The following is a 239,169-nucleotide window of genomic DNA, read 5'->3' on the forward strand; positions in this document are numbered from 1 at the left end:
GACCCCACAGTAAAGCAGTCCAGCAGTTTTTTTAAAATGTGAAATTGATTGTGCTATTATCTTCTATCTTTGTATAGTATGGGAAGAAAATACATCAGTGGGATCTTTTTAGTACACTGTAGATGGAAATAAATGAGTGCTGATGGTTTCGGTAAAAGGTTTTACTTGTACCCTGTATGACAAAACCCATTCAGTGGCATTTTTATTAAGGGAAGATGTTTAATTAATGACTTCTAGTTTGTCCCGTTCCCTTATGGGGCTGCACATATTAGAGATGAGGCATGCAAGGAGTTACAAAGTTCATGTTTAACAACATGACCATAACATAATGACAGATGAAACTAGTTTTCAGAAGGATTTACGATGAATAGTGTTATTGTTGAAAAGAGTTTAAACATTGTCACAGCTGAGCATATGCTACAGCGGCAAAAGATTTCAACAGAGCCTTTGTAGTTGTGGGGGTTGCAGGACAAAGCCGGATGAATTTAGGGAGTCACAAGAGCTTCAATAATCCTCATTAATGCTGCATTCCTTCCTCTTTTTTTCTTGCAAGCCCAGTCTCTTAGCTGTATGTGGGACCTATTGTTCTAATGACACAGAAATGACCAGCGGGTGCCCCCCACCACACATCAATATTTAGACATTACATGTCATTGCATTTTAATCTCATGGTAACACAGTATTGCATACTATAAAAACATATATTTCCCACTTTTCTGATAAATTGATTGAATGGCAGGCTGAAGTTAACAGCAACGAGTGGCAGAGACTCTGTTTTGAATCAAATCAAATCAGAGAAGCACTATATGGTTACTGAATGATAATGTTACAATATGCACTCCTCTTGAGAAAAAAATATTTGCAAATATGATTTATGTAGATTACAATTTGAATGTTTGTATTAAATACAGCTTTGCGAGGGGAGGAGAAGCTTGTGCAATCTAGTAATCCTGTGCTCCAATTTGTTGCCCTACAAAAGTACATAAGGACTTTTGCATTTTCCATGTGATTATGTGGCACTCTCTCTACTGTACAAAACCAAAATAATCTGTTATTGTAAATACACAATCACAAATCTACAACTGTACAGGTTGTACCTTGTAACCTTGGTGGAGGAGGGGCAAAAGAGTATATTGGGGAGGGGGGGGGGGGGGGGGTCTACTACTATGCTATGTTGGGTCGAACATGGGAGAGTTTATAAGGCCAATTTGCTGATGCCTGCTGCTCACCAAAAGGATAATTTATGAAGAGGATGCAGTCGACTGCTGTTCTATTGGTGCTGCTGGCAGCGGCTTCATGCGCTGTCGCAAGTAAGTAAAGATAATATAATGTTTCAAATGAATGTCCATGATCAAATGATGATCCACTAAATATGACTTTAATCATGTATAGTCATCCATCTGTTCATGATATAAACAGACCTCAGGGACAACAGTGACAGCAGTCGGTCAGTAATGCTGGGTTCTATTAATTTTATTATAATGTGTATATTCCTTTTAGATGAATTTTGACAAAAAAACTGCACACCAGTCTTTCACCTCTGACAGAAGTTTGCAGTGTTTTTGTTTGGTTTTAGTTGGTGAGACCTTTAGGTTTGGATTAATTACTGAGCCTGTAAAAGGCCAAAGGGTGCTCTAAGAGTCACCGCACATCAAATTAGTCATTAGATTTGTATTCAGTCTGCCTAATATCCTCTCATTATAAATATTATATATATACAAACAGAGATAATGAGGATCATAATACTTAAAAGTGTTTAAGGCTGCATAAACTGTGGTGGCTCCAGGTCTTTCCCATGACCTCTGTATTTAATGATGCATGAATATAAATGTCTCAGAATTCGAGCCGATTGCTACAAAACTACAAAACACTCATCATATCATCGAATTTTAGGTTCTATTTCAGGGGATTGTGGACGAACAAAGATAACTGTTGCATGACTTTCATTTGCAGAAATACATTTAGAGACATGTAGTTGTTTAGTAGAAGCTGAGTTAAAAAAGCATATATTCATCTTCTGTTTTCAGCAGTTGACATTGAGTTTTACTTTGGCACTTCTTGTGCTAATTGAAAAATGACAGTGACACTGTAAATCTTTGATCATGGCCATTCATGCATAAGCACATGCATACACACGCTGACACACACTCAGGTGACTGTCGCATGAGAGGGATTGAGGTACAAGAAAACTAGGTCAATCACATACACTTTTTTATTTTAGTAACTTTACTCTTTTTAGTTACTTTACTCTTTTAAGTCACTTTTCTCTTTTCTGTACTTTTACTCTTTTTAGTAACTTTACTCTTTTCTGTATCTCATAAAGTTAGATAAAAGCAGTTTTGGATAAGTGTAACAAAAACAGGATTTCTAGATGGTACTCAAGAGACTTTGTTTAAAATGTTTTCATCAGTACTACAGTTGTTTTAAAACAAAAAATAATGTTTATTCTGAATCTTCAGAGCCCAAAAACCGATTCACTCGTTATCCATCATGGAATACTAAGATGTACCCAATCTGGAAAGATGGTGACCCACGGTACAAAGACTCCTGGAAAGGTAAGCATGTAGAAATAGTATCTTAACTTGCAATTGCTCCTATTTTCGATCGCATGCAACATGTTTGATATTAACAAGCATCACTTGAATATCAAATAAATAACTGAACCTTTGCTTCCTAAAATTCAGACAGACCACTGACTTTCTGACTTTTCTTTCTGCACAGGCGGAAAAGTGACTTTCAATGTGGGGAATGATTCACCCACTCTAACTGCTGCCAAGGTTACCTTTACCATTGACTTGGAGTTCCCACATAACCAAAAGGTACAGCCTAATGGAGAGGTTGTTTGGGCTGAAGATTGTATTGTCAATGGTAAGTACACCGCACTGTATATAGAGACAAACACGCATTACCACATCAGTTGAAATATAGTTCACATCTCATATGTTCTTATTGTGAATCGGGCGTTGATGAAAAGCTGCACAACACGATCTCAATTTTCTTCTCCTGCTACAGGAACAAAATACCAGAGGTCTGAGTCAGTATACCCAACCCACAACAAAGACTGGGAATGTGTTTTTCCTGATGGGACTCCAGTCAAGAAAGACAAGAGGCCTGACTATGTGTTTGTCTGGAAGACCTGGGGTAAGAGAGGCCATGTTCTCTACAACCCAAACTGCCTCTAAATTAAGTTGTGGTCGATTTCTATGGCTGAGAGAGTTTGCCTGGCATAAATTCCTGATATATGATGCAGTGTGGATTATATATAAAAGCCTTAAATACTGGTCCTGTCGCTCAACTGAGTAACCTCCATAGAAAAGAAAGGAAAATGTCCTCATTCTTAAAGAAAAAATACAATTAAATAATTGAATAATAATACAGCTTTTCAAAACCTACATGTGGGTATGAGTGTGCTAGAATTGCAATGTATCATTATAACTCATCATCATATTCAGCACTGGTAGAGCCAATTCACAATCACTTGATTACATTTTCCCCCCTGTGCTCATTTGGCAGGTCAGTACTGGCAGGTGGCAGATGGTTCCTCCTCCTCCCTGACCATCAGTACTGACGACATCCCGCTGGGCTCTTACACCATGGATATTGTCATCTATCATTACCGTAGCAAGGAGAGGTTTATTCCTCTGGGATATGCCTCCACTCAGTTCTCCATAACTGGTGAATAATTCAGAATTTTACTACAATTTTGTGCATTGATTGTGTTGCTGCAAGCTATAGCTTCCCACTTTTGCTTATTTGTTTACTGTGCTAACTTTTCAATCGAGCCCTTCATGTGATTTATTTTGTGTGTCTGTTGATGTCCTCCTCAGATCAAATTCCCTTTGCTGTGTCACTTGACCAAGTGAATGACATTGTGGTTGGGGATATGCGCTTCATCCAGAACCGAGCAATTTCCTTCAGCATCGCCCTTCATGACCCCAGCGAGTACCTCAGCAATGCAGACATCACCTTCAACTGGGACTTTGGGGATGAAAGTGGAGCCCTTATATCCAGAGAGCTGACTGTCACACATACCTACATTAAGTCTGGCTCTTTCAAGCCCCATGTGGTCGTTCAGGCGGTCATTCCAGATAAGGCCTGTGACCTGCCAGTTGAACCCACCACCAAGGCCCCTGGTCCAACTCCTGATCAGGGCACCACAGGTAATACATATTAAACCTGAAGATTTGTTCAATTTAAAAAAAAAATTGCATGAAGAGGAAACAGAAGAAAAAAAAGCAAATGATTGACATTACATAATAAGATTATAATAGTATCCATATTCAATATATAGGGGTTTGCACTGATATTTTACATGCTTTGTGATAAAATGGCTGTACCTGAAGCATGTACCAGCTACCTGAGGCATGGATGTAACTATGAGACAAACTAACTTTGAGAATCTAACTTATGTTTGCAGTAAAAGCAGCATCAAACCCAGAGGAGGACAACACTGAGGATGAGGCCTCTGCTGCCTCCTCCCCTCAGCTTCCGCATGAAACAGCCACAGTGTCTAAGACTCCATCCCCTGCAGGGCTTGATGTCACGTCAAGTATGCAAAAACAAAAATGTGATTCTATGTATAGAAAAGTAGTTAGGGTATGATGACCTCCGGAATGATTTTGAGGTGGTATGTGGTTTAATATCATTGCATGTGTTCTCAGGCAAAACACTGGACTCTTACTAGGTGCACTAGTTTAAAGGCATTAGGTCATTTCATACAATGTAAATGCCATACAAATGTGTGGCATTTGTATGCCATACAAATGTTTAAGGAAATCAGGTCCTTGAATGACTCAACAAGGTCAAGTTGCCCTCAAAATGACTGTATTATACTCCATAGTATTTTGATTGTGATTTTTTCTATGTGCTGACTGAATATAGTAGAATTATTTAGCTTTGAGTGTGCTAATGCCTCATGTACTCCTCAGCAGGTTCAAAGAGGGCAGTAACACTGACAGGTCGAGCTGCAGTCATAGTGGTTGCTAAGAGGGATGCTGGTGATAACCCCTCTGATAATGACTGTGTGATATATCGCTATGGCTCCTTCTGTACTAGCATTGAAGTGGTTGGTAAGTTACTTTTGATTAATTCCAGGTCAAAGAGAACATACAGTATATATGAGGAATATATATATGGTATATTTCCAGTGTCCTTGTCTCTTTGATTTATTTTAGAGGGCATTGAAAAAGTGGAGATTGTACAAATGGACAATGCTGTGATGAAGACACCCGAAGCTGACAAAAATGCATTGGATCTCACCGTCACCTGCCAGGGAAGGTGCATGCTTGTCCACTGTATAGTTGCAAATAATGCAACATTGCAACATCACTCAAACTAAGTACAAAAATACTTTGATTGCGTTCTATTTACTTTACATTTTGTGTAGCTTCCCAAAGGAGGTGTGCAGTGTCATTCTGGACGCAGAGTGCTTGAGGCCAATTCATACAATGTGCAACATGGTGGAGCCCTCAGGAGCGTGCCAGCTGGTGTTACGTCACATCTTTAATGACTCTGGCGTCTACTGCATCAATGTATCAATGGCTGATGATGTTAGTTTAGCAGTCACCAGTACCAAAGTCACCGTCGAGATGGGTACATAACACAAACCTGTGCTAAATTGCACTTATTCAGTTACACAACACAGTCATACGTTGTCCTGTTTATTCTCAGTGAAACCTATGGCCTGCTCTTGTTTCAGGCTCTGGTTTGTCCTCATCCAGCACTGTAGCCTTGCTGTTGGGAGTCCTGGGACTTGCTCTAGCAGTAGGAATAGTTGCATACACTTACAGGTGCTTTATTTTATTAATTTTGAAACACAGATTATGTATGTATATTATTAGTATGGCTTCATTTTCTCACATCTTTTATCTATATTTTTTCCTTCTTAACAGGCTTTTTAAGTCTCACCGCCCCCTAAAGGAAGCTGTAGTGCCTGCAGGAGCCCAGCTCAAGCCGCCTCAAACTTGTTCTGGAGCCGCAGCGTTCTGGCAGCTACTGAAAGGACAGGGAGCAGTGGACAGCTGCCCACTGCTGCAGGACAGAACAGTGTAACCAAGCAGCACCAAACCTCACCACATATAAAAACATCTGACTTACAAGTTGAATTCACCTTTTTATACATTTATGCATTTTCTTATAGTAAATTTATGACCGTACATGATTCCAGCTTTACCAGGGTTTCATCAGGTAATTTCTTGGATTTATACCTGAGTCATGACATGATGTTTTTATACTCACCCAGGTTTCATAAGAACAGCATGATTTGGGCAAAATTTAATTTGATTTTTTTTTAATAAACTTTGCTCAGACATCTTTATGCTTGCATCCTCATTTATGAAACATTTCTAACAATACACTTACTGATGAGGTGGCACTGATATTGTGAGCTGCTTGAAGGATTATGCAAGATCGTGGCAGCCTTGCTGATCTGCCTTATCTGTTCATTCTTGGACTTGGACCATTTTCGAGCCCTGCTAATGAACCTTTTAAATATAAGGCTTCTTATCCCTCCAACCTCACAAGATCAACAATATTTCTATTCAGCAACTTATCTATTCAAAAAACAAGAAAAACACAGGTACAACATGCCACTTCATTTCAATGTTTATTTAGTAGGTCAAGGACAATTCAAATACACCAATTCAATAGATTTCCCCAAAGGCTTTAGTACTCCTCTCCTTCCTCCTCTCCCTCACCCTCAACTGAGTCAACTCCAACCTCCTCATAATCCTTCTCCAGAGCTGCCATGTCCTCCCTGGCCTCAGAGAACTCTCCCTCCTCCATACCCTCACCCACATACCAGTGCACAAAAGCACGTTTAGCGTACATCAGATCAAACTTGTGGTCAAGCCGAGCCCAGGCCTCTGCGATAGCAGTGGTGTTGCTCAGCATACACACGGCCCTCTGGACCTTGGCCAGGTCTCCTCCAGGGACAACAGTGGGTGGCTGGTAGTTGATGCCAACCTTGAAACCAGTGGGGCACCAGTCCACAAACTGGATGGTGCGCTTGGTTTTGATGGTAGCAATGGCAGCGTTGACATCTTTAGGCACCACATCACCACGGAACAACAGACAGCAGGCCATGTATTTACCATGGCGAGGGTCACATTTCACCAACTGATTGGCTGGCTCAAAGCAAGCATTGGTGATTTCAGACACAGAGAGCTGCTCATGGTAAGCTTTCTCTGCAGAGATGACAGGGGCATAGGTGGCCAGAGGGAAATGAATACGAGGATAGGGCACCAAGTTGGTCTGGAACTCAGTCAGATCAACATTGAGGGCACCATCAAAGCGAAGGGAAGCAGTGATGGAGGACACAATCTGACTGATCAACCTGTTCAGGTTGGTGTAAGAGGGGCGCTCAATGTCAAGGTTCCTACGACAGATATCATAGATGGCCTCATTATCTACCATGAAGGCACAGTCAGAGTGCTCTAGGGTGGTGTGGGTGGTCAGGATAGAGTTGTAGGGCTCCACCACAGCAGTGGACACCTGAGGAGCTGGGTAGATGGAGAACTCCAGCTTGGACTTCTTGCCATAGTCAACAGACAGACGCTCCATCAACAAGGAGGTGAAACCTGAGCCGGTACCACCTCCAAAGCTGTGGAAAACCAGGAAGCCCTGCAGGCCTGTGCACTGATCAGCCTGAGGACAGAGAAAGGGTTTCATTTAAGAAATGCACTAATATTTATTTATTCACTTCATAACATATTCAGAGCATATTTCTGAAGTAGCCCACCAGTTTGCGGATCCTGTCCAGCACCAGGTCAATGATCTCTTTACCAATGGTGTAGTGTCCACGGGCGTAGTTATTGGCTGCATCCTCCTTACCAGTGATCAGCTGCTCTGGGTGAAACAGCTGACGGTAGGTCCCAGAGCGCACCTCATCTGGGGGGAAAGAGAAATAAGACATTAAATAAACTGTGGATGTCCATGTATGCCATATATCATATATTATTGCAGGCAGAATTAAGAAAATCTCACCGATGACAGTGGGCTCCAGGTCGACAAACACTGCCCTGGGGACGTGCTTTCCAGCTCCAGTCTCACTGAAGAAGGTGTTGTAAGAATCGTCTCCACCACCCAGAGTCTTGTCACTGGGCATCTGTCCATCAGGCTGAATCCCATGTTCCAGGCAGTACAGTTCCCAACAGGCATTTCCAATCTGGACACCAGCCTGACCAACGTGGATGGAGATGCACTCACGCTAGGAAAAGGGGAAAAAATTATTCAAATGTAGTTCCACAATGATAAATTTGCATAACATCATTTCCCCTTGTAGTGGCAGAACATACATTTCAACAGAAGACAGTGATGGGAGCAGTGCAGTGTAATATTGAGTTATTGATAAGATAAGATAAAAGTTTACTATCCCGAGGGAAATTACTGAGACGTTACAGCTGCCTTAAATTTGGAATGGAGTGTAGGGATTAAGAACTACAGCCTCATAAACAGGTGATGTAAATTAGATTAGGAAGAGTCAGGAGCGCCCCCTGTCTGAAAGTGGCTTCCACTGCACAGGAGGCACCACCCTGCACCACAGTCTGCAGGGTACACAAATGCCTGCGTGCAGCTTCCACTGAGACAGAGTGTTCTTCTCGTCTTTTCCTCGGGTCTTTTGCTCTCTCATCCATCTCTCTTCGTGTCACTGACACCGGGATGAATGCAAATTCATTGGCAGGTGCACACCGCGCGCGCGCCTTTCCAATGTGGAAAATTCCGCTTGCTGTCGTGCTTTGAGGATGCAGGGCAGAAACACGCCTCGGTAGCCATAACACAACACACTTTGTTCGTCTTTACACCGTATGAACGAATAAATTCAGCGGGCGAGACAAATGTATCATAGATCGTCTCTATTAGAGGTTTCAATGCTTAATTAGTCGCGTTGTATCCATCTATAGCTTCCTACAATGGCGTAGAGGTCTCGTTGCCGCGGATAATGAATTAAAATTGAACAAAAGCTATTTGTTTCCATCAATTCCCACTCAGTCTGCCCCACCCTGTTTTAAAAGGGGGAGACGCGTCAAGGGTCGGATCTTCGTCCCAACTCAAAAAAACGCAGTCAGTCAGTGTATTGTTCTACTGCTCTACTGTCACCAATCACATCGCGCCACTGCTGCATATGTGTGCTCCAAAAACCTAAACGATCCATCAGAAAACGCAACCACACATCCAAATTAAAGCGTGTTTGTGTATAAACCACTGAAATGTATAAATCTGTGAAAAATGACAGAGAAAACCCAGACAGAGGTGCGCGCGCATCCCGTGCCATACAGAGCGCCGGGTGTGGATGAATCTTAAGATATAAACCTCATATCGACGATAGATGTTTCAATGAGTGATCAATGATAATTGACTTACCATGTTTTCTTAAATAGTTGAAAGGGTGAAAGGAGAGGGAAAAAAGAGTAGAAAACGGGTCTTTGTGTTGCGTGTTGAGCGAATGGGTCGAAGCAACTACTTGTGAGTAAGTGGGCGGTGCTAGAGCATTTATATGAGCAGGGCCAGGCTCGCTCCTGTGCAGGGGGTGAATGATTTGACTACCATCGTTTAAATAAAAATGCAGGTAAAATTGTTTCATGCTGCCACGACGAAGCAAAGGAAAAGAAAAAGAAAAAAATCACCTCAAAAACATGTGCATTGCAATAATATTATAGAATAATGCATTTGATGGTTGTTACAGGAGGATTTTACTTTTCTTACTTCATTAATACATTATTGTTTTATGTGATGTCAATATCCTTTTCAAAATGATGGTCCTTTTGAAATGACCCCCAACCTTTGATTTGTGATGTGGTTTAAACAAAGCTAATTTGTTATGCATGCACAGAAGTGAGCACATAAAGATGACACATACATGTATAATTTATGCGTGCTGGACTGCTCATCAATAGCAATCCAAAATGCAATTATGGCAATGTAGCATATATAACGACAGCAAATTCTGTAAAAAATAAATCCACAATTTTGTCATTTTAAGAATTCTGATTGCTTGACGATAAAATGGCTGAATGCTTCAACTGCACAATGCTTTGTTATCAGGCATCCATGTTGCAGAGGCCTGCTATAGTCTCCACCAGGATTGCCAGCGCTACAGCTCTCCTCCCTCTTTGTCCTGCATTTCTGCAATGATGTCATGCAATGGGCCAATCACGTGGGTTGCCTGTCTGCCTGCCTTTCTGAGGCTCTTCCTCACAGATTTGTCAGAGGTTGCGAATTTGGTCGAGAAACTGAAATGGTCTGATTTAGATTTTTCAGTATGATCTGTTTATGTGACCTTGATATGTGTATCAACAAGGTTATTCACTGTTTGCTTCCTAGTTACATTGTGGGACATTTGCATTCTGTCTGCCCTTTAAGATGCCCTGTCTCATGTAAAGGGTAATGGAGATGGAAAAAGGCTTGTATGTTTCTGTTCCCCTCTATCTCTGTTTTATGGACAGCATCCTCACTGCAGAATGTACCAAAGGCTGTTGTCTAGAACACACTAAGTATTGTGGTATTTGTCATCATTTATTCAGCAGTGAGCCGAGGATGTCTGCTAACAACAGCAATTACTGCACTAAATATTAACTACAGGGGGTGAAAGGGTGGGACCAGAAGTAGCCGGGGCTCCATGTGCCAGGCAGTGTTATTCTAAATCCCACAGAACTTGTTGGCAAGACCCGCCCGCCTAGCATTCAAGCACTAGAATGGGCCCTTTGACCCTAACCTCAATAACTTTACGTTAGGACACATATTGGGATGATGTCAGGAGAAGCTTTGTGGCTGTCAATCAACACTCTTGCGCTGTATCGCGTGAGCATTGGTGCCTGTCCATTCATAGCGTTCGAAGGGCGGGACTTGACGTCCCTTAACGCTGCCAGGCACCCTCACAACCCCACACCCCCTACCCCTCCCCTCTGCAGCTGTGAGACAGGGAGGGTCTGAGCAGCTGCACACCAAGACCAGAGAGGGAGGATGGGAATGCTACGGATGGGAGTGGTCCTCCATGGAATGAAATTGACTGCACTGCATCATGATCGGAGATTATGTTACCCAACAAAATGACCAAGCATATTTTCAGTCTCTATCTCTATGCTGAATATTGCAACCTGACCAAGTCATTTTAGGACTCATTTCTGTCCTTGTCTTCTTGGTATATTTTTTACGTGCATTTTAACTCAGAAAGCAGATTTTAAAAATCATCAAAAAATACATAAGTGACCTGTTAATAAAACATGAGGCATAAAATATAACAATGAACTTAAGTAATAATTCTTAAAAGACAAATCAGATGCTATTTTTTTCGGTTTGAAGCTGTTCAACGTGATTCACAACAGAGCCATTATGTGCTACCAGCAATATGATGATCACACTATTACTGTCCAAATAAAATACTGCATTAGTGATTAAAGTAAAAGGACAGTGAAATGTAAGGTGCACACCTGCAGTCAAGAAATCAAGTGCACTTGCTTGTTTCCAAGCAGGCAAGATTCAGTAAAAGAGGCAGACTGGGGGGCATCACATCCCCCACAGGGGCAACTGTACTGTGGTCTGGTAATGCTGTTATTTAAGCTGGGTCATGTGACAACCTGATAAAGGCGCTCTATGTGGATACGAGGCTGTATCCAGGCAACTGCGTTATTCATTTCCTTGCCACGGCTGGACCAGGGGGGAGGGGGCGGGGGGATGTCTGTGGCTCTCATCTGGGATGTCAGGGGGAGCTCCAATATCAGGAAATGTCTGGAGACTTTTGACGAGAAGAAGAAGACAAGAAATCCAGTCCACAGGCCATCATGTTAACAATGTTTTTTTATTATTATTATTATTGCAAACTCAAAACCCCTCTCCATATATACATATACATACTGTCTAGCACGCATTATATTTATATATTGAAGGTTTCTCACACCCCTTTCCCCCTCTTAATGTAACATGTGTGTAACATTATTATCCTAAAATCCTAAAAATGTGAGATCAAATGGTGACATGGTCCCCTCACATATGTGAACTTTTTCTAGAAGATACATTCAAGACTGTTTAAAGCATCCATGGTTCTGACAGTATATCTTCAAGCTAACATAGAGATCCATTTGTGCTGGAGGTACATACATCAATCACATATATTATGTATAAGGCGCCCTCCTCTTGAAATGATGATGAAATGATGAGTGCTTGTATCTAAGTACTGTGGACCTAAGCAGAGATGTCAGATCACAAGACAAGTATTTGGATTAAGTAGTTTGGTTATGGAAATCTATTACAACCTTTGTGCTGCTAAGCATACTGGGTGTGTGCAGTGCTAGCTAGCATGCTAAACCTGACTCATCATTTTCATAAAAAATGGTCCAATGCAAATTTGAAAGCTTACAAATTAAATTAATTAATTTTTGACTAGATGTAGAATAACCAAGGAAAATCATAATTGCCATTTTTTTGCCATTTTGATTATTGTTAATAATAATAATAATAATAATAATAAGATAGTGGCTTTTAGAATTATTTATTATTCTCCAACCTGGGTATATTTACATAGGTTTAAAATGGACATTGATGTAAATGTCACATTCTGTCAACTGGCTGCTGAAGATTTATGCTAGGATAATGGTGTACTGTATGTTTCTCTCTAAATATTGGCTGAATTCTACCATTTATATGAGAAGTTGTTTTTTAATCACATTGCTGCCAAAGGGAAATGTATTACATGATCGACCCAATTGTGTTGTTAGTCAAATATGTTAGATATAAGCAATATTTTCAGGTTTTTGAAAACAAAATCAAAGGATGCATATTTTGCTTTCCAAAAATAGAAAATCCTTTTAATTCAATTAAATTTTCTGATGTTCGACAAGTTCTCTTTGTGTTCTGATCCCCTGGCTACTTTGCTCTGTATCTGATCATCTGAGCATAATGTTCTGTTCTCAATAATGTTGGGAAAAGGCGCCATGCTTTCAGCCAATTCACGGAAAGATATCAATATTTCCCTTCAGCCAATCACAAAGTAGTATGATGGGTGGTTCCTCATGAATATTCATGACCTGCAATTGAAAAGAACAGTCATCGGGTGGGGTCTCAGGGGGTGGGACTTGTGTCTGATAGTCCCACTCAGCCAATAGAAATCCACGGGCATCCTCACTGATGGCTGTTTGACCAATGGAGTGACAGTAAGATGGTGCAGCCAGTATAAATTGCCATGGTCATCCTTGATTTTGCTGTCTTTTTTCTCCTACATCGACTGTGAAATCGTCTGAGTGTAGGAAATTTGTTCCTGTAGCTTCACTACCTCTACAGCACTACAAACACATACCACAATGGTAAGAACTGTTTTTAATACATGATAAATAATTTTACTTAATGCATTAAATATGAAGGCCATTTTAATTTGAGTGATGCTGCTTAATGATCTAGTAATGATGATGGCAGGAGGGAACTCTAGAAAGTTTAATGAAATGTTCATAATAAGGGTTAAATAATGTATTTATAATGATTACTGTTATTTTTAATGTGAACAAGCGTGGACATATAGGTGTAAAACGTGACTGAAAATTATGCAAGTGGTGTGGAGCACTTAATCTGTTATCTTGAGGCATCTCCATTCCTCTTCACTTCAGAGTGACTCGGCACAGCATCACTGATACTGTTAATTGGGATAAGCAAAGGCCAAGACAATTTGACATTGCTACATCATTGCTGTTCTCACATCTGGCATTTATCCTACAATTTAAGAAGTCAGCATCGTGTACCATTATGGTATAGTTTTTAAAGTAGTTTTGCACCACTTTCTTTAAAGCCTTACAAAGCTTCTGAAATTGATACCATATACAATTTACAATAAAAACATGAGCTGCATGTTTGTGCATAGACATACCACTCACACCACCCCCTTTTTGCATCATTATATTTGTTGTCCTAAATGTTTGTATGCACGCTTTAAGTTGCCTGTACACTACACAGCTTATAAATGAATCATGCAGGCTTATCAATGTGAAACTAACCTTTTTTTGCTTTTTTCCAGCGTGAGTGCATCTCCATCCACGTTGGTCAGGCTGGTGTCCAGATTGGTAATGCCTGTTGGGAACTGTACTGCCTGGAACATGGGATTCAGCCTGATGGACAGATGCCCAGTGACAAGACTCTGGGTGGTGGAGACGATTCTTACAACACCTTCTTCAGTGAGACTGGAGCTGGAAAGCACGTCCCCAGGGCAGTGTTTGTCGACCTGGAGCCCACTGTCATTGGTAAAGTCTGATATGTTCACAAGCCACAAATTTAAGGGACACACTTGCACAAACACACACACATATATATACATACACACGCCTACTTTGAGAAGATAAACCATTTGCACAAGAAGATGATGTGTAATGACGTCATTGCCAATTACCCCTAACCCCACCCCATCCTGGAGGGTCAGGATACCACTGGGGTTTAGGGGGTGAACTATTAGAGTGAAGATGTTACAGGAAGGTCTGCAATTAAAATTGGAGAGCGTGTGTGTGTCTGTTTGTCGTTTGTTTGGGGGAGTTGCGATGGGCACTATTCCTACAATTGAATCCAACAAACGCTGCTGTTGACAGGAAGCCGCACCATGACAGGCACCTTTGTCAGGCGGCAGTTCTGTGATAGTCTCACTAACCATTAACAAAGGTCAGGGGTCAGGAGAATGAACGAGTTGGCTTCTACCCTTCTCAGCCTGTGTTTGTTCGCGGCAGCTCTACACAGACTTATCCAGGGGAAAGAGAGCCAGCTGAGTGAAAGTTTTCTTTATAGGTGATGAGGAAATTGTCTACAGGCTGCTTCTCTCTAGTACAGAAAAGTGGTGGAAAATCACATCATATATGCTGTATATGGCCCTTTACAGCATCAATGGATTTCTCTGAAACAACAATCTGTCTCCCCAGATGAGGTGCGCTCTGGGACCTACCGTCAGCTGTTTCACCCTGAGCAGCTCATCACTGGTAAGGAGGATGCAGCCAATAACTACGCCCGTGGACACTACACCATTGGTAAAGAGATCATTGACCTGGTGCTGGACAGGATCCGCAAACTGGTGGGTGATGAGTCAACAAATGGAATAACTATGATAATGATACAGGAATGACCTAACTTTGTTTTTTAAATGAAACCCTTTTCTCTCCCTCTGTCCTCAGGCTGATCAGTGCACAGGCCTGCAGGGCTTCCTGGTTTTCCACAGCTTTGGAGGTGGTACCGGCTCAGGTTTCACCTCCTTGTTGATGGAGCGTCTGTCTGTTGACTACGGCAAGAAGTCCAAGCTGGAGTTCTCCATCTACCCAGCTCCTCAGGTGTCCACTGCTGTGGTGGAGCCCTACAATGCCATCCTGACCACCCACACCACCCTAGAGCACTCTGACTGTGCCTTCATGGTAGATAATGAGGCCATCTATGATATCTGTCGTAGGAACCTTGACATTGAGCGCCCCTCTTACACCAACCTGAACCGGCTAATTGGTCAGATTGTGTCCTCCATCACTGCTTCCCTTCGCTTTGATGGTGCCCTCAATGTTGATCTGACTGAGTTCCAGACCAATTTGGTGCCTTATCCTCGTATTCATTTCCCTCTGGCCACCTATGCCCCTGTCATCTCTGCAGAGAAAGCTTACCATGAGCAGCTCTCTGTGTCTGAAATCACCAATGCTTGCTTTGAGCCAGCCAATCAGATGGTGAAATGTGACCCTCGCCATGGCAAATACATGGCCTGCTGCCTGTTGTATCGTGGTGATGTGGTGCCTAAAGATGTCAATGCTGCCATTGCCACCATCAAAACCAAGCGCAGCATCCAGTTTGTGGACTGGTGCCCCACTGGTTTCAAGGTTGGCATCAACTACCAGCCACCCACTGTTGTCCCTGGAGGAGACCTGGCCAAGGTCCAGAGGGCCGTGTGTATGCTGAGCAACACCACTGCTATCGCAGAGGCCTGGGCTCGGCTTGACCACAAGTTTGATCTGATGTATGCTAAACGTGCTTTCGTGCACTGGTATGTGGGTGAGGGTATGGAGGAGGGAGAGTTCTCTGAGGCCAGGGAGGACATGGCAGCTCTGGAGAAGGATTATGAGGAGGTTGGAGTTGACTCAGTTGACGGTGAGGGAGAGGAAGAAGGAGAGGAGTACTAAAGGTCTTAATAGTTGACTTTCATAATTTTAAAGTTCCTTTGAAATGAAATGTTGAATAAAGCTCCTGTGATATCAAATGTTGTGTTTCATTATTTTTCTCTTCAGTAATATAAGATAAGATAAGAAAAGACAAGATAAGATAAAAGTTTATTATCCTGAGGGAAATTAGTGTGCAACAGTTACAGTACAATGCAGAATGAAACTAGAACGAGAAATCACCAAAACTACTGCAATATAGGAAAACGTGCAAGAGTGCATGCAGATAATAAGTACACACGAAGTACATACAATCGGGGAACAGTACATGACAGTACAAATACATAAGGAGGACAAGGGTACAAATTGCAAATGTGCATCTGGCTATATAACTACAGCATACACGTGTGTATATATGATATACAGCATCGTGTTGTGCGACATACTATAAAGTGACAGTGAGGGGGGGCTCAGATCCCTATGACCCCACTGTCCCAACCCGACCCGGGGTAGATTTATTATAAAGTCCGATGGCCACAGGGACGAAGGATTTCCTGTGGCGTTCAGTAGTACACCTGGGAGGAATGACTCTGTCACTGAAGGTGCTCTTGTATGAGGCCAGCACCAGGTGGAGTGGGTGACAGTCATTGTTCATGATGCTACGTAGCTTGCGCAGCATCCTCCTCTCCAACACACGCTCCAACGAATCAAGTTCAACCCCCAGGACGGAGCCAGCCTTCCTGACGATCTTATTGATCCTGTTGGCATCTGCTGACCTCGCCCTACTGCCCAAACACATAACCGCGAAGAAGGTGGCACCAGATAGCATCAGAATTACACTAGATCTTCTTTGCATTTGCAAAATGTCGAGTGTTTGTGTGGACATAAAAATCTAAAATGACAGTCAACATATATTCATGAAGATTTTCAATTTTCCAACTGAGAATTGTTTACATCCTGGGTTAATTCTTAGTATTTTAGTTAGTAGTACTACATATCTCAAATGATTTGTCAACATTCATCAGATTTCTTGTTTTTACCCTAGGGGTTTTTAATGCAAAATAAAGTAAGAACACCATTTTAGTGTTAAGGATTGTTCTTATAGAGATGAATCATCATGTTATAGTTAGAAAAGCACAGGTGCATCTAGTGACATTAAAATGTTTTTTCATTTCGATTTACCAGTTAACTAAATTCTAGGTTCTCAGCAAAAATGGGTTTGCATCTTAAAGAAGGTAAATATTCTTCTCTCCCAGTCTCACTTGTAGTTTAGTCGGACCAGAGGGAAGGCTGTTTATCATAGTATTCTCTAACAACGCTTCTTCAGGTGCGGCCTTTACCAAAGCATCTGAAGGACAAAACTGCTATGACGCACTGCGTAAGGTTAGTGTCATTATAGACCAGCCTCAGCCTTCCCATTACCCCAAACCCCAGCCTCATCATAGTCGCCATAGTGTGATTATTGAATTGCATTATTTGCCTTTTCCAATTACATTCCTGCCAAAGGAAAACAGTACTACAAGATGCACCCAAAATTGTTGTTCGCCAAATATGTTGACCATTACCCTAATTTATTTAAAAGGATGTATCACAGCCTTTGCTTTCCAAATTTAGATGTAGCCACTCCCAAGCTAAACTACCAAGTAAGCAGATAATATAATGGATGTAAAAATGTTTATTTTGGTATTTACAATATGGCTTAAGATCAATAAAATGTACACATTAAGAACAGACAATATTAAAGCTAATTTAAGGCTATAACAAATACAAAATCCCTTACAAAAAACAATGATGAAGAATCTTGCCTCTCATCTTGAACTCCCCTGTTAGCTGCAGTGCTCACATCACCCCATTCCAGCACTGCAAAGGCGGACGAGGACCCAAACAAAGGAGTCCTGCTAAAGCCTGAGCAGAAAGGGGTTCGTATACGCCTCGCTAATTCCTACAGGTGCTGCCCGCCTATGTTGTCCGCATATATGACTGACCTCAATTATATCACCCAATACATGGAACATCTATCAAACTTGTAATCTAATCCGCTCTGTACAGCAATTTAGCGATATTTGACATGAGATCTGTTTAAATTCTAAGACAATTGTAAAGTGGTATTGTCGGTCATGCCTCATGAATATTAATGACCTGCAATTGAAACGAAGACTCTTTGTCGGACGGCATCTCCTTCAGCCAATAGACGCCGCGGGATTCACAAAACGTTTGACTGATGGGTCTTTGACCAATGGGATGACAGTAACGTCTGCGTGACGAATCGGCCAGTATAAAGTCCGAGTCCATCCACCAAATCTCCGTCATTTCGTCTTACATCGACTGTGTGATAGTCTGACTGTAGGACATTTGTTTCAGGAGCTTCACTACCCCTAAAGCACTACGAATATATTGCAAAATGGTAAGATATATTTTAATACACGATACATTTGTTTATATAATGTAATTATAATGTTCAGTGTAATCTGAGTGATGCTGCAGTGGAGCTAGTGGTGATGATGGCGGGAGGGCGTAAGCTGCCCGAGTGGTCTGTTAGAAGTACCAGGATGTTAATAAAATGGCTACCGTTATTGTGGATGACGAAAAGGCGCGTACCCATATAGAAAACGTGAATGAAAATGAGGCAGGTGATGTGGGCTTTTTAGGTTTAGAGTTATTTGGTGCTCTGACTATAAAAGAGGAATTTGGCTTGCAGTTAATCGTTGCGGCTGTATCTTAATCCGTTACTGTGCGCCGTTTCCATTCCTCCCTCCTCAGAGTGACTCAGCACAGCATCTCTGCTGATGGCTGCCTGACTGGTACTGTTAATTGGGATGCGAAGGCCAATCTGAAGGGGAACATCATTTTTGTTCTTTCAGCTGGCATTTATCTTAGTATTAGAAGTCAGCATTTTTTTTCAAGATTCTGTGATTTTGCAGACTAGACATGATGGTTTTAGGAGAAATTTAATAAGCCTCTTACCGGGTGGGGGTTAAGACTAACGGCAACAAGGGTCTAAATAAAACACCTTATCTATAGCATAGACGCTCTGGATTGCAACTGAATCTGAAATCAATACAATCTACGATTTAGGAAAAAAAAAAAAAGCTTCTCTAAATATCTCGCCCTTCCCTGTCACAACATATAATGCTGCTGGCACCATTTTGACTATTGAGTACCTTTTTTCCTCCTCCGTGACTTCAACAATTTTTTTCCCTTTTCCAGCGTGAGTGCATCTCCATCCACGTTGGTCAGGCTGGTGTCCAGATTGGTAATGCCTGCTGGGAACTGTACTGCCTGGAACATGGAATTCAGCCTGATGGACAGATGCCCAGTGACAAGACCCGGGGTGGTGGAGACGATTCTTTTAACACCTTCTTCAGTGAGACTGGAGCTGGAAAGCACGTCCCCAGGGCAGTGTTTGTCGACCTGGAGCCCACTGTCATTGGTAAAGTCTGATATGTACACAAGCTACAAATTTAAATGACACGTAACATGCATACAAACATGTATATAATATAGCGATTTTCAAGATGAATGGATTTCTCTGAAACAACAATCTGTCTCCCCAGATGAGGTGCGCTCTGGGACCTACCGTCAGCTGTTTCATCCTGAGCAGCTGATCACTGGTAAGGAGGATGCTGCTAATAACTACGCCCGTGGACACTACACCATTGGCAAAGAAGTCATTGACCTGGTGCTGGACAGGACCCGCAAACTGGTGGGTGGAATAATGACAAAGGAATGACCACATTTTGTTATGTACTGCATTGCTGAAATGAAACCCTTTTCTTTCCCTCTGTCCTCAGGCTGATCAGTGCACAGGCCTGCAGGGCTTCCTGGTTTTCCACAGCTTTGGAGGTGGTACCGGCTCTGGTTTCACCTCCTTGTTGATGGAGCGTCTGTCTGTAGATTACGGCAAGAAGTCCAAATTGGAGTTCTCCATCTACCCAGCTCCTCAGGTGTCCACTGCTGTGGTGGAGCCCTACAATGCCATCCTGACCACCCACACCACCCTAGAGCACTCTGATTGTGCCTTCATGGTAGATAATGAGGCCATCTATGATATCTGTCGTAGGAACCTAGACATCGAGCGCCCCTCTTACACCAACCTGAACAGGTTGATCAGTCAGATTGTGTCCTCCATCACTGCTTCCCTTCGCTTTGATGGTGCCCTCAATGTTGATCTGACTGAGTTCCAGACCAACTTGGTGCCCTATCCTCGTATTCACTTCCCTCTGGCCACCTATGCCCCTGTCATCTCTGCAGAGAAAGCTTACCATGAGCAGCTCTCTGTGTCTGAAATCACCAATGCTTGCTTTGAGCCAGCCAATCAGATGGTGAAATGTGACCCTCGCCATGGTAAATACATGGCCTGCTGCCTGTTGTATCGTGGTGATGTGGTGCCTAAAGATGTCAATGCTGCCATTGCTACCATCAAAACCAAGCGCACCATCCAGTTTGTGGACTGGTGCCCCACTGGTTTCAAGGTTGGCATCAACTACCAGCCACCCACTGTTGTCCCTGGAGGAGACCTGGCCAAGGTCCAGAGGGCCGTGTGTATGCTGAGCAACACCACTGCTATCGCAGAGGCCTGGGCTCGGCTTGACCACAAGTTTGATCTGATGTACGCTAAACGTGCTTTTGTGCACTGGTATGTGGGTGAGGGTATGGAGGAGGGAGAGTTCTCTGAGGCCAGGGAGGACATGGCAGCTCTGGAGAAGGATTATGAGGAGGTTGGAGTTGACTCAGTTGAGGGTGAGGGAGAGGAAGAAGGAGAGGAGTACTAAAGGTCGAAATAGTTGACTCTTTCAATGTTCAAGTTCCTAGTTAAGTTTAGACGTCAGATTTGAAAACTTTCCGAAACGTTCCCACATGAATTAAAAATCACGATACAATAAGTTCTACATTTTGCATAATTTCATGTTCTTGTGAAATGAAAAGTTAAATAAAGCTCTTGTAACCGAAATGTTCTAATTTTTCATTTTGTAATACTGACTGAATATTCTTGTTGTATTTATGTGCACACAATGTAAAATAGCACCTGTTATCCATCAGACTTTTTTCTTATTATATTATTTCCTGTTTTGACCCTAATGGTTCTCTTTTCTCCCAGTTCTTCAATTGTTGTAATTTAGACAGTGAAATTAGAAGGAAGGCTCTTCATCATAGTATTCTCGGTCCACGCATCTCCAGGTTGGCCTTCATCAAAGCATCTCTTGGCCATAAGTGCTATGACGCACTCTGTACAGTAGGTGTCAGTATGGACCTTTCATCTGCCCCTGCATCAGTATGAATGGGCAAATGGAGGAAAGCTCTCCTATACAATAACAGTCATTTTCAACTGTTGTAGACTAACTGACATAGCTACAGTATATCGATGTGGACCTGCACGTTAATCCTATATCATTTAAAAAACTGATTAGACGTTTGACAAATCATTTGTTTAATGCCGAGTATCAACCTTTTGGTGTTCAATGCAGCACCTCTATAGCGTTATGTATAAATCCGGCCAGTGCTCCTTGTTCTAACATTTAAAATGCAATGAGTGGTGGTGCAACTTACAAATGTTACTTTAATAGGTGCAACAAGCTTTTAACTGCAGTTAACAGGCCACTTGCACAATGATGCAAACAAAAACAAACACAATCCATAAATCCCCCTTTCAGTTCGAACTCCGCTGTGACTCAGCACTCCAAGCCTGCAACGCAACGACTGACGAAGACCCAAACAAAGGAGTCTCTGCTAAAGCCTGATCAAAATGGGTTTATAGAGGCCGGCTAGTTCATAATGATGAAGTCCCGCATAATATGAGATTTACTTTGTGTTCTGTTGCCCTCGCATTAATGTTCAGCGTATTGTTGTCTGGGCATCATGTCAATAAAGGTGGAGAAGGGGGGACGTGCTTTCAGCCGAATAACGTAAACATGTTAGGCAGCGAGATTTCTCTTCAGTCAAGCACTAAGTGGCATTATGGATCGCGCCGCATATATAATAACGTCAGGCAACTATGAAGAAAATCCGTGTCCAATTGTCGTCACAGGTGAGATTTATGTCCTATAGTCCCATTCAGCCAATCATAATCCACGGGCATCATAATATATTTGACTAATGGGTATTTCACCAATGGAGTGAGAGTCTCAGCAATCAAACGTTGTACGTCATTAATTGATTGACGTTGTATGAGGTCAAGCGTTTGACGCCGACACACCTCTGTGTTTCTATGCGGTCAGCATATATACCGCTGTCACCCTGAAACCTCGGTCCTCTTACATTGACTGCGGAAGTGTCATATTGTAGGACTTTTGTTCCAAGAGCTTCTACAGCACTACTAAACTATACCAAATTTACCAAAATGGTAAGAGCTACTTTACTGTGTGATACATAACTTTATATACTGTCCATTGTAATTTTAGTGATGCTGCTATGAACAGGTGGGAAATATAAAATGGCATATTGCAAATGTGCAAAAGTAGTTTGCATGTCAAGAATAGGTGAATCAAAGTAAGGCTGGTGGTTTGGGCTGCTTTAGGTTTAGGGTTACATGGTGGGCTAAAAAAAGGGTGTTTTTGCACTATTGTGTTGTATTTATGCACGTTTGTTACCCTGACTGTACATGCTCCCACCACTGTCTTGTTGAAATTGATGTCATATCACCAATATGAAACAATGGGAAATAGAACAATGAAATTGTATTTAGCACATTTATTGCTCTCAAACTAACCTTTACTCCCCCCCCCACCCCACTCAGCGTGAGTGTGTCTCTATCCACGTTGGTCAGGCTGGTGTCCAGATTGGTAATGCCTGCTGGGAGTTGCACTGCTTGGAACATGGGATTCAACCTGATGGCCAGATGCCCAGTGACAAGACCACTGGAGGAGGAGATGATTCCTTCATCACCTTCTTCAGTGAGACTGGAGCTGGAAAGCACGTCCCCAGGGCAGTGTTTGTTGACCTGGAGCCCACTGTCATTGGTAAAGTCTAATATGTTTATATGTAAATTAAATTGTATTCCTGCGACCCACTAGAGTATAAGCGGTAACAAGATGATGGATGGATGGGTGGATGGATACAGTATATTGCCAATTCCAACATGAATGTATTTCTCTGAAACAACAATCTGTGTCCCCAGATGAGGTGCGCTCTGGGACCTACCGTCAGCTGTTTCACCCTGAGCACCTGATCACTGGTAAGGAGGATGCAGCCAATAACTACGCCCGTGGACACTACACCATTGGCAAAGAGATCATTGACCTGGTGCTGGACAGGATCCGCAAACTGGTGGGTGATGAGTCAACAAATGGATTAATTAATGATACAGGAATGACCTAATTTGTTTTTTAAATGAAACCCTTTTCTCTCTCTGTCCTCAGGCTGACCAGTGCACAGGCCTGCAGGGCTTCCTGGTTTTCCACAGCTTTGGAGGTGGTACCGGCTCAGGTTTCACCTCCTTGTTGATGGAGCGTCTGTCTGTTGACTATGGCAAGAAGTCCAAGCTGGAGTTCTCCATCTACCCAGCACCTCAGATGTCCACTGCTGTGGTGGAGCCCTACAATGCCATCATGACCACCCACACCACCCTAGAGCACTCTGACTGTGCCTTCATGGTAGATAATGAGGCCATCTATGATATCTGTCGTAGGAACCTTGACATTGAGCGCCCCTCTTACACCAACCTGAACCGGCTAATTGGTCAGATTGTGTCCTCCATCACTGCTTCCCTTCGCTTTGATGGTGCCCTCAATGTTGATCTGACTGAGTTCCAGACCAATTTGGTGCCTTATCCTCGTATTCATTTCCCTCTGGCCACCTATGCCCCTGTCATCTCTGCAGAGAAAGCTTACCATGAGCAGCTCTCTGTGGCTGAAATCACCAATGCCTGCTTCGAACCACCCAATCAGATGGTGAAATGCGACCCTCGCCATGGTAAATACATGGCCTGCTGCCTGTTGTATCGTGGTGATGTGGTGCCTAAAGATGTCAATGCTGCCATTGCTACCATCAAAACCAAGCGCACCATCCAGTTTGTGGACTGGTGCCCCACTGGTTTCAAGGTTGGCATCAACTACCAGCCACCCACTGTTGTCCCTGGAGGAGACCTGGCCAAGGTCCAGAGGGCCGTGTGTATGCTGAGCAACACCACTGCTATCGCAGAGGCCTGGGCTCGGCTTGACCACAAATTTGATCTGATGTACTCCAAACGTGCTTTTGTGCACTGGTATGTGGGTGAGGGTATGGAGGAGGGAGAGTTCTCTGAGGCCAGGGAGGACATGGCAGCTCTGGAGAAGGATTATGAGGAGGTTGGGCTTGACTCAGTTGAGGCTGAGGGAGAGGAGGAAGGAGAGGAGTACTAAAGGTTGAAATATTTGACTTTCTAAATGTTCAAGTTCCAAGTTAAGTTTAGTCCTCAGATTTGAAAACCTCAGAAACCTTCTTACATGAATTCAAAAGCAAGACACAATAAGTTCTACATTTGCCATAATTTCAAGTTCTTGTGAAATAAAAAGTGAAATACAGCTCTTGTGACTGAAAAGTTGTTCTCTTATTCTTCGTTTCGTAATACTGAGTCAGAATGTTCTTGTCATATTTTTTTTGGACATAATGTAAAGTAGCTGTAAAGATTTGTTGGCATTATCCATCCGATTTTTTCTTATTATATTATTTCCTATTTTAAGATAAGATAAGTCTTTATCATCCCGAGGGAAATTACTGTGCAACAGTTACAGTACAGTGGAGAATGAAACGAAAGAATCACCTCTACTGCAAACAACGTGCAAGAATGCATGCAAGATAATACAAGTACACACAATGAAGGGTACAACGTACATTAAATAGGGCTTTCAACAGCAGTTAACAGGCCACTTCTGCAATGATGCTAACAATAAAAAACATAATCCATAATTTCGCCTCCCAGTTAAACCCCGCTGTCACTCAGCACTCCAAGACGGCAACGCAAAAAATTGATGAGGAGTGGACCCAAACAAAGGAGTCTCTGCTGAAGCCTGATCAAAATGGGTTTATAGAGGCCCGTTAGTTCCTAATGATGAAGTCCCACATAAAATTAGATTTAGTTTGTATTTTAATACCCTCGCATTACTGATAGGCATATTGTTGTCTGGGCACTATGTCAATAAAGGTGGCGATTTGGGGAACGCGCTTTCAGTCGAATTACTTCAACATGTCAGGCGCCGAGATTTCTCTTCAGTCAATCACTAAGTGGCATTATGGGTCGCGCCGCATAAATAATAACGTCATGCAAACATTAAAGAAAATTCGTGTCCAATTGGCGTCACAGGTGAGATTTATGTCCTATAGTCCCATTCAGCTAACCATTATCCACGAGCATTATAATATGTTTGACTGATGGGTATTTTACCAATGAGTGAGTCTCAGCAATCAAACGTTGTACGTCATTAACTGATTGACGTTGTATGAGGTCAAGCGTTTGACGCCGACACACCTCTGTGTTTCTATGCGGTCAGCATATATACCGCTGTCACCCTGAAACCTCTGTCCTCTTACATTGACTGCGGAAGTGTCATATTGTAGGACATTTGTTCCCAGAGCTTCTACAGCATAACTAAACTATACCAAATTTACCAAAATGGTAAGAGCTACTTTACTGTGTGATACATAACTTTATATACTGTCCATTGTAATTTTAGTGATGCTGCTTAATGACTTAGTAATGATCAGGTGGGAAATATAAAATGGCATATTGCAAATGTGCAAAAGTAGTTTGCATGTCAAAAATAGGTGAATCAAAGTAAGGCTGGTGGTTTGGGCTGCTTTAGGTTTAGGGTTACATGGTGGGCTAAAAAAAGGGTGTTTTTGCACTATTGTGTTGTATTTATGCACGTTTGTTACCCTGACTGTACATGCTCCCACCACTGTCTTGTTGAAATTGATGTCATATCACCAATATGAAACAATGGGAAATAGAACAATGAAATTGTATTTAGCACATTTATTGCTCTCAAACTAACCTTTACTCCCCCCCCCACCCCACTCAGCGTGAGTGTGTCTCTATCCACGTTGGTCAGGCTGGTGTCCAGATTGGTAATGCCTGCTGGGAGTTGCACTGCTTGGAACATGGGATTCAACCTGATGGCCAGATGCCCAGTGACAAGACCACTGGAGGAGGAGATGATTCCTTCATCACCTTCTTCAGTGAGACTGGAGCTGGAAAGCACGTCCCCAGGGCAGTGTTTGTTGACCTGGAGCCCACTGTCATTGGTAAAGTCTAATATGTTTATATGTAAATTAAATTGTATTCCTGCGACCCACTAGAGTATAAGCGGTAACAAGATGATGGATGGATGGGTGGATGGATACAGTATATTGCCAATTCCAACATGAATGTATTTCTCTGAAACAACAATCTGTGTCCCCAGATGAGGTGCGCTCTGGGACCTACCGTCAGCTGTTTCACCCTGAGCACCTGATCACTGGTAAGGAGGATGCAGCCAATAACTACGCCCGTGGACACTACACCATTGGCAAAGAGATCATTGACCTGGTGCTGGACAGGATCCGCAAACTGGTGGGTGATGAGTCAACAAATGGATTAATTAATGATACAGGAATGACCTAATTTGTTTTTTAAATGAAACCCTTTTCTCTCTCTGTCCTCAGGCTGACCAGTGCACAGGCCTGCAGGGCTTCCTGGTTTTCCACAGCTTTGGAGGTGGTACCGGCTCAGGTTTCACCTCCTTGTTGATGGAGCGTCTGTCTGTTGACTATGGCAAGAAGTCCAAGCTGGAGTTCTCCATCTACCCAGCACCTCAGATGTCCACTGCTGTGGTGGAGCCCTACAATGCCATCATGACCACCCACACCACCCTAGAGCACTCTGACTGTGCCTTCATGGTAGATAATGAGGCCATCTATGATATCTGTCGTAGGAACCTTGACATTGAGCGCCCCTCTTACACCAACCTGAACCGGCTAATTGGTCAGATTGTGTCCTCCATCACTGCTTCCCTTCGCTTTGATGGTGCCCTCAATGTTGATCTGACTGAGTTCCAGACCAATTTGGTGCCTTATCCTCGTATTCATTTCCCTCTGGCCACCTATGCCCCTGTCATCTCTGCAGAGAAAGCTTACCATGAGCAGCTCTCTGTGGCTGAAATCACCAATGCCTGCTTCGAACCACCCAATCAGATGGTGAAATGCGACCCTCGCCATGGTAAATACATGGCCTGCTGCCTGTTGTATCGTGGTGATGTGGTGCCTAAAGATGTCAATGCTGCCATTGCTACCATCAAAACCAAGCGCACCATCCAGTTTGTGGACTGGTGCCCCACTGGTTTCAAGGTTGGCATCAACTACCAGCCACCCACTGTTGTCCCTGGAGGAGACCTGGCCAAGGTCCAGAGGGCCGTGTGTATGCTGAGCAACACCACTGCTATCGCAGAGGCCTGGGCTCGGCTTGACCACAAATTTGATCTGATGTACTCCAAACGTGCTTTTGTGCACTGGTATGTGGGTGAGGGTATGGAGGAGGGAGAGTTCTCTGAGGCCAGGGAGGACATGGCAGCTCTGGAGAAGGATTATGAGGAAGTTGGGCTTGACTCAGTTGAGGCTGAGGGAGAGGAGGAAGGAGAGGAGTACTAAAGGTTGAAATATTTGACTTTCTAAATGTTCAAGTTCCAAGTTAAGTTTAGTCCTCAGATTTGAAAACCTCAGAAACCTTCTTACATGAATTCAAAAGCAAGACACAATAAGTTCTACATTTGCCATAATTTCAAGTTCTTGTGAAATAAAAAGTGAAATACAGCTCTTGTGACTGAAAAGTTGTTCTCTTATTCTTCGTTTCGTAATACTGAGTCAGAATGTTCTTGTCATATTTTTTTTGGACATAATGTAAAGTAGCTGTAAAGATTTGTTGGCATTATCCATCCGATTTTTTCTTATTATATTATTTCCTATTTTAAGATAAGATAAGTCTTTATCATCCCGAGGGAAATTACTGTGCAACAGTTACAGTACAGTGGAGAATGAAACGAAAGAATCACCTCTATTGCAAACAACGTGCAAGAATGCATGCAAGATAATACAAGTACACACAATGAAGGGTACAAAGTACATTAAATAGGGCTTTTAACAGCAGTTAACAGGCCACTTGCACAATGATGCAAACAATAAAAAACATAATCCATAAATTCGCCTCCCAGCTAAACCCCGCTGTCACTCAGCACTCCATGCCGGGCCGGCAATGCAAAAAATTGACGAGGACCCAAACAAAGGAGTCTCTGCTAAAGCCTGATCAAAATGGGTTTATAGAGGCCCGTTAGTTCCTAATGACGAAGTCCCACATACAATTAGATTTAGTTTGTATTCTAATACCCTCGCATTACTGATAGGCATATTGTTGTCTGGGCGCTATGTCAATAAAGGTGGAGATGGGGGGAACGCGCTTTCAGTCGAATTACTTCAACATGTCAGGCGCCGAGATTTCTCTTCAGTCAATCACTAAGTGGCATTATGGGTCGCGCCGCATAAATAATAACGTCATGCAATCATGAAGAAAATTCGTGTCCAATTGGCGTCACAGGTGAGATTTATGTCCTATAGTCCCATTCAGCTAACCATTATCCACGAGCATTATAATATGTTTGACTGATGGGTATTTTACCAATGAGTGAGTCTCAGCAATCAAACGTTATACGTCATTAAATTATTGACGTTGTATGGGGCCGTTGTATGACGCCGACACACCTCTGTGTTTCTATGCGGTCAGCATATATACCGCTGTCACCCTGAAACCTCTGTCCTCTTACATTGACTGCGGAAGTGTCATATTGTAGGACATTTGTTCCAAGAGCTTCTACAGCATAACTAAACTATACCAAATTTACCAAAATGGTAAGAGCTACTTTACTGTGTGAAACATAACTTTATATACTGTCCATTGTAATTTTAGTGATGCTGCTTAATGACTTAGTTATGATCAGGTGGGAAATATAAAATGGCATATTGCAAATGTGCAAAAGTAGTTTGCATGTCAAGAATAGGTGAATCAAAGTAAGGCTGGGGGTTTGGGCTGCTTTAGGTTTAGGGTTACATGGTGGGCTAAAAAAAGGGTGTTTTTGCACTATTGTGTTGTATTTATGCATGTTTGTTACCCTGACTGTACATGCTCCCACCACTGTCTTGTTGAAATTGATGTCATATCACCAATATGAAACAATGGGAAATAGAACAATGAAATTGTATTTAGCACATTTATTGCTCTCAAACTAACCTTTACTCCCCCCCCACCCCACTCAGCGTGAGTGTGTCTCTATCCACGTTGGTCAGGCTGGTGTCCAGATTGGTAATGCCTGCTGGGAGTTGCACTGCTTGGAACATGGGATTCAACCTGATGGCCAGATGCCCAGTGACAAGACCACTGGAGGAGGAGATGATTCCTTCATCACCTTCTTCAGTGAGACTGGAGCTGGAAAGCACGTCCCCAGGGCAGTGTTTGTTGACCTGGAGCCCACTGTCATTGGTAAAGTCTAATATGTTTATATGTAAATTAAATTGTATTCCTGCGACCCACTAGAGTATAAGCGGTAACAAGATGATGGATGGATGGGTGGATGAATACAGTATATTGCCATTCCAACATGAATGTATTTCTCTGAAACAACAATCTGTCTCCCCAGATGAGGTGCGCTCTGGGACCTACCGTCAGCTGTTTCACCCTGAGCACCTGATCACTGGTAAGGAGGATGCAGCCAATAACTACGCTCGTGGACACTACACCATTGGCAAAGAGATCATTGACCTGGTGCTGGACAGGATCCGCAAACTGGTGGGTGATGAGTCAACAAATGGATTAATTAATGATACAGGAATGACCTAACTTTGTTTTTTAAATGAAACCCTTTTCTCTCCCTCTGTCCTCAGGCTGACCAGTGCACAGGCCTGCAGGGTTTCCTGGTTTTCCACAGCTTTGGAGGTGGTACCGGCTCAGGTTTCACCTCCTTGTTGATGGAGCGTCTGTCTGTTGACTATGGCAAGAAGTCCAAGCTGGAGTTCTCCATCTACCCAGCTCCTCAGATGTCCACTGCTGTGGTGGAGCCCTACAATGCCATCATGACCACCCACACCACCCTAGAGCACTCTGACTGTGCCTTCATGGTAGATAATGAGGCCATCTATGATATCTGTCGTAGGAACCTTGACATTGAGCGCCCCTCTTACACCAACCTGAACCGGCTAATTGGTCAGATTGTGTCCTCCATCACTGCTTCCCTTCGCTTTGATGGTGCCCTCAATGTTGATCTGACTGAGTTCCAGACCAATTTGGTGCCCTATCCTCGTATTCATTTCCCTCTGGCAACCTATGCCCCTGTCATCTCTGCAGAAAAAGCTTACCATGAACAGCTCTCTGTGGCTGAAATCACCAATGCCTGCTTCGAACCACCCAATCAGATGGTGAAATGTGACCCTCGCCATGGTAAATACATGGCCTGCTGCCTGTTGTATCGTGGTGATGTGGTGCCTAAAGATGTCAATGCTGCCATTGCTACCATCAAAACCAAGCGCACCATCCAGTTTGTGGACTGGTGCCCCACTGGTTTCAAGGTTGGCATCAACTACCAGCCACCCACTGTTGTCCCTGGAGGAGACCTGGCCAAGGTCCAGAGGGCCGTGTGTATGCTGAGCAACACCACTGCTATCGCAGAGGCCTGGGCTCGGCTTGACCACAAGTTTGATCTGATGTACGCTAAGCGTGCTTTTGTGCACTGGTATGTGGGTGAGGGTATGGAGGAGGGAGAGTTCTCTGAGGCCAGGGAGGACATGGCAGCTCTGGAGAAGGATTATGAGGAGGTTGGGCTTGACTCAGTTGAGGGTGAGGAAGAGGAAGAAGGAGAGGAGTACTAAATGTTGAAATTGTTAAATTTATGCCTCAGTTTGGACAACTTTGAATATTACCTTAAAAATGTTGTCATGTCCCTGTTGAATCAAGCTCTTGTGACATGAAAAGTTGTTTCTGATTATTCCCTTCAGTAATACAGAATCTGAATAACTATGGATCATCTTTAAGATGTCTTCTGAGTTGGGTATTTTTTTCAAACTCGATTGCCATTATTAAAATTGAGATTTACTTGCAAACTTACTATGTAAACGTTACGTAACAACAGAGCTGTCTAAGGACACAGAAACACTTTTATTTCTTGATAGAAATTCTATAATACTATCAATGTCTGATATCCTACCTCATCATCCATCATCAACCAGCATCTCCATGACAATCACTATGATAATGCAATAAAAGCACAGGTGCAACTTGTAGCTTCACCAATTTTTTTCTAGTTAGGTTCACCAGGTAAGCAAATTCTAGGTGCATAGCAAAAATGAGTTTGCACCTTCAATAGGTTCCAGATCTTTAGCAAATGATGCAAGATATAACAGATGGCAATTTTCTTCCCTCTGTCCCTCAGTTGTTGTAATTAAGACTGTGAGATTAGAGGGAAGGCTGGTCATCATAATATGAACCATTCCATTTGGGCCTGTCATAAAAACAACAAGGAAAGGCTGTGGCTTAGATTTAGACACATGCGCTAGTTTGTTTAATCACATTGAATATTACTGACAAGCAGACGTGGATGACAAGGAAGCAAATGTTATTGTTATAAGTCTCACAGTATGTGTGTCAATATTCAATGTTACTTACTATCTTGTCAATTGGGCTATAAATATGAAGTGAGCTCCCACTGGAAAAATGATTAAATAAGACTCAAAATAACATTCAAAGATGCACACACAGTGGAAACAGTTGCACTCAGCTGGAAAATAAATGTAATTGATAGTGGTGAGACCACAAACATCTCCGAAAGGCGCTGAAAATTTGAAACTCCCAAAAGTCAAAAGCCAAAGCAACTAAAGAATAAACAGTGTAAGAGATCTTCATATAGTTAAAGGGTCAGATCTGGGGTTACTGTAAGTTTGGTTGAGCGTCATGTTGTTGTACAGAGGTGTGTTGATAAAGTTGGTAAAGTCATGTCATGTATGTCATTACTGCTCGTATCGACACAGTGATACAAACCTGTAATGTTTGACTATAATAGTATATGAAGATGTAATGTGTTTACACCAAAAGAGTAGAGATCTGAGAAAAACACATCTTCCCGACCCTCTGGGTGGACCAATACATTGCATGTCCTCAATTGTTACCTTTGTTTTCTTTCTTTGTAAATGCCTGCTTCCCCACCCACAGCTCCAATGTCACATCAGGCCATTAGAGTGTCAAGTCTGTAAAGCATTTGGAGACATTATGTGATACTGAGCTTCACAAATAAATGTGTATTTAGCTGAAGCTTTGCTTTAGAAAGACATATTTTATGTTATGTAGTCAGTGGATGACAAATCATATTCTTGAGATGGCTCACACTTATGCATTGAATGAATTTGAAAAAACTGTATGTCAAATTGTCCCACAAGAAAAATGGAACAAAATAGAATCAGCTTCATTTACAATTGTGACTAAACACCAGTAGTTATTAGAAGGGGTTTGCTGTAATGAAATGAAATGAACCTCAAAAGTCCATTATTAAGTTGTTTCTGATTTTATGAACCCTATATCCCCCTGGTGGCCAAGGAGGGTAAAGAGAGGGAGCAGATATGAAAATGGGATTTGAACGTCAAGTCACTTGCATCAGGGTCCGTGGTGACAGAATCAGGTGTTTAAATTCTTCATAAAAAAGTTGATTACAGCGAATAAGAAGGTTACTAGCAGGATGAATAATAGCCGGTTGTAGTTGAGACAATAAATAAGTAGTTCAGTATAACTTTGCTGACACACAAAAGAGACAAACGACCCAAATTTCCGTCGGAAAGTATCACGGCATAGTTGAACCCGTGTGTCACCTCCTACTGCCCCACTTTACCGAGGAGCTCGTGGCACGTCACTGAGGAAGAAGACGGCTCCAGACGGACCAATGAGAATAGAGATCACGTGACCACAAACCAATCGGATTCCGCGACGTCCCGCCCCCTCGGGTGAGAGAGTATAAAAGCTCCACCCAGGCCAAAATCAGTGATATTAACTTCTCACACAGGACTCATAGTAACCTACAGTGAGAGGTCACCAACGCTTCTCTCTTTACTTTATAATCTCTCATTCGTCCTCCTCACAGCATCAGGAAACATGGTGAGTACAGACTGTCCCCACCCACCTCTCTTAACAAATATATGTCGATTACACAAAGTTCAATAGTTTTAATGATAAACCGTGTAAGTCCACATTAAATATTATAATGAAACTGCTACATTTAAGTTGCTAATGACAGGCATTGGGTGTATGGTAGTTTAATGAGTGATTCGAGTGTGTGTGTGAGGATTACCTGCTTGTTGACCCAGGTCAGTGTGATCTCAGCCTGTCACATTCCTCTGCTCTTATTGCCTGTTTAATGGCGACTTGTTTCAGACTTTTCCTTTTAAAGCCGATTTTTGTATTTTTTGTAGAGGCCCTCAGGCTTTTTTGTGGGTTGGTCGGCCCAAAAGATCACAGGGGAATACTTTGATTACGAATTGTTCTCAACAGAGCATTTTTCCCTTGAGCATTACTGTATATGCCTGAAAAGTTTTCTCTGACCACAATTTTCTATAGAGGGTATATATGACACGCAGCATGTATCAGGTGACTCGGTCATGGTGATCTGATATCTTTTTCCACAAAAGAACCTTTATCCCCCCCTCGCTTTAGATCATGCGCTGGAGCAATCTGGAACATGTGATGATGAGACACTTTTTGTCAGTGTGCCTACTCCTTTAAAACATTTTTTTTTTTAAATTACTTGGCCTTTTTTTTACAGCGCGAATGTATCTCAGTCCACGTTGGTCAGGCTGGTGTCCAGATTGGTAATGCCTGCTGGGAACTGTACTGCCTGGAACATGGGATTCAGCCTAATGGACAGATGCCCAGTGACAAACCTCGGGGTGGTGGAGACGATTCCTTCAACACCTTCTTCAGTGAGACTGGAGCTGGAAAGCACGTCCCCAGGGCAGTGTTTGTCGACCTGGAGCCCACTGTTATCGGTATTCACTTATGGTTCTTAAGTGAAAAAATTAATGGGTTCTTTCCTGGCTCATGGCCAACCAGCCCATTTCATTGAAATCTGTTGACAGCTGTGAGATCGTACTAACATCAAACACAGCTGAAAACATAACCTCCTTTGATGGTAATAAATGGCAATATCTCTCTTGAACAACAATCTTGTCTCATCAGATGAGGTGCGCTCTGGGACCTACCGTCAGCTGTTTCATCCTGAGCAGCTGATCACTGGTAAGGAGGATGCAGCCAATAACTACGCCCGTGGACACTACACCATTGGCAAAGAAGTCATTGACCTGGTGCTGGACAGGATCCGCAAACTGGTGGGTGGCCCTACTTTGTTTTTAAAGTGGATTAATTAATATTAATGAATTTCTTAAATGAAACCCTTTGCTCTCCCTCTGTCCTCAGGCTGATCAGTGCACAGGCCTGCAGGGCTTCCTGGTTTTCCACAGCTTTGGAGGTGGTACCGGCTCAGGTTTCACCTCCTTGTTGATGGAGCGTCTGTCTGTAGATTACGGCAAGAAGTCCAAGTTGGAGTTCTCCATCTACCCAGCTCCTCAGGTGTCCACTGCTGTGGTGGAGCCCTACAATGCCATCCTGACCACCCACACCACCCTAGAGCACTCTGACTGTGCCTTCATGGTAGATAATGAGGCCATCTATGATATCTGTCGTAGGAACCTTGACATTGAGCGCCCCTCTTACACCAACCTGAACAGGTTGATCAGTCAGATTGTGTCCTCCATCACTGCTTCCCTTCGCTTTGATGGTGCCCTCAATGTTGATCTGACTGAGTTCCAGACCAACTTGGTGCCTTATCCTCGTATTCATTTCCCTCTGGCCACCTATGCCCCTGTCATCTCTGCAGAGAAAGCTTACCATGAGCAGTTAACCGTGTCTGAAATCACCAATGCTTGCTTTGAGCCAGCCAATCAGATGGTGAAATGCGACCCTCGCCATGGTAAATACATGGCCTGCTGCCTGTTGTATCGTGGTGATGTGGTGCCTAAAGATGTCAATGCTGCCATTGCTACCATCAAAACCAAGCGCACCATCCAGTTTGTGGACTGGTGCCCCACTGGTTTCAAGGTTGGCATCAACTACCAGCCACCCACTGTTGTCCCTGGAGGAGACCTGGCCAAGGTCCAGAGGGCCGTGTGTATGCTGAGCAACACCACTGCTATCGCAGAGGCCTGGGCTCGGCTTGACCACAAGTTTGATCTGATGTACGCTAAGCGTGCTTTTGTGCACTGGTATGTGGGTGAGGGTATGGAGGAGGGAGAGTTCTCTGAGGCCAGGGAGGACATGGCAGCTCTGGAGAAGGATTATGAGGAGGTTGGAGCTGATAGCACGGCAGGGGAAGATGACGAAGAGTATTAGAAAGAAAAGCATTCCTTACGTTTTCTGTACTGCTGTTCCTTGTAATAAAGTAACAAAAATGTGTTGTAGCAAAACTTAGATTTCACAATTTAACATAAGAGAGTTCAATCTGATGTGATTATAGACCTGTAGGTGCCTCCTTCTGTTGCTAGGGGGCAATATTGTCAAACATTTAGCCTCCATAGCAGTCTAGCAGCAGACTGGCTCATTCATCATTGTGAATTGAAGTGCACATCATTTTAAATGCTAAATTAGCTCTAACAGTATCAAGTATGTACACAGTGTACCAAATATAAAAGAGGTGTGATGTGTGCTTTCCATGCGAACAGCATAAGAACTTCTTCAGCGTCCCTCGTCTGGTCTAAAATAGGGCGTGGTATTCGCTGTGGCCCAAGGGAGGGATGGAGGGAGGGGGGGTTGTCTCAGACTGGCAGACAGGTGGTGTTTAAAAATACTTTGTTCTGAAGTTACCAACCCGGATTTCTTGTGGATAAGAATTGATGCTGGTTGAAAATTGTTCATACGGGAAGAAATGGAGTTGCATTCTTTCAAAGCCAACGTCCTGGGAATGGGAAAAGAGAGGAGGTTACAAGTCAAGATTCCATTTGTGTCTTTCTTGTCGATTTTGAGTAAACAAAAAGGCATAAGACATTCACAAATGTAAAAGTTATATTTAATTTTTTTTATTATTTTCAGTTCTGCAATTTTGACTAGGTTTAGCTATCAATTTCTTCAAATTCAGCAAGGGTATTTGATTTGTTTAAAAGCACTAAAATCAAGACAAATATGGCATCAACATTTCACTATCCTACCTGCATACTCTTATATTGCACTTACCGTTAAATTGATGTGCCAATTTGTGCCATTTATTATTTCTACATTTTACAATTGCAGAATTAATGGGAAATTGGGAAAATATTCCAACATGCAAGTTCTGCTTTTCATTTACAAGTTTAACTAAATAATAGCTTTTAAATCAAGGCGGTGAAACATATACACATCATCATTTACATGGACACTCAGTGGTCTGAATGCTATTTTCAAACTCAAAGGGAAAACAAATGTTGTTAAATACTCTTGTTTGCTTTGTGAAAGCCTATATATTCAGGGGGAAAAGAGAAATACTAAAATGTGGCCGCACCTCTGTTGTGTGCTCTACTCAATGTAAGACATGGAGTTAGGAATCATTCTACGTTTTTCTCTATCTCACAATCATGAGGTAATCTGAATGACTCCTTAGGGAAATAAATACAATTTGGATGACACATTTCCTTCATAAAATCCTGCAATAGCACATGTTGTTTTGATCGCTGAAAAGATTTGCACTTCAAAAGGTACAAAAGTACAGACACACACAAAGTGTCCTCATGCGTACAAAAGTTTAGAAACTCTGATTTATGAATGTAAAGCACAACAGGCCCTGAATATATGTGGCCTGTTCCATCAGCATAAAACATGTTTTCAGCTCAGAAACATTCAGAACATGAAATTATGGAGCAGTAGCTTACAGACAAAAACATAATCCTATCCCACTACCTGTTACTACTATATAACTCAGCAAATAAAGATGCATACCCCTGCATCCCTACAACATACAATGAGTGAGTCAGTTCCTCTACTTCCCATCAGATCCTGAGCCCACCCCCAGCCTTTATGGTCAATTTGCAATTTCTGCTTGCTTATGCTACTGCAAAACATACACAACTCTCACTTAAAACTTGACCAGCTGGGTGCCAAAAAGCACCGTATGACAAACGCTATAGAAACATACTTTACAAACAGTACAAGACCAATTCTATCACAGTGACATTCATTAGCTTCCTGTTTTCTTCCTCTGTGTTGTTTACCATCTTATACAGTAATGCAGCAGAATGACTGTGAGTATTCCAAACGCACAAAAATCCCAGTGACGATATACAATTTCACAGTGTTGAACACCACAGGCTTCAATACAGATTTTGCAGGCCATAATAGCTGAAATACAACTGCAGTATCTGCCACAATCCAACGATATTGTCTCAAACTTCTTGACATGACTAACACAAAGCTCTCTTGCACACCTCTGTTGCATTATGGGTTGTGTCTATATATCTAAGTTCAAGGCAAATGGAGAGATATTCAGTCCTTATCCACACTCTTCAACCAGCAATTAGATAATAACAAACAAACATATGTGGTTACCATGCCTGGTCAAACATACCTGACTGTGTGCTGAGCCAGCCACTATGTGCCAGTTAAGGATTTTGTTAAAAGCTGTTGACACACGGTGACAAACTGTGATGAAGATACATAATCTTAGTTAGCCAGGCTTTCAGGAAGCTCCTTGCGTTCCTTTGCTTCTGCAGCTTTAGCACTGAGGCACACTGTACCATCCTCCCCACTGCTTAACATACACACATCATCAGAGATACTGAATCATTTCAGTTATTCAGTGTCCATCAATTTTAAAAGAGAAGTACTTCACAGAGCCTCACACTGTCACAACATCAACATCAACCTTTGGGAGCGCTGTGGCTTGTGTTTCTGTACGCAGTCTCTTTCATCTCTGGTGCTTGCTGAAGCAGGCCGTCTCATTCCAATGCTGCTGGTGACCTGGAGTAAACCAACAGCTGTCATTTAATGCACCTTTTATACTTTTTACACACTCACACAAATAATTATAGTGTAATAATATGCATTCACTGCAGCTTATATAAAATTGTTCTTACCTGAGTTGCAGTATAATGTCTCATGACAAAATGTGCACAAAGAGAATGGCCAAGCCAATGTTGAGCAGAATTACCATGCAGATCATTATGGAGTTTGGGCCCTTGAAACAAAAGCAACATTTTCAGTATGAAGCAGTGAAATAGATGAATGAATGATATTCAACCAACATTAACATAACAGCAAGCATTGCATGGCTAATCTGACAGTTCTTGCCCCGTGCAGTAACTCAACCCCACCAAAATGAGAAAATTGACAACTTAGAAACAACTTCTGTCTTACCTCCATCTCCAAGGAGTCTGCAGTGACCTCATGACATGAGGACATCATCATGGTCTTGAGTCTGATTTCAGCTTTGGGTTCCACCTTTGGCGCTGGTTTAGGAGGTGGTGGGATAACAACGGCTTTAGTTTCCACTGGCTTGGGTGCTGGCTTTGGTTGATGGTTGTATGCAGGTTTTGGAGCTGGAGCTGGGCTGGGTTCCCGTTTTGGTGATGGCCTTGCCTCTGCTCTGCTGGCAGGTCTACTCGCCTCTCTGGATTCAACTTTTCTCTCATTGACGGAAGGTGATCGTTCCTGGACAGATGGCGGACGTTCAGGTCTGAGCTCATATGTTTTAGGCTCAGGGGTGACAGGTTTAGGGGACACCCTGGAGACGGGGCGCGGTGCTTCTTCTTCATCTGGGTAGATGAGGCTATTGCTTACGGAGGCAGAAGCGGCTGCAGTGGCTATTGGAGCTTTTGCCTCGGAATCAAACTTTTGAAGGGGCTTGATCTCCAAGTCAGAGCCCTGCTCGTTCTTGGTGCTCTGGCGGCTCGGTGAACGAGAGGTGCCACGACTGCTGGAAGCGGTGCTTTCAGGAGCAGCACACGCAGCAGCAGCAGACGCAGGAGCAGCAGACTCAGGAGCAGCAGACGCAGGAGCAGCAGACGCAGGAGCAGCAGACGCAGGAGCATCAGACGCAGGAGCAGCAGATGCAGGAGCAGCAGACGCAGGAGCACCAGACGCAGGAGCAACAGACACAGCAGCAGTAGACGCAGGAGTAGAAAGAGACGATGAGGGGGTAATGGGGCGACTACCAGGCTTACTGTTGGGTTTACTGGTACTATTACTGGGTTTACTACCACCACTGGTTTTATCTTCATTCCAGCTTCCTGGCCGAAGGAAGTTGGATCCCTCCTTGGTGAAAATGCCTGGGCTAGGGGAGGGTGTGCGGCCTCGGGATGAGCTGGGCATTAGGTGATGCAGTTCATTCATGAGTGGACTTTCGGGCGGCGTGGGCAGTGGCTCTTCTTCTGCTAGCAGTGGCTCGTGCATGACAGTGTCTATGTTCTCACCGCCCTCCACTCCCTCATGTGAAGTTCTCTTCTTCAGATACTCAGGACCTGCGTCAGAGTCACACCACCATTGTATTAGAAGTGCATAGATCAGCATAGATAAGATCTCCCTAACAGAGAGAGTGTCATTATTACAACATTACAGTATTGCTCAGATTTTCCAAAACAAGAATAATTTTCATTACCTAGAATATTACAAAATCACCTTAACCTTTTACAGATCATCTCTCCCAGGCCCATTACTTTTTGGCCAAAGGGAACTTACACATTTGACATGAGAAACAAAGTAAATATGTGTAAGAAATGTTCACCCTGAGTTCATAGAGTCATAGACACAGAGCTGCAGACTGTTGTGGAGTTGAGATCATTTATACTTGTTGACTGGATTTGCTGGGCCCAGGATCTGCTTCCAGCCCTTGTAACATAGACAGCTGATCAAAGTGGAAAAGTTTATGTCAACTTCCCTTATGGAGCAGAGGCAAAATTCTCAGTATTGCATTTCGTGCTGACAGCAATGTGTTGTTCTTCCCAGTGAAACTAAACGTGAAACTAAAATGTCTCAGCCAGTCCGTGCACATTTGTTGAATTAGTCATGGATATTTCAGACATTGCTTTTCAATCTGTGTCTTAAACACCCTTTAAACTTTCTGCTGAGGGAGACAACATGCAAGGGGGGATCCCGGGAGAGGCTCCAGTGCCTTTGTATGAGAGTACAAGTCATCAAGACCTGCGATGAAAGTGATATGATCCCGTCCACCCAATAAGGTGTTCCTTTTTTTAGATATGCAAAGGTGACTATCCCTGTGGTGAGCCTCAGCCACGGATCGGCTCACTCAGGCTGGACGTGCGAGCAGCTCAGTATAAAGACATGCAGATAGAAATTGATCTTGGACTTCAATAGCCTTTCTGGATTTCACTGAAAAGGATGTATATGTCAATCATGTCATCAGATCTCAGGTAGAAATGAATGGTTGAACAAATCATTCAGTACTTTGTATTATGTCCACTGACCTGGCTGGTAGAAGGAAGGAGAGAGTTCTTTGGCCACCAGTCTGGCAATGTTGGACTCACTGTTGGAGGCCTGAGCGGCCTGTCCTGCTGCGTCTGACTTGCCCTTCGCATGGGTGGTCCTGCAGACAGACAGAAACAACACAATTTGTTTGTTACTTGTACTACAGGCATCACTCATTCAGACATCTCGCTTTCATCATTGTATAGATTCACTTGGATATGAAGGCAATTCACTGAATCCTTGTGCAGGTATTTTCACCTTATATCATCAGTGTGAGCAAATGTTCACCGAAGCTCTAACGGGAATGAATGATGATTACAAGGTCACACTCTCTCAGATAACGGATTGTCGCTCGTGTTTGCCAACTCCAGAAATTCCCCTGCTCTTTATTTGGACAGACACTCTGGCACGTTGGGCTATAAAGAATAAATGGTTTGAGAATGCTGGGACAACAAATGGGAACTATCAGGGACCACAAATCATTTGTTCTCTTCGGTTACTCATTGAGAAACTCTGCTGTATTCAAGGGAATAAAACGTCGGAACTGCTGCACTTCTTTTTATCCACCTTTAGCTTTTTATCCATACTTCTGCATGTCATTATGTCGTGTTTTAAGCTCTGGGACACTTGGTCAATGTCACCTTTGAGAACATAAAGTTGAATTGACGATGTTGATCTTGACCTTGAGAAAGTCCTCATCCACAGCTATACTATACTTATCTAGCCAATCCAATGTGGACCCTAAATAAGAACCCTAAGAGGTGACCTTTACAAAGCAACATAATCAACTCATCACCAGTTGACCAGAATATCACAACACAAAGCTTGTTGAAACTATTCAATCAGAGCCAAACTGAGACCATTAGAGTGTGGCTGATGGACATATGGCTTGTTAGTATTATTAGCTGGAAAGATGGGGGGGCATCCTTTTCTCCTGTCTGGCACAGAAATAAATTATGCTTCTAACACCCCGACCAAGACAACGAGACAATGAGTTATTATTGGCAAGTTACTGAAGGCCCCATTATCCTATGTCTGTGTAACAGAGAGAGAGGGGGGGTGGGGTTGTGTTAACAGAACAACCGATGAATGATGAGAGGTTACATATATTTTCTCCCAGGTATTACTGATTGTGATTACTCTGTGAATACTTGACATACTGTAACTTAAGCCTGTGCTGGAAATAGCCGCCTGTCCACTTGAAGACTCATGGGGAAGGAGCTTTCCACTGGAACAATTATTGCCACTTGAGGTTCCCTGCTTGATATAGAGGAGCTCCACCTGTCCACACAGTCAGCACCTCCTCTACCAGCAACCTCCACCTGATCTTCTCAACTGAAGCACGAATAACTCGAGTCACACAGGAACCAACAATCTGTCCTTTATTGAGTTTGTCCCTTGCAATTGTCTGTAGTTAATGTGTGCCCAATGTGTAGCCTCTGATTGTGCCATTTGGTGATGTTGGAATACTTGGATGATTCTACACTGAGGCTATAAAGCAATTACATATCTTTCTGTGCACAGTTATATAATGCAATCATTACCACAAATAAAGATATCCACATTTTTATTTCTCTACAACAGGCAGATGTCCCAAAACAAAACCATTTAGTGTGCATGGTGGAAAATGGTTTGTTTAATAGTTGAAAAGATGGCAGCCAGTCAGCTCTGCAGGCAAATCTGCCAATCAGTGGTTGGAGGAGAAAGGATGGTGACATATGGCTTCATCCCGACTCTATCATCCACCCTGTAGCTTACCTGCATCACAGTGGCTCTCTTATTACACCAACAGAATGCAATAATATTACACCCTTTAATCTGCAGGTTTGCATGTGTTGTGTGCAGCAGTTAACTAAAGCAGCCACCAAGGTAGCCAACAGACGGACTCCAGCCTGCAGTGTCTGTCAGGTGAGAGAAACAATATCAAAGCCTTATTTCTGTTTTTTTTGTGTGTTTTTTTTTTCCCCCTTCGCCTTGTGTGATGGAAACGTCACATGTCCTTGAATGTGGAGCAAGCGCTCAGGCCTGCACTGCGTTGCATCCCTTTAAGGGATGCCGAATGATGTTTCAAAAGTCAAAGCACATTTAACCCTCACGAAACCAGAAAGTAGTTTTAGTGAGGCAGATACTGTAGATGAGGCTAAATGCCACAGTACAGGGACTAAAATAATCAGCGGCAATAAGAGAGCAGCTGGCAAATGTGTTTCTATAATGTAATACTATATTTGTTTAGGGCCAATAATGTGATTATATTTAACATGAGGTCACAGAGGCTAAAAGTGTCTGGGAGCTGCTAACACTATGTAGCGGAGAGCGCTAATATAAACTCAAAACCCTCAATGAATGTACAGATACCACAATTTTTCAGCTGTTGGGTTCTAACAGTTTCGTGTTGTCTATCATAATAAGAAAATAAGAAAAAGTAATGAGATATATAAATCACTGCTGGTCTACTAAAAGATGAAACTAAGAGCCCTCTCTATAACGCATTCCAATACACACACCATCACACAATATGGCCACCTCTCTGCCACAGTGTCAACACAAACTGTACCAACCGAAAATTTTAAGCTTAAAAAATGAGGGATTATTGCAGGGCTGCAGTATTGGAGGACACTGGGTTGTACGGCTGCGCCTAATAAAGCGGCCACAGGCTGTAAGTTCTGTGCCAGAAAGCAGACTGAGGTGCTCGGGTAGAAATCTGAATGTGCAAACAAAAAAAACAAAAACAGATTTGTGCATGTTCCCCACAACAGAACAACAGAGATTAATGCCAAATATTTCCAAAATGTCCTTTTATTTGATACTATTGTTGTGTTTACTGCCCTCAGTGTCCAGTGTGTTTTTCTCTGCAACCAAAGATGATGATATCTGACACTGTGACCTACATACCCGTTATGCTTTTGGGCTTACCTTTAAAATGCTTGTTGACTTCTAAAGGTAGTTATAAAATATAAAATTATATTTTGTGATGTACTTCTCATTGTGTTATGTACAGCTTTCAATTCTGCTTCGGCTGTCCAGGCTGTTAGTAGCCATCTGGTTTTCATCAGGCTGCAGTTGTCCTGCAGCCTGACTGATGGCAAGAGATATTCTGTCATTCTGGCATGTGCCACTGGATCTTTGTGGAGGGTCCTTTTCAACTGTGCAAGTGTGTGCAAGAGAGAGAGAGAGGGAGAGAGAAAGAGAGAGCGAGAGAGAGAGAGAGACTTAGTTTCTATAAAAAGATGGCTAAAATGTTTCATACCATCATTAAATCAACTTGGCAAATTACATTCATATTATGTGCTAACTACAAAGTAATATTTGCCACATTGTCCCTTTTACTACCTCATTATTGTGTCTGATCATATAACCCTTACACTCCCTCAGCTGTGGTCATAATTGACATTTGTTTACAATTGTTATGATTGGTCGATCGCTCGCCAACACAAAATGCATGTATCAGCAGTACAGTATGTAAGCCAACCCGCACAACTAAAGCTAGGTGTGGTACATATATACACCAGCCTCTTATACCCAAGTACTTTGCTTATGAGCTGTGTCATATTTATATCCATGGAACCATTCGACACCACTGCTGACGCAAGACGGAGAGTAATACGTGATGTGCAACTTGCCAGCTAACGATGGAGGAATGGCCACCAGTGGATGCTGGCGAACTTAACAGAAACCTACAAATCCATCTAGACATGAATGGCAATCTGCAGACTGCCATGTTTTCGAGCAGAGTAACTTTGTAGTAAAAGTTTGATTTACTGAAACGAGTGACGTAAGCCTTGAGTGTGCCCTCAAAGCGAAGCAGCTATACTGCACTTCAGCCAAGCAAGAAAACAGTATGAACTTGTTCCTGTGACTTTGCAGGAAAGACGGAGCTGGGAGGCAGAGGGGGATAATCAGCTGTTGCATTCCCCTGTGATTGTGATACAGCAAGAGTGCGCCTGTCCATATTTAGTCAGGGCTCCTCTGCGACCACAGGGCCCCTGTCTGTGCGTCATTTACACCCTGTCCAGGCCACACAGGCCCTCCAGACCTCCAGCTCACGCACCAGAACAATGTCCACATAGTGTCTGAATGCCAGGGATCACTTGGCTAACCTGAGTTGGAGGAGCAGGCCTGGCATCCCAGTGCACACTGTGTACATGTACTAATAACAACGTCATCTCTGAAGGACCATAAAATGAGCAAACCACTGCCAGGAACAGATGTGTCATGTCTCCTCCTATTACGTAACAATGACAATAGAGTTGAACATGCAGGCGCTCTCTGTACACAATAGAGCGTATTATCCATTTAGTTTTGCAGTAGCTATTACTTTTAAACATCAAAGAGTTTGATGGAGGAGTATTTTCCATTAAATGTATGGGCCTGTTTTTGCTGAGAGCCATCCAACACAAATACAAAGTGATTGCTTTAATCTGCACTCTGTCCCGGCGCCTGTGGACATGAAAGGTGAGCTTAAAAACAATGATCCAATGAACATCAACACATAACTTATAATACTGCTTATGCACCGGGTAAAATATTTAGATTTCCATTTGCAGGGACAGCGTCTGTAGTCCATCAGAGCAGCTCTCACTGCTGTAAACACAGGGCTTACATCAGGTGCTGAAGAAGACTGGAGACAAAAACCTCTACCACCTTGTAAGGTCATACACAATCTGAACAAGATATGCGATAAATGCCGGCATACAATGTGTACTTGTGTACAAACTGCACATTCAGTTGTCATTGTCAACATAAAAAAGAGAGACTATATTTTAATCACAGACAAGTTTTAGAAATTCAATACTGAATCTACAATATTTTCCTTGAGTGTATATTTGAGTGTTAGGAGGTAAACAGCGTGTAGCTCGGTACTGTAAGGACACACAGAGACCACACAGGGATTTGATGTTTGATACTGTATCAGGTCAAGGAGTTGAAGTGTAACGGATACTGCTGCTTTGCTCACCCCTCTGAACTTGACTGCAAAGTGTAACACAACACACCTAACTTTGCCTTTTGGAAAATACTTCAACATTTCTGAACATTAAGACTTCTGGGACTGAATTCAACAAACCTAACCAATATCATGATGATATTATGGACTCAGCAGTATTCCATTTACTGGTATCACTTTGTCCGCGAGAAGCTTTTTCAAAGACAGTTGTAATTAAAATATACAACCGCAGAACTGTTCTATTCTTCCCAACGGACACAGAATAAGAGAAGCTGTCAGGTAATGGTTTGACTTTGAAGTGTGAACATTAATGATGGTTCTGTTCCATTTACGTGTAACACTACAACCAAACAGTGTGTCACCATGCATAATAGGAGAGCTGACACACATGAATGGAATGCAGCCGTTAATTTTATTAGAGACGCTTCTGTTTGACGCATCCAAATGCTCGATGTGATAGAGGGAGGACAAGTCGGCTGCTCTTAAATCCTGTCTTTAACAAGTGCAAGTTGAGTCTGACGAATGAGAATGTTGTTAATAGTATTATTATTATCATTACTACAGTACATATATTATGGAGACACAGAAAGAATTTGAGTAGCTGGTAAGTGAAAGGAAAGACAGAGATTCAAACTCTCCTTTGTCATCATTCTGTCATTCTGTTATCTGTGATAGAGCGTCAAATCAACATAATGAACCCTGGGAGCAGCAGCAAGACTCACTGAAGGATGAAGACATGGAGTCGGAGGCTCTGAGTGAACACACTGTCTTAATTACTGAATTCACATGGGTTTAGTTTGGATAGAGCTGTAGAACACAGATTTAACCCTTTATAGATCAGTAAATAGTTCTGAATGAGCACAAATATTGGGTTGCCAGATTGTGAAAAATAGATGGTTTTCCTGGTGAAATTAAAAATTCAGAGACATTCAAATGATGCTGGATGAAGATAAACAACACAGAAAAAGCAAAAATATACAAATAAATAATGAATCATGGATGAACCATTATTGAATCAATTATTGTTAATTTTTTTAAGTCTTAGTAAGTATCTGTGATTGCCAAACAATACTGACAACCCAGGAGATGAATCATTGCCTCTCCTTTCTTGCGTTCTTACCTGGAAGCAGCAATCTCGGCCTTCTGCTTGCCGATGGCCGCAGCCCTCTGCGCTCCCTCCACTGCTCGCTCCACCTTCTGCTTGATCTTGGTTCCCTTCAGCTGGATCACCCTCTTCTTCATGGCCTTCACCAGCATGTTGTTCATGTACTTTCCCTCCTCCTTCCCTCCCTCAGCGAAGGTTGTGGAGCCGTAGCCGTGCCTTTGGTTGTTCAGCCACTCGCCCTCATATTTCAGCCCGCTGGACCTTTCACTTATTCCATATCCTGAGCGCTTGTCATTCTTCCATTCGCCCATGTAGACCTCTGTGGTGGTGGCATCAATGTCTGCCTCAACTGGGGGGAAATCTTCTGCTCCTATCAAGCTCTCGTCTCCAATGCTGATGGTGGAGTTTGTGTCACTGGCGTTGGAGCTGAGAGCCGATTCCGTCCTCAGGAAGCTGAGCTTGCTCTTCTGGCTGGACAGTGAGGTGCGGGAGTCGGACTTCTTCAGTTTCCCCAGCAGGGAGGCTCTTTGGAACAATCCCTTCTTCTTGGGTTTGACGGCCTCTGGGTCCACCTGGAGAGTCAGGGCAAAGCCTCCACGCGATGGTCCCAGCTGGGTGGGGCTGGAGATGGGTGTCTCCTCACCAGAGGCATTGGTGGTGGTAATAATAGGCATGTCTTGCTGCAGAATGGTGCCATTGCTGTGCTCGCTCCTGAGGGAGGTTAAGGAGGTACGGAGAGGGGAGCGAACAACTGCTGCCATTCCATACGGCACACTCTGTCGAACGCCATAACCGTGGCGCATCCCACCAGTAAACTGACCCTGGAAAGTGCCTGAGAAGATCCAGAATTTTAGAATTACAGCACCACAGGTCAAAACAATGAATTGAACTTGCGGATGAGTGGTTACACTACTTTCATTTCTGCCAGAATGTCATCAATATCTATGTGTAAAAACCCTCATTCATTAAAGCGCCACTAAAAAGTCTTCTGGGGGTCTGATCCCAGGCTAAGATTGACATGTGTGGATTCCAGTGACAGGCCTCCACCCGTGAGGCCAGGAGGGCACAGGGCTGCTGGGCTATTATTACATTCTGACATCTGGTACTATCACATCCCCACCGTCCACCTTCCCCCTGCAGCCTCCAACAGACTGGACTTAGAGCTGATGAGTCAGCTGTTAGGGAGGGAAACCGTTGCATTGAACGAGCAGAGATCACCACAATCGATTTTATTTGTCTGATTTATTTAGCTTCCATTAGAAGTTTCCGTAGGGGATTTAATGATGACTGACTCCCAATGACTCAGTCTCATTCTAACCATGTCAAAGATTTGCTCTTTTAAACAATGGAGAGGTGGTGTAGAAGAATGTCTGATATATTGTCTCCTCTATGTAATCTGACAGCTCTATTAAAACAAATTCTTAATGATGGCGCAGCTGTAGCCTGATGAAAGGAAACACTCTCTTGTCTCCTGTGGGATGTGACTGCACACACAAGCTTTGAGCACCTTTTGACTGACAGCAGCAGAGTAATTTTTACTTCTGGTTTCATAGGCGTCATTAACTCCAAAGGCCTCTTGAAATAAAGCGGTGGCACAATCAGACTGATCTCTTTTTGCCTCAGTGATTTGTCACCACGTCGTCTGCTATGACTTTGATGAACTACACCACATGGTCTCATAGGCTTCAGTACTGCTACATGCGACAGTGAGACACACCAAAGACACAGTGTATTGTTGCAGAGACCTTTAAAAGTCATTTTAAATACACACCCGATTGATGGAAAGTGGTATTTGTTATGAAAAGCTTTGAATCAAAAGTCTCAATCTGGCCTCTTACCTCCATCAGCATATGTTTCTGTTCCATATCCATCCTGAAGTCCATTATTCCACGTCCCTTCATACTTTGCTCCACTGCCCACACTGAGACGGATCCCATATCTCCCTTTGAAGCCGTGTGTCCATTCCCCTTTGTACAGCCAGTGTCCCTTGATCTCCACTCCCAGACCATGACGCTTCCCCTGAGCCCAGTATCCCTCATAGGTGTTCCCACTGGGCCAGGTGTAGACTCCCACCACCTCGAAGCCGTAATTCCAGGAGCCAGAGAACTCTCCCTGGCCTTTGGGTCCGGTGCAGATGCCATGCCCGTGGGCTTTGCCCCCCTCCCAGCCTCCACAATAAGCTCCACCGTCGTCAAACTCAAAGCGACCTCCACTCATACCGCCCTGCAAGCCAATAACGCACTGATCAGAACGTGAATCTGTTTCTTTCCTCTTCGATTAACTCGCCCTCAGTCTGACTTCTCCTCCACCTGACATCAAAACCTTATCGGAGACCTCCGCGGCACTGAACTTGCGTGGGTTTCTTCTTTTTCTTCTTCTTGTGTTAGTTTGGGGATTGAGGAGCGTTTCCATGAAGCTCCGGTGCGCACTTCACTTCACACTTTACACAAACTTTGGACTTTGTTTCCCCCCCTGCATGCTACTCCGGCGTCTTCTTCTCCTCGGATTCGTCGATTTATTGTCATGGATTACACCTTCTGATTCCTCCTCCGGCTGCGTTGATACAAATATGGAGCCAATTACCAGGTAGTGAATTTGATGGCTTATTGACAAGCCTGGGATCTAACATGGCTTTCCAGGTGGCCGCAGAGAAAAGCCCCTCTCCCCTGTCCCTGCCACCCAGCTATCTCCTGACACTCTGCTGCTGGAAATATGTTAACAGACCTAACAAGGCGACCAATCCACACACACACACCCTTCCAAAAATACAACCCAATCCTTACTCTGCTGCCTGCAAGGAGCCATGCCAGAGTCTTGCCACTTCGGGACTGTGGAGTGAGTGCCATTCAGGACGCTACTATCAGGATCTAGAAAGAGTTATTATTTAATCTAACCCGATAAAACACTTTAAACAGATTGGTATGATACATTAAGAGGCTGTCATTCTTATAGATGTGGATAAACAAAGATTTAGATACGGGAAATGGAGTTATAATTGCAGATTCCAGCGCATTGAAGAGCGTCTGTAAATCTCATTGATTAAATTCAATGGCATCGCGATAATAAACCCGCAATATTCTTCCGTGGGCCTCTCGTGTTTCTCTGATACTCTGTGATGTGGTGATGAAAGCTTACTTAACAGTTGTAATTTGAACTCATGTGCTATTGGCGTTGTTATCGTTATAATTCTGGCTTATTTGTAATATATGTTAACAATGTTTACAACCTATAAGTCAACAAAGGACAAAATTATTACATTATATATTCCTGATTCAGACGTTGACAGGTCTTGGAGCCTTTTGTTAAAAATCAAAACAAAAGGCATTTTCCTGCCAAAGAATTCAGTCAGATTTCTCTTCATTTTAATAGTTATTAATATTGTTATCATTTTTTTTTAATTTTTAAAAACATTTTGTGGAAATAAACGTACGCGCTTTGAATGAAGCTGTTGGTTTATCACAGCACTTCATTCACTGCGCGTCCTCTGCTGGAATATATAGGGTACTGCATCTTAGGTCAGCTCCCTTTGTAAACAAAGATAATAAATAAAACCAGATAAACAAACAAACATATAGATGACAAATTCAATAGAATAAAATGTTACCAAAAAATAAAAAAATCTGCCTTAGGTGTAACCATAAATATATTGCTCAAAACTAAATGTTAAAATTAAAAATATGATTGTGTTTAAATACTCGGGCTATGAATTGGACCTTCCACAACAAATCAACATACAATTACAGCATTTAAATTTCCCCAGACTGCAGATCGTGTGTATGATCGTGAGAATTTGTGTTTGGTTGACATTCATACTGTATCTATGTGCAGCACCGCTACACCGAGCTTTGTGAGCGGAGCCTTCAGCTTCTTGTCCTTACAGAGATCAGCTTGACCTTCCATTGAAGCGCAGCCTCACTGCGCTCATCCTCGGGTCCCCACGGCGCATGTTTGTGCGTAGCCCGTCATGTGATGTAATACGGCTACACACACATCGGTTAGACTGTCGGTGTTCCAGCATGCGGGAGTGAGCGGCTATCTGCATATGGATTAGGCTGCGTGTGTGTGCGTGTGAGGAGGAAGGAAGGAAGCCGAGTTCAGCACCGGATCTTGTCCGAAAACCGACAGATGTTGCCGCGGTGAACCGGTGATGCTCTGATCGTGGTGCTGAAGTCTCTCTCTCTCTCTCTCTCTCTCTCTCTCTCTCTCTCTCTCTACTCTCTCTCTCCCCCATCTCTCTCTCGCTCTCCCTCTCCCTGCTCCTCTCTCCACACGCACAAAACGCTCTGTCATGGCGTCTTCCAACCATGTTACCCCCACCAACTGTAGCTGGTGGCCCATCTCAGCCATGGATGAAGATGGCAAAATCACAGACGGGGAGGAGAGCGAAGAACCGACGGCAGAGCCCAAACCTTTCTCTAAAGACAGGCTCGTTTTGTACCACTGGACGCAATCCTTCACCTCGCAAAAGGTAAAAAAAAAAATATATATCCAACCCCCAACATAGCTTGAAAATGGAGGTGCTGCACGTATTCTGCACGACACCCTACATCGTGTGTTTGTGACGTTCAGTGCATATTTTGTGCATGTTTATGGTTGCATGGACCCCCTGAATATGAATAGGATCCTGCAGTTGGGCAGGTCTCCCATTTAGGAACCCGCTGCAGCAGCATGGGGCTCATTCCTCGACATGAACAAGGGGTTTGTGGTCAATATCCTGCATATCTGCCACGTATCAGAGGATCATTCACCTTTCATCTTTCATAACATTGGGCGCCTTGAAGCCATCCTGTTGTCGCCTGATGGTGAATGTGGCTACACCTTATGTGGTCTGACACATGACAGCCTAAATAATTGATTAAAATGAGGGATCTCTGTGCAAAACAAAGCCAGGGACGACCTCTTTTCAGCTGAATCATACATGCTTATTTGATTTTTATTGATGTGCAATCCTCCAAGAGTACCTTGGCAGAGAATACACCGCACCTTCCATATTAAATGAGCACGGGTGGGAAGTGAACAGAGATGTTTTCGGTTGACAATCAAAGCCATTTAAAACTATAGAAATGGACCACACAGTCAGCATAATAACCTTTATTAGTGTATGAGGGGTTTGCATGCGTGCAGGGAGTAGGACTTCATATATAAACCTCAGGTGTGAATGAAATCCCACTATCACCTGGTACATTTGTCAGTTGCACTACCACTATTGATCACTAATCTGCAAGCCTGAGTTAACTATTGGTGGGAGTAAAAGTTGATGGGATCGGTGCACGAAACAGGTTTCCGCCTATTGCTCAGGAAAACGAAACAGTAACAGCGGCGTGCAGCCAATGTCAAGGAAAAAAAAAAGGAAAGGATCCTTTCTTCTGTAGGCCGACAACCTTGAGTGGCTGCCCAGTCTCCACTTCCCATGTTGTGAAGGTTAGTTCGTCAATTACAGTCTTCGGCTTTGGCTCAGAGCCTTTTTCAATCCTAGCTGCTGATAGGGCTGTTTGTCACTCAGCAGGGGGTAAACACAAGGATCCCTGTCATCATTATCACTTAGTTCCTAGAGTTGGAGTGGCTGTGGTGATTTCACAAGTACGACTGCGACTGAAGAGACAATTGTGCACCCGTCTCTTGAATAATGCAAAATTGTCGCAGCAAAATTGTTGCAGTTATTACACGGTAGATTATTTGTACAGTGCAGTATGAAACTGCTGTTCATGGTTGTTTGGTTTGTTATATGACCAGACGTTTGTGTTCTATTCCTACAGTCGACCAGGAATGCAAAAATATCTCTCTGTCTTAGTTTAGTACAGATGCTTTCAAAATAATCGATCTAAAATAATCTCCTTGCACTTTGAGTCACTTCCCCCTCTTTAGAAAATAGATAAACAAGTCCAACTGTATGGCTGCTCTGCCAACAAGAAACCCACCAAGCAATAATGACAGAGGAGTCACTTCCCTTGCGGATCAACAACCTTTATCTCCGTGAAGACGCCATCATCATCAGATGTCGGGGGGGGGATTATTTACAAGTTTGTGTGTGGCTCAGCAGGTTTCTGCACAAAGCAAGGGGGAAGGAAAGCGGTGCCATTGAATTTCTCCCACACACACACTTTAGAAAGCATCAACCACCAGGAGCGCTCCCGTAGTGTGTAGGGGAGCGTATGTATTCCTTTTGATTCACACGAGGGATTGGAATATAACAGATAGAGATATAGATAGAGACAGCTGGAGCCCTCTGCTCGGGTGTAACAGCATATTTAGAGAGCAGCTTCACAGATCAATACAGACCTGGCAACCTCAGGAGATGCAGGTTACAGATTTACACCTTCGACTTCCTTCTCACACAGCTTGTAACTTTCTACAGTTTCATTCTGTTTCTTACAGCATCACAGTCACCAGTAGTTATTTGATACATTAAGATGATTTAAGAGGACGTTTCCTTATAGCTCCTTCTGTGAAAACGCCTTTTTACAAGCAGCTGAACACCTTGGCGTCATTACCAGGGAGCGATGAAGATTATTATGTAACAAACAGTGTAACAACGGCTGCATGTTATAGTTTTTTTTGTGTTTTGGTGACACACTTTGCTCAAAACGTGGCTTTGCTCTGATGTCCCTGCAGGTCCGTCTAGTCATCAATGAGAAGGGGCTGGCATGTGAGGAGAGGGACGTGAGCTTGCCGCTACAAGAGCACAAGGAGCCGTGGTTCATGAGGCTGAACCTGGGCGAGGAAGTGCCTGTCTTCATCCATGGGGACACCATCGTCAGCGACTACAACCAGATTATAGAATACTTGGAGAAAAACTTTGCGGGAGGTACGGCGACAATACAGTTTCCTTTTCATGATGTTGTTGTGTCATCATCCCCCTCCTCCCCATTTTCTCTCTCATATTTCACTTTGGCTTACAACCGTGACAAAAAAGATGGAGAGACAGAAGACAAGATCAGGTTGCGTTTGTCCAGTTGGTGAAGCTGAGGTGGGACAGATCACTGGAGGACGTTCCAGGTCGTCTGCTGTCCTGGTACAATGCGTCTTTATGAGGACTCTGATTAGATTGTATGGACTTTGGAGGGTCAGGGTCACAACATTGAATGAGATACAGAGTACAGCACCAGTCATCACCCCAACATACTGAGGACAGACAAAAGGTCTTCACCGTCTTAATGCACAGGACCATCTTCTGTGTAAAGTGTTGTCCAATGACTGTGTCAGCTGAGACGTTCTATTGTTACATCATGTGCACGAGCCGCAATCCGGTAAAGGCCTGAGGGAAATCCAGACCGGGCCAATAACTAACGAGCCTGGTTCTCCCTGGGTGTAGTTTGTGTTCATCCATGTGAGGGAGGGAATGCCCGACGCTCCATCTCAGTCCGAATTTACAGTTCTGCTTCACTGCTTCCCTCAGTAAGAAATAGATTTAAGGCAGGAACCGGCCTCCCCTGTTAGATGTCCTTTCCTTGTGCAAACCCCTTCATTTAAGCTCTTTGATCCTGCGTTCATATGTACTGAGCTGCTCTCCCACATCACTCAATATACAGTTACCCAGGTCTTGTGTCAGGATGTATTTGTTTTCTCTGGCTGCTGCGTGCGCCCGCTGTCTAAACCAGACGACACGACCGACACGGATAAGATTCACAGACGCGGCTTTGCTCCGAGCTGGAAGCCTTAATGAATCCTGGCGTTGTGGGCTGCAGCTGGTTTACAAAGTGCAGATGTCTCAGCAAAGAGACTTCCTGACTGAGCTGTTTAGTGCTGACGCTGGAGCGGAGCGGAGCTGCAGATGTTGTGTTTCGTACTTCTTTCTCTGTTTTGTATGAACATGGTAGCACAGCTGTAAATCCTACCCTGAAACCAAAGCGTTAAGATGTATTAACTTGAAATGCAGGTCAGAAATGTCCTTTGAGATTCTCCCGATCATGTCTCTGTGTCTCCATCGTCTCTCTCTTCCAGCTACACCAGTTTCCTCCAGAGACATAGAAGATTAGATTAATTGGACGCTGTCATTATGCCTGCAGGTGTGAATTTAGAGTGTGAATGAGTTTGTCTGTGTTGATGCAGGTCAGATCTGTGATAGACTTGGCGACCTGTGCAGTCTTGTCTGTCCCTCTGTCCCCCCGTCCCCCTCGCTTGGACTTCACTGCCGTTCAGTCGGAGCATCTGTTGCTCCTCCACTTCACGTTTGTCTTCCCAGAGAATCGTGCCGTGTTGGCTTGCTTTGTTCTTCGGGTTCTTAGGTGCTGAGAATGTGATGTAATATTTATAGTCCGGCGCTGCAGCAGACCACCGGACCGCTGTGTGTCCAGCATGCTGGTCCTGGACTGATTACTCAGCTTCCTGGAGCTCTGCCAGGTGCAGCTCCACCCTCTGCATACCTCTCCTCTTGCTAGGGACTGAACATACTTAAACAGCCAGCGGACGACCGTCCCCGTTGTCCCCCTTGTCCCTCTTGCCCCTCTTGTCCCTGTCGTCCCTCTCGTCCCTGTTGTCCCTCTCCTTGGCTGGCTGTGACCCTGTCCACTGAGCCCTACGCTGGGATAAAAGCTTCCTGTGTCTTGCCAACCTTTCTCTTTCTCAACACCGATTCCGGGCAGCCAAGGCATTGTGGTGAACACGGTCCCTCCCAGCCATACAGCATGCTGTTACCTGTGACAAGGAGTGGGCCAGAAAAATATATAAAGACTCAATCATTACACATTTAACCTGAGTAATAGCTGACATATAAATAGAACAGGCCAGTGGGGGTTTGGTCCTGTGGGCATAGAATGGAGCCCAATTAACCTTTGTGTTTGATGAAATTATGGCCTTGTGTTATTGTGCAGGTTGTGTTTTGGTTTGTTTGATGTTTTACACTCCTGTAAATGCAAATGTGTTTCCTCTTCTTCGCCTGTTTATTTGGGCTCCCCAGCCTAGAGCTTCTTAGGGAATTGTTGCCTCAATATTTGTTGTGTGTCTGCGTCCATCGTTGTGTTACACAGAGGGAAGGATGTCGTCTGTTACCAGGTTACCATGCTGTGTGTGTGTGTGTGTGTGTGTGTGTGTGTGTGTGCCTATCTGACAGCTGAAGCAGGGAGAATTGTGTTATTTTGGGTTTATGTTGAAACAAGTCTGATGAATGTTGCTTAGAAACCTGAGATGTTCTGTGAAGTTACAAAACAAGACTCTTATAGTTTCCTTTACACTCTCTGATTGTTTTCATTCCCAGTCTTCATATTCTTGTTGTCCTGTGGGTGTGTGTTGTCCTCAGACACGGTGGCCCAGCTGATCCCTGACGCAGACTCGCCTCTCCACGATCGCGTGCAGCAGTACCGTCAGCTCCTGGACGGTCTGCCCATGGACGCTTACACACACGGCTGCATCCTCCATCCAGAGCTCACCACCGACTCTATGATCCCAAAGTACGCCACTGCAGAAATACGTAGTAAGTGAAGCCAACTCACCATAGATGACTCTGGATCGGAAGTCGGGAATTCTGTTACTGTGCCAAGTAAATTAGGTTCTATAGCTGCTGAACAACACGCATACACACACTTTATCCTGATTGATTGTCTCTAGCTTGTTAACCGTGATCATTGGGCATTTTCTGTCCAAAATGGAGCTTTAAATTCTTTCAAACTTGTGTCCGCTGCTGTGTTGGAGTGTTCAAAGCTACCATTAGAGAGCATACCTCCACCAAGGCTGAACAAGCCACTCTGGCCTTCCTCCTTTTCATTGAGACTGGTGTTTTACATGATATACACTAGAGAGCGATATAATCCACATCTTCATCTCTGTCCCTTATTGTGTATTTTGTTTATATATTTATAATGATATAAGATGATGTCATGGTTTTGAAGTGTGACTATCTCCAAGTAAAATAATGAAGATGAATGAGCTTCAACATTTGGACAAAGGAGTCCTCCAGACTCCAGACCAAAACAGCAGATGGCCTTTATGAATGCAAAACGATTCATCTTCTCTTTTGCTTTTCCCCAACTCATTGCCAGAGCCTCCTCTTATGTGCATTACGTGATTAGCATACGGTGTAATTTGATGCTGCTCAATACCCAAACCCCTGAATGCAGCACATCAGAGCGATGCCAAGTTATCGTGCCCGTGGCCCAACAGCAGATCTGGCCTGAAGTGTTTTGCTCTTTCCACCCGTTAATGTGCGGCGTAAATCTTAGCGTGTAAATCAAAGCAACAGGCTCCAATAAGTGAAATTCAGCAGCAGAATAATTATGAGCAGAAACGCTGGTCGGTCTGTGTTGTAATGTGTAACTGTAAATCAATCTGATGGAGGAAGGACGCACCAATCAGGTTTGAGCAAAAATCCTCTCATGCTTTTCACTCTTTGACACTTTGTAAACGTCAGGCTTGGATCTTTGTATTACAGACTAAACGACCATTTGATCCTGAATTTTGGGGGGTTTTATTTTGTACAACTGAGTTTGACAAAAGTAAAAGTATCGGGGTAGATTTCTTTATCTGCTTTTAAGGCCTTGGGGCTGACAAACTAAGCATCTCCTTCTGTCCTCAAGTGACTCTGAATGCAGCACAGGTAAGAAGAGCCTCATGAATACTCAGATTCCTTCTTCTCCTTGGGAAGTTTTACTTACTGGCCTTGAACGCACCACAAACACTGCAGTGTGTGGTACTCCAGGTACCTCTGAGTTTGGCTTCCAATGACAACATGTTAGAAATGTTTCCCTGGGTTTAACCAAATGAATGAAAACGTGTGTGTGTGTGTGTGTGTGTGTGTGTGTGTGTGTGTGTGTGTGCAGTAAGCCGGATAAGCAGACTTGAACTTAGACTAAAACGTTCTTTACTTGACCTCAGGACACCTGGCCAATGCTGCGTCGGAGCTGATGAAGCTGGACCATGAAGAGCCTCAGCTGACAGAACCATACCTCTCCAAGCAGAAGAAGCTCATGGTGAGTAGAGACAGTCATCATCTATTCATCATCTATTTGACTGCTGCATTGTTTTGAAATCTTGATGGGAATCTTTACGAGCAGAGATTTCACTTTGTTTTTTACCGATGGGGCTGTTAGAGTTTTGTCACAAATATAGAAGAGAAATTGGATTTAAGTACAGACGATGTGAGATTACTTCATTTTCCAAATTGTTCCTGTCGATCCCGCGTCATCACAGCACCAAACAAACAGAAACACAGTGCATATCCTCATACTCCATTATGCAGTAATCATTTGCCACACCAGGCTCAGCGTCATAAAGAACAAAACAAAGAATGCAGGCAATAAATCCTACCGTTGAATTGTTATGAGCGCTGAATAAACATGGAGGACAAAGGATGGACTGGGTGGCAGCAGAGACACTGTAATATAAGTGAAAACCCTTGAAGCTTAATACGGCTCATATCATAAGATCCAACATGGCCGTAATCGAATCTAACTGTGCTCAGCTGCTGGTAGGTTTTAATATAATATAGTATTGGTTGATGTAGTGTTCCTCTCTTGTTATAAAGCAGGTGTACTTTACATTAAATACATCACGAGGTGCAGCTTTCAGTGATGTTTGGTAAAGCTGCTCTGTGTTTCCAGGCAAAAATCTTGGACCACGATAATGTCAACTACCTGAAGAAAATTCTGGGCGAGTTAGCCATGGTTCTAGATCAAGTAGAGGCCGAACTGGAGAAGAGGAAACTAGAGTATCAAGGTATGTCCAGATGGTGACCGTGCTGTGTGTGTGTGTGTGTGTGTGTGCAGTATTTCCCACTGAATGCTTCCTCCCTTCCTTTCTTTGCCTCTCGCAGGTCAGAAGTGTGAGTTGTGGCTATGTGGACCTGAATTTACACTAGCTGATGTCTGCCTCGGAGCCTTGTTGCACAGGCTTAAGTTCTTGGGACTTTCTAAGAAATACTGGGAGGACGGCAGTCGATCCAACCTGCAGTCTTTTTTTGTGCGTGTGCAAAAACGCTACGCCTTCCGCAAGGTCTTGGGCGACATCCACACAACCCTCCTGTCTGCAGTCCTACCCAACGCGTTCCGGATGGTGAAAAAGAAGCCCCCCTCCTTCTTCGGGGCTTCTTTTCTCATGGGCTCCCTGGGGGGGATGGGCTACTTTGCCTACTGGTTTTTAAAAAAGAAATACATGTAGTGAATGTTCTCTTTGTTGTGTTCCACGTCTGTGTATTTGTGTGATGTTTCAACTTTTCTGTAATGTTTTATGACTGCAGGAAAACGTAATGAATCTATATAGAGAACACTATTACTTACCTGGGTGAACAAAGAATATTAAAACATTCCATAATGACAAGTTCTTGACAGCACATTTTCTGGTAAATCAAAGCCTTCATCTTGATTAATTTTCCGGCGACTTTGCAGCTGCAGCAGCCTGCGAGTCGTCGATTGGCTTTTGTTGGAGGCATGCGTCAGGTCCGTCTATAATGAAACCGTCAACGTAAAGGCCTGGGCCCATAATGTAGAGATACCAGAGGAAAATGTCATACAGTCACACTTAACTGAGGGGTTACCTGAACTCAGCATGTCACTGTTCTCCTCATTCATCATGTCCGCTCAGAGTTCTACATAGGAGAGTATTCACAATAGATATTTTTCTGATAACTGCTGCCAGAAACTGCCAGATCAAATGAAAGATGATTGTAGACGCCACACAGAATCACTCCCCCCTCACACACACACACACACACACACACACAGACACACACATTTATTTAGAGCAACACACATGACACAGCACACAGAGCTCCACTGTCTCGCTGTCACTGACCAGGAATACAGATCTTAGGAAACTCAGGTGTTGGTGTTGATATGATGATCAAGTCTGCATCTAAGGCAGAAACGTGTTGTTCTACAGAAAGTGTTTCATTATTCAAGCTCTTTCTTCATGCATAAATCTTTCATTAGCTGCCAAAATTGGGGAATTCTTGTCACGCAGAGGCAGAATCGATGATGAACAGTGGATCCGACTTCAACCAATTCCCAAATGTCACCTTTGCAGCAAACCTGAGCGAGGAATCGATGTTGTTGTTGGCTGCTGTTTGTCCTCCGCACCCCTACAGATGCATAATGGCTTTGAATGAATTATTTTACCTGAGTTTGTAATGAGATGGAAGGTTAAACGAGTGAGAGGGCAAAGGAGAGCTGACTCATCTGAAGTATGCTGAGGAGGATGTGTTGTTTGTTGGTCCGGTGTACGACTAACAGAAGCCTTTTTGTGTGTGAACAGTCAGACCTCCGGAGGTTTAACGCGTTTGAATTCTACTCCTGAGCTGCTTTTTAGTTTGGACTTCATAATGCAAGGAGCTGTGAGCTTCTTTACTCTCTGGTGTTATGGCTGCTTACAGACATGTTTGCTGGACGCTGTAAAGATGTTAGAATTCTTATGGGAGCTATAACTCAAGCCGTTCAGCTTGTAGGATAACAGCACAGCGCAGCACAGTGTGTCCGTCTGCACACAGCCTGGACACTTTGGGTCTACATTCTGTGATTGTAGGGGGAGAATTCAGCCTCGCATAATGAAGAAGTTAGTTAAAGGAGTTCAAATGCTCACTGCAGGCGTGAGAGAGAATATTTAACCAAAGATGATGATCATTACTCGTTTAACAGCAGCGCCATATCGGATTATTAAATCTCAGCCATTCTCATGAAGAGAATGTCAGAACAGTTCCTGTTTAATATGCAGAGGCCAGCAGAGAGCCATAGGATGCCTGGAAAGAAGCAACGTGAGATACATTAAAGATGTAATTTGATTCTGAACTGTTCTTGCATGAGCAGCAGTGATGTAAATGGCACAAATGATAACATTATAAATATAAATATCTATACAGTATGCTGTATACAGTATATATACTGTATATAGTGCCACTTGTAAGTTACTACTTCACTTGAACAGAAGTGTGTGTCAGCATCCTTCTCAGTCCTTTAATATGTGTTGATATGTAGATGACCTAATGTTCATGTTGGTAGAAACAGGAAGTTAAACCTAAAGGAGACGTGTCACTTCCAAAGCATCCAGTCACTGTAAAGGCTTCTTCTCCTACCTGAGGGCTTTGATCTGTCATTCTTGGATCAAACAAAGACTTCAAGAGGAGAAATCCCAGTTGTGATTTGTGGCCATTATGTTTCATATTATTCTATTTGATTTCATTTTTTTTTTTAAATATTTCTATATATGCATTTATTTATGGTGCTTTTTATGATGTTTGTTCATGAGCCTTAATTTATTCAGTTGCCATCAATGAGAAATAAATAATGAAAATGGAATACACAGATGCTGTTGTGTTGCCAAAGCCTGCAGTGCCTTTTGTCCTGTAGAGCCTGAAGTTTTGTAATTGTGTAAAAATGTGCCGATCGCTGATACACAAGCACCTCACTTCCTGTTTAACACAAATCAGAAACACACACATTCCACATCAAAAATATTTAATAAGGCAGTGCTGGCCTACAATGAGATTAGTAATGTATGGCACTAACATGTGGAAAACAACTTGATCTTATCTGCTAACATGTGAGAACAACTTGATCTTATCTGCTAAATAATGAACATGTAGTGTTTTAAACTAACAACTATGATGTCTGTATGTTCAGTCAGCAGAGTTACAGACACAGATCTACATCCTGCCAACAAAAATCAACACAATGAAATCATACAATGTCGTTCCAGTTTGATCTGACACAATGAAGCCCTGTTGTACACACATACACACAAACACACACATCAGTGCCACACTACTGTAAACATCATCCAATGTTCCCACTCATAAATCTAAACGTGTCGATAAGTTAATTTAATCAGTAAATGTGGAGGCAGCAAAACAATGAGACGGACGGTGTTGTTGGCTGAGAAGCTGAAGCTGGACGCTGGTGGTTTGGCGTTTATCTCAGATTACTGAGAAGTCGTTTTGGGAGCAGCAGCTGCCGACCACCACGGAGACGCTGCAAGCTTATCCTCCTGTAGGAAATGACTTTGTGTACGGAAGGAAACCTTTAAATAGCTTGGACCCAGGGGGAGGAAGGTTAAGTGGTGTGTGTGAACGTATGGCATCATGTTAGGCGTGTTGTTTCTGCTCTTTCGGGTGCCGGCGAGGGGGGAGTCCTGGTGACAGAGGCTTTAGATACCAAACCCGATAAGTCAGATACCACACCAGTAATCCACACAAGGTCCCCAGCAACTTGTGTGACGGGTCGTGGAAGTAAACAGAGGTGCAGGCAAACATCCACACCCACACGATCACGATCAGGTTCAGCGCCACGTAGAGCAGATTGAGCACAGTCCTGGGCAGCGCAGACAGGCTGGTGGTCTTCAGGGAGGCCATGGGGGACGTCTCCTCCACGATGAAGAGAGAGGAGTAGGTGAGGATGAAGGAGTGTCCCGAGATGTCGTACCCGTGCCAGAAAAAGCCGGCCTTCCTGCAGCTGGCTTTGAAAGTGAACTCTTTGTTGATCGAGTCCATGGTGTTGGTTTCAAAGCACGAGCCTGTCACGTCTTCTATGTAGAAGAAGGTCTGGGTGCAGGCGTACCAGAGGGCCGTGGCGACGGCCAGTGACATCACCCTCCGGCCCAGGAAGGACACGTTCCTGTTGAAGCAGGAGTTGGAGAGGAGGAGGAAGGGTGTCAGCAGGAGCACCGTCCATCCCCATGACACTTTGACGAAATACCTGTAGGAGGATCATAGGATAAACACAAAGAGAGAGAGAGAGAGAGAGAGAGAGAGAGAGAGAGAGAGAGAGAGAGAGAGAGAGAGAGAGAGAGTCAGGGACCAGGACCAGGACATGTTTATTCACGTCTGTACACAACAGTAATCCTACAGTTTGAGTTTGACGCAGATTTAAAGGCTTTAAATGCAGAATCTATAGCTCAACAACACTTCACCTTAATGTCGCATCTGTCATTAGTACCTAATCCTTCGTTTGGCCAGATTTAGCTCATTGTTTTTGGACGAGCTAACTTTAGCACGCTAACAACGGTAGAGAAACGCAGTCGTACTTACACATTCAGGACATTTCTGCTGCTGCTAAAATATGTCTGCGGTAAAACCTGCAGCTCTTTCAAACCAGAGCCCACCAGCGAAATGAGCAGAAACAGCCAGGGGAAATTGAGCCGGACAGCCGGTAGACGCCACAGTGTCACCAGTCTGTCCACAATGACTTCCACCGCTGCCATGTTCACTGCTCACATCTACCGGAGAGGCTGTGACGTCAGCGCCACCCCTCCAATCAGGCGTTTGGATTCTTCCTCTTCCCTCCAGCCGGGTTGTTTACTTGCGTGCTGCCACCTACTGGCGGATTCGTGAACACACGCCTCTCAACTCCCAACTTTCATTCGGTTTCTTGTTTCCCTTTTATATCCTGACCTAAACTCTGCATTGATGTAAAGCTACTTTATAACGATGGCCAACATCAATAGTCTAAATTTAGGTTTCGTTTAAAGAAAGTGGAATCTGTGGTTGTTCCTGAATCAAGAGTTTTAAAAAGCCTATTGAACATTTTAGCAAGTGCCTGCCCCCCACCGACTTCCTTGCCGCCTGCCCCACTCAAACTGACTCCCTCTCCCTCTCTCTCTCTCTCCTTGTCATGTTTGCTCACACACACACTTGTACTTTGAGGATGGATGTCAGGGGGTCAAGCTGCCAGGTTCCATTTCGCATTTTGACCTCTATACACCAGCCAAGCTGCATTCACAATCACAGGCTAGCATGTCTGCAGTTTGGCAGATTGTTCCTGAAATTGCAAGCACCAATGCGGGACTAGATATATGTAATGATGTGAATTTGTTTTAGAAATGTGGAGATGTTGAAGCTTTTTATGTTATTATATGGTTTTGATATGTTTTTTGTTTGATGTAACTGCACTGATCTTACTCATAGACACTGATGTCCCTTTTTTCACTGAGAACTCGTACCGTCGTTTGCTCTTGATTTAGGAGGTTGTAATTCAGCTGTGACAGTGGTGGATTTTACTGTGACAAGTGTTTCTGTGTGAGCTGCAGCAGCTGCTGAGCGTTCATCAGGCAGAGCTGAAAGGTCTCGCTGACACCTGAAAAGCTGTAGCTCAGGAACCTCAAACACAGTTGCTACAAGGTTTGTTTTATGTTCCCTCATGAGTAAATACGGGAGGCCAAGGAGCTCTTCACCCACTCCCAGACATGAGATGGTCTCACTGGGCTTGTGTGTGTGTACTCAGCAGTATCTCAAAGCAGACAGATGATGTCATGCTGCACAGAGTGGAAAGCTGACCAGTCTGTTCAGGACAGAGATGAATCTTTATTTCCAGGTTTGACCCATTCAGAAGGTCCCATGCATGATTCTCTGGATGGTTTTTGGTGAAAATAATATAAAAGTGTTTCCATGAACTATATGGGTTTAAAACTAAAAATTACCAGCACTTTCACAATCGCTTCAACACAAATGTTTTCCACTCAATCGTTCATCACCTTTCAAACAAACACCTGTTGAGCACAGACTTTGTGTATTCACCATGTTATATTTATATACTGTATATCTTGAATGTTTAAGTAATGATATCAGCAGCATTGTGACGTAATGATCCACCCAGTGAACCAGCAGCTTTCACCTTCCTCTCACTTCCACTCCTCTCTGCTCACCTGCATGTTAGATGTTTTATGTTTTATGTTGCCGCTCCACATTTCTCCCCTCTTTTGATGTGTAAGGATAGACTTATTAACTATGTGACAGAACTAACATGGGCGTGCTTCATGCTAAATTTAAATGGATCCTATAAGCCTTCATGTTCATGCTCCTCCATCCTGCCATCTAGCTCTTTATTCACTGACATAAAGCTGAAATTCAGAGGCAGTTGAGGTCTGTGACAACTTCACAGGAATGGCAAAGCAAACTAGTCAAGCTCAAAGGCCATCCAACAAGATGTGACCCCTGGATTTAAGTCAACCTTGATGCCAAAGGGCCCCACAGCAGCACTTTGATGGAGCCCTCTGTGCATTTTAGATGCAAAGTTACAAAGTCTGGCAGCGCTCAGTCAAGCTTACTTGGAGCCTTTGAAGGGTCGACTTCAGAGGCTCACCTGAGCAGCCAGGTAGTAACGCAGAGCTGTGACACACTGCTGACATCTGAGTTAGGCTGTGGATTCATTTACATTTAATAGCAATAGAAGAAGACAGAAATAATACAGAAAACTGCTTTGGTTCAGACATCCTACAATTTTAAAGAGGTAACTTCAAAGGTTTCCAATTAAAATGTATCAAAAACTATTTAACTTCAAAAGCAAATTCAACTAAAGTTAATGTCAAGTAAGGAAATGTTATTACACTGATTTTACTGAGAGTAGGGACGGGAGAGAGAGAGCGAGAGAGAGAGAGCGAGAGAGAGAGAGAGAGAGAGAGAGAGAGAGAGAGAGAAAGAGAGTGTTTACATAATGCTTGTGTCGACAAACTTAAATCACCTATCAAAGGGCTTCCTCAGTGTGGGGTGAGCGTCCCGATGGGAGGAAGAAGCATACAGGAGCGTCTGTCTGCCACACATGTGAAACAGGCTTGTTTGCAAAGCCTTGTGTGTTGTAGTTAAGCTCTGCTGCACTGTGAACGCTGATCCACCAGTGAAGGTATGAGCCTCTTCTTTATCCTCCTGATTTTGATTCACACTGCTAAATATACCACATTACTTCTATTCATGCAGAAATTTCACATTTTGTATTTTCCTCAGTCCTGATTAAAAGTGAGAGTGTTAGTGTTTTTGCATTAATCTTGTGGTTTTGTTCATTTGAGAGAAGATATAGATTTGAGATAAGAGATTTTTCTGTAAAATTAATTACATTTAAATATGTCTTATATAATAAATAAAATAAAATAAAAACACTTGTAAAACACATAATTAATGTAATTACCCACAAAATTGAAATGTCTTCAGAAACTGTTGTTCTTTGAATTCCATATGCCCACAATATCTTTACATTCAAACGGCACATGAGGAGTTTGTGGTTTGTTAGCTTTGGTTTGCTGACTTTGTACCTGGTTGAAAATGTTGTAGAACTCCTGGAATATCAGATTTATTTCATCTGTTTTATACAGATGGGTGCTGCGTGTGTTCAGCTCCTGTTGGTCGCCACCTTGTGGATGAAGGCTCACGCAGGAGCTGCTGCTGTGCTGCCGAGCTCCGCAGAAACGCTCAACCTGAGCAGAGCTGCAGCCGGGGTCCAGTCAGACATCAGGAATCTCACCAGTGTCCCCCACGGTCGACGCAAGAGAGCCATTTCATCCAGAGAGATCAAGGCCCTGCTGGATTACCACAACCGGGTCCGATCTCAGGTCTTTCCCCCAGCTGCTAACATGGAGATCATGGTGAGGCTCCATGTCTCAGATCTCAGGAGATGAGTTAGACTGTGGTCTTTAAAGCTTTATTACCTTTGCCACAGAATGGGTTGAAAGGAGGTATTAGTGTAACCTCTGTCTGTCTGTCTGCCTCTTTGTTGCTCTCCAGGTCTGGGATGAGGGTCTAGCAAGGTCAGCAGACTCTTGGGCTTCACGCTGTATTTGGGATCACGGTCCAACACACTCCATGAGATACATGGGTCAAAATCTGTCCGTCACCTCAGGAAGGTACTGCGGAGATCTGAAGCAGCTGAAACATGATGAGTTCTTTGTTCTCAGACATGCAATGCTGCGTGTGTGTCTGTGTCTTACATTAATATGGATGAATGAATGTGTGTTGGATGTGATAGGTACCGTTTCATCACTGATCTGGTGAGGTCATGGCACGATGAGAGGCACCGCTTCACCTACCCGAACAGATGCAAAGGATCTGTGTGTTCTCACTACACACAGGTATGCACACAGCTTGTATTTGATATATAATAATATTTTGATGACCTGTACATGGAGAAGTCCTCAGTGTGTTCTGTTGGTCTTAGATGGTTTGGGCGAGCACCAACAGGATGGGCTGTGCTGTGACGAAATGTCTGAACATGCACGTGTTTGGAAGCACCTGGAGGGAGGCAACGCTGCTGGTCTGCAACTACTCCATAAAGTGAGTACAACACAATCCTTCATGAAGTCATAACCAATGAATGAAAAACAACATGAGGAAGAATGGCGTTGTGGTTTTGGGCATTTTGGGATTTGGTTTTGTTATGGTTTATCTATTTGTCAGACATTTTATAACTGTAACATAGAGCCACACTGGTCACTGGCTCTTCAGTGAGTCTATGTGATGTGGTTGTTCCCGCTTGTGACCCTGAGATACTCAAACTCACTTGGAGCAATAACTCACTCGCTGCCTGGAGGAAACAATCCACCATTTTCCAGCAGAGTTGATTTGGAGGCGCTGACCCTCATTCCAGCCTCTTCACACTCAGCTGCAAACTGCCCCTGGTGTGTGATGGAGGTCACAGCTTGTGTCTCTGGAACAGGACAGACCCTCGGGTATGAGGAGTTCAGATGTCTGGATGGATGGACGGAGTAGAACTGCTGCACCTTCTCAGTAGGTGAGGGGGGTCAGGATCCAGACATGTCTAGCTGTGACCAGACCACAGCGCAGAACCAGGATCCTGTCTTTCCTGAGAACATATCAGGACCCATGAAGTAGAACTGGAGGATGCTACTTTGCTTCACAACCCAGATCCTTCTAACCATGGAATCAAACCTAAATGTGGAGTAAAGTCATACAGATAACAGCTTATTGTCTTTTCTTTGTGTTTCAGAGGAAACTGGGTGGGTGAAGCTCCGTATAAGACTGGGAAACCTTGTTCTGATTGTCCCTCCAGTTATGGAGGCGCCTGCTGGAGGAATCAGTGTTCACCAAAAAAATAAGACTGAATGGAACAGAACATCTTAGAGTTGACTTTGATGTTGGTGGAATTGATGATGTTGTATTTACATCCACAAAGACTTTTTGCACTGTGACTAATTAATTTGTTACTTCGAATGACTAATATGAGTTTTTGAAGCAAAATGAAGCACTTTTGTAGTATCTTTGTTTGATGGTTTTGTTATTGATTGTTCTGCATTGTCAATATTTTCTTTCGTCTGTCATCATTACGGTAAAACAGATTATGTTCAATTCATGATGCCTGCCTGGCTAATTGCACATTAATTTGGTTATAAATAATGAATAACTTAGTCTATAAATAAACTGCTGTGTGTGCTTTGTGTTTATTCAAGGCTGCAGGAAATTTCTGTCCTGTATTTCACCTCATTAAGTCTCTCCATGTGTCCCCGGAGACTTTCTCTGCCATAAAACAGGAGACTAATGTTGCTTTTATGGCCCAAAATATGAGAGAATCAGCTGTGCTACTCACCCAGTTCATGGACACACACACACACGCACACACACGCACACACACGCACACACACGCACACACACACACACACACACACACACACACACACACACACACACACACACACGTTTTGTTCAGTTCATTTGCTAAAAGTGTCAAAGTGTAAATGTGCTGCTTTGGCCCATTGGAGAACTCAGGAAGAAAATACACCATATAAGGCTTGTTATTATTTATTACAGTACAATGTGAAATTTGGTCTGGATCCAAATATAGATCTGGACCTGGTGTACATAATTCAGCTCATTTCTCTTCAGGCCTCCTCATAATCATGGACTCTACTTGTTAGTCTCTGTGCTGGAGAACCAATTAGAATTTGTTCTGTCTTGTCAACATTCAAACTTTCTTTACATTCAAAATCATTCCATATTTTTATCACCACTTGTCAATGTCAACACAGGAGTACAATTATTATTATCGATCTTACTTTTGTACAGTTTGTCCTTTGAATAACTAATTTGAACTAAGAAATATGTGCCTGTGTTGTGTAAAGCAATACAAATGTTACAGTATTTGGTATTCTGCTGTAGTCTGCTGATGAAAAACAACGATAGCTCTCACTTTTAATTGATCAGGCTTTTAATACACAGACAACAAAAACAACAACATCTAAATGATAAATTGCTAATGCTGTTTGTCTCGTTTACATCAATAAACAGTCTGAAAACATGATGATGAACAACACGATAACTTATGACAGATTTTACATCATTAAGTCAAATAAGTTAAGACTTTAAAACAAATGCGACTGAGTTCATGTCTATATTAATCCTCTAAACAGTAAATTACTTTTTTCCCCCACCAAAACAAAACGGCTTACGTCAGCCTGCATACACACAGGCTAGTGGCTGCCACCCTCAGTACATTCTCCACTCCCCTCTTGCTCTTTTATGTCTCTCCCCACCCTTCAGCTCCTTCTCTCCGTTTGTGTAAACTCCATTTTTACTCTCTCCTTCACTCCAACCATGAATTATCAGAGATGGTTGTTTTTGGTGATGAGATTGAGGCAGAAGCACATAATAACTTTATGGCTATTTGAGTTTCTATCATCATGTTGCCATAGTTACAGCTGCTATATAGATTGGTGTCCATACGAGCCTGGTTACTGTTTAACCTCCCCACCCACATTTGCCCAGATTAGGAAAATCAATAAGATAACAGCAGCAACACCGGCCTTACCTTGCACCAACAACACCCTTCTCACACTGCAGCACCCTGTGCCAAACATTTTACACCTTATGCTTGGGGAAGAAAAGTGGATTTAAAACATATGGTTTGAAAGGGAAAAAGCAAAGACGACATGGTTAATGTAAACACACAAGTCAGTTCAAGTATGGAACTTCCATTTGGTGAGTACAAACACACACACACACGCTTATTCTTTTTACCTAGTCGGCTTTGTGGTTTTGGAGTGTGGCAGCTGCTCGCTTTCCGTTCGGGGCTTAGAGCAGATACAGGCTCCAGAGAGCTGCTGGTTTATGACTGATACCCGCTGAGAATCGCCGGCGCCATTAGTGTGTGGCTTTTCTACACAGGTGTAATGTAGGAGGTGTGTCAGAGATATGGAAGTTGTTAAAAAAAGCCTGATGGTGATGGATGGTGCAGTGCTTTGGAGACGAGAGACGATGAGATCAAAGTGACTCACAGGGTGGATTGGAGTTGACATGTTAATAGTTACCAGTAAGAGTATTAATTGTTATTCATGCATGTTCGTGTTCGTGCATGTTGCGTAACAGTAACTGAGAGAGGAGTGAGGTGTTCACGTTGTGACAAAGCTTCATATTTGCATTAATTTCACTTTCCTGGTTCAGACAGTTTCTGTTCCCGAGTGAAAGGAAGCATGACTGTACGACAGTGTGTGAGGATTTCATACTTTTGCCGGTGTGATTTGCATGTCCCAGTGTGATGTGACGATGCAAAGCCAACTTACAAAGTTATTGTAAATGGAACAAAAATAAATGGTGACCAGTTTATTTGTTTCTGAACCTGCTGCACGATCAGTGTTAAGTGGAAATGATGTGTGTGAGGCCCTGAGTGTGACTCATATTTTATATACCTAATTTTAAGTACTAATAACTCAATGGAAAATACAGATTCCTATGTTCACATTTTTACTTACATAAACAATCCACATTTTCTGCAATAAACTGTGCTCATGCATCCCAGCCCTCAGGAATTGTAAAGAACGGTTCACATCAGTGTTAAATCCCCCTAATCCCAAAATTGGAGCTATGAGGTCTTACCTCTGTGGTATCCCAACACTCTCACAGTTTGGGGTATTTCCCTGCTTTCAGATGGCTGGATGGATCACGTGCTCCTCTACAGGTTGAGAGACCCACTGAAACTCCTAACATCTCTAAAATGTAGTATGTCATCAAACAATAGCTACATTACAATAACCAAATCTGTCAGATAAATGTAATGAAGTAAAAATGCCCCAATTATGTAAAAAGGACCAGTACCTTACATATTATACAATAACAACAACAACAACAATAACAATACTTCTACTACTACTACTACTACTACTACTACTACTACCAATAATAACAATTTGCAGTGATCCAAAATCTCCCTCTAGACAAAAAGCTTCCATAAAGGAGTGTGTACAGTTAGAGAGCACCTGCTGAAGGAGCATGCAGTCTTTATCTTGTTTAATATATATTTTCTGTATTTAATGAGTAAATGTTGGGGTATTTTATTGCACTGTGCATTGTGGTTGTGGTATAAATATTCATCCATGGATCCATAAAGATTCACAGATCAGGTTGAAATGTGTACAATGGCGTTTGTTTGGATACTATACATTTGGTGAACCCTTTAATGTTCTAAATGCAACCTTTGGCAGCTGTCTACCATAAGCCTCTTTTTGGCCAAGATCAGGTGGAACTCTGCTTCTTTCTCCAAACAACAGATTGACCAAACACTGCTGCGTTTGTTGTACTAGAAATGTGCTGACACAATGCATCCAGCAGCCAATTCAATTAAGGGATTTATGTGTATATACACTATATATAATAAGCTTAAAGGATGTAATTTGTGGTTTATAATAATAGGCAGTGGCATATCATAGCTATTCCCAGGAAAATGACTGCATAAGATAAGAAATGGTAAGTGTGTCAGGGAGCTGGATCCACGTGTGAAGAAAGTGAAACATGTGGCACAATTTACAGGCTTTTTTAACCCACTTACCCCTCTACCTTCAGGGTCTGCGGGTAAGCCTACTAATTCACATAACTTCATGTCAAACACATGGGAATTATTGCTTAACGGTCACAACCTGGACAAACTCCCCAGCTCCACTGTTTGCAGAATCAGTTGGTGAATGTACACACAACAACAGCCATTCAGCAGCCCCTCCGCTGGATATCTGTTTGCCCAGAAAGCTGAATGACTTGACAGGGGAGCGCTGAGAGGCTCTGCTGGTCAATATCGACTGCACGAATAACACAGACCGAACAAACAGAGTAACCCACCAAAATACAGGGAGATTCTGAGGCACTGAAGGCAAAATATAGAACAGCCCTGCAGTAAAACATTGTCAAGCTTTTAATTATCGGTGCTGTTGTACTGAGCAACAATATATTAAGAGTTCAACATTCATACTATTTTCTTAATCTCATACAGATACACGAAGGGGAGGTGAATATTGTAACCATTCTCAAAACTAGAAGCGCTCTCATAACAGCTCATACCTCAACCAAGGCCAAACAAGCCTTGACAAGATTTGTAGTCTTCCAATAATATATTGGTTTAAAGAGAGAGAAATAACTCAAAGTGCCCCTTTTTAATAGTCTGCCATGGGATAAACATGTCTAATATTGTATCATACATTGATCCATATTCTCTTCCCTCTTTGGTTTTTGACAGAAACCCTAATTAGCAGGCTGTTTGGAGGGTAGTTATTACACACTGTTCACTTGACACTATTAAGCTGCGTGTTCAAGGCTCCAATCAAATCTCAGTGTGACAGGCATTAGGGGATTATCCCCGGTTGCCTGGGGCCCTTACAGCCGGCCCAGTAGCCCCAGCAAACAGCACTAGCCACGCACGGTGGCCCTACTTCCTCTCCCAGCCTGCCTCAGCCTGGCTAGGCCTGAGAGAGCCACCGAGGCTCATGGGCCGGCGCTCCGCTGGCCAGGTCACTGTCAGGGCTCGGCCTTCACGGGAATGTATGGCCAGGATGGGATGATGCTCCTCACCAGCACAGGTAAAGGCAAAGGAAGCAAACCTGCCTGGGCGAGAATGCTGGGAATTAGTTTAGAGTGTAGATTATTCCAGCTGAGAACAACAAGCTGTTGTTTATGCATTAAGACCACGGAGCTGTTTGCTGAAGAGAGTAAAGCCACTGGATGCTAATGGAGCTAACGTAGTAATAATCATATATGATGGTGATATCATTTCTGCTTCATCAGTCTTTTCAAGGAAAAAAATGGATATTTGGAAAAGTCTATGGAACAGCTTTGTTTGGACAAAGCTTTGAATGCTGAACATTTAGGAGAACTGAAGAAAAAACAGTAACTGGTGCTTATTTGACTATGATCTTAACGGCCAAATGATTGTATATTTTTATGTGAGGGCAGTTCTGGAAGAGACATTTGTCTCTTGACATCTGCGCCGGTGAACAGGGCTTGTGCTACATGTCCACAAGATGGCAGCACTAACTAGTGATTGGGGTAGCTGGGTGTGAGGGGAAAAGGCTGGTCTGTGACATTGACTTCAAAAACGAAAGAGACAGAGGCTGTTGAAACAGAAAGAGACAGATCAGTCATTAAAAGTTACAATACCACAATGGAAAAATACCTAATCCAACATTAATTTTTTTCCATGGATGGAGATCTTAAGAAGTATTTATGCATTGACAGTAAAGTCCTCTGGAATGCAAATGGTCCACTTTAGAGTGAAACCATTAAGTATTTTATAGTTATATTGTTTCAATGTTGTAACTTCAGGTTCAGGTGATCCTTTGTCTTTCTAAACTGCTGAGTATATGTGACTACTTGTAACTCTTCATGACAGTTCTCTCTCTATTTCTACATTCTGTGAGTAGATTGTGTCAGTGAGCAGCAGATCCTAGCCTCCACTGCTCCAGTGGTTGAGGAGTTTGTAGGCCACTGCAACGGTTTATTTATTAGAGTTGAACATTTTAGAAACAGAAGAGACAGCAGTGGATGGAACATTAATGACAGCACTGCAAATATCTTGCTGCATGTTCTGGACGATAAACTCACATTAGAGGCCGTGCATAGTAATTGTCTCCAGTTTTAGGCAAACAGTTGTTGACACAAATCTGTGTTCAGAAATGTTTGATTTTGTTTAATGAATCTGTTTTAACTTTATAGATGACTTGCTAGTTTGGAAACCTAAGCCTTTAAGAACAAGAATAAGCTTGCAGGCATTTACCAAGATCTTTGGTGCCAACCTGAACGATGTGTCTCACATATACAGGAGCGCCGATCGCACTACCAGATCACTTCTTTCTCAAACAAACCTGGAACTAAGAGGCAAGAGAAATCCTCCAGATATTAATATTTTAATAAAGCGGTGAATGTGATTGATTTCCTGCTAACTGTCCTGGGCATGTTCTTATGTATGTGTGGAATCTTTCTCTTGACTACTGGTGGAGAAGAAGTAATTCAGAATGACAGACTTAGAAACAGTATCTGGGTTAATGTACGTGATTGCTTTTACCCTAGTGAAGAGAAACAACTTGTGTCTGACACGAGACCAATAAATTACCGGTGATCGAGAGAGGGGATTGGATCAGATCAACTGTGCAAACAGAGTGTATTAATTGCACACGGCGACTGTTTGATTTTGTCTGTGCACCGAGTGGATAAGGTTGAATTCCTCAGTATTTATTGTCTAGTTATAGAAGCTATGGAGGTTAAATGTCTATTGACTGGCTGATGGCTGAAGGACCTGCATAGAGATAAAAGGCAGGGCTGCTGACAGAGGGGATCAGGCCAGCAGTCAAAATGAATTCTCAGCAAAACACGGTTAATGATTACAGAGCCTTATCACACACACTGTGATTGATTTACGTCGTGCATGGCTCTTCATGTTTATTGATGCAATTGTTTACTTATTTGGACACGCAGGCTACTTGAGTTTTTCAGACTATTCTTGGAAAAATAACTACAGTCCAACTGGATATCTGACAAAACAGACTGCAAAATATGTGAATATAATAGATATTTGGAGTTAAACAATCCAATACATCAACAGAAAAGGAATTACAGTTACATTTCTCTACAGAAACATTTCACATTTCACCTTAGGAAAGCTTTTAATAACAGCAAATATGTAAGATGCTATTTAGCTAATTTTTGACAATTACTGAAGATAAACAAATAATAAATAAATATTTGCTGAGACATTAGTGGTTTATCATGACCCCAAAACGTTATTTTCACTTTCCAATTATTGAAGCTTGTTAAGTTAAATGTTTTCTTCAAAGAAGACAGCCTGACAGTATTCATGATGTTAAATCACGTCTGCCTGCTTCGCACTGTGCAAGATCTGACAAAAATGTTTACTTAAGCTCAGTAGGCTATGGCTTCACTGGGGTAAGGAGGAAGCACCAAAAGCCTCTGATTATCAGGGACAGCAGACCACTGAGGCCAGATTATCCACTCAACCAATGAAGAGTTCTAATATGCAACTAAAAAGAAAAAAATAATATAGCTGAGCAAAGGTGGTCACTGTGTTCGGGTGTAAATACAGAAGAGTGAATTCTCACTGAACTGAAGCAAATATGTTAAAAGTACTGCAATACCATTACAAAAGGCACTAAAATCAACCAGTGTCATTATGTTAAATAAGAATAAATGACAATATTCCACTGACAGAGTAGACATTCCCCGCTCAGCCACAGGGGCTTGCATACGCTGTATGATTTGCAGATAGTTATCTGTTGACAAGGTCTTTGCCATGACACTATACTCACCTATCTCCTCCGTGAGCTGCAGCAGAGCGGAGCAGAGCAGCGGCCTTTTTAAAAATGTGCTGCAGCTGTCACATTGTCTCCTTCTGCTTTACTATCAACATCAACGCGCTCCTGTATGTGCAGTATAAGCACTCACTCACCAAATAAATCCCAGACTGTATATTCCACATCCCACTGCCTCTCCCAGGCTGTGTCTCCTATTCCAATTGCTGGTTCCTGTATTTTGATTTTAATGTGTTGCTTCCCTGTTTGCCTTTGAGATCGGACTTGGGAAATGAAATGTAGTCATTGAGGAGAAGGTACAAATAGGCAGTGGTTGCAAATGGAGTTTGGTCAGTGGTCGGAGATTCCTATTCAGAAGATAGACTTTGTTCACAAACTGGAGTTTGAAGTTTCAAAGGGGAGAATCACACAAGTATTACATCAGGTCTCAGCGATCCTTTGACTTTTAGCCCCGGGGCAGGGAGTTTGGGTGACTGATTATAAGACAGCACTGTCGGCCCATCACATTTCTACATGGCAGCCTCTCCCTGGGTTATACAGTATATGTTATATGGCAGCTCTACTGTGTAAAACTTGCACTCTGGTCACTTCATTTAATATTCATGAACATTAGACTAAGACAATGCAGACAGCAGATTGGACAGTGAGTGCTGAACGTCTGTAGTATTCAATCACAAATATGCATGAATTGCTGACAGCAGGGGAGGACTTAATGATTTGGGGCAAATCCTGGGCAAATCCATGTAATCCAAATCCTCTTCTCTTCTTCTGACTGTGTCCTTCGGGGAAATCATTGTGGTACTGATTTTGGAACAAATATTGGAAAATGATTATATCTTTGTATTGCCCACATTTTTTTTAACACACATTTTAACACAGTGGTTTGTAGAAAACACACACACACACACACACACACACACACACACACACACACACACACACACAGATATTTGAAAAAAGTCCAGATTTTGCATTTCATATTGACGAATATTAGTAATCTGAGTTTGTCTGTTTTTATAAAAATACTTAAATCTTTTGGGACAAACAGAAATGAAATGGATCCTGTTTGCCAAATTCAGATTTTTGTTTCAAAATCCAATTTCCAGTGAGTAGAAGATGCATAGAGTGAACCTGCAGTCAAATTATGGAAACTTTTTTGAAAGGGCAAACTCACAGCAGGCAACTAAAACGTCAATTATGTTTTGTGACGCTACTAAACACTATCTCACATCACAAGGGGAAACATTGGGGATCATATTCAAATTTTGCAACCTATTGTTTGAATTTGTGCTGCAGTACCTTCATTCTGTTCATTAGGCAGTGTGTTTTATGGCGTCTTGCACGTGTTAAAAAAGCTTATGCATTGTGGGAATGCACTGTATACCCGCTGTAGATTAAAGAAACCCCCGACCTCAAAATGCAGATAAGTTATGGGAGAACTCTCTCGCCCTATCTTCCACATCGGTTTGTCAGGCCATGATTAAGAAAGCTATAACCGCACAGATTATGCTTTATAGTCCTGTATATGACTGTTCCTTGAGGAGTTCACAGAAATGTAAGATGGGAGCAGTGATAAAAGTGCTTTAATGACAAGGAAGATAAGATTTCCTCTGAGTGACTCATTCTTGGCTTCACACAGATTCTGCCATCACCCCCCTCCCCCCTCCCCCCTCCCCCCACTCCCCCAGCCCACTGGGCTTTGAAATAATGAGCAAACCTATTGAGCAAATACAAGCATTGCAGAAGATCGAACATGAAGAAATGTTGAAATGTGCGACCTCTGTACACGCAAGCGAAGGTATATAACACAATTTAGATGTGTTTGATATTGCTTTATTAGTGGTTATTCAGGAGTGATAGAGTACGTGGGAGTGAATGAAGTTCTCTCTCTATCATGAGTGTTCCCGCTGAGTTAATCACAGGCTGATTATCTCTATTTCTGATGGGATTAAAGTGTGGGAGGGGAGACGATCTGTGTTAAGTCACTTTATAGGTGATCTCACAATCCTCCGCAGAAACCTGGAAGAATATTATAGTGTTTGCCTTCAGCAGAGAAATAATTTTATGAGTCTCTGTATAATTTGAGTGGATGTTTAACAGGTTCACCCACATGAGGTTTACGGCTGCTGAGATCTGTCTGAACCCACTGTCGTTGACCTGTTGCTGTGTGCTGGCACTTTCTCTTCAAATACAAGGCTACTGTTTGCTATGTGACATGCTGTTACACAGAAGAGGCCGTCAGTCTGCGCAAATAGGGGATGCATTTTGAAAAACAATTGGATTCAGGGTCGTGTCAAACGAAAATCCACACGCCAACGCATCAGTGGAAGGAAAGCACATGGCACCTTTTACTTCAGATGAGAGACGTCTTTAATTGAATCCAGTAACTTTGCCCTCTGTCAGAAATAAAAAATATGAAGAAAATAAAAATCTGTGTTAAGATGAAAGATTCATATTTGGATATCTTTCTTCACATTACAACACTTTATTCATTCAGTGCATTAAAGTGCATAATCTCCCCCAGTTTGCTAGAATTAACAAAGATTTGCTTGGGGTGTAATACATCTAGATGTAAGTCAGAACACAAACTGCCAGGTCTCAGTGAAGACACATGTAGATGAGCCCGATGTGCTCTTGCTTGATGGGTCAGCTAGACAAGCAATCACTGTAATTAATGTGCATGTGACAGTAGCATGGTAAGAAGGTGTCTAACAGACGGACAGCTGGCTTTAACGGGTGTAAGAGTGATGTAGTGGAACAAAATGATTTGGCACAGGAGTGGGTTCTTATGGCTCTCATCACAAAATTGATAAACCATTACTGAGGGAGAGAGCAAGAGAGAGAGGGTGAGAGAGAGAGAGAGAGAGAGAGAGAGAGACTGATAAAGAGAGAGAGAAAGAGAAAGAGAGAGGTGAGAGAGAGAGAGAGAGAGAGAGAAAGAGAGAGAAAGAGAGAGAGAAGGAGAGAGAGAAAGAGAAGGAGAGAGAGAGAGGGAAAGAGAGAGAGCAGAGCTATCTAAGAGCAGGTAGATATCAAAGTTGTGCTATCTTAAAAAACAACCCTGTGATTCACCACTGAGGAGCCTAGTTAACCATCAACCAAAGAGACACTCCACCTCTCCTCTGGTTTGCAGTACGGGGGAAGGCGGAGGAGGAGAAGGAGGAGGAGGAGGAGGAGGAGGAGGAGGAGGCAGCTCCTGTCAGTCTCTGGTTGCCCTCTCATGCTCTCCTCTCTGGTCCCCATCACACTCGCTGAATAGGCCGGGGGGGTCTACCTCTCAGTGGGCGGGGCTAAACCAAAAAAACTGAAACAGGGGGGTGAGTGGAGGTGTGTGTGTGTGTGGTGGGGGGGAAGGAGGGGGGTCACATTAGCTTCTTGGACAAGTCTTTCTGCCCCACTGTCAGGTAGATGAGAATTTGTTTGTCCAAAGCACTAGCAGACATGGATATGCCAGACTACACTGAGGCTCTGGACCCAGATTATACCACGCTGGGGTTTGAAAACATGCAAGTGCTCGCCATGGGCACAGGTGAGTGACATATATGCAACTCTGGTGATGAACTTTGAAACTTTGAATACTGATTTAAAACTTTGGTGAGTAGAGTGAGTGACCAAAGGGGTCGTCTGTCCATCTGCTTGTGCTTGCAGAGGGATGATCCTGTGCTGTGGTGCGGGGCACAGCTTTTATCACCTTTGGGTGAAAAAGTAAAACATTAAGAGGTTTGGATTCATGAGAGTCCACTCTTTTCTCAATGCACCCTGCTCATTAGACAGCGGTTCAATGTGCAGTTTGTGTAGCAGTTGGTAACTTGTCTCAGCTTGTGGTGATGAGATATTGGTCACGATGTTGATATGCATCCTATGATGAAGCAGTAGTTTGAGTATCGTGAACATCCTTCTCCTGTTACAAACTGTTTGTTCCCACAGACAGGGTGAAGGGTTTGTGAACGATGAATGGTTTCTGCAAAGTTAAGATGACACCATTGTATTTAGATATGCACTCTCCCATGACTTCTGACTGTGATTCGGATTCTAAAGGGAAACGATTCTCATTCAGATGAAAATGACACTAACTATAACTCACAGAGTAAAGACATATAAGGCAGTTTGATTGCCTTACCAAATGTCTTTATCATTCCTTACACATTTCTTCCTAAATATAGAAACTCAACAATGGCTACTCATGAGTCATCCTCCTTTTCTAATCTATACCATGTGTCACAACGCACTGTGTGATTGATTGACCCAGTCTGGTGACTGTGATGGCAGCTAAAAGGAAACCTGTCTCCGGTGATTGCCTTTTCAGAGGTAATCAAGCCTCAATCACCACAGAATGTTGACTTTGTCTGAGCTACTCAGCGTGGTAATAAATACTGCAGATCCTCAAAGTTTCTCACGTAGGCTTGTGTTGATCACTGATCACTCTATTCATTCCTGCCATTCACACCTCACTGCACGTTGGCGCACCGACTTCAGTAACAAAATACGGTTAAACCACTGAATGAGCGATAAAAAGCATGAATGGATAAAGCCTTTATAGCTACCCAATGTATTCCTGTTCAATATCTAAAACATGAGGAGACGACCCAGAGGCTGCCTAATGACTGCCCCCTGTCTGCCTTTCTCTCTCTCTGTCTCAACTTTTAGACTCCTCGCCAGCTGAGAGTGCCAACATGAACGCTGCCAATCACCTGGGAGCAGGCAGCCTGTGTGCTATATGTGGCGACAGAGCCACTGGCAAACACTATGGGGCCTCCAGCTGTGACGGCTGCAAGGGCTTCTTCAGACGCAGTGTCCGCAAAAACCACATGTACTCATGCAGGTGAGAACACAGTGTATCAGTGGTGGCTGGTAATGATGCTCTCCAATTCTGAAGAAGCTTGCAGCCACACTGCAGTGGTGACCTCTTTCAATTCTGACTTATATTGCAAGAAGCAGCCTAAACAGGTTACTCGTTCTAGTTACTATTCTGTACATGTTATAGTCCTAACAAACATATCTACTCACTTTCCAGGTTCAACAGACAATGCATTGTGGACAAAGACAAGCGAAATCAATGCAGATACTGCCGACTTAAGAAATGCTTCAGAGCTGGCATGAAGAAGGAAGGTTGGAGCCATTTATCTTCTCAAAGCAGTTAACAAACTGGTTGAATCTATACAACCAATCTATATGTGAAAACAACAGCAGTACTTTTGTAAATCTCTGGGTGGAAAATCCCCCAGAATTTCTCACATTATCAAGAATCGCTGCCACAGTGTGAGTTGTCCCCACTGAAATGAAGCTACTCATAGTCTGTATATGTTGCAATACCCAGAAGAGTAGCACTTTGTTAATGTTCACTCCACTGAGCACTGAAGTCTCTGAGCAGCTTTTGCTGAGCAAACATTTCAGAGCAATAATAGCTATATACTGATAAACATGACAACCTAGGCAGCCTTATTTGTCTTTTAAATGACTCAGCATTGTGTCTGTGTATGACAGAGAAACAAAATAAATTCAGCATTGTGCAGAATTTTCTACTGGTTCAATTTATTTAGCTGCACATAAATGCAATAGTATAGAATTTCAAGCAGTTTGTCAATGCCAGCAGATTGTTTACGACACTGCTGACAATATAAATCTGCGTGTTTGCAGCTGTGCAGAATGAAAGAGACAGAATCAGCACCAGGAGATCCAGCTATGAAGACAGCAGTTTACCGTCCATCAATGCACTCATCCAAGCAGACGTACTGTCCAGACAGGTAAGAGCCATTACTACAGAACCAAATGCACTGACTAGAATCTATTCTTACAAGCCTGTGACTAGGTGTCTGATAGGTTTGCATGTGTGTTGTCTTGTGTAGATCACCTCCCCTGCTCCTATACTAAACGGAGATATAAGGACCAAAAAAATCGCCTCCATCACAGATGTGTGTGAGTCTATGAAACAGCAGCTGTTGGTCTTGGTGGAGTGGGCCAAATATATCCCTGCCTTCTGTGAGCTGCCCCTGGACGACCAGGTAAGAGTGTACATAGCTGTATAGACACTTTGGTCACTCATCAACCAGTAACATCAGCCTTAAAACCACAAGACTCCAAGTGCAGACTACAGGGGTGTAGACTCGTCACAATGATGAGCTGGTGTTCGAGTTATATCTCTCAAAAAAAATGCAGAATCATTAACACCGTGATCACCGGGCCTTGGTAACTGATTTGCTGATGGTATATTAGTAAGGAAGACAGGTTCTTGAGAGACATTCGCCAGTGTCTTTCTCTCACTCTCTCTTTGGCAATGTAATTGGTCCCGTGACCTTTAGGTGAGTAGGTAACTGAGTTAAAATATTTAAATCAGTGAAAAGAGACAGTAACTTCTACCTAGAATGGGACAGTTTGTAAGGAAATAGGAAATACATTACCAAAAGATTTACAAATGACAAATGAAGTGTGTGGAGTTATCGCACAACTATCAAGTAAATGAATTGACTTTGATTTAGGTGGCGTTGCTGCGAGCTCATGCTGGAGAGCATCTCCTGCTCGGTGTTGCAAAGAGGTCTATGCTATACAAAGAAGTCCTGTTATTAGGTAAACAACACACACATGCACAAGCATTTTAATATTTTTAATGCAGCTTCAGTCTATTCTGGTATTATAATATATGAAGTGTGTCCTCTTGCACAAAGTCTGAATCTAAAATGTCATTCTCCTGCAGGAAATGACCACATCATTCCCAGAAACTGCCCCGAGCTGGAGGTGGGCAGGGTATCAGTGAGAATCCTGGACGAGCTTGTGCTTCCCTTCCAGGAGCTTCAGATAGACGACAATGAATTTGCTTGTTTGAAAGCAATAGTTTTCTTTGACCCAGGTACTACAGCCCACTAATATTATGCCATTGTAAGGGGAAGTAAGTTTGAAAGAATGAGCGTGGACTACCACCACTACGATTATTAAACACCCTTTATTTGCCCACAGATGCCAAAGGTCTGAGTGACCCAGGAAAGATCAAGCGGATGCGATACCAAGTCCAGGTCAGCCTGGAAGACTACATCAATGACAGGCAGTATGACTCTCGAGGCCGCTTTGGAGAGCTGCTGCTACTACTGCCAACACTACAGAGCATCACCTGGCAAATGATTGAACAGATCCAGTTTGTCAAACTCTTTGGCATGGCCAAGATCGACAACCTGCTCCAAGAAATGCTCCTCGGAGGTGAGCTCTTTGAGAATATTTCTCTTGAGGTGTACTTGATTGCGATCTACCTGGTGTGGAATGATATGTATGTTCATAACAAAGACAGAAGAGATGACCATAGGATTCTCACTACAGTAACTAATGACTGACTTTCAATATGTTTCCTCAGGTTCTGCTAATGAAGCTCCACATGCACCTCACTCTCTTCACCCTCACCTGGTTCAAGAGCACCTCAGCAACAATGTTATAGTCACCAGCAACATCCCAACACCAATCCACAATGGTCAAATCTGTAAGTACAAACACTGTTGGTACAATATGGTCTCAGGCATGTAGCCATCCCATGTAATATGTATGCCAAGTGTGACCAAAACCATTAGTCTTAGCAGAATGAAATGAATGATATTTAATTAACAGTCAGTCAACTTACCTTCCTGGCACCCAGCTCTGCATGCAGCCTAGTCAGCGAGCTGGAAGGACAAACGGGCAAAGCAGAATAATCCTCTAAATTCTTCATGAAAACTAATCTGGCTTATTTTCTCAAAGAAAACGTCTGTTATTTTTTTTCTTCACATGTTTAAGACTCTGAGAAGTTTCACAAAACTGCTTGTGTGTGAAAATTGTGTTGGTCCGAGACATTTTATAATACAGGATAGTAAATATGGTCACTTTACCTGCTGATGTTGTGGTTTGTTTTAGTAACTCTCCTGTTCCTTGTTGTTCTGCCTTTCAGCCACTCCTGACACCCCAATCCCGTCTCCACCTACTGCCTCCAGCTCAGAACATTATAAAATGGCTCAGGGGGTCATAGCCACTGTTCCCAAACAACCGACCTCCATCCCTCAGCCTACGATTACAAAGCAAGAGGCCATCTAACAACCCACTGAGGCCTTAGTCCCTCTGTTTTTTTTATACAGTTTTGAACCAGGGTATTTTATTTGTAACTTTATACAAGCAGCATTAAAGCTGTTGACTAGACTGATCCAATAAAGTAGCTAAATATCAAATATTAAATTGCATTAAATTTCCTTGCAGATTGCTCTTGTTTCAGAGTCTTCGGGGATTTATCTTGTTCTCACATACGACTACAGTTGAGCTCCATGGCTCAGTGAAAGCTTGGTGCCAACAGGTTCATTACAAGGCTAATCCATGAGCATTCAAATTATCTGGACTGACAGTTGTTTAAAACATATATCAACATTTTAAAAAGACATATATTGTGTATAGGTTATAGCTGGGTGACACAATTTCCTTTAGCGCAGACTCGGTGTGTTCTGAAAGGTGACTCGATCATATCAATACTTTATGAATGTTACAACAGGCCTTACATGTCATGCATTTACTGTTGCATAGTATTTTATTTTATATTCACTAATGATAACATGGCATCACCTTTCACATAGTCATGAGCTCACTGACATTTATAATTCAGCAGATAATTTCATCACAGCGTATTCCTTGGATGGATGCTCTGAATACGCTGTGTGACAAAGTGAATATCTGCTGTTCCATACCCATTTACAGGAGTAATGTAAAATCTAACATGTGAATTGACACCAAGGTCCATATTGTATGGTGAACTCTGTGGTGCCACATTGGGCAAGTAACAGGCAGACACACTTCAGAATGTTTCCCCTAAAATAGTGTATTCTTTTCTCTTTTTTTTTCATATATATATATTCTATTTTTGGTTTAGTATTTTGTCATGGTTTAAGTAGTGGAATAAAAAGTGCCTTGTAACCTGTACTGCCTTACAATAACAGGCATTGTTTTGCCTTACAATGTGAAAATGATTTAATAAAATTTCAAGGTCTATTTTTACATTGAATTACATTTCTGTTCATTGTGTTTTATACAAACCTGTTCTGTTACTTTATCTGTATACGAAAAGATCTTTAATTATGCATTAATTAATTTAGATGTATTTTATTCAAACAATTGACAATGATTTGTTAGAAAAAGGCTGTAAGGCTCGAGTGAAAAACAAGGTCCAACGTGGCAGTGCTGCTTGGTCAATAATAACTAACACCATGTTGCTTCAGACTGATAAAACTGTCATAAAGTCATTATAGATAGTGTTGATTTCAGTCAGAAAGGTGTGTGTGTGTGTGCGTGTATTTTCATTTCTACACGCCAATAGAAAACCTCATGATAATGTCAATGTCCTACAGTTGGACATAATAAACCTGTGACATGGCATGTTAGTAAAGTTTTGGCACGAGGTTTCACATATAGAATAAGGTGATTTCTTAAAGTCTTTCAAACCATATGTTCTATAGCTACCAATGACCCATGCTGGACAAATATGATCTGTTCTAGCAGCCACCAAGGACCACAACAACTGCACGTCCTTGCAACAACAAATTGTGATATATGACCTGCAGTCTCGGGGACTCGGACTCAACTGAACTGAAATACTGCCACCTATCGTTTGAACCTATCTCTTCGAAAATTGATAAGACTACCTATTGAAATCGTCAATGTGGCAAAGCTTTGGCTTACCGAAATAAATGAAAGTTAAACTCACATTAAGAACACAACAATCTGTTTAGGTAATTATATTAATCAGTCATTTGTGTTGTAATCTTGTTTCAATGTTAAGAGTATGTAGTTTACGAGGAGTCCCTGAAGTCAACAGAATCTAGCGAGCAACAGAAGACGTCGCTCTTCGGTCATCGCATATTGCAGGTGGACCAATGAGAGAGCGAGGTTTTATCTACCCGGAAGCGAATAAATCGTAGGCGAGTAGCAGGCGCCTCATGAATATCTATTTATTAAAATTAAATGTGTCGTGTATAAACTATCCTACTACGATTTAAAACGTCGCACGTAAGCAAATCACATAGCAAGCAGAATGAGCTTATTCTATATACACACACAAGCAATTTCAATACAGTCTTGCAATAAAACCTACTTTTTTTTTTATCGCAAAGCCATGTAGACCAATTTGACAACCTACTGAAAATGTTCTAAAACTCTGCTGCAAGTGTCTGACAAAATGTTGGCGACATTTCCTTTATAATACAAGATCCTTTTCACACACATCTGGCCTCAAGGCACCGCTCAGTTAAAAAAACGGCACAGACAGTTTTGTCCACTAGATGTCACTAGTTGCATTGCAGTTTTAGTTGTATTTTTGCCATTTGCCGTGTTTGGAATCTAAAATCGAATAAAAGCATTCTATCCACGTTGTGTTAAAAGAGTGCATGACTAATGACAGGGAACATACACACGCGTACACAAATGAGTGCAAATGAAAACCGCATTAAAACATTTCAAAAGGCAATTTTATAAGTACACATTTTAAAAGGCACGTTTAATTCAAATAGCTTGCTATGTGGTTTACTTTTATGGTTTTACATTGTAATAAGACGGTATATTTTCACTAGTCTAAAAAGATCATAGACGAATTAATTTAAGAAACTTAAATGGCGATTTGAATGTGGTTTTGGTCAACATGATCCTGCATGTAAATAGGCACCGCCCACCCCATGACTCAACTCAACCAATCACTGATCGCGTTGATTCCGTTCTTTATGTTTATTTATGAGACGACATTCCAGCTCAGCCAATCAGGAAGTGGCATTCTGGGTGGCGGCTCGTGACTTGCCCGAAACTAACCTATGATGTAAACATTCGCTACCCGGAACTGGTTTAAGGATTTAACAGGCAGGTTCGTTGTGATTTTTGACACCGTTGGTTTTTGCTCGTTGCGGTGTGTTTCTGAAGCCATCTTATCCGATGTCAGTAGATGTCGATCATAGGTCGTCAATGTCTGAAATAGAATAGAAATCAAAGTCTGTTGTTAGGTCGGTATTCAGTCTTGGTTCTGTCGCATCGTTTCTGGTTTTGTTTCGCTGTTTAATATACACAAACAATCGCATGGGGAATGTTTGTGTGTTTAAAAGCTGCGTTGGAACTATCTAAATTTTATCTGCTCTCAGGAGGAAGTGCATTTGATTTGAGTCGTGTTGTCCGGTAAAGGTTTATAACTCGATCTTGTGTGTTATTAACTTAAAACAGCTGCACTCAGACAGTCCATGGCTGACCTGCATGAGTCTATCGATCTCGGGTCTCCTCCAGTGGAACCACCACCACCATCCGCTGAAGGTCTCTGCTGGTTCCCTTCACCTCCTCCACCCATCTATTCGTGCACTCTGACCCCTGACCTGGTGGCCAAGGCACGAGAGGAGCTCCAGGAGAAACCAGAGTGGCGTCTTCGGGATGTCCAAGCACTGAGAGACATGATCCTGAAGGTTTTGCCATATTGTCATGATTATCTCTGTCCTCATTATGCATGTGACAGTCAGGCAGAGCAGTATGGAAGAGCACAAACATCCCTACAACAAGCCCCTTGCCTGATACGAGTATATATCACTTTATTTGTCGAGGTTTCAAATGTTGTCCCAGGGTGTTGATCACATTGACACCGGGATGTCAAACCAATATTTTAAGTATTTCAGACATCATACTGGGAGAAATCTGACTCAGCAATTGAGAGACGACAACATTTATACATGTCAATTGCATGACCGTACATGAAAGAAAGCATGAATAAGTTAACCGGCTTACACAACTGCTATACTTTTGAGTTTATAACAGCAATAAAACAAAACAAATCACATCTTAAGCCAATCAAAGACACTCACAGTCACTTTTTAATACTAAAGGCGCCCCCTTCCATGCAAAGTGCTGTCTGTGACATCCCATATCATTATTATAAATTTGAAAACAAACCTCTTTCAGTCATTTTGCTACAATAGGCTCGAGGTTTAAATTAACTAGTTTGTTTTGATGTCTTCATAACCTTACAAATACTCTTATTCTCCTAGCTGAGTAGTGTCTTTCTCTGACAAAACACTCCCTGTGCTCCCTGACTCTACAGGAGCAGCCCAATCTGAGGACCAGGCTGGACGATGCCTTCCTTCTTCGCTTCCTGCGGGCCAGGAAGTTTGATTATGACCGTGCCCTCCAGCTGCTAGTCAATTACCACGGGGGTCGCAAGGCTTGGCCAGAGGTGTTTCAGGACCTGAAGCCATCCTCAGTCAAACATGTGCTGGACCTGGGCTTCCTCACCGTCCTTCCACAGCCAGACCCTAACGGACGATATATCCTCTGTCTCCGTCCAGGTGGGTGTCAGCTGCCTGGACTAACCTGATGATAACAAACATGTTAGTGTTCTGCATTTAAATACATAGCATTTGTCCTATTCTAAATACGTACAGCATGACTAATACTTGTTAGTCATATAGGACACACATTACTGATGAGTCAAAGTCTCATTTTATAGGGAAATGGAAACCGAATGACTATCCTTTTGTGGATAATGTGAGGGCCATTTATCTGACTCTGGAGAAGCTGATCCAGCCAGAGGAAAATCAAGTAAACGGTATTGTCATCTTGGCTGATTACACTGGAGTGGGCATGTCTCAAGCATCCAACCCAGGCCCCTTTCTTGCCAAAAAAGTCGTGAGCATTCTCCAGGTGAGAAATCTTGACATCTGACTTGACAAAGGATTTGTTTTGTCTAGTGTGAAAGATGACAAAGACAAAGAACCAGTACTTGATTGCCGCTAAATGTTGAGTTTGTCGTGGCTGCAGAGTATAACAGTGAAACAATCATATGTAAATCCTTTTGGTCTTAATTCACTTTCTCCTCTAATCCGCAGGATGGGTTTCCAATCAGGATCAAGGCTGTTAACATAGTAAATGAGCCCAGGATCTTCAAAGGAATCTTTGCTATAATTAAGCCTTTCCTGAAGGAGAAAATGGCAGAGAGGGTAACTATCAACCTCATTTATGACCTCACTTGTGTTTCTAACAAAAGTCTGTTTTAAATAATTCACCTTCATCCTTTTCCTTCGCTTGCTGCTTGATTATAATTTGTCGTGTGTAAAAGGTGACAGACAAGCATTTTCCTTTTTTAAGAAATGAATTCATATCACCAGCAACACTTCATCATATTTCCCAAAATGTCCAGAGAAGCAATTCTTTGTGTCAGTATGAATAATGCCACAGCTGACATCACCACCAACGTGTCCTCGCCGTCTCTTCATACACAGTACATCCTGCACGGCTCAGACCTGCGCTCCCTGCACCGGAACATCCCACGCTCGGTCCTGCCGGAGGAATACGGCGGGATGGCGGGCCACTTGGACATGGGTGTCTGGTCCAGGGTGCTGCTGGAGTCAGAGGAGGAATTTGTGGTGGAGTTCTGCCAGCCAGATCCACTGGAGGGGGTGGAGCTCCCAGACTCCATGCTGTATGAAGACCAGGCCAGCGGGCAGGACGACGACACCTTCAGGGGGCTGCGCTCTCAGCTCTACTACTGTTACTGACACACTCCTGTCACTGAGGGGGGGACTCCTTCTTGTTTCTTTTGAAACATATGTGTAGACTTTTACAGGGCAAGTTGCCAATATTAAACATGACTGATTTGACTAATTAAGCACTACATTAGGCGTATGGTTTACACAGAACCCAGCATTCAATCACGGTTCCAAGGCAGCTGCAGACTGGGGCAGAGAAGCTTTTGACGGTGAGCCGATGCATGTTTAGCCATCATTTTGGGGATCACATGATTTTTTATCCCTGGTGTTTGTCTTTTCCACTGAAGTATTCTTCAAAGTGGATTCTCTTACGCACATCTTTTTTCCATTTGTGCACAGTTTGCCTCTCTCACAACTCATCAAAGTTCAAGATGCTTTCTGTGTGTGTAACCGTCTTTATACTTTGCCTTAAAGAGTAATCCATAGATTTTTCTGGGGGATGTAGGATGAATCTTATTGGATTTGTTTACCAAAGCAATAGTCACATGTTCTTTTGTCTTAAATAAGAATATGCATACACTCTTTGTTGTTGTAAGTGTAAATAGCTGCTTGGTGTGGCTGCTTGGAAATATGTGATGGATTTATTGTGAATGCATCTGAATACCTAACTCATGCACAGTGTTTCAGGGCCTTTGTTTGGGGTGAGGCTGTATTCTTCAAACCACAGAGCATTATTTTTGTATGATACCCTTCTGATTTGTCTTTGTTTCACTGGGCTCGTTCGTGTCTGAACACAGGGGCTTGTATTGCAGCGGTAGAACTCTCAGTGCTGATTTAAGAGACGTCTAGTTTGCCAAATCTTTCAACAGGCCATGTAGAGATTAGGAATGTGCAATAATGTTGCATCTGTTTTCATCTGGCTGGCTTTTTCTTCAGTCTTTTAGTAGCATTCCAACTATTTTTTTTTATTTGAAGCATGTTTGTCAATATAAGCTATATCTCATTGCTGCGTATTTAAAGTAAAGTCCAAAAGAAAAGGCTGTTTGTGTCTCGTGCGTGTTATGGATGCTGATGTGGGCAGAGATGTGTGTGTTTTGCTCCCTCTGAGATATTTTCACATTATTGTAATAGATTAGGATAGTGTTTCCCAAACCGGGTGAATGGTTGTCGACAACAGAAATAGTGTTATTTTTGAAATATTGCACAATAAAAAGCATGAAGTTATATTTATCATCATGTCTGTTTACATACAGTGGAGAAACCTACATAGGCTTGTGAAAATGGTGTGTACAGTGAGTGCAACAAATAATAAGCTAATGAATTGCATGTGCAGTGTGAGTGTGATGTTAACAGGGAGAAACAGCTCATGGGGAGGAACGGCTCAGTATTTGGAGTGGAGCTGGACTCCCAGGTGGCTGCGTCTGAGAGGAGGAAGCTACACACACACACACACACACACACACACACACCCTCCCCGGCTCTCTGTTTTGAAGCCATCAGAGCACCTTCAGCAACAGAGTGATAGCACTGAACAGCACAGGAGATCCTTCCTCCCACATGGACATCAAACTGGATTACTCATCCCCCGCTGCACCGCTCCATCATACACACTGCATGTTAGTCTATTCCATTCATGTCGCTCAATGTGTAATAACTCACTGTATACTGTTCAATATTTAAGTCCTCTTCTACCTCTGCTTTGAACGTAAAAATGTACCTCACCATACCTCACCCCTGTGTATTCTGTGTGTATTGAGTGTGTGGTACTTGTTGTGTAAGTTTGTAAGCACTTCCTTTTATTGCTTCTTGTTCTTAGCATCTTTGGTCACATTGTACAACTTAGGCAACCCTTGAATCAACTCCCCTCTGGGTTGTATCTTCTCCTCTCTTCTCATCTCATGGTGTAAGCTTGTAGAGTCATATTGAAGTGTCATGGTGTCTCCTCTATCTGCATTGCGTTTTTCCTTGGACAGGGCTGTGAGGAGACGTGCACCGCTGGCTGCTGGAGCACTAGAGCAGATATATTGGCAAGAACATTTCTGAATAAAAAATGTTTCCAACTTGCCTCCCACTTTCTAAGAGTGAACCTGACCGCATTATGAATTTTGTTATTGTTATATTTTCATTTAAGGGGCTTTTTATTGATATAAGTTCAGATCAGTTTGTCCATAGTGGATTTACATTTCAGAATATTGTCAGCTGGGTTTTCAAAGCAATTTATCCAACCAGAAAACCCAGTGTGAGAGAGAAGAGTCATGTAGAATAGAATATAAACAAGATCATTCCTTATAAAAGCAGAATGATTAAACTGGTATTTCACTAAGGCGTCTGGCATTCGACCAAGAGGCTCTTTAAGCATGATTAGTGGCACATGTACCACAGTTTGAGAACCTCTGCCCTAAACTACGTCTTCACTGTTTGATGGGGCTTTGTAGTTTCCACTCAACTGCTTTTATGCACACATTTCCCTTTGGAACATTGTTATCTGATGTTAATTCAGAGCGTGGAGATGAAAAGGTGAGGGTAATGAGTCGTATGTGCAGGTTTACTGTCATTATCCTGTACCATTAAGTCACCAATGCCCCAAGACTGTTCAATTATGATAAAACACACATCTGGGGTTCCCAGGGATGAAACCTTATCACGCAGGGAGTCCTGCTGTTTGATGTAGCAGCTCTGGAGCATGATTTATTCAATCATATCCCAGAATGCTGTGTTTCTTCACGTTTTGATGTTGGAGTGCTGTAGTGGCGTTGGCTCCTGCCCACAGAGGAGTGGGAGCCTCCACTGGGCTGCTCTGATTGGCTCCCACACGGCTAACTCCATTTTAGAAAACAGCTGTTTGAAGGCACAACCTTTTGTCGCTCTGTGCAGACGGCTGCGAGGCTGAGGACGTCCAGGCTCTCACACACGCTGACACACACACTGTCAGCACAGATTTCCACACACCGGTCCTGCTCCAGTTCCGGTTACCTCTTTCAGCGCCGGTTTCTGTCCAAGTTGCCAGGAAACTTAGCTGCTGCTCCATGGTGTTCTATCTCCATTGTAACAAGTGGATACCAGGAGGCGACCGGATCAAGGTTAGTGACGGTTTTTGTGGACGTGTGCGGCGGGGAAGCGTCGTCTGAACGCGTTCAAACCAGCGGGCTGTGTTTGCAATGCAGCAGAGAGCCGCATAGTCACGAAGCGAGGGTCGCTGCACGGTTTTTAGTTGGACATTTTGCCAGGCAGACAGACAATACAGACATGGAACACCGCAGAGCCCGACCGCGCGGCTTCTTCTTCTTCTTCGCTCCTTCACTCTGCGACCAATTTGAACGCTAAACTCGTTCATGTCCACGTTTCTGCTTCGAATCGGTCATGCATACGTTTATTTCGTCGCCTCGTTTATGTATGTATATATGTATGTGTGTGTTTGTGTGCGCGTGTGTGTATTTGTGTGTGTGCGCATTGCATTGGCATGCATGTCCTTCCCACACACACAGAGCTGTTGGATGGGTGTTGAATTCTCTCATCCCATCAACTCTTCTTTTGCATTCTCTCTCTCTCCCTTTCTCTGCCTCTCTGTCTCTCACTCTGTGTCTCTTTCTCTCTGATAACACTATTTTAAACACTAATTCCATATTAGGCCATTTACCTCACTCTTCTGGTAATGACAGTATTTAAATCAATCTTTAACTTTAATTTCTGGCCTCATTATGATGGACAAACAATCCAATTCTCTCTCTCACACACACACACACACACACACACACACACACACACACACACACACACACACACACACACACACACACACACACACACACACACACACACACACACCAATAATCCCTGTCATTTATTGCCTGACGCTGAGATAATAACATGTTGGTGACAGCAGGTTCTCATGCATTAACATGTCTGTGCTGTCACTTGGAGTTGGATGCTGTGAACGTCCGGTGCCGTATTGGGCTCTCAGGGATTCAGCAGCAGGCTGGTGAGGAGCAGAGCTGTCTGGGACCCCCTCTTTGCAAGTGTTCCTGGTCCGATGCCAGCTTTACTGGGCATAGACGCTGGTGAAAATAAACACTGGCTTCTTGCCTCAGTGTGCTGCTTTGATTCAGTGTCGACTGGCAGTGTGTGTGTGAGTGACTAACTGTAACCAAAGCTGTGTTCTCTCCCAGCTCACACATACAGCTGACATGACATCCAAACGTCAAAATGCAGCCACAATTGTAAATGATGAGGTGAAATGACACAACAGCGGCTTGTCCTTGTCCGGAATAGTGTCAACAAACAAGAATGGGTTGTGACAAGTCCTGACAGGATCGAGTAGAAAGAACTAACAGGATGGATGTGCTGTGTGTTCAGCCTGCCAAGTCACTGAGGGAAGTTTTTAGTCTGGGTTTATTAGTGCTGATCGTGGTAGAGTCCAGGTTTAGGTCATACTGTTGTATAATATGTTAGAAGAAGGGAAATGTGTTTAGGCAACAGAATCTTAGGTCAGAATGATATTAGAACACATGACTGAAGTAAGAGTTGCACACAGATCTAACCCACTCTGCAATGAGGTGGCCAATCTGTATTTGATCCAGCCTGATGTCAGATGAAGCACCATCCTCGCTCCTGTGTCTTTAAATAAAAAGCCCTCTCCTGCACGTCCGTCCCTCTTTGTGCCAGCTAACCAAACATGGCCTGTTATATTCTTCAAAATGGCCCAGAGTGATGGAGAGCAGCCAGGGCCCAGAGCGCAGTCATGTTAGAGAGCCACTGCTACCAGAGGGACGCACACGCCCCTGCTGACCTTGGGACAGAGCTCTGCCAGAGCTGTCCCCCCCCGTGTGTGTCCCCCCCCCCTCTCAGTGTCTCTTTAATCATATTTACTATCTTAAAAGGGGCAGGGAAGAGGGCACAGACCACTTAATGTTAAATGATTACATGTGCTCATATCACGAGGGCTTCCTCACAGAGGCGATGCACTTGAACGCTCCGCTTTATGCGTCTTCCAATCGGTGAGACTGGCTGTATTCAGAAAGCGACAAGATCACAACTGATCCAGTTACGTGTGTAGATTTATGGTTATCTGCAATGCTGCACGAGCACCAGCACCGCTCTTACCAGCACTGTGGACCTCCTTCACTAAATGGAAGTCATATCTGTCCTGCAGCGAGCGGCCAACAACAACATGATTACCCTGAGAACATTTGGACCCCTCTATCCCTGCCTGAGAGCCTGCATCAAGTGCACACGGAGGCCAGGGTGGTTACTGTGTGATTGTTTTTGTCAGTTGTTTTTCCCCGTTGTGGTCGACATATTTTCCCTTTTTGGACTGCATTCTTTTTATTCCCCCGACAGTCTGGCTGGTGGTTAATCGAGTTCTTGAAATGGTTTGTTATTGAGTTCACTTTCCCCTTTTTTTAAGTTGGAGAACATTTCATAATAGTTATTTGCAGCTTTTCTAGAGTAAGGATTGGACACCCCGTGCTTTTGGATCAAAATAACTTTCCCTTCTCCCTTTGAGATTATGACCACAACCAGCCGCCTGCTTAGCGTTTGAGATAACGGCTCCAAAACAGTTGTGTGCACAGTGTTCAGGCTCTATTTTTAAATGCTCCTCTCTGCCTAATCATGATGGTAATGTGGGCATGTTTTTTTGCGTGCATGGATTTGGTTCAGTTCAGTTTCCAAGCCCAGTCTTTGTCCTGTACCTCGAGTATTTAATCTCATCTGTTTTTAGCTCCTCGACTTCCCCATGAGCGGGCTGTGAGTGGCATCACCGTCGCCTTGAGGGTCTTGTGACAAGCTGGCAGGAAGAAGCAGCCGTTTCCATATATAAGTGGAATGCTTGTCCTTTTCAAGAAAGTACATGAATCTAATGAATAGTGTGCAAACTTGTATCCAGCCTGAATCACAGACAGAAGTCGAGTAGTTAGCTTCTTAACTTATCTTATTGTTTAGCGGATTGCGTTTAAACAATAAGCTCAGTTTCCTAAATGGTTACAGACATCAGACTATCACCTTATGTTCATAACGCCTGCTGGCTCTCTGTGATGAATATGTGGCTACAGATCAGTTTTTCAGTATTAAAGCAGATGATTAAATGCAGCGCTGATGACTTTACACCCTCTCACTTCAGTTAGATTCAGCCACAGCCTCAGCATACATTTCACAGATATGATTGAGGTATGGAATAAACGGCGTTTCATATTTTGCATAGAGTTTTTGATCCATTTAAACGCATCCTCATCCAGGTGAACTGGTTTGGAAATACAATAGACTGCACAGTATTCCTCTCAACAGGTCCATAAAGGATGATTTGATGCAAATCTCTCTGCAGGTTAAACATGATAAAGAGCTGGAGTGGCCCATTTTCATATTCTAGGTGAAGTGATAGAAGTGCTGAGATCATTAAACGTGTTGTTGACACGTTGAAATGCTGGCGGGGGATCGAAATCAAACCCCGTGCTTGACAGGGAATCGAAAGGTTTGTGATCCGCTTTGTGCTTTCATTTGCTCCGTCTTGGGAATTCTCAGGCTCAGTTAGCTTTAAAGTATTCAATCCTTTTTTCTGTTGGTGGCAGACGGAAGAAGGAGCAGTGTGGATAGGAGGCCACCATCGGGAACTAGAGGATGTATTGACTGTCATGAAAATGTATTTGCCCGTTCCAGATTAAAAGTAAATCTCTCTCCCCCATTGTGTTGCTGGAGGACAAAGCAATTAATCAAATGAGTTTTAATTATGCTTAATAGGACAAATGGATGGTTGGTGTTTAATGGCCTGTTTGGCGTGCATTCCTGTGTGGTCGGATGCTTTTCATAGCAGCAAATTTGAGTGAATCGCACATTTTTTCCGTGTCGCAGTGGGGTTTTGTGTCACACGCACACACACACAAAAAAAAGGTGATTATCTACAGGAAAAGTGCAACGATTGCCTCCTGCTCTTTTTGTGTTTGCTTATCGGGGAGGTTACCGTTTGTGTCTTGTTTTTTCCATTCCACTCAGCAAAGCCGCCCGCATGATGCCCACATCCCCCCTATGCTGTGGGAGAAAAGTGTGATGATGCAGATCGAGTGAAGAGTTGCTTAGCAAACGTCAAAGACGCAGCAAAGCCGCTTCCAGAGTCTCCCAGTCCAGGTTAGAGTGTGGAGACGATCCCTCTAACAGGTGGTGCAGAGAGACGCCTGTAAAGAAATCAGCGGCTCTGTAACAAATCGGTGATGTGGTGTCGCGGTAACGGCATCAATCAGAAGGTTATGTTCTATTTCTTTCATTTCTGAAGTAGAGAGAAATCTGTGGGATGTTTCTTCATTCAGTCGGCAAAGCAGCAGGCATTCATTGCATCTCTGCTGCAGCTTTTCCTCTCCCATCGTCTCCCATTTTCCTCGCCCTCATCCCCTTCCCTTCCTTTTCCGCTCCCTCCTCTTTCTCTCCACACTTTCCCTCATCCTCTCATTTCCTCAATGTCCTCCCTTCGTCATCGTCCTCCTCCTCCTCCTCCATGTCAACCCAAGGGTCCGGCTCTGCCTCTAGTATGTGTGTGTCTGTGTGTGTTTGCAGAGAGCCTGGGAAAAGATGGGGCATAAACAACACAGGCAAACAAACCACCTGCTTCCCGCTATGGGCTCGTGTTGTTAAATGTGTCGACAGAAATAGAAGCGGCCAACCTCGAGTAGAATTAGAATGGATAGAGCGAGGAAGGGAAATCAGCGGCTGGCACAGCGGTGCACCAGTTATCTCTGAGTTATCGACGCAGGCGTCAGGCCGGTTAAGGATGGCAGTAAGTGTAGGTGTCATTAATGTGACGATGATGCATGAAGAACTAGTTTCTCTTTGGCTTCTCCATCATTACACAGTCTGAATGTGGCACCTCTGTACGTTTAAAGCCTCTCTGGATCCATTTTCTTCTTTTTCCTGTGATTTATTTCCATTGCAATAGTTAATTCATAATCTACTTAACCTTTTGTCAAAGAAAAAGAGTAGAAAATGGAAGTATAACATTTTCAGACTAAACTAAAGCCACTTCCCAGGGGGCAGACGTAAAACAAACATTGATCACATAACGTTCTGTCTGAAACGCTGCTTTTTTATGTTTCCGTCCGGCCCCTCAGCTCTTCTCCAGACACAGCAGAGTCACGCAGCTCTCATAAATATTTTCAACTCTGGACGTCGGACCTTTTTAAAAGAGTTAAAGCCAAATTAAACCCAGAACCTGAGCCCCTAGAACACTTTTACACCCTCGTAAATTAGTTTAGTCTTTTTAAACAAACCAAAGAAACCTCTTCAGAGACATTTGACAAAGGACACTCGTGTCTTGTACTTGTTTTAGTTTTTAATAATCCGTTTCTCGCTGCATGTCTGAGCCTGTGGTGGTGGTGATGATGATGATGCTGGGACTCAAATTAAACGGAAATGGAAATGTGATTCTATCTTTTCTTGCTTGTTATCACATATTCATTTTAGGCGGCAGCTGAAACACCTGCTCTTTACTCAGCTGTGACTCATGGGTGTTTAGTGAGGCTCAGTCACACCCATTCCATTTCCACCCACCCACACATAAACATATATACACACACACACAGACAGAAACCAGGGGATTCCCTATATCCCAAAGAAGGGAACGCTGCAGCTCAGTCTGGTCTCTAACACTGGACGCAGACTGTCAAGAATCGATCGGCTGCGACTTCTTTGCAGTTTTCCGGCCACGAGGACACACACAGTCCACGCCGTTGTGCGTCTGAACACCTCTGGTAACGTAACCTTTACTTAAGCGTCGCTATCTGATCCGGACACTGAGACGTGGCTCTGTGTGGCGAGAAGGCGCAGCATTATCATGCCGCACTGGCTTTCACGCCTCAAGAACTGCTATTGATTGGCCCCGCTGTTGCCAAGTGAGCTGTGTTAAGAGCAGGGAACGTGATCTGGAGCAGAGCAACGTGGTTTGCCTGTTCAATTTTGTCAATCGCACACCTGAAGGAGATTTATTAGCTAAACTTAATCATTTGTAAGTATTTGTGTGGTCGATCTGCTGTAAGTTGTGTTCAGGAGAGCGTGTAAATGGTAAATGTGATGTTTTCAGCTGCAGTAGTTGTTCTGGCTCATGTTTGGGGGTGTGCTGTGAAAGGAAAGGCAATATGAAATGACATCACCAACTGATTCCACCCAAATGACATCACACTCATGTGACTGGCCACAGGAAGCCCTTTGTGACTTCCACTTACAGTGCAGTGATTTAAGTTTTTGCCCTTTTCCTCATTTCTTCTACTTCTACGCATTTGTCACACTAAATTGATTCAGATCTTCAATAACGATGTTTAATATAAGACGAAGGCGCCCTGAGTAAAAAACAAATACAGTTTTTATTTATTGAAGGAAATAAGGGAGTAGAAAGAAGGAGATCAGTCTTTCACATCTTTGCAGAGGAATTTTGGCCCACTCGTCCTTGCAGAATTGCTTTAATTCAGCTTCAAAACCTTCATTTTGTTTCTTTGGAGCCATTCAGAGGTGGATGTGCTCTCGTCCAGTAGATTGTGGTCACTGGAGGTATGATGATCTTATTGTGGAATGCTGTGTTGGCTTAGCAGGTCAGATTGAACAGGACCCATGTCTTCCAAAAGCATCCACAGAACAGGAGCCTTTATGTCTCGGTTTAGTTGCAGTTTGAGCCTCGCAGATCTCCCATGGTTACCAGTTTTGCCCAGTCTCTTTCTAATGGTGCAATCATGAACCCTGACCTACTCTGAGGCAAGCAAGGCCTGCAGATCCTCAGCTGGTCCTCTGGGTTCTTTTGTGACTTCTGCCGATGCACTCTTAGAGGAACTCTGGTCGGTTCCTGGGAAGACTCGCCACTGTTCTTAATTTTCTCCATTTAGAAATAACTGTCATGATTAGGGCATAGTGTGCTGCTGGTTGAGACCTTTTAGCCCACTGCACATTGGTGAAAAGGGTCTGTTTAAGTGATGTCTAGAGTCGCTGATCAAGCCTGGCTGTATCTGGCCTAATTGAATCCAATTATCATTTGAATTGGGTTGTCTGAGTGACTAAAGGGGTAATTACTCTCCGACACAGGGCCAGCCAGTGTCGTTTGTCAGTAAATCATCTTTTAAAAACTACATTTTGTCTTCACTGGTGCTGTCCGTCTCTTATATATGTTCAGTTTACTTTTGAAGATCTGAGACGGTTAGTGTGGGGTGGGAAATTGCAAAAATAGAAGAAATCCTGAAGGGGGCAAATACTTTCTCACGGCACTGCAAGTGGAAGCCACAAAGGCCTTCCTGTGGCCGGTCACAGCGTTTGGGTGGATTCACTCGGTGATGTCATTCAATAGTTCCCTTACTCCATAGAAAGCACGAGTCACCGTTGAACCATCTACAAACGAAAGACTCGGGAGGAAGGAAACTCTTGCAGACGTGCACCTGCAGGTTCACAGGGATGGTCAGACTGTGGCAGCTGGGCCGCTAAACACTCATTCATCACCTGGCATGTGACTCACACAGTCCACATCCCTTTTGCTCTTTGCGACGCGCTCTGCCCTCATCTAATGCGACTTCAGCGTGACTCCCAGCAGCTGATGCCAGATGCTAAGTTTAGAGGATGTGGGAGGAGTTATTGGTTGGACAGCTGACCGCTCGCCTAATTGCCGACATTCAACATCACAGGCAGAAGTACACAAGGTTAGGATTGGATTTAAAGAGTTAATTAGTGATAAGTGAGCCTGCTTGTGTTCTTGTAGCACCTATAGATGCACCTCGGACCATTGAAAGTGGATTTATAACATTTGGGACTCTAGTAAAAGGGTAGATAACCGTTTCTTTTGGAGCAAATCCCTTCATGTTTATGTATGAATATGTGCTTCCTCCCTTATCAGAGTCAAATCTTTGTTATCGATCCCTGAAGTACTCCGAGTTGTGAAGTGGCGAGCCGCTCGTCAGCCGCTCCTACAGCATCATCTGTGAGTGCAAGATTGATTTTTGATTTTTAACGACAACCTTCTTAAGAAGCGGCCCCGGAGCTTTTGTTTTATTCATTGGTTAAGTTGAGACGTTTCCACATTAGCCGATGCTAATGGCTTCGGTCGGGCTTCTTATCTCCCGCCTGTCGCCTGATTCATAACGCCTTCACGAGTCGGAGCTCAGCTGTCTCATTTAGGATGGAAATTGTATCAGAGTGCCACTGATTAATCTCTGTATCGCTGCTCAGAGTGTCCAGTGTTATCAGTGATACTTCTGCATGTCTGACAGAGAGGATGCAGACTGGTGTGTGTGTGTGTGTGTGTGTGAGAGAGTGACTTGGGCCTTAGTGTTGTCCAAACCGCCTCAGTGGCCAAGATTTGTGTCTGCAGGGAGACTTTTCTCAGCATAAACGGCTGACTGCTCAAGAACAAGTTAGCCACTTGGCAAGTCGCAATATCCACTTCACCGAGGGAAATTAGGTCTTCACACTCAGCCCGGGTCCCATAACAAGAGGAAGGATACGGGGCACAACCTACACCAGCGCTCAATGGACAGGGCCTTTATTTATTTATGAGAGGAAGAGCAAAAGGGGAACAACAATGCTGATCCCTATGAGGAAATACAGCTCCCTTGTGTTTGAAGTGGGCTTGTTGTCTGCCTGGCAGCTGATGACATCATGTGAATAGACAGAGCCCAGACCGGGCTGAGAGGCGCTGAGCTGCACCGGCTTGTCTTTCCCTGCAACACTGTGCGTCGGAGGGTTTAATGGACATTTGTGCGGAGCAGTTTGACTCTGGCCTGCTTGTTGCAGAGGAGGAAACCACTCTGATTGACTTTGGTAAGATACGAATCCTTTTCCGTGCCACCTTCACGGCTCATTGTTTGGTAATTGGGATGAGGCCTTGGTTAACCACGAGAGCGGCTTTCTAAAAAGGAAAACATTTAAAGGGAGAAGATTTCTTTGACTTTATAACTTGAACTAAAAAGAGTAGTCTGTCAGACATGGAAGCTTAATTGAAGTTGTTCCAGCAGGCGTCCTGGATTAGAGCCGGTGGAAATTAGCCGGGTTAGACAGGCCCCTAATGGACAGTGGAAGCAGCAAAGAAGCCGGTCTTTGCCAGGGTTATTGCAGATAATATGAGTTTATTACACACAAATCTGGCTTAAAAGGCTCCGGCGGGATGGTAGCGAGCGCCGCCTCCCTAATGGACCCCTGTGTAAGTGACGGTGCTGACTCATGTTCCCTTTTGTGATCGCTGCAGCTTTTGTGCCCAATATCGCTGTGCCAAAAGCTCTCTGGTTACATGTCACCTCGTCCAGTGTGGCCACGGTGAGGAAATATCAGAGTTCTTGTACCTTTTGTGAATGAAGATAAAAGGAATACAGCTCCTTTCTATAGAGGAGAGGAATTAGCAGAATATCAATTGGGATCTTTTTGCTTGCAATAACCCACCGATTCAAAGGAAGCCACCCCAAACACACACAGACACATATTGTAAGGGATCCATAGTTGGAGTTGCACCTCAGGAAAGGGAGAGAAAGAGAGCGAGCTGAATCTGAGTTCAGTTTACAGCTAGAGCTCTACGGAATTCCCTTTGAGGGTTGAGTTGTTATTGTTTTTGAGTGAAAATACACACCTGTGACATTTATCTTCTCCTTGTGTTTCCAGTCGCAGCTGTGTCAAGTTTCCACACACACACACACACACACACACACACACTGGACACACACCTTTCCTATGTAGGGCAGACAGTTTGGGAGCGATTTGAAGATAATTTGCGGAATGTGAGGTTAGACCGGTTTTATACAGTCAAGCGCCATTAAACTGCACAGTAAATAAGAAACGTGTTGTTGAAGTTCACCGTTGTCCTCGGCAGTCGGCCTGCTCTCGTCCACTTTGCATGTTCATTTACATCACGCAAATGTCAGCAGGTACACAACGATGACGCCGACCTACGCTGCAGATTGATCCCGCCCGCAGCTGCACAAACAATCCGTCACCGCCCAGATCACCGTGCGTACTCCAGGATAAAGTGATTTTAAACCGCCACGCCATTAAACTGGCCTCCTCTCACAGCTGAGACCAGACAGGCGCGTAGACAAGCAGGGGAGCGGTGATGTAAACACACGGCCCGAGAGCAGAAGGCACTGCACCGTCATCATCATCACCATCGTCCCTCCATGGAAACCCGCTAATGATCTCATGGTTGGGTTTGATCCACATGCACAGGCAAGCTGACTGATTAAGCAAACAAATGGCAATTAGCCGGGCCTCCCTTAAGCCACGTAACAACTGGGCCAGTGGAGTAGAGAAAGTAAACCACAACAGCACACCGAGTGCTCTGAGTAGACAGAGTGTAATGTGATGTTTGTGTCCAATCCTCCAGTGAAATCTCTCTGTGTGGATAGAATATACAGGTTGGCAGTCGATGGAAGTCTCATTTGTCTGAACTTTAGGCGAGGGAAAAGGTCGTAGGTGTAATTATAAAACGCTCCCACGGCGATTTGGCTCGCTGACAGTTATGATGAAGAGCGGTGATCTCGATCTAGGTGACCTAACCGAGCATCACGCCACCACACGTCAGGCGGGAACACAGAGGAGCTCTTGTTTTTAGGTTGGCAGCACGGGGCGGCGTGACATTTCCCCAGGGCGCTTAAAGAGCAGCGTTAACCCGGCGTAGAGCTTCACCGCGCTCCTACGTTTGTGTGCACTGTGACCGCTGTGGGAATGACCCCGGGCACTTCCTATTTGCCACGCGGCTCACGTACTCCTATCAGACAGATGGACAACAGTGTGAGCTTTTGAGTGAAACCATAAGAATGCGAGAGAAACTTCTTGCCCTTCCTCTGTGTTTAGTGCCGAGTCATAGTTGAGTTGAAAGGATTCAGGCTTCGTTATTGGGAGTGTTTGACTTCACTTAGTCTCTTTTTCTGTACATACTGAACCCGTCAATGAGGTGTGTGTGTGTGCGTGCGTGTGCAGCACTGTGGGCAGATCTGCAGGGACCTGGGTGCAGTTGTGACATTTCTGTTTGCAGCAGCTCCGGATCTATTTGCACCAAAGGCCTCTTCTCTTCTCTTCTTCTCTTCTCTTCTCTTCTTCTCTTCTCTTCGACCAACCTCATTTTTTTTTGTCCTCTCTTTTGTCTCGGAGGAATTGCCAGCTGCATAGTGTTATAGTGGTTGGCAGGATCCATGACCTACTTAAATATGGACTGAGAACAGGAAGCAGAAGAGGACTGAATCGCTAATGGGAGCTCGATTTGCTTTATTTGCTGGAGCCGTTTCAGGCCCGGCCTCCGCTCGTCCTTTGAGGGGTCTGAGGCCCCTTTACTCTGGTTTCCTATATTGATCCGGGCTTTTTCCAGCCTCTTCTTTTCCCTTTGTTTTCCTCCCCTAAGTCCTTGCTGTGCGACTTCCTTTTCAGACAGACACAATTTGTCAACGGCTGGAGTGTGTGAGTGTGAGCCCAGAGGGATCTCTAGCAGCCTTTTTGTTTTTCTTATTGTAATTAGGCCGACCAATTAGCACCGATGTCAGGTAGTGGCATTAATTGCTATGCATAAAATAGAAATGGCAATTATTAACAGCCTCTTCCTTGTTTTTTTTAGTAATTTGCTCTCTGCCGTCAGCCTCAGGGTTGTGGAAGTGCTTCTCAAGTGCCTCTTCCATACCCACTCCCTCTCTGTCTCTCTCTCTGTTTGTGTCTGTGTCTGTCTCTCTCGCCCTCTCTCTCTGTCTGTGGGTGTGTGTCTTTCTCTCTCTCTCTCTCTCTTGCTCTCCTCTCTCTCTGCCTCTGTGGCTCTCTCTGTCTCTCTGCCTCTGTCTCTCCCTTTCTCTTTTCTCTCTTTCTCTCTCTCTGTCTCTCTGTCTCTCTCTTTGGTTTGGTCATCCTCCGCTGCCTCTTCAGTAGCTCACCACTGAGTGTTTTCAATCCTCTTCATCCAATGTCATTCGGATTCTGCCTCTCTAAATATGCAGAGCACACAGTGATGCATCCTCCTCCAGGCCATCGCAGGACGGCAAGGTGCTTTGCTCGCTTCTTTCTAACGCCTCCATCCTCCTTCCTCCATCTCCCCCCCCTTCCCTTTGGTAGGTGTAATGAGAGCGCTGGTCATGGACAGATGATGGACGTGGGGACGTCGTATTCGGACTTCATCAACTGTGATCGCACAGGCCGCAGGAACGCAGTGCCTGACATTGAAGGGAAGGAAGCAGCAGGGGCCAGCACCAGTGAACTCACCAAAGACCTGGCAGAGATGGACCTCAAGGCTGCAGGTCAGCAAACCCACATCCAACAGAGTTTGTGTACTACAGTGAAACATAAACTGCCACAATATCAAAATACAGACACGTGGTTTGGCTACACGATGTTTGTTTGTCGGAACGGCAGCGCAATCTCACAGATAGATGGTCTTTGCTTCCTCTACACTCGGTGTTAACTCGGACTATTGTGCAGTTTTCCCACTCTGTCCATTGTGTTACATCATTGTCACTGACTTCCTTTCCAGTCAAAGGCAAGTTTCCCATGATCTGATAGCCCATGTGACTGCTCTAATGCTGCTCTGTTGGGAAGCCTAAGATTTGTACATAATCTCATTATACTGATAAAATGTTGCCAGAGGACCTTATTGTTTTTTTCCAAGCCTGGAGTCTGAAATGAATTTGTCCCTGCTGTACTGAAACCACTCTGAACTTGATTATGTACACTCATTTTAGTGCATGTGTTCCCTGTGTTGTCCTCCCAGAAGGAGACCCAGGAGCCTCCCCAGCCCCCGAGGCCGAAGGCGCCACCAGCCAAGACGCCCAGGGAGGTGGAGGCCCATCTTAAACTCCGCCACAGAGACGAGGAGGGGAAAGAGCCATGGAGTGAAAACAAGTGAGGATGTGAGAGCGGAGCAACACCATTTGTTGGACATGAGGACACGGGGAAACCCTTTGCTCACTGCCGGCCTGTATTTGGAGCTTTGCCGAGCCAAATGCACGCCTTTTTATTGGATAAAACGGTAACATGGAGGACGGAAGAGAATAGAACAGATGGTGGAGATGCAGCTCTTTTGCTCTTTATATTTTGGTAGTGTTTCATAGTCCTGACGCGACGAGAAAGCACAGAAACTTCTGACTGTGGACACTGACTGAGCTGAACAACTCATAACAACAATCAAAACATTGTTCCAGCCTAAAATGGAACTCCTTCATGGAGGGCGTTACCTGCATACTCATAATCATCTGTCATTTTCTTTCTACGTGTGTGTGCGTTTGTGACCCACTTGTTCAATTTCAGCGTCAAGTCTTTTCTTTTTAAGTAACCGATATAGTTGCCATTATAACGTCCTGTACGGAGTTCATATTTATTGCTAAACGTCCAGTGATAACTTTGTGATAGCATTTTTCTTTCTGTAATAAAATACTTATGAACCTAGAGTAGCATTTGTTTCAGTTGTTGGTGACCGACCACACACATGCGTACATACACACATACACACACACGCGCACACACACACACACTCTAAATGTCCAAGCCAAGCGAGATTTATGAGCACAGCGCTGAGTTCTTCCAGAGCCATAAATATTATTGAATGCAGCTTTTGTGTATATTAGGATGGCCACAGGAAGCCGGTGTTTACATTTCCACCTAGCTCGGCCCCAGTGTTCCCATTTATCTCTGGGCACAATGAAGAAACGGAGGGCGACCGCGTTTTATGGGGAAAAGGCACTGCAGATCCATCTTAATCATATAATTTAAACTTTACAGGGCTTAAAGGACTTGTTGACTTTAAAGTATATTACAGTTAAAATAAACACTGCATAAAATTGAAGGGACATACAAAAACTTTCATTATGGCATTTATTGTGGTCAGATATGCGTCTCATAAATGTGTCGGTTAATAGTGGAATTGTTTTTAAAAAAGAAATATATACAAGGCAACTGAGGGTCATTGTAAAATATAAAACCATGATGGACCCCAGTGGCTCATTGTCCACATGATGGTAGTGCGCCACCTAGTGGTCAAATGTAGGACTAATACAACTTTTGGTACAGAGCTGTTTCACCTGCTGTTTCCTTCATTCACATGTTGAGAGAGGTTGGTACAAGATTCATTCACTCAAAAACGGATACATTTATGACACACACACACACCGTTTCCTCACAGATAGAGTTTCCGGACACTGTTACTTTGTGTAAAGCTCTTGGTTATGACAGTTATGAATGGAATAGAACCTGGTCTTCATCCTTAAGGATGTTCAGTAATGTTCCACCTGTGTTCCATTTCAAATGACGGTTTTCATGACAAAGGTGTAAACATGATTTAAAAAAAAGTTTTCGGAGAGAGTTCTGAAAATGAATGCAAAACTAAATGTGCGTAGCATTTGCCCAAATGTTTGGGCAAAACTTTTGTTTGCTCATATTTGTGCGTCTTGCAGAGCACCATCACACCCTTTCAAACACCATTGTAAACTAAAGTATCAAAGGTTTATGTGAATACTTACATGGAGTACAGACGATACAAAAGTCCTACTAAGAAACTAAAAGACTAAACTGATGTATGAGTTAAGATGTACATTATACTTGTTCTGAATCTCATGTCTGGTTACAAATTCAGAAAAAGACATTCCACTGTGTCAGGTTGGTAGTGCTGCATCCCTGGGTTAGCTCAGGTTTCCTCTGCGGTGCTAAAAGGCAGTATCCTGCACCATCCCATAGGCCTCATACAGCTTGTGGAGGAGATCCATCTTCTCCTTGTCAGGCAAGAAGCACGACTGTGCTGAATTGATGTTCTGCAAGACAGCAGAGTCAGGAAGCCACAATCTTACTTCAATTCCATCCAGGTTATGAGCGCACTTTAATCTACTCTCCTGCACAGTCGAGCCAAACAAGTCAGCCTGGATGTGGAGCATTAGGAGCTGTAATTATGAAATGTGTGGACTTTCAGCATGGTGTCGGCTTTGTCTCGCTCTAATTAGCAATAGAGAAAGCCCTTACCAACCACAAAGGCCCCACACCCCATGGTGTCATTTTCAGAAAATATAATAAAAAATTTCCAGCCAGATATGTTGAAAACAACAATCTAACGACACATAAACTGACATCAAATGACTTTTAACTGGCTTAAATCTTTGTTTTTAATGATTCAACGGGGTCTCACCAGTCTTTTGAATTCCTCCTCAGTGAATCCCATGTAATCCTGTACTGTGCTGTAATCGAGTTGCAGGGTTGAGTTAAAAATCAAAGGGTCGTCAGTGTTTAAGGAGTAGTTAGCTCTGTCCTTCCTGAACCTGCATTCATAAACACAAGCACAAGCCAAGTGAGTGACAACGTCTTTTTCATGGTAGTCCCATTATCAAACTGTGGAGTGTATAATGTCAGCTCACCTAATGATGGGATGCTTGGTAAAGTCCGGGTCACAGGCACCTGTTAACTTACTGGATACTGGACAGAGCTGAAATTACAACAACACAATAAAAGAACAATCAAATCATTCCAAGAAAACAGCTATTCTCTCTGGCAGGGTCGTTATTTGATGTCGCCACAAGGGGGCAGTGTATCATTGTGTCACTGCTAATGGGAAAGGCAGTAAAAATGACCGCCAACCACTGAAATGACCAGATAAACTATATGGTGTTTCTGTGAGCAGACACTTATAATCCAAATATAATGATGACCAGGACACAGCACTTTTATAAGATTAGATAACTAAGATTTCACATACACAGAACTAAACTGGAGATTGTGTGATTTTGATGATAATTATAGGGATGATGTGGGTGTGTTGGTCATGAGAGATGTTGGCAGGTTTCCTACCTCAAAGTGCATGTTCTGGGCCAAAAGCTTTTTGTAGAGGTTCTGGTCTTCTATGGTTCTGTATCCGTGTCCAATACGTTCAGCCTTCAGGACCTCCACAGCCTGACGGACAAGGCAAAAGCAAAAGGTTAAAAAATCAGAAAAATATCTCCTCTAGCACATTTCAACAGTACAGCTATTTCTAGACATGCATTTGCAGCTTTTGTTGCATGGCTGACTTGTCACTTTGAGCAGCGTACGGTGGTTGTGGATACGCAGCAGCCACAGTGCAGTGAGACATTCTGTACTTATGCACTAATGGAAGTGGAGAAAGCGGCCCAAAGGGACAATAACTAAGGCTTTCGCAGTGCAGAGCACAGAATGAGCACAGTATATTTGTCCAAATGTGTGTATTTGTGTATAAATAATTCAGCGGTGACTTCTCACACACTCTCCTGCATTTGAACCCAACTTTCCATTCACTGGAATTTCAAGACGATCCGCACTTTCACTTCCAAGAATCTCCAACTGGCCAACAGTGGTAAACGAACCATCTAGCATCTACTCTCAGCACTACTCTAATTACCTCACTTCTATTTTCAGGGTGTGGCTGTACTTTGCAAAGTGTCTATTGTGTTTAGCATGGAGGATAATGGGGGAACACTGATCAGGGACGGGTGGTGTTATTGTCGGACGGCAGTGTCGGAAGTCTGCAGGGACAACTTACCTCTTGTACCACAGACGGGGGGCCAACCTCTCCTGCATGAACTGTTCTGTGGATCCCACAACGCAATGCTTCCTGTCAACAATCAATCGTAGAACACATCAACACCCAAACAGCTCGGCCAAACATCTGGATTTCACATCAGCACAACTGCATTCCCTCTCGACATGCCCTCTCTAGAGACACATACTTTGTTTCAGACTAAAATATGTGACCTTTAGACATGGAAGAACATAATAATATTCTTTCCTGCATTTTTGAGGTTAAGCAATGTGTTTTTTTATTGATAAAACTGAATAGACACGTGACTATACATCCCTCCAATTTGACCTTTGACCTGCATCACCTATGGCTCTCTTAATCTTAGAATATGAAACTAGAGGTCAAGTCGTTATGACGATAACCCTCAGTAATTAGTGTGGACTCTGCTCTATGCGTTATGCTTCCCCGTTAATAATTGAAGCACATTTCACATTTCTACTCTCATTTCCGATTCAGATGTGTGGTGACAGGAATTCAGAACATCTGAAACAGGAAAAACACATTTCTGGAGAAGTGAATGTTTTCCATAATAAAACAACACAATTTTGTTGAAATGTGGTCCGGTACAAATACTGTAAATGCACACAAACACACGGGCAGCTTACACAGTATTTGGTTTAGACTTGAAACATGCAACTGTGATCAATGGGAAACAAAACATTAATTCAGTAGAATAACCAGTTTGTGACATAAAATAAACAGTGGAGAGAAAACAGGCAAAACCGGATATTATAGACAAATGCAACACAAGAGCGTTACTTCATTGCTTCACCTTATTTAATCAGCCAACATAACCAGGGCAATAAGAGCCTGTATAATACTAAACAAACATCAGGAGAAACAACCATGTCAGCACAGTCTGGAATCTTAATGTACTTTTGCTTTGGGGCTCATGGTCGCTACTATCATTCATGATGTCATACTCCCACTACTGTAAGTGTGACATCATTCCTGATGTTCCATTCATGTATCCCACTACAATCATTTGGTAATGCAAAAATGCAAAGCCTCACCTCATACGCCTGTGTGTGGCCTGTTTGTGCTTCACAGTTGAGTGACTCATCACCTGCAAGGTCGATGCCCACCACTCCTTCCTTGCGATACTTCTTACACAGCTCCACCACCTCCATGGACCAACCTGCGCAAATACACACACATGCTTAGTCATGATGAGTTATTGGAAAAATATTCTCATTATTCATTCCACATATTCATAGTCTTTGTAAGTGGCTGTTGTGTGTGTAGTTGAATGTAGTTCTGGGAAATGAAGTTGATTTGTAGGAAGTGAAGAGCTGATTGGTTTGAGTATCAGGTCTTTCTGAGTCCAAAGTCTAAGTCGAGTCACTTCACAGGTGTTCAAATTCAATGTTTAGTCTCAGGTCAGCACATTGTGAAGTGCAATTAAATGACAAATATACACATTCTACAAAAGGGAAACTATCTTTGGATAAATGACATACTGTACATATACTAGACCATCATATTTAGATGTATTAAATATAACAATGTATTTTTGTCTAGTTGATCTTACAGGCAGCAAATCAAGTATTACTATACCAATGTGTATACAAACAGTCATCAGTATTCTCCTGGCTTTAAACGGTATATCTGTTTATAAAACAAAGCTGTTTTGAGTCCAGCATGAATATGGTGATTTATGAGATAAGGTAAAACATAAAATGACAGATAAGAACTGGAGCTGGTGTTTTACACAAACACGTGCGTTTCCTGCCTGCGTGGTTACATCACAAGCAACAGATTTACCACTGCTACTGCCCATACTTGCTGCTTATAACACTGCTGTTTGTTAGTTAATAGTGAGTGGAATTACTTATTGGTCATCTAACAAGGACAACTGCAGAGTTATAGTTCAGGAAGTACGGGATCTTATCTGACAAGCTTGTTTGGACACAGTGGAGCATGAACAGTTCATTACTTGGCATGTGGCGCATGCAGCATAGAATGGACCTGGCTTTGATATTGAAGGCCCTCTCCCCCTCGCTCAGGCCCTGGTTAACCAGCTGCACCACCTCATCTGGGCTCACGTCGCCCCTGAAAGATGAAAGACACGATGACACAGATACAGAAAGTATATGTACAACCTGTGGCCATGTGTACACGGTACAAAGTGACGTCAAACTTGATGAATACTTACACCTCCTGGTTCCATGGGATGGGATCCACCTGAGTGTTTGCCATTAAATGTGGGCTGTACCTGACCTCAATGTAGATCACTCCTTCCTTTGCTTTGTCCTCCACAAACTCATAGGCTATCCTCTTGATGGCCTCTCTGTCGCCACTGAAACAGAACAAAGCAGAGTGAGCAACACGACCTTTGGTCCTGATCCACTTATCTCAGAAGAACAGATAAAACCATTAAACACAGGTAATCCATCAACTAAAGTATGATGGCTTTTAAACTAGGCCATAAAAGCCATGTTAAGTCTACAATGAGTTACTAATATTAGTCACCTGAATTCATTTGGAAAACCTGGTTTGTATGTTGCAGGATGACAGAGTAGAATGAAACAGTTAACTCCATGATGGAGAAAGAGAACAGGTTCCAGCATTTACATCAAGCCTGAATGCCTGTTGCACCAGCCTGAATGCCTGTTGTTCTCCAGCTCCCATCATTAACCGCCACCACCAAACAACAATTCTGCATCAGCTACACCCAGCCAGGAGGTTCCCTGTGTTGTTAAAGCCATACTGCGGTCCAGGCTTTCAAGAGCCTCGGCACAGGAGAGTTCATTCAGCACAATGGCTTTGATGGCTATCTGAAAGACTGTGTTTCCTCTTCTCTATAAGCTTCAGCTCTGTCACTGAAGGGCTAAATGTAGACGGAGTGACACAGGAAGAGGTTGCCAAACTAATTTACTCTCTTGCTAGCTTGGTTGCCAAGGGGACACTTGATCCTGATCATGATGTATGCCTGTTCTGCATGCTTGGCATTTAAACTCACCAACCCATCGTGCTTCAAAACCACATTGCATAATCCTGCTGTGCCTTCCATCCCAATCTCCCTGATCACACACACTGTGCACCTAAATACTCTCTATCTGGGATCTGGATACACTGAATGGCAGTAAGAGCCTGTTAATGTGACTAAACTGTGGGAGTGACCTGTGATCACCAACACAGACCTTGGCGGAGTAACATTCCTGCAAACTAATGAGGTGAACTCAGACTCTCAATCAGGTAATGACACACTTTCTGCAACCCCTCATTTGTTCAGCGAGGTAACACCTCTGCCTATTATGAAACCCAAATCAGTAAAGGTGACTCATCAGCACTTACGCAATCACATGCATGTACACTGCAAACTTGCCAATGAACTCTGTGAGAGTGGCAGGTTTTTGGAGAATGATGTATTCAGCCATTTCCTCTGTGGTATCTGCTGGCAGACGGATGCCGCGTCTCCTGGAAGGGAACAGAGGATAAACAAGAGGTGTTCAAGGACAACCGTTGTTATTATGTGTCTGAACGGGCCTGGGGCCATCATAGAAGAAAGAGTGAAGCAACTTACTTTGCAATGTCCATTATAGTCTGCACCCTGAAGGCTCCATCGAGGTGCACATGCAACTCAACCTGTGGATGAAAAGGATACATGACCATAAACTGAAAGGGCATTAATGCCGAGGTGCCCTTGAGCAAGGCACCGGACCCCTAACACTGCTCCACGGGTGCCGAATAATGGCTGCCCTGCACCCCCTCTGTAATGCATGTTTGTGATATGAGGGGGTGCAAGATACATTTCAATTGCATGCAATTTGCTGTGAATTGCATGCAAAATGACAAATAATAAAGTATCTTAAATCTTAAATCTTAATGACAGCGCAAACTCAACACCAAGGCCAAAAACGAGAATACACATCCCACTTCCTGTGACAACCGTGCAAACCACCATGCCGCCATGTTGAGTGTATTATAGGGCAAACTGTGGCAAAGGTGGTAACGCAACTTTGCTTTGCATGCGTTCACCACTACTGTTCACAAAACTAAAATAATGTTGGAAACCCACTATTATACTGTAAAAAGAACAGTCGGAGTGGTGGTGGTGCAACACAATGTTTTTTGCTGGAGTGAGAACATGATACACATGCCTGCACAGCAAATAGCGGAAAGGCCAGCGGTGTTCTTCCATCTCTGAAAGCTGTGATTTATGATGGCAGATGACACAGCCCCAGCTCTCATCCTACAACAGCTGCAGCCTCAGCGACAGACATCAGCCTCGCTTAAGAGAGTGATTCCTATTATCTTTTATCCCTCTGTGTTTGGCAGAAAGCTTAAGGGAATTAAAAATAATAAGTGAATATTAATTGTACTGGGAAAGTGTCCATGTTTTATCTTCTATTCAACATGTGCATATTGTTTATACTGCTACTTTAAACAGAGGATTTTAAACAGAATTTAGGACCACCGACGTTGGCACAAATGTCAAAACTTTGTCAGATCTGTGGTTTAAGAAATAATTGAATGTTGTAACAACAGGAGGCTCTATTTCCTCATATTACAAAAACATGAAGCTGTTGCTCTGGCATAAAAATACACCCAAGAAACACCCTGATGTCATCAGCATCTGGTATAGCAGGAATTGGGAAATAGGGCGACAGGTCAGGAGGTTTTCTGGACAAAAGGCTTTATATCAGTGATAATGAATAAGGATGATATATAGAATGGTGACACACTGTAACAGAACAAGTCTATGTTTGACATTAATGCATATCCTCTGCTGTGGTATATGGAATATCACATTGCACCATTTATATCATGATTGCGATACAGTGTAATAAGGTTCCTGGAAAGTCAACGGAAAAACAGTTTATAAATGATATTCGAAAGGCACCCCTCAGTGTGCATACCTCCACCAAGGCCAAACAAGCCTTGACGGGGCATGGCGGTTTTTGTTGAAAATGGCTCATAACTCTTTGAGTAACCCGCTCAAAATCAAACAAACACACACAGATGCAAGTCAAAACTACTAACTTCTGTTCTCTGTATAGCAAATCATAAGCAGACATGCTTTGCAGCAGTCTTGAATTTCTGGAAATTCTGACAGCAGTGTGATGAAGTACATGGATTTGGCTTTGCCTTGATGCCCTGGAGAATATACAGAACTCCTTGGATCAGCAAATGCAGATATGTACTTAATGTACTGTCTTGGGAACTACATGATAAAATCTCTACAGGCTGACAAATCTATATATTCCATGATTCTTTTTAAGTTCCTCACTGATAATTTTTTTTTGCCGAAACACTTTCCAAGAACAGCTGAATATATATATAAATAAAGAAGTTGTGGCCAAAACAGTGACGGAGCATTTGTAGGGCAAAAGTCCTGCATGGAAAGAATAGCAAGTCAGTAGCAAGATTGAAAGCATTCATGTATGAATGTTTTATGTTTTTTGAAGAAGTCATTGGAACAAAATCGCAGCCCTTCAATAGAAAGCTGAAGTACGTCCCATTTTACAATTACTTTTACATTTTAGCATTTACATTCTGTTGATTTGACCAGTTTGTTTCCGAAAAGCATGTGTGTGCATGTTGTACAACCGTGTCCATCTGTGTGTGACCGAGAGGAAGATACAAAGAATCTGGTTCAAATGTAGAAGAAGAACAAAAAACACCAAAGAGGTTGAGGTTAATCAAATATTTACATAATCAAGAATCATATGATGTCTTTCCCAATTGATGGTGTGTCTGAGACCAGGTCGGACATCAGAGCTCTGCATCACAATACACACCTAAGAGAACAGCTGGGAAACCCATCAGCAGGCCCAGGACATCCTGTAGCAGTTTCTTATTTACTTTCCATGCACAGTTGTAAAGGACAATATATGAGTTGGTATGATCCCTGTTTTCACTCATGACCTTTGTGTGTCTTTTGGTGTGTAAGAATGCTGACTGAAAAGGTTATGGACCGATTTTGGCAAAACCTGGTGGAAGGGTCAGGCATGGTCTAGAGAAGAAGCTGTTAAAGGGACAGAGCCAGAAAGCTTTGAATGATTTCTGAACATTCTGAGACATTTTTGTCAATTTCTTCAAAAGTAACCATAAACCAAATTCACCAAAATAAAAAACAAACAGTGTCAGTCCAACGCAAATCAGTGATCATGACCAAAACTTAATGACCCTGAGGAGCAGTGTGACCGATGAGGCTGCGCAGATGGTGACGGTAGGCTGGTATCACATCTACAACTGCAAATTAATAATTAATTGGATTACCTCACTTACATTCCATTCTATGCAGCTCTCATTTCACAATCTATGATGCTTTTTGCCACTGACCCTCTGATACACACTTGAACACACACACTGGTAGAGAGACTTAAAGAGGAACCACTTCTCTCTCGCTCTGAGTGTGTGTGTGTGTGTGTGTGTGTGTCTTGTAAGCCAATCATCCTCTCCACTCTTATCAGATGTCACAGGCAGACTATAGATGCATGCTCAGTCAGCACCAACATTCCAAAGGCCACGGCTGTAACACACATTTCATAAAACAACTACTGTGTGTGTTAAACCTCTTAACACACACACACACACACACACACCTTACACGACTTGGCTACACTTGCCAGTCGCCTCCTTTCCTCGCCGAGCATACCACAAGAAATGTCAGATTACCAAATGTTGAAGGTCCTCTTATGACGTCAGATTCTCAGTCCGGCGGATATAGAACCGTTTCACTATCAAACGACTTCACAACCACCTGGTGATTATGAATGGGCTCCGGGTTGCTATGGTGTTGTCGCATTCAGCGTCTCTTCATTCATTACGGTGGTGATCGGTGTGATGGTTGACACTTCAAAGGTTGAATCGCAAACCGCGCGTCAAATCGCATGAAAGGTTCCATGTGCTTCCTGATTTCATACAAATAGGAAGTTCCAACATAAGAAGTGATGCTGGAAGTTATTGTTTTAAAATGTAACACCGTTAAATGCTTAATATCTTTGTTTTTGTACTTGATCGGTACGGAAACGCGGGTCCTGATTAACTGAACAAACTTCATTTCCGCGCAGTGTTCGCTGGAGAAACGTACCTTTGGTTTGTTGAATACTTGTTCGGACATGGTTGGGTCTCTGCCGCCGGTGGATGTGATGGTAGTGCAAGTGAGCAGACCAACCGGAGCAGCGTCTGGTATTATACTCGTGGCTCAGGGACACGCCTTTGTCCCGTTCACCCCACAGCAAAAAGCACCGAGCACACACACAGAGACACACACAAGGACACAGGAGCAGGATCTGAGCATTAACGCCGGTGTGTGTGCCGCAGATTGCAGGAGGGCCCGGATTAACGGCCCAGTGTGGCTGTGGATTTGCGCCCATGTGATTAGGGGAACAAACCGGGGTAATTATTTCTGGCAACCCGGGTTAAGAAACCGATCTAACCGCAGCTACATGGAATAAGATTAAATTCTATGTAAAACTGAGTAGTACATGTATAAAACCTACATGAATATATCCTTAGTTTAGTTTGCGAGTGTGATGCCAGTGATTTACCTGCTGAATTAGTGAAATGTCAATTACACTAACACACACATCCATCGATCGAGAGTATTAACTTTGTTTTATCATTAACTTCTATGCCATCAATATCATTAATATTCATTATTATTATTGGTTTTATTTTCCAGCTTATATTTCTATTTCATGTATTCTTTTATTATCTTAATTTTTTTAAATCTTGCATCTTTATATATCGATCATGTGAAGCACTTGATGCATCTCATTTCTTTGTAAAGTCGAATTATTTGTATGAAAATTGCTATAAAAATGAAGTGTATTATTATAATTATTATTATTGGTATTATCATTAGAGTTACACAGATTTAGGACCTGGGGAGAACAACAAATACATTTTACCTCCACCACCAACGTGTTCCATAGGTCAGGGGCCCAGTTTCAGGTCCCCACCCCCCACAGCACCACTGTTCCCACTGATAAATGAACTGACGCACGTTTCAGCCAGGAGTGAGCCCTGCTGTCACTATCAAGGCGCACACATTGAACGTGCGTAACGGATCCCTGCTTCCACTTCCGACATCTGTTGGTGACACAGGAAATGTCTTTAAAGCAGAGAGATGCACCTGGGGTTGCACGTTTGACAGTATTCCATTCAATTACCAACATCCCTATTTTATTTTGTAAAAAACGCACCTTTGTTATGGAGGTGTTTTCTTCTACAGCATTGTTTCTATGCATCACTTGTAAGTAACTATGGATAAAAGTATCTCCCAAATGGACAAAAATTACTGTTCCAACTAGAATCCCATGTTTCTGTCCACGAGCGACACCTTGTGGTTACAGCCCACACATGCCTGTAGTCGAAAAGGTGTGAAAAATGCATTGTGAACTCTAAAATCGTCACATTGTGTCTAATTCAACCCCCACTTTGCACCCGTTGCCTGTGTAAAGCACTTTTAATTACTATTGTGTTTTGTAAAGTGCTATATAATTAAAGTTGCCTTGCTTTGATTCGTAAAAGAGGGCATTTCCTGCTTAATAGCATCCAGCCAGTCCAGTCATTAGCTTTCCAAATCACATTAACCCAGATAAGAAAGATGGTGTAAGGTATCATTCCGGACGGCTCATAAATGTTCTTATCACAGAGCTTTGATTAGAGCCCTGCTGAAGTTTTTTCCATGAAAGCACAAAGCCATGAGCTGTGTTGGAAATATGCTTAGTCACGAGACACTTTACTCAACATTTGCAACTATTTGGATAGCCTGGTCTGATGTTAAAGCTATATATGTTCAACAAACAGAAATACTCTCATATGACCTCTGATAAACTGTCAAATTGTCATGTCTGTGGCTTTAAGTCCTGTCCGGGATAGATTTTTCAAACCATGAACAGATGGATAGATAGAAAGAGGGTTAGAGAGACAGAGAGACAGATAGATAGATAGTTTGGAACTGTTCCTTCTTGGCCACTAGAGGGCTCTAGGACCACGTTATATAGACTTTGTTCTGTACCAACACTTGAACATGAAGACTTCCACTTGTCCTTCAAATTCAATTTACGACAAGCCTGTGTCATGGCCTGTAAATCCTACACACATTTGTCTTCCAGAAATCTTCCAAACTGCTCTTTTGACACCTAAGCATATACTTTGCTATGTCATCCTCCTGTCATCCAGAATAAATGAATCAATCAACTGCCCAATGTATTTTATGTCCTCCAGATGATTGACTACGGCAGCAGGACAAATCAGGTGTGCTTAGGGTTTAATAGGGGCTCACACACACTCTTTCAGGCTGTTTATGCCGGACAATCCTAGGCAAACACCACCCATTTTGGTCAATGTGGTCAAAAGCAGACCGACCAAATTGGCCCTTTTGTCACTACGGCTTATGTATTCACACTTGAGGGTAATGCAAAGTAGATATGAATGCAGGTTATGATTCATATTTGAAGTATTTACCTTTGGGCACATTCCTTTTTTGGCATACACATCGAATTACAGCAGCTCCTAATAAACAATGTTGTTTGCTATGTGCTACTCATCACCTTTAATGAAAACTGTCATGCTGCTGGCTCTCTTTCCCCTGGAGAAGGCCGTGTAGTGTAGAGCTGGCCCAGAGCAAACACAGGCGGAGGAAGCTAGATGCCAGCATGTTCATTCTCTTGACCCTGAACTTTGTTAATGGTTACCTTGAAAGCCAGCCTGACAGGGAACTGCCACCTGACGAAGGCGAAGGGAAGCTCATCATTCCTGTCATGGTGAGGAATCCTGGACAGGAAAATCCTTTGACCTCTGTTTGTCAGCAATCTCACACTCTATCACCCTGTCCATCATCTGAGCACCAGCTGTTCTTGAGCGTTCCATCAGGACCTTCTTGTAGGTTCCCTAATCAGATCAGATTCATGATGTCATACTCCCACTGCATAATTATGACATTATTCATGATGTTCCATTCATGTCTCCAACTGCTATGATTTGGTAATGAAAATCAAAAATAATTGGTTTTCTCCGGAGTTTTTCCTCGTCTCCCCTGAGAGCTTTGGGCAGGGTTGGGAACTGTCCTGATGTTGTGGGTCTGTAAAGCCCTTTGAGACATTGTATGTGATATTGGGCTATACAAATAAACTTGACTTAAAATGGCTAGTATCATGTAAATAAAATGTAAACACACCCAATGCAAATGCAAACCCCTGAACTGTGTTTCTTTTGTTTGTTTGTTATTTTTGGAGCAGATTGAACGAACGCTGCTCATTGCAACTCAACACAAATATACACATACACCACAATTACACACAGTGCTCTATGATTATAGCAGTTGTAATGTTGTAATGTGTAGGTTTACATCTGTATTTTGTATATTGATTGATTTCACAGCAGGGCTTTGCGTGTCTCAGGAGTGTGTGGCTCCCCCTGCCTACAATCTTAGCTAAAAATATTGACACTGTCTAGCATGGTAGGAAATGGTTGCCTACATGAATTGAAGCCTTGTTCGCTATTTATTTGTTCGCATTTATTTTTAGTAACTGAAACTAGAAATGGATGTGTTGTTGTTGTTGGTTTAGGTGTGTCAACGAATGCCAGATGCTATTTTCTACTCTGTAGTGCTGCAATCAGCTCTCCACAAACAGCCCCAGCACCCAGACAGACAAAACAAGAGAGCATTTTCAGGGGATGAGATGATATTAAAGCCTCTTGGAAACAAACTGTAGCTGTTTATGAATGTGGTTTTGTTTCTAAGCATATCTTTGATGACAAGTCTTTCCGGGGGAGGAGGTCTTTCCTTTCCTTTCCTTCATTTTTCTGAATGAGGATATGGAATGAATGGCGATAGATGCCACCGTACTCTGCATGCGAATACACCCATTGTCAGCTGTGTAATTTGAGAATGAAGCAAACTTACGTGTTAAACAGTATGAGCTCACTAAGTTATCATTGGTCATTATAGCGGCATTCTTAGTTTTTTTGACACTTGATGTTAGACAGACAGCTGCTTCTGCCTTGGCTGGTGAATGTGTCCGTGCAGCTGTCATGATGAATGGGTTTGGGTAAGTGTCTGCAGGACCTGTGCTCTTCTTTTGTCGTTATAGACTCGGGATTGACCTCGGCCATGTGTACGTCAGGAGGTGACCTTTGGCGGGGAAGATGTCCTGATCACGGGCTCAGGGTGTTCCTCTGACAACACTATGGGATTTTCACACATCCAGCCGGAATGCCTGGAATCTAGGTGTCATTTCCTAACAGGGAAAACACTCGGGCTGGAGTCCTCCATGATGGAAAGGTCCTGGCTGTGTGTGTGTGTGTGTGTGTGTCTGTGTGTGTGTCTGAGTGAGTGAGAGAGAGAGAGAGAGAGAGAGAGAGAGAGAGAGAGAGAGAGAGAGAGAGAGAGAGAGAGAGAGAGAGAGAGAGAGAGAGAGAGGTGTACTGTAAGCAGCTTACTGTAGCGGCATACTGTACATCTGGATCACATCTGGTCATAGTAATCATATAAACAGAATTATACACAATGAATGGACACACACACACTCACCAATCCTTCCCTGGTAAGTTTCCATGTCAGCAGGCTTGTCTGATTCTGCTCAAACTTGGCATTTGGAATTTTGGTAATTACTGTATTTAGTCTCTAGAATAGCTTATTGGTATTAAGTCATGTCTCCGTTCCTTTTCGCTGGATGTATTTAAACCATTCACTATAATTGACATCATCTATTACATCACATACCGGCAATATTTCTCCTACAATTCACAATAATACGTTTTAGAGGAAACACCTGGATACATTAGCTGTGAAAGAACATTTCCTGCTGCTGGATGTGTTATGTAAATGTAGAAATTCACTACATGCTTAAACATTCCCCCTCTGTCTCTCTTTTTAAATGTTTTATGAGGAGGTTGTTAAAGCTGCTGCTCCATCTCTATATTTATTCATGTGTCTGTAGCTCTGTGCTCTCTGTTGTCTCCCCGGTGTTCCCCTGCTCCTGCCTGATCACCTGACCACCTCACCTGTTCCCACTTCCCCTCACCAGCGCCTTCTGTAAACACACCAGCCAGTCTGTTTGAGTCTTTTCCAGAATCTCTTTGTATCATTATATGAGCAGTCCAGTTCGTCCTTTGTCTGTTATTGGTCTCCATCGGTATTTTTGTCCTCTGAAAAAGACATTTTTACTCTATTACCCTATAACTTCTTATTGCTTTACCGTCTAGCCTCAGACAGAAACAGCCACGGCCTCTAGTTACATAACTTTAAGGAATTAGCGTCATTTTCGTTTGAAGGACAACGAAAACAAGCAGAGTATGTATCAATATTTAATTTGAACCTTTTTTAAAGCGGCTCTATGTGAGGCTGAGCATTCCATTCCCATCATGTCACCTTTAATTTGAGTGGAAATTAATAAACAGTATATATATATATTTGATTTAATTTGTTTTAAAGTCTGATCTCACTTTTCTGTGTTGAGTAATATTTTTCTTACACATCCACCACCCTGTCACTGTCCGCCCTGATAAAACTTTAATTGCTAGAAAAATGATGTCATTGTGGCCAAACTACTGTAACTGTGGATTGTTACAGTGTGTTCCCCTGACTGAACACACAATCCCTCTCATAAAATGGAAAAATAATGGAAAAATAAAAAAGGCAATTTATGAGTGACCCTTAGATGAAAACAAGATGAATTAAACTTTTTACAGCTTCTTCCTCTGCATGATGTCGTGGTTCAGCACTCACTTAGCTCTGCCATCTGATATGATTTCAAAGCCAGTGTTAATGAAAGAAGACATTATTTACAGCGCCGACTTTGAAATTACTGTAAACTCTGAATCAATGCCCCTTTTAAGGTAAAAGGAAAGTTTTTTGAGCTGTGGTATGTAGGAGGAGAGACACATAAAGAGAGAAACAGAGGACGGATGCTGTGTCGTTGGAGTGTTTGTTGTGTTTTGTATGGGTTGGGACAGCTCGGTCTGTGACCTCTCACAGGGTGTAGACTGTGGTGGTGATCCACCGATGCCCGGTATTACATTACACTACCAAAAACTTTACTGGAATAATGAGTCAATGCAGCTCAGTGCGCCGACATCCTGAACAGAGCAGCTCACACATGCTTTCTGACTTACGGCTGTGAAGTAAGACTGCGAAACTTGTTATTTCTGACTGTAAGAACAGTCCCGGCTAATCTGCCATCTTCATTGAAAGAATACCTGCGTATCTGGCAGAGCCAACATGCTTGGAAAGAATGAGCCCACCGCTTTTAGGGACACACTGAGCCAAAACCCCAGACACCAATTACCACTTGGAGCTGTTCTGCGAGTTCTGTACTGTATGTGTCAAATATTGTCCTGCAAGAAGGTTGGAGTATTATTTGTGACTGTCTATTCTGAGTCACACTCAAATCGGTCACAGCTACTTGGCTCCATCCAAACCCGTTAAAGTAAGAGATGACAAATATTACTGTCTTGGCTTACAGCGGAGACAAATGGTGAGGTTAGGAAAATCTTTTCACAAAAAGAGAAAGGCACCAGGGGACAACATTCACTGCAACAGCCAAACATCAATCAGTTATGTTACAAGTCCATCCATCCATCCATCAAACCAGCCTATCCAATTGTGAACTGACGGATGAGTTATTGATCTGCGTCAGCGAGGGGTAAGTCGTTGGAGCCTGTAATGACCCTCACTCGGCTCCCGTGCCATCAGACATTTTGGGCCCCGTATAAAAGTTCCACTGCAATATTAGTGGGTTTCTGTTCTGTGCCAGTCATTGGCCAATATAATCCCTAGGAACCTGGCCAAGGTGTGAACGACCCTCAAAGGATAAATCCCTTTTTACTGCCAACAACCACCTCTGAAATAAAGAGGCTAAATAGATGAGTGTCATAATGTGAAAATGTAAACGAACCCACACGTTTGACCAAAATAGACCAAATAGAATCTTATTATACTGAGGTCACAATCTGTAAATGTGATCGAAGCGTTGCAGGACTTTAGTAGAATGTCGCCTCAGACTATCATCACAACAGGGCAGCAGTCTGTAGTTCATCTTAAATCCACTCTGAGATATTTTTGGATTGTTGGACAACCTGTCTGAACATGTGTTAGACATTTTTGCTCCATAGTGACATATTTGGGGGCGTGATTTTCTTTTCTTTCAGCACTTCTTCCAGCATTCTTTCTAACATTTATAGGACAAATAATATTTTCATAACTTTGGTCTACAGTTTATTCATGTTTGAATCAACAAGGAATCCAATAGGCCTTTGGTACATACCATCACATAGCAAAACAATAATCCCTCAAAATGAATGGAGTCATTGTACTGGATTTGGGGGTTAATTCAAAAAAAGCAGCGTCCACTGTCAGTCAGACTGATACTTTATTATCTGGGAGCTTTTCCAACATCTGTGTGCTGTGGAAAGATTTGTCAGGTCTGTGTGGCCTCTCCGCCTCTTTGGTTTTAGTTTGACAAATTTGAATTCACTGTGACTGATTCAGACAGGTTAGTGTCTGGCTTGGCTTCATGCTCCTCATACAGTAGCTGCCCACAGATCAAACACACTGTGGCTCCTCCACAGGTCTGCTCAAAAACACAACACGTCAAACCAGATGAACCTTTTGTCAGCTGATGATACAATTGGGAAACTAGAGGGCAAATCAGCTCACCTGCAAGTGTTGTGAAATATGGGAGCAACCTTAAGCAATAACATGCAAACACCACAATGTTTAATAAATGATGGATATACAACAATACATTTTTTTTATTAGGTTTGCTAGAGTTAGAGTAGAGCTGTTTGCTTGTAGGATCTTTCCATCTTAAGTCATTCTTGTAGAACATGGAAAACAAAGGGCCATGCAAGTGTAGTTTTCAGAGGAGAGTGAATTTGGGGCGTTGCAGTAGATCTAACATGACCGTCTGCCACCTGGAGCCCACCTGCTCTACACACTCACACTTTCCTCTTCTCTATCTTTCTGTCTGTCTCATTCTATTTATAACTCTTCACTGACTGTGTTTACTGCCCACCCTGCTCACTGAGAAAGGGCTGATCTTGACAGTCAGGAATCTTAGTGTTAAGCCTTAACCATGAATGAGCTTCCTTGCTGTTTTGGGGACTGCTATCTATTCATCTATCTATCTATGAAGTTCAGAAGTTTCAGAGGGAATGCTGTACTGTACTGACTCCATCTGTACAACATGTTCTATGTATGTGATGCTGCTGTAAATATTGCTGTAATGGTTTTGAGTAATGTTGTAAATCTTTATAGCCATAGTAAAAGCAGCACACATGCAGTATGATTTAATGCACGGCTGTTTTCCACCTCCAACTATTTAGCATTCAACCAGCTCAGCTGTGTACCATCTACATTATCTACCGCGGGTGGAAAGTACATCATTAAGTACAATTTTGAGGCACTGTAGGCGTGTAGTTTACGGAACTATTTTCGTTTTGTAGTACATTCTTATTTCATTCCATTGGGGCAAATTGGTGAATATTGACCAAATTCTGAAAAAGTTGACCATCGTTGGCCATCGTTTTGTAAAACTAGAGAAAACCAGAAAAGCCCATATCTTGGACATGGAAGGAGTGAGAGAGCTTAAATTTCAGACACAGTCTCCAGGCTGCAATGGCATCATCTATATGGCACTTCATAGTAACCATGGACCAAATGGGTCATTTTTGTTAAAGGCCCATATCTTGGACAAGGTAAGAGCGAGACCTCTAGAAATCGAAACACATCATCTATATGGCACTAGGATCATTTGCTGCAAGTTTGGGGCAAATTCATATATTCATATATATACGTACTTCATAATTTATTTTCCACATGGTTCACACTGTTGAAGGTCCCATTTTTAATACTGATGTAATGCATAAAGAAAATAACTTAGATAACTTTGGACACTTAAGGGCATTTTACTGCTGATACTTCCTTATTTCCTTATTTCTGCTGAAATTTTTGTCCATTATTTCCAGGATTTGTCCATTTTACTTCTTCATCCAAGTTATTTTCAGCAAGATCTCTCCTTGAGGCTCCTGTGGATCCCTTGACAGTGTTTGCTTCCAGGCCCCTGTTTGAATTCTCTTCAGAAGCCTCCTTCACAATAGAGGAGATGACGATGATTCAAGTTCATGCCAACCTCAGACATGCTGTCTTTACACCATGGAAACCAGAGGGAAGAGGAAGATTGAATCTCCTAGTCTTCCCTAAATAAACTGATGAGGGTTTCAAAAGTGTTTTAGCTTTTGGAATTAAATATTTTAAAAGGAAGATGTTTATATTTGTACTTTCCAAAGATCAGAATCCATATGTGAATGACCATCAATAAGATCAAATCTCCTAGACTTCAATCAAAATCATCACCACAGAGCTCTGGAGGTTGCTCAACTTGCCATAGACAACTGGCTTAATGTATTTTTTTCTCCCCTCGGCTTGTGTTAAACTGTGTAAACTTAGAACACCACAAGACTGGAAAGAGAGGGAGGAGAGGAAAAAGAGGGGAAGGGTGGGCGTGTGAGTGTCTGGAAGTGGAAATGGGCAGCCGGGAGGAGGAATGTGAAACATTTCTGATGCTGGTCCAGTGGCTGTTTACACGGTCGTCAGTCTGTGACATCAGAGTCCAGACTTTATAAATGTCAGCAGGCGCAAGAATGAGCAGTGAGCAAACAGCGGCACTGGTAGCACCACACACACCGTCACACACAGGTTGGTTAGACTGAGCAGCTCCATCAACTACGCTGGCCCTCATGGACAGACTACTGTGTGACAATGTGATCGCTCTGGCTGTACTGCTTTGTATGGGCACACAGGTGAGGCCAGTTCCTACTTCATTAGATTTGGATGTGTGTGTGAGAGAGAGAGAGAGAGAGAGAGAGAGAGAGAGAGAGAGAGAGAGAGAGAGAGAGAGAGAGAGAGAGAGAGAGAGAGAGAGAGAGAAAGAGGAAGGGAGCAAGAGAGAGGCAAGTGATTTCCTGTGAGTTTTCTATTATTATGGATGATTTTACTAACTTGATCCTGTTTTAAATCAGAGCTACCTTAAAGAATCCAATGTTGTTGTTGTGCATTCTTATGGAAATAATTATTTTTCCTGGCAGTTTGTGTGGCAGTATGTTGATAATGTGTGTTGGACTGTGTGTTAAGCGTGTTTGTTGCTTTGGGAAAACAGGCAACAGAGAAATTCTTGTGAAATGTTCTGATGAAGTGAACCTGAGCTCGTCCAAATCCTGCCTGTGGGTTTGGCTCCATCAGATATGTTTAATTGAAAACAGCAATGTCCCAGAATACCAATGATGTTTACTCTCCTCTGAGAGAGATGATGAAGATGAAGATGAAGATGAAGATGAAGATGAAGATGAAGATGAAGATGAAGATGATGAAGCTGAAGATGAAGATGAAGATGAAGATGAAGATGAAGATGAAGATGAAGATGATGATTGACCTTTTTTTAACCCTCATTTCATTCAGTCGTATTGGAGTCCTTTGGTTCCGCTTTTGAGAAAAACAAAACATCTGATCAGTAATAATATTTAGATGTTAATATTAGCCTCATTTAATTGTAAGTAATATGAAAAGATAAGTTCACCCAGCCGAAAGACAACAGAGAGAATGACACATGTAGAGAAAATATTTTTCCTGGTTTACACTCACACACCCACACTGTCCTCCTCACCCATATCACGCCTGTCTGTTCTGTTTGAGCTGTTGACAAGACTGCTGTGTGTGTTGATTATGTATAAGCACGAGAAGTTAATGTAGAACCGAAGTAGGTGGTGCTTGTGGGATAAGTTGGGCTATTTAAGAAAAATGTTTTATACAAGACAACTAATAATTAAAAATGTCTGATTTTCTTTGCGTATAAGCTGCCACGGTTATTGAATTTCCATAGATCTCAACTGTTTTGATTGATTGATTTGGTGCTCTTTTGTATTCCTTGAAGGTGTTGTGTCAGCTGTGTGAGAGGCCATGTCACTGCACCGGCCCCGTCCCTCAGTGTTCCACAGGAGTCCAACTGGTGCTGGATGGCTGCCAGTGCTGCCAGGTGTGTGCCAGGCAGCTCGGCGACTCGTGCACTGAGATGTTTCCCTGCGACAGCCAGCGAGGCCTGCAGTGTGACCACAGCGCCAGCCTCCCTGGAGGCCCCGGGGAGTGTGTCAGTGAGTGCCTCTTCTAATGTGCAAACAACCAGGCCCGTGTCTGTGGGGGGAACACAGACTGGATGATATAAAGAGACGGCGGGGTCAGTCATTCAGTCTGAATGAAGGGACAAATAGACAGTTATGTTTAGCGCCTGCCCAGCTGAGTGCACCGGCTGGCCGAGCGTCAGCGCTTTGATAGAATTCCAAAATGTCTCAATTTCTATTTCCAGGCCTGATGTTGACATGTTTCCTCTAATGACTGCCCTTTGAGCATGATAGATTGCAGAGACAACACTCCAGCGCTGAAAAACAGACTCCTCAGTTTCTCCGTAGAGAGGCCTAGTTTCACATTAAACTATACAACCATTGGCTGGGACAGTCACTCCTGTGTCCTCATTTCTCTCCCTTAATTTTGTCCATGTGTCCCACTGTTCCATAACTCGACCTGTGGCCTCCAGCTTCAACTCACCTCTCCTTCTCTTCACCACAGCTTTTCACTTCCTGATCAAATTTCTCAAATCGGTCCAAAATGCACGTGTGTCTGCCATTAAGTCCAGGTTGAGGACATTTATAGGATGTCTGTTTATGCAATCTACAGGTCTGGTGGATCTGGGCTGTGAGGTCAACGGAGTCTCTTACCATGAAGGCCAGTCGTTCCAGCCTTCCTGTGACTCATACTGCCACTGCAGGGGCGGAGGAGTCATCTGTGTGCCGTCGTGTCCCCTGGACGCCCGTCTGCCCACTCCCGACTGCCCCAACCCACGACATATTCTGCTGCCAGGGAAGTGCTGCAAGGAATGGGTGTGTGAAAACCTGGAGAACACGGTCATTCAGGATGCCATCACAGGTAACAACATGGATTGGTGAACAGATGTACGAATGAATGAGAGAAACACACCAACCATCTGATGATTGGTTCTTTTATTTGATCTATTTAAAGTAGAGTCCCTACAAGCAGGAGAATTGATTCTTCACGTTAGACCTTCAAGTGTCAGATCGTTATTCACACATTATTGGTTTCCTCATTTACAGTGTTTGTCAGATAATATAACACTTTGTTTATAAGAGCTTTGTTCCTGGTGGTTATGTCCATTGACTTTTATTGGGCCATGTCTTGCATTTAACAGGGCGTTTCTAGCCAAAGGAAAACTCACAAAGTCCAAATATAACTCACATTTCTTTGGTAGAGTCAAAACACATTTTTTCCCTAAGTCTTTAACTTTCCTAGTTTCATAACAACACCCAGAGCAAAGGTTGGTAACACTATGTACGGTTACGTGAGGCCATGGGGAGACAGTAATACCCCCAGCACAGTGTGTGTGTGTGGGTGTTTGTGTGTGTGTGTGTGTGTATGTGTATGTGTATGTGTATGTGTATGTGTTAAAAGCATCTGGAATTCTCAACACTGTCCGAGTCCAGCTAGATTTTGTGATCACGGAAAGAACATTTTGTCCCATTTGAATGTTCTTGAATTCACTACTCCAGAAGAATGCCTTGTCACGATTGAAGAACAGCTGATTAATGCCATTTGCACGTTATTTTGGATGGAATTTTTCATTACATCAGGTTATGGATTAGTGAAAACCAAGGTGTGAATGTAAGTGGGTGTGATTCTTCTCAGTCACACTCTGGACACATCAGCTTGTGGCAGCTGGTTCTTTCATATTTTGTTTAAAGATCCTCCTGATAATAATCTCCACTTGCCTCCAAGATTTCCGTCATAGAAACCATGTGTTGCTCCGGATGAAATTCTCTTCCCTTGTCATGTTTCCTGCAGCCTCCAGACGTGACAGGCTTTGGCCAACCCTCCATGGCAGCCACCATCCTAACAAACTGCTCCCCCCTCCCTCCCCCTGTCTGGAGCAGAGCACCCAGTGGAGTGCCTGCTCCCAGAGCTGCGGGGCCGGCGTCTCCACCCGCGTGTCTAACCAGAACCCAGTCTGCAAGCTACAAATGCAAACTCGTCTTTGTAAAGTGCGGCCTTGCCAGGGAGTCCAGCCGGTTCCAAGGAAACCCACGGTGAGTGATTAAAATCTGACGATGCCCTAAAATTCAACCATGCAACACAAATTCTTCCTCAGAAAATTGTAATCTGCACTGAATTGCAATCATCCCTTAACATTTGTTTTGTGTGTGTGTGTGTGTGTGTGTTTGTTTGGATGCTGTTTTCCCAGTGGGGCCGGCAGGGGCAATGTAAGGTCAGCTACAGGTTGCCGACTGCCATTCGACTCGTCCACCATGGCTGCTACAGCACTCGTGTGTTCCGGCTGCTTTACTGCGGCCAGTGCACTGATTCCCGCTGCTGCACGCCTCACCAGACCACCACTGCCGACGTGGCGTTCCGCTGTCCCGCCGGCAAGCTGATCCATCGGGCCGTGATGATGATCCACTCATGTGTCTGTCATTATAACTGCCCCTACTCACCATACAGTAACCCTGCTTTTTGGGCATACAGGCCGTAACCGGCTGAAGCACTGACTGACTGATAACTATGACACTATAATGACTGATTGTCTACGCAGGCAGGACAACAACATCGAGGCTACTTATCACCAGCTGGATACTCTCACAGCATCCTACACAAAGGACCTTCAAAGAGAAAATGACATTGTGAATACAAACTGTGATTCCGTTGGGATGGAACTCGTCACAACTCAACCAACTCAGTCTGCACTATTTCACAAATCCAGCTTCCTGTCCAGCTGTTATTAGTCAGGGTTAAACTAATGATTTCAGATTTCAGTTATATTTTCAGCAAATCTACTCAACGGGGAAGCAATGTCTGTGACAACATTTTAATTGTTAAATTGTTAATTGTGACCATGGGTTCCTAAACGTTTCCATGATAAGCCCCCCTATATACCATTAGGTTCCAGCCAAGCCCCACCATATGCAAGACATGTTATTAAACACAGGGACAATAGGCTACTACAACAAACTAAAAAATAGGTAAATGAACCATGTAAATGAAAATGAATGTATTGTTATTGGTGCAGTAATAATTGCATTTGTAATTCGTTTAATTACTGATGGGGAGGATGGGCCTAATGGCAACATTCAACATTGGCATTTCAGATAATGTAATAACATTATATGAAATTTTTAGATAATATGGATCCCGCCCAATCTGTACTCATCCAACTGACTGACCTTGTGGCCCTCGGGCGCCCCCTGGCGGCCCCACTTTGAAAACTTCTGTCATATACGCATTTACACTACTGATCTATAAACAGGACTTCAAAAGAAAACTTCACCCATAAAATGAATCGTTTCCTGACATGAACAATGCAACCTTTGACATCGAACACTTTTGTTTGTGTGTTTAAAGTCTGGTGATTTTGCACTTATTTTCTTAATTCTCAGTTTTGTTGTAAATAGTTCTGTTCAAGTGTATCGTAAACAATGTTGTGGCATTATTTCACATGGCTTGTATTTTTCTACAAAATCATTTCGTTTTTCATTGTTTTGGTTACCAACTTCATGTATAACATTTACTCACATTTACATAAGAATATCGATCATTCATGCTTAATCCACAACATTCTTTTTTAAAAGTGAAAGTTGTAATTTCATCCTCCTTTGTTGGTTTTCCTTGATCCTTCATCAGTGTTTTGTATAAAATCAATATAATGCTTATTGATTAGTTGTCGAAGTTGTTTGAAAAATCAAAACAACAACACTTTCACCCTTTTTTTTAGTCTTGAATCCAATTCTGTTTTCAAGCTGCTTATGCCTTTGATTTAGGCTTATTAAGGATCTACTGACCTCTAGTGGTCTACTGAGGATCTACAGCTGAGGCTCTGCACAGGTGCTGCATATGGGAGCATAGTATCACACACATGCCACATCTCACAACACATTTAACAGTGAATAAAGAAACTCTGTTAGATGAATGAAATGCAAACTGATTCTGAACATTCTGAATGTCGTTCCAACGTTTATTGATTTTTAAGGAATGAGGATGATCTTAGAGAGGAATTACGAATTCATTTGAAAAGTTAATCTTAAATATAGAGTCATATTTTTGTAGGATCTGCTATATGTTGACTCCTACATTTGTATGATTTCATGTAATACTTGGGTGCCTTCCACTTTAAAATATTAGTTTTTCTTTCTTTGGCTCTTCTCATGCTTTACATGTACAATAGATTTAGGTCACAGAGAATCAAATGTACCTTATTTTGATAATGGATACAAGTGTCGCACTAAAACATTTTCTATATTCAGCATTTCCTGCCAAAGCGAGTCATCTAAAGGCCCCCCCCCCCCCCTGCTTCTTTACCTGGTGCAGAACTTCAAGGGTAACAACAAACGGCTTTCAAACAGGAAATCTGTGAGTCACTTCTCTGTTTCATTTTCTTGCAAACACCCCAACGTGTTCTCAGGGCAGCATTTGTGTAGCATTGCTTTACTGAAGACAAAATGAATACGACATCATCACCACCACCACCATGTGTCAGCTTGGGCTTTACAGAGAGATTCCTGCCTGCTGTTTACATCATAGTGTTCATCACTGGCATGGCTGCTAACGTTTGGGGGCTGAAGTCTTTGCTCCAGAACTGGAAGAAACTCGGAATCATCAATGTCTTTGTCCTCAACCTTGGACTCACAGATATGTTGTATTTGCTCACACTTCCCTTTTTGGTGGTGTACTATTGTCTGGAGAGGAATTGGATCTTTGGAGATGTTTTCTGCAAGATAACAAGATTCTGCTTCAACATTAATTTATATGGCAGCATTGGATTCCTTACATGTATAAGCGTCTACAGGTACCTGGCCATTGTTCACCCCATGAGAGTGATGGGAAGAATAACTGTCCCCCACTCTGTGGCTCTGTCCATCTTGGTGTGGCTCTTGGTGAGCGTTCAAAGTCTCCCTGACATGTTCTTCATCAAAACATATAGAAACAGAACTGTGGAATGTTACGACACCACGTCTTCTCCCTACATTGAGGATTACCTGAAATACAGCCTTGGATGGACCTTCACTGGATTTTTCATCCCCTTCCTCATCACGCTGGGCTGCTATGGACACGTGATGGTCATTCTTTGCCGCAAAAACAACATTGACAAGGTACTGAAACAGAGAAGCCTGAGGTTGTTGTTCATTTTGATTGTTCTCTTCTCTGTGTGTTACATCCCCTATCACGTGCTGAAGAGCCTCAACCTCTGGGTGAGAGTTTTATCCATGCAGGGAGTGTGTCATGGATGGTTTAATGGGGTCTACATCGCTCATCAGATAAGCCGTGGCCTTGTGTGTCTGAACAGTGCTCTGAACCCTCTGGTTTACCTCCATGGAAGTGAAGACGTTCCCGCCCAGATCAGGCAGCTGCTCCAGCGAGCTCGTCGAGCCGTCATGCGGTCATGACTTTGAAGTAAACATTTTCGTCTGCAGTTTCGCTTCTGGTTCATTTCCTGCTACAGTTTAATATTTCCTGCACTGTACTACAAACTATCTATGTGATATTTGTCTTTTTGCTGAAAATAGGTTTAACAATATACAGCCTATTTCTCTTCAGGGTTTCAGTTCTCATTTCTCTCTCTAACTCTCTGCCTCACTCTAACAAAACTACCCGACTGTACAAGTCATTGGCCCGGGGTCACCGTCCCCTCATCTCCATATACATTTTGTCCACGTGTCTATCACATTCCACAGGTCCCAGTCAACATTTCTTTCTATTCTCTGCCTCTCTCTCTGTTTTCCTCCTCTTTCTGTATCAAAAACCCATCTCCAAAATGTCCTACAATGTCAAATGCTTTCTTCAATAGAAAAAAAAAAAAAGTTTAAATAAATCCTTATGTCATAATTCTCAATGTGTTGCTGTTATTTGTGGCGCTTGTATCAGACACAGTGGATGAAAAGAGGAGGCAAAGTGTCATACATATGCTGCAGGGCTTCACAAGCAGGAAGTAGATAGAAAACTATGAGTGCTTACTGTTTACACCCATCAGCAGTGGTGTTTGTATTTTTCTTGCACGTCCACATTTGACATTTTTGATAAAAACAAATGCCAAGTGATTGCAACTTGCAATATAGCTCCAAAAATATTTAGTTTGTTCGATTAAAGCTGGTTGCCCTGGAAAGGCTGGTGGCTTGGGGACGGAGAGAGCAGGGTGTGTCTTTACAAATCAGAAATCAGCTACACACACTGATCTTGACACATGCTTAATATGTCACCTAGAAGTCAACAAAATAATGATTCAAAGTAAGTAAGTTTGGATTCATTCTAACAAGAGGTCAGGACAAAAATAAAGTGCATTACAGATTTACTTTCATTTCTCCCCAACAACAGCAGATGTGCTTTGTGTGTTGGGGGCGGGGCTAACAAATACAGTAGGTGTGTCATCACTCTAGCATGATTCTAATTGGAGGAGAACTTGTTGCAACCGTCCCAGGTCTCCCCTATTATTATCCATAATGTCACAGCTGCCACTCAAATACTTTAATTAGTCTGCCAAACCCATCACAAAGGAAAGTATGATGCCTCACCTGAACTCTTCCTGTCTCAACTCGTCTGTTCTTGCTTATTTACTCATGTGGCCTCATTGTGGGAATCTGCTGCAACGTGAACAACAATGGCGAGAGAAAATCTGTCTGTCTACAGAGAGTCTGAAAAATGAAGATGAATGTTTGTTACATTGCTGATGACTTTTCTTACATGCGACTTTACAATGTTTATGGGGAAGCTGCCACAGCTGAGACAGGTAAGAGACGCATTAAAGATAAGGATTTAAACTTCAATTGTAGCTACAGCACATGCAGAAATGTGGACTTCAACCTTGTTTGGATTTCGTTACTACAGGGATTGGATGCAGATTTATAGACCAGATGTGGATCATCAGAATGTAGATGAGGTGTGTTGTCAATATGAAGCACACTGTGTCATGTTTTCTTCCCCGAGGAGCCCACATGTATTATAGACAGCATGTATGGTAGTCCTGTTTAACACTAATCATGGCAGTACATATTTGTTAAAATGACGCTAACAAATTGACCCCATGTTGGCAAAATTGGACATCCAGATTGTTCCACACAACACAAAAGTTGGCCTGGTGGCTTTACCATCAGTGAAGGAGTCAACATGAAGCCACTATTGATTTGCTTTCCTGTGCTAATGTAATTGTTATTGAGTCTGTTGTGAAAAAAGGAAGCAATGTCTCTGATCATGTTTGAATTATGATCTGGACGGATTCTATTTTTGGCCGATTTGAACTTGGACACTTGGTCCATTCAGTAACAAAATTGTTTTAGTTTTATATTAGGCATTTACACTACCAGTCTGAAAATTTGACTTTAAAAGTGTCACACCAAAACATTTTCTATATGTTTGTCCTGTATTGCCAAAACGGTCACAACCGGTCATTGAAAGTATTACTTCCTTTTCTTAATCAGGTGCAGATCTCAGTGGAGCCCAACACAGGAAATCTGTGAGGCACTTTAATTTTTCCCTTTTCTAGTGAACAACAAGACGTGTTCTCAGAGCAGCATTTGCGTCGCATCGTTTTACCGAAGACAAAATGAATACGACATCATCAGCACGATGCATCACCTTGGACTTTAGCGGGAGATTCCTGCCTGCTGTTTACATCATAGTGTTCATCACTGGCATGGCTGCTAACGTTTGGGGGCTGAAGTCTTTGCTCCAGAACTGGAAGAAACTCGGAATCATCAATGTCTTTGTCCTCAACCTTGGACTCACAGATATGTTGTATTTGCTCACACTTCCCTTTTTGGTGGTGTACTATTTTCTGCAAAGTAAGTGGCTCTTTGGAGATGTTTTCTGCAAGATAACAAGATTTTGCTTCAACATGAATTTATATGGCAGCATTGGATTCCTTACATGTATAAGCGTCTACAGGTACCTGGCCATTGTTCACCCCATGAGAGTGATGGGAAGAATAACTGTCACCCACTCTGTGGCTCTGTCCATCTTGGTGTGGCTCTTGGTGAGCGTTCAAAGTCTCCCTGACATGTTCTTCATCAAAACATATAGAAACAGAACTGGGAAATGTTACGACACCACGTCTTCTCCCTACATTGAGGATTACCTGAAATACAGCCTTGGATGGACCTTCACTGGATTTTTCATCCCCTTCCTCATCACGCTGGGCTGCTATGGACACGTGATGGTCATTCTTTGCCGCAAAAACAACATTGACAAGGTACTGAAACGGAGAAGTCTGAGGTTGTTGTTCATTTTGATTGTTCTCTTCTCTGTGTGTTACATCCCCTATCACGTGCTGAAGAGCCTCAACCTCTGGGTGAGAGTTTTATACAAAGCGCGAGTGTGTCATGGATGGTTTAATGGGGTCTACATCGCTCATCAGATCAGCCGTGGCCTTGTGTGTCTGAACAGTGCTCTGAACCCTCTGATTTACCTCCATGGAAGTGAAGACGTTCCCGCTCAGATCAGGCAGCTGCTCCAGCGAGCTCGGCGAGCTTGGCGAGCTGTCTTGCGGCGATCCATCGCTCCTAATCAGGTTCCTCTGGTGTAAAATCGTAAATATTAATTGTGCTGAACTGCTCTCTGCTATTGCATTTCCCGCGATTATTCTACATTTCCTGCAACCGTCATGTTTGTCTTATTGCTGAAAATGTATTTTTCAAAAGTCCTTAAGTCATAATTTCTAATGCTGTTATTTGTGGCGCTTGTATCAGAGGCAGTGGATGAAATGAGGGGGCAGAGTGTCATACATGTGCTGTACTGCTTCAACAGCAGGAAGGAAATAGGAAACTGTTAGTCTGCATGAATAAACAGGATATGAATGACACCAACTTCACTGTGTTGAACAGTTTGTCTTATATTTACTTGTTTTTAAGCCTTCATAGAAAATTGCACGTTTTAATTTTTCAGGAAAGACTTTTATTTCAACATCAATGCTTCATGTTGTATCACAGGATCTATGCATCAAAATCAATTGTTTTCATGTTCACACTCATTAGCAGAGGTGTTGTCGATCCTTAATAGTGTCACTGAGCTGATATAGGGGAAAAATTAAACAAATGAAATTGAACTGCTACCACTAGGGGACGTCGGTGCCCTTTGTGTATCACCAACATGCAGACTTCTACTTCTAATTTCTGTCACTGTGCAGCCCTGAACCTGGATTCTGACTTGAATCAATTCATTTACAAATCTAAAGTTGTTTACTTGTGAGGCCGCTGCAGGTCGCTTCTGAGTCTACAGCTCCTCTTCACCCCCATATGAAGAAGAATAGCTTGTTCAACAGAAAATAGTTTTGAATTTACTGGTTTTGATGTGACGGAAAGTGGAACAGCAATTGTGAATAAGTCTTCAAATGAACCAATCATACGATTGGTGGTGACAGATGTTCCATATAGATTAAGTGAAGCCACTGCATGAGTCTGTAGAAGGGCGCGTGTTATCCATCAGGAAGTCAACGCAAGTTAAAAACAAATTGGGCCACAGATAATTCAGTTTGTATTACTCAAACAAAACAGAGCTTCAATTGAGACACGACTTTGTTTGAAGAACCTTGGAGACAAAATGAATACGACATCATCACCACAATGTGTCAACCGGGACTTTACAGAGAGATTCCTGCCTGCTGTTTACATCATAGTGTTCATCACTGGCATGGCTGCTAACGTTTGGGGGCTGAAGTCTTTGCTCCAGAACTGGAAGAAACTCGGAATCATCAATGTCTTTGTCCTCAACCTTGGACTCACAGATATGTTGTATTTGCTCACACTCCCCTTTTTGGTGGTGTACTATTTTCTGGAGAGGAATTGGATCTTTGGAGATGTTTTCTGCAAGATAACAAGATTCTGCTTCAACATGAATTTATATGGCAGCATTGGATTCCTTACATGTATAAGCGTCTACAGGTACCTGGCCATTGTTCACCCCATGAGAGTGATGGGAAGAATAACTGTCACCCACTCTGTGGCTCTGTCTATCTTGGTGTGGCTCTTGGTGAGCGTTCAAAGTCTCCCTGACATGTTCTTCATCAAAACAATCAGAAAAAGAACTGTGGAATGTTACGACACCACGTCTTCTCCCTACATTGAGGATTACCTGAAATACAGCCTTGGATGGACCTTCACTGGATTTTTCATCCCCTTCCTCATCACGCTGGGCTGCTATGGACACGTGATGGTCATTCTTTGCCGCAAAAACAACATTGACAAGGTACTGAAACAGAGAAGCCTGAGTTTGTTGTTCATTTTGATTGTTCTCTTTTCTGTGTGCTACATCCCCTATCACCTGCTGAAGAGCCTCAACCTCTGGGTGAGAGTTTTATCCATGCAGGGAGTGTGTCATGGATGGTTTAATGGGGTCTACATCGCTCATCAGATAAGCCGTGGCCTTGTGTGTCTGAACAGTGCTCTGAACCCTCTGATTTACCTCCACGGATGTGAAGATGTTCCCGCTCAGATCAGGCAGCTGCGGCCATCTATCGCCCATACTCAAGTTCCTCTGGTGTCCCCAAATCCTGGTTTAATCCCCAGCACACCACCTCCAGACGATGTTTAAAACAAGTTTTTATGATATTCTGTATTAACATTGTTGATCTTGTTGATTGTCCCTCAAAATAAGTATGACAATGTGTTCCTCTGTTATCAATGCATGCAACCAAACTAATGTTGTTTAAAATCCCAATAAACTTTTAAAAGTTTTCCATACCAGTTGTGCATATGTGATTTTTGTAGTCACACACATTTAAACCTGAAGATTAACAATTGTTCCACAACAAAAAACACACTTTTTACTACTGTTTACTATTGAATTAAATCATTACACATTTTAGTCACCAAATGTTGAATTATTTCTGCATTATCCCAGAAAAGTCTTCAAACAATCAGCAAGGGGATCATTTTATATTCTATTTTATCTCATTACTGGCGACACCCTTCTTTATCAAATATCTAACACGCTTTCTATCTGCAGAAGGAAATCCTGATTATTGCGACATTTGGTAAAACACACACGAAAGCATCTGTATTACCATGGAAACGTATGAGTCAGAGTGCAGATTTGCTGCATGCTTGTGCCTCCTTACATCACTTTGTGTCAGTGCTGAAGATTGCAGAAATAAATCACCAAATATCCAACAAAGCCACACAAGAAAGGAAGTAAACATGTGATGTCATCAGGCTTAATGTCCCCGACTTTGCATCCCTCCCTCTAGCTTCATACACAGTTCCTCACAGCAATAAATAGTGTTTGATTTGTTTGTAAGATTAGTGACGACAGAGCGACAGCATCATTTCCAGGCCATCAAAACATTGGCGCGACCTTTGGGTTGTAGCTCTCTGCACCCTCTCACTTGTTGATGAGCACATGTTTCAGGATATCTAACCTCAGCAAAGCCTTCACTCCTGTCCACCGTACAATACACACACGTGCAGCATGAGTGATTACACGGCGCTATCATAAATGTTTTTTGTCATAAATATTTCCCTCCCTCACCTTCTGGAGGACCTTTGCTCTTGCTATGACGCCCTCCTCCCCCTCAGCGCTGCGCCGCTTCTTCCTCTGCATGTGTGTATGTTGTGAACTCTGGCCTTGGCAAACATTAAAGGACAAGCCCAGTCCGCTGCTATCATATGTCCATGTGTCGTGAAAGGAGCTGGGTGCAGAGGGGTGGTGGGGGCCGGGGTGGCTCTGGCAGAGGGTTTTAGTTACTTTAATAGGAGCATCAGTTCTGTGTGTCACTTGCCCCATACAGTAATCCTGTGTAAGGTGGTTGTCTGTTTGCTGCGGTGGAGTATTGCAGAGAAATGGAGTTCCCACAGCTGGAGCATATAAGGCGGCGCAGGTGTGACAGTGCAGGTGAGGTCACTGGTCACTCCAGACAGACACACAGTCGGTGCAATAGTATATACTGTATATACTATTAGTATATACAGTATGTTCCTGAGTTTGTCCTACACAGAGCTGAAGGAGTGAAAATAGAATCATATGATGCAGGGATTTATGCAACACACAAATAACTTCTTTGTTAAGTTTAGCAACTACGCAAGTCATTGGTGAAACAGGGGGTTTCTTCAGAAATTAATGTCTTTTGCTCCACAGTGATCTGTTTGTTTTTGTTTTTCGATCCTGATGACAGTTAGTCGGAGTGCTTTGCAGGGCGTGGGTTTGCTCTTGATGAGCGATAACACCGTGCGGAGAGTTTATGGGATATTGACTGATCATGTGTCCTTCATTGGCTAAATATTTACTCTTCATCACTCACTGACATCTGATCACTGGACCTTAGAAAATTTAAGAAGAGCCAAAGAACACTTGTTTACTCTTCTCGGGTTCATGTTTGCTTTATTTCTTATCCCTTGAAAATCTCGACATTACTTATAGGAGACCTGCTGTGAACACGTGTGCATGAGAGAGGAGTGGCCTCAACTCCGTGCCGCCATAGCTCTTATTTTGGAGAGCAGTCTGAATTCCTGCCAGGGCAAGCCCCCTTAACAGGATCGCTCCCACCTTGGGGCTTATCCCAAAACAGAAACACAGGCTGTTACTGTGTAGCTTCCACACAGCCCATGATGAGCTCCGCTACTTACACTTTGAACGCAGGCCAAAGTGTTGTGATTAGGTTAAAGGAATGGAATACGTGACACTTATTATTATTATTATTATTATTATTATTATTATTATTATTATTATTATTATTTCACAAAAGCGGAATGTCTGCGCTACTTTTGTGTTTTCATTCTCTGTAGGAAAGACTTTGTTAACATTAATATTTTTCACTGTTTACAACTAGTTGTTCAGTAAGCAAACTCTAAGCAGCTGCGAGCAATAACACACACACCACTTCCTCCTCCATTTTGCCCTTTTCAAGATGCATAGCTGCCCCCTGGTGGCAAATAATAGAAACTTCCCTCACACATTTTCACAGTTAGATAAACAAGCAGTTCAGTGCCAATGGAGCTCATCTGAATTCATAAGCAGTCGCTACTACTCTTACACCTGGCACACACAGACCTGCTGCTCTTAACCTGACCCATATATGTGTGTGTGTGTGTGTGTGTGTGTGTGTGTGTCTGTGTGTAGTAGTAGAGCAGGTGTACTAGATTATCCTGATTCTATGCTGTTTGACATCACCTGAGATTTGGGTTGACGGCTCCCATCAGGGATTGTTTAGTAATCATGAAACAGACGGCGAGGCAGGCAAGCAGCATGGCTCCAGGTCCTCCCCCTCTTGTTTACCAAGTGCTTCTCCTTAGCAACAGTCAGCTGACCTAGGTAGAGTTCAATGAAGCACACACATGCACACAGAGCTCAGTGCCTCCACCATCCACACACACTCCTCTACACAAAGAGAGAGTGGGGCAGCGTTTGCCACCCAGGCCTCGCTCGACGCTGTCACCACTAACATGTCCTCAGATGCGCAGAAAAGACTCACGCAGACTCCACTGCTCAAGATCTGGGTGCCATGGATGGGCTGCAACCTGAACCGCAGGAGGGGATGTAAGTGCAAAGAAAAATGGCTACATTACCTCGCTGTCTATTCTGCCTCTGTTTCACCCCAGCAGATGAAACAGTTTGGTTGATTTTGCCTCAACGTTTGCGATTTTAACCGGGTTGGGCTCGATGTGTGGCTTCACCAGCTCAGTCCTGTGGAGCAGCAGGTTGGACAGCAGTCAGGTCTAAGCTGACTCGGGTCATTTGACTGTTTTGCTGATCCGGCATCCTCTATTCATTATGGAACAACCTGGAAGCTGTATAGATACACACGCAGGCCACGCCGGCACTTTGGAGGTAGAACTACTCGCAAAGATACAGTCGGCCTGTAAGCAGGACTTCGGCCATGGTGCCCTGTGCTGATGGCAAAGACAGGGAAGAAGCTGGCAGTGTGAAGTGGAGAGGCAAAGGACAAAGAAACTTTAGATGTGGGTCAAAAATGTCAAAGTGAGTGGGAATTCATATTGGGATTTTCTCTTTTTTGAATGCCTTTTATATTTCTGTCCATTTGTTTTGTTTGTGTGTGGTGGTGATGTCACATGAACAGCTACTAAACAGCGGATACACACATGTTTTTGGACACTTGGCTGAGGCTCTTATGGTAATCTGGTTCGAAGATGATTAGATTCCACTTTTGGCAACATTCTATCACATTTACAGGATGTTATTGTGTTTGTTTCCTCAGCCTCTGTGCCTCAGTTCTGTAACTCTCCTACTATGATTGTGATGGTGGGGCTGCCAGCCAGAGGGAAGACCTACATCTCCAAGAAGCTCACTCGCTACCTGAACTGGATCGGCGTTCCAACGAAAAGTCAGTTTCCTAAGTGAATCCTCATCCTAAATAGGGCCATGGATATATATTTATTGTGTTTAATGTACAATTAAATCGAAATATACACATTTTTATATCTGTTTTCTATTTCCATCAGTGTTTAACGTGGGCCAGTACCGCAGGGAGGCCGTCAAGACCTACAAGAACTTTGAATTCTTCAAACCTGATAACGAGGAGGCCATGATGATCCGCAAGTATGATAAAAGACAAAAATAGGCTTGAATGAAGCTATAACACAATAACATTACATTTGATTTGTGTTAGTTTGTGGGTTATTTGATCATCTGATCCTTTGAGTCATGCTTCACTGCTGTTTTGTTCAATTGTCTAAACTGGTGTAACGTTTCTGTCAGGGCCTGTGCAGCAGCTGCCCTCAAAGACGTCACTGCCTACTTTACCAAGGAGCAGGGACAAGTAGCCGTGAGTAAGAGGACAACTGAGACTGTCCCCCTCATCACAATAAACACACAGATTTTGAATTTATGATTTAACTTATGATTGATTACTTATCCTTTGTTAAGTCTGCTAGTCTGGCTGAAGTCCTTTGTTATATTTCATCCATTCATCTTGACTCAATAATGTGAGAAAATTGCAGATATGATGTTTTAAAGGGGAGATCATGTGAAAAGAGTCCAGCTGTACATTCTGTTCTCTTTTCTGTTCCACTTTACTCACATGGAAGTCTCATATATAAATAGCACACTCCCAAAATAAATGTATATAACACATGAATATAGAATGACCAAAGGAGCTGTAACCTGTATTAGTAAGGGATGTTTCTATATGATATCCACATATAATGTCATATTTACCCAGATTCTTATGAATAATGTGAATTTACTGTACCTGTATGTGACAGTGCTTAACCTTTGTGTCCTGACCCATCAAGGTGTTTGATGCCACCAACACCACCAGAGAGAGGAGGGTCCTCATTCTTAATTTTGCAAAGGAGAGGGGCTACAAGGCGAGTACAGCATGTCTGAGTAATGTGTAAGATGATGATTTGTTTCAGACGTTATGGCATATAACACAATTTATATGTTTTATGAGTCAAACCCTTCAATCACATTGTGTACGTATAGGTGTTCTTTGTGGAATCGATCTGTGACGATCCCAAAATCATCACAGAGAATATCCTGGTGAGATTTAATGCTTTTCAGTAAAATACTTTAGAAGCAGGCAATTGATCTGTGAGTGATCTGCTTGGCACACTAACGTTGACTTTCCTCCCCAGCAAGTGAAATCTGGGAGTCCAGATTATGTGGATCGTGACACAGATGAAGCCATGGAAGACTTCATCCAGCGCATTGACTGTTACAGGGCAAACTACGTGCCTATAGATGATGAGAAAGACAGGTACAAGGTGCTGGAGAGTCAAAACACAGAAAGTGTCTCACAAAGGAATTTTTCACATTTCTAACTCAGTTTTCACATTCGGCATTTGAAACAGGAATCTCTCCTATATCAAGATCTTTGATGTGGGCAGTAGATACCTGGTGAACCGGGTCCAGGACCACATCCAGAGCAGGATCGTCTACTACCTCATGAACATCCACGTCACACCGCGCTCCATCTACCTGAGCCGCCACGGAGAGAGTGAACTCAACCTCTTGGGACGCATCGGTGGAGATTCAGGCCTGTCACCTCGGGGACTGAAGGTGAGACAGAAAACACCGAAAACAGAAACAGAACAAAAACACAACAGAATATGAAATGCTCTCAACTCACCCTCATTCCTCCAGTATGCCAACTCCTTGGCGGCCTTCATTAAGGGGCAGTGTATCAGTGAGCTGAAGGTGTGGACCAGCCACATGAAGAGGACCATCCAGACTGCAGAGGCTCTAGGAGTCCAGTATGAACAGTGGAAGGCCCTCAATGAGATCGATGCTGTGAGTTTGTGCACACTTTAGTCTGCTCAAATCTATATGAACGATAAATTTGGTCTTAGTTTAGGTGAGTATTTGGGGGTTCTTATGGACATACTAGGCAGTTGAATTCACTTCCTGTTATGTTAAATAAGTCTTTCCTCACCAAGGGTGTATGCGAGGAGTTAACCTATGAGGAGATCCAGGAGAATTTCCCAGAAGAGTTTGCGCTGAGAGACCAGGATAAATATCGTTATCGTTACCCAAAGGGTGAGGTAAGTGTTCCACTACATTCACCTTCACACCCTGCTGAGCTGGGACTGCAAACAAAGCAGAGACAGGTGGTGAACAGGTCCAACATTTGATCCAAAGGACCGATCAGATGCACTCTTGTCTCTCATTCAGTCCTACGAGGACCTTGTCCACCGTCTGGAGCCGGTCATCATGGAGCTGGAAAGGCAGGAAAATGTCCTGGTTGTTTGCCACCAAGCTGTCATGCGCTGCCTGCTGGCCTATTTTCTAGACAAACCTGCAGGTACACCAAACCTCTGATCTTCTCTATCATCAATCCAAAACACCTCGACAATCAATAACACTCCCAACTAACTACATTTCCGTCTTTGTACAGATGCCCTGCCCTATCTAAGGTGTCCCCTTCACACGGTGCTCAAACTCACACCCATAGCCTACGGTAGGTGGTGAAGTGTGTGTGTGTGTAAAGCAGCCAGATGTGTTGCATCATATTTTCCCCTGAGACTCTGGCTTTCTTGTCAATTGCAGGGTGTAAAATCGAGTCCTTCTTCCTCAATATCGAAGCCGTCAACACACACAGAGAAAGACCTGCGGTGAGTTTCTACACAGACAGTAATGTTCTGTCCCATATGTCACTTTAGGTGTTGTGAAAATGAACAGACAGCTGTTGTCTGTTGTGTCATAAAAACACAATTGCCTCTGTATCAGAATTTAATTGATCTGCCTTTACGTTTGTGTCCTTCCAGATTGTTGACACCGACAGAGACCCTGAGGATGCTCTGCAGACGGTTCCAGATCACATATAAAGGCTGTTTGAGAGACGTGGACTCTAAACGCAGCGCTACATACTGATTAACTCCAAACACCATCATTAAACATTAGAAGATGCACTCCGGTTCATGTTTCAGAGTGTGAGAGCAGAACAGCAGGGGGGCTTTGTAGTTAGAGAGGACAAGAGAGAGAGAGACGGGATAAAGGAAGCCTGAAACGAGAAGATGAAGATGAAGAACACGGACTCCCCCTGAAAAGGACAAAACCTATAGCTGTTTTTACGCGTCCTGTCTGCTTTTCTCTGTGTTTTAGAAGTGTCACAGTGTTTACAGGTGATTTTCCACACACACAATGTGCTGTATATTAAGGAGAGGAAAGAGCCACGTAAAGGAGATGTGGCCAGCAGGTGCTTTGGGCCTTTCATGCACATTTAAAGCTAATGACAACAAGACCTGTTGTTGATGTAATTATAGAGGTAATCAGCACCATGGACAGTTCACAAACAAAGCATTTAGTTCTGGATTTTGCACTTTAATCAGACTGTAAAGCTTTATTATGTAGATAAGGTGCCAGACTCCTATTTAATTACTGTAAAGAAAGAGCAACTGCAACATTTCATGGCATACTTTAAGAAAATAAATTCCCATTACAATTAAGTGAGTCTTTTGTGCTTGCCGTTGGCAGCCAGCTGAGGGGTTTCAAGCTTAATTTAACAAATTAATTCCCCAGCTGACCAATGTACTGTTCTTTACCCCCAACAAAAGAGCTTTGTACAGGGACACTCGTGGGAGGGAGGAAACTGGCATTTGGAAGTAATTTGGAAAACTCAGAATTCCTACAGAGAAGAGGAGTGGGCGTATGGGGTCCATTCCCCCCAAAAAATAGTCCACTCAGGGGTTAATAAGTCGTCATTGGCTGGTGGCAGCAGTCCGCCAAATTTCCAGTCCGCATCAACACAAGCAGGGGAGCCACATACCTCCGCCCAGCAGGACTCACTCACTCACTCACGCTTCCTCCGACTCCAACTTCACACTCACATTATCACCCGCCAGAGGTTGTGAGCTCTTATCAGAAAATTACACTTCATTATTGCCGCAGTGGACGTGTTTCAATTGAGCAGAGGGAGGGGGGAGAGTGTGTGTAAAATGTGAGGTTCACGGCGCCTCCTGCACACGAGTTGCTGCTGCGCTCCCACTCACAACGTGACAGTTCACCCCAGTTTTGGAGCCTTTGACCTGCTTTAATTATGGACAGAATGACCTTAAACATTCACTGCGTTTTATTAATTTTCACTTTCTATGTGCAACACGGATTATCAATGGATTATGACGCGCAGCGTGGAGCTACTCGTTTCTCACAGGTGAGCATTTGTCTGGATTTTAGTGTGAAAAGTTATAAATGCCGCAGTTTGTACTTGAACACACCCCTCTGAGACTAATGTAGTCTATGTATCAGCTCATAGATGCAGAAATGCGTATTAGAATAATGATAGAACCGTCAACATATTTATATTTGGTTAAAACAAATCTGTAGAAAAGTTGAAAATGATTTGAGAATGCACATTGGGCCTATATATCAGATTCTGCAGCAATAAATCAGTGACTTCACACATACAGAAGTATTTGATCGTTTTATTTGTTACATAAATGATGTGTTGTTTTTATGTTGGCCGTACCCTATAGAGCAGTTATAGGGTTTCTACCCTTGAAGTTATTTGTTTATGTTAAATTCCCAGCCCGGAGATGTGGTAATGTATTGACACAGCAATGACTTGTGTGCAAAATTAACATTTGAAACCAAACGGTGCACCCTCACTGCCCCTGTGTACAGTGGAAGCATTTATTTCCAGTTCCACTTCCCCTTCATTCATGAATGGCTTTGATTCAGACTATTTTGACACAGAAATCTGGACCCAACCCTCATAAACAGATTGTGGCGATAACTTCAAAACAGAGCTCTTTCAAATAAAATGCAGCCCTGAGCAAAGGCGTCATGCACCATCATCTTTATGGGATTTTTTTCTTTCTTTCTTTTTATCACTGCACCATTGGCCTCTTTCATAAAAGCAGTCAAATATTTAACAAAGCTATGCTGACACTTCATTGACATGCTGCTTTGTTTGCCTTTTCAGAGAGCAAAGCGTCAAAGCAAACCAGCAAAACCAGTGGTAAGTTTTCACTGTCCATGCTATTATGTGTTGCATATGCATCCGTCTGCTTTTGCATGCAGATTCGTTTGTCAAGTAGCCACAAAAATGCTGAGATATCTGTGAATATCTTTGCATTTAACAATAGAATTACTGTATATAAGGAAAATGATCAACTTAATATCATCTTACATTTTCTAAACACAAATAGTAGTAATCCTAGATAATTTCCTACATATCTAACACTTTGGTTTGCTCCTGTTCTGCAAATCCAAGAAATCATAATCAAACTTCCTCAAACATCAATGAGGTGAAGGGGCTGATGTGGTTCTTGTGCCCGTTGCCTCAACCTGCACTAATATGGTTTGTACTGAGCAGATTGGGCTCAGCAGGCGCCGGCATGACTCAAATAAACAAGAGGAGGGCAGCGACACCATGCAAAGAACAGCTTTGTGTTGTTTTGTAGACTTGTCAAGGCGAAATCGGAGCAGGAGGTTAATGATTTGTTTGTTGTAATGCCTCAGGGTAGCACAGTGTTTCAACATTTATGGCTCTCTGCTGTTGTCAGGTGTCCATTTAGATAATTATTTTCTTTTGTACCTGCATTTGTTTTGTTTTTAGCTGAAGGTGACAGACTACCATGTGAAGTGTTCTGTGGTGTCCCGCTATGCTGTTACCACGGTCCACAGTTCAGTATGGAACCAGCTCCCCATCACCAAGGAGGCCGCGTTTGAAGTAGACCTGCCCTCTTCTGCTTTTATCTCCAACTTCACCATGTGAGTCACCAAGTCCTCCACCAAGTCCTCCACTGTTCATCTCCACCTATTATGATCTACATTCCTGCTCTCCACGTTTGTTTGTTAGTCTGTTTAAATTGGCTTTACATGTCCCGTAACCTTTTAGAATCAGGAATTGTGCCAAATATTGTGGATGCATGTTTAGTTAAAGAGTCTTAGAGTTAATGGTGATATTCTGATTGCTTGATTACGAAGAGGGTCGGTAACCACTTTCCTTTACAAAACGCTAAATATAAACAAAACAAATAAGTCAACATTGCAGGCCAAACAGCAAGCAAACGCAGAGCTGGATTTTGGAGCGGAAGCGGGTCAGAAGGGGGTGGGGGGACGGGGACCTCAGGGCAGATGAATACCAGGCTTTGTAAAGGTACGGGAGAGAGTTAATAGAGAAAATGACAGGAGTTTGCCCAGTCCCCCCTTTTCTCCCCTGCACAGTTTACCAAGGCGCCCTGCCAGGTTAGATATGCTGCCTGCTCACACGCATACGCCTCCACTCTTCATATCCCTGTATGTACGTTTAAAACGTCGCACGGATGTGTGAGACTCAAACTTCTGCAGCTTTTTACTACCTCCCGTCCATGCAAACCTTCACATTTCTCTGTCGCTCTTTCTCTTTCAGAAACACACACCTGCACACAGCCATATTTTCACACGCACACTCAGAACCTACGACCGTCTGCTAATCACCTAGCAGAGGAAAAAGGCTGTGGCAGACAGATTTTGTTAGTTCTTTGGCTTTTCTGTGTCGGAAACTAAGGACTCTGTGTTCTGCGCATAGGTCACTGATGTACAGCCGTTCCTTTACCCTCTCAGCCAGCCACACATATAAATACAAGCGCCTCCATTTTCCACTCTGCTCTCTCATGCCATTCTGCTCTATGTCTCAAACAAGAACCGCTTCAAGCCTGCACGTTTATTTTAGTTGGGCCTTGATGTTTTTTCTATTTGGACATATTGGTTCAAAGGACTTGACCTTAATTTAGCACCTTGTCATGTGACATCAGTCTAGGAACGCCTTTTATGCTTTGAGCGTTGGTCGGATATTGCTGGGTGTAGCATGGAGTCGCATTGCCCTCAGAGTTTCACAGGTTTGTAAGATTTTGCTTCATTAATGGTGTTTTTCCAGGGAAATTACTTTGCTCCCCCCAACCTCCATATGACCCCTTTTCCCCTTCATGTTATGAACTCCATCATGTAAACACGCGTGATGCCTGAAGTGCTTAGTTATACCATATAACACAGCTTTGTGACGGCCCTGGAAATGCACAGGGCAAAATAGAGTAAATCACGCTTTTACAACTCATTGCAGGGCAGGCATGTTTCCGACTGTAATATAATCTGGCTACTGTGAGTCACACAGAGAGTCATTTCTTCTTCGGCTTTCCTCTATCCCATCAGCACCTCCAATGGCAAGGTGTATGTTGCCCAGGTGAAGGAAAGAGCTGCTGCCAGGAAAATTTACGACGCTGCTAAAAAGCAAGGAAAAACAGCCGGACTCGTTGCTACCAAGTGAGTCCAAGGCAATATGAGAGGAAACTTTTGGCTTCAACAAAATCAAAATTTGGAATGTCATTTCTGAAATAATATTTATTTATGTTAATTGCAATTTTACGCTGCACGCTTTTCTAACACTAATACAGTATGTGAAAGATGAGACTGCCATCCAATCCAGGACTGTGGGGTTTTTCTTCCCTTTTCATCTGTGGTGTTTCAGAGAGAGGGAGGTGGAGAAGTTCCGAGTGGCTGTGAGTGTGCCGTCTGGAGCTCGAGTGTCCTTCTCCCTTTCCTATGAGGAGCTGCTACCTCGTCGACTCGGCCGCTATGAGCTCAGTTTGGGTCTGAGGCCGGGACAGCCTGTCCAGAACCTCACGTTAGATATCAGAATAGCAGAAAGGACTGGCATCAGTTTCTTGAAAGTCCTTCCACTCAAGACAAGCAAGCTGATCTCCAACTCTGCCAATGGTAAAAAAAAAGACTTGTTCTTCCGTTGCATCTTGGTTCCTTGGTTCCTAGGCCATTTTTAATTGATGTATAATATTAAATAATATATTTCCTCCTTCAAATGCTTCCCTGCAGGTGATAAAGACGCCCCCGCCTCCACTCGTGTTGAGAAGAGTGCTTGCTGTGCTCAAATACATTACAGTCCCAGTCTACAGCAGCAGAACAGCGTTTCCTCCAACGGTCTTAATGCAGATTTCATTATTCAGTATGATGTGGACCTGAGAGACATAATGGGTGATGTTCAGGTCAGCAGCATATTTTAAAGAGTTTGTGGTGTGGTTGCACATGTTTGCAACATGATAGGAGGTAGTGGCAAAAATTTAGCCCTTCACATTTTTGGTCTTTTCTCCATCTCTCAGGTGTTTGATGGCTACTTTGTGCATTACTTTGCACCCAGAGGACTTCCTGTGGTTCCCAAGGATGTGATTTTCGTCATCGACGTCAGTGGCTCAATGATAGGCACCAAGATAAAACAGGTAAAATGGCCGTGCATCCTTTGTGAAAGCCTGGGGGCTGCCTTTCTGTAGATAGAGGCAGGAGTTGTAAGAGGTACCAACATGGCTACGGTATTTTCTGTATTTTCTCAAGGTAACATGGCAATTGAAAAGTGAAGTACTTTGTGTTTAACAGACCAAGCAGGCCATGGGCACCATTCTTGGAGACCTTAGGGAAGGAGACCACTTCAACATCATTACCTTCTCAGACAAGGTTCTGACCTGGAAGAGAGGACGGACAGTGCGGGCAACACGGCAGAATGTACGAGACGCCAAAGACTTTGTGAAGAACATAATTGCTGAAGGATGTGAGTTTGGATGTGGCTGTGTCTGATCTGTGATACTGTATTGTCAGAGTTGATCAGTGTCAGTTGTTTTTTGTTTTACTGATGAATTCTTTCTTCTCTATGCTCCAACTTTACTCCCTCCCTTGTTTACCTCTGTGTCTCAGGGACCAACATTAATGCAGCTCTGCTTTCAGCTGCCCAGCTTGTTAACCCTGCTTCCCCCGGCACTTTCAGCCAGCTCTCCGCCCATCGTGTCCCGCTGGTCATTTTTCTGACTGATGGGGAAGCAACCATTGGAGTAACAGCTGGTGACACCATCCTCAGTAATGCCAAGAAGGCTTTGGGCTCAGCTTCTCTGTTTGGGCTGGCCTTTGGAGACGATGCAGACTACCTTCTCATGAAGCGTCTGGCCCTGGATAACCGCGGTGTGGCCAGGATGGTATACGAAGACGCAGATGCAGCATTGCAGCTGAAAGGGTTCTATGATGAAGTAGCAAGCCCTTTGCTGTCAGACGTCCAGCTGGCCTACCTGGATGACCAGGCGTTTGATGTCACCCGCTCTCTTTTCCCCAACTACTTCCAAGGTTCTGAGCTGGTGGTGACTGGGAGAGTCAAACCAGGGGTCAAGGATTTAAAAGTGTCAATGACTGCCACTGATTCAAAGCAGCGCATGAAGGTGGAGAATGATGTGTTGATTACTCACGCAACAGTAAATGAGACAGAAGATTCGCTGGACTGCTTGGCAGAGATCGAAGGAATTTCCAGCTTTGTGCATCGGCTCTGGGCGTATTTCACCATCAAAGAGCTGCTGCTGGCCAAACTGAACACCACTGACCCTGCGACTCAGAGGTTACTGGCAGACAAGGCCACCAACCTTTCCCTCAAATATAACTTTGTCACTCCTGTCACTTCTTTAGTGGTGGTAAAGCCAGACGCAGATGAAGCAGCTCCAACTGCAACCACTACGCCCACTACGCCAACTACGACCACTGCAAAACACACAACCACATCCACTACAACCAGAGTGCCATCTACTGCCGCCAAAATATCCTCCATTAAGAAGCCCAAGTCACCGTCCAGCCCCAGGCCTAACAAAACAAAAGCAGGACCTGGATCTCCTAAGCCTGCAACCCCACAGCCACTTCCTGGACGTTCCACAAATACACCAAGACCCAAAAAGAACCCATCACCACCTTCTACTGCAAAAACCATGGTTTCACCCATCACCAAGAAAACCACTACCACTCCAACTCCGAGCTCAATCAAAACTGCCCCAGCACCATTTGTTGGTAAAAGGCCCACTCCTTCCCAAAATGATTCTAAAATAGCCTCTGCTCCTCCGACTGGGAGGATTTCTACGTCTCTGCTTAATACTCTAAAAACCGCTGCACCTCCTGCACCCGGAAAACTCTCCACTCCACAGCCCAGCACCGTAAAAGCAATCCCTCCCTCAACAACAGTAACACCCGCAGCGTCAGCCACATCCACCACCACCAGCACCGCATCTCCCATCACGGCAGTCAGAACTGAGCCTGGGACCCTGGCTTGGCGAACCGTGACCCCACAGCCCAGCACAGCGAGGACCGTTCTCCCTCCCATCCCTTCTCCCTCCCTTCCCTCCTCAGAGGAGGAGAACAACACGACGTCTGCCACAGATGCCCATCAGCCTGAAGTCACCACCACTCTGCCGGGCCTGTTGTCGTCACTCAGCTCTCCTCGCCCTCTGCCTCAGACTCTGGAAGAAAATGACACAAACTCCAGCGAGGACGGGGACCTGAGGATTGCCACCCTGGTGTCGGCCAACTTCCTTCCCATGCCCGGAGTAACAGATGGGCCAAAGCTGTGGGAGGCAGCGGAGCTTCTAGGTAGGTCACACACACTCATTTGGCCGTGTCATTTTATAATTACATTACATTACATTACGATCATTTGGCAGACGCTTTTATCCAAAGCGACTTACATTACATTATATTACCACCCTTCGCAGAGGGGGGAGCACTTGAGGGTTCGGTGCCTTGCTCAGGGGCACCTCGGCAGGGACTCGAACCGGCAACCCTCCGGTTCTTAAGCGGAAGCTCTACCCACTCGACTACTGCCTCCATAATCATACCCTGACTGAGCTCTGGGAGATTACAAACTGAATGTTAACAAGCACCACTGAGTTATGTCTGTGTGTTATGTGGCACATCTGATGTATTTGTCTTTTTGTCTCTCCACCAGATGTTTCCACCTCCATTCAGATTCAGAGAAAAGGTGAAACTTTACTCATCACTTTGTTTTTGTTTTGAGTTTAACCTGACATACATGGAATTTCAAATTAATGATGTAATCTGCCAACTAAAGGTGGTGTATACTGTATATCGATGCTTTATATCACATGGATCCCTCTAAGAATAGGGCTAAATGTCCTGATCTTTCTGCCTTAATAAGCAGCAGAGTGTGTACTGAAGTCTCATGGCTATTTGTTTTCATTTTCTAGACATTGATGCAACCTATGACTATGACTACGATCTCAACTATGATGCCTGTCAGTATAAAATGTTTAATGCAGGTCAAGTTCATTCATTTGTTGTCGTTGCTGCTTTCAAACTCAAAAGCTGAATTTGTCTCACTCTCTCCTTTCAGGGGATGATACTGCAGAGACTGAATCCTTTGGTAAGTGCTGACTGATGGGACTCACGGCTACAAACTGTATCGCTCACAGATATATTTGTATAAAATATGTCATTGGTTTCTGTGTCCTGTGCTTTTAGACCCTCCGTCCCGGCTGAGCACTATCAGGGTCTTCTCCTCATCTGGTAAGAGAGTTTGTGTGTTTGCGTGGCATCCATGGGCGTTGGAAGATTGTGTGCACTGATGTTTTTGCTATCTAACCTGTTCGTTACTACAGTTGATGGAGATCCTCATTTTGTGGTCCAGTTGCCAAAGCTGCGTCAGAACTTGTGTTTCACAGTTGACGGCCGGGCTGATGATGTTCTCAGACTGTTAGAGGACCCAGAGAGAGGTACAGATATTCATAATATAACCATTTGTCGCACGTTGGTAGAATTAACACTCACCTTTTGGATGCATTACTCATTGTTCACTTCTGTTCACCTCCTTCACAGGCATCATTGTGGATGGTCACCTGATGGGCGCTCCTTCCAAACATGGCGTAGAAGAACGCTCCAGGACCTACTTTGACCGACTTACTGTCTCCTCTGGCCGTATGGTGATCACCGTCTCTTTGGACGCTGTAGTGGTGGAAGGGGAGGGGCGGGACACCCTTCCCGTCGATCAGCAGGTATCAGTAACGAGGCAGGGTGTGACGGTTACCGTGGACAACCATCAGTGCTGTTGGATCGAGCTGTCAAAGGATCTGCGTTTCCTGGTTCTGTTCCACCACTATAAACACCCGAGCTACCTACAGATGGCTCACCTGGGTTTCTACATCACACGCGGACAGGGGCTTTCCTCTTCAACACAAGGCCTGCTGGGTAAATACAAACATCGAGTCACATTTCCTTTCCGGTTCTTACTCAAACACATCCCACTCATTGTGCTCTGTTTGCCCACAGGCCAGTTTCAGCATGCTGACATAAGCGTAACCGTGGCTAAAGATCATCCGGATGGAGTCGTTGGCAGAGCCGACAAGGAGGGAGTCCTGGCCAGGGGGCTGCTGAGGTGGGGGTCAGAGCGCCTGCCTGTCACCCTGCAGGACAAAGCTCTGAAAGACACTGTGCAGAAACGTCACCTAGGCAAGTGCTGGGTGGTGCCAAAAGCAGAAATCCAGAGACTACTGGGTCAGTCTTACCAAAGCTACGTGGTGGATCATGTTTAAATAATTCTAGCTGAGTCAACCTCCGCCCTTGTTGCCTCACCGCTGCACAGCTCAGGTCACAATAGTTATCGCAGCAAGAGGACCGGGACTTGTCTGGGCTAAAATGACAAAAGAAGTCTGAATTATAAAAAGGGAAAGTGTGGGGCAGAGGAGATAAGAGCTGCAAGTAACTGTGTGGTCAGGATGTTTGGTGCAACACGCGAGGGAAGTGATACTGTGGCAAGTTTGAGCTGGCGCCAAAAACGTGTAAATCTGTTAAGATATCCATCAGATTATTTATGTTTTAATTACAGAATGATTAATCGGCAAAGACAGGATTATGCGTGATTATGAACATTTGTGTCCAGTGTATATAAAGTATTATTGTGTGTATGTGTAGATAAGCACTCTAAAAGGTCAAACAGCCGCATGTCGCTCCTGCACATGCTCAGTAAAAAAAACACATCAAAATCAGGATGATGGGTCTTTCCAGGTTTGCCATGTGCTTTTTATTTTTCTATCATTTCATTCATAGTTTAATTCATTTTTATTTGTTACACAAGACATTAGGCATTTTTCACATACTAGTGATCAAACAAGGACTTGTAAGTTTTCCTACGACTCAGCTTGAACTATTTCTTTTTGTCAATTTCAAGGGAGGTTGTCAATAGTAGTTTTTCCAGAGGCCAAACTGAGTGGAAATTAAAACAGTACTACCACACATTAGGCGTTTGTTTTCAATAAATAAATAAAGAGAGAGAGAGAGAGAGAGAGAGAGAGAGAGAGAGGCCAGTATCTGATGCTGATGGAGGAGGGAGGAGGGTGGGGGGGAGGGGTCTTCAGATATATCTATGCTCAGAGAGTAAACATTATTCCAGTTTTATTCAGATATTATGACTCCAGGATGAAGATCACGCACAATGATGAAGGATGCACAGTGCTGAAACTTGATAATAGACAGCTGCATACAGACTTTGGACTCTTTGACTGTGGCTGTAATCCTTCCTTCAAAACCCGTTTGTTAAGAACGCTGACAGTCATGATTAAGACCGGAAGCAACATTGGAATGATCGCTAAATAAGGTAAACATAACACATGACACAGCAAATAAACAAAAGCGTCTGTGAGCATCACTTTTAAATCCATATTATTTTTTTTCGTATCATTTATCGTAGCGTAAACTAATAGCATAGCACATTCAGCATTTGACGTGAACTTTTCAAAGTACGTCAGTGAAAGTCAAATAAATAAGAGGCTATCGGTAAAACACGGCAACACCCCAAACACACGATAACTTGATTTAAAGTCGTTAAGGGATTTGTACAGGTGCATAATATGTTTGATAGGAAACGATCTGAGCGTTTTGGATGTTTGTCTTCCATGTTTAATGAGCCAAGCCACAGATCAGTCTGCCTCAAACTGTGCAGAGTGAGGATGAGCTTCTCCTCACTCAGGTGAACAATCACAGTCTTTAATTGTAGAGACTGATCCGCTGCCAACAGCTGATTCAAACAAAGTGAGCAAACGTTGAGACGGCCCAGACACACGGATAAGACCCCAAATTAAGGCGACAACCAAATAAAAGCATATTGGTTAAATTGTATAAGAGGCGGCACTTGTATCTGGCTTCTTTACTTCTATTCTGCTACTTGTTTCAAGCTATGGGTATGTTCCGCTTTTCCATCACTTCAATTTCTACCTTGTTTTGCATTTTAGTTCCTATGGGAATGACTATTGTTTACATACACAAGGGTAGGAACAACCAAGACACAATCTGGTGCTTTTTCACCTTGAGCCGAAATTTCAGTCTTTACCTTCTTCACTCAAAAGTGAAACCTTCCAAATATCAAATCCACATACATTCTCATTTCCCTACACACTTCCTCACATCTTAAGCATAATTTGAGATCCATTTGTGTTCATCACTCATTTCAATCTTTCCAGAATACTTCATATAAAGCGTCACTTAAACACTGGACGAATCCTCTCCTGACATTCCCATCTTAAATGTTCACGCCACAGTTTTACCCTCCCGCTCTGTAAACTTCATAACTTCAGCCAGTGAAATGTGCACCAAATATATAGAAATAAAACTCTTTCAATAATTTAAACTGTTAGTAAAGTAAACTACTCAGATTCCAAAAAATCGACATTGCACAACAGAGATAAACATGGGATAAACATGGGAACGGTTTTTGGGAACGGTTTTGGACAGTTAATAGCCACGTGTTAGCTTTTGCCCACTAGCACAGGGAACACAACAGCATTGCAAAGTGAGCACTATCAGTTGACAACACAGCCCATTGATATGCAACTCTTCATCACGTTTTGCCTGACCGACAGATTTTGCCAAAAAGGAGCGGAGGAGTCTATTGAAGTGACAACAGGTAAAAGACCAAGTAAGAGAAAAGTGAAAGCAGGGCTGATAGGAGAAAGATGAGTGGAATGGTCCAGCCTTCATAACACAGTGTCATTAGTGTGTCTATGTACAATACTACTGTGTGTAAAAGATGCATGCATGTCGACTGGAGGCGACTTTCCTCCCCTCCACGTCATGGTCCTACACTAAGCCGTCACATAAGCAGCTCTCAGGTCAGAGCTGGGACATTACAGAAAGAATGGGAATGCTTTTAAAATGGTCAACAACAAGTAATAAATTCACCTCTAATGATAATAGTTAAGATTATACTGTAGATTCTACAATGGAATGAAAGACCGTATCAACCCTGCTTTTCAGTGACAGAGATAGGGAGTGAGAGTATTTGAATAGTGTGTAGGTGTGTTTGTGAGGAGCATTTGTGTGTTTGAATGCGTGTCGAGAGAGAGAGAGCGAGAGAGAGAGAGAGAGAGAGAGAGAGAGAGAGACAGAGAGAGAGAGAGAGAAATAAGCAAAAGGAGGCTTAGGGCAGGCAGAGTCACACCCTCAACCACGCTCGCACTCATGTATCTTCCCCACCCGCTTGTATTCTAAAGCCTGGTTCAGGCAGCCCTAGCCCTCTACCTCTGCCCCTTCTTTCACCTTCATCGCCCCTCCTCTTCCTCCTCCTCCTCCTCCTCTCCCAGCCCTGCCCTCTCTCTTTAAGCCCCTCTAACGCTCACTGCTCATCCTCCCCAAACACATCATTCTGTTTGCGCTTCATGTTCTCAAAGTCAAAGTCGCTCCCGGTCGTACGTTTGTAGATGTCTTTGATGTCGTTGCACGTGGTCTCAAAGTGGGTGGTGGCATCGTAGGACGTCGAAGCGAAGATCTGGGGAATTTAGAAAGACAAATCAATGTAAGTGTACTCACATTGTTGCTTCTTTTAGAGTTATTGTTATTTACAAATGCAGATGAGAACCAAATCTCTCACCTGGCTCTCAGTCCCATCATCCGTGGGCTCATAAAGGTCACTAATAGCCACAAACCTGTCAAAGAAATACCAGAATCACTAAGTGCTGCGTACTTTGTTCAGTAATCTTTCATTAAACCATGAATGCGTGAGATGAAAGTGAATGCCGGCAGACACAGAAAGGCGTGGGACTAACTTTTGGTCGATTGGCTCCAGCAGCTCCAGGGCCGGCTCGATCTCAGCCTCGGGGTTGCTTGTTTCCACTGTGGTGCTGACGATGGCAATGTACTTCCCCTGGGCTGCCACGTTGTGAGCATAGGAGATCATGCACACATAGATGTCTGGAAAAATCCACCAAAGACGTTCAGAGAAGGAAGGAAGGAAGGACTTGATGGTGCCAATTTGACTTGGCTTCGATTACTGAGCACATTTATCCCTCACCTGAATTGCGGTTAACCTGATTCTGAGGAATGATGATCTGGCAGGAGTTGGCGTCAGAAGTGTTCTTAATGGGGTGGCTGAGGACGCAAATCACACGGATCACTTGACCGGCCTTACGCACGCGGTCCGGGATGTAGCTGGGGTCACAGATGAGCTGCTTGCAACGAGCCACCTGCAGCAGGAATGCAAGAGCAATGAAAAAGCTGCCGATCTACTCATTCCATTCTTTAAACTGCACGTGTATGACAGAATCCCTTACCTCTCCCTCAGACTTCACTCCAACCACATGGCCATCTTCCATCACGATCTCATCCACCGGTTTGTTCAGCATGTATGTGCCACCGTAGATTGCACTCAGCCTACAAAGAGAAGAAGAAGAAGCAGTCAGTGAGAATCTGAAGTGGTCATTTAATATATAGATCCCGATTATACTAGTAGAGAAAAGCTACAATATATAAGAACTGTACTTAAGATACCTGGCAAATCCCTGCGGCAGTTCTCCCAGACCGTACAGGGGGTAGAGGTAGGGGCTCTTTCCATACCGTGCCAGGGATTCACTGTACAGTTTGATACGATTGATCGTCTCCAAACAGGGAACATCAAGATAGCTGCCGGACAGAGGAAAGGAAGATAGAGCAGTTATTCTGGACTTGAAGGTCTGCAAAGTGAGCACTGAGTATCAACTAAATTAATTTAACCTTAACTTATTCCTGCCTTCATTAATATATTGTTGTTCTTTGAAAGCAAACTGTCAAAGACTTGCTGTTCTTACTCATCTGTCCTGTAGAGGGCCAGGGCGTGGCCAGTGAAGTCAATGACATCCTGGCCGAGGTCAAACTTCTTGTAAACGTCCCTCATGGTTGTGGATTTGGGATCCACGCCTTCAAATGTCTTGGGGTCATTCTCATCAAAGTTGGCCACAAAGACTAAGAATTTCCGAAACCTCCGCTTCTCAAACATTCCCATCAGATCTGGAAATTCAGACAGAATATATCAATATGATTCTAATGATGTCACTTATTGTAATGACATACAGTGACTCCAGGCCACTTACTTGAAGCTAGTGCCTCAGTCTCCGTTGATGGCACCTTGTAGATCTTTCCTCCCTTGTAGACAAAGCTTCCTTCCACCACTTTGAAGTCCAGGTATCGTGTAACTTCTGTGTATAACAGCATCTTCACAAGCTGACCTGCAATCATAATGTCAGACATACACACACATTCAAATTTAATATCCGTCACACAATCACTATTTTGCATCAAAAGTAAAGAAATAGAGACTTATAGATAGAGACACTTGAATGGAAGTAATCAGATTAGTCAGACATAACAGAAAGATAACAGAAAATGTTATATTTATATGTTTAAAACTGTATATTGTGTACAAACTTGATCATTTGGGACTGACCGTTGGCCATGAGAAACTTGGGGATGAGGTCAACATTCCAGTCTCTTCCCCTGCCCATTGACTCAGGTGGGCTTTCTGGGAGATTGAAGCGCTTGTACAGCTGCAGATGAGGAGAGAACAGGAAACAGAAACATCAACAACATCCTGTGAAGAAGGAATCCAAGCTGCTCACAGGATCAGCATCACAGGAGGCAGTGAGCAAATAGGAGACAGCAGCTGAGGCACAGAGGAACTGGAGGTAAAATGTGATGTAGTGAGGGATGTAAAATATATTGATTGCTTTTATGGATCCCAGGATATCATGAGCAAAGCCTTTTACCTCCTCCAGGGGGGTGATAGAAGAGCTCTCGCCTCCATAGTAGGGATTTCTGTCCATGTGCAGGACCTTTTTTCCATTGACAGACATGATCCCGGACAGAATGCATTCCTAAAGAAAATAATGTTAAATACAGATCAACAATAATGGACATATGTGCACAAAGAGCTGACTACAGAAGGGCGTTGCTTAAGGATGAACTTAGACATGTCACAATAAAAGGACAGGACGTTTTCAGATCATGATGCAGGGAGACACGTTACAGTGTGTGCGCATGCGCGACAAGAACCGTTCACACGTATAAGACAGTAATAACAATATAAAACAATAATAAAATAATAATAAAATGTAAAATATTTTCAGTTTTCAACTCAAAAAGCAGCATTTGATTCTGTCTCTAAAACGGTCAAGATGTCAAATGTTTCACGTTTGAATCAGAATATTATAAAAGTGTTTGCTGAGGAGGGATGAGTGTGTTTGATTTGTGCCGCAGAGGGTGTGTGAAGCGGGGACCGGTGGGCTCGGTGTGACTGGGTGAAGCCACGCTCAGGCCTGCGGATGAAGGCCTGTCTATGCAAAGAGGACCATCACACACTGGGGTTACGCCTAAAAGATGCTGCTGGGTGTAACACAATACCAACACTGTGCTGGCCGCTGCTGCTGAAAAGAAATAAATCCCTGGGCCCATTGTGTTTATTAGAATATGATTTACTAACAGGGTTGTGGACGTGGCTGTATTAACTCGACATTTCCTGGAAGAGACATTTCTTATTCCTTTTTTCTCCCGCTGATGGTACCAGCGCGTAAGAGATGCAGCAGCCTTTCCCTTCCCTTCTCTTCTCCGACAGGGTGGGGAAGCTAGCGGGCCCCGGTCTCCTCCATGCAACAATTTGGGAAGTTTCCACAGATATATGTATTGTAATTATGTAGTTTCAATAAAGTACTTACTGTGAGTCCGGTGCCCAAAACGATCACATCATATTCCTCATCCATGTTGTATCAGCGCTTGTCTCGCCCTCTTTTTGCCTTGAAATGAAGGGTATTGAAGGAAACTGAGCCACTGAGTCCACAAAGCCCGAACTGACTCCCTTTCTTCGCCCGAGCGCTTTAAATGTCTCCTTGAAAGTTAGAAAGAATTTGATTTACTGATCATCGGACAGAAAATGACGAATGGAATATTACTGTCCAACACTGTCACCGGCGAGGACGACCAAAGATGGCCCTGTACGCGGAACCACCCTTAGATCAGAATCCCTGCGCGTCGGTAAGTAGTGCGCGTCCCCTGCTTCTCTTCCCTATGTAGTTCCCACAACCACACAATGGACAGAAGCTGACGCGCTGTTTGTAATAGGACACCGCGCATTGATCTCGCTTTATAGAGCAAGCGCGCCCATGTCCGGGTGGATTTATGGTCTTGACTCCATGTTTAGGGTGTTTAACGTTTTATATACTTTGACTCAGGACGCGTGGTCCATTATTTCCTTCATATTCTTCCTTTACTGCTGAGGAAGGTGCAGCAGCGGCGGCGTTGCGTGCTATTTGTATCCCTCCGCCACCTCAGCTGTAGAATGGAGTTCCTTTCACTGAGCGCAGTCGTTTTTCCGTATTAACCCATTTAAGCATTCTACTTGTATGTTTTTGTTGCTCTTGTTGAATTGTATTTACTCAGACATATTTGACTGAAGTGCCATAATGACGTGAATGCTAAATAGACGGTCAGACTTTAGCGTTATCAGCACCATGGACAGTTGCCAGGTGTTGATGTTTTTAATTGACAGGTGGCAGAGGTCAGTGTTCACCTTTTTGGGGTTCATTTCATTGTAAACAAACCGCTGCTGTGCTTTACTGAGACAGCTTCGGGTGTTCGATCAGGAAGAGCACTGAAAGTACTGTGATTACTGACATTTAGAAACCTTAAAATTGCGTTACAGCTGCAAAATGGACTGTTGCTTTTGTCCAAAACGATAATTGTGAAAATATTAGTCTGTACGGGGACGAAAGTGAGCGAATCATGGTGTAAAAATGTAGCGTTTGTGGGCAGGGCGAAGCTGAATGAAAGAGGCAGGAAGTCTGTCTGTTCACCATGACAGCACATGACTGTCAGCTGGTCTGGGTCACGTGACGGCTCGAGCATTGCGGAAAAGAACAGGAGAATGTCAACTCAAGTGCGGTTATTGGGCTTTATTGCCTTCTTGTATGCATTTGTCGCTACGGGGGACTCGACCGCTCAAGTGCCACTTTTGTTGTGGTCTAATGACAGGTAACATGGAGTTTATTTTCCGCGTTTGTGTCTCAGTATACTCAGTTAAAAAGAGCGACACAGCTCGTCTTCGTGCTAATGCTAACACTTCTAGCTAAGTTAAGTTATAGTTTCCCCAGCTGGTGTTCCGCATTAATTTGTGACCGTGTTAAATGGTAACGCTAGCTTACATGCTTCGGTGGCTTATAGATAGATTTTTTTTCTGAACAGACATTTGTGACACTGATGGCTGACTTTTGCATTCGTAGGTAAACATTTAGAAACTAGTAATCCATATGGTTGGTGTTTAAAGTGACTGTGCTTAAGTTACAGTTTTATAATTATTCTCTTCTTGTGATTTAAATTCACAGAAGTCTAAATTTCTAAAATAAATGAAGATAGTTTGTATAAAAGCGAAAATGGAGAGAAAATGTCATCCTATCTCCTCCCATTTTCAACATCAACATGCAACAACCGTCACTTTCAGGCTGAAGTCACCAGTTAACACGGGCACTAGTTGGTTAACACCAGCACAGCCTAAAATGGATTTTTGGCAACGTCAGAAATGACTTTTCCCTTTTTGAATGTGCTCCTTTTTCAGGTTGCCACCATTGGCTTCACCAGCAGCTGGCCACATTACATCCAGGGAGCAACTGAAGGAGTTCCTCAGCTCTGCATTTGGCTCTGGATCACACACAGTTCTGCTGTTTCTGCAGGACAAGGTCAGTCTGTCAGAGAGATTGACCACAGATTTGTGGGCTAGTATAAAACAAGCCCATGTATGTCTTAGCTGAATTACACCGGGCGATATTGAGTCATGTGTTGTCACTCGTGATGCTCTGGTATTCTCATTCTGGTGTGACATTGAGTTTTGGCATTAGAGCTACTTCCCGTTTTACAGTTCCCCCTTTAATGCGTCTATTTTCCACCCTTGCTGTTTCAAACATGGTTGATGAAGGGATTGCTTGATGTTATAGAGTCGCACTGCAATTTACATGCTTTCAAGATACTTGTCCTGCCCAGGAGTGGGAAAATGTCAGGGTACATTCTAGAACTAGAACACATAGAAACACTCACATACTCGTATTTACGTTCTATGCCACAATACCAACAAACTCTTTCCACTGACAAAATTAACCTGTATGCTATTGTCCTCTGCAGTTGAGCAAAGATGACTTCACAGTGTTCGGTGGCGTGTATGGAAACAAGCAAGATGGCGCCTTCCAAAACCTCGAGGTACGATCTGCTTTTATCAGGCATTGGATTCACTTTCGGTTTAAATGAGGAGCGCTGTCACTCTAATAAGATTGTCAATTTTCCCCTTCCCCTTTGGTCTCCAGGCTGCACTGCAGTCTTCCTCCTCGTCAGTGGTGCTTCCTGCCTTAGAGTGGTCTGGCATCTCAGCCATCCCGGCTCTGCTGCAGGAGAAACTGGGCGCTTCGCCGGTGCTTACAGATGCAGACACCCTCTCACACCTCAGCCTCAACACGACCGGCAGCAATCTCCTGCTCATCAATCTTCCCTACTGTACAGGGTGAGGCCTGGTTTATGTTCTGCTGTAAGGAGTTCATTAATAGTAGTATCATTTGAAACTCATTTTTAACTATTCTTTTTTTTAAGATTGCACGTGTCATGCAAAGAAGTCCTACACAATAATGGTAAGTTCTGATTATAACATCTTAACAGTAGATCATTGGAAATGTAAGAAATGTGTCATTGATTTTGACGAGCATAGTATGCAAATGAAATCCTATTTTGTTTTCTAACAGACAGGATTATCGGTGAAGTTCTGGGGATTATGAAAGCCAAAAATGTGCCGTACACTGCCATATACACCGGACTGGAGCCATCACGAGTAAGATATGCAAGACCCAGGCCTTATTCCATTATTTCTTTAGTATCATTGCAGAGTGTGTAGGAGTTACCTTGTTTCCGTGTCTTCACAGGTGATTTCAGAGCTCTCCATGCCCAGTCAGCCCGTGGGCCGCTCTCTGCTTGCGACAGCTGCTGATGCTGTAAAACCACCCATCGTGTTTAGTCTGTTAGGTTCTCCTTGCATAATGCTGTGGGTGCAGAACCTCACGGTCAGTTTTACAGTAGGGTCCTCGTGGATCGACCTCAGTGCAGACACGCCGTCTCTTACAGGGTCTCACTGCGATAACAGCAGCGCACTGTAAGAAGGCTTTTTTTCCCTATTTCACAATAAAACATACATGGTTGTGTTAAACAGAGCAATTAAGTATTTATATACCGTTTCTTTTTCCTCTCCTTAGGCTTGTCCTCAATTATCCAAGCATTGTCTTAAGGTAAAGAGGGAAATTATTGAGTTGTATAAGTTACTCTTGACCTGAGCCTTGATATTCACCAACATTCTTCTGTTGATCTCCAGCTTTGCCATGAGTCAGCGGTTTTACCCGGTGTCTGCGAGGAACTGGTTCACCCTGGACTCTGTGCAGCTGCAGTTTAACGGCTCCACAGCATCCTACCTCGGCAGCCGCGGCATCTACGCCCCCGCCGAGTATTCCTTCCACTGTCAGTCTGTCACCACCTTCCGAGACGCTCTGCTCATACTGAACAACACCAACGAGGCAACGGCTCAGTGGAGGCTCAACTTCATCGATTTTCAGGTACGTCAACACCGAGCGGGACTTTCTATTCTGCAGCTCGCTCGCCTGCTGCCGTTCCATACAGTACAACACTGTCTGCCTCGTTTGTTGTGGTATAAACACTTATTTTGAATACACAGATCCAGGGCTTCAAATTGGTGAACGGAACCAACTTCTCCTACGCCAGCGACTGTGCCGGCTTCTTCACTGCAGGGATCTGGATGGGCCTGCTGACCTCGCTGCTCATGCTGCTCATTCTGCTCTACGGGCTGCACATGATCATGCAGCTTAACACCATGGACCGATTTGATGACCCCAAAGGTCCATCTATCTCTGTGCCTCAGACAGAGTGAATCAGTCCCCCCACCACACACACACACACACACACACACACACACACACACACACACACACACACACACACACACACACACACACACACACACACACACACAGCCTGAAATCCACCAGTGCCTCTCAGCAGTGGGCTTTTGTTTGACGATGCTTGTGAGGTAGATTGCTCATTCGTCCTTCCTCGAATGCTCCAGCTGCTGTCTTAGGGAGACTCTAAGACTCATTCCATATCATCTCTGTGTTTAAGCAAGTGCCAAAATGTGGAGAAAAATAATGTTTAAGGTGATTTTGCGTGCATGAGCTGAAAGATGAAGTGCCACTGTTTTCCAGTCAGGATCCTTTGCACAGTAAACCAGAGAATGCCTTCACATGTAAACACGAATGTACCTGCTGGATGTTCAGACCTCAGCTCTTTCTTCTTCTACTTCTCCCAACTCGACTTTAATTTAAGAACTACTACTAATGGAGGAATTGGTTGTATATATTGTGTTAAAACTGTCTTTTGACATGTTTCTAAAATGTTTCTGCATTGCCTTAGATCCCTAAACCGTTTGCCTTGGCTTCTTTGTCACTCCATAAAGTGCCACCACTGCAATGCAGTTGTTTCTTGACACCTAAGTTATTTACAATAATAAATGATTTCCGTGATTAGACTCTCAGGTGAATCATGTTTGAGCTCTGCCTTTGTTCAAAACTGTGCAGTTGCCAATGAATTGCTCTAAAGTGTTTCGACGTAAATAAAAAATATTGGAAAATAATTGTAATGGTGTTTTGATTTGTTTGTTCGAACGGAAAGTTAATAATTAAACGTTACGCACTCTTTATACACAAAGAACTGTGTGCGTAATGGACGGTAACCGTGGTTACCGGAGTCCAAACAAGACGAAGCGAGGAGGTGATGGCAGGTCAGCTAGCATAGCGGGGTTCTATTCTATTAGCATTGATTTGACACCGCCAAAATGTCGGCGGCTCCTCTGCACTCAGTCTCCTTCGGCAGCTGTCAGGAGAGGAAACTTTTCCCCCAACATTTTGCGCCAAACCGGCTCGGAAACCAAATGTCCCGTGAGGAGGCGCCACACCTCGGCCCCGGCCGCTACGAGCAGCAGGTCAGTGCCGGATAGAGAACTCTACAATCACATTCCAACCTCTTTGTGGTAATACGCGTTATCATATATAATAATAATAATAATAATAATAATAATAATGTCCCTCACAGTTTGGAACCATCGTGTATGAATTACAGCAGAGACCGGTGAGTAAGAGAGGATATGTGGTTTCTGCGAGGACAGCTGCTCGGTTCCTGCCCCACAACAAGGTACACACACACACACGCACACCTGGTTGATGATTTCTGCCTCAGATTTGTAGAAGGAAGTGCTGACAGGTTTATCAGAGAATTAAAAGTCATAGTTAAATGTGATCTAGCAGTGATAAACACCCAAAGCTCCCTTAAACTTTATCTTTTATACTTTATCAGTGTTATCTGGAACTAAGTTATGACCATAAATAGTTGTATTTTTATGTAATCCTTCAATCTAACCCCACAAACACGAGCTAAGTAACTAACTAACCAACCCATCATCACAGACAGCCACGCCTTCACCTCAGAAGTACCAGCAGGACCAGAGCCAGTCCAAGGTCCCCCCTCCTGGCAGGACCCCTTTCAGCTCGACCACGCAGAGGTTCCAAAGCAGGTCCAGCACTGCTGAGCAGAGCCCGGGGTGAGAGAGCAGCGCCGCAGACAGACACACTCATGCTGCAGGTCAGCGCTGTGGTGCTGAGCTTGTTGTTATTTTGTGACCCCAGGCCCGGCAGATTCTCTCTGGACGTGGAGACTAACAGGAAAGTGAGCTGGCCCATGCGCTTCGGGAGGCCGGACTGGTCCAAACTACCTCAACTGGAGAAGAAATCCCTCAGGGTGAAGGTGAGGAGGAGGAGGAGGAGGAAGACTCAGGACAAAGGCTCATTATGAGGAATTAATAATATCATAATATCATTTAATTCTGTCATGAAAAGTCTTTAGACGCCTTTAGTCCGTCCCCCTGGGGTGCTTTTATAATTTAGAAGAGTTAAAGTTTAGGAAATGTGTCAAATAATACAGTTGCTGCTTAAAAATAAGAAATGAAAATAGAAATTCAGGCTGAATGAAGCTAAATCTGCTCCTCTTGTGTTCTCTGCAGCTGAACAGTGAGAAGGAGCTCCTGAAGCAGCGCAGCAGAGTCGCCTACCTGAGTTTGTACTTCTAACTATGTGTTCCAGTGTTAACCAGTGTGTGTGTGTGTGTGTGTGTGTGAATGTGCCTGACTCAAACAGCCGTGAGGGGTGGAAGTGAAGAAAAAGATCCCATAAAAAGCTTTTTAAAAAAACAAAAAAACGGAACCCTTCTTTATTCACAAAGTGAGTGGATTCCTGTGTCGTCTCTATTTTACACCTTACAAAATGAAAACGCTCTCAATCTAAACGGAACACGAAAGCGGGAGAGAATGGTGAGGCGGAGGTAAAGAAAAAACGCCAGAACGAGTGAAGCGGTTAACGACAGTACTTGGGGAAAGCTGGTCCTGGTCCTGGTCCTGGTCCCGGGACACACGGTCGGCTGAGGCCAGAGCGAGTCTGTTTTCAGTCCTGTATTTAGTTCATTTCTTCCTCCTCACTTTGGGTTTCTTGACCGGTCGGAGGTACGGGTTGTCGATCACGTTGTCCTCGCTGGCCTTGGCGGAGGGAACGACGGCGCCGGAGGGAAGCAAGGAGTTCTCCTTGTCGGCTCCGGGATCGTCCTGAGGTGGAAGGGGCGGAGGAAGAGACAAAGGATGAGACCGTGTGTCCACTTTTAAATCCTTCTGCACTTATTTTCTACATGTTTGCATCTGCGTCTAAGTTACAAATGAAGACATTACACATCTACATCAAACTCTCAGCGAGTCCCAGCCTTCAAACTCACCGTGATGAGGTTTCCTGTTGCGTTCTCGCTGTCCGTCTGGTCGTCCTGCTCCGACGAGTCCGTCTCCTCCAGCGTCTGCAGTTCCAGCTCGGAGGGCAGGAGGGCGCTAAGGTACGGGATGGTGATGGGCTGAGCTGCTATCACTGACGACAGGAACACAGAGCAGGGAGACAGCTCAGACCGACACAACGTGAATATCTGTCTGTGACGTGTGCTGAAGCTCGTTGGGAGTGTGGCTCACGTGGGAAGGCGGTGATGTCGTCTTTGAAGAGGCTCTGAGTTTCTCCGGTTTTGGCCATGAAGCGAGTGAGCGCCCGCTCCACGTCTCTCCTCTGCGTCGCCGCCTTCTCCCTCACCACCTGGTAGTCTGACACGGGCTCTCTGAACGTCTGAGTGCAGACAAGAAACACTCAAATCACTTTTTCAAAGTATCCGTTACGTATAATGAAGGTTGGACCGCGTCGGTTGCCTCCCTGATGGGATTCTGCTCACGTGGATAGGAGGAAACGTGCAGACTCACCGGTGTTTTGATGTAAGTGTGGGGGTCGGGGAAATCTGGGAAGTGGCTGGGAATGTGAGATGGATGTGTGCGCTTCTGTCCGGCTGATAGAGCTTTGGGAGTCACGGGTGCGTTCGTCACCGGAGCTGGAGTACGGAAAATCCACAAAGACATTGGTTCGCATTCCCAAACTCGTCAATCATCCATCAGTCAATCAGTTTCATCACAGTGGAGAGTACTTACGCGCTGTGATCACCATCCTCTGTGACCTCTTGGCGTAGACGGGCAGGGTGTCCACGTTGAAGCCTGCAGTGACAAGCACACATCACAGCATCAGGGTCAAGGTCAAGAAAGCGTCGCCATGGTTTCATTGACGTGGCGCACTGGTGGACTTACCCATTTCGATGAGCGTAACAACGGCGTCCGACAAGGTGGGGACACTCCTGGCCGTGTGTTCGCAGTACGCTTTGGCACAGCGGCCGATTTCACTGATATCTGGAGAGGAAACACACATAAAAGAGCAATAAGGTGACGTCACTGATTGTCCTGTCTACACTACACGATCATCAGGTTGGAGATTGAGACGTACAGCTCTGCATCATCTCGGTGAGCGTCTCCACCGCCGCCTTCTCCGCGCTCTCAAAGCCGCACTCCGTCAGCAGGGCGCTCACCACCACCTGCAGGGTGCGTCGCCGGGCCAGGTGGTAGTTCTCTGCTGGGCTGGTGGCGGCTTTACTGCCTCCCACGCGCTGTGAAGACAACACAGGGCTCATCACGGTGTAAACATACCTCCACCAAGGCTGAAGAAGCCACAATAAAGTTTATCTCGCTCTCAGAATAATGGCTTATCTAATGTAATGGCATAATAATGGCTTTCTAATGTCAACACTGTTTCGCTTCATCAGCTTGTTGGAGGCTTTTGCTCCGTTTTGCAATTCAAATCTAACAATCCGTATCTATCATGCTGGATTCATTTTGAACGGATGGACCAAAATGGACACATAAACAAAAACCCCCTCTAAGGAAGACATGACGCTCAGGTGTGATGATGTAACTGTAGCTGGGGACACGAAAACAATGCCTATACATAATTTACTACAATGTACATCTAGCGACCTTGACTTTGGAACCTATAAGTATAACTTCTTATCATTATTAACTAGACTGTGTATTTATTAGCGTAACCAAAACAACATAAAGCCTCACTTTACAACGCTCGTACTGTCTGTAGGTGTAGATGTAGTTTCAGAGAAGTGAAATGTGATGGATTCGCACACTATTCTGTCTTTATAAATCTGCTGTATTGATTTTTGTAAGGACATTTTAATAAACGGTTGAGCGTTGTTGCTGGTAAATGCACTGTGTTACGCTAACGGGCTAAGCTCCCTCTTACCGCCCCGAGGTTGAGTGAGGCTCCTGATGCCACCGCCGGATCCGCCATCTTTAACCAAATAAACTCCACTTCCTGATTAAAACTATCCACAGGAAGATTAATGTCGTTCGTCTTTAGATCATTCAGCCGCTGCTAGTAAACATGGTACGGATATGTGACGTCACTTCCGCGAACCAGTCGGATGTATAAATCACACGAGAGTTGTTGTTGTCGCCCTCTAGTGGCTATTTATGAAATTGCAATCTCTTCTCTGGTGCCAGTCCACGTTGGCATTATTTTCTGTGAACATTTCTCAGTGTTTTGGTGTCTCTGCTATCTGATATTATAGAAAGACTTTTAATTAAATAGATATATCAGTAGTTTGGCTCAAATCTTGTGTGTTGAGCCTGTGGGGGAAAACAGTGAGTGTACACACACACGACAGGAATCCGGGCGTTCTAAAATCATAAATAAAATATAATACATTGTAAACACTCAGATTAATACAGGATCTGAAACGTTGACTTCCTCTTTGATTTTGGTCCAATCGAGCATTCACAGACAAAGATTATTTTTAAAATGAAATTAGGTCAACTCCCAAAGCGACATCCAAATGAATATTCATAAGAGTGGTTGTTTGCATGGTGCCTGTGTGTGTGTGCGTGTGTGTGTGTGTGTGTGTGTGTGTGTGTGTGTGTGTGTGTGTGTGTGTGTGTGTGTGTGCGCGTGTGTAATTGTGCTCAGTTTAATTTGCATGAGGTTCTATCTACCTCTCCTATCCATCCTTCCTTCCATCCTCCCTCCCTCAGAACATTGAACATTGAACAACATGCACGGTTGGTGTGTGTTGCATGGTGACATACATTGATTGACATCTTTGGAATCTGGCTGAACTCAGGAACAACCTTTCCCCTGGTTAGCCAGTTCAAGTCCTGTTTTGTTTGTAGACTTTACACAGTAATGCAGTCTTTATTTGGTCCAGGAGGGAATCAAAATGTTCCTGTCCCTGAGTGAGTCATGTTTGTTCTGAGCCTTTCTGTTTACCTCTGTTGGTAAAAGGTTGAGACTGTTTGGAGACTGCTATCCCATATTTCTGGCTTCTGCTCTTTGAATGGGCCGTCTGTCTCTGGACATGGATTCTAAGTCAACCCTGCTGTGGTTGGGGGTGTGGCAGGTCAACAGTGTGCAAATGTGGAAACTGTTCCGAACTGAAAATGTTCCTCCTTGGTGAAAACGCACGGTGGAAAAGTACAATATTTTACAGGAGGATGACATTTATGATGTATAACAAAAAATGCTTAAAAACTAAAAGGATTTCTTAAATTTAAAAGCCAAACCACTGCACAAACAGCCATTTTTGTCATTAAAGTAGTTTCCATTCATCACTGAAGTCTTTATATAGTATCCAGCTCAGTGGAATCTGCTGATTTATAATTAAGTGAACTGGCAGACATTAATTGCTATTAGAATATTAGAACTGCAGCAAACTATTTTTCAAAACACTTGGGGCCAAATTCACGAAATTCTACATTTATGTGTTTTTATGACGCTGCTGCTTAAATTTAAAGTAACTACATCTCCATAATAAACCGTATCTGCTGGACTGATGTTCCCATGCTGGAACTTGTTGCTCCAAATCCCTTTGCTAATCCCGGCTCTGCCATCTAATCTGCTGATGAAGCACAGTGCAGCCTGGTAATTGGTTTGGAGGTTTACTCAGTGAAACCAGCAAGGTCAAAGAATGAGGTGAAGAGCAGCGGTGGTGTTTCTCCTCTAATAGAGGGCGGGAGTCAAAGGTGAATAAAAGCAGCAGCATCACCAAGATAACTGCAGATTCTGCACACAAGCTTTATTGATGAGCACAAGGGATCAACAGCTGTAGAATGCATGAAGATAAAGATAGAGATGAAGATAAAGCCACGTACAGACTGAGAAAACAAGCAGGCTGTCTTTCGTTTAGCTTTTCTGTGGAGAAACATTTTTACAGTAAATATACATTAAAGTCAATCATCTTCTGACAGGTTGGTCACAGATTGGCTTGTTGTGGATATCACCATGGAAACTCCACTGTTACTGATAAGTCACTTTGCAAACACAGTATAGTTGTCACATACAGATTTGTTTTCAGGACAAATTTTTCATTAAAAAGAGGAAAATACTTTACAAAATAACCACAAACAGAACACAAAACACTTGATGTAACAAAATCCTAAAACTTAGAGACGCTGGATACAAAGCAGACACATACTGAACAGAGTAGACTACATGACTGAACTGCAGCAGTAATCATGCAGGTTATAGAATAATGCATTACATCATTACCATTCCTGAAACAATAAACAATTACATTTTAAACAATAAGTAACCATAGTTACAATAAATCTGAGTAAGTGCTGTGATGGAGCAAACGTTCCTGATCAGAGGCCAGGAGGCGTGGTCTTCCTCACTCTGCATGAGATCTGACCTCCCAGCAACACAGCACACATGAATCCCTTCATAAGAGAAACACTTCCTCCAATACTGTACGGTTACATCCAGTTTAAATCTACACTGTGCAGCTGGACGTGTCCGGTGCACTGAGTGTGTAGTTTCCTGTGTTTTCACATCTGTCAGAGAGTCGACTGCTTTTCCTTCTCAGCAGCGAGGAGCTACTGACCACAAAGCAGCTGCATGCTGAGTCAGCACAGCAACACTGACCTGCAGACGGCACAAACACACCGAGTTAGAGACGCACATGTTTGTCTGATTAGGTGATTGTTACTTAAAACATATAGTATATGTAGATGATGTTTCGTTTGTGTTCTATACTGAATTCTATCAAACATGTTGTTAATATGTGCACATATATTTTATGTGTGCCGGAATCTGGAATCTGCATGTTTGTGTACATTCATGTCCTTATTGTAATAAAAGCAGAATGGATCATCCTACCAGTAAAAGGCTTTTTTTCATGTAAGCTCCATGCAGCTTTCACATGACAGAGCACACTCCAGTCTGCACAGCCTTGGTGCTTCGATTCTTACCACACCTGAAAGCAAAAGAGACAGTTTCATCATCCATCTGTCCTCCTGCCAGAGTGGAGAGTTAAGTTCTGAATGTCAACATACGAACCCATTAAGGTTTGTGGGCTCTGAGTGGGAGGCGAGCCTGGCCTGTTTGGATATAGCCGGTACGTGGTGGGAGCTGTTCTGACTCTGGCTGGTCTTCAGAGGGGGGTTGTGGCTCTTGACTTCACTTGGATTCGCGAGCAGGGACATTTGATTTGTCCCAGATATGTTCCCATCGATTTTCACCTCTGTGGGGTCAAGCCTGTCTGGATCCAGATGTTTGTGATGTTTGGCTGGGGCAGACGTGTCCCCCACCTTGACCTGTGGGATCGTGCTTTGAATCTTGATCAGCTCTGAGTTAGCCTGCTGCAGCTTCTTCATGTGGTTGATCGCCACAGCAGCGGTGATGGCTTGCTGTGAAAAACACGCAGACAACAGATCGACAGAATTATTAGTAAAGAAATCATTCTGATCAGTTAACTTCAGTTACTGTGACAGCAAAGCTCCTGCCTCAGCCACCAGTGGTCTTGATTATAAATGAGCCGGCCCTCAAAGACCTCAACATGTCTCAGTCAAGAAATTAGTAAGGACGGACCTTCCACTTGGTCTTGGCAAAGTTCTTCTGGATCTGAACGCTGACAGAATAGTAGATGTCCTGGCTGCGGGCCGTCTTTCCTATGATCCTGAATGGGACAGATGTGAGGGTTAATCAGTCATGCAGCACTGTGTGGAAATAAGATTCCTTCATGTACTTCATCAACATTGAGCTGTAGGGCTACATAATAAAATAGAAATGAATAAATAAATGATGGAGACTTACCAGGGATGCCTGAGCGCTTGCTCAATAGTGTAACGCATGTCGGGATTCTTCTGCATCATGTTGCGTATGAAATCTTTCGCTGCACAAACACAACATGACAGATGTTTGGGTTAGATGGGTCGTGTGTGAGCTGTGTGTGGCATCTCTGCAAAGTCTCTACGGGATTACCTGATTCAGATATGTCGTCCCAGGACGGGGAGTCAAACTCATACTGCGCCTTCATGATCTTGGAGAAGAGTCTTGATTCACTTTCTTCATAAAAAGGGGGGTATCCACACAACCTGCAGAGAAAAGATCAGCATTCAAGATTACAGCAAATAAGAAAGAGCGTAGAAAGGTTTTCACTCAGGCTACAACACTGTGGCAGAGCGTTTGTTTATGTATGTGCAGGGAATGGTCACTAGATGGTGCTGTGACCTACTTATTGTGTCATTACGCATTCATTTGCAAGGTTCAGCTGCATGTGTAATCATTCAGATGGCGTGTTTATGAAGTTAAATTTGGAAGCTGTAGGTCACAGGGGTTTTGCATTGGATTGTATTAGACAGAAACTCACAGGATGTAGGTGATGACGCCAATAGACCAGCAGTCCACTGCCTTGCTGTAAGGTTTCTGTGCCAAAACCTCTGGAGCTGAAAGTTAGAAAATGATATCAAATATATGCAACAGACCCCCCAACCCCTTATGATTCTCACTTTAATTTAAGATACACCATTGAAGTGGGCATGGAGCCTCTAGGGGGCACTGTTTCAAAGTACAATTCCCAAAAGCTTACTTCCTGTGTATATTACTGATGTTACTTCCTCGTGTCTCCTATTTCTTTAATAATCATACCCCACTAATGTATCCATACATCAGTTGTTGTCATATATTTCCTTACCCACATATCCTGGAGTGCCGCAGGCTGTCGACATGATGTCATTGTCGATCATCTTGGAGAGGCCAAAATCGCTGATCATGACCTTGGAGTTCTCATCCTGGCTGTAGTACAGGATGTTCTCTGGCTGCACAGGGACACACAGACACAATGAACAACTTTCAACTCTGCATAGAAACATGCAACACAGGTTTAGAAGCTCGAATCTGGATCATACCTTGAGGTCACGGTGCACGATGCCATTCTGGTGCAGGTAGCTGACCGCCTGCAGCACTTGTTGGATCACACTGCTGGCATCCTTCTCGGAGTACATCCCCCGGTCCAGTATGCGGTCGAAGAGCTCGCCGCCCGCAACTCTGGAAAGGAGAAGCTGCTCCTGTCAATAACCTGAGCTCAGCCTCTTCTTAACATGATCACTTGAAAAATATCCAAAACAAAAGGCGAACTCACAGCTGCATGACGAGATAGTAATGAGTCTGACTGTCATAGAAATCCTCCATCCCAACGACATTCTCATGTTTGATCCTGTTTCAGAAGAGAGATTTGCTGTCATGTTCTGGAAATAGTGCAGGAAACCAGAGACCGGATCCACGGGACGCCCCTCTGGACCGACTATGACAGAGAGCATGACTACAAGAGCTCAGGCTGGAGGCTCATTAACATTCAGAGGGGAATCACCTTCTCAACACAGCGATCTCGTTCTCCAGATTCCGATCCCTGTTCTGTTTTTTCTTCACGCACTTCAAAGCAAACGTCTTTCCGGTCTTCTTCTCCTTCACCATATAAACCTCAGAGAACGCTCCCCTGTTAATTAGCACACAGATATAACGAGTTATTGATGATGTTATGAATGATTGCTTGGAAACAGCAAAGGAGGAGATAATACCTCTCACACTAAAAGGAAATTAGCTTCCACTCTTATCAGTTCAGGGACAATGAGCTCAGGCCTCTTGTTGTTTCATTAGGCTGCTGCTTCCACTTACAAAGAGCCAAACAGCACAATAAGACTCATTGCTTTTCGTTTTTAGCAAGGTTGTTCTTTCAGATAGAAGCAAATCATCTTATTCCCAATGTTTGCTTATGCGTTATATCCACAATTTTTATTTATTACTGGCTAAATGTTCCTATATACCAGGTTAATGTTATTTTTCTTTCCAAAACACATACTATTGTCAAATTAAAACACCTTAAAGAGCATTTTCTGTATTTTTCATCTGTGTTTGAAAGTCTTAATCTGCAAAGTAACTGGTAACTACGATCATCATCATCATCAAACATAAATATACTGAAGGTTTTATGCCTTGTGACATAAAAATGGAAATGGTTTGACCCCATTTGATCAACATAAAAACAAGTCAAGTTGACCCCAGAAGTTGTTAGCCTTTTATTATTATTAGTATTATTACTACTTTCTGCTGCTCAGTTTCCCTTCTATCTCTGTCTGGGAATAGTACCTCTACCAGCTGGATTAGGCCGATCATCCCTTATGAAATGAAGGCAAGCCATGACCTCTAGGTGCAAAGGTCAGACACTGAGCTTTAGCAGAAAACACAAGCTTCCCCTGTACAGGCCAAGCCTCTGAGCAGGGACACACACTTGACCCCTGGGGCTGAAGGGAATGGACTCAAATTAGGATCCGCAAATACTCGCAACATCTGAGGACCTTAAAACTTGTTCAACAACAATTCAAAGCTAAAAGGCGTAAAGCGTTTAATTTCCCGCTTCCTGTATTTGATCATGGGTGCAGATTTCGAAGGCGATGTTACAAAACCTCTTTACTCAACCGTTTTGTCCTTGGCTCATATTCTTTGTGTTGCATCACTGAACCTTGTTGAGACTCTCCAGAGAGATTAACAATCAAGCCCTGAAAGTTGAAAGCCTGGCAGATCCTGTTTATTTTATTTCATAAAAGACAGAGGGCCATCAGAAATCACTGATGTGCTCCCTGGAGTCTCTGTACTTGTGGAAAAGCAAATTATTATGAAAAACAGAATAAAATTGCTTTGATGAGCTTCTATTGCAAGAGGACAACTGGGAGGTTGTTTGTGCCATGTTTGATGAGGCCCTGCGGGAAAGGCTGCATTTGGTGATGTATGCAATTTCCAGTCTCTGCTGGATCGTCGCGATGGAAAAAGGGAAGACGAGAGGACGAAGACAACGCTTGAGTGTACACCTGAGAATGGGGCCCGATAGCTTGATGGGCTCTATTTGTTCACACTATTATCTGACTCTGTGTGATCACTTGTGTGTGTGTGTTTGTTTGTGTGTGTGTGTGTGTGTGTGTGTGTGTGTATGTGTGTGTGTGTTGAACAATTTTGGCAAGTTGTAAATTCGTCACTGATTATTGATCTGGAGGACTTATATGTCATGAGAGACGCGCTATACTGTGAGTGTGTCTCAGCTTTATGATGAAGCACTCAAGTGGGCTTTGCCCACTTTGTAGTCCAATCAGCTAAAACCCTTCGGTAGCCTCTTAAGTCCTGATGGGAAGTGACCGCGCACCTTTATTACCTCCAACAAGGAGGTTATGGTCTCCCCTACATCTGATTCTTTGATGTTGTTTTTTAAAGAACCCATTAAAAAAACCCATTAACACTATGAGTCATTTATGATACTTAAGTTACCAACCTCAATGAACAAAATCAAGCATATTTATCCCATTAATAGGTGGACGTTTGTTTAGATTTGGATGATAAATAAAGCAATGAAGTCCTTATCACTAATAAAGTTGAATCTTTCTCTTTGGGCAAATATATAATTAGAACCAGACAAATTTGGCCTTGTTGGAGGTATACCGTTTAATGAGCGCCCTACCAGTTTGTAATTTGCCTCTGATCTGCAGTTACCCAGCATCGTCTAATCCAGCATTACTCACCTCCCAACACACTAATGCTGACTCACAGATGACATATAAGTTAAGGTGAATTTGATGACTCTTCCCTTAAAATGAATAAAAGCTGAACTGTAACAAAACATGCCAAGGTTAATGCACAACAACACCACCGTCTTAACATTTCTCTTTTAAAGTCTTTTAAAGCCAGTTTTAATATTTCTCAAATGTCCAGATATGCTAAATATTCCCAAATGAAGATATGAATGTAGAGCTGAATGTACTCACGATCCCAACTCCTCCATGAAGTCAAAAATGTCCTGGATGTTTTCAGTGTTCTTCTTCCAAACACAGTCTGACTCTTGGCGCCCCATGTCTGCTGAAGCTTTCACAGGGATTTCTATGAGATGGAAGGAAAGACGTGAGTTCCACTCCAGCCTGTGAAGTAGCCCGAGCGCCTGTGTGTTCGATCAGCATGCAGGTAAACAAAGGCAGCAATAATCCTGTTTTAATGTCTGCTCTCCAATCATCACAATGATTAATATGAAATCCCTTTTGGATTAAGTTATCAGCGTGGCACGTGAGCAGACCTGAAGGCTTCTCTGTCTGCAGCTCTGCTCACAGTGTCTGCAGGCTGACACAGCACACGGGATGAATATGTAAGAATATGCATTAAAAAAAAAAAAAGACTGCTTCATCAAAACCAGTGTGAAAAGGTGCTGCTTGGTTTGATAAAAACAGCTCTGGGTGGAGAAGAAGAAACTGCAATGTAACTGAAAGCACAGGGCCGGATGGAAGGTGCACTAAATGAGTATAGGTTCTCACACTGTGTGGCCTTTCACCCTCTTTTCTCTTGTATAAGGGATTGACAACTCTTGACCAGATGGAACCCTGACCTGACCTTGGAGCAAGGGACTCTACACACTTTTATGAATAACAAAATAAGCACTTGTACAGCTCCAAACCAAAAAAAAAGTCCCTGAAGCCCACGGCACTAACCTGCACACTGAGTGTTCATCTCAAAACCTGTCTGCTACCAATTTACCCCAACAAAACATCAGATCCTTCGTAGCTACTTAATAGTGACAGGTTAAACCGTTAACACACATCATAATTCATCACAAGACGACGACATGTGGCGATAAATTAATGCATTTCCAAATGACTGCCAAAAGAACCAGTTGAAGAGATCCATAATGGAGGAAATGACCGACTAAATGACACAAACACACACAAGCACACACTGTTGCTTTGTCTCTCCCTGTTGCTCTGTGGCTGCAGTGATATTTTGCTCCTGCTGCTGTGTTTTCTAGCACTGCGGACATTAACACACACAGCGTGTAGACAAAAACACACGGAGGCGCAGAAACAAAAGCTGCGTTCAAGACTCAAATTCCACAACGTTAAATTAAATTCTTCACTCGAAAACAAAACAATAACAACACACCAGTCTAATGCCAACACACACACGCACGCGCGCACACTCACTCACACATACACAGAATGACAGATTAGGTTGACACTGGATGCAAACAATCGGAGCAAGTTTGCTGCAGCATCTTAGAGATTCTGCGGCAAGAATACAAATAAGCAGATATGCGACATGAAGAAGCACAGATCCATCCAACAGAACAACAGAGACTGAGCTGGATTCTCACAAAAACACTCCTACTGTGGAATAATCAGCCGGAATTACACCGAAAACCAGCATCTGATTCGAAAACACACACACATTATCTTTTAAAAAACCAAGCTGAGGAGAATATGTGTGTTTGTTTCCCCGCTGGTTCGCGTTCAGACTTACCGCTGGAGGAGCCGATGCCTGCACAGATCACCTGGTGTCGGTGTGAGACCTGAGACTTGACAGCCAAGTCTGAGGTTACATCCATGGAGAAAGCGTGGGGGCGGGGGCGTCATTCATCTTTCCTTACACTGGAGATGGACGTGCGCGTCGTACGTCATTAGAACTCCACGATTCCAGCACACACTCTGTATTCAGTGCACACCCCGATTGCCATCACAAAGATGAGGCTTCAGTTTGGTTCAGGCACAATTAATTAAAGTGCCCTGTTCTGTTTTGATTCATGACACCTTTAACAACGTCATTTAAATTGTGGGGGTTCGGATCCCAAAGAGCTGAAGGGGTGAAGACACGCAGATTAAGTAAAGGTGGAACAAAACTTTCCATTTTTAACATGTCGTGCTTTTCATTCTAAAGACAGCAGAATGACCATGAGAGAGTTTTGACGGGTTGAGTTGAGTTAACAAAATGTGTTGCTGCCTGAATGGAGAGAAAGGGTTCCTGGGCTGAATGGCCCGTGTTGTCATGGATACTGTTGGATAAGAGGATGTCATGGTCGTGTTGCATTTAAAGATGAGTTTTAAGTCAGGAGAGAATTCATCAGGCTGAATGGAAACAGCAACTGATGGAATGGCAGAAATGCTCAAAGGTGTTTCACAACTCTACAATACAAAATCTCACTAAATAGGTTTATTTAGTGGTACTTAGTGTGTACTTAACAGAGGCAGTATTTGCTACAATGGAAGCTTTCAAGTGATGTGGTTTTTAATCACATCATTACTCACCTTTACACTTTATTGCTGTTCGGCCTTCACAAGCTTCCCCCACAGGCTCATGATGTCTGATGAATACTCAGCGTTTGTCACAGAAGACGCAGTTGCAAAACGAGGCCATTTCTGAGTTCAAGCCAATAACCTTTCTGTTTGGCTGCTTTGTGGGTAAAATGCTCATTTAAAACAAGAATCGTGTCTGGTTGATTACATGAGGTTGACCTTTTACCCCTCTACTAAACAACGTCCTCTTTAAATGGATTGTCAAAGCACATTTACTTTAAGTCTGAGTCATTATTGTGCGTCATTTAATCAGCCAAGGTCGACTTGTTGGCTGTGGATGCAGAGAGAGAAAATAGAGATAAGTATTAAGTTATAATATTGGTCTTTAAATGTTATTAACTATGCCAATGATGCTAGTAGGATATGGAGAAGTTGAGGTGCAACCTTGCGTCACCCATAGCTTGTTGGTACCAAGAAAATACTAAATTCTTTCCACTTCCTCTTACACAATGTCTTCAACAATAGGGAAGTGTGCACCCCAGAGATTAGTCTCTTCAAAATAGATGTGGAAATCATACAGTGTGACAATGTATGAAAGAACATGCAAAGCCACATCAGAGAGGCATTAAACAAACAAAAGAAAACATCAAAGTGCATGGTCTTTATTTGATATACTGCAGAGTGCCGTCTAGGTGGAACAAAATATACAAGGCTTGTTCTCACTCACCACACTTTGATTGTAAATAAAATGTAAATGACAGAATCCATAAGTATATTAAGCAGTCTATTTTGTTTGTTGTTCATTCACCCCAGAATTCCCTGTGTTCATATAATCTATCACCCATCGAAAGAAAAACCAAATACTGCTCCTGGAGGACTGAACTCTCAACCCCTGAGATACATGGAACCATCAAACATGCAATGTTGAAAAGCAGGAAGTGCTACAAAAGTAGAACTTCATGGAAAACTTAATAGAAAATAATTCATGGATCATAATAAAAACATTTAACTACCCCTAATATTGTAATTACAACTGCTTTTTAAACATTATCTCCTTTTAAGGACCGTATATAAATATCAAACACAGAACTGTGAAGATTATGTTTTCCTGTACCGAAGCGATTACTCGTGAGTAAAATCAACATGAAACACCGTCCATCCTGTCCATCCGTAACCTTTAAGTTTAAGACTCCAAATCCAGCTTCTACCGGTCCCTTCACCGCCTCAGTTTTGTAGCTTTGCATTAAGTTTGCACTTAACTTATGGAGGGGCCAAACCAGTCCAGGTCCCTGGCTGTTCAATAGTGCATCAGACACCAGGGGTTCGTCTCTTTATGTGGGTTGTTGCTGGAAGCCCACTCACCCAGCAAGCAGAGCTTAGCTGGACCGGTCTGGGAAGCATCGCCATCAAAGCCTCAGATTTCTGGGCCTATGTCTCCCTCTAGGGGAGAGATTGCACAGGATTTCTAGTCAGGCTGTTTAGTCTGAAGTATCTTACGCTGGCCACACACTCTGGGTGGGAAACATTCCATTTCATTATCTTTGGCTTAGCAAAAGTTTGGTTCAAAGTCTGAAAGCAGCAAATCCCACATACAGTGATTGTATGCACACACAGATTCATCATCTCATCCCCAGTGAACTTGAGCTCCTGCTTTTGAGTTCCGTTTAGACTCAATGATGGAGAGGACCTCTTGCTCTTCACTGATCTCCTTCAGCCGCTTCTCTTCCAGAAACAACACCAGAGAGTCCCTCATGTCCACCACATCAATCATCTCTTGAAGGACCCTCTCTTCTTCCGTTTGCTGCTCTGTGGTCTTCTCAGATTCTGTGGAACAAAAACATTTTAAACAAGACAGCACTTCAAACTCAAAGCTCAACCACGGCCAAACAACTTCATATAACACCAACAATGCACATTTCTATGTACATGTCTCTTTTATAGAAGGCTGGCAGTACCATCCTTAGTCTCAGCTTCCATTCAATGGTCTGAAGGTTGTCTGTGGTCTACAAATGTAATTCAATTACACTTGTGTATCTTTGAATCTAGGATTTAGAACTGCCTCAACATACTATACTGCTCATTGATCCATGACCCACCTCTCCACAACACATTATTCAAAAACTGTCTGAAACGGTTCCAGTGAAATATAATTACAAAAAGCAAAGCAAAAAGAAGGCAGAGGGGATTAAAAATTTAATTATAATCACTCCAAAAGCCTTTCATTAAGGATGGACCATGTCTAAATATTAATGGTAACTGAAGGAGAAGGGATGGGTGAGTTTGAAGTCGGCTACAGGCATTTGATATGATATAGCTCTATACCTCTGACTTACAGCAGTGAGTGGACCCAGATTCCCCCTTAAGATGTATGAGCAAGACTGCAATAATTAATGATGGCAAGTATTCACACATATATCCAGTAAGTATATAACCTGAATACACACCACTTAGCTCCATGTACTTCCTGAGCTCCAACTCCAGTGCACTCTGTTTGTCTTCCAGCTCCAGCTGTCGAGACCTGAGAGGCGTCAGAAAAACAAACAGCAGCTGAGTCACGGCACATCAACCAACATCCTGTAAAGAATCCGGCTTCTATTTTCTCAAACACTACACCGATATATCAAATGATATCAATGATGTGGAGCGATAGAGAATAACAGCAGCTGTAGGTCAACACAGGCAAAACAGTGGACTGTAAAGTAGAGAGGATTTGCTATAATGGCGAGAGAAAGCGGTGTGTCTGAGTTGGACGTTTGCTGTTATGGCCACTCTGGCTAATGTGCCAATTTCACTCCGCACAAACACTGTGTTGTGTTCACAGTGTGACAACACAGGCGTGTAATGTTTATCTGCCTGTGACTCTGTACTTACGCCACCATGAGGTCAGACTCCTCAGAAACCAAAGCGTTCTTCTGGTGAACCAACTGGATCCACTGCTCGATCATGTCTGGAGAGCCACAGTTGCCTGGAAGGGGACAGATTCAGTGTTCAGCTGTGTGTGTGAGTGTGTAGGTGGGGACTAAAAAAAGCAATAGAAGGATGGATGTAGTAGTCATTTTATGTGTTAATTTGAAAAAAATGAAAAGTGTATAGAAAAAAATAAAATCCACATGGAACTCAGATGTGTTTGCAATTTACCTCAAGGTAAATCACAGAATTCTACTGGGTTTCAATACTTGCATTATAAAAACATTCTGAGTTCACAAGGTCATGCTCAGAGCGAACATTATGAATGGGCCTCCTCTTGGCTCCTTACCAGCCTCCCCTCGGAGAGTTCGCTCCAGCACTACTCCTTTGTCCTCCAGCTCCTTGAAGTTCACCTCAATCTCCTCCAGTCTTCTCTGGATGGACTGTGAACCACAGAAACACGCAGGGCTAAAGCTCATACACTGTTTATTTAGAGTGGAGAAGCCTCACAGCCTGGATGAGGTAACATTTACCTGAGCTTTACGCAAGCGCTGTAATTCACTCATCTTGGCACGTCTCTCCAGTGTCCTCATCTTCATCAGCTCCAACTTCTCAGCCTCAACTGGGTCAGAGGGCATCGTCTGGAACTAGACGCAAAGCCTCGTTATTATCGGTGAACTGCTGATTAAAACACGGTACCATGAGAGTGATGATAAAAAAGAGCTCCACTGCTTTTCTTACTTTCTCAACAAATAAATCAGTGTCATCGTGTCCAAACATCTCATCATCATCGTCGTCATCATCCTCTCCATCAGCACCCTCTTCAGAGGCACTGTGAATATGTCTGAATGTTGTTTCTGTGGTAACCATACAAGCAAAGAATGCGTTAGTAAGTTGAAGCAGACAAAGCAGAGCATAGTTTTCTCTCTGAGAGTGTAACAAGTAACTGACAATAGATGAAGAGATGAGGCCTCAACTTACCAACTCTCAACGGATGACCGAGGACACTGAGCTTGTGGTCTCTGCTGATCCTGGGGGAGGAGAGATTCCAGGGGGAAAACTTTGATCGGACCCTGTTCGGCCCACCTGGAACCTCTTTCCTCCTGTAGCAGCGTCGGCTCTTCTTCTCCCGCAAGTGACCGGCAGTACTCCCACTCCAGTAACCTTCCTCCTCCTGTCCATCTTGTCCGTCTGGTTTTGGAGGGCTTGGGCCACCTGCTGTTGCTGATGAAGAGGAGCAGGAGGATGATCCTCCGGGGGTCTCCGAGTCCGAATCTATGCTGAAGCTCTGAAGATTACCCAGTTGGTTTCTCTCCTCATCAGTAAGCTGAAGCTTCTTCATGGATTGCTTTGGACGGGAGTCGGGTGCTGGCTTGCCGATCTCACTGTCCTGGGTAGAAGGACACTTTTCTGGAGTAGAGGGATTAAAAACGTGAACTGAACGAGGTTTGGCTTTTGGAGGCGAAGACTGGGGGCTGGGCATGGTCTGCAGGGAGAGGCGGGGCTTTGGAACAGGGAGGGGCGCTGAGCCAGGAAGCTCCTCCGTCTCTTCTGTGGGGGCTGCAACCTCGATATTGGATGTAGGATCTGTTTTTGGTTTGTGGGTCCCTTCTTTGGATTCAGGCCTGTGGTGATCATCCCTCTCAGGAAGATGCGATTGCGTGTGCGTAGAGGGACCACAGTCCAAAGTGTGCTCGTACTCCTCGTCTGATGGAGATGGCGTATAATCACTGGAGAGTCCATTCTCTTCATTTGTCGCTTTGTTTCTTTCACTATCCTGGACACAAAAATGATGAAGATTGTTTTTGGTAGCACTCAACAGTGAAAAGGTAAAGTGTGTATAGAGTCTCATGCTATATTTAGGTCACCCACATTAAGGACTTCACTTTCATGTCGGTCTAACTGCGATAGCAATTTATAAATCAATTTAAAAGAGTCACGATACACATGATCTGAAGAAAAGGATTTGTGCTCCAGCAGTCACAGTGCTTAATTGCAGCGAGCAAGTCAACCATGCAACCGAAGATTACATAACACAAACATTATGAACACAACAATTCCAACTGTTCACCGGCACAGAGTGTAGACTCATCAGCAGCAGCAGGCAGCAGAAAGCCTTACACCTCTTCAGTGACCTACCTTACACACTGTTTCAGTCCCCATTCCAAGCTTCAGCTGTTCAGAGTGCAGCTCACAGTAGAATCTCCCTGAGGGAACATCACAGGTAAAAACCAATAAAGGAGGCAAGTGACTCTCAAGAAACTGTCATATTCTTAAATGATTCATCACTTCTTGTCTAAATGGAACACCTTTGAAAGCATCTTAGTGTAAATTATTAATTACATAAATAAATGCATTAATAATAAATAAGTAAAGTGATGATAATTGATCCCAGCAACAACGTATCCTGGCTTTGAGAGATTATTCTAGCTGTACCAAGTGCTGAAAACACAAACACATGCAGCTCTGTATCAGTGTATACTGTGTGTACAAGCGCTGTATTGGCTGCAGTAAGAAGTATGTCAACCCAAGCAAGACTAAAGAAAAAAGAAATGAAACAATAAGAACAGAAGTAACACACATGGCAAATGAATCTGTTTAAATAGGGGCTTGGGCCCAATGAGTGACATGTTAGTGTAGTGACAGTGTACGGAGGGCACAGCAGTACACACCTGTGATCTGGTCAAAGGTGTAACCTCCCAGTCTGAGGGTGATGCCACACAGATGGCAAGCGAAGCAGCTCCGATGGAAGAACTTGCCCTCTGCACTGATGCGCTCCAGTACGTAGACCCTCTGTGCACAGAAGTAACATTCCTCACTGTTGGTCAGCGACACACACACATCCACACCAGGCTTAGGCTCAGGCTTTGTGTCAGGCTTAAGCACTGGCTTGGTGTCAGGCTTAGGCTCAGGCTTGGTGTCAGGCTTAGGCTCGGGCTTGGTGTCGGGCTTAGGTTTGGTGTCGGGCTTAGTCTTCAGCTCAGGGGACACAGGAGTTGCTGCTCCCATCTGAGGGAAAAGAGGAAAAGGAAAGTTTCTCAGTTACATCTTTGTTTTGTTTGAAATTTGAGACCATTCTAAATAACTTTACATTGATATTGCTGTTCATATCTTGACATTACTGGAATCTCTTCAATTAAGGATTGGCAAAAAGAATGACTAGAATTGGAATAAATCTGCCTGAATGTAAATAAACTTACTCTGTCCTCCCCCTCCATCCTTGCCGCCCTTTTGCTTGCTTTCTTCTCAGCTTTAAGCTTTTCCTGTAATACAAAAATAAAATCATCATCATGTGACCTGCGTGGTTTAACTTTACAACCAAATGTCTATGCTATATTAATAATTAAGTAGAAATGACCTCTACTGACATACAGTAATCTGACTTTTGCATGAACTAATCTCAACTCGATTAACAAGCCAGTGTGCAGAAAATATCTTTATCAAGCATTTGGCTGTGCTATGTAAACAGTGGACTTGAGTCAGAGTAAGCTTACCTTGCGTCTCTGCAGAGAGTTGTGCTTAAGCTTGCTCAGGAAAAACACGGCTGACTGTGTCTGAGAAAGACTCAGAGGCTTGGACGAAGGCAGACAGCCTGCAGGTTCTGTAGGACAGAAACATGTCAGAGGGACACACTTACACACTTACACACACACACAGCGGACATTTAGTTTATATCTCGTCCCACTAGACATTCCAGCATAATGAACCTCCCTGCAGCATTGCTTACACACACAACTGCTGGCCTAAGCATTAAATAGTCAGATTTTGACCTCGGTTTAGAGAAATACTAAGAGTCTCGATGTCTTTGATTGAGAGTTTGACAGAATCATTGACAATCCCTTCTGCTGTGTACTTACTGCAGCTGAATCCCTGCAAAACGGGTTCAGCTCCGGCTCTTACCAACACTCTCACACCACCTCTGATAGATACGTCTAAATGAGGACGCCTACGTTTGCACATCATTCAGCAGATCCCAAGCAGAGTGGCACAACATCACACACACACGCACGCACGCACGCACGCACGCAAGCCCGCACACACGCACACGCAGCATTTGTCACACCCACTTCAGCTTCTTAGTACCTCCAAATGCTGGGTTCACATTAACGCTGCACAAACTCCTCACGCCACGAAGAACTGCACCATGCTAAAATACCTCTGACACACACTGCCGGGTGCAAATCCTCCTCCAGTGCAGGGACAGAAGATCCGCACCAGATGCTAGTCCCGTCGGACCCTGCTAAGCCTGGTCCTCACCGTGACCGTGTGCTGCTGCTTGGCTAAGTGCAGAACAGCAGCACGGCCAGCAGAGCCAGGCTCTGAACGCAGCACTAGCCACTCTAGCCCAGGGAATGCTGGGTAACATGCTCTTAAAGAGACAGCGCCACTATGGTCCCTTGATCAACAATGAGCACATTTCAGGGGGAGGACAAAATGCTACTGACCCCTTTAGATACACACACACACATACAGCAAGTGATGCTGTGCAGTGGCTTGGCAACTGAGCTATGTAACCTTATAGTGCTGTCTGTGGTGCTATTTACAGAAGAAGAAAGAAACGGTATTAACACCATTAAGACTACTAATTCTGAAATGAAAACACTAGCTGCGATATACAGAATCACAAAGTACCATTAAGCATTTAATTAAAAAATAAACAAAAAACTGTATTTACCCTAGGAGATCATCGCATCAACATCACCGCTGCCATCCTGGTCCCTGTGTCCACACTACTGTGCCATGTTCTCACAACCTCCAGCAGCCGTGGCTTCCTGCCGTTTCAATTTCAATCTACTTCTAACTCATATTGCCTGTTTTACCCATAACACCTCTCTCTTTCTCTCTATCTCTGTCTCCTTTTCCCCCTCTTTCTGTACAAAAAACAATCTTCAAAATGTCCTATAACTGTATGCGCACTGTCTTGTCAACTGTTTGCTTTGATAAAAACAAATAGTAAAAGAAAATAATTAAATTTTAGCTTGGGTGATTTATTTGCCATGCACAGGTCACCCCAGTATTTGCGGTCATACTGTTGCCATATGAGACAAAATGAGACATTACCCATAATTTTATCTTTGGGTGGCACACTAAAGGCATCTTGGATCTGGGTGAGGTAGAGGACCATGGACAACTTGTCTATCTGTCCATTGTTGGCCAAGTCATTGGCAGACATGACAGGTGAGATGCCATACTCTCTCTGCAGGATGCCATAGGCCAGTTGGACATTGTGCACAGCATTGGATTCATCCAGGGAGGACATGTCACTGCAACAGAATTAGAGGGAAGACATCATTCCAGTGTGTTTTCTACAGTATTATTAGTAGACCGTTTGTGGTGTCGATCAGCTTTTAAGATTAAACACCACAGTGAAATTGATTTTATTGACAAACAAAAGAAATGTTCAAAATCTGTCAGAAATTCAGATTTGGACTTGGGCTGACATTTCACAGTGGAAGGAGACAGAGAAAGCGCAATATCCAGAGGGTTGTGTGTTATGTTTAGTCAACCACCTTTTTCGAATTTCAAATTACTTTGAAAGACCTGAGCCAAAAGAACACCATTAAACCTGTTTTGCTACCTCATCATACCGTACCCCTACAGTGCCTCATTAGTGGTGTTGTTTTCAGGCAATGAAAACTGAGCTAAGGCCAAGGGACCAACTTACATGAGCTGCGGTCTGAAGTGCTGGATTAGAGCACACAGAGCCAGACCGGACCTCCAGGACTGGGTCAAATCTCTCACGTGCACATTTTTACATCCCGCTGTGTGTTTCTGGCACCACATCAACAACTCCTCGAAACCACCGACGGAATCTGTGGGAGTAAACGCAGACAATTAGACAATGCCCTGCGACCTCCAAGCTGTTTCATGTAAATGTGGTGTAAGAGAATTGTTTTTGTGATGTGCCAATGCTGGCTACAGAATGCTGTTAGATATCACTGTGTTTCCACCAGCACAGCTGAATGTTCAGTGAAAGAATGAAAGGAAATCATTGTCCAGGACTACCTGCTTGATGACGATGGAGAGAAACTGACCTTGACGCAAGTGAGACCACCTGTTCTTCTGTTTCTTGCTCGATTGGTCAACCTTGTCAACATCGTATAGGTGCTGCACCTAAATGAGGACATGGGTCAATTTATCCATACTGTCAGATTACAGCAACCAAAACATTTCCCTCATTGTCTTTAAGTCAAGACAGAATCTGAATATTGGCAGTTGAATAGTAATGATATTGGTGGAAACTAACACGCTATTGAGCAACAATGGAAGTGGGTGTCAGAGCAATATTAACTTCCTTAGTATTGCAACAGGGTGTGTTGAGACAGTCTGTTGAGTTTCTGAAGGTAAACAGTCCTGACCTGGTTGTCCTGGATGGAGGACAGGTTAATCCTCTGGTACCGTGTGGAAGGGTTAATGCTGTACCCAGCATAGTTTTTACTTGTGTTCTCTGGGGTTGTCTGGGAGAGGATCTGGTAGATACTTTCTCTGTGCATACATAAAGAAAGGGAAACCGTTAATAAAAGGAGGAAATGTAATTCAAATGTTGGGTAAATACAATGGTAAAATGTGTAATAATGTTCTTGAAAAAATATAAATTGCACTGGTCTACATTGTGACCTTAGTGTGTATTTTTAGTCCAATGTTTCTGGCTCACCGTTCAGCTAGGACCTTGAGATGTGGGACCCCCTTTCCCCAACTCCTCACCATCCATGCGGTGTCAAAAGCAGCCAGGAAGCCACGGGCGATCCCTGTCCCCAGAGGCCAGAAAGGCTGCAGACAGGAAAGCGCCAGAATAACTTACCGAGCAGTTACAACCCTAATATGTATTTCACAAGTTTCCAGCTTTTCTGCACATACGTTTTTTAGATAAAGAACACTCATCCTACGTATCTTACACATCTAAATAATGTGTAGCGGCAAATCTTTATGAAATCAGTGAGAGATATAGCTAAACTATTACCACTTACCTCCACCAGGCAGTCTCCCACAAGTGCCATCAACAATTTCTTCCCCCTCCTCTCCTTCACCAGCGAGGCGTTCTCAGCCCGGTACATGCAGGTGAAGTCAAACATGGCCACGTCTGATTGGCCCGCATGGTTTTGGACAAACTGAAGGTCAGGTAGGTTGCCGCCAGTGGAGAAGTTGGCTGCATTGTGGGCATAGCCACACAAAGCCTCGCGATCCACGTTAGCGGGAGCAAGCAGCTCTTCTGCATCTGTATAATCCTGCAAGGACAAAGTGGGTAACGCTCGATGAGTCAGGGCACCTTTTGTGAAGCTGTGACATGTCATCATCTTGGTATACTCCAGTAGCTCAGCGACCAGGGGCGAGAAGACGGGACGTGATCAACAGTTTCTCTGTTCACACTGCAGCGCCTGCACAGATGTGTCATCCGTCTGGTGTGTGCCGTCTTTATCTGGCCAGAGATGCTGATAGAAATCACACTTTTCTTGGTAACGGACGTGTTTTTCTCACCTGTTTAATGACACCCGTCTTCAGTAGGCTTTTCTTTTTGGCAGTCATGACAAAATAGTGGGTTGCATCTTTATAATAGACGATATTCTCCAAATCGATACCTGGATGTTGGACATAGGAACAAAGACCAGTGAGAGATTGTGGGCAAGTTTCTTAATGCCTTTGTACTAAATAATAAACGAGATAATCATAGGTGTGGAATACTAAAAGAATGAATCTGTGAACGACTCTGAACGTCCAGCTACATGTTTACACTGGCCAATTACCAACAGTTTCAACAGAAATTGGCATTCCCTCTATATCTGTCTGTCTCTCTCAGAGCAAGAGGTTGTGGTTCAAGGCAGGACAGTGATAAAGCCGTTTTTTTCAGTTACTCTTACAGGAAATCAACTGGGGCGTGGAGCCCAGAATAACATCGTTGCTTTCTCTTTTCACACATGACTTTGTACCCAGCTTGAGAGCGTGAACATGCATTTCATGCCCTGAAAGGCTGTGTGCAGTGTGCAGTGTGCAGTGTGCCACAACAAAGGCTCAACCAAACGCAAACAACTGCATTCAAGCTTGAGTTAAAATTGTTATGGTTTAGCGATTGTACTTCATTATTTATGCTGTCACTTAGTGCAAGCTGTGGTGCAAAATGAGATGACAACATGAGAAAGCATAGAAGTTAGTTTTTACACAAACAAGCAATGTTGCCATTTCTTTGCATTGCACTCATTGTTCCAGTTGCAGTATGGATTCATACCGGTAGTGGTGAGCAGCTCTTGAAAAAACTTCTGGTTGTAGATGCGGGCAACGCCGCTGATCTCTGCTACTTGGGCCTCAGCAGCCGTGTTTCTGTTGATGAAGTTGGCTGTGATTCCGATAGCCAGCTTGCCTCTCAACTCCTTATGCTTGAAGCCTAAGAGCGTGGGAGAAAGATGAGGACTCAGCAGATCAACGCATACAGATGCTGGAGGAAGCTTGTTCTGTGCATGTGTGGAATAATTGTGCAGGTACGTGCATGTTTGTCTTACCATCAGGGACAAACCTGCCTCCCCCTGCAGAGATAAAGACATCAAACTGATAGCTTGCTGCAGGATGAGACTCGGGCTGCAGCTTGGCCATCCATCCTGTCAGAAACAAATCAAAGTTACTGTCCTTTGCCTCATTAGATTCTTATTAACTTCCCTAATCTGTATATGGGCGGTTTACACGCATACCAGCAAATGAAAAACAACCGATTTTCAGGTCAAACTATGAGCAAAGAAGTGCGAAGAGTGATAGAAATATGCAAGTACCATTGTCTCCTGAGGGCTCAGCCAAGGACTGGAACTCCACTCCAGTGTGCACTTCCACCCCAAGGAGGAGTGACACTTTTAATAAGATCAACTGCAGTTCTCGGATGCCTAAAAGCACACATACATATTTCATTGGGAATATTCAGTGTGAAAGTGACAAAACACCGACAAGAGATATGTTTGACAGGAAAGGAGAGTCCTTAAAACACAGCCACTGCTCTCACTCACTGATGTGATCCAGAGACCCAGAGCAGAATTTGCCATAGAACTTCTTGGCACCAAGCCCACGGAGGTCGAAAATGGTGTAAGGCCACAGGTGGAGGACATTGTTTCGGGAGAATGACTCTCTCTTCTCCAACAACACCACCTGAGCCCCCAGCAGTGCCAGTTCAATGGCCGTCCTCAGCCCACATGGTCCTGCACCCAATACCAGACACTGGGTGAGACAAGGAGGAAGGTTGAAAACAGCCAGCATGTCAATAATAATAATTACATGACCCCAAATAACTGTGCGCTGCCTGGTTTTGTAATCAAATACAAAGAACCCCTCCAGTGCCAATTTGTAATTAGAAAAGGGAAGAATTGAGGGATATGGCCTTTTACAAATATCTGATCTTCAACGCAACCTCTTAAAAGTGATGTATTGTGGGGATTACAGGTAATCAAAGAAAGCCTGTGACCCCTCCTGAAGCCAATCAGTGTTCTTTTTCATTATCTGGAATAAAGGAATGTCAAGGTTGATCAAAAGCTGCTCAGGAGTATTTAAATATTAAACAGTTCCTTCTGAATTATTCATCATAATTATAGCATAACTGATTTTCTCCCAGTTTGTTCGACTCGTCACCGCAACTGTATATACACACACACACACACACACAGATTTACTAAATATTCAAGGAATTAAGAAAGAATGAAATGGATAAATAAAGTAGGTTGAACAACAGTACAGGGTTTACAGACTATAAATGTAGCTGTGGTGAAAGAGGAACCTTCCTCATGAGCAGTGGATGAAAGGTTAACTATAAGCCAAAATAAGATAAGATTAAGCGCCAAGATAAAAAGTCAAAGACGACATGAGCTACTCTCTAAGAAGAAGCACCACCCTAAAACAGAATTTGATTACATGATAGTTACCACAGGTTCAATGCAGAAGTGATCTACATTGATTTCTGGGTGGAGGTACCTTGTTTTTGCTGCAGGCCTTCCCTTGCTGGTAATCGGAGTGTGAAGCCCTTTTATCCAGCTTTGCCCACAGAGCTTTGGCCTTCCAGTAGTTCAGCCGTTCCTTCAGCTTGGTGTAGAAGTTCCTGAAATCCTTTGGGTCAACTCCAAGTTGCAGGCAGAGCTCGGCAAAGTGGCGCTGCGCATCCTTACAAGTCTGGGCGTGAACAAAGAGGTCAAACATAGCGTGTGAAGGGTCGACAGCGTCCTGGCTCGCCATAGTGGAGGATGACGAGGGATTCCTGTTCTTCTGGCTGTAGGTTTGGAGGTTAACTGTGGAAGAGGCGGTATAAGACTATTTCAGTATCCTGCCTGGAAATAACTTGTGATCATTTCCTTGTTGTTTGCACTTACAGGGTACAATCCAGTCTGACTAATTCGATTATCTACAGTGCTGACTGAGACTAGGGGAAACTTCCCCCATGCTCCCTTAATCAGTCTTAAAACGTATGTCACCTGGTTGATTGAGTCACCAACAACTTCCTCATTATGATGCCGTTTCTGTAGCTCCTCACATCTGTCCTTTATATGACCACTTCAGACAGAAGAGCCCTCCTACATCTAATGATTCATGCTCACACCGCGCCTCAGGTCTTGTGCCTGTCGCTGATGTCATCAGGCAGTGAACAGGAGTGTACACAAATGTCATGGAATCTATGTCAGAGTTAAACATATTGCTACAGGGAAAATAAAACTGTTCCCATACGTTTGTGGACTGAAATAAACATCACCAGCGTTCTATTGGTTGTTCGTTCCAACACAGAAGCTATGGTTACTACCTTTGTTTAAAATATCTGGTACACAATATGAGCTTGCAACTTGAACACTGTCCTGGCTGACATCTACAAAAGGCGAGGTGGTTCCACAAAACTTGTATGTCTAGATGGAAGCCCTTCAGGCAATATGCAAATAGTTTGATAAAATGTCATACTCACACACAATGTGAAAGCACTGTGTTTCAATCAGGCAGGGTAGAATGATTGCATCAGTTCAACAGCAAACGTCAATTACATTCTCTTTCGCTGGTCTAGCACCAGCCGTCAACTAGAGGAGAGCACTGCCACGCACGCTACTCAGCAACAGCAACACCGTGCAAAATGTGTTGAGCCTATATGGTGTGGTAACAGCATTTCCTCTAAGTGACTTTGAAGCCTCACTTCCTGATCGTTAACCCCCAACAACTTTACTCCCCGCTGCTGCTAATTCTGCCTCTCCGGCCCTGAGCACCTGAGACGCAGACGCTATAATTACTGGAGCCACAAACTGCTGCAACGTGTACATGTGTGCGTGTGTGTGTGTGTGTGTGTGCAGTGTGTGTGTGTAAGTTGAGGCTTGAAAGAAAATAAGACCTAATTTAAACTACTGCTACAAAGAGCATTTGTTTCCCCTGGCATCTTTAACCACTTCTCTTTCACTATCCATTCCAAAAGAAGACTAATTAAAACAACACCAGAAATATTTCACCCAAAGCTTCTTCAATTATCACATTGCGGCATTACATTCTGTACCACTGTGTTCTTGAATTGTGCGCCCAGCAACTGAGTGAATATCTATTGAGAGAAACTGGTGAAGCAGGTGAAGCAGCAGAGCGTGATAAATCCAAAATGACTTTTAAAAAGATCCACGCCATAATCTATATCATGATAAATGTCTCTCAGGGTTGCATAAAGGGGAAAGTCTGCCAACAACCTGGAGAAGGAGCCAATATTTGGTAAGTCGGCTAGCCTGTGAAGCGTGTGTGTACGTGCTGTGTGTGCCTAGGTGCAGTCATCATCACCTGACTTGTTCTAAGCAATTCCAAAGAGGAATCATGTTTTAGCAGGAATGCAAGATGACTTACAACAAGGCTCTGTTGTAAGATAGGGAACAGCAGAATCTGAAGATGAGTTGAACCCTGAAGGCCTGGACCGACACATACCTTATTTAATGCAGTGAGTAGGCGTATCTGGTAACGCTGTGTGTGTGTGTCAGGATGCTGGATCACACACTGATCTCTATAGCCTGGCAAGTTTTGCAGAGAGAGAGAGCGGGAGGAATAGGAGACTGGAAAGATAGAGCTGTCACTCTCTTATCAGGTTGTGGCACACATCCACGGTTTGTAGTGGCCCAATAAAGTACACACACTTGAATTCAAAAGCAGACAAAGGTAGGAAGTTAAAGGAAAATGACTCCCCCTTCCCAGTGGAAGGACGGGCTCTGAACGTGACCACTGTGCCAAAGCAGACTGTAGTCACACAATGATACCAAGTGCAGAAGCCAGATTTATACAACATTTAAAAACAGAAACATTAGGCTTTTAACGCCAACAAACTCATTTCGCCATTCATGAGGCATTCGCTGTCACCAGAAGTGTCAACACAGCTAACCCTTCACATTCAATTAAAAAGCCACGATACACGAACTATTCTCTTACAACTCAACGGGGGGAAATGGTTTCAATGTTTAACTGCCGGTTGGTGATAAATTACCTGCGTGGAAGTTTCGTTTGACGCGAGTTCCCTTGGCAGGTTTTCCTCCTCCTGTGTGTCGTGTCCATGTTTTGTTCTTTTCTTTGTTTACAGGTAGAGAGAGCGCGCCCTGCTTCACCTGCGCCTCGCGCACACACAACGCCCGGTTACAGCCTCTTCCGGTACTTTCGGGTGACGTTTCGGCTCACTCACGCACTCACGCACACACGCACACGCACACGCACACACACACACGCACACGCGTGACAAGGGAGGTGTGTGTGTGTGTGTGTGTGTGTGTGTGTGATGCGATATGACTGCTTTCCCGGGACAACCTGATGCCTGTGTTGGGTCTTTTACCTGTGAGGCTGGAGTGCGCTTTATTTACTTATTTATGGTTTTCTTTTACTACGTTATTTTCTTCATCCTTTCACTGATCATTAGGAGTGTGAACACATCACTTCTCAACCCTCTATATTGTTGTTGTCATATATGTATCTTGTTTTCTTTCACAACATGGTAACATTTGTGAATATATTGCATCTCTACTTGTAGCTGTTCCAAAAATAAAAATTAAATGCGTATAAATAACAGTAACTACATTAACGTGTTGCTGGGCGGTGTAATACAATGTTGGCTGTTGTTGATGTAATACAAATAATAAGGCCAAACATCAAGGGCGCACATATAGAGTCCCTATGGTATCTGTAGGGATACTTTTCTAGTATTAATTTAATTTCTATGGTAGTTCTTTGAATGTCTAAATGACATCACATTTTAGAGCCTTCATTGGTACAGTCCTAGTGTGGAAATATTGAATTTATTGGACCAAAATCTAGTTGGACTTATCTATCTTATCTCTTGATAAAACTGCAGCTGTGGGGCATATAATTCCTGAAGATATTTGGGGTTTCAAACAGTGATATATTATCCAAATCATTTAATTCAGTGGCTTTGCATGTGTAAGATTTGGAAAAGAAACTGTTACCCTCATTAAGCAGGCGTGCAGGATCTTGGTCAAGGGTGAAAAATATTTGTTTATTGCTTGACCTTTGACCTCAGTCCTACTGACTCGCCCCTAAGACAAATGTAAACCAAGACTAATCAGTGAGTTCATCATTTCCTTTTAAACACACACAGAATAGCACACCGTGGGCAATATACAAATTTTATTCAAACATCCTTCCAATGCTGAGTAAGATTTATCTGAAAATTCTTTAATTCCCACTGAATACAGTAAAAAAGAGTAAATAGGAATATCACATATTTAAAAAATAATATCTGCATAGACAGAGAGAGGAGAGGAGAGGAGAGGAGACCCCCACAGAACCCCACAGGAAACATCCTTGGCTTGAGACAAAAATGAGAGAGAAAATAAAATAAATCATCCTTTTATGTGCATCTTTCCCATGATTTTGCTCATAAATATTCATTGAGACAGGTCAGGGGAAAGTGGACAATCTGACTACACCCAGGTCAATGAATTCATCGTGGCATGACCATGTCCACAGGACACAGCAGACACTTCACAGATATCAAGCTCCTTCCAATCATGCTCTGAATTTAATTCCTATCAGTAGTGCTTTATGAAACCCAAACTGGAAGAGCTGGTCATAAATTAAACTAAATACATGGTAATACAGAGGGGATGCTAGTGTAAGCCTGGTGTAAGCGCACTCATGAACACCAAAATCCCACATTTGATGGCTTCATGATGAAGTAATGTAGATCCGATCGCTTGAGAGACGGGGGGCTATTTACATCTCTAAAACCTGAATGAGGGGTATGAATCTGGTTTTCAGGTAAAGCAGTTCCTTTTACCAGCTGTAACTCATATTGTACAACGTACAACCTAGAACATAAGCTTCACAGAAATACAGGCACACAAATCATACTTGCAATGTCAAAGTATTGGAGAATATATTTCATTATCATCAGTTGTTATTTATCCCATAAGAAGTACCGTACAGTTTGAACAAATAAAATGAAAGCAAAGTCAACAGTTGGGTTATTTTATAGGGAATAAATTATAAAGATGATATATACAAAATATTAGCATTAAGTGTATTTACAATTAAGTTTAAGATGCCAATTCATTTGCTGTACATGCTCTAAAGGGGACGACTGTCTAGTCTGCCCCCTAGAGGCTGGAGGGAGACCTGGACATAATTGGCATAAGTGTTAATATTTTTCATCTTCTGAGATCAGAAACATAACATATCCAGTGTCAAACTATGCTCAGATATCCACAAAATATATAATTAATCATCTTCATGTTATTGAAGGTCAGAACTGAATATTTATGTGTATGAAGATTCGCTGGAGTTTATGTTGAATGCTCGAAACCAAATCAAAACCTAGTGTGTGTATGGGAGCTGGATCTCAAAACAATGAATCCCTCGAGTTCAATAACACAACCTCTCCGTATCTACTCAAATTCCACTGTAAGAAATTTCAGAGTAGTAAAATACACTTTAAGAAGAGATTACAAAATAGATTTCATTGGCACAAAAAACTTGCAGCAGAATTTTTCCTCTTCTCCATCCTGGGATGGTCGTCAGTGATCAGTAGCCATTGCTTTGTAAGAAAAGTCACAATTCACATACAGATAAAGGCTCCGTCTTCTTTTCTTTCTGAACTGTATGTTGGTCACAGCGATAAACCGATTCATCCACAGCAGTTTTGTGAGTGAGACTACACAGATAAATGTGATGGGAATCCAAGGTAGGACTTCCTGTGTCAGTCTCATAAAGAAATCTCACAGTGCTCACAAAACCTTAAGGTTACACATGCAATAATGGTTATGAAGCGATATAAAATTGTTTACCTGAAAGTATTCCAGTTTATCCAGGTCTGATTTCTTTAAAAATTCAAGATCCACAATATCCTGGATAATTAGGTCCCAGTAAGCTACTTCTCAAGAGGGACAACGGCACACATGAATTGGAAGACAACTTCTGAGCATGTGAGCTTCAGATGGGATCCCGGAGAATTTGTTGCAGAAATGGACGATGTGAAGTGGCGTCTTCAGCAGGACATTACATGTATCCAACGCCCGGACTCCTGAATATCTCCAATAAGTCTCTCATTCCTTTGTTTAGAGTCACCTCACAGTGATAAAACTAACTAACCATGAGATCAGTCATGTTGATTAATACACAGTGCTCAGGGATGCAGATCATCTCACAATCACAACAAAGGTAGACAAACTGGCTTGGCTGTTGTTAAAATTAGATTGACAAGCAAAACAATGAAGTACTGCATGATAAAGTAAACATAATGAGAGTCCTTTCTCTTGAATAGTTACCCCAGAGGAGATACGAGCATGGCAGTGACTAGAGACATACGAGTACTGAGAGGTTGCTGAGTGGTTTGGTATCCAGATGCCCGGAAAGGTGAAAGTTATTGATTGTACGTAGGATCCTGTTGGCTTCCTGCCCTGTCATACACACATACACGTACACGTCCATGCACTCTGAAACAGATGGATGCTTAAATTCTCACATAGAAAAAGGCATGCATCTGTACCCATTCAGCCCAGTTACAGGTTCTCTCCTGGCTGGTACTGGGGCTCTGTGGAGGTGAAGTAATCCTCTAGGAAGCCCTGCAGGTACTCAAAGGTGGGCCTCTCCTCAGGCTCCTTCCTCCAGCAGGTCAACATCAAGTCGTGCAGGGATTCCGGACACTCGGCAGGGCACGGCATCCTGTAACCACGCTCCACCTGGTCCAACACCTCCCGGTTCACCATACCTACAAGGGCAGACAGAGGCATTATGTCATCATGTTGGAACTATAATAACATTGTGAAGCAGACGTCGGATTCCTCGGGACTAATGGACTTTGTCATACATTTTAGTTAGGTCAGTATCTATGGGGCAAAAGACAAAAGAAACATTGCAGTAACCATCCTTGCCTGGATAGGGCACTCTGCCTTTGGTGGCCAGTTCGGTCAGCAGGACCCCAAATGACCAGACGTCAGATTTAATGGTGAAGCGTCCGTATAGAGCAGCCTCGGGAGCCGTCCACTTGATGGGAAACTTGGCTCCTTGAAGGGACAAGTGTAATGCCACATTAAAAATCTAAAAGTATTGTAACACACACACACACACTGACAGAATGTAGATTGAACTACAACACGTGGTCTCACCCTGTCTAGCAGTGTATTCGTTATCCTCAATGAGGCGTGCCAGACCAAAATCTGCCACTTTGCACACCAAGTTGTCTCCCACCAGGATGTTAGCAGCTCGAAGGTCTCTGTGCACATAGTTCATCCTCTCCACGTACGCCATCCCTGAGGCAATCTGAGGAAGAGGCACGCTTTTAGTTTCTCTATATATTTTCGAGGAAGACATAGATATTTGAGATTGCGATTGGAGAAATGCATTGTGCTGACCTGTGAAGCCATGTCTACCAGCTGTGGAAGGCGAAGCATCTTACCCATGTCCCCCTTCAAAGAGTCCAGTAAGCTGCCTGTTAACAGGGACACACAGCAGGTAAGACGTTAAGTATTACAATCTGAACATCAGGACTTTAATTTGAGGGACGTTTCACTCCAGTAGTTTGCTTCACCACAGCTAGATTTAGTTTCTATTGGCTCTCCTTTCTGAAAGTAACAAGCTGACCTTGTCCCATGTACTCAGTGACGATGTAGATCGGTTCCTCAGACACCACAGCATAGAGCTGAACCAGTTTTTCATGTCTCAGCTTCTTCATGACCTGAGCTTCCTCCAGGAAGGCCTCAGGGGACATGGTGCCTGTTTTCAGAGTCTTGATTGCCACCCGCGTCGTTCCGTTCCACGTTCCTGGAACAAAATGAATAATGACACTCAGGACTTTTTACAGTCAAATTCCAGTCTAAAAAAGAAACAAGGTACAACTGAGTGGTAGCATTCCAGTGTCACTCAAGACTTGGACCCTCCTGCATTGCTGCTGTGTTTGTGACTTAACCACGTGACTCACCCATCCAAACCTCTCCAAAGCAACCGTGTCCAAGCTTCAGATCAAGACGGAGAGACTCTCTGGGGATCTCCCAAGCGTCCTTGGATAAGCCCTGGGTCTGAGGCTTCAATACAGGGCAAATGTCTGTTAGACTGTGGCACAGCCCATCAGCGTGCTCTGGGAACACAAGAGAGAAACAGAAAGAGAGAGAGAGAATGTGAAGGAGTCAGCGTGTTGGCAGCTGCTACCCTAAAAGTCATGAAATCACACTTTTGGTATTCATAGAGAGAACGGAAAAAGACATGAGCGCGACAATCAGTTTATCCGTCTGCCTCATCGCGGATGACTGAGATGTGAATGGGAGCAAAAAGTGTGTGAACTCACTGCGGTAGTGATTTACAAGTTGCTGCAAAGTGGCGAACTGTGTGCGTGATGTGATGTAGAAGCCTCCACTGTCCAGCTTCCTGATCTTGTAGTGCTTCACGTTCAGCCCTTTGGTGTTGTCGTAGTCCAGTACAGACAGACAATAGGCACCTGGAGGGAACAAGAGCAGTTATGATCAGCTATAATTAACTACAATAGTGTTTTTAATAAATGAATGCATTAAGGATTGCAAATGGATGAAAACATTAATGTGGAGTTCTGCAGTTACACCACCAGAGGGCAGCATCGGTCAAGTAAATAAACTGAGAACATCGCCGCACCCAAGGGAGATGCCTCCTCCTTGTTGCAATGATATGGCCCGTGGTTGTACAGTCCTTAGCCTTGGCTCCATATTGACCTAATTCTGTCTGGCTCACTCACCCTGCACCTCCCACTGCTCCTTCTCACACACACACTCCAACCAACCGACTTTTCCTCCATCCCTTTCCCACCCCGGATCTTCTTCTTTCTTTTTCTTTTTTTTATCATTACCAGCTCATCCTCGTATACTCGTAAGCTCCCCCCACCGTAATAATAATAATAACTAACAGGATTCCCGTGCTCTATATGTGAACACAAATCACACACACACACACACACACACACACAGCGGTGGTTGAACCCACTGGGAATGTGCAACAGCAAGAGCAGAGCAGCTGCATATCAGACGTATCTCGACACCGAGGCCCACAGGCAGCAAATCTAACCTAATCCCCATCTGCCTGATTCGTTTCTGTTTTGTACCCACGACCGCTCACAACTACCGTGCACAGTGAACAGCACCGGTTTACTTCTAGGAGCGATTCAGTTTGTACATTGTTAACAATATAGCTCATATTTACAAAGCATTTACTCTGTGCTGTTGTTAAGGCAAATCCTGTTGTCTTAATAAGCGTGTAAACAATGCTCACTGCAGCATTGTAACGATCGGTGAGGCATCAAGTTGCAGACAAAAGGATCTCTGGTCATTCGATAGGGTTGGTGAACAATACCCAAGACTCAGTAATGAGGTTGACTGGACCATTTGCGGAGATTTATCACCTTTACAGAGTCATTACTGGTTTTGAACTGGTTCTACCCTCTTAAATAGTCCCTTTAAGATACAGGTAGCTCTCCTGTCTATGTGGCAAACTGAGTGATGAGTTGTGAGTTCTCAGACGTACCTTTGGTGGTTTCGCTCTCTCTCACCAGGAAAGTCCCTCTCCTGTTCTCTAAACTTAGCAGCAGCCTCTCCGAGTCGCGGCGTGTGATTTTGCCAAAATACCACCTAGTGAGGCAAAGGGGAGAGAACACGGGACACGGGGCCAGATTGGTGAGGGGAAAAGACGAATGTGGGTAAAGGAGAGGAAAAGACGAAGAAGCGAGGGTGAGTTGCCGCCCGTGCTTTGTGAACGTGAGCAAAAGTTCTGACGTTGCACGCCTCATTCAACGTGCGTTGCATTCTGAGGCCGATGTAGCACCGCTTACCTGGACTCTACAGTCAGTCTGAGCGGACTGGCGGAGCAGGAGACAAAGGTGAGAAATTGAGTTGTTATAAAAGGTTAGTTTGTGTGCGATTCTGTGTAAGCAAGCACATGTTAGCCGGCAGGTAAAGGTCAGCAGTGCATGCCAGTGTAAAGTCAACAAGAGACTACAGTCATTGAAGGGCCCATTTGAAAATCACATAGAGATTAAAGCTCAAAATCACTTGCTTAGACAATGCGACACTCGGGAGTGCTACATGTTCCATGTGCCCCGATGAAAGAAAGATAAAAGAGAGCAAGAAAGGAAAAAAAAAGAAAAGAAAAGAGGGATTTACTCTTCTGCCTGGATGGAGTCAGATGGAGCCACATAATTGCTGGGGATATAACCGCTCTCTCCGGTGGTCAGGGAGCGAGCCAGCCACCAGTCCCCTTCTCTGTGCGGATGAAACGAGAACACACAGCTTCACAGACGCTCCTCACACACCCAAAAGACAAATACAACAGTCTATGAATTTCCAGGCTGGTGTTTATCAAGCATAAATAAACTGATTCGATCATTGTTGGTTTTTTTGGATCAGGTAGACCCAAGTGGCATGGTGGCCCAGGTGTCATGGCGACTCTAATGGTGTTGGGTTTAAAGCCCCGCATTTAACAGCTTAAGAGTGTGATGTTCAAAAATATTGGAAGTTATCTAATCATAAGCAAACATGCAGTGATGTGGTGGGAATGAGAGCAGGGAGGGATGATGCCTCATGCTAGGGAGTGAGCTGCTGTAGCATTGCAGCACTGGACTTGCTTGTGTAATCTAAAGTAAAAATTAAGGATTGTACACGTGTAGCCTGCCGCTGTCCTGCAATGATCATAGTGCTGCAATGCCTCAGAGCAACTTCTCTTTGTTTACTGTTGTTACATGTGACGTGTTACATGAGTTACATGTATACTGTGTGTGTTGTTGTGGTAATGGAGTGGTGCTACAGTGTTTCAGGTTACGCAAACACACACACACGCACACGCACGGGGGAAACGCGACACATTCATCAAAAATCCAGAGAAGCTCACAAACCTGCAGTTCACCTTCCTCCTGTAAACAAATGCGGTGGTTTTGCGATAGAGAAACAGAGAAGAGAGATGAGGAAAGGAAATGAAGAAACAGAAGAGAGGGGGTTAAGGAAATACAGATCAAAAAATTGTGTTAAGCAGTGACAGAGCAGCAGAGTTCACATAACAAGATCAGTGTGCCAGAATAGAGCTAATGCTAAAATATTAACATCATTACATAACTCAGAAAGGGGCGAGGCACAATAATGAGGCGACAGGAAGAAGGGGGGGGGTGTATTTGAATAAATGATGCCTACAGTCCTCATACATGCATGCAGACTGTGTGTATTACTACAATGTACACAATCAGAGAGCTAAGAAGCAGCTGATGGGTGACTAATTTTGATAACACGCCATTCATTTCCTAGAAACCGGGTGAATTTGACCCAATAATGATCCTGGTGTTTGGCTTAAGGGGCCATATGCAGCAATAATCCACTATTGTCCTCAGCTCATGCCTTCTAGGTCAGCAGTTAGTTAGTGGGCAAAACGGGAGGTGGGGGGTGCAACGCTACACACTACGGTTCACTGCTCCTCAATTGATTCAAACAAGCACCACTCCCCTTTAAACAGGTTTGCATCCAGTAACTGGCTTTCACACTAGACGACTACAACCGGAGTCTGGAGTTTCTGCGTCTATTTGGGCGATGACTAAAAAATTGAGGTACAATCAAAGCTTTTTGACAAACTCTGGCCCTCCTGAGCCTGTTCCTATGGTTACAGGAGCTTTCAGAGATGTAAGTGACATGCATATCAGGGTGACAAACAGTGTGTCACACAACTGAGCAACAACTCCAGCAGACACGTGCTGTATAGGATTGTGTTTACATCTTTTGATTGTGTAAGATAAGCATGATTGGACTATTCTTTTGTGTATTTGTGTGCATGGCAGACATTGATATAGGAGGTGGTGCGATTGCTACATTTTCCTTACGTGTTGTTGACAATCTGTAGGCGTTCCCCCTTCCTGAAAGACAGATCTGAGACCGTTCGAGACTCGTAGTCGTACAACGCTACAAAGGTCGTCACGCCTCCTATCAAGGGAAATATTATAGCAATTACCAAAGCAGAGCAACCAGCAGACACATACGCCACCTGATGATATTCTCACCTGCTAATGTGCTTCTGTTTGGAGAGGCAACACTATTATTGTCCACTCCCCCAAACAGGGCCAGCTCTGCATTAGAGCCCATGGGCTGATTGGAGATCAGACCTCCGTCGGCAGAGGGGCTCCGATTTGGCGTTAAGGCCTGCTGAGTGGAATTGAGGTGGTGGCCCCCGGCTCCTCCGCCCGAGCTGAGGTTTCCATCGAGGCTGCGGGTTCGCTGGCCTACATCCTTGGGCTTACTCTTGGTTGTACCCATGGCCAAGCCCTTAAAAAAAAAGAGAGACATTACTGAAATTGCATTTTAAGCCACTTTAAAAGAAGAGCTCCATTTTAATTGTCACATTAAATGCACTTCCTTCCTTCCTAATGTCATTCTCCAAGGATGAATCCAGTGGAAAAAAAATCCCTCTTGCCGTCTCGAGGCCAGATGCAGAAACCAGAGACAGACTGGAGCCCACAGCTCTAAACCCACGGAGGCACAGGGTCATGTAGGCCGCATGAAGCAATACTTCCCTACGGATGGTCTAACAGCTGTCACTCCCCCATCTCAACACAGACATGGGATTCACTTCACCCCATTACCACCAGCAGAGCAGCCACACACACACACAGGCAGACATGTCCCACATGCCTGCATGCACACAGATGCACATTATGGCATTAAGGAGATATTTACTCTATTTAGAAGAAGTAGCTCTACATACACACCTTAAGAAATCCTTAAAATAAGATGAGGACAATTTAGAGACTCAATCCAGTGCCATCATGGACAGACACAGCTACAGGCTCAACTACTACAAGCTAATTACTGCAGGAAACACAGAGGTGAGCTGGATCATTGTTGCCGTACAGCCTCAGGTTTCCAAGCTTTAGTGTTGATAAGTGTGTAAGCAGAAAGATCACACTGAAAGGGTCGGCGTGCAAGTGCTGAGTGTCAGGCCACTCAACCCTCTGCTGCCGCTATTCAGGAAGCCTTGTGTGCTTTGGACCTTAACTGGAGTTAATCAGTGCGTGAGGCTTGTCTCATTCACAAGCTACGCGTCTAATACTACACCGGTGACGAGCTCCGATACAACGGGCCGTCTGGCAGCCCGGCGTGTTCACTGTCAGAACCGCCGTGGTGACATATGGTGAGAAAATGTATGGCACACGGTCTCGCTACACAAGGGAACACACACAAGCTGTCAAAGGGTCTGATCGGCGAGTTTGTGTGCCTCCTCGCTGCTGCGTGTACACTTCCCATAGGAACGGCAATTTGCTAGAAGAGCAGAAGCACCGGCGATCAGACGACGCGGGGGCTCGCCGGCGTGTCTGGAGACGGTTTGGGAGATTCCAGATGCATGCGCAATTGTGCACGCTCATCTCAGATGGCAGAGATGTAAATATATTTAAATAATAGAGAGAGAGAGCGGGAGAGAGAGAGAGAGAGAGAGAGAGAGAGAGAACAAGGGGGTTCATTTCAGTTGCCATCAAGAACGGATAAAATGGGAGTGGAGTGGAGAGGAGTGGAGGGAGGGGGGTCAATGGGTGTGGACAGTTGATGTTTTAGCCCGAGGCGTGTGTGCTGCGTCTCAGCGAGTGTAACAGTGCATGCAGGTTAACGTGCAGACACACACAGAAAGATGGCGGGTGGTTCACAGTGAGCTGCTCTTTGTGTTCTTGGCTGCATGGTTAATAAGCACAGGGGAGACACTTTCCCTCTAATCGCAAATCCTTAATCCTGTAAAAGCTTTACCCACAAATGATGCTTACAGGAAAATGTCCCCTTAATAAGATCATTCAGACGGTGCTACCTCAGTAATGTTGACTTATGAACTGTAGCATCCCACATGGTGAATGAATGAAAACGTTTCATTTTAACACCAATGGAGAAAAGGAAACTTATATCAATGAATACAGTTTGGTGTCTTTGTCCAGCTGTGTGTCTGAGCACACAGGCAGAATGAACTGCAACCTCACAATAAGAGACAACGCCACAGAGTCAATGCAAAACAACGGCATCGCCAGAGTCTGGGACCTTCGTTCACACTCAGCGGCAGACAAAGGCCTCTTTTGTCAGCTGGTAGCAGGCGGCACGAACAAGTGGCCCCGCCAGACCTTAGCGTGTTTTTGATCTAACAGCGACTCCCGATTTATGGAAATGAACAAAGTCACGGAGCAGAAAATTGCGTGGTGATTTGCTGGAGATCTAAACGATGCGATGGCGTCTGCGTGTGTGTGAAAGTATCGCTTACAGGAATGCGAGAGCCTGATGTCGGCCTCGTACGGTTGAGGTAAAGTAACAAACTCCAAATGTCTGGGATGCATGAGTTGCATGAAACTCCCTCAGGCAAAGCAGGGGGGGGGGGGGGGGGGGGGGTGAGCCTGGGTGGGTGTGTGGGTGTGTGTGGGGGGAGGGGGGATGGAGGGGAGGGGGGAGGGCCAGGTTGCTTAATTATGCATAAGATCTAGCAATGAATTCCAAATCCTTCAAATCTCTGGGGCTTTAGCTGAACAGCCATAGGCTTTTAATATTGCTGCTCGGGGTTTGTTTTCCTCCCACACTTCAAAATGAAACAACCCTAATCTGTGAACGCCATCATCCACACGTTGAAATAAAAGAAAGGGTGTCGAGCTCCCGACAGAGGCTTTCCCACCGCTCTGCTCCTTTAACAGCTGTTAGGCGACTCAGACCGAGAAAGACGGCGATAAGGCGGTGAAACTCGGCGAAGAAACTAGCAAGTACAGGCTTGTGTGTCGCCGCACTGACAGCTACAGTAGAGCTCCATACCTCCACCTCCTCCAGGCTGCTTGTTGCGTTTGGTGTTGTTGGCCTACGAGGATCGGGGCATGTTCTGACAACGCATCTTTACTTTAAAAACACACACACACACACACACACACACACACACACACACACACACACACACACACACACACACACACACACACACACACACACACACACACACACACACACACACACACACACACACACACACACACACACACACACACACACACAATAATGCTCCAGGCGGCAGGTTAATTGTGACACTTATGTTGACATTATCATTACAGCAATGAAACTGTTGCATTAACGCGTCGTCACGTCATGGGAATAAGAAGCGTTCCTGCATAATAACAGCTCCTTCATTTCAGCCTGTACGCACCTATGATGATGGATCACTGAGGGCGAGGTAAAGGGGATTAATACAACAAATCCTCAACGTTTCTTTACTCTGACTAAAGCTGAGCACGATGACAAACCTACAGGACAAGGTGAAGCCGTGAAGGCAGAGATAAAAACAAATCTAGCCTCATTTTGAGACGATTTCATCCGGAATGCGGCCACGACGACACGATTTACAGCCGGCGCCAGAACAACAGGTCTCCCTCCGCACGGGAGACAGCAGCCTGTTTTCACTGCATTTGCATAAGCTGACATCAAACATTTAAAGTGGTGTTTGTGTGTTTCCTTCCAGCACAAACTCTCCGGTGGAGGGGACGGAGCGACTGCACTCACAAAGTCACCACGCAGGACGGGACGGGACGGGAGAAACTCCAGCTCGTGTGTCTGCTGCATGGACGTAAAGCCCGGGAGGTTAAACAGCACAGACAGCTGCAGCCACCCTTCACCTGACCCTGCACATCACACCACTTGTTTCCAACAGGCCTTTCTGTTCGTCAGTGGTCGTAATCTCAACTAGACGCCACGTTAAAGCACAAGTAATGATCATTTCTTATTAAGAGACGAGGTTTTCATTTAGTGGGATCGCGGCAAAACTAGGATTAAACACCCATCAGTGCTGAAGGTGATCAAAGGGTAGAAAAGGGACAATTGACAATGATTCAGATTAATAAACAATGACTCAAATATGTTTCTATCATTGGGCCAAAGGTATGAATGTCACCACAGGACTGCAGATGTTATTTGGATGAGTAGTGCAACGTCTTCAAGCCCTTCCACTACAAAATAATCTCCATTTATAGAGCAAAACACAATCACAGTACAGTCAACACAATGTATATTCAGTTCATAGCAGGGTAGAGTCACTGTACAAGCAAATGGAGACGTGCAAGCAGCGAGCGATCTGGCTCGGGGGACAGGAAGCAAGTGCGTACATGTGTGTGTGAGAGAGGAAAACACACAGAGAATATATGCACGTCTGTCTGCGCCTGCGTGTGTGATTGTGTGTGCATGTGATCCTGATGTATTCGGCTTAACGCTCTCTATGCAATCACTTTGGGGCCGAAAGCTTTGGCTCCTGCGTCACCGGGCCCGGCGATTGCGGCGTAATCCCGGCCTGCTTGTTCTGCCCAGATTATGGACATTTATTCCCTAATCGTACCCGCCAAATGCTGTGAATATATTCCATCTGCGGCCTGCGAGGACGCCGGTGAGAGACTGAGAGAACAGGACAGGATATACCGGTCAGACCGCTGCTGCTGCTGCTGTTATTCCTTCAAGCACATCTCTCATCCTGTCTCAACAAATCCAACTGCTGTGGGAAAGCAGGTAGAAAATCTCCACCGAGAACACACAGCGCTTCACTGTGTGTAAGTTTGATGAAGTAATTGAACTCTCAGCCGCCACCGGGGACAGGTGGTCCGGTTCCTGCTTACATGACAAAGGTCAGTTAGGTCAGTTAGAGATGAATGTCGCCTTGTTTCTCTTCCCCTTCCACAAACAAGAATAGAGGAAATGGCTGCTTGGTTATGTTTACACATCCATACTCCCCCCACGCCCCCACGCTGCTTCAGCAACTGTTGAAGTAGTACTACTCGTATCCATCCTCACTTCCCATTTAGTTACCCATTAAGTCAATCATTACAGAGAGGCGAGAGAGAGAGAGCTTCATAAACTCACGCTTTTGGCATTTTGCTTCTTTTGGCATTGTAGGAACACAAACTGTGAGCCACTGGGAGTCAGAGAACTCCTCCGTGTTTGAGTTCTGAAGGTAAACACACGCCCCCGCTACAGGACGCTGCTGAGTCTAGGATAAAGTGTGTACCCATCATCCCCCTGTGCTCCCGTCACGGACAGACACAGGGATGGGAGGCGGTGGAGTCAATATTTACCGCTCCCCACACACACACACACACACACACACACACACACACACACACACACACACACACACACACACACACACACACACACACACACACACACACACACACACACACACACACACACACACACACACACACACACACACACACACACACACACACACACACACACACACACACACACACACACACACGGCCTGGCTGTTGCTATGGAGGTGATTCCAAGCATTCCACGAACCAACAAACTGCACAGATGTCAGATGGTTGCACACCAACACTTGGCTGAAAATACAACCTTATCAGATGAAGAAAAAAAAAGGGCAAGATTAGCGGAAGCTCGGTCTCTAAATGACTTCACGTGGGATCGTCTGTCCCTTCCTGAAAGCGTTTCGGGACCAAACACAGAGGGGGTGAAGCGGAGAAAGAAAGACGGAAAAAGTGACACAAAGGGGAGCAGAGAATGTGAGATCACCTGAGGAAATTCTTTCCAGTTTAAGGCTTTTGCTACCGCAGGGGATTCCCATAAAACCAAGAGTGTTCACCCCGTTTCACAGCCCGCAGTGAGTTTCTAACAGGATCAGAGCCTGTGAGGCCTCGTCCTGCTGTGGCCGGCGTGTGTTTATGTTTCTCACCAACGCTGTACTTCCCTGAAAAAGCAACGAACGCTCAGATCACCTTTCCTCTGACGAACAATACAACTTTACACGACCCTGAACTCCACGGAACCGAGCAGCTGCAGCATCTTAAACCGTGGATGTTGTGTCATTCCGCGTTCCTAATCGGAGTATAACACACATCAAATTGCTTAGGCATCGAGGCTCAGCGGGGAAACATCTGAGGCATTTCAGACGATGTGATCTGCTGCTGATTAAGCTGTAATCATCTTGCCTTTGTTGTGAACTCTTTTTCTTAGCCCTCTTTCCCCAGATTTCATTTATCTACAGCGGGCTACTCCCTCTTTCCATCTTTCCCTCTCCTTTAGCTCAACTGCAACCACCTCCACCCACTCCATCTGCTACATTACCTCAAAGCCCCAAAGCCCACAATGCAACACTGGACTCAGATTCCCCCTCACACACACGCACACACACACAGCAGTATGATTACTGTTTGTCAGTGTAGGACAGATCAAAACGTCATAGAAAAACTCCCCCGGCCTCAATGACGGACACGACAGAGACAAGCAGAGAGAGATAGAGTCCAGATGTCTATCTCTCTCTGGGTCGTGTCTGTGATGTGTACCGGCCTCGTCCAGTGTCACACACAATCATTCCCTCCCTCCCTCCCTCCCCCCGCTGGTGAAAGTGTTGTGTTGTAGAGTAGCTACCTGCCTCGACCCAAAGACGCTCCAACTATCTCTCCTAGACTGGGTGTGACGAGCGCGGGCTTAGTTGAGACAGACAGAGGCCATTACTGTAATTTCCTACGCTGAGCTCATCAGGTTTGTTGCAAAACAGCGACTAAAAACGCCGCGCCATCCCCGCCGATCCGACAGTTACTGTTAGACTGAGGAGGTTTATGAGGCGAAAGCGTTGAAACAAATAGCCCCAAATGTCAACGGAGGGGGGAGATCAGCCAATTGTGAGCAAAGTGCTGAGCGTGTTGAAACACATGCCTCTGCTTTACGGCCCAGGGACTCTCAGCTGTTCCCATGTCACTTGTGATGAATACACACACGCAGCCAACAGCAGCTATCTCGCCTGAAAAACCACCAGATCTGAGGCACGTGTGGCATGCGACTGCTGCTGCGACAGGACCTGCGGGTGCTCAGAGTGTGTGTGTGTGTGTGTGTGTGTGTGTGTGTGTGTGTGTGTGTGAGAAGCCCCTTTATTGTTCCTGCGTGGAGCATTAAAGACCAAGAATAGAGAGAGAATGGTTCACTACTGCGTTGTTTGAAATCTGCTTTGCTGCAATGCAGGAGCACTGTACTCTTCTCTCACACACACACACACACACACACACACACACACACACACACACACACACACACACACACACACACACACACACACACACACACACACACACACACACACACACACACACACAGTACAACCTCCAGGTCATTCTGCTTGCGGGCTTTCCTCTGACAAACCTTTGTGGCTTTCCCTCGCTGCTCTCTCATCTAAATATGGTCATTATGAGAACCGAGACTGATGAGCAGCAGTCATGTGTTCCGACACAAAGTGGCGAGGAGAGCAGAGCAGAGCAGGATGGGGGGGGGGGGGTGGGGTGGGGGGAGAGAGAGAGAGAGAGAGAGGAGAAGGAAAAGATAATCCCTAAGGGCTTTAACTGTCTCTTTCCCCCCAAGTTTTACACTTGGTCAGTCTATCCTCTCCTCACTCCCTTTACCCAATCTTTCTCCAATCCTTTCAGGGGGATTTCCACTGGGAAATGCTGGAAATAAAGGATTTCGATTCCTCTTGAAGCCAGGGACGTGTGGGCCGTACGTCACGTGAGGACGGGGGGAAACATCCGCTTTTTGCTGCTTTCCAAATATTGTTGAACTGGCCGTCAACCTGAAAGGGTGAAGGAACATTCCTGTATTCGCAAAAAAACCTACGAAGAAGAAATCTTTGACACACTCGCCGCCGTCGGAGCGCCTCAGAGAACATCTTGGCACAGAAAGCCTCAGAGTAGCCTGCAGTGAGCTCAGACTGTGACCGTGAACCATTAAATTCACCCTCACCCTCACGTATTTGATCGGCTCAAGCCCACAGAGGCGCCCCAGTGCCCCACGCTCCACTAACCAATGGGCTTTCACCATTTAACCTCTCCTCTGCACGGCCAGGCTGGAGCTGCTGAGAGGAATCCCTGCAGCTCTGAGATCTAAGGCAACACCCAAGTGTAAGAAATATAAAATATATTGTATGGTGATTAAGCAAGGAAGCAAATGAATACATAACGTGTCGGATCCCAGTACAGAGACATTAAACATATAAGCATGTAAATATGTTTGAGTGTGAGCAAGCCTGAGTCACTGAGGTATGAAAGTCAGCCAGGTGTGTGTGTCACGTGTCTATACGTGTGTGTGTGTGTGTGTGTGTGTGTGTGTGTGTGTGTGTGTGTGTGTGTGTGTGTGTGTGTGTTGTGTGTGCTTGTGGCATTCCCAGGTTTGCAGCAGCAGCATTGCGACTGAGCGAACTCATGGTTAAGGAATGCAGAGTCGAGGACAAGGCGAGTTCCAACTCCTCTCTCTCTCTCCCTCTCTCTCTCTCTCTCACAGCCCAGAGCAGGAATGTGCAGGGAGCAGGTAGAGACACCACCGTCCACCCAGGATGTTCAGACGCTCAGGCTCAGAGTGATGCCACAGCACAACGCCGGCTTAACTGTCACACAGCCACAGACATAACACAGAGAATGAGACTCAAGATTGGCTGCAGACCAGATTTTGTTTATCCCAGAGTATTCTACGCTGCAGCCGATCATCAATTGACAACAACAACACTGTAATGTATCCATAGTTAGTGGATACTGTATACCCTGAGCAATGACAAAGCAGATACATGAGAACAATTGACAGTGTTTGAACAAATGTGTACGTATGTGAAAGATTGAGGGCTTAACCACCTTAACCTGGGCTCACACTGAAAAGAAGGCTTAAAGTAGCTTAAAGCAGTAAGCACAAGAATTACTATTACAATAATACTATTCAAACAACACCACCTATTAAACTGTAACAGCTGGTGAGAGATAATGGAGACGGCTTCCTTGCAGATGGACGAAGACGAGCGTTAAAAGCTCAGAGTTCAGCCATCGGGGTTCGCCATTACATTTTAAAAATGCACTGGTATCGCACGTCATCGTCAAACATAACAGCTCCCTGCCACGGCATTTCCATAACAGATTGGAGGGTGAGGCCCCTGACACCGGAGTGATTTCCTCCAACTCCTCTACGCCGCCCCTTTGTTCACCGTGCCCCGATTTCAATATTCAAATGCACCTCAGTGGGGCGGCGAAACGGTGAGGGAGAAGCTGACTGCTAAGCAATCGGCGGAGGTGTGTGTACGTGTGTGTGTGTGTGTGTGTGGGTGGGTGGCACGTCTGGAGCCTGGAGGGGAAGATGACCCTTTAGTAGCCGAAGCCGCTTTCTGGCCTTTGCTCCGATAGTTCATCCTTACAGTAAACACACAGACATTACAGTACAACTTCCTCTTTTGAATCCAGATTTCATATCACTTATCACTGCACGTAGGTGGAAAGCGTCAACGTTAAAATGACACTGAAAGCCAAAGACTCAACCGCTGATACTGACCAACTACTGTTTGGGAAAGAGGAAATTGTATCATGAGGCAACGTGTCGTGAGAGCATCGTACTGTAATGTGGAAACTACTTGTAAAGTAAAAAGACTGTGATTTGCTTCGGCGTCTCACATCTCCCCCCCAGCGAAAGGCGACTAGACTAGACCTTACACACATCCTTTAAAGGACAACACCAAGATGCCCCTGTTATCTGGTGGTGCTCTGATTTTAAGCTCTGTCTGTGCAGGAGGTTTGCTCATCTCTGGCAGGCGTCGACATATTGGAGTGATTTTCGCAGGCTGGAGAAAGCGGCGAGGACGATCTAGGCGGTGGCTGAGAGCGGCCTGTACTTCTTTCCCAGCATCTCCTGGTCCAGATCAGGCCCGCACAGCTGCACCTACACAAAGGCGCGCATAGAGGCTATCTTTCTAAATGCCAACCGCACTTTTCCTGTCGCCGCAAACGTGCCGGGTGAAGTTGTGTGGCGCGGTCGAGAGTGAGGGTGTGAGAGTGACGGCCTTTCCACAGCGACAACAGTGGGTGGATTGAGTAGAGATGCGTGGCCTGTGTCACCCTGGCCTGTTCCCAGAGCAGAGGCACAGGAAGTGGCCAGAGATCCCGGGGAAGACACAAGCCCCCCTCTGTTTGACTCTATCAAACCACTATAAGATACTCCATTGAAAAGGCCGACCAGCAGAGACCTCTCCGACAGAGAGCTTGCAGGGAGACGCAAGGCTCCCAGTCCTGCATCCTTATCATTCACCTGCGTTTACTGGGTGCAATGTGGCTTTATGTTGAAACAGTGTACAATTGCTCCTCTGTAGTCAGTAACTCAGGCAGTCAAGAGTGGAGTTAGCAAGAGAAAAGCCTTCAAAGAACATACTGACCTCACCAATACCCACACATAAAGCCTAAACAGAGACAGACACACAAAGAATGGCTGGATGGGAGGGAGGGGAGAGGAGGGGGACGGAGAGAACAGGTGGCAGTGCCATTCCAATGTTTAACTGTACGCCCTTGAACATAGCTGGGCACTAATTAGCACCAAAACTGGGCCACAGCGACAGAAGTTTGGTATCTGAGCTATTAAATATTCAGTAGGATTAGTCAGTGGGAAGCCGTCGCACATTCCATGAGACCCTCTCTCTATATGATGCCCCTCGCTCCCCCCTTTGGTGTGTGTTTCACATCTCATTTGCAAATGACAGCAGGGTTCAGGCTGACATCAGACAAGTGTTTTGTTTGTGGAGGAACCCAAAGTCAAATGGGAATGCTCCATCTTTGAACAAAGCAGAGGGACATTACCTCTCATTTGTGGCTCTGCTTTCCATCCTGACATTTGTAAGCCATCTCTTTATTTCTCCTCCTCTTCTACCAGATAAGCTTGTTCCTCTTAATAATATCATAAACAAGTACGATATGTCACAGCAAATACAGAAGCTCAGTTGGCTTCCACGGAGCGGAAAGTACTCAAAACAACAAGGGGCGGTGATACACATCCTGATCTGAACCGTCTGCCTGGAATGCTTCAGAAACACTTAGGTTATAGACCACCTCTCAAAGCCCCCATGCACCGCTTTCAATAGGTGCACAAAGGCAATTTTGAAAGTGGAAGCGATTTGTCTTAAAGAGCGATTCTCCAGGGCCGGATAGCTGTGGAAACAAGCAGCTCATTGATGCCAGGCCCAGTGTATCACTCTGACAGACAGACCCCTCCACTATAAGAGGGAACAAAGGGGCCAGTCCAAAGCCACGTTGCCAATTAGCAGGAATTTGTGCCTCAAGAGCCACTTTCCGCCAATCCCATCGGATCTGACATAAACATCTACAGCTTTCACTGGGAGGCATTCACAGGATTCCAAGGAGCATTAGGTTTCTGCTATGAGGCCTGAAATGCGGCCGTTAAAAATACAGTTGACCATCTTCTAGCGTTCAGAGAGACATTCTGCTCTCACCACGAGCAAAAGGCCAAGTGGAACCAAAAGCAGCTTGCTCGTCTTTACATTAAATTGGTCTTTTCGTTTACTTCCTTCTCCCTATTGTTCAGAAAGGTATTACATAAGAGAGAAGGTGATGTAAATACAGGCTGTCATCATGCTGTCATTCATGCCCTGAGGCAACACAGCTTCATCTCCACCAGCATCTCATGTCATGGCTTTGGCCCGACACTGACTTGGAATATATTTCACATACATGATGTTCCTCCAGGAAAAGACAAAAATGCAAAGAGAGACAAACTGTGTGGAGAAGCAGCGTCATGCAACACTGAGGATCTCTTGTTTTTATCGTAAAAGCATACAAATTTGATTGTTCAGCAAAAATCACGTGCCAAAATACTTCAACAAATTTTAGTTATAAAGTTATAAAAACACATTGCATTAGGGGTAGAGGAGGCTTATCTATATGTGTGTGTTTGACACTTGAGGGTAAAAGGGACGTACAAGGTATTGGGTGTGAACTGTTATGATAGCAACCGTATCACACAATGACGGCTGGCACACACTGGCCAATAGATAAGGAAGCATGTCAGAGAAAAACCGTCCAGGCGCTTATCTGGATTCAGATTCATAGATCAGATTTATAGATGGATAGACGCCTGATTGAATGATGTAATCTGTGCTGTGATGTGAGATAAGCAGTCTGGCTGACCGGTAAACATTGAGTTTACATAGATCAAAGATAAATGCTACATACATGGTTTATTCTGAGGGCTAGGCTTGTGCCATGTTTTCTATTGTTATTTACATCCATATAAGTGAGTCAATATGTGGTCCTTTGAGTCATGCTGTGTGTGGGTGAGGCTAATCCTGTGCATATGACAAGTGTGTGGGAAAGAAAATATGTGGCAATCTGACTGAACAAGCAAAAGCAAATCACTTAAATAAATAAATACTATCAAAAATATGAAATATAATTTGCCTTAAAACTGTGAATGTGTTAAGCAAGAGCTACTGTACGTTCGATAAGGCGAAATAAATATAAATTTACCGCCAAAAGTATTATTTAGCCTGTTTAGTGTGTAACATTGAAAGAAAAACATCTTTATGTCACAGATTTTTGCTCATTTAAATGTGTGTGGTGCTAAATGAAGTTCGAGTTTGAACTGACTGGTGAACTTCAAACGTAAAATCCTAATATTTCTAAAACGATCACACTGTTTTCCTGACGATCAGGCTAGAAAGAGTTTAAGAAGCCACATCTGTTACTGTATCTCCATTCATTTCTCTCTCGCCGCCTGTCATTACCGTGATCCTTCCTTGAGTCACTCACAGTAAAAACAACAACTTTACTCACCCTGACGCGCAGGCGAGCGGGGATTTGGCGTCTTCTCCCTTCTACCGACCAAGACAGCCAACTTTCACGTCAACACATTAATGGTGCGGTTACAGAGAATAGCTCACAGATTCCTAAATCGGTAGTTGGAGCAGCAGCAGGAGGAGCAGCAGCAGCGGCGGAGGAGACGGTCGATACCGAGCCGAGGAGAAGAGCGGCGATGTGGAATCCCATTCAACTGGAGGGGCGGGCCGGTAAGGTCATGACGGGGAATGACTCCGAAGCAAACAAACCAAATGTTTTTTATCTTTAAAACTCTCGTAGGCGGAAGGAGAAAGACTTAAATGCCCGGTGGCGGTATCACATAAACTAACTCTGCTTTTGCCGTGCTAATATCCGTAAATACGTGCCGCTTTGCGCTCAGGTTTACCAAATCAAGACCAAAACACTGAGGCAGAGCTGGCGACAGGAGAGGGAGGGAGGGGGCGGTGCCAGAGGATTGGCGCGTTCTGATTGGTGGATGTGTGTTTTTAATGCATAATTAACTTGTGATTTAAGTGAATGGTGTATGCTGGAAGCCCCGCCCACAGAGGGGTGCAGGCCAAATGACTGCAAGCAGCGTATAATTCATGTTTGACAATGTTGCAATGATTTAAATGTTTATTTATGATTATATAATTTTGAGTAGTGTTGCCTTTTATATTTATGCAATGTATTTGATGCTTAGATAATTTTCTGTATTATGTTCCATGCAGACGAGTACACGTCACACACACAGTCACAAGCCTCGTGAGATCACAAGGGTTTCCTTAGTTAGGACCTTTACCAAATTTTGACCTCAAATCTCGTCCTGCATACATAATTGTGATGGAAGGGAGGAGGAACCAAATTGCTAAAACAGAAAGCAAATGACATTAACAAACTGCTCTGTTACATTCATATGTGGTCTATTATTTTCTAGTCATGGGGTCTATTATTGCTGAATGTTGTAATATCTTCTGATGTGTTGCAACTAAAATGTTCTTGGTGACCTGGAAGGTCTACAAAATAAGTGATTATCTCGTTCAAGTGAATTGATGTAGTGTTCCAATTTCCCTTTCTGACACAACACTGCCATCTACTGTCCAGACGGGGTAAAGAAGAAAGCAGACACGTTGAGTTTAGTTTACATCCACTTTAAGGAGAGAAATAGATTGCAATAATTACATGCACGATACTGCTTCAAAACTGTTCAACTGTTTAAAAGAATTTCACATTTGAGACCTACAAACAAAGAGCATTTCCAATTTATCACACTGACTGACTGTCAGGAGCACATGACACTGACAAAACCATTAACATATCTGGAGCTATAACACTATTTTTGGTGGCTGGTAAGAAGGATGTTCAAATGACACATTTCATATCTATGAATTGCAAAGTATTTCATTATAGGACTTTTATAATATATATTTTGTTAGGTTTAATGTGGCTTTATGATCGTTTATAGGTTGTACACCTACAGTAATTTGATTTCTTTGACTATAATGCATTTCGAATGATATTGGCAATACTGAGTTCACACTGACCACAGATAAAGATGAAAGCAGTTGTTTGTAACCCTTCCCCCTCTCTCTGGTCATCCCTGCATAATACTTCCCTGTCTTTCTAAAAGTTAATGCTACAGAGCACGGCTGCATCTTCTGAAATAGAAATATGTTCTTTGTATCTTTCTTTCTACAGCGATACCCCTCTATGTACTCCTCGGTCGTGTCGCTCCTCTTCACCCCAGTCTACCAGGCCATCTCTTTATTTCATACAGTCACTTTCCCAGGACAACTCCACTTCACTCTTTGTGTCCTGCTCCCACTCTTACATATCCTGCTGCCTGAAAGTCTCAGTCTCTGGTCTCATGGAAGAGCATATCACTGTCCAGGGAGAGGTCACTACCCAGGCCGGCCATGCGGCTGCGCATTAGAAAGTGCGTCCGCCTCTGCAGCAACCTCTGCTGCTCCTGCTTAAGCTCCACGTAAGACCGTGAAAAGGTGTGGAAGATGGAGGTGACAGGGAAGGCCATGAGGAGGATCCCACTCAGAATGCTGCTCAGAGCCACCACTTGACCTGGAATGCTCCTAGGCACCATGTCCCCATAGCCCACTGTTGTCATTGTGATCACAGCCCACCAGTAGGTGGCTGGGATGCTGGTGAATTCCTGTGTGACGGCCATTTCATTTTCAATCAAGTACAGTAATGGAGAATACAGTGCAATGGCCACACACAGGAAGAGGAGGAGTAGTCCAAATTCTCTTGTGCAGCGGCGTGCTGTCAGGCCCAAAGTCTGCAGGCCCAACGAATGGCGAGCGAGCCTCATCACATACAGGATACGGAGGGCCCTCAGGACGCGCAGCACCAAGCCCACCTTGTCTAAGTAGCTGCTGCCGGAGCCCAAACGCTTCTCCCCTTTGGAGGTGCTGTCCACCAGGAGCGTTATGTAATACGGCAGGATGGCCACCACGTCTATCAGGTTCAAAGGCTGTCTGAGGAAAGTGAGCTTGCTGCGATCTTGAATGAAGCGCAGAGTGAATTCCAGGGAGAACCAGGCAACGCACACCGTCTCTATGATGAAGATGTTGTAGCACATCTGGGAACACGTGCCCTATGAAGCAAAGAAAGCTGAGTGAGCACTGCTATCATTTGCATACGGTGGATGTAATCTCTAGGGAGGGAGCCACTTCAATCTGAAATCCAAACCATAGCATTTTGGATCCTGCGGGATTTAACACTTCAGTTTACAAGATAATTATATCCAGCTAAATATTCTGAAATGGAATAACAGACAGATAAAATGGACTCAGGGCTAAGCTGAGATAAGGTTCAAAGCATTCCTCACGGCACAAAGAGACTTTGAATGCGTTTCATATAAGAGATTATGTCATTATGAAACATACTCCCACAGAGCAGGAGAGGTTTCAGCCGGCCATCTTAGCACCTGAACGCTCCGATAAACCTGTTGTTAGTCAGAGGCAGGAACATCTACACACTTCTAATGGAACACTTTGTTGTCTGGCTCTAATAAATTAGAAGCGGTAGAGTTGTTAGAATTAAATAGCTTGCACAATTAATCAGTATTTAGTTCCAAGACACCAAAGGGTGAACGTGTAATGAATGTGTAACACAATATCTTCAACTGATTTAATGCTGTCATTTCTTTGATTTTCAAAAACATGTTTTTATTGGTAAAGCAGTTGTGAGTTTGCAAGTTATGGCACTCCTTAACGCTGGCGAGTGGTAACCAAGGCAACCACGCCAATATTGCTGGTCCCCCACTGGCCTCCTCCCAACGGACGAACCCTTAAATGTCTCATATAAATGTAAGACAAAGCAACATATTAAGAACACACTGCTGGTGATTTCTGATGAGGTTGAACGTGCTAAATCCTGTAGAAGGCGCTGTTTATTCATTTTCAAACAGAGGCCCATACAGGAGACGTAATAACGAAATACCACTAACTGATGAGGTATTGATGAAAAAAACAACTTTGCATTTTTTGAATGAATGTTGAAACTGCCTCAATACATTCACCCCTTCAGTATGTCTATCCCTCTCTGTCTCTCTCCCTCTCTCTCTCCCTCTCTCTCTCACTATATATGTGCATGTTTATATTTTTGATTTGCTTTTTTCTAAATTTGCATCTTAAACAACCCACACAAACCCACATATGTCATGCGGTGAAGGCGTAACGAGTCTACGACAGCACAAGCTTTTCGTCGCGGTTCAACGCGGTTAGCGATTACTTTCAAATAAATGATCAACCTACATCCATATTTGCGTTTTCACAACACAACTTTGAAAAGTTAATGACTTAATTAAAATCCTGTTTGCACTTCAACTCAACTAAGATATGATACGTGTCTAAAATATTCCATTTCCTTTCGATTTGACTAAAGAGGTGTGGGTGCTGATTGCGGCTGTGATTGAAGTTGGATATAATGAAAGCCTTTGATCAAAGCTAAATGACATCTTATTTGGAAAGGTTGCATAACAAGTAAGGCAAAGATTTCTCAGCACTCTGCCCTTTGACTTCAGACGCTTTTAAACGACATCTGGAATGAAACAAGATGTGATTTTTTTTGGTATATTATCCTTATAATTTCTGCTATTTCTCAAAGTCACCTGTAGAGAAACCCAGTAGGAGCTTCAACCAAGATCTGACTGTGATGCAACATCGATTCTTCCTCCCCAGTTTTGCCTCATTTCATTTCATCTTTATGTATGCACTGACCTTTTTGTCCATGCGTTAAATTAAATGTCAGCGGTCTACTCACCGCCTCTTCCTCCTCCCTCATGGCAGGCATTGTGCTGATAGACAGGTTGATGGCAGTGATGGTGACAAACAGCACTGACAAGCAGGCAAAGATCTTCCCTGGGAGGCCCGAGTGTGGCCTCTCCACCATGTCTCTCAGCTTGGCCATACACTGGTTCAGTCTGGACTCTGCTGCTTGGCTGGAATCCTTGTCCGCATCCATCAGATCCTCCAGGAGTTCCTCTTCCTCTGCCCTCTCTATCTCCTCAAACTCTTCTATGCGCTGCAGCAGACGCCTGCGGCAGCACCACTCCAGGCTCTCCTCTGGCAGGCCCCAGTACAGCAGCTCCTCCCTGAAGGACAGAGCGCACATCTCTCTGAGGGACCGCAGCTTCCCCGCCCGCAGAAAGGTCAGGATGGTACGGAAGGCGCTCGGGCTGCGGTCGAAGAAGAACTCATTGTGTGTAACGTCATAGTCATCACAGATATGCATGATCTCATCAAAGCTGCTGCAAAGGTGCAGCTGGCCCAGGCGAGACAGGGGGAAATCCTCTAGAGTGGTCCAAGGAAGCTGGTAACGCAGGCCACCCACATTAATGATGGCATGAAGTTTACGAGCACTGGACAGCGGAAGGTCACCGTGGAGCTCGGGGGCGTACTGCGCCCTCTTGTAGTAGACTCCCTTCTGGGCCTCCTGTTCCTGCAGGGGTGGGGGGTTGAAGGAGGTATCAGAGGCACAGCTCAGGGCACTGTAGTCATAGTCGGAGCCATCGCCTGTCAGCAGGGTCATCTTTCTTGATGCTCACATCCCTGTGCTCAGCCTCCCACCAGCACAATGACACCTGCAGGGGGAGAAGGAAGTTGGTTTTGTTGTTGTGTCACATTGTCCAACAAAGAAATAGTCTTGTTTTTTAACATTAAATCTAAATGTACATATGAATTCCACTGCTTTTTAGATTTCTACTCAACCCATTCACAGTGGTTATTTATTCAAGAAGACTGAAGAATGAACAGTTTCATGCCAGAATGCAGCCTTGTTGCATTGCCGTGTAGGAGGTAGTTATTATTTGTATTTCAATTCTCGCAGCTACTGTGTGCAACCACAGTGTGAGCATAATCATGTTCCAACAGGAAATTGTTTCACCATTTCCAAATAGGCTACTTTTAAAAATGAATTATGCTGGTTTTATGCTGGTATTGTAATAGTTTGACATTGTTTTAATTATTATGGAAGGGTTCATTTAAAATACAAAATCTTACAACTCACATTTAATACATGTGTTGTTGTTTGAAGTTGTTATCACTGCCCAAACAGCTCACGTTGTACTATTTTCCAGAGCACAATATTTCACATTTTTATTCTTACAAACAATTCCAGTCTGTGTCTTTTACCCGGGCGCCTTTTGTCCATCATTAAAATACCTGTAGACTACATGCTTATGAGAGATGAGTGGACAAAATGTGTCTCACAGTGGACATTCTGGCGTCAAAGGCAGGAAGAACTAATCATTACATGTTTCCCATTTAGTTATGCCAGTGTGAGGTGTGTGATATTCTGCAGGCGACTCACTGGCATTAAAAGTCAACATAGCTCTATCTGCTATGACAGGACTGGAAGTTATTCTGGATGATTGTTATCATTATTGCCAAACGTAGAGTTGTCAGATTGAAAACAATTCCAGTTGTTTCATCTTCCAAATGATTTCTGTGGGTTTTTGTCTGTGATACACACAGTGATTACTAGGACTCAAGTTGTGTTACAGGCAGCATTTGTCTGTAATTCACTGGGCAAACATTCACTCTCGAGTTTCATTGGTACGATGCCATTATTGTCACTGTTGACAAAAGTTGTTTGTGCAGTCTTAGGCTAAGCGTGCAAATGGCCGCAGGCTGATAGATAACAGCTTCTGAATCCCTCCAAATGTTGTGTCAAAGGCAACAAATATAGCCTTTTCCCCTCCATACAAACAAAAACACATCTGCCATCCTGGAGTGAAAATGTCATTTATACATAAGTGCACATTATAAAGGATTCAATTTTCACTCCCCAACTGTGTGAACGTCGTTTTTCCGCAGCCGTCTGGGTATTAAAATAATAGCCTGATGTTCTGTGACTGTCGTTAGATAATTCACTGCTGTAGCCGCTTTGTGCAGAACATAAAACCGTCAATTAATCACAAATGAATCCATCTGTGTTGTCATATATCTCTCCGTGGTTCGTTTAGATTACTTGTGTGTAAAACAAATGTAGTTTAGACGCTTTTGTTGTGTGAGAACTGACTGCCAATGACACCATTAGCAATGATGTTCACCAATATTACTGAATGAATATATAAAGATCTAAATGAGGTAAACAGGCTTATTTTGTTCGTTTTGTCTTGATATTGCATGTTCTTTTCTTTTTTGGGAACAGTTACCATGTATTGTAATTCAAACATAGATGGAATCAGTGGGAAATGTCGACACCGGCTGTCAGCGAGGAGCTTGTGGCCCGTGTCCAAACTAATTGAATCAATTACAGTGTTTGAGGGGGGGGGGGAGGCAGGTTAGCCAGTCAGAAATGAAAATGTCACTGACCACATTTACCACAGCAGCAATCTGGTGTCAGGAAGTAAGCTTTGATTTCTAAAACGGGGATGTGAATGTGTTACTGAATGGTTATTAGGCACCTGCACTGTCGGCTTGTGTGAGCTGCTGATTACAGACGGCAGCCATGACATTAGAGCAAACAACCTAAGCTCTTCTCTGTTACAATCAGCTGCTTGTTGATGGTTCCATGTTAAATACACTGACCGATTGGTTGGAAACAATTGGGTAGAAAACCATATAATCACCAGAGAGATGGTCACAAAGTCTGAACCATTTTGTTAATTTTTCCCTCCAATCCAAAACATAGGAAAGAGTAATTCAACCACAGTGTAAAATCCTTTTGCTGCTACAAATCCGTACATTCTCACATTCACCCTCATGCAGTGGAGGTTATTGATACGCCTACAATGCCTCACCAGTGTGGATGTACACAGGCCTACGCTGCTCTTCCACGAGATTAAATCACATTTAACCCCTCGAGGCTGTTTGGTTTCTCACTTTGCCTTTAACCGATTGTGCTTTTGCATCTCCGCGGTCATGGGAGCATTTTTAAAACTTCTTTTTTTTTCTCTCCTCCTCTTGGGATCAAGTCTATCTCAAAAGGAGACATGAAACACTGCAAAGAGGGAGCCAGTTAGGACGATTCTCCCCACCAGATCGGCTGAGGTCTGGCCTCTCTCTGAGCCAGCGTTATCACAGCTCAGCCACAGGGCATGTTCTCCAGATTGCCTGGTGAGTCACTGGGTTATGATCCTCCATTGCTCGACTGCATTGTGTATGCATTTCCCACACTGGCCTCTTTAAAAGCTTCACTACCATCACCACCACCATCGACCCACCAACTTACCACCCAAGCAAACATCTGAGACACTTCACTGAGCCCTCTGATGATAACCATCACTGCACCATTGCAACGGTGTAGAAGCAGAAAACAGGCTTGATGCTTTTCCATCTGCCTGAGGGAGAGTGTGTGTACAGTGTTAATCACCGCTCCGTGTGTTTGCATTGACGCATCTCGACTATATTTAAGATCTGTGAATAACTACGACCAGCCTCGGCTTCATATCTGCACACTGTACAAGTCAGAATTGGACACATTTTGCTAATCTGTCTCTGAATCAAAGCTTTAAAACATTCAGTGAAACACAAACACATGATAATTTTATGACTGAAGCTCACACAATGAAACTGACAGTTAAAGTCAAACAGCGTTACATGCGTTCTACACACTGTAGGGTGTGGAACGCTCCTTTATGTTCCTACCACTCACATAGCCTAGCAACCGTATTTGTTCATATAGGCGCCGCAATATGTGTTGTAGCTGTAAAATAAAGGCAGTCAATATATTCCAGCAAGACAAAGACCAAGTCCATCCTTTTCCTCTACAGTTTCTCAGTTCTAATGATCGTTCACACCACAAAATGTCTCTGTTCTCCCCCAAACAGCCGATAGTCTCCATATTCCTTTAACAGCTCACTGTTCTCTAATGGACTATAAGAGGGTGATGTTTCCAGAAATGGACTTGTAACCACAAGGGCTGCCAAGAAACTAGTCTCTCTCTCTCTCTCTCTCTCTCTCTCTCTCTCTCTCTCTCTCTCTCTCTCTCTCTCTCTCTCCCTCGCTGTCTCTCTTCTCAGTAATATGTTTTATCCTACCAGACCAGATTCCATCCATTCTGTCGGGAAGAGCTGTAAACACGAATGTTTTTGTTGTAAGTGGGTGGTATTAACACACACTGAGAACTCCGGAAAGAAGAGAAAATGTTGTTCCAGGGCCGTAATTGGTCTCCTTCTTAATGTGGCTACATTGTGGTCGGCCATAATGCACTGCTTTCTCTATGTGAGCTACAGAGAGCTCATATATTTCTATAATGTGCTATGTTAGTGTTATTGATTATCTTCTCATTTGTTAACCATCCAGTGTCTGCAGTGCATTTGAAAATTCAGCAAAACTTCAGCAGCGTCGGCCTCGTGTGCAGATACTTTCATGAAAACTGAACAGGCAGTAACGTTTTGAAGTCATTTGACTATTTTCCTTACTTGTCTCTCTCCATAAAATGTCCTCCCCGACATCATCACAACTCTGTCACGCAGGTCTGCAGTTTATTTCCGCATCCTTCCCCTGCCTGTCCTCCCGTGAATGCGCTCTATCCCCCAGATAGACTCAGATAGACCCACAAATCCCCACCTTTACGCATCGCTGCTCCATGAGAGGCCTCAGCTCTGCTCATCCTCTCAGTCCTACTGACCTGTGACTCACTGCATTTGGAATGCCAATAAAATATCATCAGTTCGCATTCGACATTTAACTGCAGAATATTATTTTGAGCTTTTGCCTTTTTCTTACCTAAGTCAGTGATTGTTCACAACCTGGATTATATAAACTTTATATAACGTGAACATCTCAGCAGCGAGTGTGCATTAACCTGCACTCACTCTCCATCTTTTGCCATTCCACTGCAATCGTTCAATGGCCATTTGCTCTGGGCTATGTCACCCATTTCTTTATTGTTAGAAACTAGTTTCACCGAGGTTTGATGTGTGTGCAAACACACACAACCTAACCCCTGTGAAGACCTGTCTGTCTGTCTGTCACTCTAGAGTGCTTGAGAGGGTATTTGCACCTGGATTCAGCCCAGGTCCCTGTGGGGCCAGGTGACAGAAGTGACATGCAATCATGGACAGGCGAATGGGCAAGAACAAAAAGCCTCCACTCTTAACACCATTACAGTGTGTGTGAACTGTGAAAAACTACTTAAGTTGATGAGATGAGAATAAATGGAGCAGGTAAATAGAACACACAGCACAGGGTCAGTGTGTTCTGCAGGAGGAGAAGAACAAATCTAAGAACTAAGAAAATAAGATGCATAAAATCTTCTTAGTCAGGGATGCAAATGTTTACCTTAGGGTCCTGATAATGACAACACAGGACGTATGTATGATATGAACAAGCTGGTAAAGGCAACTGAGATTTGGACTGTTAATTTCTCTCTTTTATTATTGTGGTTTGGTTCAATTTGGAGGGGAAATCCACAAAAAATAGAACTTTCCTCTCGCTTGTTAAAGCATGGACGATTTCCTCCAGAGTCTTAAAAGCTTAAAGCTACGATTTGGAACCAACTTCATCCTACTTCCAGTTTCAAAGCGTATACATCACTTACAGATTTGACTCTGAGCCGTGACAGAGGATCTCTTTTCATACTCAGTTGCACTCGGTCCCTGGTGGGGCTGTGAGTCTTCGATCTGCTGTGATCATACCTTGGGGAATCAATCTCACATGTCTTACACAAAAAGACACCTGGGAATAGCAGATTGTAATTACTTTGCTGGGCCCTCTGTGAGGAGGAGATCAGACAGCCACTATTAGCTGTTAGAACAGGAAAAAGTCATTAGTTCATCTCATTATAGTCAGAATGACCTGGGGGAGGGAGTGGGAAATATCTATTATCTATCATAGATCACTGATCTGATGTCTCATCACAGAGGTCTACGCGCTGTGGACCCTTAATCATATTATGGTGCAAATTACACTCCTACTAACCTCATTTTCTAAGTGCATGTGCCGCATTGTAAATGATCTGTTATGGATTCGCTCTATCATCGGCTGTGATTCACTGTTTGAAGGCTTCAAATGGCTCTCAGTAAAGTTTCTCCCTCAACAACTTTCATTTAGCATTGATATTTGGAAAGGTGTGTGTCAGAGCACTGTGTGTGTACGCATATCTGACTAATGTCCTTCTTCAGCACCACCTCACACGTTTGGCTCTGCGGAACCTGCTGCCTGGTGACATACAGTATGGATCATTGATGCTGGCAGATCATAACATACATTCAGCCTTGTTACCATGGCGCGCTCAAAGTGTAGTCAGTAAGCAAACGCTGTCATTTACAGAAGACACACTGTAGACTGAAGGGTTGATAGGCTTGAACATTTTAAAATTCTGTTTTTGTCAGAAGTTGACCAGCTGATCATACTGGTTTTAGAGAGAGCTTGAGTGTCACGTTTCTGTGCACAGCTCTATTTATTCTTCTGCCGAGGAACAGATGCAAAACAACGAGCACTTTGAGGTGGAGAGCAAAGATATCATCCAATCAATGTCTCTAGCCTCAGCCTTGCAAAATGTAACAGACAGACTCAGCATTGTGTTTTCTAAATCTTATGTTTTGTGACAAACTCTCAAAGTGAAACTGGAAACCTCAAGTTTCAAACACATGATGAGGAAATGGAAACTACTCACTACACTCCTGATTCAGGTCCTCGACATCTGTCTGTGGTGGTCTGAGAAGAAGAAAACTGTCAAATGTGTCTTTTCTTGTCCTCCTGCTGCTGCCTGGTGTAACTCTGCTCCGTCCATGCACAGACTGGAGGCTTGTGGAGGACGAGGATGCTATTAGATGATCATGAGCAACAGGCTGCCTGCCCTCCCTTTCTCCCTCCTTCTTTTCTCCTAGCCCTGGTCTTCCTTTCTTTCTCTCTCTCTCCCCTTCTCACTCTCAACTCCTTCCTCCTCCCTTTCTCCAGCTCTGACATCAGAAGTGGGATGTGCCATTACTCTAAAAGCTTTTGAGAGAAATCCATGGCAACCACCATCTAGCGAGCAGTGCTTCCCCTCCACCTTTGAATGAAAATAATCACCGTCTTTTGATTGTGGATTCACACAAAGGTTTATATTTGTCCGGTGGGTTGCCGGGCTGAGGGGAGGGACGCTGTGGGCCGGCTCACACACCCCAGGCGGTCCAATTTTAGACAAGTGGTGGGAAATGCTATGAATGTGGCATGATGATGAAGAGGACAGCATGGCTCATGCAGGAAAGGAAGCAACATGCATCACCGACAGCACCGACATTCCATCTTTTTGTCGCCGGCTGTCATTTAGCAAACATCACAAGATAACTGAGTCCTCAAAGGAGTTCATCTCTTTAAATTTCCTTTCACAAAGTTGAAATAGATCTACATCACCAACAAACAATAAGCATCAAACAGCTTTTATGCTGTTGTGTCACCAGGCTATCTATCTATCTATCTATCTATTGCATTACGATCATTTGGCAGACGCTTTTATCCAAAGCGACTTACATTACATTACCACCCTTCGCAGAGGGGGGAGCAAATGAGGGTTTGGTGCCCTGCTCAGGGGCACCTCAGCAGGGACTCGAACCGGCAACCCTCCGGTTCCCAAGCGGAAGCTCTACCCAATAAGCTACTGCCTCCTCCTAGATATCTATCTATCTATCTATCTATCTATCTATCTATCTGATACTTGTAATATCCATATTTTTTAGTATCATCGTTTTATTGAAGAGCTCCTTCAGAGCAGTTAAGATGACAATCAAAGACAAAAGTGCTCTGATGAGAAGAGGCATAGTCGTAACAAGAGGGGAGGAATATTGTTCTAGGATGATGTCGTTTACTGTAATGTGCTATGATCTTACTATAATTACATGTTATGATGGCGGGACTGCAGATTTTTTTACTTTTACATAAATGATTGAGCCTTTTGTTATTCAGCCCTCAGCATGTGCCACGTTTTGGCTTTGAGGCTTGATTTGCCTGTTTGTGGGTGTTACTGTCACTGAGCTTCACTTTGAATACACTAAACAAACAAAGGCTCTGAATATAATCACACTCAAAACTGTGACAAATTCTCCACCAGAGTATTTCCAACTCACAATGATAATTATAATAATAATATAACTCATAATCCTAATTAATCAGAGTACATTTGGGATTCAGATCATTCAAATGAGAAAGTTTAGTGAGAATAGAAGTAAAGTACATCGAAGAACTGAATGTCTCTGTTAACTTCTTTCGTGGTGTTGACACCTGCTCTAATCCTCCCCTGCAGGTGCTCCGGGTGTTGATTGGTCATTATCAATACACTTTCTAACCAATTCTGTTCAGAGGATTGATGGTGTCAGATCACTTTCGAGCCTCGCATGTTCATCTCCGGTTGCTTCTTTCATCCTCTCGCCCTTAATGATCAAAGGCTTATTTCAAAGGCGCCCTTTTATCCCCCAAACTCCTTTAGGTGATAACAGGAAATACAATAACAAGCGGAACAAATCAGAGGTTTTCAAAGACGAGTGCAGATGTTGGTCAGCAGGCCTTTGTGTCCTGTGTCTTGTCCTGTCCTTGACTCCGTCTCAGCTGTGTCACAGTATTCAATAGTAGCTTTCTTTAGCGTCTGTGTCACGTGACAGTTTGTTTTATGCTACAGCGCCGACAACATCCTTGTTAAGTCAAGTCACCACATCCTAACTGCAAGATTCATCACTTGTGTCCTGTATTTTATTCATTGTAACACTAGTATGGTCCTGCCAATTTATATTGCAATGTCATAGTTGAGCATATGACAGAAAATGCTCTCATCGTATTGACGCTTTCCTCGTTTCCTGGCATTGGGGTATTGCCTGCTCAATACTGAACTGCGGTTCATCCCATCGCTGCCGTTACGTTCTATTTGTTTGCCACAGACATCTAATGCTCCGTTCACTTTAAATGAGGGCAAATCCGGGCTGAAAGCAAGACTCATGTTGCACTCAGACATTAAACCAGGTCTGTTTGCAAAGTATCGGATGGTAGGAACCTGGTGTGTTGTGTGGGAAACACAGGGAGTTTACATGCATGCTAAAACTTTGATTATACTTAAATTAAGGTAATAGATCTTTTTTTTACTGATATAAAGTATCAAAATGTAGAAATGTACAGCATATATAGTCAGTATATTTAGCAAGATGTGGAATTTGCCTAAAAGGTTTTCGCTTCTGCAAGAAATCTCAGCAAGTGTCTCCGCTTGTATAAGAATTGCTTTCATCTCCTTTGTCACCAAATCCTTTATAGCACCACCTCCATCACTTCTCACACACACTCTTGTTTCCATGTCAAAGGAGGCTTTCTTGTGTTTGCCTAGCAGCAGAGCCACTCTCATCCAAGCATCCACCGCTGGATCTCAATGTGTCCTGTGCTGCTAACATGACATGAGCATCTCAGCTGCTCCGCTTTGTCCTTCTGGGGAGAATTTGTGTCTGGTGTTGTAATTGTGTTTTATGTTACCATATTTCTCTTGGTTTTCAAAATCAACTTTTCCTCTTTGTATCGTCTAGTTAGGAACATTTCAGTTTGCTAATTGCAGCTAGAAAGATGACACAGGATAGTAATGTGTGTGAGCAGTTTGTGTCAGGTTGCAATGAAAATGATTGTTTCCAGTCTCTATCCAATTTCAGTGTTTAGGTCCAAATCCAAACCAGAGTCCCCCAATTGACTGTGTGTGATCTGTGTGTTCTGTGTGCTGACTTGAGTGGGAGGAACTGCAGCCCACTGTGGGGCTTGGAAATATTTTCCACATCCAGTTAGAGGCTGCAGAGATGAAATTTGCAATTGATTCTCTATCACATGATAAGACAGCAAATAATAGTATTTATCAACAATATTCTTTTCACAAACCCAGTAGAAATTATCTTTCTGTTTACCCACTGTCATCTATTAATTTATGGAGTCCTTATCAGAAATGATTAATTATTGTTTGCATGAGGATGAGGATGAGGTAATGCTGTAGTTTGTGGTGAAAATCTTGGAAGAAAAATGCAAGTGTGTTGCTTTTTCTCGGGGAAAAACACAAACAAGCTTTCTCGCTCACATAATTACACGGGCCGCACAGCTGCTGAGCTCCGTTCCCTGTTATTGTCATCACTGAAATGGCTTCCTTTGTTATTAGCAGCTCTGGGTTACGCACAGAGTCCAGGCTGATACCAGTGGTCAGGCAGCAGTGTTGATGATTACATTAATTAGACCAAGTCCTTTTACGACATAATCTAGACAAAGGCAGCGATGGCGCACAAGGACGATGATAAGAATCACGTTAGATTTGTTTAATATAAAGGTGAAATATTCCAGGAATATTTGTGGCTCTGATGATGATGATGATTCAAAGCCTCTCCTCCATGTGAAGATGTATGCTTGCATGACGGATAAATAGGATTGATCATCTCATTTTCCTATTAGTCGACCTGTTGTGGTTAAACACTCTGCCAGGAGGAGCAGAGAGGGAAAGAAAACAGCCTCACCACAAGCTAATGCAAGCTGAAGCCATGATACTGCTATATGAGATGTGTTGACAGAGGAAAGGGGAACGTAGCTTATCTCAAATACTGATGTATGATAATGACCAACTGTCAAAATCCCAACCAAAGATGCACAGCTGTGTCTGTTTGGGTTTTAATCTAGTTTTGCCAAACAGAAGAAACAGTGGAGTTCTTGGTTTTGGCTTTAAAAGAGACAACATGATGCTCAGTGTGAGCTCAGGATGTGTTGGAATCAAACAAAGGGGAGAGTGAGTATATTAGCCCAGCTGTGTCAGAGCGGAAGAGTTTGAGAACAATGCATGAGAGGGAAATGGCTGTGACCTCAGTTTGTTTCTGACAGCTGTCAGGTCACAAACTGCATGTACAGACTATTATCACATGTGAAACACACTCACTGCGTCTCACACCCGCTGATCTGTGCTCATTATAAAATATTGCCTTTGTTGAGGGTGATCTAGGGGTAAAAGTTGCCGTTGTATATACAGCATAACGTGCACCGAATCCATTTAAAGCCGGGAGAAGTTCTTTCCTCTGTTATTGTATTGGAATGCGTATCAGACAACAGATTCCCACAAGAATTACACCAACGCAACTTCTTTACAGCATGGTGTGTATCCTTCTACACCCTCAGTCCCATTCGATGATAATCCTTTCACCTGGAGGCTCTAAATATCTCATCTTAGCCCATGCAGAGAATTTCTCAAAACTCTTTTGGCAGGTATAGCGATCCATCTGCCGTGTGAACCTGTTTTTGTTTCGACACACACACACTGACACAGTGAAATACTGGCGGCAGTGGATCCGGCACCGGAATGGATTTAACTTATCACTCCATCAAAGGCGCATTGGCAGTGACTCGTGACCTTGTGTCCTTTGAAGGGATTCCTAATCTAGTGTCGGGTTTTGACTCCACTCCAGAATCACACTGCAGAGTTTAATGAAGGACAGATTGAGAGTGTGCAGCAATCATAGCATGTCCCTCCCTGTCAGCAGATAAAGAGACCATTTCAGCATGTTGTCAAGCGTTAACAGAACTTGCAAAAGCCCTGGGCTGACATGTTGCCCTCCTACTGATTAAGTCTGAGTGTAAAAGAAAAAAAAAAGGTAAAGAGCCACAGTTGCTAATGACAGAATATAATGAGACCACCAAAGAAACGCAGTAACAGCATGAGCAGGGTCATATCAGCTCCACAGAAGCTCAGGCTGCAGTATCACACATTCACATGTCAGTGGTTCACATGAGCTGATACCAAAAATAGCGCAAGGTTTTAGTTTAGCATAAGCATCAGGTTTCCTCAGGTGCAGCAGCAGTGTAATGATTTTTTATGTCCGCTGGTGTGTTATTAGTTGAGTTGTTGCCATGGAAAAAATGTATCCCTCCTTCCTTGCTTCCTCTCCTTAGTTTGACCTGATTTCACCCTCATTTCCCCCTGCATCCTTATTACACACTCACATACTGATTGCTGTTGAAGCTATTCCGGCACACATCTGCATACATATTGTTTGTTAGTTCCCAGGAATTCCAACTTCCCTTTTCTTTGTGTCATGAAGAAATGTGTGCAATTATCACAGCTGCATTTCAGGCATCAATTACATGAAAGTCGTGTTCTTGAAATTGCCAGGGCATCTCTCTCAAATGTTGTGTTCCCGTAGTTTCGGTTTTACTGAAGCATACAATGCAATCAAAAACTTGCCAAAGCTGTTTCTGGCCAGCTTGCATTCAGTATTCTTTAGGTGAAATTGCTTTTGTATGGGAAAACAGGAAAAGAAAAAAGAGAACTACACAGTAAAAAAGTGAATCCCCACAGTGCGAGCAGCCTTTAAGCTCCGCTTCCTGCTGACTCCTGCAAGCCGATGACGACCTTTGACTTTTCATGTAGAGGCGGGACTCATTCCTGTGGTAGCACTGCTGTCTGATTACTGGGGGAGATAAAAATGTGTAAACCGCTCTGGAGAACAGGGAAGAGTGTTGAGCCTGGTGCACATGACATTATCTGTCTCTATCAGATGTGAATAACACACAGAATTTCACGAGTGAATGATGTTATTATTAGAACGCTACAATTGTATGATCCACTTACGTAATCCCCAATTTGTAGCTGGATCTCAGATCAGAGCCCTGCTGACATTCACTCCAGTGCCTCAATCACAGACTGTTCCACACCTGGGATGCTGGTGATGATGATGATCCTCTGGGAAGGTAGCAGCTGTATCCTGAGACCCGAGGATCAGAACTCATGACCTCTTTGTTATGGGGGAATGAGATCTATCAATAACGACATCTATAAGCGCCTGTAGGCAGCTGGCATGCTTCAGCTCAATCCAAGTGTGTTTGAACATTAAACAGGTGAAATGTTGAAAATCCTGAGATTGCATTCAGCATCAATCATTACCACTCAGTGAATGAATGGAAAATATTCAATCAATCCATTTTGTACTTACCAGTTTATTGCCTGGTAATCTGCCAAATCTGCCAAATCTTCCTCATACAATTACCAATTTCCATTTAAAGAATTCTTCTTTTTTGAAGGTGAGATATAAATATCTTTTGTTTATTCAGTTTCTATGGTAACCACATTGTTGCTATGTGACTGAGTGGATCGACGTGTTGCTGGGTGTAACATGTCACGGCAAGCAACACATCCACAATTTACACGACACTGTACAGCGATATTGTGTATATGTGTCGTCACGGGAACAACACTACGTTTACCATTTAATGTGACAGATTTGTGTGTCATGTGATTTTTCCTTTAAATAAGTAATAATGCATCATGTTGATACATTATGGAGTGTTCAGTATTTAGACGTGTCAAGTAAATTCAGCGATTAGAAATTAATTTTAAAAACGTAAATCCATGTGATCTACAATCCAGATGTGATATCTAATTAGGAGGACCATTTTATTGTGAGTGATTATTGAATATAGTTCCCCAAAGAGTATAGATCATCATCAAGGCAAAAGAGAAATGTGTCAATAAAGCCACTTCTCCATCTTTTCGTCTCTCTGTCTCTGTCTCTGTCTCTGTCTCTGTCTCTCTCTCTCTCTCTCTCTCTCTCTCTCTCTCTCTCTCTCTCTCTCTCTCTCTCGCTCCTTCTGTTGTGCTGTTCTGCATCTGTAAGTCTACTCCAGCTGTTATAAGTCAACAGTTGCTATAAAAGAGATGCCAGCTTATAACTCAGCAGTTCCGGCTTTGATTAAAACTTTGCAAAATTGTTGTGCAAGGTTTGAATGCTGGGACAAGCGTCAGTGTCCAGCGTCTCTTGACCAGTCACATCAAAAGCAGGAACAGAGGACAGAAAATAGCAAATTAATAGATTTAAATCAAGATTGACAGTGTGCTAAGGAGTTGGATTCAAGCCTGTGTTTGTGCTGAAAAGTTCTCATGTGAACTTTTCACTCTGCAGCGACTATAAATCATTACCTACTCATTAAAATAGTGAGTTTGAAGTCTGAGCCACATGGTGTAAATTCATTTAGCTTTGGTGGTTTTGATGTGGCCGGGCAGAAGCTGGACCTCCTGTGGAGAGTTCACACATGGAGATATGACTTCTTTTAAAAACAGAAGTTCCACTGATCATTAAAATGGGATATCTCTTCACATACGAGGTTACTGACATCATTTGCATTTAGTTTTATGTTAGACAGTCTCAGCTGGATGTTAGTTACGTCTTGGACTGAGTAATGTGAGTGTGACAGAGGAACAGGAGGTCTTTGGTTTGTGTTCAATCATTATTATTGTTAGTGTTGTTATTTGGAAGCTGCTTGGATTATAAATGTCTCTCCAGGTTATATGGGGTAAACATGGTAAAGGTGGAATAATAATGGTATAATTAGATAAGAATTTGTTCCTTTCTTTGTCTAATCAACACACAAACAAAGCTGTCTTCTTCCTGTTCTGTGTGTCCAGCTACTGTCCCACATGCTGCTGACAAAGTGACACAACAAGAACACAACAGTCGCTTAGCTTTTCTCATATTTTATTGCGGAAATTATTATTTTACTTGACAGGAAGCCCTCTAATGCTTCTAATGCCAAGCTGGTCAGACATTTTGGGACTTTTTTGTGGACAACCTGGTCGTAGCCTTCATCTGTCTTTCTGGATGTTTGATCCTGGCTTTCAGGTCTCTTATCTGCTCATTGGCTCATTCTTCTGGGCCTGGAAGCTTCTCTGTGACCTCCAGCTGGCAGGTGTTCTCCTGCTGGCCCAGGAGCTCAAAGGTGGGCTCCTCCTGCGAATCCAGTCCACACGACACTATCCTCTCCAACTCCTTCAGGGTCTTCACCATCCTGCTGTCCTCTTTCTGTTGCTCTTTCTGATGAGCCTCACAGGTTCCTTTCCCCCATTTCATAAATTTCCAGAAACTCCGACCAGATTTGCCCGTCGCCTTCTGAGGCTGGCAATTCTCAATGAGGGGAGTTTTCTCTACTGGTGCAACATTCTCCTCAAACGTCTGCCTCTGTATTTTGATGACGTCCAGAGCGCGTCTCAGCTCAGTGGTCAACACGCCGTCCCTCTGAGTCTGGGTCTGGACCTTTGTGCTGGCCTGGCTGAGCCATTCTGCCTTCTCCTTCAACTTCTGAGTGTCCTTTTTCCCCCAGCGGATGAAACGCTCCAGCTTCTTGTTCTGTTGAAGAAAGAAAAGAATAATGTGTAAATACTGATCAAATAAGAATGAATCATAATGTGATAGGGTTTGTAGTTATATCATCTTTGGATGAAATGACTCACCTCTCTCAGCAGGTTGTTGAACTGTTTTTTCCCCAAGGTCAGTTCCTTGTTCAACAGCTCGACCCTCTGGTGGGCTTCAGACCCGGTTTCATCAGGAGACAGCAAGGAGGTCTGAGGGTTAACTGTTGGGGCAGAGAAGGTCAAACTGTAGTCGCCTTGGTACGGTTTCATCATCACAGGAATGTACAGTATGTGGATGTAATCTGTGATGGCGAGGTCAAACACAGTCACAAGAAGTTCACTCAGCAAAGCTTTGGTACTGACAGGAATAAGTAGAGTTTTGAAAGACAGTAATTGTGTGGCGACATCATGCATGACATCACAGTGGGGAGGCTTTGATTGTATTTTTCTTCATGTTTACGATGATGTAGAGAAAGCTACCAGGGAGACTTTGGCCCCGGTCGGGTTCCAGGAGGTCAGGATGTCCATGGAGGTCAGAGTTCATCATGGAAGAAGTGACATTACACTGAGATGACATCATGCAGGAGCTGACATGACATCGTCCTTCTGCTTTGGAAGTCCTCAGGCGGTGGGAATGGCACGATGATTACATGGTTATGTCATTCTCGCCACGCCGGGACTCGAGGATGATTACATCATCATTGTGGCATCAGGAAGGACACAGATATTATGTTACCATCATGTTGTCATCTTTGTTTTGTAAAGATTTGTCATCTTCATGTTTGTAAACAGTGCAGGTACTATCTGTCTGTATTTAGTGTAAACTTTACTGTCAACAGTTTCATTTGTTAATGCTTGTAGGTATACATGCATATATTTCTGTCCTAAATTTGCCTCCTTGGATAACTCACATTTACGTGCATTTACAGGAACTCTAAGAACATCAAGCTGGCTGCTCAGCATAGAAACAGCATTGATACATCAGTGCAGAAGGGCAACAACAGGGCAACAACAGTCCATCTCTTCATATAGAAACATCTTAAAATGTAAAAAGGCATTTGACATTGACAACACAAGTTTTTGTTACAAAACGTCTCACCTGAATCAACAAGCTGTCCAACTCGTCCAGAGGAGCCTGAGGAAACAAGAAGCCCACTAATGCTTCTAATGCCAAACTGTTCAGACATTTTGACTATTTGAGTATTTTGCAGAACCTGTTAGAATTATGATCATTTTGCTCCTAGTGTCCATCAGGCCCTGGATGAACCTGTTTAGTGATTTCTTGCTCCCTCTGGACCTGGAGGGCTTTTTTCCGGGTATTTTCCTGCTCCTTCTGGAACTCGGGGGCTTTCTTCTGCTGCCAGTCGAGCGCACCCAACACTATCCTCTCCAACTCCTTCAGGATCTCTACCTTCCTGCTTTTCTCCTTTTTCCGTTGCTCTGGAATAAACCTGCTGTCCTCTTTCTGTTGCACTTTTTGATAGGAGGAGTCACACTTTGCTTTCTTCCTTTTCTTAAATTTCCAGAATCTCCGACCAGATTTGCCCTTGGCCTTCGGAGGCGGACTCATCTCAATGACTGGAGTTTTCTCTGCTTGTGCAACCTTCTCCTCAAACATCTGTCTCTGAATCTTCATGATGTCAAGAGCGCGTTTCAACTCAGTCTTGAACGAAGCGTCCCCCTGTATCTGGGTATGGACCTTCACGTTGGCCTGGCCGAGCCACTCCACCCTGTGCTTCAACTTCTGAACTTCATCCTCCTCCAGACTGAATAACAGCTTCAACTTCTTGTTCTGTGAAAGAATTTACAGTTATTCAGTCCGTACTTTCAAAACTTTTGTACAAATATAACCTAAATCAATTAAGAATAAAAAGCTGATTAGAATAAATAAAGAATTAAGTGGTATTTTGGTGTTCGATTTTGTAATAAGACTCACCTTTCTCATTAACATAGAATACTGCCAGTTCAACGAGTTCAGTTCCTGGCTCAACAGCTCCTCCTTGTGGTGGGGTTGAGACACTGCTGGACTCAGGACCTCCTTGTTGTGTTGTTGTGCAGGAGCTCGGCGCTTCTCCTTGGTCTCCTTTAACTCGCTCTGAAGTGCGAGATGTTTCAGCGTTGTGTGGAGTTTCCCCTGAAGCTCCTCCAGCTGCAGGGTGGCCGCCTCATGCAGATGCCCGTCTGCTTCATCAGTGGCCCCGGCACACCTGCACGTATGACCAGCGCCATCTTCAGCGGCCTGCGTCTTCATCCCCGGCAGAGTTGTGGCGTTTATTGGACATGATTGTTGATGTCATGGCTTTATGACTTTGAAGGTTTTTGAAGGGACTTGAACAGCTACGTCATCCATTACATAACATATTATTGACGTCAACGGGTGGTGTGTGTGTGTGTGTGTGTGTAGGTGGGGGTGTCTGTGTGTTGTCTTTTTCATTCTGTTTTTTCGCTGTGTGAATTAACAATATTGTAAGAATCAAAAAGTAATTACAGTGTGCAAAACAATTGATTTAATTTAATTTTACATTTAATTAATTTGATTTAATTAATTTGATTTATAATTTAGTAGCTTTCACTTACAGTCACACGGCCATCAAACTGAAAACCCTGTCCCAGTAGTTATAGTATTTATAGTATGTTATACTTATAGTGCATAAAACGTATTTATCCTTCATGACTTGAGAGAGAGAGAATTTGGAAAAAGCAGCTGAATACGTATAGAAGCCAGCAGCTCACTTCTAACACTGAACAAATGATGTCATCCCAGCACCTGTGCACCTGGAGAGAGAAGTGTTGGTCTGCTTGTGAAGCCTGAACTCCAACAGGACTCTTGCTCTTGATAGAGCGATGAAAACAGGCCCAACACTTTCACATTCTTCACCTTCAATCTGTTTTTTTCTGCTCAGATATATTGCCAGTTTACCTTCTCCCATTCAGAGAGATAGAGAGAGAGGGAGAGAGAGAGAGGAGTGGTTTGGTAAAGGCTTTTATTTCTGCGATCATGAAACCCTCTGTGCCACTGGGCAATAACTGTGTTTCTCCTCTTCATCTCCTTCGACTGAGTGAGTGCAGCTGATGTGCGAGGGGCCGTCAGGACTGGAGTCTGTGTGTATGTAGAGCTGTAACACCAAACATACTCTCACTAATCACAGCAATTACAACTCACTCTGGGGGGCAAACACCTTCACAACACGCCATCCACAACACTGTGAAATAAGCTGTTGCGTCAGTGAACAAGGGGGACACAAGGACAATTGGGCTTTTAAGTGTCTGGCACAAAGACACTTCAGTCATAAGTGCAGTAAGAGAGAGAGAGACAGCTGCTTCTGTGCCGTCGTATTTCCCTCAAGTGATTTTCTGATCCACTCAGTCATCAAATTACATATGTGGAGGTTACTGTAGCGCAGATGATGAGCAAGAACACTGCTGCAGTGCTCAAACCATAAAAGCATTTACCCAACACTACTCCCTGCTCGCTCTCTCTCTCACTGCATACTTGTTCAACATCAGAGTAATGGATACACACACACTGACATAAATAGTTCCAACTGATAAAAGTCATTATGAGACTAAAAACTGAAATCACATTATTAAACTAAACGTGGAGTATGCTGTCATCTCTATCTACATTGTCTCCTTAGGCCTTTTTCTATATAAGAAGGAAGCCTTATATCCATGCAGGAGCTCTATAGCACTGACCTGTGACACTGCATGTTGCCGGTGTCGGTGTTGGTGGGCGGTTGCTGTTTTTACCGGCGGATCCTGATGTTGTATCTGATTTAATGAGCATCAGGGGGAAACACAACATTCACCCCTGAACACCAGCACGTGTTTCTCTTCTCCTGCTCGCTGTCATATTGACATGGATGGCTTCTACTTTTGGGTTTTGGGCCATTTTAAAAACAATCTTACACGTTTTGAATCACTGACACGAATAATGAAGGACTTGTAACATCACATCGTCCCTGAGTTTAGTTATTTCCTGTTTTATTTTGGTATTTACGATCTCTTTCCTTCCTGCTCCCAGCTCATATGCTTCCTTGCTCCTGCCCTAATATATTTCACCCGTATCTCATTGCCTGTCCTCTCCTACAGCATAGAGTCTCATTTCCCTTCCTCTTTGCCAGTTTGTCTCCTCAGTTTCCTGTCAGTGTCCCAGCAATTTCCTAGTGTTTGATTCAACTACGCCTGATCTGTAAAGTGCCTGAGGTTGTCTCTTAATTCCAGTGAAGCCTAATGAGCTCACAGACACGAGCTCATATCTCCCTCTGCAGGACAGCATCAGAACGTACACACAGGTTCTACTTTCCTCTTCCTACACTAGAAGTCACTGTAGCACAGGGTATGAACTCTGTGTGATATCATGCATCCTCACTTCCAAGCTGTTTGACTAACTGAGCTGTTTTCTTGTTGAAGTGGAACAGCAGGTCCATTGACATCAACTCAAGGGCTGACATATTTAGTTGTTGCCTTTTTTTTCTTCTTCTTCTTTTCATGTGAAGTCGCT

The 239,169-nt window shown here is 43.6% G+C and overlaps 31 protein-coding genes across 46 annotated transcripts; 21 read left to right on the forward strand and 10 right to left on the reverse strand.

Annotated features, from left to right (window-relative positions):
* Positions 1 to 1,252: 1,252 nt before the first annotated feature.
* Positions 1,253 to 6,051, forward strand: pmelb (premelanosome protein b). The gene is made up of 12 exons (XM_076166185.1): positions 1,253 to 1,310; positions 2,460 to 2,555; positions 2,722 to 2,868; positions 3,013 to 3,141; positions 3,514 to 3,675; positions 3,828 to 4,160; positions 4,418 to 4,549; positions 4,932 to 5,069; positions 5,175 to 5,277; positions 5,387 to 5,592; positions 5,699 to 5,789; positions 5,892 to 6,051. Exons 1-12 carry the CDS (start codon positions 1,253 to 1,255, stop codon positions 6,049 to 6,051), a joined length of 1,755 nt encoding a protein of 584 aa, XP_076022300.1.
* Positions 6,052 to 6,635: 584 nt separating this feature from the next.
* On the reverse strand, positions 6,636 to 9,450 carry tuba1c (tubulin, alpha 1c). The gene is made up of 4 exons (XM_076166999.1): positions 9,361 to 9,450; positions 7,984 to 8,206; positions 7,739 to 7,887; positions 6,636 to 7,644 (listed from the first exon to the last, which is right to left on the reverse strand). Exons 1-4 carry the CDS (start codon positions 9,361 to 9,363, stop codon positions 6,664 to 6,666), a joined length of 1,356 nt encoding a protein of 451 aa, XP_076023114.1. The 5' UTR covers positions 9,364 to 9,450; the 3' UTR covers positions 6,636 to 6,663.
* Positions 9,451 to 14,024: 4,574 nt separating this feature from the next.
* On the forward strand, positions 14,025 to 16,112 carry LOC143013392 (tubulin alpha chain-like). The gene is made up of 3 exons (XM_076167000.1): positions 14,025 to 14,219; positions 14,883 to 15,031; positions 15,132 to 16,112. Exons 1-3 carry the CDS (start codon positions 14,099 to 14,101, stop codon positions 16,110 to 16,112), a joined length of 1,251 nt encoding a protein of 416 aa, XP_076023115.1. The 5' UTR covers positions 14,025 to 14,098.
* Positions 16,113 to 18,382: 2,270 nt separating this feature from the next.
* Positions 18,383 to 21,039, forward strand: LOC143013465 (tubulin alpha chain-like). The gene is made up of 4 exons (XM_076167106.1): positions 18,383 to 18,492; positions 19,296 to 19,518; positions 19,643 to 19,791; positions 19,880 to 21,039. The coding sequence occupies exons 1-4, from the start codon at positions 18,490 to 18,492 to the stop codon at positions 20,858 to 20,860; spliced, it is 1,356 nt and encodes a 451-aa protein (XP_076023221.1). The 5' UTR covers positions 18,383 to 18,489; the 3' UTR covers positions 20,861 to 21,039.
* A 1,869-nt stretch (positions 21,040 to 22,908) lies between these two features.
* On the forward strand, positions 22,909 to 24,424 carry LOC143013155 (tubulin alpha-1A chain-like). Its single transcript, XM_076166676.1, has 3 exons — positions 22,909 to 23,044; positions 23,203 to 23,351; positions 23,444 to 24,424. The coding sequence occupies exons 1-3, from the start codon at positions 22,924 to 22,926 to the stop codon at positions 24,422 to 24,424; spliced, it is 1,251 nt and encodes a 416-aa protein (XP_076022791.1). The 5' UTR covers positions 22,909 to 22,923.
* Positions 24,425 to 26,170: 1,746 nt separating this feature from the next.
* On the forward strand, positions 26,171 to 27,686 carry LOC143013158 (tubulin alpha-1A chain-like). The gene is made up of 3 exons (XM_076166679.1): positions 26,171 to 26,306; positions 26,465 to 26,613; positions 26,706 to 27,686. The coding sequence occupies exons 1-3, from the start codon at positions 26,186 to 26,188 to the stop codon at positions 27,684 to 27,686; spliced, it is 1,251 nt and encodes a 416-aa protein (XP_076022794.1). The 5' UTR covers positions 26,171 to 26,185.
* Positions 27,687 to 29,429: 1,743 nt separating this feature from the next.
* On the forward strand, positions 29,430 to 30,947 carry LOC143013154 (tubulin alpha-1A chain-like). The gene is made up of 3 exons (XM_076166675.1): positions 29,430 to 29,565; positions 29,723 to 29,871; positions 29,967 to 30,947. Exons 1-3 carry the CDS (start codon positions 29,445 to 29,447, stop codon positions 30,945 to 30,947), a joined length of 1,251 nt encoding a protein of 416 aa, XP_076022790.1. The 5' UTR covers positions 29,430 to 29,444.
* A 2,177-nt stretch (positions 30,948 to 33,124) lies between these two features.
* Positions 33,125 to 37,498, forward strand: LOC143013449 (tubulin alpha-1C chain-like). The gene is made up of 4 exons (XM_076167084.1): positions 33,125 to 33,216; positions 33,881 to 34,103; positions 34,294 to 34,442; positions 34,531 to 37,498. Exons 1-4 carry the CDS (start codon positions 33,214 to 33,216, stop codon positions 35,500 to 35,502), a joined length of 1,347 nt encoding a protein of 448 aa, XP_076023199.1. The 5' UTR covers positions 33,125 to 33,213; the 3' UTR covers positions 35,503 to 37,498.
* Positions 37,499 to 38,230: 732 nt separating this feature from the next.
* jph2 (junctophilin 2) lies at positions 38,231 to 48,821 on the reverse strand. Of its 3 annotated transcripts, none has more exons than XM_076166845.1 (6): positions 48,443 to 48,821; positions 46,620 to 47,436; positions 40,557 to 40,675; positions 39,215 to 39,593; positions 38,491 to 39,049; positions 38,231 to 38,311 (listed from the first exon to the last, which is right to left on the reverse strand). In XM_076166845.1, the coding sequence occupies exons 1-6, from the start codon at positions 48,819 to 48,821 to the stop codon at positions 38,231 to 38,233; spliced, it is 2,334 nt and encodes a 777-aa protein (XP_076022960.1). The 3 variants fall into 3 exon arrangements, with proteins under 3 accessions (XP_076022960.1, XP_076022959.1, XP_076022958.1); XM_076166844.1 differs by having other exon boundaries at positions 39,200 to 39,593; XM_076166843.1 differs by having other exon boundaries at positions 39,170 to 39,593.
* Positions 48,822 to 50,892: 2,071 nt separating this feature from the next.
* On the forward strand, positions 50,893 to 58,691 carry gdap1l1 (ganglioside induced differentiation associated protein 1-like 1). Of its 4 annotated transcripts, XM_076166977.1 has the most exons (7): positions 50,893 to 51,072; positions 52,897 to 52,905; positions 53,217 to 53,409; positions 55,840 to 56,013; positions 57,411 to 57,505; positions 58,136 to 58,250; positions 58,348 to 58,691. In XM_076166977.1, the coding sequence occupies exons 1-7, from the start codon at positions 50,893 to 50,895 to the stop codon at positions 58,689 to 58,691; spliced, it is 1,110 nt and encodes a 369-aa protein (XP_076023092.1). The 4 variants fall into 4 exon arrangements, with proteins under 4 accessions (XP_076023092.1, XP_076023093.1, XP_076023094.1 ...); XM_076166978.1 differs by lacking the exon at positions 52,897 to 52,905; XM_076166979.1 differs by lacking the exons at positions 52,897 to 52,905; positions 55,840 to 56,013.
* A 2,271-nt stretch (positions 58,692 to 60,962) lies between these two features.
* On the reverse strand, positions 60,963 to 62,755 carry fitm2 (fat storage inducing transmembrane protein 2). Its single transcript, XM_076167240.1, has 2 exons — positions 62,548 to 62,755; positions 60,963 to 62,215 (listed from the first exon to the last, which is right to left on the reverse strand). The coding sequence occupies exons 1-2, from the start codon at positions 62,718 to 62,720 to the stop codon at positions 61,606 to 61,608; spliced, it is 783 nt and encodes a 260-aa protein (XP_076023355.1). The 5' UTR covers positions 62,721 to 62,755; the 3' UTR covers positions 60,963 to 61,605.
* Positions 62,756 to 65,557: 2,802 nt separating this feature from the next.
* On the forward strand, positions 65,558 to 67,344 carry r3hdml (R3H domain containing-like). The gene is made up of 5 exons (XM_076166987.1): positions 65,558 to 65,870; positions 66,010 to 66,128; positions 66,251 to 66,353; positions 66,440 to 66,555; positions 67,229 to 67,344. The coding sequence occupies exons 1-5, from the start codon at positions 65,601 to 65,603 to the stop codon at positions 67,335 to 67,337; spliced, it is 717 nt and encodes a 238-aa protein (XP_076023102.1). The 5' UTR covers positions 65,558 to 65,600; the 3' UTR covers positions 67,338 to 67,344.
* Positions 67,345 to 78,170: 10,826 nt separating this feature from the next.
* Positions 78,171 to 83,817, forward strand: hnf4a (hepatocyte nuclear factor 4, alpha). Of its 2 annotated transcripts, XM_076166467.1 has the most exons (11): positions 78,257 to 78,345; positions 78,980 to 79,124; positions 79,464 to 79,638; positions 79,831 to 79,925; positions 80,454 to 80,560; positions 80,663 to 80,818; positions 81,293 to 81,380; positions 81,508 to 81,660; positions 81,768 to 82,004; positions 82,156 to 82,278; positions 82,720 to 83,817. In XM_076166467.1, the coding sequence occupies exons 2-11, from the start codon at positions 79,079 to 79,081 to the stop codon at positions 82,860 to 82,862; spliced, it is 1,323 nt and encodes a 440-aa protein (XP_076022582.1). In that variant the 5' UTR covers positions 78,257 to 78,345; positions 78,980 to 79,078; the 3' UTR covers positions 82,863 to 83,817. The 2 variants fall into 2 exon arrangements, with proteins under 2 accessions (XP_076022581.1, XP_076022582.1); XM_076166466.1 differs by lacking the exon at positions 78,980 to 79,124 and having other exon boundaries at positions 78,171 to 78,345.
* Positions 83,818 to 85,581: 1,764 nt separating this feature from the next.
* Positions 85,582 to 89,479, forward strand: ttpal (tocopherol (alpha) transfer protein-like). 4 transcript variants are annotated; one of them, XM_076167053.1, is made up of 6 exons: positions 85,582 to 85,659; positions 86,010 to 86,242; positions 86,872 to 87,115; positions 87,277 to 87,470; positions 87,656 to 87,766; positions 88,049 to 89,479. In XM_076167053.1, the coding sequence occupies exons 2-6, from the start codon at positions 86,027 to 86,029 to the stop codon at positions 88,322 to 88,324; spliced, it is 1,041 nt and encodes a 346-aa protein (XP_076023168.1). In that variant the 5' UTR covers positions 85,582 to 85,659; positions 86,010 to 86,026; the 3' UTR covers positions 88,325 to 89,479. The 4 variants fall into 4 exon arrangements, with proteins under 4 accessions (XP_076023168.1, XP_076023170.1, XP_076023169.1 ...); XM_076167055.1 differs by having other exon boundaries at positions 85,596 to 85,655; XM_076167054.1 differs by having other exon boundaries at positions 85,645 to 85,729.
* A 1,724-nt stretch (positions 89,480 to 91,203) lies between these two features.
* On the forward strand, positions 91,204 to 104,610 carry pkig (protein kinase (cAMP-dependent, catalytic) inhibitor gamma). 4 transcript variants are annotated; one of them, XM_076167136.1, is made up of 3 exons: positions 91,204 to 91,335; positions 103,283 to 103,464; positions 103,935 to 104,610. In XM_076167136.1, the coding sequence occupies exons 2-3, from the start codon at positions 103,311 to 103,313 to the stop codon at positions 104,015 to 104,017; spliced, it is 237 nt and encodes a 78-aa protein (XP_076023251.1). In that variant the 5' UTR covers positions 91,204 to 91,335; positions 103,283 to 103,310; the 3' UTR covers positions 104,018 to 104,610. The 4 variants fall into 4 exon arrangements, with proteins under 4 accessions (XP_076023251.1, XP_076023254.1, XP_076023253.1 ...); XM_076167139.1 differs by having other exon boundaries at positions 103,938 to 104,610; XM_076167138.1 differs by lacking the exon at positions 91,204 to 91,335 and adding an exon at positions 96,816 to 96,984.
* Positions 104,611 to 105,020: 410 nt separating this feature from the next.
* On the reverse strand, positions 105,021 to 115,643 carry ada (adenosine deaminase). 2 transcript variants are annotated; one of them, XM_076166099.1, is made up of 12 exons: positions 115,598 to 115,643; positions 114,775 to 114,900; positions 111,262 to 111,323; positions 111,033 to 111,155; positions 109,891 to 110,034; positions 109,672 to 109,787; positions 108,749 to 108,873; positions 107,697 to 107,768; positions 106,991 to 107,092; positions 106,561 to 106,628; positions 106,335 to 106,464; positions 105,021 to 105,966 (listed from the first exon to the last, which is right to left on the reverse strand). In XM_076166099.1, the coding sequence occupies exons 2-12, from the start codon at positions 114,802 to 114,804 to the stop codon at positions 105,862 to 105,864; spliced, it is 1,077 nt and encodes a 358-aa protein (XP_076022214.1). In that variant the 5' UTR covers positions 114,805 to 114,900; positions 115,598 to 115,643; the 3' UTR covers positions 105,021 to 105,861. The 2 variants fall into 2 exon arrangements, with proteins under 2 accessions (XP_076022214.1, XP_076022213.1); XM_076166098.1 differs by lacking the exon at positions 115,598 to 115,643 and having other exon boundaries at positions 114,775 to 114,966.
* Positions 115,644 to 124,297: 8,654 nt separating this feature from the next.
* Positions 124,298 to 128,452, forward strand: ccn5 (cellular communication network factor 5). The gene is made up of 5 exons (XM_076166919.1): positions 124,298 to 124,496; positions 125,624 to 125,840; positions 126,421 to 126,669; positions 127,600 to 127,841; positions 127,997 to 128,452. Exons 1-5 carry the CDS (start codon positions 124,434 to 124,436, stop codon positions 128,282 to 128,284), a joined length of 1,059 nt encoding a protein of 352 aa, XP_076023034.1. The 5' UTR covers positions 124,298 to 124,433; the 3' UTR covers positions 128,285 to 128,452.
* Positions 128,453 to 130,099: 1,647 nt separating this feature from the next.
* On the forward strand, positions 130,100 to 131,530 carry LOC143013341 (P2Y purinoceptor 1-like). The gene has a single exon (XM_076166924.1). It carries the CDS (start codon positions 130,245 to 130,247, stop codon positions 131,187 to 131,189), a length of 945 nt encoding a protein of 314 aa, XP_076023039.1. The 5' UTR covers positions 130,100 to 130,244; the 3' UTR covers positions 131,190 to 131,530.
* A 135-nt stretch (positions 131,531 to 131,665) lies between these two features.
* LOC143013340 (P2Y purinoceptor 1-like) lies at positions 131,666 to 134,664 on the forward strand. Of its 2 annotated transcripts, XM_076166922.1 has the most exons (3): positions 131,666 to 132,526; positions 132,625 to 132,676; positions 133,215 to 134,664. In XM_076166922.1, exon 3 carries the CDS (start codon positions 133,340 to 133,342, stop codon positions 134,315 to 134,317), a length of 978 nt encoding a protein of 325 aa, XP_076023037.1. In that variant the 5' UTR covers positions 131,666 to 132,526; positions 132,625 to 132,676; positions 133,215 to 133,339; the 3' UTR covers positions 134,318 to 134,664. The 2 variants fall into 2 exon arrangements, with proteins under 2 accessions (XP_076023037.1, XP_076023036.1); XM_076166921.1 differs by lacking the exon at positions 132,625 to 132,676.
* A 532-nt stretch (positions 134,665 to 135,196) lies between these two features.
* Positions 135,197 to 136,436, forward strand: LOC143013339 (P2Y purinoceptor 1-like). The gene has a single exon (XM_076166920.1). It carries the CDS (start codon positions 135,331 to 135,333, stop codon positions 136,318 to 136,320), a length of 990 nt encoding a protein of 329 aa, XP_076023035.1. The 5' UTR covers positions 135,197 to 135,330; the 3' UTR covers positions 136,321 to 136,436.
* Positions 136,437 to 139,166: 2,730 nt separating this feature from the next.
* LOC143012858 (6-phosphofructo-2-kinase/fructose-2,6-bisphosphatase-like) lies at positions 139,167 to 141,080 on the forward strand. The gene is made up of 5 exons (XM_076166186.1): positions 139,167 to 139,260; positions 139,880 to 140,065; positions 140,184 to 140,280; positions 140,440 to 140,506; positions 140,976 to 141,080. Exons 1-5 carry the CDS (start codon positions 139,167 to 139,169, stop codon positions 141,078 to 141,080), a joined length of 549 nt encoding a protein of 182 aa, XP_076022301.1.
* A 92-nt stretch (positions 141,081 to 141,172) lies between these two features.
* LOC143013185 (6-phosphofructo-2-kinase/fructose-2,6-bisphosphatase-like) lies at positions 141,173 to 143,610 on the forward strand. The gene is made up of 9 exons (XM_076166723.1): positions 141,173 to 141,225; positions 141,321 to 141,442; positions 141,537 to 141,744; positions 141,829 to 141,975; positions 142,122 to 142,226; positions 142,357 to 142,486; positions 142,580 to 142,642; positions 142,732 to 142,796; positions 142,950 to 143,610. Exons 2-9 carry the CDS (start codon positions 141,372 to 141,374, stop codon positions 143,007 to 143,009), a joined length of 849 nt encoding a protein of 282 aa, XP_076022838.1. The 5' UTR covers positions 141,173 to 141,225; positions 141,321 to 141,371; the 3' UTR covers positions 143,010 to 143,610.
* A 378-nt stretch (positions 143,611 to 143,988) lies between these two features.
* Positions 143,989 to 153,227, forward strand: itih6 (inter-alpha-trypsin inhibitor heavy chain family member 6). The gene is made up of 16 exons (XM_076166771.1): positions 143,989 to 144,334; positions 145,106 to 145,141; positions 145,742 to 145,896; positions 147,316 to 147,426; positions 147,632 to 147,879; positions 147,994 to 148,163; positions 148,278 to 148,394; positions 148,549 to 148,720; positions 148,864 to 150,564; positions 150,920 to 150,952; positions 151,179 to 151,226; positions 151,325 to 151,354; positions 151,453 to 151,497; positions 151,590 to 151,703; positions 151,807 to 152,175; positions 152,257 to 153,227. The coding sequence occupies exons 1-16, from the start codon at positions 144,221 to 144,223 to the stop codon at positions 152,517 to 152,519; spliced, it is 3,726 nt and encodes a 1,241-aa protein (XP_076022886.1). The 5' UTR covers positions 143,989 to 144,220; the 3' UTR covers positions 152,520 to 153,227.
* Positions 153,228 to 153,361: 134 nt separating this feature from the next.
* gdi1 (GDP dissociation inhibitor 1) lies at positions 153,362 to 159,245 on the reverse strand. Its single transcript, XM_076166773.1, has 11 exons — positions 158,940 to 159,245; positions 157,995 to 158,102; positions 157,676 to 157,775; positions 157,323 to 157,457; positions 157,041 to 157,239; positions 156,745 to 156,876; positions 156,528 to 156,627; positions 156,269 to 156,440; positions 156,024 to 156,168; positions 155,849 to 155,903; positions 153,362 to 155,746 (listed from the first exon to the last, which is right to left on the reverse strand). Exons 1-11 carry the CDS (start codon positions 158,982 to 158,984, stop codon positions 155,594 to 155,596), a joined length of 1,344 nt encoding a protein of 447 aa, XP_076022888.1. The 5' UTR covers positions 158,985 to 159,245; the 3' UTR covers positions 153,362 to 155,593.
* Positions 159,246 to 160,069: 824 nt separating this feature from the next.
* Positions 160,070 to 163,292, forward strand: atp6ap1b (ATPase H+ transporting accessory protein 1b). The gene is made up of 10 exons (XM_076166629.1): positions 160,070 to 160,251; positions 160,832 to 160,952; positions 161,392 to 161,466; positions 161,571 to 161,764; positions 161,851 to 161,888; positions 162,000 to 162,085; positions 162,177 to 162,403; positions 162,504 to 162,536; positions 162,620 to 162,857; positions 162,977 to 163,292. Exons 1-10 carry the CDS (start codon positions 160,085 to 160,087, stop codon positions 163,187 to 163,189), a joined length of 1,392 nt encoding a protein of 463 aa, XP_076022744.1. The 5' UTR covers positions 160,070 to 160,084; the 3' UTR covers positions 163,190 to 163,292.
* A 761-nt stretch (positions 163,293 to 164,053) lies between these two features.
* On the forward strand, positions 164,054 to 165,542 carry LOC143013135 (ciliary microtubule-associated protein 3). The gene is made up of 5 exons (XM_076166631.1): positions 164,054 to 164,296; positions 164,407 to 164,505; positions 164,778 to 164,911; positions 164,997 to 165,114; positions 165,371 to 165,542. The coding sequence occupies exons 1-5, from the start codon at positions 164,150 to 164,152 to the stop codon at positions 165,434 to 165,436; spliced, it is 564 nt and encodes a 187-aa protein (XP_076022746.1). The 5' UTR covers positions 164,054 to 164,149; the 3' UTR covers positions 165,437 to 165,542.
* An 18-nt stretch (positions 165,543 to 165,560) lies between these two features.
* On the reverse strand, positions 165,561 to 168,174 carry taf8 (TAF8 RNA polymerase II, TATA box binding protein (TBP)-associated factor). Its single transcript, XM_076166630.1, has 8 exons — positions 168,021 to 168,174; positions 167,217 to 167,376; positions 167,024 to 167,122; positions 166,871 to 166,933; positions 166,649 to 166,773; positions 166,370 to 166,517; positions 166,129 to 166,271; positions 165,561 to 165,964 (listed from the first exon to the last, which is right to left on the reverse strand). The coding sequence occupies exons 1-8, from the start codon at positions 168,066 to 168,068 to the stop codon at positions 165,824 to 165,826; spliced, it is 927 nt and encodes a 308-aa protein (XP_076022745.1). The 5' UTR covers positions 168,069 to 168,174; the 3' UTR covers positions 165,561 to 165,823.
* A 1,670-nt stretch (positions 168,175 to 169,844) lies between these two features.
* On the reverse strand, positions 169,845 to 177,486 carry LOC143013207 (calcium/calmodulin-dependent protein kinase type 1D-like). The gene is made up of 13 exons (XM_076166753.1): positions 177,378 to 177,486; positions 175,862 to 175,973; positions 173,422 to 173,547; positions 173,194 to 173,268; positions 172,961 to 173,099; positions 172,747 to 172,870; positions 172,423 to 172,498; positions 172,035 to 172,147; positions 171,867 to 171,945; positions 171,642 to 171,729; positions 171,111 to 171,460; positions 170,931 to 171,027; positions 169,845 to 170,696 (listed from the first exon to the last, which is right to left on the reverse strand). The coding sequence occupies exons 1-12, from the start codon at positions 177,460 to 177,462 to the stop codon at positions 170,970 to 170,972; spliced, it is 1,425 nt and encodes a 474-aa protein (XP_076022868.1). The 5' UTR covers positions 177,463 to 177,486; the 3' UTR covers positions 169,845 to 170,696; positions 170,931 to 170,969.
* A 1,307-nt stretch (positions 177,487 to 178,793) lies between these two features.
* On the reverse strand, positions 178,794 to 193,631 carry mical1 (microtubule associated monooxygenase, calponin and LIM domain containing 1). 2 transcript variants are annotated; one of them, XM_076166523.1, is made up of 24 exons: positions 193,500 to 193,631; positions 190,994 to 191,304; positions 190,039 to 190,246; positions 189,811 to 189,918; positions 189,547 to 189,642; positions 189,276 to 189,431; positions 188,531 to 188,631; positions 188,023 to 188,280; positions 187,710 to 187,825; positions 187,414 to 187,540; positions 187,090 to 187,168; positions 186,720 to 186,867; positions 186,116 to 186,318; positions 184,549 to 184,655; positions 184,255 to 184,317; positions 183,727 to 184,063; positions 183,194 to 183,261; positions 182,036 to 182,831; positions 181,796 to 181,911; positions 181,588 to 181,701; positions 181,404 to 181,497; positions 181,019 to 181,112; positions 180,592 to 180,665; positions 178,794 to 179,971 (listed from the first exon to the last, which is right to left on the reverse strand). In XM_076166523.1, exons 2-24 carry the CDS (start codon positions 191,249 to 191,251, stop codon positions 179,772 to 179,774), a joined length of 3,921 nt encoding a protein of 1,306 aa, XP_076022638.1. In that variant the 5' UTR covers positions 191,252 to 191,304; positions 193,500 to 193,631; the 3' UTR covers positions 178,794 to 179,771. The 2 variants fall into 2 exon arrangements, with proteins under 2 accessions (XP_076022638.1, XP_076022639.1); XM_076166524.1 differs by lacking the exon at positions 193,500 to 193,631 and adding an exon at positions 191,967 to 192,126.
* A 1,001-nt stretch (positions 193,632 to 194,632) lies between these two features.
* Positions 194,633 to 215,530, reverse strand: src (v-src avian sarcoma (Schmidt-Ruppin A-2) viral oncogene homolog). Its single transcript, XM_076166410.1, has 12 exons — positions 215,100 to 215,530; positions 202,512 to 202,773; positions 202,335 to 202,434; positions 200,638 to 200,736; positions 200,003 to 200,106; positions 198,801 to 198,950; positions 198,438 to 198,593; positions 198,101 to 198,280; positions 197,872 to 197,948; positions 197,626 to 197,779; positions 197,392 to 197,523; positions 194,633 to 197,228 (listed from the first exon to the last, which is right to left on the reverse strand). The coding sequence occupies exons 2-12, from the start codon at positions 202,762 to 202,764 to the stop codon at positions 197,020 to 197,022; spliced, it is 1,614 nt and encodes a 537-aa protein (XP_076022525.1). The 5' UTR covers positions 202,765 to 202,773; positions 215,100 to 215,530; the 3' UTR covers positions 194,633 to 197,019.
* A 1,424-nt stretch (positions 215,531 to 216,954) lies between these two features.
* kcng1 (potassium voltage-gated channel, subfamily G, member 1) lies at positions 216,955 to 220,151 on the reverse strand. The gene is made up of 2 exons (XM_076166187.1): positions 219,384 to 220,151; positions 216,955 to 217,713 (listed from the first exon to the last, which is right to left on the reverse strand). Exons 1-2 carry the CDS (start codon positions 220,149 to 220,151, stop codon positions 216,955 to 216,957), a joined length of 1,527 nt encoding a protein of 508 aa, XP_076022302.1.
* Between the last annotated feature and the right edge of the window lie 19,018 nt (positions 220,152 to 239,169).

This window comes from Genypterus blacodes, unplaced genomic scaffold, assembly GCF_046128005.1.
Source record: "Genypterus blacodes isolate CSIRO-AG114 ecotype Tasmania unplaced genomic scaffold, CSIRO-AGI_Gbla_v1 ptg000156l_1, whole genome shotgun sequence".
In the NCBI taxonomy this organism is placed as follows: Eukaryota; Metazoa; Chordata; class Actinopteri; order Ophidiiformes; family Ophidiidae; genus Genypterus; species Genypterus blacodes.

Coding starts and splice junctions, on each gene's coding strand:
- pmelb (XM_076166185.1), top strand. CDS start 1,253: ATGCAGTCGACTGCTGTTCTATTGGTGCTGCTGGCAGCGGCTTCATGC. Junction 1,311..2,459: donor GGCTTCATGCGCTGTCGCAA/GTAAGTAAAGAT, acceptor CTGAATCTTCAG/AGCCCAAAAACCGATTCACT. Junction 5,070..5,174: donor TACTAGCATTGAAGTGGTTG/GTAAGTTACTTT, acceptor GATTTATTTTAG/AGGGCATTGAAAAAGTGGAG.
- tuba1c (XM_076166999.1), bottom strand. Junction 7,888..7,983: donor CCTGGAGCCCACTGTCATCG/GTGAGATTTTCT, acceptor CTTTCCCCCCAG/ATGAGGTGCGCTCTGGGACC. Junction 7,645..7,738: donor TGGACAGGATCCGCAAACTG/GTGGGCTACTTC, acceptor CTCTGTCCTCAG/GCTGATCAGTGCACAGGCCT.
- LOC143013392 (XM_076167000.1), top strand. CDS start 14,099: ATGCCCAGTGACAAGACTCTGGGTGGTGGAGACGATTCTTACAACACC. Junction 14,220..14,882: donor CCTGGAGCCCACTGTCATTG/GTAAAGTCTGAT, acceptor CTGTCTCCCCAG/ATGAGGTGCGCTCTGGGACC. Junction 15,032..15,131: donor TGGACAGGATCCGCAAACTG/GTGGGTGATGAG, acceptor CTCTGTCCTCAG/GCTGATCAGTGCACAGGCCT.
- LOC143013465 (XM_076167106.1), top strand. Junction 19,519..19,642: donor CCTGGAGCCCACTGTCATTG/GTAAAGTCTGAT, acceptor CTGTCTCCCCAG/ATGAGGTGCGCTCTGGGACC. Junction 19,792..19,879: donor TGGACAGGACCCGCAAACTG/GTGGGTGGAATA, acceptor CTCTGTCCTCAG/GCTGATCAGTGCACAGGCCT.
- LOC143013155 (XM_076166676.1), top strand. CDS start 22,924: ATGCCCAGTGACAAGACCACTGGAGGAGGAGATGATTCCTTCATCACC. Junction 23,045..23,202: donor CCTGGAGCCCACTGTCATTG/GTAAAGTCTAAT, acceptor CTGTGTCCCCAG/ATGAGGTGCGCTCTGGGACC. Junction 23,352..23,443: donor TGGACAGGATCCGCAAACTG/GTGGGTGATGAG, acceptor CTCTGTCCTCAG/GCTGACCAGTGCACAGGCCT.
- LOC143013158 (XM_076166679.1), top strand. CDS start 26,186: ATGCCCAGTGACAAGACCACTGGAGGAGGAGATGATTCCTTCATCACC. Junction 26,307..26,464: donor CCTGGAGCCCACTGTCATTG/GTAAAGTCTAAT, acceptor CTGTGTCCCCAG/ATGAGGTGCGCTCTGGGACC. Junction 26,614..26,705: donor TGGACAGGATCCGCAAACTG/GTGGGTGATGAG, acceptor CTCTGTCCTCAG/GCTGACCAGTGCACAGGCCT.
- LOC143013154 (XM_076166675.1), top strand. CDS start 29,445: ATGCCCAGTGACAAGACCACTGGAGGAGGAGATGATTCCTTCATCACC. Junction 29,566..29,722: donor CCTGGAGCCCACTGTCATTG/GTAAAGTCTAAT, acceptor CTGTCTCCCCAG/ATGAGGTGCGCTCTGGGACC. Junction 29,872..29,966: donor TGGACAGGATCCGCAAACTG/GTGGGTGATGAG, acceptor CTCTGTCCTCAG/GCTGACCAGTGCACAGGCCT.
- LOC143013449 (XM_076167084.1), top strand. Junction 34,104..34,293: donor CCTGGAGCCCACTGTTATCG/GTATTCACTTAT, acceptor TTGTCTCATCAG/ATGAGGTGCGCTCTGGGACC. Junction 34,443..34,530: donor TGGACAGGATCCGCAAACTG/GTGGGTGGCCCT, acceptor CTCTGTCCTCAG/GCTGATCAGTGCACAGGCCT.
- jph2 (XM_076166843.1), bottom strand. CDS start 48,821: ATGAGTGGAGGTCGCTTTGAGTTTGACGACGGTGGAGCTTATTGTGGA. Junction 39,594..40,556: donor TCCTTCCTTCTACCAGCCAG/GTCAGTGGACAT, acceptor ACTCTGACGCAG/GTCCTGAGTATCTGAAGAAG. Junction 38,312..38,490: donor CAGACTCCTTGGAGATGGAG/GTAAGACAGAAG, acceptor TTTTGTTTCAAG/GGCCCAAACTCCATAATGAT.
- gdap1l1 (XM_076166977.1), top strand. CDS start 50,893: ATGGCGTCTTCCAACCATGTTACCCCCACCAACTGTAGCTGGTGGCCC. Junction 53,410..55,839: donor GGAGAAAAACTTTGCGGGAG/GTACGGCGACAA, acceptor TGTTGTCCTCAG/ACACGGTGGCCCAGCTGATC. Junction 56,014..57,410: donor CGCCACTGCAGAAATACGTA/GTAAGTGAAGCC, acceptor ACTTGACCTCAG/GACACCTGGCCAATGCTGCG.
- fitm2 (XM_076167240.1), bottom strand. CDS start 62,720: ATGGCAGCGGTGGAAGTCATTGTGGACAGACTGGTGACACTGTGGCGT. Junction 62,216..62,547: donor AGCAGAAATGTCCTGAATGT/GTAAGTACGACT, acceptor ATCCTCCTACAG/GTATTTCGTCAAAGTGTCAT.
- r3hdml (XM_076166987.1), top strand. CDS start 65,601: ATGGGTGCTGCGTGTGTTCAGCTCCTGTTGGTCGCCACCTTGTGGATG. Junction 65,871..66,009: donor CTGCTAACATGGAGATCATG/GTGAGGCTCCAT, acceptor GTTGCTCTCCAG/GTCTGGGATGAGGGTCTAGC. Junction 66,129..66,250: donor CTGTCCGTCACCTCAGGAAG/GTACTGCGGAGA, acceptor TGGATGTGATAG/GTACCGTTTCATCACTGATC.
- hnf4a (XM_076166466.1), top strand. CDS start 78,225: ATGAGAATTTGTTTGTCCAAAGCACTAGCAGACATGGATATGCCAGAC. Junction 79,639..79,830: donor AACCACATGTACTCATGCAG/GTGAGAACACAG, acceptor CTCACTTTCCAG/GTTCAACAGACAATGCATTG. Junction 81,381..81,507: donor CAAAGAAGTCCTGTTATTAG/GTAAACAACACA, acceptor ATTCTCCTGCAG/GAAATGACCACATCATTCCC.
- ttpal (XM_076167053.1), top strand. CDS start 86,027: ATGGCTGACCTGCATGAGTCTATCGATCTCGGGTCTCCTCCAGTGGAA. Junction 86,243..86,871: donor TGAGAGACATGATCCTGAAG/GTTTTGCCATAT, acceptor CTGACTCTACAG/GAGCAGCCCAATCTGAGGAC. Junction 87,471..87,655: donor AAGTCGTGAGCATTCTCCAG/GTGAGAAATCTT, acceptor TCTAATCCGCAG/GATGGGTTTCCAATCAGGAT.
- pkig (XM_076167136.1), top strand. CDS start 103,311: ATGATGGACGTGGGGACGTCGTATTCGGACTTCATCAACTGTGATCGC. Junction 103,465..103,934: donor GATGGACCTCAAGGCTGCAG/GTCAGCAAACCC, acceptor TTGTCCTCCCAG/AAGGAGACCCAGGAGCCTCC.
- ada (XM_076166099.1), bottom strand. CDS start 114,804: ATGTCCGAACAAGTATTCAACAAACCAAAG. Junction 111,156..111,261: donor ACTATAATGGACATTGCAAA/GTAAGTTGCTTC, acceptor GTTCCCTTCCAG/GAGACGCGGCATCCGTCTGC. Junction 107,769..108,748: donor GCCACACACAGGCGTATGAG/GTGAGGCTTTGC, acceptor GATTGTTGACAG/GAAGCATTGCGTTGTGGGAT.
- ccn5 (XM_076166919.1), top strand. CDS start 124,434: ATGGACAGACTACTGTGTGACAATGTGATCGCTCTGGCTGTACTGCTT. Junction 124,497..125,623: donor TGCTTTGTATGGGCACACAG/GTGAGGCCAGTT, acceptor TATTCCTTGAAG/GTGTTGTGTCAGCTGTGTGA. Junction 127,842..127,996: donor CGGTTCCAAGGAAACCCACG/GTGAGTGATTAA, acceptor CTGTTTTCCCAG/TGGGGCCGGCAGGGGCAATG.
- LOC143013341 (XM_076166924.1), top strand. CDS start 130,245: ATGAATACGACATCATCACCACCACCACCATGTGTCAGCTTGGGCTTT.
- LOC143013340 (XM_076166922.1), top strand. CDS start 133,340: ATGAATACGACATCATCAGCACGATGCATCACCTTGGACTTTAGCGGG.
- LOC143013339 (XM_076166920.1), top strand. CDS start 135,331: ATGAATACGACATCATCACCACAATGTGTCAACCGGGACTTTACAGAG.
- LOC143012858 (XM_076166186.1), top strand. CDS start 139,167: ATGTCCTCAGATGCGCAGAAAAGACTCACGCAGACTCCACTGCTCAAG. Junction 139,261..139,879: donor CCTGAACCGCAGGAGGGGAT/GTAAGTGCAAAG, acceptor GAAGATGATTAG/ATTCCACTTTTGGCAACATT. Junction 140,066..140,183: donor GATCGGCGTTCCAACGAAAA/GTCAGTTTCCTA, acceptor TATTTCCATCAG/TGTTTAACGTGGGCCAGTAC.
- LOC143013185 (XM_076166723.1), top strand. CDS start 141,372: ATGGAAGACTTCATCCAGCGCATTGACTGTTACAGGGCAAACTACGTG. Junction 142,227..142,356: donor ATCGTTACCCAAAGGGTGAG/GTAAGTGTTCCA, acceptor TCTCTCATTCAG/TCCTACGAGGACCTTGTCCA. Junction 142,643..142,731: donor ACTCACACCCATAGCCTACG/GTAGGTGGTGAA, acceptor TGTCAATTGCAG/GGTGTAAAATCGAGTCCTTC.
- itih6 (XM_076166771.1), top strand. CDS start 144,221: ATGGACAGAATGACCTTAAACATTCACTGCGTTTTATTAATTTTCACT. Junction 148,395..148,548: donor TAGGCACCAAGATAAAACAG/GTAAAATGGCCG, acceptor TGTGTTTAACAG/ACCAAGCAGGCCATGGGCAC. Junction 150,565..150,919: donor GGAGGCAGCGGAGCTTCTAG/GTAGGTCACACA, acceptor TCTCTCCACCAG/ATGTTTCCACCTCCATTCAG.
- gdi1 (XM_076166773.1), bottom strand. CDS start 158,984: ATGGATGAGGAATATGATGTGATCGTTTTGGGCACCGGACTCACA. Junction 156,441..156,527: donor GAGTGAAGTCTGAGGGAGAG/GTAAGGGATTCT, acceptor TTCCTGCTGCAG/GTGGCTCGTTGCAAGCAGCT. Junction 155,747..155,848: donor ATGATGGGACTGAGAGCCAG/GTGAGAGATTTG, acceptor TAAATTCCCCAG/ATCTTCGCTTCGACGTCCTA.
- atp6ap1b (XM_076166629.1), top strand. CDS start 160,085: ATGACTGTCAGCTGGTCTGGGTCACGTGACGGCTCGAGCATTGCGGAA. Junction 160,953..161,391: donor TGCTGTTTCTGCAGGACAAG/GTCAGTCTGTCA, acceptor TGTCCTCTGCAG/TTGAGCAAAGATGACTTCAC. Junction 161,467..161,570: donor GCGCCTTCCAAAACCTCGAG/GTACGATCTGCT, acceptor TTTGGTCTCCAG/GCTGCACTGCAGTCTTCCTC.
- LOC143013135 (XM_076166631.1), top strand. CDS start 164,150: ATGTCGGCGGCTCCTCTGCACTCAGTCTCCTTCGGCAGCTGTCAGGAG. Junction 164,912..164,996: donor ACTGCTGAGCAGAGCCCGGG/GTGAGAGAGCAG, acceptor TTGTGACCCCAG/GCCCGGCAGATTCTCTCTGG. Junction 165,115..165,370: donor AGAAATCCCTCAGGGTGAAG/GTGAGGAGGAGG, acceptor TGTTCTCTGCAG/CTGAACAGTGAGAAGGAGCT.
- taf8 (XM_076166630.1), bottom strand. CDS start 168,068: ATGGCGGATCCGGCGGTGGCATCAGGAGCCTCACTCAACCTCGGGGCG. Junction 166,518..166,648: donor ACACTTACATCAAAACACCG/GTGAGTCTGCAC, acceptor GTCTGCACTCAG/ACGTTCAGAGAGCCCGTGTC. Junction 166,272..166,369: donor CGACATCACCGCCTTCCCAC/GTGAGCCACACT, acceptor TCCTGTCGTCAG/TGATAGCAGCTCAGCCCATC.
- LOC143013207 (XM_076166753.1), bottom strand. CDS start 177,462: ATGGATGTAACCTCAGACTTGGCTGTCAAGTCTCAGGTCTCACACCGA. Junction 173,100..173,193: donor TACTATCTCGTCATGCAGCT/GTGAGTTCGCCT, acceptor TCTCCTTTCCAG/AGTTGCGGGCGGCGAGCTCT. Junction 172,499..172,746: donor CGGCACTCCAGGATATGTGG/GTAAGGAAATAT, acceptor TCTAACTTTCAG/CTCCAGAGGTTTTGGCACAG.
- mical1 (XM_076166523.1), bottom strand. CDS start 191,251: ATGGCGAGCCAGGACGCTGTCGACCCTTCACACGCTATGTTTGACCTC. Junction 190,247..190,993: donor AGGCCTGCAGCAAAAACAAG/GTACCTCCACCC, acceptor TGTCTCACCCAG/TGTCTGGTATTGGGTGCAGG. Junction 180,666..181,018: donor GAGTCTGACCTCATGGTGGC/GTAAGTACAGAG, acceptor GACGCCTCTCAG/GTCTCGACAGCTGGAGCTGG.
- src (XM_076166410.1), bottom strand. CDS start 202,764: ATGGGTACAACCAAGAGTAAGCCCAAGGATGTAGGCCAGCGAACCCGC. Junction 202,435..202,511: donor AAACAGAAGCACATTAGCAG/GTGAGAATATCA, acceptor TTCCCTTGATAG/GAGGCGTGACGACCTTTGTA. Junction 198,594..198,800: donor ACTTGTAAATCACTACCGCA/GTGAGTTCACAC, acceptor TTGTGTTCCCAG/AGCACGCTGATGGGCTGTGC.
- kcng1 (XM_076166187.1), bottom strand. CDS start 220,151: ATGACCCTGCTGACAGGCGATGGCTCCGACTATGACTACAGTGCCCTG. Junction 217,714..219,383: donor TGAGGGAGGAGGAAGAGGCG/GTGAGTAGACCG, acceptor TTTGCTTCATAG/GGCACGTGTTCCCAGATGTG.